The sequence below is a fragment of the Gobio gobio genome (assembly GCF_949357685.1).
Source record: "Gobio gobio genome assembly, chromosome: 4".
Lineage (NCBI taxonomy): Eukaryota > Metazoa > Chordata > Actinopteri > Cypriniformes > Gobionidae > Gobio > Gobio gobio.
The window spans coordinates 10,258,925-10,535,501 of NC_137100.1; the positions used below are offsets into that span (position 1 = coordinate 10,258,925).

Below are 276,577 nucleotides of genomic sequence, written 5' to 3' on the forward strand. Positions count from 1 at the left end.
TGCAATACTAGACATTGCAGTTAAGGCATGACCATTGGACAGTGAAATGCTCGTTGGGTCAGCAGGATCTGACAAAAACAGGTGGTGAAGAAAAGACACAAGTTCACTGCAAAAGAATTAAGAATTAAGGTGAAGAATTAAGGGTGAAACCATCAGGAACCCTTTAGTCTCCAGCGCCACCATTTTCCAAAGCTGCAACCTACCTGGAGTCTCCAGAAGTGCAAGGTGTCAGGATCTCAGAGACTTAAGTTAGGGAAAGAATCCTAAAAAATGACCCCCACTAGATAAGAATCATAAGCTGAAGTGTTGTAAAATACATGAAGCCTGCTTTTTTATAGGCTTTATAGGTTTTATAGGTTGAGAATGACTCTTGAAGGACCAGCACCACATCCTCTAGTACCACTGTTTGAAGAATTCATCTTCCAGAATCTGGCAGTACGTTTTGGGAGTTCATTTTAGTCGATCCTGAAGTCCGTTTTGCAGAGATGGACTAAAAATGAACTCCCAAAACGTACTGCCAGATTCTGGAAGATGAATTCTTCAAACAGTGGTACTAGAGGATGTGGTGCTGGTCCTTCAAGAGTCATTCTCAACCTATCTGTCCATAAAGCCTATAAAAAAACCTTCTTCATGTATTTTACAACACTTCAGCTTGTGATTCTTATCTAGTGGGGGTCATTTTTTAGGATTCTTTACCTAACTGAAGTCTCTGAGATCCTGACACCTTGCACTTCTGGAGACTCCAGGTAGGTTGCAACTTTGGAAAATGGTGGCGCTGGAGACTAAAGGGTTCCTGATGGTTTCACCCTTAATTCTTCACCTTATTTCTTAATTCTTTTGCAGTGAACTTGTGTCTTTTCTTCGCCACCTGTTTTTGTCAGATCCTGCTGACCCAACGAGCATTTCACTGTCCAATGGTCATGCCTTAACTGCAATGTCTAGTATTGCATTAGTATTGCATCCTTCTCATGGGCATTTAATACTTTTTGACTTTTCAGTCTGAGTTAAATCTCTTTTTTGGCTCAATTTATCTGTAAAAGAAAACATGCCTAATAATTCTGCACACCTGAATATAAGGTGATTTTCATTTCCAGCCTTCATGAACAATTATATATCACTTATACATTATTAAATACTAAATCAATAGTAGTTATTAGGATTACTGTGGTTTGGAATTGGTCAAATGTGCCTGGAAAAAAAATATGATCAGAAAATCAACGTGCCTAATAATTCTGCACTCCCTAGGCTAATTCAACATTAATACAACAAACAAACCCACCTCATTGTGTGCCCATCTTCAGCATAAGCATCAAATCATGAAAATACCAATGGAGCGGGACGTTTTGGAGGAGTGTTATCAAATAAATGTGAAGCTTCTTCCTCTTAGGTCCGGTGAGATTAAACCTGTAGGACTAGTTGAGTAACTGCTTAGGGTAGAGTTGAGAACAGTGGGGATTGGCCACCTTCTCCTTCTTCTAAATATTAATAATATCTTCTAAAATTTTCAGTTGGCCAAATTGAATTTCTGTGAATTGATGCAATTTAATTTAATTTTACCTACACAATTGCCTTGGGTGGAGTTGAGAACATTGGGGCTTGGCAATCTTAAAGGTATTCAACATTTTTTTTTCTCTAAAATAACAAAATGTAAACGAGTCAATACTTCATCAATACTTCTTCCAAAAAGAGTTTTGTTTTACCCTGATTCACTATGACAAGCCTATAAGGGTTTAGAGTAAACGGGATGGTTTTCACGGGAAATTGTAACCAAATTGTCATTCGCTCGAGATATTCTCTTCAGATCTGTAAATGACGGTTTAAATTACTCCATAACATTTACCTTGTCAAACATTTTCTTAAGAAAAAATGTGGATCTGATTTTGACACTAATTAAGGTCCCTTTTGTCCGAATGACAATGAAACTCTTCATTTGTTTGGTCGTGCAGTTGTACTTTTCAGCTCTGGAAAGATGTTTTGTTTATCTCAAGTAGCTGAAAAGTTAAGCCCTTTTCAGACGATAATTGTTTCTCACGTGGACGTCTGTAAAAAATAAATTTGCATGCCAGCTCAGTGATACAACACGTGCATTCAGAAAATGTCCGAAAGGACCGGATAGGACTAGCCTGACAAGCCAGACCCACATCAAGACATACATTTTCTGCCGCTAGGGTGCGTCTAGATAGGCTAGGATAGGACGTGAAGGCAGCATTAATTCACGGTGGAGCAGCGAGTTTTGTGATCCTGCGCACCTGCGAACGCGCTGCTCACGTGGTCAATAACATGATTGCATGTTGTAGGCTCATAGACAATAAAGGCTATGCTTCACTGTAAAAAAAAAATAAAAAAATCAGGTCTCCAATTGAACATTTTCTAGTGACCGATCACATCTAAATTTTTCAGTTGGCCAAATTGAATTTCTTTGAATTGATACAATTTAATTCACAGAAATTCAATTTGGCCAACTGAAAATTTAGATGTGATCAGTCACTAGAAAATTTTCAAATGGAGACCTGATTTTTTTTTTTTTTACAGTGTTGGAATAATAATAAATGTATATTATTTAACTTAATAAAAGGAAATACTGTTCTGCTTATTTAAATCTTCTGTTTAAAAAATAGTGCAGGTTGTCAGATTAAGTTAAAATAACTTAGTCTAGCTATGTGCTTAGTTAGATTTGTGAAGTCCGTTCTATGAATACATTTAACCCTCTTGCGTCAATTAAGTAGGTAGCCTACACACATAGGTCCATAGTGAACACAAATGTCTGTGTCAAAAAAGTCATACAAATTTGAAGCTTGTGAGTGCAGATTTAAGAAGTTATTTTTAAAGAAGACCCATGGCAGATTATTGTTGAAATAAAAAAAAGCTTTAAAAGTTTTTTAAAAAAAGTAATAGAGGTTTAAATGTATGATTTATGAACATAACTTTATATTAAATATATATTTTATGAAACATGTTGAACTCTAAAACTGTGTGAAAATCGTTGTTCCAAATTTAAGGTTGATATCTCAAATTAGATTTCAGCTAGCGTAGGCCTATACATAAGGGTTTACTTAGTGAGTGTCTCGTCATATCTGTAAACAAAGTTTTAAATTACTCCATAACATTTACCATGTCAAACGTTTTCTTAAGAAAAAATTGGATCTGATTTTGACACTAAATGTTCATTTTGTCAGAACGACACAAACTCTTAATTTGTTTTGGTCGTGCAGTTGGACTTTTCAGCTCTGGAAATAGATGTTATTTTATCTCAAGTATCTTACAAGGTTTTTCCAATGAATTTCAAATGTTTTTTTTTTTTTTTTTTAATGCGGATTCAAATGCCTGCGTTATAATAAACATAACTCTCTTTCTTTGTATTTTCAAAAAATTCTAATTGTAAACCTATTTTTGTATTCTTATCTACAAGAGATTATTTACTTACAAGTTCAATCTCGCTCAATAAAAAACCTTTCAGAACACGGCCTACAAACTTTTCACTGTATTCAATGTGTACTCTTTATCAATTTGTGTAATGCACTCTTCTTTCCTTTAGTTATTGTCTGTATCTGCTTTGAGCTATGGTATTGGTTGTGTATGGCTTCTTATTAATTATGTTATAATTTTGTTGTGCCATAGTGTAGACGGAATGTTCAAATAAAGCATTATTTTTTTTTAAGTTACTCCAGCTTGCTGCCTTCAACTAACATTGGAAATAGAGTTGTTGTTCTTGTTGTTGTTTTAATCGCATCCGATTGTAACAATACTACAAAATACACATCACCACAGACTGAGAACAATTTCAAATATGCACATGCTTACGAATTATATAACAACAATTACAAAAAGGTAAGATATATATATATATATATATATATATAAACATTAGTTATTGGCTTGAGGACCTCAGTACAGTGGGACAGTCATCAAACATCTGCATTTATGAATTAATCAGCATTCAATTAACATAAGCAATATTATCTTTTTTTTTACCACAAAATAACAGGTAGATCAGTTGTCTTTGTTTCAATTACAAATATTAATGCAAAATATCGGAACCAAATTGCTTATAAAAAACACATTCTCAGCCGCTTACACGTCATTATTTAAACTTGATATAAATATGATTCATCAACATTTATCATTTAAAGAATCCACAGCACCTCTTATATTCAAGCCAAATAGATAAGAGAAACTGTATTCTATTTCTAAATTATATTAAGCATTACACATCAAAATATTAAAAGACTTTCAGGTTCACTGATCAATGACAATATAACAATTATTTGACAAATGTTAAAGCAGGAGTTTGAACATAAATTTCTACATTTTTCTGTTCAGTTTCTCTGATGTTCATCTCACATGCATGTGTTGACTTAGTTCTTGTCTGCTGTCATTTCTTCTATAAGAGTTTTTTCGGCTTCGTAAAGCGAGTTGAAAAATATCAGTTGTGATGAAAAATCTTGTGTTTCTATGATCTCAAAGATGCTCCTCATTTTACTCTGAGGTGTTGGCATTGCTTTGATTTCACTTAACTTTTCATGTGCAATGATGTCACCAAGTTGATCTGAAATGGCATCAACATTTTTCACCCTTTGGATAAGTGCAGCTTTGTTGTTTTTCAGAAAGGAAACACCTGTAGAATGTAGTCATCAATGTATTTAATAATATAGTATAATCAAAAGATTGTGAGTTATAGAAAACTGTGAATAATCTGTTCCGTAGCAAGTCAAAAACAGCATACTACCAGGCTGATTTAAATAAAATGGCTATAATTGTAAATAAAATGGCTATAAGATTGTGTTAAATGTATGGGCTTACGCTGCTTATCGGTTGAGAGGTCTGCTGTATAGTCTGTAATAAAAAAAAAGTTGGTAATTTCTTCATTTTCAACTTTTTAGAGATTAAATTCATGCAGAGATTTTACACTTTGCAGTGCTCATATTGTTGGAGCAGGTATTGAACATATAAACAGTATCAATTTCTTTGATGATAATTACTGTCAGTTATTTACTTTCTAAACCTTTCTTCAATTCCAGTAACACACACACAGTAAAGGGTCTTATTTACCTGCCAGTGGTATGTTGTCAAGACTCCACTCAACTTTAACCTCTCCTTCCTTGTCTTTTTTCTTTTTGAGGCATAATCCCACATTCATCACGTCTTTTGGTAACTTTATATCAAATGTCGGATAGAAATGTTTCCACTTCTTAACGCGATGCAATTTTTTGAACTTACAAAGGAAAAAGAGGGATAATAATTTTAGATTAATTTGCACTAGTCAAAAATCAGTAAGACTCAATGTTGTAAAAACTGTTTGTTATTGCTAATTGTATGATTTGATTCTTTGAATTGACATACAATACATAGACTTTTAAAAACATTTGTCAGATTGAAAATGAGGTTTTAAAGGAGCAGGTGGTCATTTCTCACAGATACCTTTTGACATAAACAGACATTTGCTTAAATGTTTTAGCCCAATATAAACTGTGCCTACATATCAATTTCAAAACTAAACTCGATGAACCGGACTGAATAGAGAAGGAAAAAACATGTGTGAACACCCACAGTACTGTTTAAAAGCATCCCAGGATGCACCTTGTGAAGTTGAGTGAGAAAAGCAGAGTGTGCAGAACTGGGATCTTTACTATGTGAAAGTCTGTACAAGATAGTAGGCCTAATAATAAAGAATCTGTAAGTGAAACTAAACTTTTACTGGTAGTGTATAAGTGACATTGATAAGCCAAAATTAAAGTAAAACAAACGGACAAATGTTTGCTTTTATGTATTTGCGAGCTTGAAATGGGAATCTCTTTCAGTGAGAATGAGAAGTTAAAAGCTTGCAGGCTCCCGTACATCGACTGCCTGCAGCATCTTCTGGGATTTTTAAAGTGCTCCTATTATGGATTTTGAAGAAAAAAAATCTTTCATGTAGTGTAACAGTTCTAAGTGAATGAAAACATCCTGCAAAGTTTTAAATCTGAAAGTGCAGCGTATATAAAGTTATTGTCTCTCAAAAGTAAGAGTCGACTCTGAGTCAATTAAACAAATAGATATTTGAATGAGTCGCAAGCTGTTTCGTTGTGATGTCACTACGAAACATTAGCATAATGCCCTTCCACTTATTGCACGTGCAGAAACCAGGGAAAAGTTGAACACCCTCAAATCCTGCAGCTGCTTCCTGTGGATTATGGATAGCATCATGTCGAGAAGACGCTGTGCTCTACAATGTGTTTATTGTGTTTCATATTGTGTAGGTATCTGGCTAACTGACGTTATTACTGTGTTACTGAAATACTACTGTAATTCAGCTGTGGACTGCAGTATTACCTAAAACTGTCTATTAATGCAGATTGTCTGTCATTCTTACTACTTTGAGTAAAGATAAGGGATGGAGCAAGATTTGTTTTGCAAACTTTAATGTTACATCAGTCATTCACGTAAGTGCTCGCCTTGGCCATATGTGCACCGCAATAAATTAGAAACACACACACACACACACACACACACACACACACACACACACACACACACACACACACATGGGTTTGTTGATGGACGCACTTGTTAATGCTGATGGTGTGGAATTACAGTTGAAACATCTCATAATGTACCTCAAACTGAGTAGCGTATATCACTGAGAAACGTCCTGCTCAAGGTTCGGGTTGAATAAATAGTTATTCCATTTTGTTATCATCGATTCGGACTCGCACTGGGATTGGTGTAAAATCGACGTCATTGATACTGTGTTTAGTGTGTAGAGTTGCTGAGCTTTATGAAGCCTCTGGACGGAGCTGGAGTTGAGTTATGGTAATGGCGTTTGTTTCTGAAATATGCGCGGTAGACCATTCACAACAGACTGGACCATCTGACCAATCAGAGCAGAGTAGGCTCGTGAAAAAGAGGGATTTAGAGAGACTGATTCATCCGTCGAATGACTCGAGTCGTTTGAGAATCATTGAACATTGTGGTGATGATGTACAATGTATATTATGAGAAAATTAAACAGTTTTTTTAACCTTTGATGCATGTAAACTTGTTGTTGGAGACCGCCAAAACTAAATTAGGAAACTTTAAAGTAGCATAATTGGGGCACTTTAACAGTTCGATTCTCTCAAGTCTGCATTCGATGCATCCTTGATATCAAGAACAGATCCAGGTACTTTCATGCGTCCTCTGTTCTTGCATTCTTTAATATTGGAATAGAACTTTGACGGTTGATGACGTAGTTGTCAATTACGAATTATGAATCATATTACCAGTAGCACATGGGAAAGTGTGAATAAGTACTAGTCAGTACAAGTACTAATCACTATCATTCTGGTTCGATTATCAGACTGGTGAAGTTATTTTCTCTGATAAAGTCCCCTTTCGACTGTCCAGAGATTGTCTGGAGAAGAAAAGGTGAATACTGCCATTAGTCCTATATCGTGTCAACAGTGAAGCTTCCTGAGACCATCCAGTGTAAATTTGCTTTTCATCCAAGGGAGTGGGCTCTCTCAAGTCTGCCCAAAAACACTTCCTTGAATAAAGAACGGTATCAAAACCTCCAGCCAAAACAACTTATCCCAACAACCTGAGACCAATTTGGTGATTCTCTGTTCATTTTCCAGCATGATGGAGCACCATGTCACAAGGCATGGTAATGGCAATAATAATATAATGAAGTGGCTCGGAGATCATTACATTTGAAATTTTGGATCCGTGGCCTGGCAACTCCCTGGATCTTAATCCCATAGAGAACCTGCGGTCAGTCCTCAAAAGGAGAAGTCCACAAATTGTGATAAATGCTGATTACTAACAAGGCAAGAATGTATCACCATCAGTCAGGATTTGGCCCAGAAGCTGATATCCAGCATGCCAAAGCAAATTGCAGAGGTTATGAAGAAGGTTCAACAATACTGACTCTTTGAATATATTGAATGTTTTTTTGCCAGTAAAAAAAAAGTATATATATATATCAAGAACTTTATGAGAAAAAAAAACACAAAGGTAGATAAACTAAATATATAAACTATTTGATACATAATTCCCCAATGATTCCTACATTTAAAAATGTACAAGTGAGAGAAATCTCGTATCAGTTGACCATAAAATCTTTGTCATATTGACTAAGCCTTGTTCTTATTCTAAACCATACTGACCGGTGTTTGTATCATTGGCCTCTCTGAAAGTTCATGTTCCTCAACAGGATCACAGGACATGCTGTACTCACAATTATATGTGAGCTTGCATTCACGAGCTGATTGGATTAGTGTATAATCTTCAAAACATTCTCTCACCTGAAAGAACAGAGAAAAGGTTAGGTTGTTTATAAAAGGGCGGCCAAAATAAGGTGAAACATTAACACAAAAACATACTTCTCTGGGGTCCACATTGAGTGGTTGTAGAAACACATGCAGGCTGTGTGTTTTCTTTATGTAGAACAGCATCACTTGGCCAAAAGTCTCATTCCAATCACCCGTAAACAAGTTTTGTAATTTCGAAAGTAAAAACTTTGATGTTCCTGGGATGCTCACTGTAACATGTGTGCTTGTGATATTCTGAGGCTTCAGAATATCAACAATCTGATTAGAGTAATGTATAACGGACATGAAGTGGTAGGCATCCTCTGAAAAAAAAACATTTCTTCTACATTCAGTCTTCTACATTTAGTACATTTTAAAATATAATATAATGTGTTTTTTTGTTTTTTCACGTTTGTATTATTCACAAATTACATTCAGTATCTCTCATAAAGTTCACAAGATTGCCAACTCACCAATGGAGGTCTCGCAGTGAGGTAGGCTGAGTTGAGACAGCTCACCCTGAACACATTTGATATCATACAGGGGTCCTGCTTGGTAATGGTTGGCAGGGACTGGACAGTCGATGTCCTGAAGAACAGAGCTGTACAGCACCTCCCCGTCCCCCTTCATGTTAAAACCAAGCTTTGTAATCTCACAATGGAACCAGCCTGCATGGCTGCTCTGTAACCTATTTCAAAGAAATATCAAATATTAATGCAAACTGATACACTCAATAGCTTACTTCACCTGTCTGTTGATACAGTACCTGTATTTGCTTTGCCCCTCCTGTAAGATGACCTCAGGAGTGAACGAATCATATTTTACATCTAGCTTCTGTGTAAAACAAAAAGTGTTCAAGTGCATTGTAATTGTATTGTCAAATTAGACATGGGAAAGTATAAAATCAAATATGCATTTGCAAAGAGATAATTTTAAAAGAAATGAATCAGTGACTTACCCTTAAAATGTCTGAAGGGGACTGAGAATCTCCATCTGAGATTTCTGGTAATACCAGATGCATTGAATTATTTCCCCGGATCATCCTCTGTATCCTCTCAGAAAGCTCTATCCTTTCTGTAGTTGGTTCAGAGCCACAGATGTAGGTTTTGTGTCTACATTTTTCACGAAGCCACTCCAATACACTTCTCTGAGCTCCAGTGTATGTATTTATACTACAGTCTCCCTCTGTAAATACTACAATGACGTGATTCCAAAATTTCTCTCCGAGAAACTCTAAATTTTCAAGAATCTCTTTGGTCTGGTCTGTGAATTGGCCATCATGCAGACAAATTGCAAGCAGAATGGCATGAGGCCCAGGAGTCAGTCTTTCCCATCGAAGAATCCTCTTGGCATTGCAAATATCAATATCAACCAAGTTCACAATCTTCTTGTTCATTGAACCTTTGAAAATCTTAAGTCTACCACTGCCAATTTCCTCATAACTTCCTCCATCAAAAATCAGGTTTAGAACAGATTTTTCTGTTTCACTGAAACTCATGAGCAAAATCCTCATCTCTGTAAGAATACCGTTTTCATCTAAGAAAAAAAAACATTTGTTTAAGTGACATGAGGCTCATTTAACTTGCAATTTTTCAGGAAAATGAACCTCTTAATTCCACATAGGAGATATGAACAGAACAGTACAAATGACTACAGATGGTTGTAAATTTGTATGTAAATGCCTAAAGCATTACGTTTGTATAAACTACATGCTTTCATTAAACGGTGACGTTTTGTTGATTTGAAAACATTTCTTTTGATTTTTATATGAATGACTCCTAAAATGTAATCTTCAGTCTTATTAAACAATATGGATTTAGCAGTAATAAATAGGCCTACTGAAAATGTTATTTAGGACAATGGCTTCTTAAAGCTTAACCTGGATTTGACCGGAACATTTAATGGATGAATGAGAAAACAAAATGAATTATTTTGTAAATGTATGCATACAATACCTAAACCTTATTCATCAATGAATTCCGCATTGTAAATTCTGAAAAGATGGTGTAGTCTATGAAATTATTCCACATATCTTTTTGATCAAAAATGGATGTAACCGAAGAGTTTCCATATTGTAGAATCCCCAGGTCAAAGGCCTGCAATAGTGTTATCATGCAGTATGTTTTGCAAAGGGTTGAATTAATGTGTGTTTCTAGTTTGATTTTGGAAAGACATAAATAGAAAAATGTTGTGATGTGTCAGGACATTCAGGAATATTGTTTAAACCATTTTCAATAAATATAACACTATACAATTTGAGCGTGTCATCTGCAGATCTCAGTTAAGAAGCCATTCATTTAGAAAGCCATCAACCAGTTAAACACTTTGCAGCAGGAAGATTTTGACGTAGCCAAAACTATCATATAACATGACAACATTCTTAATCAGAAGATAAGAATTTGAACATAAATGCTCTTGATGTCTACTTAGTGGTGTAACTTTGTTTTAAAAAGTGGGCGGGACAGGTGTGTGTATGGGGGGGGGGGGGGGGGGTATATTTGATATAGCATTCAAATATGTTCAATAACAATTGCAGAAAAAAAACATTAAGATGTCCAGAAATCAATTTTAATAGTTCATTGGGTTTAATTTATCCATATAGAACTCTTGGAATATAGCGTTAGTGCCAAGATTTTTCACATGAATAAATGCATAGATTTGCAAGCTTTGCTTGTATTCCCTAATGGCTGTCATTTTGTTCTCGCAGCCCTGGGAGCGAGAACTTTTTTCTCTGTTCTTACCGAGTATGTAATGGCCTTAATGGATGTCATTTTGTTCTTGCAGCCCTGGTTTGGGAGTTCTCGTATCTTGTTCTTGTCACATCGTCTGAGCAGAACTTTTTTCTTGTGGGTGTCCGAGAACTATTGTGTGATTGGTCAGAAATTTAAACGTGTGCTGCAGTGGGCGGGGCCTCTGAGGACTCCCTGCTCGTGAAGTATGGAATGTCCTGGCCAGAACGAACTTTGTTCTTGTTCATGCCACTTCGAGAAAACGAACACATTTCTTTGTTCTTGCGGAGTATGTACCAAGCTTTAGATCAGGGGTCTTTAAACTCAGTCCTGGAGGGCCGATGTCCTGCAGAGTTTAGCTCCAACCTCAAATCAACACACCTGGGGCCAGTTGCATAAACTTAGCCATTATGTTTAGACTGTGTCTTAAGAACTAATTTGACAAACTAGTAATTAGTCAGGAGGTAATCAGTCTTATTTTTCTGATTCAAATTAGACCAATCTAACTTTTTATGTAACTGACTTTAAAAGTTAAGAACAGTCTTGAAGAAAAAAATAGACGACTAACTTTTAAGACTAGTCTAAGCAGCAGTTTATGCAACCGGCCCTTGAACCAGCTAATCAGTGTCTTACTTGGGCCTTGTAAGACACTGATTAGCTGGTTCAGGTGTGTTTATTCAGGGTTGGAGCTAAACTCTGCTAGACTGGGTAAACCCAGCCCGATCTGCCGGCGATTTGATTTCGCCCTGCAACTCAGCCTGGAAACCTGTACATTCATTTCTACTCCTTCTTTTACACTTTTGCGGGAACCAATCACAGACTGGCTTATCCACCTGGCACGCGTTATTGGCGGGTTTAACACGATGACGGATAGAGAAGCAATGGATCGATGCCCGTTGATCACGCCTCTTGTGCAGTAGAAAATACAGAGCAGCCTCCCCAGACCAATGTTCAATCTTAAATTGAGCTTGGTTTGGTGATAGCCAGACAAAAGTTTGAAGGACCGAGTTTGAAGACCCCTGAATTAGATCATTATGAACCAATCACCAGAACAAATCACAGTGAAGGAAACTTGAGTGACATTGATTTCCACTCAACTGTAAAGTGTACCTGTATTTTTCTGTTCTGGAGACTCACTTGGTTGTTGCGACCAGTCTTCTCCCAGCCGTGAATAAAACTGTATTCCTGCAAAGAGCAACTTGGAAGTTGAGAAACACAACTACTAAAGATACGCTCAAAAGAAAACAAAAGAACAGATCAAGTGTGATTGAGGTAGGCCTAGTGATAATTGCTTCTTGACGGGACACCGTCACCATAATACTTCAGGAAAGTATTGGAAAGATTCTACGCTCAAAAGAAAACAAAGAAATAGCTAAGTGTGCTTGAGGTAGTGATATAAGTATTCATGGAATTACCTAAAGACGCTGTAGTTTATATTAACAACAGAGTTGTTTAAATTGTCCATAGTGAAGTTAGATATTCGTATTGAGAATTCCACGACAGTACATTCTAGTACCTTCGTGAATTTTTAAATAAATTAACAGACCAGTGTATTTCAAGTAATCAAAAAAAAAATATATATATATATATAAAACTTGTAAAAACATAAAATATAACACATATTTACCTGAATCAAGCCCATTTGTTAGGGCTCGCTCATAAAACTCTTCAGCCTTGAGTTTTTCACCCTTCACTTCATGAATGAATCCTTGTATAGCACACGCCTCGCTGTCATTCGGGTTTTTCATCCATTCAATGCGACGTTTAATCACCTTCTTCAGGTTCTTCTCACACAACCAGCCATGAGATGATTCCGGCTGCAGCTTCAGACCTTGCATGAAATGATAGATGGCCTGTTGTTCAGATCTTTTGGTGTAGAGCTGGTATTGGCCATAGAAACAATGAACTGTCTGTAGGTATTGCTTTTTAATATTAGCTATTTTAAATGCTTCTTCAAAAAGTCTCTCAGCATTGAAGCTGTCATGTTGTCCGTAATGCAGTGCTAAATCTACCATTGCAATGATGAAATCTGGCTTTAGGAAAATCGCCTTCTCCAGATGATCGATGCACTTTTGCAGGTATTGCTGTATTTCGTATGACTTGCCAGGTGTCCTATATTTCGTTTCCAGGATTATTTTTTGCCTTTTGTAACACATTGCAAACTGATGGTGTATAAAGGCTGAGTTTGGGGTAGCCTGCAGGGCTTCTTTCAGGTGAGAAATGGCTTTGTCCATGTTTCCTAATTGGCGGAAAAACTTTGCTGCGTATCTTATGACATGTGGGTTTTCAGGAGACATCACCAGCGCCTTAATCACCTTATCCTTTGCAGTTTCGAGCATCTTTTTATCATCTCTGTTATAATGCATTCTCAGTGCTAGCAACACTAATAGTACAGCATCATCTGGATCAAGCTCTATAGCTCTGTTGAGTTGTTTTATTGTTGGCGAGTCTGAAAAGTCAAGGGTCTCATAAGTTATGCGATACAGGGCAATAGCATAGCCTGTATTTAAATCGCTGTCATCAGGGTTAATTTCAAGGGCCTGTCTAAAGCATTCCTTTGCGGCATTGTAGTAATTGGAAGAGAATTTAAGAAAAACCCAAGCCTTTTCTCTGAGTACCTCTATAGTATGAGTGACTCCTTCAGAGAATTTCCTATGGATACTCTCTAACTGTTTCAAGTACTCTTGACATGTAGAAAAATCTTTCATATGATAGTGCAACCAGGCAAGGTCTCCATAGGTAACAATAAGAACTTGATCACTGTCTTTGTAGTGTTCCTTTGCGAGCTGCACTGATTTCTGCAGATTTGCGAGTGCTTCCTGATGATTGCCATAGAGATACTGAACAAATCCAAAGCTGCTGTACGCTCGTGTTACTCTCGCCTCGGCAGATTCCAACTGAATCTGTTCCTCCAGACGATTCAGCAAATCACAGAGAACAAAGTCTTTTTCTCTTAGAGACCAAGTAAAATGGCACTCCTGCTGAAGCAGCTTGGTTTTTAAAACACCTTCAAGACTGAAAAAAGAAGGAAAGCTGAGACAAATGACTCAAACACATTCTAGTCATGTACACTAGTTTTGTATTGTCACAGTGTACACACGGTGTGAACCATGTACAAAAGCACAAAATAAATTTCCACTGCTGTAAACATGAAGAGCAGATTTCCCAGTTTCTGGGAGTTCATTTCAGATACATTCACATGAATGCACATAGAAAGACACCACAATGCATTTAAAACATCATGGTTTGAACTTTATTGGAATATATTTTTACGCGTGTGTTTATAACAATTAATATATTTTACTGACATAATGTTGCCATTCAATTTCTTAAATAAATCCAGTCAGATTAAAATTCGAAAGTAAAATGCTTGAGGAAATTACATATAGCACACAAGCTTGTGTAACCACTTATATATATACATTTTTTTTTTTAAAGTTATAAACGCATAATCACACCATGAGCAATAATTTAAGCGTAAACGTCAAGATCTGAAAAACACAGGTTTGTTTCATTTCACTCAATTCATTTTCACAGACGCAGTGTCTGAGCTTGTTTCCATAATGCATTGCATACAATTAACGTTACAATATATAATTCAGCATTAATACAACAAACAAACCCACCTCATTTTGAGCCCATCTTCAGTATAAGCACCAAATCATGAAAATACCAATGGAGCGGGACGTTTTGGAGGAGTGTTATCAAATAAATTTTAAGATTCTCCGTTTAGGGCAGGTGAGATCAAACCTGTACATCACAGAATGACGTTTGAATAGAAAGTTGAGAACAATGGGGCTTGGCAACCTTAGCAACTTTGTTGATTTTTTTTGTAGTCAATACATCATCCAAAACAGATTTATATGAATCTGTTCGTTTTTAGTTTATAAAAATGCAAAACGTAATTTAAAAAAATCCAAAAATAAGTTATTTTATTTTGTGTGCATGGAATTTGTGTATAGCCTACGTTTTGATTTAAATTTTGTTAATCAACATAGTATTTAAAAATACAACAACCATTCCATTTTTTTTTTTTCCATGGTTAAAAACGAAAAATGGGCGCAAAAGTACACAGACCATTGCGTTCATTTCATTGAATGTTGTTTCTGAAATCGGATAGGGCCGATAAATGGGTCATTTTAAAGCTTGTTAATGATTTCAATGCATTTAAACGAGAAACAAGCCACAAAAAAATTGGGCGGGTTTTGGCGAACTTTTGGGCTGGAAAACCCTGCTGGCATCTGGCAACCCTGCTCACGACTTCATACGCGGGAAGCAGGACATTTCCAATAGCACGTGAAGGCCGCTTTGACGCGTTTTTTTTTTCCTTTTCTTCCAAAAGTTACAGTGTACATTTTAAAAAGTGATGAAAACAAGTTCTTAAAGGATGATGTGGGAACTGCCCACTGATCTATATAAATGACATTTATTTAGATCAGTGGTACTGCCCCAGTGACAAGTTATTTACTGTTCTCACAATCACATGCTTAATGAATAAATATTTTTTTGTTCAAACTTTTGAAGCTGTGTTTCAGACAGATTGATGGTTTCAACTTTCACACATTCCTAACTTGAACAAAAACACAGAAAACGGGATGGTTCTTCTGATTATATTCTCAAATACAAAATAATGCATTTTGATTTGACACAAAACCATATGCAGATACTGCTTTACAGACAAGACACAAGGTAAAAACATATCCACACAAGGAACTAATTTTGGATCATTACTAATTTGCAACATGGGAATAGATGTGCATCAGACCAGTCATTTTAAAAATGCTATATAAAAAGAAATGATAACCTTCGCAGGCTTGAGACATCAGAAAATTGTTATTCAAGATTTAGGTTATTAAAATTTCCAATATGATGTACCTAGACAAAAGTGTTACATGGTCTTACATCAATGTGTACATACAGGCATATGATCATATACAGAACAATACCCATAACCATCAACTGCAAAATGTGGTTCTTTAATCTTACAAGATAAAAAATAAAATAAAATCAGTGGTAAAACTATTGGAACACAGAAACACCCTGCCTCTCTCTCTCTCTCTCTCTCTCTCTCTCTCTATACATCAGATCTAAGCGTGCAGAGCTTCCTCGATAAATTTAACCTGCTCTATTTTGAAACATTCAAGCACATCATAGTGTGTGAGCTTTTTGGAGCGGACTAAACCACACATTACTAAATTCAAAAGTCAAAAGTCAAATCTCTCATCTACAAGTACACAGAGAAAAAAAAAAAAAAAAGATCAAGCATGTAAACAAATATTAAGTAGAAGATCTAAAAAAGGGATACTTGCCACCAAAACTCAAAGAGCAATGGAGGGCCACAGAAATGTGGCTATCTTTAAGGTTGGCATAAATAGGGAGAGAATAAACTTTTACAGAGAGCAGGGGGGGAAAGGGGGTAAGACTGGGAAGGATCACAAAAAAGGCATGAGGAATGCTGCTTAGGGAATGGGCCGTCTGAAGCGGCTGCGATGCTACTACTGTGTTCCCTGAGCGCCCTGGCTGCCTTGGGCGCCCTGCTGGTAGTTGCCGTAATTGCCGTATTGGTTATAGTACTGGTTCCACTGGCTCTGGTTCTGGTAGTACTGCTGCCACTGCTGAGCGTACTGAGGGAGGGAAAACAAATGTATAAAAATACATGCATCGACAACACAATGCTAAACAGTGCCTTTCAGGACCAGAAAGTTTTTATGGCTATTGCAATTAAAGAGAAATGTGAAAATTATTAAAAAGTGTCAACTGTGGCATTACATTTGGATCTGCTCATGTTGCATCAGATTTCTTTTTACATGTTTTTGCCGCACTGAGCATTATAACCAATTATACGGATTTCTGTTGAGCTATGAATGCAACGGCCAATCAGAGGTGTTTAGATAAGTCACCGCTGGTGGCCGTCTTGATAATGGTGCGCTCACACCGACTGAATTCTGCACTCTCGTGGACTCTCTCATCATAAACAACCATGTTTACGATGCAAGTAAGAGATTTGTTTTGTAGAGTAAACACTTCACTTATTGCAACGAGTTTAACTAGTACTGGACTGAGTCATGGACTTCTTCAGTGATAGGGAATGTGTACAAAGCAAACTAATGCATAAACGGTTGTTAGATTTTGTCTGTAGTAGGGATGGCTCGATACCACAATTTTGGCTTCGGTACGGTACCACAATCTAATACCGAAGTACCGATATTAAATCCATACCATACAAGGTCTGAATTTTGGCGCATCATTTTACTCACTCGCGCAAGTTTGGGGTTTATGGGGGAAATAACCGCAAATGTTTCATTAAATTAATCAACAAAAATTATCACATCAAATCAGGCATTTGGGAACTTTGTTGTGAGAAGTAATTTCAGCAAAACTGTGCGTCTCCCTTCTCTAGCTCTAAAACGAGCAGATCTCTTCATTCTCACATTCAACACTTGCGCTGATGGAAATCCCTTGCCCACGTCTTTTTAAACCATGCCAATTTGAACATGCAAGCGCTTTTATAGCATTTCGTACTAACTTACATGGGATGGGAGCTCTTTGAGAGAGAGAGTTTTCTTTGCGCTCATACCAACAACAAACACACAAAGCCTAAAGAGCTTGCGCATTACAAATTACGTTGTTTTTTCTCAGTCAAATACACACAAAAATGTCCATCTTTAGTGAGTAGTCACATAAACACAGTTGGTTATGTCTTTCGTGAATGTAATAGTGAAATAGTATGCGTGCAAATCTAAACGTCACTGGTTGAAATCGAACGCTTTATATTAAACGATACGATCTTATGTATGTGCGTTGATCAGTGTTAAAAGAAAATAAATGTCTAATTAGATTGTTTGAATTATGCCCTCACCTGTCGATCTCTTATTGTCTTGTACAAGTCAGGAATGGGCAAGTGACCGATGAACGGCAAGGTTTGATGGCTCTTCATCAGGTTTATAAGCAAAGTAATGCCAAATTTCACGTCTAGTCCTGTCTTTATAAATTTTTTTTTTGCATGTTGAGTGAGATTCAACTGCTGTATTCGTTTTGTTCTTTGTTGCCACATTTGCCGGTTTCACGTCAGTTTGGGTAGTGCACTGCAGCCTAGCGGTGAACTTCGGAACAGCAGCATATACCAAAATGAGCAAAATCATGATATTGTACCGTTTGAAATAAAACATACCGGTATTTTTCCAGTACAGGTATACCGCGCATCCCTAGTCTGTAGATTAAAAAAATATGACATACCATTTCCCCAAATGCAACGACGTTGCTAATTATTGCAATATCAAAAGCAATAACTGACAATATTGACTGAGGTATAAATTCTCTCATTTTATAATTTATATAGACTATTTTATTTAGGCAATTGTGTTAATACATAACCAGCATGAAACAGTCAGTGTAAATAAACGTGCCATGTCAGATGCAGCTTCTGTTCCATCTTTGCTGATGGAAGATGGCTTCTGTTGATGTTGATAAAATTTTGTTTTAGTATTCTGACTGATTGAAGTAATTCATTATATTACAGTATTTGACATAAGAGACAACACAGATGCATTTAATAAATATTTGCCCATACAGAGATAAAAATGCCCCTGGAAAGCAAATGTTGCCTCTTTGCCTGACCCTGGTGCCTGTATGCAGTTTCTACCACCGATGGGCTCACCTGCTGGTACTGCTGATTGTAGCTCTGCTGCTGCTGCTGTTGTTGCTGCTGTTGTTGCTGCTGCTGCTGCTGCTGCTGGTTGTAGGTCGGTTGTGTGGGTGCTGGAGTTTGACTGTAGCTCTGACTGTATCCTGGGTACTGACTGTAGCTGCCATAGTTGTACCCTTGGTTGTAGTTGCTCTGGTTGTACGGCTGGGTGTAGGCTTGATTGTAAGACTGAGGCTACAAAAAAGAGAAAATAATATGTAAACAATAACTACAAGTCCTGCTGGTTTCCTAAGCTGATTCTTGGGTAATGTAAGCCCTGTCCTAGTACCTGTGATTGGCTGTAGCCTGCACTTGCTCCAGAGCTACTCTTGTTGTAGGAGCCCTGGCGGTTGTGGTTGTAACTGCCTCCAGACTGCTGGTTGCGGTTGTATCCACCACCACCACGGCCTCCTGAGCCTCCATCCCTGTAGTTCGATCCCCAGCGGTTCTGCTGGTAGCCTCCACGGTTGTATCCACCTGTCACTCAAAGTGAAATTTTCATTTTATGATAATATTTTCATTAATATTACTGACATTAATAGGAGTTCCCCTAGCCTGAATATTGTCCCCAAGTGGCTAAAAATTTTGATCGGTGTAAAACCGAGTTGTGGGTGTGTTTCTCTGCCTTTGAGAAAATGAGAGCCCAGACGAGCTGATTTTGAATTCTCCTGTTATGACGTCATAACAGGAACGGTTACCTCCCTTTCCTCCGCCCAGAGAATTTGACATTCCCATGCGAGCGCCATATTTGTTTGTCCTCGAGAGATCATGGCTTGTGAACGAGTGAATGCTGGCATTTTCTCAGTGTTTGGATGTACAAATGAAAACAACAGTCTTTTTTCAGTTCCTTCTGATCTGTGATCAGTGATTTCTGATGTGTAGCTAATTATTCAAGTTTACACAGAACTTTATTATTCATGCACACGCTGCGGCTCCTCTCTCTCCCGACAGAACGGTGTTTTCTATCTTGCGATACAGTCGTGAGTTTCTACTCAACATCGGCAGAGCCACATCTTTAGAGATAAACCTCACGCACACGCCGAGGCTCGGGCTGCACTGACCGGTCGGCCTTCAACATCCCTGACCCCCAGTACTGCATCTGGCCCACAGCGGAGGCACCAAACGCGGCGCGAGATTAAGCAGAAGGGGGTAAGCGTGAGCGTATCCGGGCTAGGCTAGCCAGCTATCCCCACAATAAACTGGATTACATTCGATTACTGCCCTGTTGTGTCTTTTTTTGCGCTGTGTACAATGCGCGTCACTGACGCCTTTCATATGATAGGAAAATACCTAAAAATAATGCTATAATCAACACTTACTCGTAACTCGTTCATCTCGACAGCTGTAATGGTTCATTACATGTGTTACAAAGTTGGTAATAAGGAGGAAGACGGGCTCGGCGTGACTGGGACTCGTGTTTATTCAGAACTCCCAGATACAAACTAAATAAACTCGCGCTGACAGCGCTCACATCTCATAACTATATTACTTTGTTAGCAATCTCTCCGTCTCTGGTCCATTTATGTCCGGTTCGCGAACGAATCGTTCTTTTGAACCGGTTCTTTTTAGTGAACCGAACCAGTTCACTAAATCGGACTGAATCGTTCTAAATCATTCCATGATTTATGTAAGTTACTAACTTTTTGACATGAGTGACAGCCCCTCCGACTCGAAATAAACTAGTAACCTGAAGTATATGCTAGTAACTACAACAGTTCACTGAACTGAGACGTGCTGAGAGAACTGATGTGAAGTGAAATCCGTCTTTCTGGCAACAGGCTTGTGCCTTGTAGACCTCGTTAAACCACGCCCCCACCGCTCATTTCAAATGCAAAGATGTCAGCCAATCACAACAATGGGCGTTTTTACTTAAGTCTCACAGTAGACACGCCCCTTGAAACAGGGCATTCAGCCACAGGGGAAACATCAGTATAGAAAAAATGCCTTTTATTTCTAAATTATGACATTTTATGATGTAAAAATCATACTACCAATATAAGTACACCTCAGAATACATTATAAAATAAAAAATCCATGCCATGGGACCTTTAAAAGAAGCCTTTCAAAAGCCTTTATTTTAAATAGATATCGTTTGTAACATTATAAGTGTCTTTATTGCTGAATAAAAGTATTATTTTCTTTCTTTCACTAACCCCAAACTTGAAACGCACAGAACTAGCAAATTCAACACGCTTACCTCCTCGGAAGCCTCCACCTCCAGAGCCGCCTCGGTTCTGGTAGCCACCTCTACCACCCTGAGGTCCACTACGATTGTCATAGCGCTGGAAGTTGCTACGGCCGCGGAAACCACCCTGGCGGTTATCAAAGCGCTTCTCCGGGGGAGGGCCTGCTTTACGGCCTTCTTCGTTGTACTGCTTGATGAGGGCGTCGGCTTCTTCCCGCTGAAGCTCTACGAATCGCACCTCGTCCAGGAACTCGCCGGCCTCGGGCACAACATAGTTCGCTGCGGGAGCAGAGGCACGCAATGAGGGACAGAACAGTCGTGCCGGCAAAAGACAAAGAGAATCATAATCAGCACCATACAATGGTGACGGCAAAAATACAGGGGAGGGGACAGAACAAGGAGACAGAGAGAGAAAAAGAGAGAGAGAACTGGATCATGTGGTGATAAAGGTAACATGCTCTAGGACAAATGTTGCCTTAGCCGTGTAAGAAAACCCTTGTCCAAGAGTTGGAATATGAGGACAATGTAGGGGGCCGTAGGGAATGAAATTAAACTAAAAACAGTTGCCAGAAAAAGAGTGTTATGAAAGTTATCCACGCAAAATAAGTAGTAACTGCTATGGGCATCTGTCCAATAATTTATTTAACATTAAATAGTACAGCCAATACAAACTGCTTGGTTGCTGAAGTGAATTGGAGAGCCTGAGCCAATTGCAGCAATTCTGTTCCTCAATCCTGATTATCTGAGCTGGTTTGCAGTGGTGAGGAATGGCATGAGAGACAATGCAATAAAATGTGGTTAACAGGGCAGGAAGAGATGAAAAAAAAGGTGAGAGGAGCTCTTTTATCTGGCAAAAAGGTTTAACAGAAGGAGGGACGGGGTGGGTTCTTCCAAGTCTTAAAATAAAGAAACGAATAAAAAAAAAAAAAAAAAAACAGCAAAAGCAGATCTGGTGTGTAGTTTTGAACATTTGTTTTGGTTATCCATGGCATTCCTACCTTTCATTTCTAACACAGCATGATCGGGAACATCCTTCCCTTCCTCATCAGTTCGCTTTAACGTTCGCTCTTTTAAATCCTCATCCGTGGGACAAATTACAATAGCCTTGCGTTGAAAACCTTCAAAAGGACGCATTTTTCGTCTCTGGGCTGATCCATATACATTTGTCTAGCAATGGTGACAAGAAAGAAGTAGAAGCTGTTCATTATTTGCTTTTGTTACGGCTTTGCGTTCCATAGGAGGGGAATTGGATTCCTGCAACGATGAAAGTGAGAGAGTTTTTTTTCATGTCTATAGTTACTGCTCTGGAATGACTAGCGGTTGTCTCTCAACCCCAACTGACTTACCGTGAACCGGGCCGACACATGAGAATTTATGAATGACTGACATTGTACAGGGGACCCTTTCTGCTTCCCTCAAGCTAGCGCTTTTAACAGAAGCCGCTCTCTTATGAGAAGCTTGTTGCAAACTGATCCATCTGTTTCTCACTATACTCTAAAATATTCAAGTTACAAGAATTTACATGAATTAATTAAATTCTTATGAGACAGCTTAATACAGCAGTCTACTGTTTTCACTTAACCAAACACAGTCATGCTCTTAATGTAACTACATCAATGAAGTCTAAACATCAACGACTGAGATTTAGACATTATATACAAGGAAATCGTCTTACATTTCTGAGGAATGTAAATTACCCTCACTTCTGGATTTCAAACACATGCACTGCCTGGGTCCCCTGACTTACCTTTACATACCCGTTGTTCAAAAGACCAGAATGCCCGACACGGACAAACATTTAGTACCAACCTGTTCATACTCACGGTCTCCTTAAGGACCCATTAGCATGTCCTTTGACCTTACCTACCTTACAACCTCTGCAACTGTTTACCTGCAAACTTCAAGCAGGTTAGTTTTTTCCACTTACCTGCCATTCATTTTTAAAAACAACATTCAAGTAAAGTTCCAAGTTTATCTAATGAAAAGTTCTCGTTTTCTTTACAGTTACATAGCAACAGAAGGTGTTTTCTTACTCACCAGGCAGTGACTACTTGTTTTTCAACATCTTACTAATGACATGGACTACTTGTACAGTGTGGCAAAATCTCTTTACAACAAGGCAATACATAAAGTCAAAAATATTCATTGTGACAACATACTATACTGCATTCTTTCACTGCTTGTCTTTAACGTTTATGCCAAACAAAACAAATCATAATTCAGCAACATGTTCAGGACAAAGAAATAAGGACTGGAAAAAAACAAGTCTTCAGGAGCACAATAGGCTAACCAATGCTTTAGACTAAGCTACAGAGAGAGCAGAAGTGCATTAATGAACATGTGCATCAGTGAGCAGCAGTGGATGTGGGGGTTTTTTTTGGGGGAGGAGGGTTGAGAAGGAAGGGAGGAGCTTTAGCTGTGAGGACAGCACAGAGGCAGGCAAGTATGACAGTACCTGGTCCAGGATGTAGTTGCGCTTCTTGCGGGCTGCAATCTGGATGAGCCTGTTGAGACACTGCGTAGCCTGCTGAATAAGTACGTCCCAGCGTCCGGCATAGTTGCGCTGCCGACGGAGTCCCATGACCTGACATAAACGACACAAACTTCATTGTGTGGACTTCGAATTTGAGGAACTACATGGCCTGAACAACTGGGCAACTCAAGCCCTCATGGTCCTGCAGAGTTTAGCTCGAGCCTTGACAAAAACAGTTAATCAAGGTATTGAGGATTACTAGAAAATTACAAGCAGGTGTGTTCGATTAGGTTGAAGCTAAACACTGAAAGCCAATGGACCTCGAGTTGCCCATCCTTTTTTTTTTAAAACACAAGATGAGACTCAACAGGCAAAGATTTGGCTGTAGCAGCATGGCTTTACATTGCACAGGTGCTATAATAACACGGCTTATATCCAGCAGCCATACCTTCATCTTATCCATGATAGCATTTGTGCCCAGGATGTTGTACTTCTTGGCTGGGTTCTCTTCTGCATATTTTAGGGCCCAGGTGGTTTTTCCACTACCTGGCAAACCAACCATCATCAGGATCTGAGGAGAAGAAAACAACATTTTAACATCCTCTGTCCACTGATCACATACAGTTGTGGCCAAAAGTTTTGGCAGTGGCACATTTTGTTTTCGCATTGGTTTGCTGTTTTCTAAATTATTGTGCAGGGTGATCAGATGCATTTTAAATAATTGCAAAATCTTCATTGGTCAAAAAAAAAGAACTTACACACACACACAAATTTCACAGCTATTTTGGCTCGACTCAAAATTACTAAAAAAAATAGCTAGCATAATTTTACTATTCATATCAATTAATGTCGTCACAATATTCTCTCAGTCAATTCAAACCTCGCATTCAGTTTTATTGGCAGGTCCCAGTGTCCCTCTGACTCGGTCGTCCAGGGAAAGATCCTGAATGAAGGTGAAGCCTTCTGGCTTGGGGAAGTAGGGCTCCTCTCTCTGTCCAAAGTTGAATTCTATGGCACAGTTCTTCACCAACACATGTGGGAAAAGAGCACGTCCGGCCAGTTCCTCTCGAGAGACATGGAAGCATGGGCCCAGCGACTTGCCATTCTTGGAGAATGCCATCTCTACTTCATCACCGCTTTCAAAGTCCTATGAAAAGCAATCAGAGTGGGAAAAAGAAAAGAAATAAGGTTAATACAGTGTCTGAGACCTTTTTAAGATGCATTATATTTAATGTAATATAGAAAATGAGAGAAAAACAATTACAATATAGCAGCCAATGATATCATTTTCACTGAACTTTTCCCCATAGTCTTCAAATTTACAATTGGAGGATTTCTTGCCAGTTCCTCCATAACCAAAAGAGAAGGGTTCTTCGCCTATAATATAAATACACAAGTTAATACATTAGTTAAAGTACAATGCTTATACAACAAAACATAAAAGGAAAATCTACCACTGTTTGATTCATTACACTAAAGGGCATTATGTATCAGAAATGCCTTGAAATATGGTCATTTACCGAGTTGAGTATTGCATGTATCCAAGGACCATCCGATTCTCACCACATGAGGGTCAGGCTCAGAGCTAGGAAGGTGCTTTACTGAAATTTCCTCATTTATCTAAACAAATGAACAGGAAAGATTTGTATCTCTACAGACATCTAAGGCAATCAAACATGGCACTGGTAAACAAAACTCATATTGAATTGCATCTTTGTTACCTTCATTTCAAAGCACACACGGCCTTTGGTAACACCATAAGTGGCTCGAGCACCTGACCACAGGAAGGCAAAACCCTCAATGGTCAGAGGGTAACCGCTGTATCTGTCACGAGCCACTTTGAAATGCAGGTCGCAGTTATCTAGAGACAAACAAACCAGAAGCCATTCGGTAATGTACTATTCTGTGATGTGAACGAAATACTGGATATGAAACCATCAACCACATTTTAAATAAATTTGTGTCCAGGAACCATGGAAATTAGGGATGTTCCGATACCACATGCTTTCCAGAAAGAGTATTATACTTTCAATGTTGGCAGTTGCTGATACAAGTACAAGTATTTTTATTCCATGTGTAATTTAAAAAAAAAAAATGTTGGGTAAAGAAACCAAAAAAATTGAATTATGAATCATGTTAGTTGGCCTCATTTGTTTAGTAAAAAGATATTTCGGTAACCTATTTTACAGTGTCCCTGTTACATGTACTTGGTATACTAATAACAGTAAATTATGCATAATTACATGCAAATAACCCTGAACCAAACTAATTGTAACCATAACCCATTAGGAAGTGCATACGGTTATTTAATATTGCTCAGTTCTTAAATGTATAATTACACTGGAACAAGGACACATTAAAATAAAGTTTAAATTATATTTCCTATAGTAATTATCCTGCTTAATTATGTCTGTTAAAATGTATCAGTTCCTTTTATCATTCTATCATATTTCATCTTTCATTATATTATCAGAGAGCACATTTACAGCAATCACATGACGTTTTCCTGTAATAAAACAGGTAACCTCTCATTATACATGAATCATGTAACAGTTAATGTTTTTACTTACATATACTATCGTGTTTTAAATTCAAATAATGCAGCCATTCAGACGCAAATATAAAATCCATGTTTAAGATTCCATTAATTAGATGCATTTACGTCATGAATACAGATTAAATCTCAGATATCTCCATTCTGCACTGGACACAGACACTGTTCACACGTTGTGTGGTATCGGAGCATTTTAATAAGAATAAATAAATGAGCTCAGTATTGGGCATCCCTAACAGTGTCTACATCGGACACGAGCGGCATGACAAAAGACAATAGAACCCATTATAATTAGTGATGTTGTCTACTAGGGATGCCACAATTCTCAATATAATATTGAACCATTCGGTACGGCATTCACGGTTCAATACGCGCTTGTGAATAGCGTTTTTTTCGGTTTCGCATTTAATTAATTATTTTTCTACAAATTCTATAATTTGCCTCCATCCCAATACTGAACAACGCGACATACATTCACATCACATGTTAGTGGTAGAGTTATACTCACGGAACACTAGAGTTATTCACAATCACCAAAGTTCATTATTTGCATGCGTTTTAAAGCCTTGCCGGTTTCATTCGCGTGCACGGTTTTAACATGCGCTTTTCAGAGTGCACGCACTAAAAGCCTGTCAAACATGTGATTACTGGACTAATAGTCGTCTTATTGCGCTAATACTGTCAAATACACACAAGGTTAACATAAACACAGTCGGTTATGTCTAAAGTGAAAGTAAAATCGCAATCGTGTCTGTATATTAGATGCACGCAGGTCTTAAATTGACAACAGGGCAGTTTGAACACGCGGTCCTTAAAGGGACAGTTCACCTATAAAATGTCATTATTTACTCACTCTAATATTGTTCCAAACCTGTATTCATTTCTCGATGACAGAATTTTCATTTTTGAGTGAAATATCCCTTTAATGTTAATACAACAACAAAAGACAAAAAGAAAATCACTCACTGCTCTTGACTGAAAAACTAATACAGTATAGCTTTAATAAGAATCAATGTATATTTTATAGTGAAGTCTATGTAGTGTTTTATTTTTACATTCATTCATTCAATTTCATACTTAAATGCTGCTGTACAGCTGTGAGCTGCCAGTGTAAATCTTATATATATATATATATATATTTATTTTATATTATCCAATACACTAGTACAAGGGTTTTTTTTAAAGTAAAGTTTTAAGTTTAAGTAAGGTTTTTCAATTCTTTTAAGTAAAATAAAGAACGAGTATTCCTCTTGCTGTTCCTGTCGCCTAAGAATAGAATAACAAAAAATGTATGTGACAAGCCATCAGAACCGAACCGAAAACCGTGGTTAAAAACCGAGGTATGTATTGAATCGTGGACTAACTGTATTGTTGCATCCCTATTGTCTACACTGGATGCGGTAAACTAATGCCTTGTTCTATTTATGACGTACTGACAGTGTAGGCGGCCTTTAGCTGATGCGGCGCAACACAGTTGCATCCGATGTAATGAAAATACAGCTTCGTCACAAAAAACCTCTCCTTAATTATACTCACAGGTGTCAATAACCACAAGTTTATCATCAATTTCTTCCTCCTCCTCTTCAGCTGGGGGTTGTGGTGATCGTCCCCTAGAAAAAACGGAGAACTATGAGACGGAGCAATACAAATAAATAAAATTAATAAATCCAAGGAGGAATAACTTACCTTCTTTCCTCACGATGCTCATAGTAACCGTATCCTCGACTATCGTCATATGACCTTTTGCGACTGTATGACGAGTATCGATCATCCTCTGATTTAGCCTGTCCATCCCAGTCACCGGCCTGCTCTGCCTGCTGTGGAGCGTCCTCGTCGGCCTTATCCTCTGGCTTCACCTCAGAACTCTCTAAAAGATTGGGATAAATAAATCATGAGCTACATCAAATAAAAATGGTAAGACCACATTTAACTACTGACTTTGAATAATTATGCACATTGTACCTAATTTGCATTGAAAGTTGGGATGAATAGCAATGACTCCATTTAAATACATCTGCTGTAGCATTAAACTAGCACATATTGCCAAAACTAAATAAACTGCAACGCGCAATATGGCAGAATAGTCCCGCCTTCTAAAGTAAAAGAGGTACGCTGCGTCCCAATTCGCATACTATCCGTACTATATAGTATTCGAAAAAATAATTAGTATGTCCCAAATCGTAGTATGTTGAAAAGAGTATTCCAGAGATTCCCGGATGGTCTACTATTTCCGGTCATAATTCGAAGTGCACTCTAACGGCTGATATTGCCCACAACCCATTGCGAGAAGGACGAGGATTCGATTAGAACTGCAAACGCGGATAAAAAAAAAAAAAAAAGTGTTAAAAAACTACAAACATGACAGTTACGCAAGTCTGACGGTTCCGTGGAAAGGATTACATAAAGGGGTTTGAGTGAGCAATTATCAGTATTTAAAAAAGATATTTATTCAATGTTAGCCACATTATATTTAACCTGCAGCAGCATTGTGAACTTTTGTAATGATACGTTTGGCCATTAACTTTGCAAACACATGAGGGGAGTCTCTGCATTAAAGACCCACGAATGGCAGATCAACGTGCTACTATATTTCTCTCCGATACGGTAGGAAATTAAAATGAATGTGGAGGATTTGAACTCTGACGATGATTGACAGGGCAGTTTAAACGGTGACGGGATGCACGTAACTAAGCAACAGAGTCCGTTAAAGATGATGAAGTAGTACGTCCCAAAGCTTGCATACTCTTCTGGTACACACTCAAAAGTATGTACTTTTTCTTCACAAAAAGAGTACATACTTTTAGGACGTAGTATAAGTAGGCGAATTGGGACACAGCAGTAGTCTTGGTAGTCATTGCGTCACTGCGGCTGCTGTTAGAAGCTCTAGTTCCCATAGAAACCCGAGACTCGCGCTTAGGACTACACATGCACATTGGCTCGCTTTTTTTAAAATAAGCATCAGAAACAACATTTATGGGACAGGTAATGTTAGATTTTGTTGCTGATTTGAAATATATTATTGAACTGAAATATATTCTTTAAGTTCGGCAAGCAGTTTTTGAGATTCCAGGATTCCCCCATTCTAATAGATGGGACGCCCGGAGGTGTTGCAAATATGGCCACCGAGTGAACATACTTTCCTTGATAGGGGCTTTGATATTGCTAGTGATCAAGTGGGAGTGTGTGTGGTTAATTAAAGGAATAGTTCACCCAAAAATGAAAATTTTCTGATAAATTACTCACCTCCAGGCCATCCAAGATATATGACTTTCTTTCTTCAGCTGAAGAGAAATTAAGGTTGAGGAAAACATTCCAGGATTTTAATCCATCCACATGACCCCAGCCTAAATCAAGCTTGACCTTCCTAACGTGCATACGTCACTCGAGAGGTCAAGTGGATTACTCTAAAGCTGCCTAATTATGGATTTTGGACTGTTAAAAATGGACTATGGTGATCCCCGTTCACTTGCATTAGATGGAGGAAAAACTGTGGGAGGTCAAAAAGCTTAATTTCTTTATGGCTGAAGACAGAAAGTCATATACATCTTGGATGGCCTAGGGGTGAGTAAATAATCAGGAAATTAAATGTTTGGGCAAACTATTTCTTGAATAATGTAAAATTAAAATAAAAAAACCCTATGATAAAGTGATCCAACTATTAGAGAAATCACCCCTTGTGGTTTATACACTTGACAAGACTTACCAGACTCTTCCTGCTGGTTGCGTTGACTTGAGTCTCCCTCTGGGATCTCCCGTGACGCTGGCTCATCGGACTTCTTCTCCACCTGTGGATCTGCATGTGAAGGAGTCTCCTCATCCTCCTGCTTCATCTCATCCTGTTTCTTATAGTGCTTCCCGGCTGCTTCCTCGCGGCACGGCTTCTTGGCCTCAGGCTTCTGGTATTCATCCTTGTCATTGGAGTACTGCTCTGTCATTTGTTCCGGCATCGCATCCGATGAATAATCGCTCGTTCCAAATGCAGCTGTGGGGGTCTCCATGCTGTCCTCGTTGCCTTCGTTACTCTCATTTCCCTGATCATCAAATCCACCCTGGTAGAGGTCTGTGCTGTTGCCATCATCAAATTGTGCCTTGGATTCTTCTCCAAAATCTTTCTCTCCGTCTGCAATTTCTGTGCAGAAATGAAGCAGAGTTGAAATGTTTTGTCACATTAATACCTTTTAATTCATTTACATGACTTCAAGCCATTCACTAATTCCCAAGGAATTTTTCTAATTATTTTAAAAAAGAATGTATTCACAAAGAGAAATAAAAATGTTCAGCGTAACTATATTAAGGATGCTCACAATAAACTGGTTAATCGTTAACCTACAGTAAGAATTTAGACACTATCGATTAAATGGTTTAAAAAGTAATTTTTCAAGATATTTTGAAAACGTTTGCTGCATGGTTAAAAAGTAACACTACTCATATAAAATGTTTTCATAGAAAAACAAACAAACAAACAGATAAGTTGCATTTTATTATTACATTCAGAAATAATGTAAAATACTGGTAAAGCAAAATGTTTACAAATATTATCAACACTATAAACATAGCTATAGGCTATTTTAGTTCCCCTCCCTCCACAACAAATCCTTTAAATGTGATGGTATTCAGAAAAGAACAAGAATGAAAAATGAAAGTAGATATACACACTTCAAGCCAAAACTCATTTATTAAAAGAGAAACTGAAACCAAAGTTAGACTCACATAGCCTACCTCTCTCATTCGGCACCAATCCAAATGTTTCCATATAGATGCTAAACTAATTTATTATGAAAAGTAGGCTTGGTACTTCACTAGCATGTTCTAATATTGAGACAAAACATCATCCTTCACTTGCGCAAAAATGTGCTTGTAACACCATGTGGGGCAGTGCTCATGCTTAACACCACAGACTGTACTACAAACTATTTAAAATGGAACTTTTTATATGTGTGGTTCACTATTTTTTTTTATAAAACTGCGATGTCAAGTTAGCAATGCTAGAAATAATCTGCGTGTGTGTTTGTGTGCATGAGGTCTCATAACAGCGGAAACAACTTAATATTCTGTCATTTATGGCCATACAGATATAAGGAAGACATCATTCAAAACTGTAAAAGATTGACTTTTATTACACTCACAATAAAAACTAAATACTGTGCTTTTGTAAAATAAAGAAAAGAAACGGGATAGCGCTTTTTGCCATGTCGGTTTCCTTTCCATGAACTTGTTTTTGGAGCGCATCACAAAAACGAACAGAAACTCAGCATATACCACTGCCGTACAGTTTTTTCTTTCATTTTGTTAATCTATTAATTATTTAAAGCACATATTTTGCATATTTATTCGTAACATATATAATTTGATTCTGTTTTTGTGATGTGTGAATCCATGTTCTGTTGTTTATGCTGCCATTTGTGCATGTAAAACATTTTTTAATGGGTCATCTTAAGAAATATAACATCATGAGTTCATTTCCTTTTTTTTTTAAATTATTCGATTTTTTCTTTTACTAAAATCTTTTTCCAGGCTAGGAAATCACAGCTGTAAATGAGTTGTTTTGTTGCATTAATGTCTTGAACTAATTTCCATCACTATTGTAGTCATTCAGAAATATTTAATAAGGACTTTAATTTTTATTAATTACTATTTTAAGAGAATGCTTTCACAAAAAACAACAACAATTGGCCTTATTTTAAGGTTTCCTCTTATTATAGTGCAATTATACAATAAATTACTAAGTAATATTAATAGACAACATGTTGGGTTACGTTTAGTGTTAATCCTATATATATTGTTAATATACATATAAAATAGAAATGATCAAAACACATCCATGACTTTTTAAAGATTCTTACTGAAAGATTTGAATCATTATTTACTACAATTTTTAAGTTAAGTTTTCCAAAAATAGAAACACTGCCCCCAAATTTAAAAATCAACCAGTGCTTGTTTTATTTCACAGAAGGATGCCCTCCAGCAAAAGCTAAACCCCCACTGGTAGTAACACACGTTGCCAGGCGCTCCTTATAAATAATCTCTCCTAATCTCTGTGAAGCGCATCTCCATTTGCAACAACAGCCTGGATTACTGCCTCAGAACATAGCCAGGTCAAAACATAAACGTAAAAACATGTATTACCGTCCTCCTGATCATCATTCCCCTCTCCAGAATCTCCGCCAGCTTCATAGTCCTGCTCACCGGATGGTGCATCCCCCGCCGCCTCGGCCTCCAGTGCCGCCTGCAATCTGTCCGCCAGATCCGCCTTCAGCCCGCGAGTGTCCAGGCCTCGTCGCTGGAGCTCTTCCTTCAGCTCATTGACTTTGAGCTTTTTAACATTAAGCCCGCTCATTGTTCATGCACCCCTACTGCAGTTTATTCCAAACTGTGCGCCTGTACATCAGAGTAAACAAACGCGAGTCATTGATTGGTTACTGTACGCGCTCAGCGAATCTTCACAATCGCTAAAATATTAGCCCGCGAGCTAACTGGCTAACAGAGGCAAAGGTCTTTGCAGCTAAAATATAATTTCACTGAATTGTATTTAGCATTTAGGCATTAGTACGTTAAATACAACAACACGCACAGACCAAATCCATTCTTTTAAGTGTCAAAACAATGCAGTGGCATGGTTAATCGTAGCCACTGGCTCAATGCACACTTAGCATTCGTGATAACTAGCGCACTATGGAGTCAAGTAATGTGCGCGGGCAAAACCCACCCGCATCACATGCATCCTCTAAAATCACAAAATATTGATTTAAGTCACTAACAAAACATAAATACTTCCTAATGTTTGCAGAAAACAAAATATTTACCTTTATCTGTCAGTTTCCCTCTCAAGCAAATTGTCGTTACGGTTGTATCAAAAATGGAGGGTGACCGTTGTAGCCCACTTCCTCCGCCTCGCGAGGGTCTGAGCGCTCTCGTTCCCTGAAGCTGATTGGCTAAAGCTGCTGTCTGTCAAAGGCCCGCTGTAGCCAATCACAGAGCCGTTGAAAAAAACAATTTCTATGGCTCTGGCCAATCATATTCGTCAAACGCAGCCTAGCTTCCTAGGTCGTGAACTTATCGCAACTTCCGTTTCATGCCGTTTCATATAAAAACAATGCAAATGTGTCAAATACGCTAATAGGTCAGTGGACAATGAACTCTGAATTCTGGGACTAAATCGTAGTTTTTTTTTATTCTGGGACTTTAATATAGTTTTAAAGTAATTTTTGTAATTCCCAGAGAACGAAATGTGTAGATAAAATGTTCAAATAAAATAAAATTTAATCAAATACATTTGTTATTTTGAATTTGTTCCAGTTAAAATAACCATCAACTGGAATAAGTGCCAAACATAAATGCTCTCTCAGGGGTCTACAAAAAAAAAAAAAAAAAAATTGTCGACATATATTTTATTTTTTATTTATTACGAAAAGAGACTTCTCTAACGTTACTCATATTTGTTTTTATATTTTATTTATTTTTTTATAATGTACTTTTTTATTTATTTGCGAGAAGAAGAAAAAAAAGAGTCAAGACGATAGATGAGTGAGTCTGTGTGTGTCTAAATCAAGACCAATCTTTGTTATGTTTCTTATCTTATTGATACATTTAGAAAACAATGTTCATATAAAAACAATGTAAATGTGTCAAATAACACATTTAATTTTTATTCTGGGACTTTAATATAGTTTTAAAGTACTTTTTGTAATTCTCAGAGAACGAAATATGTGTAGATGCAATTTTGTTCAACTTAAATAAAGTTGAATTAAATAACTTTTGTTTTTGTCCCAGTTAAAATAACCACAAACTGGGATAAGAGCCTAAAAGGTCTAACAAAATATTCGATTTATATAAATTAAAAAATATATTGTTGAATTTATTATTACGAAAAGAGACTTCTCTACTATTTGTTTAAATATTTTATTTATTTTTATAATGTACTTTTTCATTTATTTGAGAGCAAAAAAGAGCCAAGACGATAGATGAGGAGTCAGAGCTGTTTGTGTCTAAATCAAGACCGTGTTATGTTTCTTATCTTATTGATACGAACCAAAGGAATCTGTCCGTTTGTCGATTAGGGCGATTGAACTGTGGAGCGCATCAATTTCGATCGATTATTTTAGTCTTGCAATAGGTTATCTATCTGCGTAGCGTGCCTTCTGCTGCCTTGTTTACAACAGGCGTGAATGCAGAATAAGGAAGTACAGTTGCTATGGAGAGAGATACTGGCACAATCGCTTTAATTAAAGCTCTGGGGTGAGTAGCGCTAAAATAACCAGCGATTTAAAAACGATGTATTATTCTTGTCAATATAATAACAACCACAGCTGTTTTAATATTGCATAGGTATAAGAGCAGAGAGTGCTTGAAGAAATGTAAATGTGACGAATTGCCTTGCCCTTTGCTCACCTGGTTGGTCTCAGAGCTAAGAGAAAGTTTTCCTGATGTGCCAGGTAACCAAACCCAGACAAGTCATGTACTGTATATAGGATATCCTATTCCATCTCGTATTTTAGTCGATTGTTTTCCATGTATCATACTGCACTTTTGAATCTAACAATAATGTTTAGATTTAATTCTAGGCCTGTGATTAAAAATGAAAACTGGACTTTCCCTGCCTTTGAAGACAACATCTTGCACAACGTTGTTTAACCATCCATGTTTTTCTGCTGGTATTATACATCAAATGTAACTGTGCTTCAAGCACAGAGAGTTGGTGGTGCGGTTCTGGTCGGGGAGTTGAGGGAGGTGCTGAAGGAGATGTCCTGTCCTCAAAATGCACTTGTATCAGAACACCTTAGCCCACTTCTGCTGTTCAGAGTGACCGGTAAGGTAGGGAGGTGATAGATGTTCTCAATTTGTGCATTTTTAGCATTTTCTGTGAAGAGCTACTGTGCATATTATCTTTCAATTCACAGAGTATTTGGTGTCCGAGCTGATGGCAGTGCGTATGCTGACGTACAGAGAGAGTCATCCAGAAGATGCAGATCACAACGGTGAGACAAATGGCAAAGAGCAAAGGAAACGGGAGAGTCTTACTCCGGGCAACGAGGATGACCGTCAGGAAATCAGTCAAGTGGAAGAGGATAAAACTAACTGGAAAGAAGTAAATAAGCATCTGGCAGAGCTGTTCCAGACTCTTGGCTTAGAAACAGCCTCTCAGATGAGTGAAGCCTGTGCAGAGGTAGGAGACAGATCACCAGTGAATGTCTGGCAATTAGTACATACAAAAATGTGTAGGTTCCAAATGGGGGTTTTCCCAGCTATATTGTAGAAGAACCTTTTTAAAGGGTTAGTTCACCCAAAAGAGAAAATTCTGTCATTTATTACTCACCCTCATGTCCTTCCAAACCCGTAAGACTTTTGTTCATCTTCAGAACACAAATGAAGATCTTTTTTATGAAATCTGAGAGATTCCGTCCCTCCATTGACAGATGCACTACCACTACCACTTTGACGCTTCAAAAAGTTCGATTTTCTGAAGAGACACAATTGTTTTTTATGATGAACAGATTTAATTTAGGCTTACATTCATATAAACATTCATCAATTCGCATATCAGTTGTGGTAAACGGAAGCTCAAGCATGTTCGCTTGACGTGCGAGAACCAATTAGGTTCAGTCTCGTGTTACGCAGCACGTTTGAGTTTCCGCAAGAATCAATGAGGTTCATTCTTGCGTGTCAAGCAGATTCGGTTGAGAAGAAAAAGTAGGGACTTGATTTTGTCCATCAGGAATTGATTATGTGGTTGTGGTTTGCTACTGCTGTGATGTCATGTGAGTGACAGGTTGTCCTGCCCTCATGCCAGTAAACGCGTCATCAGAGAAGAGGGATTTTTTTATAAAGTTATTTTGATTCAAGGGCACATGCATTAAAAAAAAATATTTGCATGGATAAATAATTTTATAATAATACATACGGCAAAATTCCATTAAAAAATGTCCATTTTGATTTCATGGAGACTTTAAAAATAACCATTTTTTTTCTTAGTGTGAAAAACATTTTAATAAACTAAAGAATGTTTTTCCACTATAAAAAAAACATATTTTTTTGGAATATAAAGTTTCCATAAATGATAAAGGTTCTTGATGGCACCATAGATGAAAATTAAGAACATTTACTTTCAAGAGTGTGTTAGAGATTGTAATTTTTTAACAGCGTCATTCATTCAGGTGGAGTCACGGCTGACATCACTTCCGGAAGGTGAATTTCCAGAAGCGTTACTGAATGCCAGTCTGAACTCTGAGCAATGGGTATGTATTACAAATTTACATTTGACCAATTCTAGAACTCTATTCCAGAACAAATATTTTCACAATAAATGTTTTCACTCTTAGAAAAAGATTAATGACATCAACAGAGCTCTCTGTAAGGATTATGAGTGTCGGCGCCAAATGATGATCAAGCGTTTTTATGTCACGCTACAATCCTTTGCTTGGGGAGAGAGGGCAAAGGTACTAAGATTTCTTTTTTTGCAAACCTTCAAGCATGTATAATAATATTTGCTTCATCAAGCAATTTCTCCCTTTTTTTTCAAGGAGCGCAGTGCTGTGCTTTCTTCCATGCCATCCTTTTCACCTTCTCCCGAGTCCTCCGTCTCCATTGCTATGCTGTTGGCGACCAGAGAGGACGAGTCTCGCATTAGGCCTGTTAAAGCAGGGCCTTCAACCGCTGTTCACAAGGTGCCCTTCACCAAAGTTTTGCTTCTAATAGTTTTTCCCAGCATTGAGTGTATTCAATTTAGTGAGGAAAATTACATAAAAGATATAATGGGCTAGTTCACTTTCAATTAGGTTTGTCAAAAGTACCGGTACTTCGGTACCAAGTCGGTACTGAAATGTAAACAATACCAGCATTTCCCCTAGCATTTTAAGCGCTGTCGAGTGGATTCTGACTAACTTAAAGGGTTAGTTCACCCAAAAATGAAAATTCTGTCATTAATTACTCACCCTTATGTCGTTCGACACCCGTAAGACCTCCCTTCATATTCGGAACACAAATGAAGATATTTTTGTTGAAAGCTGATGGCTGAGAAAGGCTTCAGATAGGCCTCCATTGGCATTCAGTAAATTTTCTCTCCCAAGACCGATAAAAGGCACTTAAAACGTTGTTACAAAGTCCATCTCACCACAGTGACTCTACAATAATCTTACGATGCGACGACAATAGTTTTTGTGCGCAAAAAAAAATCAAAATAACACCTTTATCCAACTTGTTATTGTCTTCCGTGTGTGCCTCCACGACGCATGCGCGAGAATACCTGGAGCTGCTGAAGTTACAGTAAAACACGACTTGGTGGCGCTCAAGTACAAAACGGTCTTGCCGAGCACACATTGATACGACGAAGAAGTAGTAAGTAGACAAAGAAGAAGATGAGCTGCTAATGCTGCCTGCCAGTTAGCAAAAATTGTGTGAATGGTTTTGGCCATAGACATGATATTTGTGGTTTTGGCAAGCACGTAAAGACTGTCTCTCTTCTTCTTCTGTGTGACAAACGAGTGTAAGAAGCGTAAAGTGCCGCAGCACCACCTTGTGTACCGGGAGCGCATCTACTGAATGTGCACGTTCACTCGGCGCATCGCCAGTGGAAATCAACACTCAAGACGCGCCGAAAAACGTCACGAAAAACGCTGGCGATAAGCGCGAGCAATATTCGTCCCAGTGTGTACAGGCCTTAATGCTGTTTAAAGAGTAGAAAAAGTACAATAACATTTTCAGTGATAAATCTACTCTTACCATGACTGTTTTGTTAAAAACCAGGGCTTGACATAATACTCCTACTATCCACTTTGGTGGGTTGAATTTGATATCTAATACATTTTTCAACTGTGGTCTTTTAAAAGGGCATCTGAAATAAACTAATTGCAATGTAGTGTTGTCAAAATATAGATTATAAAATTTCTGAAACGCTCCTAATACTAATTTTCCACAGAATAGATACATAATACCAGCTGTGCTTTCTCTCATCTCTCCGACAGCGAGTTGACACACAAACCCGCCTCCCCTCACTCGTTTAATTTGCACTGGATGAATATTGTTGGTGTTAAAGAGATAGTTCACCCAAAAATGAAAATTCTGTCATCATTTACTCACCCTCAAGTTGTTCCAAGCCTGTATGAGTTTATTTGTTCTGCTGAACACAAAAGAAGATATTTTGAAGAATGTTTGTAACCAAGCAGATACAGACAGTAGGGGGAAAATACTATGGTAGTCAATGGTTGCTCTATCTGCTTGGTTAGAATTTTTTTTCAAAATATCTTCTTTTGTGTTCAGCAGAACAAATAAACTCATACAGGCTTGAAACAAGTTGAGGGTGAGTAAATGATTTTTGGGTGAACTATCCCTTTAAGGCCCTTTCACACCAAGGACAATTACTAAAATGATAGTTCTAAAAATAGTTCTCAATATTAAAGAATAGCAGGGTTCACACCACAGCTATAACAATAAGCAATAATATCGTTGGGATCTCTTTCAGAACAATTTTTTCCCCCAACTGTTGAACGATAAAACACTGTCAGCCAATCAGAGTCCATTATCATTTAAGGGCTCGCGTATTTAAAATGACAGATGGCATTGCGGAGAAGTTAATTGCTGGGGTCCAGAAAAACACACCAAGAAAATGGATATATAGAAAACAGCTGTTCATAAAATTACCTCAGGTATCCAGCGCTTGTTTCGACAACATTGTCTTGCTTCCTTTGAAGTTGCAGCAAAAAAGACTAGGGCTGTGTCCCCAATCCACTTAAATAGTGCACTATTTAAAGGGACAGCCATTTGTAGTGGTGTCTGAAACCATAGTGGATGTTATTGAGTGCACTCATTCAATCCCACAATGCACCGCAACAAGGAGTGTACAACTGATGCACGCTCAACGGCTATAGAATACCTATAATGCACTGCTCTGAATGAATTCCCGCATCTCGCTAGGAGATGGTGCCCGCAGCTGAATCAATCATCCATTCATTCCCCAAACCGCGCTGGTCCAGCGTAGTAATATAATACAGGTATAAATTGATTATTAATTTTTTTAATTAGGGTTCATACATACTAGTTTCCATGGCAGATTCATGGTAAATCTTTTCATTACTACTGGAGCTGGCAGTTTGCTACGTTTCAAATCATTTTTAAACTGCAACCAGAAACTATGCTAAAGCAGCAGCCCTTTCGGCGCACTCAGTATCTGAATTTGTTTTCAGTCACTCCTTCAAATGGACTTTATTAGTGGAGTAATGTAGGGAATAGTGAATGAGGGTATAGGGGTCGATTTCGAACACAGTATAGGTGTTGTTTTTATTTCACTATATTGACTGTCAGCTAAATTCACTGTTAGTAGATCAATTACACTAGCTAGATTTGCTCGAAACATAGCTTGCTGAGGAGGAAATCTGCTGGTTAAAGCAGTGTAAATGCAACAAGAACAGCAAAAACATTTTCAATGACGTTGTACACACGTTGAAACTGTAGCGCGCAACGGCACAAGCTTTGAAAAAACAGACCATTATCATTTGTTGATGTGGATGCTAATATAGTTATCGTCCTTGGTGTGAACGGGCCTTTACAGGGTTTGAATTTCGGTGTGTGATTGCGCATAATTGAACTAATTCCCACAGATTTTGTGCTCACACCCAAAGTGCATAAATCCACCTCTCACTACTAAATGGAGTTCTTTTTAGCTGCTTATTATTGACCTTAAAGGGTAACTAAACCCTAAACCAACTTTTTTTAGTTAATGATCTGTAATACTGGGGCTTTATTAATGCTGTTCATTGATTCGAGTAAATGTTTTGACATTTGAGTATAAAGTGTTTTAATTCTATAAAATATGGTGTAAAACCGCCAAAGTGCTGCCCTCTTAAGGTTGAACGGTGGCTACTGCAGTTGAATTTTCCTATTGGACGTTGTGGTACATCGTGACGTAGGATGGTACCTCCAACGGCTCACTATCCGCGCCCCTGGCACGAGCTCACCACGCCCTCAGAAATGTTTCCCCCAATCACAGGATGCGAACGGCTTCAGTCCAGGATGAACTCTCATGTTACATGAAGTAAACATTATGAATGAAACTCACTGATACTTGCTTTAACATTGTATTGAAGAAAATACGGTTAAATAATGCAGTTGTCAGTACACGTCAGGCTTTTCTTGCGATATTATTGCCGTCCGTCATGTGTACAGATAATTTTCATACAGGCGACGCGCTTTCAAACCCTGACACGCAAGTGGTTGCCGCGGACGCAGATAGATTAGGTCAGTTCTCTTGCGCGGCTGCTTCATTAGCATCGTCGGCATCGGGAGTTAACGCAGTTTGAGCAGCGGCTCGCATTGATAAGGCTCCGGGTTTGTGTCTGTTACAGACAATCCACCCTCCTCCACTTCAGGTGAAGATGGAGAAATGACCGCTCTGTTGCAAAGCTGGCGTCACTCCAGTCATTCTCCATCTTTGCGACTCGCGAGTCTGACAGCTGTCAAACAATCCGTCACTGCGGGTCTCAGGTGCACGCTCCGCTCAGCCCCGCCCTCGGTTCGTCCCCTCTGTGTCCGCCGGGCTCTGCCCACTTTTCCAGCATTTTTTGAAAATTGCCAGTGGGTGGAGTTAAGCTCTGAGCAGGGGTTTAGTTACCCTTTAAGCAGTCAAATACACACAAAATAATGTCAAAATGCCGGTCTTGGCAAGTATTCACATAAATACAGTCATTTATGTTTTAAGTGAACGCAAACAGTTGGGTAAGAAAATGCATGTGTATCAGTATAATGGATCCGTGCCACAGGTCTTAAAGGGACAGCAGCCTAATACACTTGCTGCCAAATTATGAGATAATATTAAAAATATATGGCAGTTTTTCCCCATGGTATTGATTTCAAAACTGTGGCAAGTGAAAATACTGAGTAGCTATTAACTTTGGAAAACCACTTGTGGCTGGTGAGCAAAAAAGTTAATGTCAAGCCCTGTAATAATAACCCTCTGTCAATCCGACTGTCCGTGGGCGGGGATACAAAAATGTGACAAAAGCCCTGGACCTGTCAATTATGCATTTTGCGTCATCCAGCAGACTTTTGCTGACAAATAAACATGAATTTCTCGGCCCCGGGGTCAGTTCTTCGTACCTCGCTTAATACATCTGAGATGATTTGACAGATCCCAGATTTTCTAATCGTGATAACTGAATGTCTAGCTAATTTGGTTCTTCAAACGAATTTGCGGATTTTATTAAAATATCTGGATTAAATTATCTAAGATTACTGCTCGTTCTTGTGTTCCCTGAAGAGGGCAGATGCATCGATACTCGAAACCACAACCAGCAATGCAGCGATTGGCTGGCGTCAAGACAGTAACGTAATGTCATCATATAATTAAAAAACCCACCTGGCAAAAAACTTGGCAAATTACACAAAAAAAAAAACATGCATTTTTGGACCTTTGTAAGGAAACAGCCAAACGACCAAACCAACATAAAAGTTATAATAGATCAATGATAAATGTTTTTTTAAAAAACATGATTACCAATTATTTATATTCACGATTTGATACAGTATTTGTACACCCTTTACATTTTTATTTCAATGTTGTAATTTAATTTTTAATTCAATTTGAAGCAGATTTGTAACGTGACAGTATTAAAGTTTCTTAAGGGTAAAGATCATATTATCTGCATCTCTTGCAGCCACTCCCATAATATCCGTGATCACTTAAATTAATGCACGGCTCAGATTAACTGTACAACACGTGTGTAAACCTCCAATAAAATTATAAAGTAATTATTCCATCACAAATAAATCGCTCAATCAAGTGGCTGTGTCTATAGTATTATACACAACATTATAATATTTGATACATTCTCATATACATATAAAATATCGTGGAGTGCAATAAGTGAGAAGACAAGAGACGGAGATGCGTCGAGTCAGCTTTACTCTCCACTTTATATCTAACTCAGAACTGTACAGCGAGTGAGATCAATAACGACAACAAAACGTTCACCCGGAACTGACATATCAGAACCTCACTCCCTTAAATTTACAGTCTTCTTTGTAGGTCACCACTATATAAAATGTTTATATTATTATTATTTAAAATTATTATTATTGCCCCTGGTTCAGTAATGAACTCTTGTAATAAAGTAGCAGTGGCTGGGACAGATTTTAAGTATCACCTCAAGATGCAATCTAATCCTGTTTACATGAAATAAGCTGCTCGCGAGCAGGTTTAAGTTTACGGACCTGTTACTATGACAGCAAGTCCAGGATGAGCGTCGAAGAACCAAACAATCCAAGATCATGCCAAATCGCCAGCAATCAAATCCGGCTAACTGAGTTAGCGACGTACGAAGAACGGACCCCAGGTCACATGGAGAAAGAGTAAACATTGTTAATTTACATATACTCCGACATTGTAACAATACAAAGCAGGTTGAAAATTGGTAAACTTTTACTTTAAGAACAAATTATGCGAAACACTTGTTTCTGCAGGTACAAATGGGCAGTGTCCCAGACAGAGGGGGACGTCCAGGAGAGATTGAGCCACCGATGCCCAGCTTCACCGGCCGCAGTGAGGGAGGAGGTGGTCAGTATAGAAAGAGAAGGCGAGAATATTCAGGAAAGAAGAAGACAAATAAAGAAAACTAGAGGTGTGGATTTTTTTAGTGCTAGTTTTGTAACTAACACAACACAAAGAGCTTATGTTTATTTGTGTTATGTTACATAAGCTTATGAACAATATTTCTCAGTAACATGAATGATCATGGACTAAATGGACTCATGGATTAAAAACTGAATTCTTATTTAATGTTTCAAATCACTATTTGCACTATTTAATTCGATGAACAAAAATGTTCAAGTTCATTTCAATGAAAATGTACAAATATGAATGGCTACAAGCTGTATTTTCTTTTCTCAACCAAGATCTATGATATTAATAAAGGCAATTATGTTTCCTTTAAAACAACATTTTCTCTTTCAACTCTTTTCTCCTTATTACATTACTCCTCATAATATGCATTATTAGTTTAGCATGCTATTGTTTTTGTGCATGTTTGAGTAGTTGTTGACGTGACATCTCAGGCACTGACAGCAATGTCCCACAGTTCATTCAATGAAAACTACTAACATTCGTCTAGTTCTTAATGATTAATATACATTTGTGTGGCCTAATTTGAGATTGAATTGAGAGTACATAGAAAATATGTTTTGTTATGAATGGAATAGTTAATTACTAGTTACACCACCTATATGTATATATTATACATTTATATATAAATGTTAACCTTTAATATTGATGTTGAAAATAGGTTTTTTAGTTGGAGTGAAACTATGGCAAGCCGTTTTAACTTTTATTCATTCCTAGGATATGAATTCTTGATATCAATTCATTTTTCAGTAGTTAAAATGCTAATTCTTGATATCAGGAATAATAGTGTCTTACTAGTAGACATCTTAATTTGTGCATTAAAGGGTTAGTTCACCCAAAAAGGAAAATTCTGTCATTAATTACTTACCCTCATGTCGTTCGACACCCGTAAGACCTCCGTTGATCTTCGGAACAGAAATGAAGATATTTTAGTTGAAATCTGATGGCTCAGAAAGGCCTCCATTGGCACAATGCACGGTTCACTCTCAAGACCCTTAAAAGGTACTAAAGACGTCGTTACAAAGTCCATCTCACTACAGTGGTTCTACAATAACTTTATGAATCGGCGAGAATAGTTTTTGTGCGCAAAAAAACCCTAAATAACGACTTATATAGTGATGACGATTTCAAAACACGGAATCATGAAGCTTCGAAGCGTTATGAATCAGTGAGTCGAATCAGCAGTTTGGATCGCCAAATTTCAGCATTTTGGCGGTTTGACACGCGATCCGAATCATATTTATCATATCAAACCCTTTAATCCTATTACGTCTGGATTATTGCAATGCTCTATTTCTTGGTCGTCCTAAACAACTTATTGGAAGATTACAGTATGTTCAAAACTCAGCAGCTAGAGTTCTCACCTCCGCCAGGAGCTCTGCTCCCATAACTCCTCTACTGTATGATCTTCACTGGCTACCTGTGGCATCACGTATTCACTTTAAGATATTACTTCTTCTAACATTTAAGGCATTAAATGGTCTTGCACCTCCATATCTGTCTGACCTACTCTTCTCCTACCCGGTCCCTTAGATCCTCTGAGCTTGGTCTTTTGTCTATTCCTCGTTTTTGGTTGTCCACTTTAGGTGGTAGGTCATTTAGTGTTAAAGGAACACTCCACTTTTTGGGAAAATAGGCCGATATGGCTAGGAACTATACTCTCATTCTGGCGTAATTATCAAGGAGCTTTGTGCCGTACCTTGCGATGATATTACACAGCACCGTGACAACCTGCTTGCACAAGGAGTGTGCTGGTGACTATTTTCAGGCTCTGCGTAATATCATTGTGCCTGTTGCAGTTCCATGATTATTACGCAGGAATGAGAGTATAGTTCATAGCCATATCGGCCTAGAAAATTGCAACTTTTCAGGTAAAGCGACCTTGAGCTATGAAAAGGCGCTAAATAAATAAAACTTCTTCTTCTAGGAACAGTGGCAATTTCTGATATCAAGAATTACATTTCGACTAGTAAAAACTCGAATTCTTCATATCTGTAATTGTATTTTCACGAGTTAAATGTCACCATATAGGCTCCCATTCAAATTCAATTGTTGATATCAAGAAATTCCGATTTCACATATCAAAAAACAATTCTTACTAGAAAAGTTTTTTAATTTTTATATCAATATTTACATGGTTACTAGTGCCAAATGTTTGTTCTTGATGTCAACAATTAAATTGCTACTAGTGTCAATATTCATTTTTGATATAAATAATTCGACTGTCACTAGCCTCAATGTTCATCTCTGATATCATGAATGTGATTGTTACTAGTAAGAAAGCCATTTTAAATATCTGAAATTACTCTCCTAATTATTGATATCAGAAATACATTTTCAGAAATGCCAAATGTAACATGTTGAATTACAGATATCAAGAATTAACATTTCAACTAGTGACAAATGAATTCTTGATATCAGGAATATAATTTTTTACTAGTTACTAAGTCATTATTGATATAAAAAAAATGATTTTTACTGATAAGAATTGCATTTCTGATATGTGAAATTGGAATTTCAACTAAGAAATCAATTCTTGATATCAACAATTGAATTTAAATGGTAGCCTATGTGACATTTAACTAGTGAAAATGCAATTACAGATATCAAGAATGATAGTTTTTACTAGTTGAAATTTAATTGAGTGATGATGTCATTGTTGATATCAAGAATTAAAAGTGGAAATGTAATTCCAAAAATGTTTAATTGTTCCTGGTAAAAATCCTATTTCTTATATCAAGATTTAGAATTTTAACTAGTGAGAATTGGATTGTGGACATCAGGAATTAATATCCTGGGAATGAATAAAAGTCAAAACGGCTTGCCATAGTGAAACGGAAGTTGCGATAGTCTTTTCTCCCCTATAAATCCATCCGAGTGAAACGGCTTCTCGGACAAGAAGAAATGTAGGGCGGGATTGATTTCGTCCATCAGGAATTGATTGGATGGTTGTGGTTTGTGATGTCATGTGAATGACAGGTTGTCACGCCCTCGCGCCAGAGAAGAGGGAGGGGAAGTTATTTTGATAGTTTGTTATTAAAGATTATGAGGGCATATTTGTATTATTAGGCTATTTTAAATAATGAAGTGCATGGATAAACCATTTATTATGAATACTGCATTGTTCCATATTAAAACAATTGTCAATTTTGATTCATGGTGACTTTAAACTGAGAAGGGTAACACTTAGGAATAAAAATTATTTATGTTATTGTTATAATATTCCTCAACACTTTGGTGTTTATTATTGATATGTTTGGCGTTAGTAGGAGTTGTGGGCAGTAAATGGTTAACTGGAGTGTTTGGATGTAGACGCTATCTGGTAACCAAGGACGATTCCGCGCTCACACACCCTGGCAACATTAAAAAGCGCTGAAACTTTGCAACACAACACTGCACAACCGATGCACTGCATGCTTTTATATTTACACCTCATTTAGGACGGAAAATATGTCTTTGGAGTCGATGACGAACACTTTAAACTTCATTTTAGACTATAAGTGATACTGTTTTGTGGCCAGTTACACTATGCTGCTAATGCAACCGTACTTTTTTATGCGAGTCTTATTTTTCCCCTTACAATACTGGATTATTTCGATGTGTTTTTGAGTCGATTAAACTGATTTGATTCTATCCAAGCCATGTCTGGAATTCAGCATGCGTCCAATCAAAGCATCAAGCCTTTTAAATCCGGCGAGGAATATCTCTATGCCATGAAAGAAGACCTGGCAGAATGGCTGGGAGATTTGTACAACATAGACATTGACGTAAATAATATTTTGGCGATGTTGGAGACAGGTGCGCTTCTGTGTGCTCACGCTAATAACGTGACACGAGTGGCGGATGACTTTCAGAAGAAGAGCGGAGCCTCTGAGGTCCAGGTGCCCGCTTCTGGAGTCACTTTCGTCAGCTCTGCTCATCCAACAACATTCCTGGCCCGGGATAATGTGACGAATTTCATCAACTGGTGTCGAAAAGAGATGAGCGTTCCAGGTACGTTTTGGTATTTGACATGTAAATGTGACTTTTATATTAGTCTAATAAAGCATTGTCATTCACAAGAACTGTTGAACATAAAAGTAGCTTGATATAAAATCACTTGTTTGCAATTCTGACACTTACCACTAGATAGTGCTGTGAGCTCACAATACTGGAGACGCTTTTTTATTGCAATTTTAACAAACGAGGATACAAAAAATTACAACAATATTTTTAAAACATAAATAAGTCACGGCTCAATAACAAGAGAAATGGGAAGCACTTTATTTTACAGCCCTGTCGCCCAAGATATGTAGCTACTAGTGCAATAAATGGGTAATAATAACTTCCTAACCCTGAACCCACCCGTAAACCTATAACCCAAGTACACATAGGCTACTGTAAAATAAAGTGCAACCGAGAAATAACCTAATTTACCAATTGAAAAATATTTCCCAATGTAAGAAAGGGGAAAAAGCTTTCACTGCACTGTCTAGTATTTTGTATTTAGTGAAGACAAAAATGAATAAAAGCATATTAAGAAAGAATATTAAACATAATATGCACAAAATTCTAAATTCTATAGCTTTCTTATTAACATAAATTGAGATTGTATTTAAGTACAATTTCAATTCTTGTTTTAAGATGTTAAAGCAGGGTTTACCTTTTGTATATTTACATTTATGGATGTAAAACTTTCCAATAAATAAAACAAGGTTTACACAACATGGTTTGATTAGATTATTGTCATTAAAACCCCAAAAGTATGTGTCTATAAGATAAGCAAAAATCACAACACAGTTTGGACATTCAAGGCATTAACATTACTCCAGAAAGACAGTTTCAGAAGAAACTTCACAAAAAGAGCAGGATATCTTTTAAATTTCTGTAAAAAATGCTTGACAGGATACAATCTGAAGATATTTCTTTAACTTTATTTGTTAAGAAAAAAGAGTGATCAAACATACGTCCACTTAATATGATCAAAAATGTTGTTTCATCAATAAGTAGGCTATTGGTTGAAGACATTGAGGTAACAAGGTTAAAAAATAAAAACCCGATTTTGTAATTGGATTTTTGTACAGAGAAACAGATGAAACCAGCCACAATGCATTCAGGGCTGGGGGGACAAACAGAAATCATTGACTATTATTGTTTCTGAAGGGCATACAATACTGGGGAAGCTTGTCTAGTGTTGGGCTGTTTTCTCAGATGTAGTTTTACTCATAAAACGTAAATAGTACATTTTCTAGACTCCTGTCAAAACATTAGCCTTTACATGCACCCTTATGGGGGTCACCATATTGAGATCACATGACCAATCGAATAATAGTCTTTATGATAATTAACCATGGTTTTATTATAGTAAAAGTGTAGTAACCATGGATTTGGTGAATTAATTACCATTTGTATGACCACAGTTTAAATAAAAATACCATGGTTAAATTAAAACCATGGTTAATTTTTAAATTAACTTTTTTTTTTTTTAATGTAATAAAGCATGTTTAATTTTCATACTATTCTTCAAGTCTATATTGGAATAAATTAATATTGAATAGCACATTTCTGTATTGACCTCAGTAACTGAAAACTTTGCTCAATGCTGCATCCTACAAGTTGTAAGTCCAATATGACTGTCATATAGCATAAACAAAATACCTTAAATTCTTAAAGTTTCTGATTCTGTTACCATTTTGAACTCTACCCCCATTCAGACGTACTGATGTTCGAGACAGACGACCTTGTCCTGCGTAAGAATGAGAAGAATTTTGTGCTGTGCCTGCTTGAGGTGGCCAGACGGGCCTCTCGTTTCGGCATGGCTTCACCAGTCCTCATTCAGCTGGAGCAGGAGATCGAGGAGGAGATTCGCGAAGAGATGGAGGACTTGCCTGCTCATCCCAAACCACAGAGGCGCTTGATAAACATCCAGAACCTGGATGAGATGGTGCTGCATCAAAGATTACATTCAAATATTTACTGAAGTGCTGAGGGCATTGGATTTTAATCAAGAATTGAATCTAAATGAAGCAATTTTGCATAAAATGTGCATTAAAATGCCATTTAATGATCCCTTTAGGTGAATCTCACAAAACCTGTCAAGAAGATATTTCATATTCCACAAAACTGTATACTGAAAATAAAACGACTGTAGTACCTTTAATATTTTTTGACAACAATTGAACACATAAAAGTTAGAGCAGAGGATACAAACTATTTATTTAAATTGTAAAGAATTTTTTTAATAATAAAAAAAAACGTGGATTATTTTTTACCTTTAAAAAAAAATACAAAAAAATTGTCATTACATTAATGAGGAATTAAAGGGGGGAATGTGCTAAATTGTAAATAAAAAAATAAATTGTCAGTGGTAATACTGGCTCCATTTTCCGTATTAAAGATATAATGTCTTATTTTTTTTCACCATTGATGTCTAATCTCTAATGAACATTTGTCACAGTCGCTGTTTGTTGTTAGTAATTAGACATTTAGCAGATACTTTAAACCAAAGTGACTTATAATAAGTACACTCAGGGCCGTAGCTATAGGGAATTCTGGGCCCCCTGAAAAACATTGATGTGGGCCCCCAACGCCCTACACTTATATCATATACGGTCGGCCTATAAGATATGGAGGCCCACATCTGGTGCCATGCACCTAATAAGGATTTCTTACAAAACAACAAAACAGACAAATAAAGGTTATTTCTTTTACTTATTCTATATTCAAAGTTGTACATGTTAAATCAAACAACGGCATTAAGAGATTAATAACTTATGTTTAAAGTCATCAAGCAATTATGCAAGACTTACTAATAAAATAACAAAAGAAATTAGTAAAAAAAAATTTTTTAAAAAAAAGTAGGCCTACCAGCAATATTAATATGCCTATAAAATATATTTCCAGTCAGTCTGATGTCTAACATCTGAGATAAATATTCATAAATTAAAATTAATGCAGGCAAATGTAAAATAAAACCACTTAAGTTTCTCACTGTCTTTATTTTCGATGAAGATAATGTGCTATTTTATTAAATAATGCAAATAAATGTATTATTTAAATAAAGAATTGTTAAAAATATCACATCAGCAGCTGGCAAGTCAGGAATCCTTGTGACACGCATATCTATTTTTCTGCATGTTATACAAACCAACAAACTACATAGTGCAAAAAGCAACACAATCACATGAGAATGCGTATCAATGGTAGCCTACGAGTGCGCAATGTTGTGGAATGTATATGCCAAAATGAGTTTTGGCGTGCATATGGTACGCAGTTTTTCGGGTGCATGATACGCACTTTATGGCGTGTATATGACACTCTCTTGGGTAGGATTGGGGTGGGGGATCGCATAGATGGGGATCGTGCGTATAATAGCCTACGCCATAAAGTGCGTATCTTATGCACGCTAAAAACTGCGTACCATAAGCACGCCAAAATGTTCCACGACATTGCACACTCGTAATATTTACAGGTGCTGGTCATATATTTAGAATATCATCAAAACTTTGATTTATTTCACCAATTCCATTCATAAAGTGAAACTTGTATATTATATTCATTCATTACACACAGACTGATATATTTCAAATGTTTATTTCTTTTAATTTTGATGATTATAACTGACAACTAAGGAAAATCCCAAATTCAGTATCTCAGAAAATAAGAATATTGTGAAAAGGTTCAATATTGAAGACACCTGGTGCCACACTCTAATCAGCTAATTAACTCAAAACACCTGCAAAGGCCTTTAAATGGTCTCTCAGTCTAGTTCTGTATAGGCTACACAATCATGGGGAGGACTGCTGACTTGACAGTTGTCCAAAAGACGACCATTGACACCTTGCACAAGGAGGACACAAAAGGTCATTGCAAAAGAGGCTGGCTGTTCACAGAGCTCTGTGTCCAAGCACATTAATAGAAGGCGAAGGGAAGGAAAAGATGTGGTAAAAAAAGTGTACAAGCAATAGGGATAACAGCACCCTGGAAAGGATTGTGAAACAAAACCCATTCAAAAATGTGTTGGAGATTCACAAAGAGTGGACTGGAGCTGTCAGTGCTTCAAGAACCACTACGCACAGACGTATGCAAGACATGGGTTTCAGCTGTTGCATTCCTTGTGTCAAGACACTCTTGAACAACAGTCAGCATCAGAAGCGTCTCGCCAGGGCTAAAGACAAAAAGGACTGGACTGCTGCTGAGTGGTCCAAAGTTCTCTGATGAAAGTAAATGTTGCATTTCCTTTGGAAATCAGGGTCCCAGAGTCTGGAGGAACAGAGGAGAGGCACACAATCCACGTTGCTTGAGGTCCAGTGTAAAGTTTCCACAGTCAGTGATGGTTTGGGGTGCCATGTCATCTGCTGGTGTTGGTCCACTGTGTTTTCTGAGGTCCAAGGTCAACGCAGCCGAATACCAGGAAGTTTTAGAGCACTTCATGCTTCCTGCTGCTGACCAACTTTATGGAGATGCAGATTTAATTTTCCAACAGGACTTGGCACCTGCACACAGTGCCAAAGCAACCAGTACCTGGTTTTAAGGACAATGGTATCCCTGTTCTTAATTGGCCAGCAAACTCGCCTGACCTTATCTAAGGGGTATTGTGAAGAGGAAGATGCGATATACCAGACCCAACAATGCAGAAGAGGCTGAAGGCCACTATCAGAGCAACCTGGGCTCTCATACCAGCTGAGCAGTGCCACAGACTGATCGACTCCATGCCACACCACATTGCTGCAGTAATTCAGGCAAAAGGAGCCCCAACTAAGTATTGGGTGCTGTACATGCTCATACTTTTCATGTTCATACTTGAAGTTGGCCAAGATTTCTAAAAATCCTTTCTTTGTATTGGTCTTAAGTGATATTCTAATTTTCTGAGATACTAAATTTGGGATTTTCCTTAGTTGTCAGTTATAATCGTCAAAATTAAAAGAAATAAACATTTGAAATATATCAGTCTGTGTGTAATGAATGAATATAATATACAAGTTTAATTTTTTTTCAACTTTTTGATGATATTCTAATTATATGACCAGCACCTGTATACGCATTTTCGTGTGATCGGGCTCCGGCGAAAGCAAATCGGGCAGCAAAATGATCGGGACACGGCACCAGATCAAATTGACTCCCTGGCTACGGTGCACTGACATGTCTTGTTAAAGAACGTTTTCGACTGATGACCAATTAAACAGTTCTCCTGGCCTCCCTCTTATTTTCACATTTACAGTCAGTTTCCCTTCCACTGTAACTTTTTCTAACTTTAAGTGTTCTCGGAGCAGCCACAACTCATTTTTAGGGAGGGTGAGAGATAGGAAATTTGGAAAACTGCTTTAACTAAATTGCATGTTTTTGTGGTTTTCATTTAACTCTCAGGCATACAAATGTATATATTATAATGATTCATATGAGTAGGGGAATGTATAGCATAACTACTGGAGTTAGGGGGCCCCGCCGCCCACAACCTTTCACCCCACTAGCGACGGCCCTGAGTACACTTGATGCAGGCACAAACGATCTGTAATTAAGGGCTTAAGTGCAAGCTCATGGCTTGCTCCTTTCCAGCAATTGAACCGCCAACCTGCTAGTAACCAGCTTTAAGATTTAACCACTACACCTGTAACACAAACCCCACTGTTATTCAATGCCGTAGAAATCTGTATCTGAAATCCATCTGTAGCCTACCTATAAGATTCATGCATCTTTTTACCATTTAAAATGATTTGCAGGATAGGAAAAGAGGAGAACTTTGGATTAGCCTGTCATTTTGATTTGTGGGTGCTCTCCTTACTGATTTATGAAGGCTTTCAAAGTGGCAGGTTACATCTGCTTAGAATACTCTATCAGAAGTGTGTGGGTCATTCCAATAACATTTTGTGTGTGTGTGTGTGTGTGTGCAGGTCCAGTTTTTGATAAGCAGATGCACTTGTCCATTCCAGTTCCCCATGGTGAAGGTATCAGAGGGCAAATACAGGGTTGGAGACTCCAACACGCTCATATTTATTCGGGTATATAAAACCTCTTTTTCTCTTTCTGTCTATTTAGTGTATTTCTAATTCTGCCTGTCATAATCATTAGTATATGTATGTTACTGTCTCTGAAGATTTGTTGAACAGAAATGGAAGATAAGAGTATCTGTTTTGATAATATGACAACGTGAGACCAACTCACAATCAACTGCAGGTGCCATGTGCTCATACATTTTTATTAAGACGTGTGTGTGTTTCTGTGTAGATTTTGAGGAATCATGTTATGGTGCGAGTGGGCGGAGGATGGGACACCCTGGAGCACTATCTCGACAAACATGATCCCTGCCGCTGCACTTCTCTCAGTACGCTCACAAATACACACCTACAGCTAAAATTAGCATCAGAAATTATATAAACAGTGAAAGGTTTGTGGTAGTTTATCTCGTATCTCAACCCCAAACATTTTTGTGTGAACTACCCCTTTAAGATCGATTCGGCATTATGAAGTACATTCTGAGACATTGTAGTGGGATTATGCCTTAGTGGCATACTGTTTGTATAATCTCCACTAATATTTCATCACATCTAAACACATGTACTGTAGTATATTAAAAGTGCCCCTATTATGCTATTTTAAAGGCTCTTATTTTTGTTTCGGAGGTCTCCTACAAAAGGTTTACATGCATCCAAGGTCAAAAAACACGAATTTTCTCATAATACATATTGCAGCATCACCTCTTGGTTCGATCAAGGATTCTGTCTCTCTAATAATTCTGTGCGTGAGATCTCTCCCCTATGGGCGGGTTGAAAACATGCGAAAAAGCTCCATCTAGTGGCTGTAGTCTTAGCCTCTGGCCAAAAAATCCTTCTGGAATTTTTCCAGAAATAAAATGCATAATTCTCTTGTCTCTTGACAGGGTAAATTCTGTGTTAACTTTTATAGGATACCTATAATTTGGATACCTCTAATTGTATTAATAATAAAAAACTTATTTGTTATTGACCATCTTTTCCAGTTAATATTTTCATATTTAGTAGACCAAAACACTGTCGAACAAGGCAAATAGTTTGTTTTTAATATCGGTCTACTACTTACAGCCATGGCCAAAGCCAGCTATGAGGTCACCTCTGTATTGTTTTAGAGGTGTATATATTAAAGTTTGTGAAATAATTGCCTAGTATGTATTAACTCTACTTTAGTGCTGCAAGGATATTGCACAGCACCAAGATCGTCTCATCTGCAATATCCCGCCTCTGCGGTCTGACACCACTCGTCAATGTCAAAATATTTTAGATGACCAATCAAATCAATTAGGCGGGCTTTATGTTTACAGAAGCAAAATTCTAAAGCAGCGCAAAGCTTCAGTTAACAATCATAAAGTGCCAGATAAGATGTAAGTAGCTAACCTAAACATTTGAAAGCTGTTTCAGGATAGATATGTTTAACGACCGACAAAAAAATGAGGCAAACTAATAAACTTTTGTCTAATTTCACCATTTTGAATTGAAAATAGGCCTAATTTACATTATACATGTAATGTTATAATTAGTAACTGTCAATGTGAGGGGGCAAGAAATATTATTGAAGCCGTTTTCATCATATTAGGCATGTACAAATAATAATGAATGTGTACATATTGTGAATTAATTTAATACATTTTGTTATCTAGCTTTTCTGGTAGCCTTTAGTAAATTCACTTATCTAAGAATATGATTCATAAAACATAAATATCAGTTGACCCCTTGTTTACTTTCTTCACTGACACAGACGAAAATGAAAAGACTATCAGTCAAAGCTCAGCTTTAGGAGGAGAAGAGACAGGCCAAGATAAGGAGACTGAGAGAAAAAGAAAGGGTGATGGAGATAAGGAGATAGCAGGTATTGACAAATAATCTACTGCTCACTCACATGGTTTTAAAGCTATTATTATCCAATTTTTTGGCCTTCAAATGTCTTAAAATTATGTTTTATTAACAAAGTTCAGGAGGAGCACGTTCAAATGTTCTATCCAAAACAACTCGTCATCAGCAATTACCACATCTATCCTATCAACAAGAGAGGAAGCCTATATATACATATACACACAGTCAACCCACTGACATTCCTCAACAGTTTTCGGCATCCCTCCACCACCCCGAATCCTCACTCTTAGCTTGTTCCTACCACAGCCAGGACTACGGGGGGAGTACTCTGGGTTCGGAAATAACGAGCTCAGAGCCCTCTCCTGGTACAGCATGCCAAATACGCATATCATTATTCTATCTGACTTATTTGTAAGTGTGAACTCGTGAAATGCACGAATGTGAAATTAAAATAAAAAATTGTCCCCCTTAACTATCTCAAATTTGGGACCTCTGTGATTATAAAACCCTGCATTCGGCCCTTCTTGGGTAATGTAATGTTCAAAAAAGCATAATAGGGGCACTTTAAGGAATTGAATCAGTATTTCCTGGAAAACCTCTTGTTTTATTTCTCTCTCACACATACATCAGTCCATAAGTTGACCGCACGTCCAGCTACTCCGGTCCATGAAATCAAAGAGCGGTTGACCACACCACGACCTACTGCCCAGTGCGCTTCTCAGACCACTCTTATGCTGAGCCGAACTCAGTCCCCCCTTCAGCCAGTTGTCTGGACTCCTTTAGCCCCATACAGAGCCCAGAGAGGATGGCCCTCTCCCCCACGCTCCTCCTGTTCCCCTGACCCTGATCATCAGCCCGCCAGCCGGAGAAACAGCCCCTCTCCTAACAAGTAAGTGCCTAGTTTGTTTGCTAAACAGTAACTAAACAGCTATTTAACTATTACGACAATAAATGTGGTGCGTTTTGATTAACTATGAAGTGAACAATTATTTGTGCATGTTTAATTTTGAGAAGAAGGACTTCTCCCTTCATGTCGTCCGTATAAACCTCACCCCTTTCTTACAATCAACTGCAACTGTTCAGATCTGCCTCTATCCAATCAACAACCGATAGATAGAATCAGGGCCCCGCCCTAGATCTCACGATAATCCGTTTCACTCGTATATACGTCACAATACATGAGAAATCGTTTCTTCTGTTATGTCACAACTGACATTTTCTTCTGTATATACGGTCAGAACTTGTTGGAATGTGATTGGTCTAATTGAAATTCGTTCTCTCAGGCATGGATCTGGCTGACAGGATGCTAGAAATCCTCTTAAATCCTTGGATTTTCACAGACACTTGTTGTCTGAGACCCAGACAGTGACATAAACCTGAGTTTGTGTGCAAGACATTTTAGAGGGACAGAGAGAGACTGATTTTTATTCAAATTAATTTACAACTGAGCTTGCCCCTTCAGCAATTTAATAGTCACTAAGAAACAAACTTTATGACATCTCATTAGCAATGGCACGCTTTTCACCAAAGACTACCGCAAGGATGTAATTACAGAGGCTATTATTTCATATTATTATTACTATAGTCTCTATCATACACACATTTAATGATCACCATAGCTGGCTATTAAATCAATGTAATCAAATCAGTAAAGTAACAAAAGGAGAGAGCAGTGGAAGAAATTACCCTTCATGCTTTATGTTAATGTTGTGCCTTGATTTTTGTGGTAAAGTATACTAAAAGCCCTGACATAGTAGCCTGGATGCCAGCCGAACTTAGCCCCGCCCACAACAATTGTGCTCGGGCAGTTCGGTCTGGACTTTCTCCATAGAGAAGTAATTATGCCTGAACAGAAACTGTTCGGACCAATGAAATTGTCAGGGCGGGCTTTAGACGATGATGGACAGATGATAAACAGTAACGTAATCATCCACGTCATCAAAGGTGCTTGGGTTGAATTTGTTCTAATCCTAAACGGAGAACTTGTTCGTATATGCATTCACCTTTACTATTTCTCTCAGAAATGATGATTGTGTTGGTAAGTACTCTGTGTATCCTTAAATAATTTTTTTACAACACCGGCAAAGATCGTTTACACTCATCTTTTTCTTCTAACGTAACTTATTCCAGCGTGCGTGCAGACAGGGTTGCCAAGTTTTTACAACAAAACCCGCCCAATTGCTACTCAAAACTTGCCAAAAACAAGCCCAATATCTTTCCAGGGGGGTTCACCGGGGAAAAAATGGCATTTGGGGGGTATAATATGTGTTATTTTGGCAGGGCTGCCTGCTAAAATTCGCATTCCTGGGTCTGTATATCACATAATTGGGGTCGCTTCAACCCACGGACATGATAAACAACCCGCGGACTTGGCAACACAGTGCAGTTGAGTTCTGTTGACATTTGACAACTAACGTTACGCGTCGCTCCGTTGCTCTGATTGGTTGTAGGTCTATCCAATTGAGGTCTTTCCTGGCTCGGTTGAAACACGCCCCATAATCACAGCCCAACGGAGCAGTATCAGACTCATATTCTGATTAGAATTGAGTATGACATGAATCATGTATCAGCAGCCATATCACCCTGACGCCCAAGACTGGTTTCCCACTGAAGCTAAGCAGGGCTGAGCCTGGTTAGTACCTGGATGGGAGACCAACTGGGAAAACCAGGTAGCTGCTGGTAGAGGTGTTAGTGAGGCCAGCAGGGGGTGCTCACCCTGTGGTCTGTGTGGGTCCTAACACCCCAGTATAGTGATTGGGACACTATACTGTAACAAGCACCGTCCTTCGGATGAGACGTTAAACCGAGGTCCTGACTCTCTGTGGTCATTAAAAATCCCAGGATGTCCTTTGATAAAGACTAGGGGTGTAACCCCGGCATCCTGGCCAAATTTGCCCATTGGCCCCTCTCCATCATGGCCTCCTAATCATCCCCATATACAGATTGGCTTCATCACTCTGTCTCCTCTCCACCAATCAGCTGGTGTGTGGTGGGCGTTCTGGCGCAATATGGCTGCCGTCGCATCATCCAGGTGGATGCTGCACATTGGTGGTGGTTGAGGAGAATCCCCCTTCTATATGTAAAGCGCTTTGAGTGCCTAGAAAAGCGCTATATAAATGTAACAAATTATTATTATAATTATGACGACGTCAGGCTACTGACATAGCCTACTTCAAGCGAAATCGAAGAACAAACTGCTGTGACGTCATTTTGAACAAAGTCAGGCCAAAACAAAGTTAGTTTGGGAATCGTTTTGAAACGGCTTGCTAAAGTGAACATTCCGGAAAAGTTCACTCTGGCTGGTAAACACCTTTGTACTACCATTGGTCCGTGGCGATTATGTAATAGGTAGGTGTGCACGGTGTGCACGGCCTTTCACATGGAAATCTTTTCCGGTTCAGTTCTCCTGTTCAGTCCGTCAAGGTCAGACGTCCGCGAGTGAAAACACTTGAGAGCCGCTTTGTAGTAGAAAATGAAGTTGTACTTCTGATGAAACGAGACACTGACATTGTATTTCATGTTTAATGCTTTTCTTATGCTTTATAAAAAAAATGCTTGCTGTTTTCATAATTTTGTTGTGTTTATTTTGTTATTGAGAGGAAAGCATGCAGCACATATTTACATATTCATCGAATCGTCGCTCTCTGCAGAGTGGTCGGCATCGGATGTTCGATAACAATATAAACGTTGCTCACGTATTTCAAATTTCTTTTTACTCCTAAGCAAAGAACTTTGCCGTGAGTATACCAGGGCCATAACTCTTAAAGGGTTAGTTCAACGAAAAATTTGAATTCTGAAAATTCATTAATTATTCACCTTCATGTCATTCCAGAACCCATTCATCTTCGGAAAAACAAATGAAGATATTTTTAATAAAATCTGAGCCATATCTATACTCTCAATTGACAGCTACGCAACTACCACTTTGACGTTTCAAAAAGTTCATAAAGAGATCGTAAAACTAATCCATAAGAATTGAGCGAACCTGCTTGACAAACGAGAATGAACCTCATTGGTTCTCACGCGTCAAGCGAACATGCTTGAGCTTCCGTTTACCACAACTGATGTGTACGTTGAATATGAATGTTTATATGTGATTAAAAGCCTAAATTCAATCTGTTCATATAAAGCAATCGTGTCTCTACAGAAAATTTGACTAAACTGCTCAATTCATATGGATCAGTTTTACGATTTCTTTACAAACTTTTTGAAGCGTCAAAGTGGTAGTTGTGTAGCTGTCAACGGAGGGACAGAAAGCTCTCAGATTTCATCAAAAAGATCTTCTTTTGTGTTCCAAAGATGAACGAAAGTCTTATGGGACGACACAGGGGTGAGTAAATGACAGAATTTTCATTTTTGTGTAAACTAACCTTTTAACATGAGGGTTTTAGACAGTTATTTTTAATAGTTTCCAACCATAATCACTAATGACAGACTGCATCACTGAGCAATTATTACCTGAAATTATATTTATACAGATTGCATTTTCACTTTCATTCCAATAAATCGCCAGTGACACTTACCTGTGCAAAATGCAAATCACCACTCACATATTAAATGAGTGTTTGCATTAATATATGTCATGTACTGAATTTTTAAAAAACATTGATGGATGACTCCAAATGTTTTCCGGCATTTTCTTTCTTTACAAACACCTCAATAAAGTAGGCTAATAGGGATTATATGTAAAGAAAATGGCAAACAAGTACTCTCTTTGGGAGGAGAAATTAGTTTTGTGTAGCAAGACCTTCAAACTGACACCAGAGTGTCTGGACTCTATCGCAGCTTTCATTGGTCAAGGACTGCCCAAGAGGACATTTGACTGACATATTACGCAACCAATCAGTTAGTTTTGTTCTGTGTAATGTTTAGGGGCGTGAAAATGTAAAGTCGATGTGCCTGCAATAACAGACCGACATGCGTCTATAAATTATTAATTTAAGAATATTGTTCAAGTTTACTGCAACAATGGAGCCGCGAACACGACGGCTTTCTTCTTCCACGAGGGAGTTTGGAGTCACAGCATTTGTTTCCAGGCGGACTGTTAAAGAATGCAACAACACACACGTCTCGCGGACATCCTGTAGAATTCAGATGATGACTTCGAAACTCCTGAAGTGTTTCCAGAAAAGTGTGCCATATGCATCAGACGTTCAGCCAACAGTCCGTGGATGTGACGTCTGAGGCTGAGACTAAGAAATTAGCAAAATGAGAGTAGTTCAGTAAAAAAAGAAGATAAATAATTGTATATTGTTGAATAAATCAGGTGTGCAAATTGCAAAACTGCAGTGTCTGGTGTCTTTTTCAGAAGATAAAGCAGAAAAATAAAAAGCTAATGACAATAACTGAATGCCAATAACAAAAATCCATTTGCATTTACATCCTCATAATTAAATGTGGTCGAAATCAGTCCCAGACCACCTCAAAATGTGAAGACGCAGAAAAACACATGCCAATGCCTGGTGTAAATGAGCCTGCAAATAGGTTGTTTTAATGTATGTCCATGAAGTGTCCATTAAATCAAATCCCTTCTGATCTGATAAAATGGAGTTTGTATTACCATATGCTTAATCATGAATATTTGTTTCCTGGAATACACAAAACTATTAACAGCTGTTGAGGAAGCACTGACACTGACAAGGCTCTGTGTGGGTGTTTTTTTTTTTCAGATTAAGGGAGAGACCGAGTACCCCATCTCATGTGTACACTTGTGCTGACAGAAAAGAAAGCATGAAAACAAACTCCTCTAGTAGGACAGGAAGAAATGCAACACGGGCGTCACCAGCACCTCGCCTGACAAGCAGTCTTCCACGGGCCACCCATCATCCTTCTACTCTACAACCTGAGATACAGGAGATACAGCGTCCTCAAACACCTCTAGTCCTTCAGAGTAACACCAGTCAGATCCAACCCCAGCAAGTGCCTGAGAAGAATCTGGGTCAAACCTGGACCAAATCGCAGTTTGTTTCCAAACTTAGACAAAATTCCACTGTTGGAGTAAAAGGACGAGAGAACCAGGACAGAGCGCACCTTGTCTCGGACACGCAAGAAAGTCCGGGAAGGATCTTCCAAGGTCCTCCTAGAAATACACATTCATGTTCCAAACCTCCCAACATAACCATTCATGAGCCGGAGGGCATTGGGGGTCCCCAAAAGTGTCCACATTTCATCCGCACCATTTCTCCGTTTAAAGGGATAATAGGGGCCATCTCAGAAGCACAACACACCAGACCTAGAACACCTGCTAAGATGTCTCAAGAAGAGTCCCCAGATAAAATGAAAAATCTGGATGCAACTGCGAAAGGTCAACTTGACCAAGGAGCAGGTAGATCAGTCAGCAAAAAGGTACAGCACTTGGCTCTGCCCATGCCGAACATTGTGCAGTCGCCTCTCATTAGCAGCTCAAGTAAATCTTGGGCAAATCTAAGACATTTGGGAGGTGAAGAGGGAGGAATTAAAACAAGTTATCTTTTCAGTCCTCCTCCTCTCAGCCCTTCTCAGGAAGCCATCCTCTACAAGAGCCTAGAGGAGGAAATCTTGTCCAATCTACAGCAGCTAAGCATCGACTCAGACACCAGCACTAGCTCTGATGAGAAGCATCACGAGACTCCTAAGAATTCCAGAGAGACTCCATCTGACCACTGTAAAGCCTCCAACAGACCAGCAAGTCTTGATCGGGCAACACCCGACAGTGGAAACAGAGCTTTTGATGCAGTCGTTGCTGAACTCTCTGGTGGCCAAAGGAAGATGGAGAAGGTGTCAGTTGAGAAGTGGATGAACACTCTTCCTAAGGGTCTCCGGGGCAAGGTGGTGGAAGACCACACTACCGTACATCACCTTAAGGTCTCTAAACCTTGTATGACCAGTTCTTGGTCCTCATTGGGATCCAGTATGGACTCAAAGGAGACTGCTGAACTTGTGAAGGTGCCAGTTGACAACTCGAATGTTGAGACTAAAATTCCCCCTGGCAAAGTATCAAATTTAGGAACCGAACATGTAAAAAAGCAGAGGAGTTGTTCAATCAAACAAAGAAGATCTTTAAGGAAACCAGAGAGAGTGCCATCCATCTTCAAGCTGAAACTAAGACCCTGTGTGCGACCGAGATGTGACCACAGGTCCGACCGAAAGCCTTCAAAGATCCCAACACCAGTTTTCTACAAAAGAACAAGCTGCAAAGATGCCAACTCTCAAAACCAGAGAGGAAATGATTCCCCACATGGTTCTTTCGGCACAGACAACTCTCGAGGAAACACTTGGACTAACCTAAAATCCCAGGTCCCAATACCGAGTGCAACAAAGTGCCAACGAGCAAACAAGGAACCACATGCAAATCAAGATCTGGAATCCTGGGTTTGACCAAAACCACTTTTGAAAATTTGACTGCCAATTCAGACAAGCCATATGTTAATCAGGAACTATTTAACTAGGTTTTTTTTTTTAGAAAGCCTTTAACATAATTTACATTTACTTTCATCGGCGATTAAAGTCACCATACCCTAAATTAGATACTTTGGTGGATTTACTTCAGTGCATTTACTGTATAAAAACCTCATTGACAACTTTAGTTTTAATGCCATAGCAATGAAGCCATGTTGGTTCTGTCAAATATTGTAAGGGATCTTTGTTGTTTTGCATTACTCTTTTGAATCTAACTAATGATTTTGTAATTGTTTACTGGGCGTTTACACAACATCGTTTTTAACTGAAAATGGAAAACTTTTCACGATATTTACACGACAACAGCGTTTTTGGGGGCCTGAAAACGCAAGCTTTTGAAAACAGGTTTCAAAGGGCGAGGTTTTGAAAATGATGTCTCCACATAAACAACAAAAATGTAAATTTGTGAAACTGGTGACGTCATGTTACATGTTAACGCATATGTCTTAAGCGTTCGCTGGGTGTTTCTTTACAAAGTGACATCGCCAAATACTAGTAGCCTGGCAGCATAATAGCCTTTTTAGTCATTTTCGCTGATCCATGTGAATGGACGTTATCGTCTGTTTTTAGTACATCGTTGTTGTGTAAACAAAAATGCACTGTGTCAAGATGTTTACTAGTTCCAATCTGTGAACAAAGTTCATACTAAAGTTAGAGGGTAGTTTACCCAAAAATAAAATACTGTTATAATTTACTCGCATGTTGTTCCAAACCTGTAAGACTTTCTTATTTCTGCAGAGCCCAAAATAAGATGTGTTTTTGTCCATATTATGAAAGTCACTGGGGTCCAAAACAACACTGGAGCCCAATGACTTTCATTGTGCAGAAAAAATAAAAACAATACTTTTTGTTGAATATCTCCTTTTGTGTTCAACAGCAGAAAGTAAGTCATTCAGTTTTGGAGAGACATAAGGGTGAGTAAATAAATTTTTGGTTAAACTATGCTATATTCAGAGCTCTTTAACATAGAATTTGGGTTCTGACTACTTTGACTTTCGATTAAGGTTTGCAAAGAGGATTGTCTGAATTGATATCCTTTTATAATGAGCATTTCTCCTCAATGTCACGCTCGGGCAGTCAGGGGCCGGTAGACGTGACGTTATTCTTCCATACAATCAGGTGTTCAAGTTGAAGGTGATGAAACTCGCCTCATTTAATAACAACTGATACACTGACATCTGAGCCACGTGAACGTTTGCCACATCGTAATGCATGTCCATGTACAGATTCGAATTTTGTATATTTTTACATTTGGAAACATGCTGTAAATATGTCATGACTGTTCAAGGATGTGTCCCAGTGCGCTGTTCATTCATGTCAGCTCCACCATTTCTTCCTTGGCTTTTCCAAGTCACCTTGTGCTGCAATGTTTTTGGCTGCAGTTTTTTATAAATAACTCTTGGCATAAGTCTGGAGCTAATAATAGCTTCGTCAGAACTGCAGCCTGTCACACTACAGCAGCTGTGCTCCCTTGCAACTTTCTTCTCCTTGTTCCCTCCCTCCAACCCCAGTCCCCTTTCATCCCCAGACTCTTGTCAGTGGAGAGCAGCGCTTTGAAGATATCCTCTGAGGACTGTGAGTGCATGATACTGTGAGGGCTTGGGATAAAAAGATTAAATTCATTTTTAGAATTACACTGAATCTTGTCCAATTATTTAGAACGACAGCGTAAAACGTGCTCCCATTTATCATGTTACCTGAAATTATTCTTCGATTATTTAAGGATTAATGAACATTAGTAAGCTTCAGTCGTTCCTCAGTGAGACACAACATTAAGCAATGCCTCACTGATTTATATAGTACATGCGAATCGCATCTTGTTTTAACTGAGTACGTGGAGTGCATTGTATAAACAGTAGGGCAGATACACTACCTGTGAAGAACAGATACTGATGTAAGTATTGATTTTGTACTCATACATCACACAGAAGAAAACACATTTTCAGTGTCCATTTATTAGACTTGTGTGCTCTTTATACGTAGGCATCTGTATTTAACATGTATTTGATCAGACTGGGATGTGTAGAAGAAGCTGGCTGTATATGTGGTGGGTTAAATTATTAAAGAAGGGAATATTTTTAGTCTTTTAGTTGCCTCACACAAACATCGTCCAAGCCTCTGTATGACAAAGTGGGTTCCACAATGACAGATCAACACATTTATATTTAAATATTTTCCTCTTCTCCTTGTGACTTCATCTAATGTGTCTACAGCATTTCAAAATGGGTCAAATTTTCATACCTTGGCATTAATCACATTTTGAGGGACGCAGTATCAAGACATACCTTAAAGGGATAGTTCAAGATCTATCATTATTTACTCATCCTCATGGCTTTCAAAAGGCTTTTAATAATTTTCTAGTCACTCTTTCATGCAATTACAATGAATGGAGACTGAAGATTTCATGCATCATGCTGAATATACGACTACTGCACCACTGTTGTTATTAACTAAAACAAATACTAAAATAATATATAAAGAATACTAAAATAACACTGTTCTGCACTATTGGATGTCTTATGAAGCCTTATGAAAGCTTTGAATGACAAGCAGATCAAAATTCAAGTAGTTATTCACTAAAACATTTGACATCCACCCAAGCTCTTCTTGGTTCATTCATGATGGGAAGTAGCAATGTATGAATTAACTATTGTTTGGTCTTTTCAATTAATCTTTTCTGATTCACCAAACTGGTCTGAAGGATTAGGTCACAAATCCAAGTGATCTGGATGGAGTTCAACTAAACTCCACTCCATTCGGTTGCAGCAGTTATCTATCAAGCACACACAGTTATCACAGCTCTTCCAGCACCGCAGGGGAAGATTATTGGTACATTTCTGTATGTTCATTTTACAAGCTAATGTATCGTTTCAGAGCCATATGGATCATTTTATAACACTTTTATGGTGTTTTTGCATCCATTTTGAAGCTTCAGTAACCATTCAATGTAACTGCATGGAAAAAGCAACCACCACATTATTAAAATTTCTCTTTTGAATTCCACAAATCAGACAGTCAGGTTTGGAACAACATAGAGGTGAGTAAATGATGCTATTTGAACTATCCCTTTAAATACACGGAAATGTCCATAGAACTAAGACTTGTATAATTTGGCATATTGCAGAATAAGGGCCAGCGTACAGCACCAGAGCACACTTCTGCTTGCAGGTACTGGAAGATCCTTAGGCTTATAAGTAGGGTTGGGAAGCGGAAATCGATTCCAATTCTGGAATCGTAAGATACGTAAGGTCAGGAATCAGATGCTGTTACAATTTTTAATTTCAATTCAGCTTATCGCTTCCTGTGTGCGCATTAACGAATCGATAAGATGCGAAAGAGAGCTCAATTCGGCACTTGCACGCTGTTTTCTGTGATGAGCACATCCAGAGTGCGCACAAATACTGAACTGAGTTCTCTTTTGCATCTTCATGTGCTTGAACGGAAAAATACATACAAAATGATGTCAAAATATCCTCCTAAACACAGTCGGTTATGTCTTTAAGGGTTAGTTCACCCAAAACTGAAATTTCTGTCATGAATTACTCATCCTCATGTCGTTGCAAACCCGCAAGATCTTCGTTCATCTTCGGAACACAAATGAAGATATTTCTGATGAAATCCGAGAGCTCTCTGACCCCTTCATAGACAGCAACGTAATTGCAACTTTCAAGGCCCAGAAAGGTAGTAAAGACATTGTTAAAATAGTCCATGTGACTCCAGTGATTCAACCTTAACGTTATGAACCGACGAGAATATTATTTGGGCTCAAAAACAAAGAAAAATAACGACTTTATTCAAAAATCTCTTCTCTCCCAGGCCAGTCTCCTACGCAATTCACGCAAGCACCACAACACATGCATGTAATCGTGGGATTGTGCTCGGCCAATAGTGAGCCAGCGTTTTGCTGTAAAACCCGTACTTTGTGAATAGCCCAACAAAGTGAATAGCGTTAGAGAGTGACAGGGAAGAGAAGAGATTGTTGAATAAAGCTATTTTTGTTTGGGCTTTTTTTGCACAAAATGTATTCTCGTTGCTTCATAATATTAAGGTTGAATCACAAACTCACATGGACTATGTTAATGATGTCTTTACTACCTTTCTGGGCCTTAAAATTTGCAATAGTAGTCTATGGATGGTTCAGAAAGTTCTTGGATTTCATCAAAAATATCTTCATTTGTGTTTTGAAGATGAACGATGGTTTTACGGGTTTGGAACGACATGAGGGTGAAGAATTAATGACAGAAATTTCATTTTTCAAATTTCATTCTAACCCTTTAAGTTAAAGTAAACAGTTGAAAAAGAAAACGCAAAGAAAACTAAAGAAAAAGAAAATCACTGGAAAAGAAGAGAAAAAGAAAAGAACCTGAATCGACTGGAATCACTAAAATTCAAACAATACCTAACCCTACTCGTAAGCATAGAGGAGTGTCCCATGGTCTGTCCTGGCCGGAACATAAGCAATGATAAAAAAAAAGTGTACTAATGTAATATTAAAGCTGATTTTGTCGCCTTCCACCAGCTTTTTGGCAGTTTCTAAGATAAAAGGCAGAGATGTTGGTTGTGTTCTCTCAGTCCAAAAGGAGAGACATCGGTTTGAAGGCTTAGGTAATGAAGCAACAGGGACTTCCTGTTTTAAGACCACATCTGTCTGTCCATAGTTAAAATCCCAAATGTTAAGTTCCTTGGCAAGAGGGTTATCACAGCTCTTTCAGCTGCCCAAACAGAGCATCCATCGCCAGACAGATCCCATAAATCACTTTACAATGGCCAATGCAGAAGTCCTCACATTAGGACACATCGCTCTCTCCTGAGCGCCCGCTGGAAACGGATGGTGGCATGGACGTGCTTGCAGCGGGCACAACCCATGCTGCGGAGAGCCTCTCCGAACAACAGTAAAACGTGCCAGTTGAACTTGGCAGAGCACTCCACGTATCCGCACTTCCAGCTCTTTCGGACTAAGTCAGATACGCTGTGTCGGGGGATGACGCGACCTCGCTGCAGATCACGCTTGTTGCCGACGATTAGAATGGGCGTCTCCCCAGAGCCCGAGACTCTGTGGAAAGACACACACAGACAAAAAAACTTTCAGTAAAAGGTATGAAAAACATTTTCCACAACAAAGAACATTTTGTTCAATGAAAAGGTTCCATGGATGGAGGTTTTTTATGGAAGGTGCAGTGTGGTTCAATATAGAACCCTAGGAGTCTTGACTCAATTGTAAAGAACCATTTATGCCAAAAAGGTTCTACATGAGAAGAAATGTCTTAAATGACTACATAATACTTTCATGTTTAATAATTTTTTTATTAGTATGTTTATGAACTGTTTAATTCATAACGTTTAGTTACAATTAAAAATGAATGAAAACAAAATGAATTAAAACTAATCCATAAAATGAACCCATGATGGGAACCCCTAAAAGGTTCTATTTATGAAGTGTCTGACAGAAACCTTTAAACTTCTATAAAGAGCCTTTTCTTTTAAGAGTGTATTTGGAAGATTTTGGATAACAAACAACACAATAAAACAAGTATATCATAATAGTGATATAATCAAACCTTTCAGACGCTATAATTATGGGAGGAGAGTATTTAAATGAATCACGCAAAGTGCTTTACTAAGGTTTGTGGTAGTCGGTTTATTGAGATTTGCGCCATTATTTAACGCCCCCAAAAAAGCATGGCCCTGTCCCAATTGGCACACTTCATATGGGCTTATGATCTTGTGGACAATGGCTGCGCGTGTCCTTTAAGTCTATTAGACCATAGAGTGTCCCATTTGTCATTTTAGGTGTCAGAAGGGTTCTCGTGATCGCCCCCCTTGGTGGTCAACATCATAGATTAGATATACTGTACATAATAAAGGCTAGATGTCTTACGGCGGAGTCTCTAACGTCATCACCGGCAGCCATCTTGTCACAGGCAAGCTTTCTGGCGCCTGATGTAAGGCGAGTGATCTGCACGAACACAAATACTCTTATCTTGCTGAAATCTTGACGGATTTACAAATGATTTGGTTTCTTACCAACGTTATTAACGCGGCTATAATTCTGGATGCTTGAACAAATTATGAATAATTATTCATAAGTATGCAGTGTCATAACTACATCGGTAGAAAATTGAGCAAGTTATGGTTATTTAAAAAGTACATGCACCATTAAAACACAATGTTACGAGTGAGCGAGCTAACTGTGACAAGATGGCCGCCAGGTGCGGACATTGACCTCCATTGGCATCTAGCCTTTATTATGTATATCTATGGTCGATATGCCTCGAGCCATGTTATTTTTAACTTGCTGCACCTGTGTTAGTAGATTACCCGCACATGATTATCATCGGCTCTGCTGGTTTGTGACCCTGAGCTAATTTGTGCTGCTCTGGGCAGATTTTGTTGGTCATAATGGAAATGAGCTGTTGCGTCTGTGTACTTTAAAGGGTTGATGAATTGAGAAATCAACTTTCCCTTGAGCTTTTGTGATATACAGCTTTTATAGACACCAGGCCCAGCAAACGATCGATTTCAGAATATGCCTCACCTTGACGTCATCGTGTGGCGAAACGCCGCCTCTGCAGAAAAAGAACAATGTCTACTTCAGCACTGCCTGTTTAGCCCCGCCCACCGATTTGCGCTTATAACATAGGCCTAGTGTTAAACCATCGAGCTACAAAGCAATAAACATACCATTGAGGATCACAAAATATAGTGCAGTGACTGGGTTCAACAGTAATGCAACATGCAAGTAACTGTGTTCATTCTAATGCCTGATCTGAAATGTGATGATTCATAACAGTCGGATGTTCTTTGTCTGTGTGTCAGTAAATCAAACCAGTGACTAAATATCAACTTGCGTTGTTTCTCTTAGCAGGATGAAAATAATCTGTTATTTAACGGTGATTAAATTCTATAAAGAAAGCGATCAAAGAAAGCTCCCATTGGAGCAGCGCGCGCTGAAGCTGTCAATCAAACAGAGAGTTTATCAGTGACTCCCGTTTTATTCAACGAATCTCTTAACTATATCACATTTGCACTGTTAGTGAAGATGAAAGCATTCGTTACTGTACAGAAACTGAGTTGCAATGATGAGATCACTGCTTTCATGCGCTCAACATGTGCGTGATCGGCTACAATGATCATCACTGCAACCTTTCATACCACAATCTTAATATAATGCCATAGATCTAAACGTGATGCAACACTTTTCACGATTAGTTAACCATGAGAGCTAATTGTAAAAATGAGCTAAAAGAGGGAGTAATACTATTGGAAATGGAAAGACATTAGCCAATCACAGCAGTGGGCGTTTACACTGAAGTCTCCAAGCGGACACGCCCCTTCAAACAGAGCGTTCAGAGCAGAGGGCTAAAATCAGGAAAGAAAAAAGAAAAAATCCCTCTTATTTATAAAATATGACAAATTTTGATGTAAAAAGCATTCCAACATTATAAGTGCACCCCAGGAAACATCATAAAACAATAAAACAACGCAGCTCATGACCCCTTTAATGTGCGCACTGTCAGTAGATCAACCGCAGAACTTTCCACTCCCATCTGCGCTTTTATAGCATTGCGGTCTCAAGCTAATTTTGTAAATCTGACCCTTGGTCTTTATTATGTGTTTGGTTGAACAGGATTCAGTAACAGACACTTAGCTAAGATAGATGCAAAGACCTTACTATACTTTTCCCTGAGCATAAAATGTGCCTGTAATAACCTCAAAGAGAAGTATTTAACATAGCGTGTTCTACACTCTCAGAAAAAAAGGTACAAAAGCTGTCACTGGGGCGGTACCTTTTCAACAGGTACACTTTTGTTCCTTTTTGCACCCCAGTGATACCTTTTTTTCTGAGTGTGTAATGAACAGAACCACCATGCTGTGATTGTATGTCTTTGTGTCTATAAAGCCTTTGATGAAGTGGAATATCTTCTTGGAGAGGATCAATTTGGGCTGTAATTTCATCAGACTGAAACAACCTCTTGAATCTCTACAAATGATCTTTCTGAAAGGGTCTGTGTTGTCTGAAGCTCTCTTTGCATCTATTCAAGATGCTTTCACAATAAAGTGGCATATCATGCATCAACATACATATTGGTGTAAACCCATGGCAACATACGGAACAGCAGCATTCATGTAAATGAAAGCTATTTTCCCATCTTTATTGAAAAAAGCCTTGGTACCTTTATCAAACTGAAAAAACATTTTCAAATAAAATTGTATTGTTGTTACCTTGAAGATGAAATTTAACATAAAGCTTGTTTATGACACTTCTTCTGCAGGATCGATTTTTCCCTCATCCTTTCTTCTAAAATATAGTATCTAGTAGTATTCTGTGATTGTTTTATATATCACATATTGCTTGTTTGGAGAGAAATTAGGCAAAATATAGACTTAGTGGTCACTTCACAGATGCAGGTGAAGACCTCGCATCACAACACTGAAATATTACATTTCTTTAATGGGCTTTGAAAGATGCAGATAATACAGAGACAAAACTGAATCCTTTGATGAGGCATTAGATTAGGCATAATTTTAACATTCCTAATCATGACTTCTCATTGAATTTTATTAATCTTCAGCTGATTGAATGTGCAGAAATCAAGGGGATATTTCACCCAAAAATGAAAATCCTGCCCTTAATTACTCACCCTCATGTCGTTCCAAAGCCGTAAGACTTTCGTTCATCTTCGGAACACAAATTAAGATCTTTTTAATGCGAGAGATTTCTGTCCCTCCATTGACAGCTATACAACTACCGCTTTGATGCTTCATAAAGTTCATAAAGAGATCGTAAAACTAATCCATATGTATTGAGCGGTCTACATTTTCTGAAGAGACACGATGGGTTTTTATGATGAACAGATAGAATTTTGGCTTTTATTCACACATAAAGATTGATCAGTGAGCATAAACAGAAGATCAATCGAACCTGCATGACATGCGAGAACAAACCTCATTGGTTCTTGCTGAAGCTCAAATGTGCTGCATAACACGAGACTGAACCTCATTGGTTCTTGCACGTCAAGAGAACATCCTTGAACTTCTGTTTACCACAACTGATGTGTGAGTTGATGAATTTAATACAGTGGCAAGAAAAAGTATGTGAACCACTTGCAGAATGCAGAAAATGTGAATAATTTTCACTAAATAAAAGAGATCATACAAAATGCATGTTATTTTTTATTTAGTATTAAAAAGATATTTTACATAAAAAATGTTTACACAGACCACAAGACAAAAAAATAGCTGAATTTATTAAAATAACCCTGTTCAAAAGTTTGTGAACCATTCATTCTCAGTGCTGTGTGTTCCCTGGATGATTCACGGCTGTTTTTTGTTTTGTTTTGTGATGGTTGTTCATGAGTCCCTTGTTTGTCTTGAGCAGTTAAACTGCCCAATGTTCCTTTAGAAAAATCCTCCAGGTCCTGCACATTCTTCAGTTCTCCAGCATCTTTTGCATATTTGAACCGTCTCCAGCAGGGACTGTATGATTTTAAGATCCATCTTTTCACACTGAGGACAATTGAGGGACTCAAACACAACTATTAAAAAAGGTTGAAACATTGATGCTCCAGAAGGCAGAGGCGCAGCTAAGGGGGGGAAAGTTAGGACGATTCTAAGGGCCCACACACTTTTGCGGCCCCCTGAGATGACCTTGGATAGCTAGGTTGGTGTGGTAGAGGGCCCAACATCAAATTCTTTCATAGGGCCCAAAATTGCTAGCGGCGCCCCTGCCAGAAGGAAACACGACGCATTAAGAGCCGTGGGTGAAAACTTTTGAGCAGGATGAAGATGTCCAAATGTTTCTTATTTTGTTTAAATATCTTTTTCTTTCTTTTTTTCCATTTAGTTCTGCCCTTGCCCTTCAGAAGCAACAGAAGATACTTACGTTTCCCAGAAGACAAATTAAGTACAATTTACCTTGATCTTCAAATTCAATAAGTTTTCACCCCCCGGCTCTTAATGCGTTGTGTTTCCTTCTGGAGCATCAGTGAATGTTTCAACCTTTTTTAATAGTTGTGTTTGAGTCCCTCAATTGTCCTCAGTGTGAAAAGATGGATCTCAAAATCATACAGTCCCTGCTGGAGACGGTTCAAATATGCAAAAGATGCTGGAAAACTGAAGAATGTGCAGGACCTGGAGGATTTTTCTGAAGAACATTGGGCAATTTAACTGCTCAAGACAAACAAGGGACTCATGAACAACCATCACAAACCACATAAACAGCCGTGGATCATCCAGGGAACGACACACAGTATTGAGAATCAATGGTTCATAAACTTTTGAACAGAGTTATTTTAATAAATTCAGCTATTTTTTTGTCTTGTGGACTACATGTAAAAAAAAAAAATTATGTTAAATATCTTATTCAGGACAGTACTAAATAAAAAATAACATGCATTTTGTATGCATCTTTTATTTAGTTAAAATTATTCACATTTTCACAGATTCTGCAAGTTTATCTAAGTAAATCTGTTCATTATATAAAGTGATTGTGTCTCCTTAAAAAAAAAACGGACTAAACCGCTCAATTCATATGGATACGTTTTACGATCTCTTTATGACCTTTTTGAAGCGACAAAGTGGTAGTTGCGTAGCTGTCAACGGAGGGCCAGAAACCTCTCAGATTTCATCAAAAAGATCTTCATTTGTGTTCCAAAGATGAACGAAAGTCTTATGGGTTTGGAACGACATGAGGGTGAGTAAATGATGACAGATTTTTAATTTTTGGGTGAACCATCCCTTAAACCCTGTAAAGTTTGACATATGAAATAATACTCTGAAAAATCTAATATTTTTAAATGTATTTTTACCATCATATATTAGGATACACAAGAATATGAAGCTCATACTTGAGGAAAAAACACCTCGAGAAACTGCAATCCATTGATCGCACTGTGTTCTATCCCTCACAGCCTTGTTTTTATTCCTGTCAAAAAAGAAATATGGCGCTACCCTCGCTAAGGTCTATAAGTCGGAGAGAGGATTTTGGCCCATTGGTGTCCAGCAGCCTCACATATGTATTGCATGTGCAAACGGCTTCAGCTCCGCTCCGCTCCGCGGTGACAGGCTGTCAGGAGCCGGGCTGCTCTATCAACCTCTCGTCCGGTCTCCAACAGAGAGCACAGATCCCGGAGAGCAGCTTATGTCTCCTCACTTATCTCTGTTTGAGATGACCTGTGCCTCTGACAGCTCTGAAAAAAGACAAATAGATTTCCAATTGTTCCACTTCACAGAGGCTTTCCACGGCGCTGCACTGGGAGAGAAAGCCAAAAATAGACTTCTGCTGTGGAAAATACTGCGATTTCAAAATGTAATCATTCAAAGATAATCTCATGTCTGATGTGTGTCTGTGTACTGATAAGAAGATTGGGTTGTAAACACAATTAGCCCCAAACCTCCTCAGACCCCGTGCTGTCAGTCACCGGGTAACTCTGGGTCTTGAATTGACAGAAACCACCAGTATTGTCCATCAGTCATCGTGTGTGACAGCTCTGGACTCTGATCCCTGACACAATCATTTCATTCTCAAACACAGCAGAGTCCCACCGCAAAAATTGATTTAATACTGCATTCATTCATCATTCATTCCAACTCAATCTATTCTGATTTAGTCATTAATATTTAGGCATTTTGACAGCCTACATCAATTCATCCTCTAAATCCGACATGTGTTGTGCTTCGCGGACATGATCTGACTGAAAGGCTGGGACTATAACATTAACTTCACAAAATAGAAAGTGGCTGTAAGAAAATAGCGAAAGCATTGAAAATGCCCACTTCCACCATCAGGGCAATAATTAAGAAGTTCCAATCAACTTAAGATGTTGCAAATCTGCCTGGAAGAGGACGTGTGTCTATATCGTCCTAATGCATGGCGAGGAGGAGAGTTTGAGTGGACAAAGACTCTCCAAGGATCATAGATGGAGAATTGCAGAGATTAGTTGAGTCTTGGGGTCAGAAAACCTAAAAACAAAAAGACCAAACAGCACCTACATCACCACAAGTTGTTTGGGAGGGTTTAAAAAAAAATCCTCCAAAAACAAATTCAGTTGTCAGACACGATTGGAACTTGAAAAGGGACCTGGTTCTGTGGTCAGATGAAACTGGTTTGGTGCAAACAGGGATAAAAGTATCCCATAACCACGATTAAATATACCGTTGGATCTTTAATGTTGTGGGCCTATTTTTTAGCTGGACATCTCGTTCAAATACATGGTCTCATGGATTCCACAGATTAAACAAATTAAAACGTGGTTGGATCTTCCATCAGGACAATGATCCAAAACAAACATCAAAATCAACACAAGAAATGTGTCGCTGAGCACAAAATGAAGTTCCCTGAACTGAACCCTTTAGAAAATTAGTGGGGTGAACTAAAGAGAAGAAGCACTAACATGGATCTGGGAATCTGAAGGATCTGGAGAGATTCTGTATGAAGGAATGGTCTCTGATCTCTTGTCAGGTGTTCTCCAAACTCATCAGGCATTATAGAAGAAGACTCAGAGCTGTTATCTTGGGAAAATTATGTTGCAATAATTTGGTGACAATAACTGTGGGTGACAATAACTGTGGCCAACGTGAACTAGAGAAAAACATTTATTTCATAATGAGATTTCCCCCCCACTTTCAATTGTTTTACTTCAATGAAAGGTTAGAATTGTGTGAATTTTTTGAATGAAAGATCAGAAGGATAAACAATGCAGGTTTATTTTCACAGCCGCCTAGGCTCATTTTTACCAAGGGTGCCAAGATTAGTGGAGGGCACTGTATGTAATATACTTAAAATATTGTTTTACCAAAGATTAATTTACTGTCTCTCTTGCATGTCTTATTACAAAAACGATTGACAGTGAGCGCTCTCACTTCATTTGGTTATTAGCAGATCAGATCAGTGAATCGAACTGGCTCATCCTCCTCCTATTGTGTGGTAGAGGCTGTGAGGCAGTGTCGGGCCAAGGTGACTTAATTGTGTTCTGCCGGGATCAATGAAGCATGAATGTTTGTCACCGGAACTGCCTGTCTCACAGCTCAGGCCTTGACGCAAGCGAAGCATGACAGCTGACGCCATTGATTACGCTAAACCTGCCTTTGAGTGACAGACTCTCCGCTGACGCCCACACTGACCATTTAAGCCAATCGGTGATGGAATTTAAATAATGATGGAGCATCACTGTTACTGTGTGCATTACATCCTCTTTTTATCTCTTTAGCAATCCAAACACATCTGTACACCTCTTTTTTTACCTATTATTTTCATTTTTTTTAACCTATTATTTACATTTTATCTTATTTTAAGCATAAATCTAACAAAACCCTAACTGCAGAAGAAAATAAAATGTATTAAAGATATATTCTCTGAAATATCTATTAAACAAGTCTATTATATTATATTATATTATATTATATTATATTATATTATATCATAAGTCAAGTCAAATTCATTTATATAGTGCTTTTCGCAATACATATTGTTTTCAAAGCAGCTTTACAGAAAATCATGATGTTAATGTTAATAATATCTTAATATCTTCATGCCTTATAGTCACATTAATATATGAGAGCTGGGTAATAATATACTTTACATTTATAATACAAGCAAGCAAGCAGTTGAGATATTTTGTATGATTATATGTTGTAATGTATATAAGTATATGTATATACTGTATAAATGCGGATAAAGTTAGACATACTTTTTGTGATCAAGATTAGTAAGTTGAGATTTGCTATATGGTATATATTGCCTTACATGAGTGTACTGTATATAGAGCTGTGCAATAATACAGTTTACATTTTGCGACAATATAAACGTATTAATATACAAAGTAATTTTTTTTATGTTGTGTTATTTGTTTACTAGTGCTGTCAAAGTTTGTAAATATGTAATATAAATGTGTGTGTGTGTGTGTGTGTGTGCGCGCGTGTGTTCTGTGTGTGTATATATATATATATATATATATATATATATATATATATATATATATATATATATATATATATATATATATATATATATATATATATATATATATATATATATATATATATATATATATATATATATATATATATATATATATATATATATATATATACACTATATTGCCAAAAGTATTGGGATGCCCTTCCAAATCATTGAATTCAGGTGTTCCTATCACTTCCGTGGCCAAAGGTGTATAAAATCAAGCACCTAGGCATGCAGACGCTTCTACAAACACTTCTAAAAGAATGGGTCACTTTCAGGAGCTCAGTGAATTCAAGTGTGGTACCGTGATAGGTTGCCACCTGTGCAATAAGTCCATTCATGAAATTTACTCACTACTAAATATTCCACGGTAAAGCACACCGCCACTGGACTCTAGAGCAGTGGAGACATTGTTCTCTGGAGTGACGATTCACGGTTTGGCGGATGCCAGGAGAACGGTACTTGCCTGAATGCATTGTGCCTGAATGCAAGTGTAAAGTTTGGTGGAGGGGGGGGGGGGGGGGGGGTATGGTGTGGGGTTGTTTATGGCCCCTTAGTTCCAGTGAAAGGAACTCTTAATGCTTCAGCATACCAAGACATGTTGGACCATTTCATGCTCCCAACTTAGTGGGAACAGTTTGGGGATGGCCCCCTTCCTGTTCCAACATGACTGCGCACCAGTGCACAAAGCAAAGTCCATAAAGACATGGATGAGCGAGTTTGGTGTGGAGGAACTTGACTGGCCTGCACAGAGTCCTGACCTCAACCCGATAGAACACCTTTGGGATGAATTAGAGCGGAGACTGTGACCCAAGCCTTCTCGACCAAATTCAGTGCCTGACCTTTCAAATGTGCTTCTAGAAGAATGGTCAAAAATTCCCATAAACACACTTCTAAACCTTGTGGAAAGCCTTCCCAGAAGAGTTGAAGGTGTTACAGCTGCAAAGGGTGGGCCAACTCCATATTAAACCCTACGGATTAAGAATGGGATGTCATTAAAGTTCAAATGCATGTAAAGGCAGACGTCCCAAAACTTTTGGCAATATAGTGTACATACATATATACATACATACATACATTATATTATTTATGTTATATATTTTATATTAGATGAAGTTTGACAGATTAATTGATTTGACAGCACTATTTTTCACTGAATAGAAATGCTGATTATGAAAATGGTTTCTTGCATTTAACACATTTTTTTGTTCATTTCCATTTATTTCATTAGAGCTAGAAAAAAAATGCCGTTAGTTCACACAGTAACGTGGTAATTAATTCAAGCAGAACCTTGCCAAAAGTGTTGACATATGGATATCAACAAAAAGTGTTGACATATGGATATCAAGTCAAATAGCAAATTATATCAAAGAGATATCAAACAAGCATTAGTACACAGCCAAAACAGCTACAATTAGGCATCATCATCAAACTTGCTCAGGGTACTAAAACTCTCTGAGGCTTTAGAATGGGCTTTTGATGATGACCTTTGCAATCAGCAGAGGAGAAAAGAAGGCATTTCTGCTGATTTGGATCCAAATGATAAAGAAATGACCCAGTGTGCTGGCAGCCCATGATTACAGAAAAGGGTCTCGCCTTTTGATCGTAATTACAGCAACCATCAAACATTAAAGAAAAGAAGGGTTGAGAAATATGTGGGAGATAAAGCAGCGCAGAAAAAAATCAGGGAATAGATAAAGCATAAGAGGAAGAGAGAAGGGTGCAAAGATGTAAAGGTATGATATAAATAAAAAGAGAATTAAGCAAATATTCCCATCACGTACCTGGTCTCTAAGATCTGCTGCCGCATGGTCTTGACATACTCAAAGCTGTCGAAACAGCAGATGTCGTAAACCAGAATGTAGACATGAGCGCTCCGAATGCCTCGACAGCAAACATCTGACCATTCCTGCACAGACAAAGAGCACATTATCTAGCAACACAAGACCTTGATCGTGTGAAACACATCCAAAGTCAACTGTATCATATTTAATATGCAAACTGCCTCTAAATTATAAACATGATCAAACCTTTGCTAAAAAACCTGTTGTACACAATCAACTACATGCCATCTGTCGTCTGATTGATAGTCAAATCAAATCAAAATGTATTTATAGAGCACTTTTTAAAAGCAACTGGTGCTTATCAAAGTGCTGTACACTTAAATATCTAAAATATCAATAATACAAACAATCACTAACAAAGGAAAAGAACCTAAACAAAACAAAACACAATTAAAACAATAAGAAAGCAGCTCTCAGATAGTGTTAAATGCCAAACTATAAAAATAAGTTTTTAAGCAAGATATAAAAACGGCAAGTGTTTGAGCCTGTCTCATATAAAGGGGCAAACTATTCCAGAGCTTCGGGCCGCCACAGCAAAAGCTCGGTCACCCCTACTCTTCAACTTTGCCCATGGAGCAACTAAGAGCAAGTGGTCAGTGGACCTTAGGGCCCTTGGGAGAACATATAAAGGGAGAACAGGATAGGCCCCAAAATAGAACCCTGGGGGACCCCACATGAGGAAGAAGCTGTTGAGGAGACAAATTCTCCAAGGCGAACTGAAAAAGTTCTTTCCGACAGGTAGGATCTAAACCATCCTAATGCAGTATCCTTAAAGGTCCCATGGCATGAAATTTTCATTTTATTAGGTTTTTCAACATTAATATGAGTTCCCCTAGCCTGAATATTGTAAACCCGAGTTCTGGCTGTCTCTCTCTGCCTTTGAGAAAATGACAGCCCAGACGAGCTGATCTGGAATTGTCCTGTTATGACCTCATAACAGGAACGATTACCTCCCTTTCCTCCGCCCAGAGAATTTGGCACGCCCATGCGAGCGCCATATTTGTTTGTCCTCGAGAGATCATGGCTTGTGAACGAGTGAATGCTGGCAGTTTCTCAGTGTTTGGATGTACAAATGAAAACAATAGTCTTTTTCAGTTCCTTCTGATCTGTGATCAGTGATTTCTGATGTGTAGCTAATTATTTATTATTCGTGCACACGCTTCGGCTTCTCTCTCTCCCGACAGAACAGTGTTTTCGTGTTTTCTATCTTGTGAGTCAGTGTTTTTGTACGTCCTCGTCGCGTCTATCTGTTCTAAAATGTGCATACAGTCGTTTCTGCTCAACATCAGCAGAGTAACATCTTTAGAGATAAACCTCACGCACGCCGAAGCTCGGGCTGCACTGGCGGGTCGGCCTTCAACATCACCGACCCCCAGTATTGCATCTCGCCCACAGTGGAGGCACCAAACGCGGGGCGAGATTAAGCAGAGATTATCCGGGCTAGCCAGCTATCCCCACAATAAACTGGATTACATTCGATTACTGCTGTTGTGTCTTTGTTTGCGCTGTGTACTCAATGCGCGTCACTGACGCTTTTCATATGATAGGAACATATCTCAAAATAATGCTATAATCAACACTTACTCGTAACTCGTTCATCTCAACAGCTGTAATGGTCCATTACATGTGTTACAAAGTTGGTAATAAGGATGAAGACGGATTCGGTGTGACTGGGACTTGTGTTTATTCAGACGATTATTCAGGGGGTTGTGTTTTTTTGGTAGGGTTCCCTGCAAAAATTCGCATTCCCGGGGCTAAATATCACATAATTGGGGTCGCATCAACCCACGGACATGAAAAACAGCCCGCGGAAACAGTGTTAAAGTAGCCCAATTCCGCGGGAAAACCGCGGACTTGGCAACACTGATGTCCGGTTTGCGAACGAATCATTCTTTTGAACCGGTTCTTTTTAGTGAACCGAATCAGTTCACCAAATCGGACTGAATCGTTCTAAACGGTTCGCGTCTCCAGTCAGCGCTGATCCATAATTTACTAAAGTTACCAACTTTCTGACATGAGTGACAGCCCAGAATAACCTGAAGTATATGCTGTAACTAAAACAGTTCACTGAACTGAGACGTGCTGAGAACTGATGAGAAGTGAACTCAAGTCCATCCGTCTCTCTGGCAGCAGCTCGTGCCTGCTCGTGCCTGGTAGACCTCGTTAAACCACGCCCCCTCCGTTCATTTCAAATGCAAAGATGTCAGCCAATCACAACAGTGGCCGTTTTTATTGAAGTCTCACACCAGACACGCCCCTTGAAACAGGGCATTCAGCCACAGGGCAAACATCAGTATAGAAAAAATGCCTTTTATTTCTAAATTAAGATATTTTATGATGTAAAAATCATACTAACAATATAAGTACACCTCAGGAAACATTATAAAATAATAGAGCCATGCCATGGGACCTTTAATCCCAACACATTGCTCTAGGCGTGTGATTAAGATCTCATGGTCTACCGTGTCAAATGCAGCCGAGAGATCTAGTGTAATTAAAATCGCACAGTTCCGAGAGTCAGTAGCAAGTAGTAAGTCATATTACATACACTGTAAAAAAAGGTTGCTGCCTTAAATGTTTAAGTACAATCAACTTGGATGTTTAAGTCATTTCAACTTAAATAACATTTAACTGGCTTAAAAAAATTGTTGAATCTTGCATAACTAATAAAAAAAGATGAAAATTACTTAACTTATTTCGAAGAGTTGAAGCAATATGTTGTCATAACTTATTGATCATATCATTTTTTACAGTCTACTTTTTTAGCAAATAAAAGGCCTTTTAGTATAATTCTAAAAACGTCCTCCTTCAGGTCCTTGTAACTGTATCTTTTTGCTGTGAATCTTTACTGATTTTTATCAATTAAACATTAGAGTTACTTTATATTGTTCATTTAAGACGAACACTTACTGAACTCAACGTTTACTTCCATCATCATTGTATTGCATTGCATTACATGTTTTGACCCATGCAATAACAGAGCTTTTATCATAAAACTTTTATCATTTAAATATCATCTTACTAAGACCTTTTATTGGGAGATATAGAGTGGCTGCTGATATTTATATGCATTTTATGTAAGCAGTCTGCTATACTGTTATAAAAAAACTAATTGATTTACACTTCAGTCAGAATTTCATCTAATATTTGGAACGTATAAATATCAGCAACAGCACCAAACTGCATATCTCTGCTCAGTTTGGGCCTCTGAATAAAATTGAGCTCCATTCTCACAACATTATATGAGCCATAAAAGCCTGATGTATTAAATATGACAGTCAACAAAAACCAATATGAAGACTTGTTTAACATTTCAAAAAATGTCTGACCTTATTCCATATGACAGACTTTAAAGGGTTAATACAAGTGCTCAATAACACGAAGCATAAACATAATATTTTCACTCTTGAACCTTGAGATTCATATTACTCATGTTCAGATGATTCATTCAGAACCTTTCTGAGCTGATTAATATGTACTAGTTATAACTGAAGGAGATAGGAGTGGAAAACAAGAGAGATGATGAACTCTATTCTTATTCTCTCCATTTGTTTATGTTAGCCACTGATTACACGTTTAGCACTTTACAAACAAATTATGTTTTAATAGAAGGTGCTTTTTCAGATAAAATCTGTTACTGCGGCTAATTGAAGAAAGAAAAACATTTGTCTAAGGCCCTGTTTACACCTGGTATTAAGATGCGTTTTGCTACACAAGTAGACAAGGGAGACACATTTAAACCTGGTGTTTTAATCCGTCTCTTTTGTCCACTTTCAACCACTTCTGTCCTGATTTCTGCGAGGGGAGGGCCTGGGGTTCTTTCTAAATAATCTCATCCAATTTACATACGGAGTTGACGGAAAAACATACAGAGAGCATCAGCTTTAGTTTTTACTCTGACAGCCACAAGACCATGTCCAACACGTACGTTTTTTCGTCTTCAAAGCAAAGCTGGGTCTCCAGCCAAAGTTTAAATCCTGTCTGGCTAGTGCGCTTCCCATAAAGTTTAACATTAGGTCAGTAGGCGGAGAGTAGACGATCTTTTGTGGCTGTTTGAACACATTCGACCACATGAGCGTTTACACTATGAGCGCAATCCGTTCAAATGCGTTTTTCCTTTGGAAGTGGTCAAAACTTTTTAGACCCCGTTTACACTAGCGTCATCCACTTGGGATCCGATCGGCAAAAACGCATCTTAATACCAGGTGTAAACAGGGCCTAAATCACCTTGCTAATTCAAAACTAAACGCTAGTTCTCTGAAAGGAAACTCCAACTGAGAATATAATTATGAATGTAAAGTTATGAAAGAATCCTCTCTTCCTATTGTCACTAATTAAAGCACTGAATCATTATGACAGCCCAGAGAAAGAAAAGCAAGCTGAAACAAAGGCCTCGCTGCTAAAGTGGCTTTTATCCTTTCAAGCTGTCTGAAATCACAAGTGTTACACTGAACCATAAGCTCTCAGGCTACTGGTTCGTTGTAAACCATTCTACAATACTAATGCTCTCACTGTGCATAAACTCATAGAGCCCGACACTGTTGCTGATCTGAATATCTCATAATTGTATACCATGCGGTTTTTACATAAGGAAAATTTTGCATGATTATCACATAAATGTAAGAGTAAATGAAGTGTTTCATTGCAACACATATGTATCTGCCCCCCTGTTTTAAATACAGTGTTTACATGATAAAAAATGTCCAGGACTACAAATCATAATTAAAGGCACACGCTTACCAATTAACTAAAAATGAAGTCTTAAATGATTGAGATTACACATCATAAAAACTGTTTCTACAACTAACTTTTTGTACTGTGTGAACTTCATTGTCACTACTGTTATCTGAATCGATTCCTACTGTAAATGTATAGGAACACATGTAACTTCCATACACTCACATTGAAAAGCTTGTCACATAAATATGCTAGCAACAGTTACCAAAATAGGACTGGTCACAAACATTAAGGCGATCTTAAGGGTCAAATTACATTATTGTAACGCTTGGTTAGAGGAAGACGTGGTGAAGCGAAGTGGATCTATTTAACAGCGAAGAGTAATCCAACACAACGAACAACACAATGAAACACTGTGCTAAGGCACATTCAACACCAGACAAAGAGTGAATTAGACTGAGGGCATTATATACACAACTAACCAAGGATCAAAATGAAGAAGAGGTGTGTGAAATCAATATAACAATGAGTAACCATGACACAGATTAAGGTGTGTACATGTCTGTAATGCACTCCGATAATGCGACTAAAATCGGAATACTCCACATGTCAATTCGATTTGCGTTAACTTCGAATATGACTTTAGCTGGATTAAGGTAATTAGAAATCGCTGTTTACATGGTAGCTTCTTAATCAGAGTATTGTCTTAATCAGGTTAAGATCGGAGTATTGTTGTCCATGTAAACATACTGAATGATAAATGTGCTAGAAACCATGACAACAGAAAGGAAACAGGAAAAAAATGGAGACAAACTAAAACCGAGTGCACACTGTAAGATTTATAACAGTCCTTTACGGCTATTGCTTGTAAGAACGTGATCCCCGCTGTAAAGTACACTCACCTAAAGGATTATTAGGAACACCATACTAATACTGTGTTTGACCCCCTTTCGCCTTCAGAACTGTCTTAATTCTACATGGCATTGATTCAACAAGGTGCTGAAAGCATTCTTTAGAAATGTTGGCCCATATTGATAGGATAGCATCTTGCAGTTGATGGAGATTTGTGGGATGCACATCCAGGGCATGAAGCTCCCGTTCTACCACATTCCAAAGATGCTCTATTGGGTTGAGATCTGGTGACTGTGGGGGCCATTTTAGTACAGTGAACTCATTGTCATGTTCAAGAAACCAATTTGAAATGATTCGAGCTTTGTGACATGGTGCATTATCCTGCTGGAAGTAGCCATCAGAGGATGGGTACATGGTGGTCATAAAGGGATGGACATGGTCAGAAACAATGCTCAGTTAGGCGGTGGCATTTAAACAATGCCCAATTGGCACTAAGGGGCCTAAAGTGTGCCAAGAAAACATCCCCCACACCATTACACCACCACCACCACCAGCCTGCACAGGGGTAACAAGGCATGATGGATCCATGTTCTCATTCTGTTTACGCCAAATTCTGACTCTACCATCTGAATGTCTCAACAGAAATCGAGACTCATCAGACCAGGCAACATTTTTCCAGTCTTCAACTGTCCAATTTTGGTGAGCTTGTGCAAATTGTAGCCTCTTTTTCCTATTTGTAGTGGAGATGAGTGGTACCCGGTGGGGTCTTCTGCTGTTGTAGCCCATCCGCCTCAAGGTTGTGCGTGTTGTGGCTTCACAAATGCTTTGCTGCATACCTCGGTTGTAACGAGTGGTTATTTAAGTCAAAGTTGCTCTTCTATCAGCTTGAATCAGTCGGCCCATTCTCCTCTGATCTCTAGCATCAACAAGGCATTTTCGCCCACAGGACTGCCGCATACTGGATGTTTTTCCCTTTTCACAACATTCTTTGTAAACCCTAGAAATGGTTGTGCGTGAAAATCCCAGTAACTGAGCAGATTGTGAAACACTCAGACCGGCCCGTCTGGCACCAACAACCATGCCACGCTCAAAATTGCTTAAATCACCTTTCTTTCCCATTCTGACATTCAGTTTGGAGTTCAGGAGATTGTCTTGACCAGGACCACACCCCTAAATGCATTGAAGCAACTGCCATGTGATTGGTTGATTAGATAATTGCATTAATGAGAAATTGAACAGGTGTTCTTAATAATCCTTTAGGGGAGTCCATGTCACACTGTTAGGGTTGGGTACCGAACTCTGTACTTTTAAAGGCATAGTTCACCCAAAGGAAGATATTTTGAAGAATGTTTGTAACCAAGCAGAGAGAGTAACCATTGACTACCATAGTAGGGGAAAAATACTATGGTAGTCAATGGTTGCTCTCTTTGCTTGGTTACAAACATTCTTCAAAATATCTTCATTTGTGTTCAGCAGAACAAAGAAACTCATACAGGTTTGAAACAACTTGAGGGTGAGTAAATGATGACAGAATTTTCATTTTTGGGTGAACTATCCCTTTAAGGGCACCGACCGAATTACGTCGGTACTACCGAGTACCGATTCACATTAAATCAATCGGTACCAAATTTCGGTACCTGAGAAGGCATCTGGTGATAGAGACTAGTGTCTGTGAATAAATATTAAACCGCAAAAAGACTATTTAACCCCCTTGAGTCGGCGGTCGCGCCGGCGCGATCGGCTCTCTTTTTTTCTTATCAGTGGCCGAGAGACTCAAATAACTCTGTCGTTTTGTATCATTCAGGCAAGTGTTATACATCATTATAATCTGTTAAATTTCAATTTTTTTGTGTACAGTCACAATAAAAACAAAATGTTTTGCTTTTTGCAAAATAAAGAAAACAAACATGATGCGCAATCTGCAGCCTCTCTGTCAAAGACGTTCATTCAGATAGTCTTCAGAAAAGGAACTCTAGCTTAGTGAAAACTTGTCTCACAAACATGAGACATATGTCTAAAGAAATGCTGAAATGTCAGGTTTTAAACAATGTAAACCAAATCGAAAACAAATATTCTGTGTTTATGTAATCTGTTTGAAAAGCGATAGATGTCAGTCACCCGTGAGCCACTTCATTATCCGCTAATGCGACCACACCCATGGATTGCGTGTTCTATTGAGATTCAAATACTGACGATCCAGAGTCGACGCCCACACATCAACTCAAATAAACAGATCTAGTGAAGCGCTGTAACGTTACTTCAGCAACATCATTTTGAGACGTTGAGGAATAATCCTGGATTTATTCTGCTCATGAAAAGCTGTTCATTTCTAAGAGCAAAGGACTCCACCGCTGATTGTACGGTCAGTTTATTCTGTTAGCATCTGTGAATATTAAACGCAAAAAGACCATTTAAATATGAATCCTGTTGCACACGATGTCATACACGCAAGACTGTTTACACAAGATTTATTTGGCTTGTTTTGGACAGATTATAACATGTTTATTGTAAAAGAGCCTATCAATAAAGCTTTTATTCAGAAATGTCTGCCCAGATGCTATAAATATAGTACCAGTCAAACGTATTTTGCTTCATATTGATGTTTAAATATTATATTTAATATCAAAGTTTGTCAGAAATGATTCTGGAGTTTTGTTTTGTAGAAAGTGATTTTTTTTGTTTTGTATGGGATGGACAGGTGTCTTTATGCAGCTACCGACCTCAAACAGGTGCATCTAATTTAGGATAATAAATGGAGTGGAGGTGGACATTTTAAAGGCAGACTAACAGGTCTTTGAGGGTCAGAATTCTAGCTGATATACAGGTGTTCAAATACGTATTTGCAGCTGTATCATACAAATAAATAGTGAAAAAAATCATACATTGTGATTTCTGGAATTTTTTTTTTAGATTATGTCTCTCACAGTGGACATGCACATACGATGACAATTTCAGACCCCTCCATGACTTCTAAGTGACAGTCGCATGTTTCCATCTCTGTCGTCTCATATGAGGACATGAACGCAAGAACGTCATCTCCAGAGCCACTGAGAGTCAGTTTATGAGCATTTAACCGTTTCATTTGAGAAAAACTACCGTCATATCATAAACACACAGAAACTCAAAAGGTCTTCACAGCAACCCGTCAAAATAAAAGTTTGGCTTATCTTGACAAATACATCACTGTTATACAGTAGAATTTAGATACGTCTCAATGTAATAATAATACTAACACTAATGTCATAATAAATTATCAAAACTTCATTTTTTAAGTAATAAATAAAAAAAATGTCTTCATGTTTTAATTTTAACCGTATAAAGCTCAGTTGTGCAGCACTTTGTTTGACAAAAATAAAAGTTTAAATTAAAAGATAAATTAAATTAATGTCTTATGTCTTCATTTGATTACCAGAAAATACACAACACCTAATTTGTGGGAAATCGTTTCATAGATATGAAATTAAAAAGAAAAAAATCCTCCTCCCGCCTCCTCCTCCTCAAACTCGACGCTCACGCATGTTGCCAGCTTGAGGACACGCAACAGGAGCGAGCAAACTTGACAATGAAAGCCACACAGTAAGTTGATGAGCTGATTTATCCGCGTTTTAATATGCTCTCATTCATAAAGTTTTTTAGATGTATGCCGAGGCATTTTAGGTCGGGTAGAATCTGCTATCTCTGTCCCAGTTTGTTTGCTGGCTTCCATGGCCGCAATATGATGTGTTTTGCGACACCTGTGGTGTCGAAATACTATTGGGTAAACTGGCGGCATCACACAGACCAAAACAAAAAGACATTCTGACACAGAACCCACATTTCAAAGTAGAATAACTGGCTGTAGCATTGCTTTTCTGAGAAACAAGTAGGTGAATTTAGCATTTTTTCTTAAATATCTGCAAACATATTGTGGTATGTTTATGCTTTAGTAAAGTGAAAAACTTACATACAGCACCTTTAAGGGTACATATTTAAGTGTATGTTAGTTGTGTTTTAAATCAAATATAAAACAGACATAACTATCAAATTTGTCTCTTCACCTATAAATGCATTAATAGACACATATGCATATATACATGGACAGAGTATATTACGTGTGCTTGAATCTGTGCACACACTGTAAAAAAAAAAAAAAAAATGAGGGAAAAAACAAGACTGTGCCCAGTCATTTTTAGGCCAGATCAGGTAAAAATAGATTCTTACAATAACAACTACATTACCACCTTTTACAGATTTCTGCAACTCTAGAGAAACACAGTCATTTTGTCAGGGTCTTTTTTCTCAGACTTCCACTGAGAAGATCTCATTAGTGATTTCCTGTGCTGGGTTCATTTGGGTTGGGCTTAGAAATGAATAGGGACGGACATGTCCCTACCAACATCGAGCAAAACTTAAAGGGGTGGTAAACCACGATTTCACTATTCTAACTTTAGCTAGCGTGTAATGTTGCTGCTTGAGCATAAACAAAATCTGCAAAGTTACAACGTTCAAAGTTTAAAGCAAAGGGAGATATTTGCTTTTAAAGAAATCAGTTTCTAAGAACTACAGCAAACGGCCAGTAGGCGACTACACACATTCCTCCAGGGTTGGTGACATCAACAGGCTCAATATTTACATAAACCCCTCCTCCGAGAATAAAAATAAGGGGGGGTGAGGCCATTTTGTATCGCTGCGCTGTTGTGGTATGGGCTGGAGTGTTGTTGCCGCGATGCCAAGGAAACGCTGTTATTTTCATCCGGATTGCAGGTCTGGGGTACTTGCTTTGTTCAGCCTTCCTTGGGACGGGGGTGCGTTGCAGAGCATTTAACATACAGCATGTTATATGCACGTGTGTTTGAGTCAGCGGGGAATCAGGCGCGCGCAGGGCTCCCTGCAGCACATCTAACAGAGGAAAACATCCACCGTCTTCGCGATTTCAATGCCAGATTTGCACAACGTCAGCTGCGTGAAAAAAACACTCCCGGTGCGTGGATGCGCGCTGCACATTTCACGGAGGACAACACAAACTTCCACAAACTTCGCGAGTTCAATACAGGATATGCACAACGGCTTGTCCTGAAAGCTGGATTTACAAACAGAAGCTGTTTACGGGCCACAACCTGTAAGTCTGATTTATTTTTCATCGATGTGTTTTCCTGTAATAGGTTGTAGCAAGGAAGTAAACAGATGACAACGCTGTTCTGCAAACCAGTCTGTTAAATGCTCATTCATACTTAACGTTATCCGACGAACACCTAACGTTACAAACACTAACGTTAAAATCTCAACAGCGAACTTGGCATTAGTGTAAATGATTCTTTGATTAGAGCTTTTATGTATTATTTATCTACAGGCTTGCTAAACATGGTTCTGTGTGTGATTTGGCTAAGTTACTAGTTAAAGCCAGTGCTTAGTGTTCGTTTTGGGTTAGTTCTTGCGACAGATATTTGGCTATAATCGTTCTAAAAATACAAAAGTTAAAGTGCCATTCAGTAGCGATCATTATAGATCCGCAGTCTTTACTCTCGAGGACTGAACAGGTTCTGCTCGATCATCTTCACTCAATTGTTCTGGGTCTGATTCGGGCTCATATGGTTTTATTGACGCCGTTGTTTCTAATACTGACCAGAGCTAGAGAGAGCCTCTCTCTCTATGGCTCTGATACTGACCAAAGCACAGCCTCCGGTAAGGGCCGTGACGTTTCCGACAAACGTGCACTAGGCGGTTAGCGAATCACAACACACTGGGCCAGCTAACCAATCAGAGCCCACTGCGTATTTTTGAGGGACTGGCTTCATACAACCCGGAAAGCATCAGACCGTTTTACAAGGAGGGACAGAGCAGTGTAGAATAAAGGTCAAATATATGAAAAATAAGGCAATTTTTTTTTAAACGAAGCATGAACACATGTTACAGTGCACCCCACAAACACAGTCAAGCCTTCAAAAGAATGTGTTTTACCACCCCTTTAATTATCCCTAGCAATAATTTTGATCAAATAATTAAAATATATTTCTATGTAACCACTGTTGTTGTAATTTTGGACACATTTGAAATGGGTCCACTGCCAATCCCCGAGAAGATAAAGTAAATGTTAGAAAACGGCACTCTTGGAGTAAAGTAAGTGTTTGAAACCGCCTACGAGCACAGTTCAACTGAATGATAAAGTTTACCCTCTTTAACTTGAACATACTGAATGTACGAAGCAACCTGTTAGCTGAAATATCCACAAAATTAAAAACAATAGATTAACCTTTCGTAAATAAAGTGGTAAATTATGTTTTTTGAGCAAACAAAGCACTCGTGTTGCCTCATAAAATTGTGGTTAAACCACCTGAGTCACGTGGATTACTTTAATGATGTCTTTACTACCTTTCTGGTGCTTGAAAGTGATAGTTGTGTAGCTCTCAGATTTCATTAAAAAGAGATGGTGGTCTACTCTAGTGGGTTAAACCACTGAACTGATATGCAGAAGGCTGCTGGTTTGATCCCAGCAGTCGCCACCACCACTTTACTCCAGGTTGCTCCAGGGGGATTGTCCCTGTAATAAGTGCACTGTAAGTCGCGTTGGATAAAAGCGTCTGCCAAATGCATAAATGTAAATGTAAAGATCTTCATTTGTGTTCCGAAGATGAACAAAAGTCTTACGGGTTTGAAACGACATGAGGGTGTGAGTAATCAACGACAGAATTTTTGGGCGAACTATCCCTTTTAGTGCTCTATGTATTATATTATGGGCGTCGGGACCATTGTATGTGGGTGGGACAAGACCCACCCACTTTTTTAGAAAAATGATATTGGACACACTCACTTTTACCGTCTCTTATTCAGTGCATGTCTGTTCACCTACCCCTAACCGATTAACACTTTATTATTAATCACACGTTAGATGCTTTATTTCTTTTTTACTGAAAATAAATGCCTTTCCGATCTGATATGTGATGGGAAAAGGGAGTAGAGTGAGTTCGGCAAAAGGCGGATTCGAACCTCGGGTCGATTTGCGTCAAAACTTACAGCCTTATGCCTTACCCCTACACTATTGCCACAGTAAATATTTCAGTGTCTTCTGTCATTTTTCATGCTCCAATCAGACGTTTAGTAAGCAAGACTGGCTAGTTGCACTTAATGTAAATGCCATCTACTCCAGTATAATATTTCTAGGGGAGGACCCACCCACATTTTTTTTGCATAATATACATTATGTATGTACTCTGATGCCAGTGAGAGATGTTGATTACACTATGGACAGAGTAAAGATAAAGTTTAACTGCCTCCTTGTTGTAATTGCATTTAACTTATAGCATTACAGAATTGATTCATTGAAGTCAATATAGACTAAAAACCTTACTGTCCATGAATAAAGTTTCTTTGCTGCTTTGATGTGCCCGCCAGTCTCCAAATCTAACCTTCGCCCTTGTTTGGGTACCTCAAATGTGCTTTCTCTAAATGTGCTAAACTTTGTCCCGACACAAGGTCAGGTCAGAGTCATATTATTAGACCCCGTACCGTGTTGTGGTGGTTACCGTACCTGCAGAGAGCTGCCAGGAAAACTGCTGATGGCTGGATAATCTGTGATCTGAAGGTCATGCACATGACCATTGAGCACTGCGGCAGAGAGATGCACCCGCCGTGTCTTACTGGACACTGCCACCTCACTGTAGTCATTGTGAAGGAAGCGCTTCACAATGGCCGTCTTGCCCACCCCCTGAGCTCCCAGCACCGCGATCCGGAACTGAGGGGACATCGTCCTGTTCCCGCCACGCCCCCGGTGGGCCGCCCCACCCTCCCTGCTCTCGCAAACAGCTGGCCAGTGCATTCAGAGGGACACATGGGCAGCACATAGTCCTGACTGAAGCGCAGAAAGCAGTGGTGGCCACAGCAGAGTCCCATTCATAGGCCAGCAGAACCTGCAGAGAGAAAAGTGAAACAGGAGAGAGATGAAAATGCCAATAAAGAGTCCAACTCAACTTTGACAATATGTCTGCATTTCTGTAGTAATCTAAGCATCTATTGTGTTTATATATAGATATATCACAATGTGTTCATGATATAAATCCCTTAAATGGGGTCAGGATGATTTAAATGGAGCAAAGATATTAATAGAAATTGTCACACATAGGCAAAAGACACAGGCAGCAGCACCTGTGTGTGTGAGCTGCTGCAGTTTACTATGAAAATTCTGTTTCAAGTGATTAGACTAATATAATACGACACAATGCTTATGTAATGTATTCTCCGGGTCCAATAGAATAAAAACACACGTGTCATTTACTTGTTCATTTACTTATATATAAGCGCTAACTTCCTTTGTGAATGTCTACCCTATCTAGAACGCAAGACAGTTTATCATTCCCATAAAGGGGTTTTTAGATTTGAAGCGCGCGACTGTCGGTGCAAGCGTATCGCGCGCTCAGCAGCAATGACTTACCTTATGCGCAGGTGAGAAGTTGCATTCTTCGCGAGGTTCGGGCTTCTGAACACCTGCGCGATCTTTCTCGTCGAGTTCTCACTCTCTGTGAGCATTCGGGTGCAGAAGTAACCCTCAAACTGTCCTGGAGGAATATCCTGCTCTTCTCGCGTCATGTAGACCTCGCGCACTGCTCGGCGCGCGCATGTTCGACAGTGTTGTTAACAGACCGATAAATCAACGCTTGCGCGTAAAATCAGAGTGGTGGACGCGCCGAACCCTCGCGCCTCACCGGGTCAACGTCACAGGTTAATTGAATTTGGAAGAAAAAAAAAAGCCGAGAGCTCTGATTTGGCTATGGCAAGCCTTTTTAACATTTATTCCTTACAATAGATTTCTGTGTTACTAATGCTTCTCTTTTTAACTAGCAATTGATCAAGTATTGACTATTTCACTCTATTGTTGATTAGATTAATTAGATACTAGAACATATTCTTATACCAACAAGTAGGCTGCTTACAATATCTTAGTGTCTAACATAATACGTAAATATATAATCATTTATATTTTTATTTCAGGAGCAGTCTGTTTCTATGCCGTATTTAATTTCTTACTGGTTTTGTAAGTGATATTCCCTGGAAGAAAGTTGGGATATTACCTCATAAATACTTAATAACTAACAAAGTGAGAGAAATGTTCTCTCTCAAAAGACTTAAGAATGACATATACCTTCTGCTCTTTTTATTTAGAGAAGCCTGAAACTTTTTTACATTCATTTTGGAACTGCTCTAACACAGTGACATTTTGGTGTGACATTCGTGATTTTATCAAATGTTATGTGAATCCTAATTTTGAATTTGCATGTAGAAATGTAATTTTTGGATTTGCTTAAAGACTTGGCACTTAATCTGGACTGAAAAGACTGAAGGACCCCGGAATGTTGTTCTGTTGTTATGGTATGACAATGATGACAACTGTTACTGTCTTTCAAGCGTTTAATAAAACTTTTTTTTTTTAAATCATACTCAACACTATTCACGGAGACTAATGGCATAATATGGGCTGTGTTAACACAGCCGGAATATGTTTATCAGTACAACATTTTGAGCTTAAAGACACCATGAAATCAAAATAGGCAATTCTTGTCAATTATTCAATTATTAAAGGTCCCGTTTTTTGTGTTTTTTTGAAGCTTTGATTGTGTTTACAGTGTGCAATATAACATGTGTTCATGTTTCGCGTGTAAAAAAACACAGTATTTTTCACACAATTTACTTATCTGTATACTGCTGTTTTCACTGTCCTAAAAACGGCTTGAAAGATTTCCCTGTTCTATGAAGTCCCTCCTTCAGAAATACGTAACGAGTTCTGATTGTGCCAGCGGTTCCCGTGTTGTGATTGGACAGCAGCTTAGCACACGCAGAGCGCACGTTACCGGAAAGGTCACGCCTCTCACCATAACGGGGATGCATGCGCTCAATGATCTCTAAATACAGCGTCCCTGGGAAAGCCAAACAAATGTGACTTGACTCCGGGATGAAAATAACAGCGTCTCGACGACATGGCAACAAACAAACTATACGAACACAACCGAACGCAACACTTCCTATTCTCCACGCGGGAGCAACAAGACCACGCCCCCTTTTTCACGCGTTCTTGTGGGCGGAGGTTAGTCGACATACTGCTCTACTGATGTAATTAAAGCAGGAAATACCAGGATGTAGTCCTAACCAGCCGTTCGCTGTAGGCTTTGAAAGGGAACTTCTGTTAAATAAAATATCTCGCTTGGCATTGAACTTTGAGCTTTATAATTTTACAGGTATTATAAATGCTCTAACAGCAACATTACACACTAACTAAAGTTTGAAAAATGGGATCACGAAGAACAGGACCTTTAAATATTGGGGTATTTATTATAAACAATTTACGATTTATAAACGATTTATCTGTGCACACCATTATTATTTTATAATCTTTAATCAAAATAACTTCCTGTCCCTCTTGCAGCTTCATCTCTTCTATTCTCCGATGACATGTTTGCTGGCGCGAGGGCGGGACAACCTGTCACTCACATGAGATCCACCAATAGCAAACAACTACAACCATCCGATCAATTCCCAAAGGATATACATAAAATTAGGGGGGAAAGTCTATTGCAACTTCCATTTTATGCTGACTTTAATATGATTGCACTCAGGGCTTGATATTAACATCTGCCAAATGCGGGAGGATTTCAGCGGTGGCATCTAACGCAGTCACTCTTACTAGCCACTTTGGCAGGTTAAAATTAAATGTAGCCTATATATAACTTATACATTTTTCAATTGTAGTCTTCCAATGCTTCCAATACTCATTTTCTGCAGAATAGATACACGATACCAGCTGCTCTCCGACAGTGAGTTAAAGGGGTGGTAAACCACGATTTCACTATTCTAACTTTAGCTAGCGTGTAATGTTGCTGCTTGAGCATAAACAACATCTGCAAAGTTACAATGTTCAAAGTTTAAAGCAAAGGGAGATATTTGCTTTTAAAGAAATCCATTTCTAAGAACTACAGCAAACGGCCAGTAGGCGACTACACACATTCCTCCAGGGTTGGTGACATCACCAGGCTCAATATTTACATAAACCCCTCCTCCGAGAATATTAAATAGGGGGGTCGGGGGCGCCATTTTGTATCGCGGCGCTGTTGTGGTATAGTTAGGCTGGAGTGTTGTTGCCGCGATGCCGAGGAAACACTGTTATATTCATCCGGATTGCAGGTCTGGGGTACTTGCTTTGTTCAGCCTTCATAGGGACAGGGGTGCGTTGCAGAGCGTTTAACATACAGCATGTTATATGCACGTGTGTATGAGACAGAAGGGAACAGGCGCGTGCGGGGCTCCCGCAGCACATCTCACGGAGGAAAACTTCCATCTTCGCGAGTTCAATGCCACATTTGCACAACGTCAGCTGCATAAGACAAACACTGCCAGTGTGTGAATGCACGATGCGCGCGGGGCTCCCTCCCGCAGCACATTTCACGGAGGAAAACTTCCACAATGTTCGCGAGTTCAATACAGGATATGCACAACGGCTTGTCCTGAAAGCTGGATTTACAAACAGAAGCTGTTTACGGGCCACAACCTGTAAGTCTGATTTATTTTTCATCGATGTGTTTTCCTGTAATAGGTTGTACATTGTAGCAAGGAAGTAAACAGATGACAACACTGTTCTGCAAACCAGTCTGTTAAATTAGATTAGATTAGATTAGATTCAACTTTATTGTCATTACACAAGTACAAGTACAAGGCAACGAAATGCAGTTTAGGTCTAACCAGAAGTGCAATAGCAGCAAGTGCAGGATATACAATGGATGCGTAAGTGCAGGACATGGATATGTACTGAATATGTATAAATATGTATAAATAGAGAGACGTTATTACTATAAACAGAACTGAATTTACAGGTGAATATGTACAGTGAATAAATATACAGATGGCTATTACTATAAACAGAATTTACAGGTGAATATGTACTATGAATACAATATACAGATGGCTATTACTATAAACAGAATTTTACAGATAGAGGTATACAATAATATGTTAGGCTAATATGAGGAATAGCAGTGGATTAGGGTAGTGCAATAAATTATGGACAGAGCTATCCGGAAAAAAAAGTGTAAAGTGCAGTGGAAAGTGGTTGCATATTACATTTAGAAGTACAGTGCAAAAATGCAAATGTAAACATTGGTACTATAAATACAGTCGGCAGTGCAAATGAGCATAATCCAGTTAAGATATGGCAGTGCAAGATGCATATGTAAACAGTTGTTACTGTGATAAACAGTCGGTAGTGCAAATAACAAAGTGAAGGAAGATGTGAGGTAGGAGAGTTATCAGTTTATGAGGGAAGTGGATCAACGGGGGTTTGAGTTCAATAAAGAGACAGCTCTGGGGAAAAAACTGTTCTTTAGTCTGCTGGTCCTGGTCCGGTGGATCCTGAAACGCCTGCCGGAGGGCAGGAGAGAAAACAGTCTGTGGGCTGGGTGAGAGGAGTCCTTGAGGATGCTGCGAGCTCGATGCAGACAGCGTTTCCTCTGGATGTGTTCGATGGCAGGCAGTGGAGTCCCTGTGATGCGCTGGGCAGTTTTCACCACCCGCTGCAGTGCCTTGCGCTCCGCAACAGAGCAGCTCCCATACCACACTGCCACACAGTTGGTCAGGATGCTTTCTATTGCGCAGCGATAGAAGTTCACCAGGATAGCCGAGGAGAGCTGATTCTTCCTCAGTGTCCTCAGGAAGAAGAGGCGCTGGTGAGCCTTCTTGACCAGGCTGGAGGTGTTGGTCGTCCACGACATGTCCGCCGAGATGTGGGTCCCCAGGAACTTGAAACTGGAGACACGCTCAACAGCCATTCCATTGATGTGGATGGTGTCGTGTGTGCCTCTTGACTCTTTCCTGAAGTCCACGATGAGCTCCTTCGTTTTGGTGGTGTTGAGGAGCAGGTTATTATCAGCGCACCATGTGGCCAGGTGCTGGATCTCCTCCCTGTAGGCAGTCTCATCGTTGTTGCTAATGAGCCCAATCACCGTAGTGTCGTCCGCAAACTTGACGATAGAATTAGATCCATACACAGGCTTGCAGTCGGCGGTGAAGAGGGAGTAGAGAAACGGGCTTAGCACACAGCCCTGTGGTACACCAGTGTTGAGTGTGATGGATGTGGAGCAGGTGAATCCTGAACGAACATTCTGGGGTCTGTCAGTTAGGAAGTCCAAAATCCAGTTACACATTGAAGTGTTGATGCCCAGGTCTCCAAGTTTGGCTATTAACTTGGATGGGATGACAGTGTTGAATGCGGAGCTGAAGTCAACAAACAGCATGCGTGCATACGTGTTCTTATGGTCCAGATGGGTGAGCACAGAGTGCAGTGCCATGGAAACGGCATCCTCTGTGCTCCTATTGCTGCGGTAGGCAAACTGGTGTGAGTCCAATGTGGATGGTAGAGAGTCTTTTAGGTGTTCCAGGACCAGCCGCTCAAAGCACTTCATGACGATGGGTCGTGAGTGCTACAGGGCGGTAGTCATTAGGGCACCTCGGGTTAGAGTGTTTTGGCACTGGCACAATGGAAGTGCGTTTAAAGCATGAAGGTACAGCTGCTTGGGCAAGAGACAGGTTGAAAATGTCTGTAAAAACCCCAGCGAGCTGCTCCGCACATGCCCTGAGCACACGTCCAGGGATGTTGTCTGGTCCAGCAGCCTTGTGTGCGCTGATCCGGCTCAGTGCCTTGCAGACATCTGTGGAGGAGAGTGTGATTGGTGGGTGGTCAGCTGAGGGTTTGAGCTTGGTGGCAGTTTCTCTGTTGTCTCTTTCAAAACGAGCATAAAAGTAATTTAGCTCGTTCAGGAAGTTGACATCAGTGGCTGCGGGGGTGGAGTGGGTGGGTTTGTAGTCACTGATAGCCTGAATGCCCTGCCACATGCGTCGAGGGTCAGAGTTGGAAAAGTGACCCTCTATCTTTAGCTTGTAGCAGTGCTTGGCCTTTTTGATGCCCCTCTTCAGGTTTGCCCTGGACGTACTGTAGGCTTGTGCATCACCTGATCTGAAGGCAGTATTGCGTGACTTCAGCAGGAGTCGAACTTCCCTGTTCATCCAAGGCTTCTGATTAGGGTATGTGGTGATCTGTTTCTGGGTTGTAACACTGTCGATGGTGGTATTGATATGATCCAATACAGAGGAAGTGAATGAGTCAATGTCCGTGTGAGCGCCACTGGTGGCTTGAGAAGCAAACATACTCCAGTCTGTGTTTAGAAACCTTTCCTGGAGTGTGGAGTCTGCCCCCGCAGGCCACACCTTGATGGTCTTTACTGATGGCTTCACACGGTTGATGAGGGGTGAATATTTGGGTGATAGAAACAAAGAGAGGTGGTCTGACTGTCCCAGGTGGGGGAGGGGTGTCGCAACGTAAGCTCCAGCCATGTTTGTATATACATGGTCTAAGGTTTTGTTTCCTCTGGTGTGGCAGGAAACATGCTGGTGAAACTTGGGTAGCACTGACTTTAGGTTTGAATGATTAAAGTCACCTGCAACAATAAACGCAGCTTCCGGGTGATCAGTCTGTTGTTTACTGATGGCTGCGTGAAGTTCTTTCATAGCAAGCTTGGCATCAGCATCCGGGGGAATATAGGCTGCAGTGATAATAGTGGAGGTGAACTCCCGCGGTAGATAAAACGGTCTACATTTAACCATGAGAAACTCCAGGTTAGCTGAACAATGACTCCCAACAATAGCAGAGTTTGTGCACCAAGCTTTGTTAATATAAATGCACAATCCACCCCCTCTGCTCTTCCCGGAGCCATCTAGTGTTCTATCCGCCCGGAGTGTGTGGCGTCCCGCTAGCTCAATAGCGGTGTCCGGTATTCCGCTGTTTAACCAGGTTTCAGTGAAGATTAGGACGTTACAGTTCAAAAGTTTCTTACTATGTGTAATGCTGAGTCGAATCTCCTCCATTTTGTTCACTAGCGATCGTACATTGGCAAGGAAAATGCTGGGTAAAGAGAGCCGGTAAGGAGTTAGCCTTAGCTTAGCTCTTAGACCTCCACGCTTACCCCGCCTTTGTTTACGATCACAGCGCCGCCTTCTAGCACTTCCGCCCGGCCGGGCAGAGCGCATCGCCTCGGGCGTCCTAGCGATCTCAGGAAGGAGTTGAAGATTGTCCATAAAACTGTCGGAAATTCGCAAACCAATATCCAAAAGCTCACAACGGGTGTACGATGTAAAAGCACAACTGTTCTGTACGAACAGACCCGAGATGAACAAGAAAAATACAGCAAAATTGCAGAATCTGGAGAGACGCTGAGCCTCGCGATCTACTCGCGCCGCCATCTTGGTCGATCATAAATGCTCATTCATACTTAACGTTATCCGACGAACACCTATCGTTACAAACACTAACGTTAAAATCTCAACAGCGAACTTGGCATTAGTGTAAATGATTCTTTGATTAGAGCTTTTATGTGTTGTTTATCTACAGGCTTGCTAAACATGGTTCTGTGTGTGATTTGGCTAACTTACTAGTAAAGCCAGTGTTTAGTGTTTTGGGTTAATAGTTCTTGCGACAGATATTTGGCTATAATCGTTCTAAAAATACAAAAGCCACCTCTCAGTACTAAATTGAGTTATTTTTCGCTGCTTATTGCACTTAAACAGTCAAATACACAAAATAATGTAAAAATGCCAGTCTTGGTGACTATTCACGTAAACACAGTCAGTTATGTTTTAAGTGAACTTAAACAGTTGAGGAAGAAAATGCATGTGTAACAGTATAAAGGATCTGTGCGTGAGGTCTTGAAGTGACAGCAGCCTAATACACCTGCTGCCAAATATCTATTATGGCAGTTTTTCCCCATGGTACTGATGTCAAAATTGTGGCCAGTGAAAATGCTGAGAGAAAATGCTGGTGGCTGGTGAGCAAAAAAGTTAATGTCAAATTTTCAGGACTTACAATGTCTGCATTCTTGGCAAACATGCACTGTAGGAATGAAACCACACTGTACAGCTAGTTCCTTTCATGTCATGTAATAGTCCTGTCCTGTGTTAATCTCGATGGGTTTCGTTTACTCAAACAGATGGACTGGATGAACTCATGCCTCGATTAGACACATTTCTATTTAATAACGCACTCTCAATTGTAATAAAACATCCCTCATCACTCAACATAGTATCACACATTCAATTCTGTATCTTACCCTTCTTAATCCGGGTAGTTTTAAAGAATACATGTACAAATGGCTTGCCATAGTTAGCAGCGTTATCTGCCTCCTTGCGTAAATGCGCTGCGCGTCATGCGCGGTAAATACCGGAGAGTAAATACCAGCACGCGTTTGAAGAGCATGTGTTAGGAAAACTCATCCCTGACATGCTGCACTTGAACATATCCGATATTACCTTGAAATCAACGCATACCCGTTCCACAGAAATCATCCCCCTCTTAACAGCTTGTTGACTCTGTCGTGATTGCCCATTGTCACTCACTGCTATCTGAATATGTACACTCTTCTGTATCAACCGACTGTTGAGTACCGCGGCTGTCTCTTAGCAACCTAATCTTTTCTTCTGTTGCTAAGTAACCACGTGGTTCTTACCTGTTCGCTTCACGTCATTCACACAACCCCAAATCCAGAAAAGTTGGGACATTTTGTCAAATGCATTAAAATCAAGAAAATGTGATGTGTTAATTTTTGTAACCTTTATTTCACTGACAAATGTACAAAGAAACGATTTTCAAAGTTTCAAAGTGTATTTTGTAAATATAAACATTTTGATTTTGATGGCTGCAACACAATGGGTCAGAGGCATGTTTACCACTGTGTCACATCCCCTTTCCTTTTAATTACACTTTTTAAACGTTTGGGAATTGAGGTTACTAATTGTTGAATTTTTGCAAGTGTAATTTTTGCCTGAGACAAGACAGCTGCTCAAAAATCTGAGGTTGTTGTTGTTGTCTGATTTTCCTTTTAATGATGTGCCATACATTTTCAGTAGGAGACGGATCTGGACTACAGGCAGGCAGTCAAGCACATCCACTCGATGGTGTGTTGTAGCACATGCTGAATGAGGCCTGGCATTGTCTTGCGTCCCAGGAAAGATGTCATCTTGAATGCAGTTTAAGTCTCTGTACAATCCCATTATACGTCTCCACATCAATAGTACTTTCACACATATGCAAGTCCCCCATACTGTTTGCACTGATGCACGGGTATACCATGACAGATGTTTGCTTTTGTATCTGTCGCTGATAAAAGTCTGCATGGTCTTTGGGACTGAGAACTCGATGTCAGTTTTTCCCAAAAACAAGCTGAAACGTGGACTTATCTGACCACAGCACACATTTCCACTGCGGAGTGGACCATCTGAGATGAGCTTGGGCGGCATCTCTTAAAGACTGAGATGCTCCTTTTACACGCAATCACGATACCCTCACCTATTACCAATACCAATTGTGGACTGTTTCCAAAGAGTTTAGGATATTCTCTGTCCCAACGTTTTTGGAGTGTGATGTAGCCATCGAAATCAAAATTTGTTTATATTTACAAAATACACTTAAGTTGGTCAGTGAAAACTTTGAAAATATTTTCTTTGTACTTTTGTCAGTTAAAATAAAGGTTAAAGAAAGAAAATAAAAATGGTCGTACAGTCATTGGCTGTGTGACTGCAGCTCAGCACTGTTTAAAGAGAGCAGGGTTATGGTTAATAATCAATCCCATTTATTCTGCTAATGACTGAGCTTTTTCAGGCCTTAAGAGTCTATACCTACAGGTGGCGATTACATTAGTTATGTTTAAACAAGAACAGAACAACAGTGGACTGAATCCACAAATTTCAATAAACAAGTCGTTAAAACTGAGCAAGTTTTTGTCTGTATTTGCGTAGGTAAAGTTGGCTGCACGACACGTCCTTGAGCAACGCAGGTGTTTCTAAATGAATCAGTGTTTTTGAACAAACTGATTCTTCCGTGTCCTTGTTTGTACTATCCACCTTTTTTCTAACAAGCGTTTAGATTATCGGGCCACTTCCGGTTTAGGGAAGTTCCACTCAAAAAGACTGAAACAACCCTTACGAAAATTAACCATGGTTTTATTATAGTAAAAGTGTGGTAACCATGTTTTTTGGCTAATTGATTACCATTTATATAACCACAGTTTTACCACAAAAACCAAGGTTAATATGGTTAGAGTAGCAAAATGGTTAATTTGTGGTTACCATGGTTTAACTACAATAGGCTTCAATAGGCTTCAATAACCATCATTTTTTGGTTTTATTTGTGGTAAAACCATGGTTAATTTTCGTAAGGGAAATCATAAGGTTGCACTATAAATAATCCATATCCATCAGTTTGACTGAATGAGCTGAAAAAACGTCCTTCATGTTCTATTTCAGTACGATAGGAAAATAATGCAAGGGTTGGTATTTTAATGCCACTTGGTAGCAAGAGACGTAGGCCTACTGCATTCTTTTCCTCCTCATTCTTTTATTTTTTCTTTGTATTCCACAGTAACAATATGAAAAAAGACACATACAGCACATTTGTGGTCTGCTCTCCCGATTTTATATACGATATCCCATGAATAAGTCACTGAAATGCACTAAGAATCTCTTATCTTTCTCCCCAAATCCTCACGTCTCGGTTTGTTTTCACACAGATGCTTTCAAATATAATTGTCTCCCCTTTTCACTTCTAATCCCTATTATTAGCAGTGTTTACTGGAATGCTTCTAAAGCAGGTAAATACTACAAATATTGTCAGTCAAAATGACGGAAATTACTTTCAAATATTATGACTAAATGTTCCAGTAAATGAACATTTTTGATTTAGGTGATTACAGTGATTAACAGATCCAAAATATTGCTGTGGAAATAAAAAGGATATTCGTGGTCTGTTTTGGTAATTTGTTAATGCTTTCACACTTTTAGATTTCCTTTTAATGTTCGATGGTTGAGGCGATTAAAATCTTCACATTAGGCTACCCCGTATTTTGTTAATTGACTCGTGAACAAGTAATCTGAAGACGTAACTCATGCTACTTGTAATGCGCTTCCCCAACACTGATTATGAAAGTTACTTTATTTAAAGAACCTTGGACTGTCAATAGATCAAAATAAGCAGATAAATAAATCAAATTTATTTTCGTGATTGCAGAAGTTTCAAGAACTCGATGCTCTTGGTTCCTACTCTTTTTGACCAATACAGTGAATTTTCCAGTTATTCATGATTACTGGATAAGGTTTTTTAAAATACACTACTAGTCAAAAGTTTGGAATAATTACGATTTTTGTATGTTTTTTCTTTTTGAGTCTCTATGCTCGCCAAGGCTGAATTGATGTAATCATAAAATACAATAAAACCAGTAATATTGTGAAATATTATTACAATTTAAAAGAACCCATTTCTATTTTGAATATATTTAAAAATGTAATTTATGTATTTATTAAATGTATTTATTAAGCAGGGATGGATTAAATTGATCAAAAGTGATAGTAAAGACATCTACTATGTTACAAAATATTTCTATTTCCTGCTGTTCTTTCAAAATATTACTGGTTTTAACGTATTTTTGATCAAAAGATCAAATGCACACTACACTTCATATTTATTATTTTATGGCAAAGAATCACTGTTAATCGTAGGAACACTGGTTCTTGAATATAAAATAAACATGACAGTTTTCTTAAAGCTGGTTTTCTCTTATTTTAAATCATTTTAAATGATCTTGAGGCCCCCTTAGAAGTCTGCTGAGGCCCTTCAGTGGGCCCCGGCTCCCGGGTTGAGAATCACTTAGCAGTACAGAGCGCACGAATGGAACTAAACGGAGGGGTCTCGACACTTCAGCCAACAAAACCCTTTTGTTGTGAGCAGCTGCAAAAAAATAAATAAATAAAAATAAATAAGTAATGTGCAAAGTAGTGTGTGTATGACGCATACGTAGACAAGCCATTAGAATATAGTTCAAACCGATCTCAAGAACGCACCTCAAATGCCCTCTTAAATCTCATCACTGCATGTGACATAAGAGCTATTCAGTATTCAGTCCGGGCACTCTTGCAGACCTGAGTGATTACGACACGCCTGTGTCACCTCCAGCACAGAGCTGATCTCATTGAAAACGACACCTATCTATCATCCATCCATCCATCTTCCACTAGTGTTTTATATATATATATATATATATATATATATATATATATATATATATATATATATATATATATATATATATACACTCACCTAAAGGATTATTAAGAACACCTGTTCAATTTCTCATTAATGCAATTATCTAATCAACCAACCACATGGCAGTTGCTTCAATGCATTTAGGGGTGTGGTCCTGGTCAAGACAATCTCCTGAACTCCAAACTGAATGTCAGAATGGGAAAGAAAGGTGATTTAAGCAATTTTGAGCGTGGCATGGTTGTTGGTGCCAGACGGGCCGGTCTGAGTATTTCACAATCTGCTCAGTTACTGGGATTTTCACGCACAACCATTTCTAGGGTTTACAAAGAATGGTGTGAAAAGGGAAAAACATCCAGTATGCGGCAGTCCTGTGGGCGAAAATGCCTTGTTGATGCTAGAGGTCAGAGGAGAATGGGCCGACTGATTCAAGCTGATAGAAGAGCAACTTTGACTGAAATAACCACTCGTTACAACCGAGGTATGCAGCAAAGCATTTGTGAAGCCACAACACGCACAACCTTGAAGCGGATGGGCTACAACAGCAGAAGACCCCACCGGGTACCATTCATCTCCACTACAAATAGGAAAAAGAGGCTACAATTTGCACAAGCTCACCAAAATTGGACAGTTGAAGACTGGAAAAATGTTGCCTGGTCTGATGAGTCTCGATTTCTGTTGAGACATTCAGATGGTAGAGTCAGAATTTGGCGTTAACAGAATGAGAACATGGATCCATCATGCCTTGTTACCACTGTGCAGGCTGGTGGTGGTGGTGTAATGGTGTGGGGGATGTTTTCTTGGCACACTTAAATGGCACGGCCTACCTGAGCATTTTTTCTGACCATGTCCATCCCTTTATGACCACCATGTACCCATCCTCTGATGGCTACTTCCAGCAGGATAATGCACCATGTCACAAAGCTTGAATCATTTCAAATTGGTTTCTTGAACATAACAATGAGTTCACTGTACTAAAATGGCCCCCACAGTCACCAGATCTCAACCCAATAGCGCATCTTTGGTATGTGGTGGAACGGGAGCTTCGTGCCCTGGATGTGCATCCCACAAATCTCCATCAACTGCAAGATGCTATCCTATCAATATGGGCCAAAATTTCTAAAGAATGCTTTCAGCACCTTGTTGAATCAATGCCGCGTAGAATTTAGGCAGTTCTGAAGGCGAAAGGGGGTCAAACACAGTAATAGGATGGTGTTCCTAATATTCCTTTAGGTGAGTGCATATATATATATACAGTGAGGAAAATAAGTATTTGAACACCCTGCAATTTTGCAAGTTCTCCCACTTAAAAATCATGGAGGGGTCTGAAATTGTAATCGTAGGTGCATGTCCACTGTGAGAGACATAATTAAAAAAAAAATCTGGAAATCACAGTGTATGATTTTTTAAATATTTATTTGTATGATACAGCTGCAAATAAGTATTTGAACACCTGAGAAAATCAATGTTAATATTTGGTACAGTAGCCTTTGTTTGCAATTACAGAGGTCAAACGTTTCCTGTAGTTTTTCACCAGGTTTGCACACACTGCAGGAGGGATTTTGGCCCACTCCTCCACACAGATCTTCTCTAGATCAGTCAGGTTTCTGGCCTGTCGCTGAGAAACACAGAGTTTGAGCTCCCTCCAAAGATACTCTATTGGGTTTAGGTCTGGAGACTGGCTAGGCCACGCCAGAACCTTGATTTGCTTCTTACAGAGTCACTACTTGGTTATCCTGGCTGTGTGCTTCGGGTCATTGTCATGTTGGAAGACCCAGCCTCGACCCATCTTCAATGCTCTAACTGAGGGAAGGAGGTTGTTCCCCAAAATCTCGCAATACATGGCCCCGGTCATCCTCTCCTTAATACAGTGCAGTCCCATGTGCAGAAAAACACCCCCAAAGCATGATGCTACCACCCCCATGCTTCACAGTAGGGATGGTGTTCTTGGGATGGTACTCATCATTCTTCTTCCTCCAAACACGTTTAGTGGAATTATGACCAAAAAGTTCCATTTTGGTCTCATCTGACCACATGACTTTCTCCCATGACTCCTCTGGATCATCCAAATGGTCATTGGCAAACTTAAGACGGGCCTGGACATGTGCTGGTTTAAGCAGGGGAACCTTCCGTGCCATGCATGATTTCAAACCATGACGTCTTAGTGTATTATCAACAGTAACCTTGGAAACGGAGGTCCCAGCTCTTTTCAGGTCATTGAGCAGCTCCCCCTGTAGTTCTGGGCTGATTTCTCACCTTTCTTAGGATCATTGAGACCCCACGAGGTGAGATCTTGCATGGAGCCCCAGTCTGAGGGAGATTGGCAGTCATGTTTAGCTTCTTCCATTTTCTAATGATTGCTTCAACAGTGGACCTTTTTTCACCAAGCTGCTTGGCAATTTCCCCGTAGCCCTTTCCAGCCTTGTGGAGGTGTACAATTTTGTCTCTAGTGTCTTTGGACAGCTCTTTGGTCTTGGCCATGTTAGTAGTTGGATTCTTACTGATTGTATGGGGTGGAGTGGAGGTGGACATTTTAAAGGCAGACTAACAGGTCTTTGAGGGTCAGAATTCTAGCTGATAGACAGGTGTTCAAATACTTATTTGCAGCTGTATCATACAAATAAATAGTTAAAAAATCATACATTGTGATTTCTGGATTTTTTTTTTTAAGATTATGTCTCTCACAGTGGACATGCACATTCAATGACAGTTTCAAACCCCGCCATGATTTCTAAGTGGGAGAACTGGCAAAATAGCCGGGTGTTCAAATACTTATTTTCCTTACTGTATATATATACACACACACACACACACACACCGATCAGGAATAACATTATGAACACCTTCCTAATAGGCCCAAACAGCCCTGACCCATCAAGGCATGGACTCCACTAGACCCCTGAAGGTGTGCTATGATTTCTGGCACCAAGATGTAAGCAGCAGATCCTTTAAGTCCTGCAAGTTGCGAGGTGGGGCCTCCATGGATTGGACTTGTTTGTTCAGCACATCCCACAGATGCTCGATTGGATTGAGATCTGGGGAATTTGGAGGCCAAGTCAACACCTCAAACTTGTGCTCCTCAACCCATTCCTGAAGCATTTTTGCTTTGGGGCAGGGTGTATTATCCTGCTGAAAGAGGCCATAGCCACCAGGGAATACCCTTTCCATGAAAGGAAGTACATGGTCTGCAACAAGGCTTAGGTAGGTGGTACGTGTCAAAGTAATATCCACATGGATGGCAGGACCCAAGGTTTCCCAGCAGAACATTGCCCAAAGCATCACACTGCCTCCAACGGCTTGCCTTTTTCCCATAGTGCATCCTGGTGCCATGTGTTCCCCAGGTAAGCGACGCACACGCACAAGAAAATGTGATTCATCAGACCAGGCCACCTTCTTCCATTGCTCCGTGGTCCAGTTCTGATGCTCACATGCCCACTGTTGGTGCTTTCCGAGGTGGACAGGGGTCAGCATGGGCACCCTGACTGGTCTGCAGCTATGCAGCCCCATACACAACAAACTGCGATGCACTGTGTATTCTGACACCTTTCTATCAGAACCAGCATTGACTTCTGAAGCAATTTGAGTTACAGTAGCTCGTCTGTTTGATCGGACCACACGGGCCAGCCTTCATTCCCAGCGTGCATCAATGAGCCTTGGCCGCCCATGACCCTGTCGCCGGTTCACCACTGTTCCTTCCTTGGACCACTTTTGATAGAGACTGACCACTGCAGACCGGGAACACCCCACAGAAGCTGCAGTTTTGGAGATGCTCTGACCCAGTCGTCTAGACATCACAAGTTGGTCCTTGTCAAACTCGCTCAAATCCTTACTCTTGCCCATTTTTCCTGCTTCTAACACATCAAATTTGAGGACAAAATGTTCACTTGCAGCCTAATATATCCCACCCACTAACAGGTGCTGTGATGAAGAGATGATCAGTGTTATTCACTTCACCTGTCAGTGGTCATAATTTTATGCCTGATCAGTATCAGCACACACACGGTCAAAATTTGGAAACATTAAGGTTTTGTTTTATGTTTTTGAAAGTAGTCTCTTATTCTCAACAAGGATGCATTTATTCAATCAAAAACAGTAATACTGTGAAATATTACAATTTAAATGAACTGATTCTGTTGTAATATATTTTAAAATGTAATTTATTGCTGTGATGGCAAAGCTGAATTTTCAGCATCATTACTCCAGACTTCAGTGTCACATGATCCTTTATAAATAATTGTAATATGCTGATTTGGTGCTAAAGAAACATTTCTTCTTATTATTAATGTTAAACAGTTGTGCTGATTAATATTTTTGTGGAAACTGATTTTTTTTTTCAGGATCCTTTGATGAATAGTAATTTCAAAGAAACTGCATTTATTGTAAATAGAATTTTGTAATATTCATTAAGTTCATAAATGTCTTTACTGTTTTTTATTTATCAATGTAATGTCTTTGCTAAATAAAAGTATACATTTCCTTGTAAATCTTACTTTTGAATGGCAGTGTATCATGATTAAAACATTTTTTTTTCAACATTTATTTATAACAAGAAATGATCTTAGAATGATTTCTAAAGGATCATGTGACACTGAAGACAGGAGTACTGGCTGCTGAAATTTCAGCTTTGATGACAGGAATAAATTACATTTTAACATATATGAAAACAGAAACCAGTTAATTTAAATTGTAATAATATTTCAGAGTGTAATAAATGCAGCCTTGGTGAGATAAAGATACTACTTTGACTGGTAGTGTGTGTGTGTGTGTACAAAATAACTGTTCCTATATATTATTTTTAATTTTATATGATCTGCAAGATTTGAAAAAAAGGTTCATAAAATTCATAATGACAAACATAATGCGGGTGCACGTTTGGGAGGCCAACACTGCTGACTTTATTTTGAATTACAACTATCCATAAAATAAACCCGGAGAAATGTGTTGAATTTGTGCATGTCAGACTTCACATTTCAGACGCACATTGACAATATAAACCATAATCATTAAAACTCACATTTGCACGTATAAAGGTTAATGTATTAATATTTCACCTCCTTACACAAGTGTTCTACTGGCAGATGTTTATTGGACACTGCTTACATGCAGGTTCACAGGCACATTAGCAACTATGGCAACAAAAAAGGCTCACATTTAGTCACCAGCACCACCATGAAGAATAATAAACTTTCAGGGGGGAATAAATCTCTACTCAACAGTCCAAAAGTGATTCATCCTTGTGTCGCTGAGTCTACCTTGATTCATTTTTCATTGCATCCATATGTTAGTGTATTAGTTGTAAACCAAAGCCGAGCGAGGTTGTGTAATAATGTTGAACAGATATTTCTAACACTCCAAAGAGACCCAAAACTACCGCACAAAACCACTCACTTTCACAAGCACAATACATCACATATGGATGGATTCAGTCTGGGAATGAATATCATATGACCCACTTATACAAGATCGATAGAAAACATATTTTGAGCTTTTTTTTTCTTTCTATCACATTAAGTTGATTAATAGCAGTTTCAACGATATAAGACATCGATGGAGTGTCGACATGTTCAACAGCGGTTAAGCTGAACAAGATAGACAAAACATTAAAAGGAATGTGACGTTTTATGTTGGTCAAAGCATGCAAGGCTAATATCAGATAGCTGGCAATGTTGTACAATCGGAGAATGCGTGATGTATATCAAAAAGTGTTACTACCTTAGGGGATATAGTGGTTTTTAAGTGGTTACCATTAAAACAGTACAACTTTCCAAACTACGCCAGACACCTACTTCTGTTTAAAGATTCAACTCGTACACTTGTTCCACATCTTCGCATATGACGACAAATACATGGCATGGGAAGGTGAAGCACTGACAATGCATTCAAACAATTAAAAAAAATACAGCTGTGTTCCAAAATTCCCTTCGACACTATCAACAACATCTAGACATTTGGCTAGAACGGAACATGTGCGATTCACACATACTGGGCACATTGAACAAACTGGTACCTAAAGATGGATTTAAAACAGAAAACATTGGATCTGGATCCTGTGCCACAGAGGCGGTGGTGGCTGGTTGGGGAGGAAGGGACAAATATGTAGAGAGAAAACTGGGCGATGGAGACGTTCAGTTCTTCAGAACGGCATCGTACATCTGGTACACGTACTGAGAGACCTCTGGAGCCCTGCATTTCAGAGACAGCTGAAAGAGAAAGAAAAGATTTTTAAATGTGGAGTACAAGAACAACAAAAAAATCAAACATTGACATTTAAACGAAGACAGAAATGGTCAATTACGGTTTCTAAATGTCTAATTAATTTCAACTGTTAATGCTCTGAGCAGCCACAATGTGGTCAACACAAATGTGTATTTTCTATTTCTAAAGGGGACCCATTATACTATTTTTAATTTCTACAAGAATAGGTTTTTTCATCCTTGAAATGTTCATAAAACACCATTATTTTTCTTATATTTGACACTGTTGCAGCACCTCTCTTCACAGTCTGACAGCAATGCTCTGTTTCGGTCTCTATGTAGTGTGTTTTGGAAATTTTGCTTACCATAACTCCCTTGGGAGTGACTTTATGCTTTGTAACTTTGCAGACCTTATTCATGCTCAAACAGCAACATTACACACTAAAGAAAGTTGAAAATGTTTATATTTTCTTTTACTTTGCATAGTTTTCAACCAAATGATGGACGCATTTGCACCATAATATTGTAATGTAGAGATTGATTGGAAACACGACCTGTGAAGACAACAACAAAAAACATTGGAAGTGTTTTCATTTGTTGTTTTTTTTATCTTTATCCTTGTTTTTTTACCCTGCTTGAGACCCACCAGATTAGAATCACCACCACATGACAACTCTGATGGACTATTTTGTCCTTGATTTACATTATGCGCCTAAATGCAATAATATTTGCTATGAGTGACTGCTTAAAGAGGCTTGTCCTTGTGCTAGAGTTACAGTTTTTCACAACAAACCCTTGAATGGAGTTAAAATGCCTATTTGAAGGACAAATAAAATGCTATCCATAAAAGTTAGAATTAATGTTCCCTTTAAGACCAGGAAAAAAATCTGCACAGACTAAAAGCTAGCAATTCTTGAAGTCAAATGGAGTTAAAGGGATAGTTCACCCAAAAATGAAAATTAGCCCATGATTTACTCACCCTCAAGTCATCCGAGGTGTATATGACATTCTTCTTTCAGACGAATAAAATCTGAGTTATATTAACCCCTTACCTGTCACCCCCCTTTTTTTGAATACACATGAAAATGCACTATTCAAACTTAAAGGGCTGTAATTCAAGAATGCTTTGGAATATAGACCTATGTTTGGTCTTGTTTTAAAGATGACACTTGGCAGATTATTGCTGAAGTGAAAACAATTCTAAATATAAAAGTATGAAAAAGTTATGGAAATTTAAATTTACTGTAAATAAAAAATACTGTACTAAATATTTTTATTTTATATAAAATATATATTTTACAAAAATGTTTTAATCTAAAATTACTATAAAATCAAAGCCATATGTCTAACCAAGTTGTGTTCCAAATTTGAAGTTGATATCACAAAAATTGAAGTTCCCATGAGATTTTGTTTAGGCGCTGTATCACAAATAGCCACCGGGTGTTACACATATTCCATTGATTGTTTTTTTGATGCATTTTTCTGTAAATTTCTGTCCAAATATCTCTTCCATCAAAATGGTCACCAAATATGGAACCCTGAGACTCAGACCTTTCCGACGATATGTGTTTTGTCAAGATTAGAAAAGATTTTTATTATAAAGTAGTTAACTTCTTAACCCGCACCGGTTCGTGGGCGGGGGGGTTGACGGAAGTGGGGGGGTGTGTACTTTTATTTACTTTTGTTTTATACAAAATATTCAATCAACTATCACAAACTATGCATCATTTGAAAGCTAAAACACTCAAGATTCATGTTCTGAACTTGTTTTTGCAATAAATACACCAGAGAGGAAAGGGTTAAATGAAACGCTAAAGGACCGTCCATGTAAACATTAGCATAATATCAGCGTTACTCATCTTTCATCTCCTGTCGTTCAGATCAGATCGGACGAATCCAATAAACACCCGCATACATCTCTGTGTAAGAGTCCACTCTTCAAAATGCATCCCACTTTTTAATCCAAAACAACGAAAAAATAGGGAAACAACTAAAAATCCTCCGTTGTTTGCAAGAGAGTTTTGAGTTAGCGTGATCAATCATGTCCATTTTCAATGAAATATCGATTCTCATCCGTGTCTGGCAAACTCCCCCTGCTAGAATAGTTTCTCCCACGTGCAATGGTTCAACCCTCGTCTCTCTCCTTCAATCAGAGACTCTTCTGGGATGCATCATATAGAGGAAGTGCCTTACAGGCTTGGTGAGCTGTCAATCATTGCGCCCATGGTTTTCGTTGGATAAAGGCACTCGGTGCCCAGCCAATGCCTTTCCAACAAAGGTTTGATTGATGGACTTAGTAACCAATCAAAAGGCATTATCTTGCGCAGTTTGCATGTTACATGTATATTACTCTGTTCCCATATTACTTTGAGTTATTATGACTCTTGGGTAGCAATATTTCAAGTGTCTAGTTTAAAATAAGACCAGGTTTATGAATATAGACCTTAGGGTTTAAGAGCTGCAGACATTTTCATTTGGGTATATCGTTTTCAAAGAATTCTCAAAAATGGGGCGCTTGTTAAGAGGTTAAAATAAATGTTGTAATATAAAACATGACGACGCCCACTAGGGGAGGAGCCCACTAGAATAATTTAAAGTACCATTTCCATGGTAACGCAACGTCCAATTTCAAAACGGTTTTCACAGGATGAATTTTGAGTTCGTAAGCTTTCGAATGATACCTAATTTATGATAATTACATAATTACAAAAAAAAGCCAATAAAAAAATGAGTGCCAGGTGTCCCGCCAGCGGGACGGTGACAGGGAAGAGGCTAAAAAATGTTCTGGCTAATCCAAGCATTAGAATAGCAGTAACAGTTGCTCTGTTTTTGAAGTTCATAAAAAATGCATCTGTCAAATAACGTGCTCCACGCGGCTCCGGGGTGTTAATAAAGGCCTTCTGAAGCGAATCGATGCGTTTGTGTAAGAAAAATATCCATATTTAAAAATGTATTTCTTTTTTTCTATGGCTCTGCATTAGAGCCCTGCACGGGTCTCAAAACTAGGCCCTAGCCCGGCCCTGGCCCGAGACGCTGAGGCCCTAGCCCGGCCCTGGCCCGAGACGCTGAGGCCCTAGCCCGGCCCTGGCCCGAGACGCTGAGGCCCTAGCCCGGCCCGTGTCTGACAGCTCATCAAAATTATCAGCCCGAGTCCGACTGGAGCCCATGTTTTTTTTTTTTATCCTCCCTATTACACATTAGTTGCAGCCATTAAAATAGTTCAGTTTTGTTTTGTGTCAAAGTAGTTATATTTAGTTTTTCTTTATTAAGTTAATTTAGATTTTAAATTTTTTTGTTTGTTAAATTAAAGTTATTGCTTTTTAAAGTGACGACCAAGCGGCCGACAGTGAGTTAACCCAACGCTTTAGCCTCTCAAATCAACACTTGTCAAAGTAGTTAGGCAATATTTCGTTTCGTTTCTTTATTAAGTTAATTTAGAAAAATGTTTGAAGCATTTTGTTGTTTGTTAAATTAAAGTTTTTGTTATTTAAAGTGATGACCAAGCGGCCAGCGGCCGACAGTGAGTTAACCCAACGCTTTAGCCTCTCAAATCAACACTTGTCTTGTCTTGCTTATAAAATCCATATAAAACACTTAAAGCATTGTTTAAACGTTTAGCCTACTATCACCACCATCACAGTAAAAAGGCATTTTTGACAAGATGAGGCAGGCAGATCGCAACGGCGCGCTAACGAAACGGGCTACACAATCTAAACAAATAAAAAAAGACATGCTGGTTGTCTTACCACCTCTCTGCGAAATTAATATAAATCCGATCTTTAATCCCGTGCTATATGCACATTTAACAGAGTTCATGTCAACGAAAGCAACCGATATGAGCATTTTATTCATCAGCTCATTTCAACATCAAAGACCGCATTATGAGAACGAGCCACCTAAACACTGGTAAGAGTCTTTAGTCTCATTAGTTTTAATGAAGATGGTTGTGTTTTTGAGCATCTCAGACTTAGCTTATTTTCAGTTTCACTTGTGGCCGTTTGCGTGTTGGCTTGCTTTACTCATTGGCGGCGATGCGTGTTGCATAACGCCGTCCTCTAAACACTGTGAGAGCCGGTCTTGACAGTTGCGGACTCGCGATATCATGGTCTCATGTTGTTTCCACCAGCGCAGCACATCTCATTGTTTCTTTTAATTATTGAATGTCTAAAATATCAAATGAAGGAGAAGCCTAAAAAGGCCCGAAGCCGGCCCGCATTTGAGGTATGTCGGGAAAATTGGCCCGAAGCCCGGCCCTAGGGGCGTAAAAAATCGGGGTGCGTCGGGCTTGGGCAGAAATGCAGGGCTCTACTCTGCATTCAGCTGTCCCCGCGCCATCAGTTCCGGCGAGTAAGGTCAAAATACATGCAAAATACGGGCGCGATCATAGATATATATACATAGATTCCTCATTAGTGCCTGCGCGGATCGGTCAAATGAGGCATCTACATATATATATATATATCGCGGCAATATTTTGACCTTATTCGTCGGAAGTTATGGCGCTGGGAATACTAGATGACACTTGTCTGATAAGAGGTAAAAAAAAATAACAAATACTGTTCGGTTTCTCGCAGAAACTGATCGTTTTGTGTCTTAAGACATCAATGTGTCGCCACGAGCCGCATGGTTTAATAAGGATTCGTAAGTCTATGTGTTTTTACGCTCATTGCTCTCATACTCTAAAATATCCCCATTGACATGCATTATACGACTATCACACTGCAACGGTTGGAGTTAAAAATCTTCATTTGTGTTTTACTGAAGAAACAAAGACACCTACATCTTGGATGGAGTAAGCAGATAAAACATAAAAAATTTGTTTTTGGGTGAACTATCCCTTTAATCTGCATGTCCAATGATTTTCAGAGTGAAACTGCAAGGGCTGAAATCCTAAAACAATATGGATATTAAAGGGATAGTTCACCCAAAAATGAAAATTATCCCATCATTTACTCACCCTCAAGACATCCGAGGTGTATATGACATTCTTCTTTCAGATGAATACAATCGGAGTTACATTAAAAAATGTCCTGGCTAATCCAAGCATTATGATGGCAGCCCAAATTTTTAAGCTCAAAAAAGTGAGTCCATCCATTATAAAAGTAATCCATACGGCACCAGGGGGTTAATAAAGGCCTTCTGAAGTGAATCGATGGGTTTGTGTAAGAAAAATATCCATATTTAACACGTTATAAAGTAAAATATCTAGCTTCCGACAGACCGGCTTCTGTATTCAAATTACGAAGAAAGTGTAACTCCTCTTGCGGTTTAAACAAGCGGCAACCTCCCCCAGTTTCTCTTTAAGCCAATACGAAAATGACTTAAACTGCAATTCATCAGGCTCCAGAAGGGAGCAGAATCTCATTGTGCCCAAAGTTAAAATGCCCAACTTTACAGCAGAAAAAAACATGTTTACAGCCTGGAACAAATTGTGGTTTTGGTCAATACAGCTAATTTTGCCCTTAATGCCAACTGTGAGGGGGGTGAATTTTTTTATAACTCATTCATTTACATTATATAAAGCCTTAAAATCCTGCACAATTAAGGGTGTGGCCACTTGAGTGACAGGTGGATTGTCGTTTGTCTGCTGTTTGTCAGTCGTCACGTCACCTCAGCTCCAGCCACGTCCCGCCTCTTTGCCCATTTTAAGTTCCGGGTGTGACACGCTGCTAAGATGGCAACGGCAGCTCAACCCTACTTTACGCTTCAAAACTGCTCTTCAGAATCCTATGGGTGACGTCACGGACACCACATCCATATTTTTTTACAGTCTATGGGTTTAAAGCGCTTAAGCTACATCCGACGTAATACATCATGGCAGTTACACTTTTTCGTGAGTTGAATACAGAAGGCAGTCTGCCGCAAGCCCGATCTTTTACTTTATAATGTGTTAAATATGGATATTTTTCTTACACAAACCTATACATAATTAGCCTAGAAATCTAGACGCACCCTAGCAGCAGCAAATCAAATCTAGTCTAGCAACTGTCCGTTGGCTTGCAAACTGGAAAAACCAAACTATGGTCAGGCCAATCACATGGTGTATAGAGTCGGTGGGCGGGCTTAACATAATGACGGCAGAGTTGCGTCGGCTCCTCGTAAACAAAGAAGCTGGCGAACAGCAGTCTTTCGAATCGGCTTTGGCCGCGACTCTGGATGACTTGGAGTTAAGCTTTTCTTTGAGAAAAGAACAAAGAACGGCACTGAAGTCATTCTTAAGAAAGGAAGATGTGTTCGGAGTTTTGCCGACCGGATACGGCGAAAGTTTAATCTATCAACTTGCTCCGCTTCACCTTCTTCGTTGCTCTGGTTGGTTGTAGCGCTATCTTATTGAGTGCGGAGGGAATTTGAAAGACAACCGTTTATCCCGCCCCTCGGACTGAGCCCTGCCAATGGTGTGTTCCCAGACCCAACATCTTGATGTGGGTCTGGCTTGTCAGGCTAATATATCATTTGAGTAAAAAAAAATTTGAACTGAGAAATTTGCATGAATTACGAAATTTCCCCCACTTGCTTTAATGACAGCAGCTCTCATCTGAGCATGATCTGAGATAATACTTTTTGTACTTTGAGCTTCAACAGAAGCAAGAACATTTGAACGTCTGTACAAAGAGCCACACGATTAAAGTCAGTAGTTACTTTAAATTAGATTTTGAATGCGAGTCTCAGACTTTTGGACTCCACTGTATAAATTTATTTCTGTTTGTTGTTGTTGTAAAAAAATAAAAAATACAAAACAAAATGGCATACCATTACAAGAGTCTGTTTTTTTTGCTCAGGTGGCCAAAGAACTAGCCTGACGTCCTCATACTCAGATTCTAGTCAGAATATGAGTCTGATACTGCTCCATTGGACTGTGATTATGAGGCCCTTTCAACCGAACCAAGAGAGAAAATAACTCTGCACTCAATTGGATAGACCTACAACCAATCAGAACAACGAAGCGACGCAGAACTCAACAACAGAACAGAACTATGAACAAGTTCTCCGTAGTAAATTAATTCAACCCAAGCGTTCTTTGGTGACGTGCATGATTACGTCACTGTTGATCATCTGTCCATCATCGTATAAAGCCCGCCCTGACAATTTCATTGGTCCGAACAGCTCTTGTTCGAGCATAGTTACTCCACAACGGATCAAGTCCAGTCTTGGTGTAAATGTTGTGGGCGGGGCTAAAATCGGCTGGAATCCAGGCTAACAAAGAACTATATTCACCCTGAATAACAAATTTAAGGGCACAATAAAAAATGTATACTTTTGCTCTTTTGGCTCAGCTCTCCTTTAAATGTCACTATATTCGGATTGACCGAAGATAAATCTGAGACTTTTCCTCCAACTGATTGCACTGAACAATTCTTGGCCCACCAGGAACATACTCCCACGTACAGCAGGGCTTATATTGTTACCTCTACTTGAGGAATGTGTTCCAGAGGTCTTGGCAGACAACAGCACTCCATCACTGGCTGTTAGGTCAAACTGCGCTGGCTCGACTGAATCCAGTTATCATCTGTTGAGATCGTAGCCAGCTGCTGCCAGAATACTGAGGGCTGAAGTCTCATTAAAAATCAATTGTCTGGGATCAGGCAGGGTTTCTGATCGCACTGAGCCGTCCTGGCCTCAGGGGGCCACAGACAATCAAGCTCAGCAGAGGTGGCTGCCTGAACAGATGCCTTCTGAATAATAAAGAGGGGTCTATTGCTAATCAACAGATTAATCAATTTAGCAGCCTCTTAATTTGGCCACCAACTTCCCAATGGAAGTTTATAGAGTCCGTGGCAGCTGCCTTGCTGGCCAGTCAGTTGGGATTGGTTTGGTATGTTTTTGTCCCAAGGACTAAGGTGAGAATAGTCGCAGCCTCAGACGTCACAACCACGGATCGCTGGCTGAACGTCTGACGCATATGGCACACTTAATTGGAAACACTTCTGGATTTTCAAAGTCATCATCTGATTGGTCTACACAGGATGTCCTGATTGGTTGAATTCTACAAAGCCCTCATGATGCCTCATGGAAGAAGAAAGCCGTTGTGTTTACAACTTTGACAATGAGGATTTTCAAAACTAAGTGAAGGATGTGGCATAGACTCTTTAAAATACGTCCAAGAGTTTTACACACCGGTCTGTTATTGTAGGGACATTGATGGTACATTTTCACGCCTCTAAAGATGACGACGCGTAACAAAACAAACAGTGATTGGTTGCTTTACATGTCAGACAAACAGCCTCTGGGTGGTCCTTGGACAATGAAAGCTGCTATGGAGTCCAGACCTTCTGCCGTCCGTCTGAGGGTCTGCTACGCGAGACTAAGGTAAGAATGCTTATTACTCACCGGAAATGGAATTATGAGTTGAAAATAAATCACTGAATTATTTAAACTGTTCCATCAGATGCCATTATAGGCCATTATATAGTTCCATCCACCGGCAACTATACACACACAGGATTGTGCGAAATCAGAGGCAGTGAACGATGCATCTATGCTAGGGATGTGCGTCATGATTAATATAATTAAAGTCTAAATGGAAATTTTGCAACTGATTAGTCACTAGTCTAAAAAATGAATACTGCGTGGAGTTAACCAATCAAAATCGGCATGTTTGGCAGCCAAGTCCCATCCCCGGAAGTTCCTAAACTTTGAAAAAGTTAATTTTTACCCGGAACTTCATTTAGACCCTGGTCCCTGCTGCCGAAACCACCCCAAAGTACCACCGCAAAGTCCCTATTTCCAGGGGAAAGTTCCTGTGGTGTAAACGTGGCTTTAGTATGATCAGTGCAGTTTAATTCCAGAATGAATAACTCTAATAATTTGAGTTAGTGAATCAAACACATACTGCTTCTGTGCTTAAATGAAAACGTGTAGCTAAAGTTATACATTAAGCATTTTGTCATTAATATTTTATATATACACTGCTTGGCCAAAGTTGCTGTTTGGATTTAAATAGGCAGATGCTATGATTAATCAATGATTGGATCATTATTGCAGTGATTATGTTTCTAGCATGTTATATCTTTGGCAACAGCTCTTCTAACTCTAACTGATGGAGTGTGTAGATTTTCACTTCTTAAACAACCATGTAGGAAGACACATCATGGCCATATTCCAGGATAACAATGTCAAGATCCATCAGCTCAAACTGTGAAAGAATGGTTGGGAGAGAGCATGAAGAATCATTTTCACACATGAATTCATTTTCACACACGACCTTAAATTCATTGAAAGTCTTTGGGATGTTCTGGAGGAGACTTTACACAGTGCTGGACTCTTGCATTATCAATACAAGATATTAACCAAAAATCGATGCATCTCTTGATGGAAATAAGTTCTTTACGACTTCTATCCTTACACAACCTGCGAAGGCAGCATTTTTCAGGCTTTAGGCGCTGCCCATCTGTTGCAGACACACATTTACACATCACTTCATGCTTAGCAGTCAGTTGTGAAGATCTGAAGAGGGATTTTCTGTCTAGCTTGTCATAAAGCCAGTTTTATCCCAGTGCTTTGTGTTTAACAAACAAGCATTAAAACTGTAGAATATGATGCTGTAATTTGTCTCACCCTCACTCATATGATTATTCCAAAGTACCACTGTCAAATGTGCAGCTGGAGCTTATCAATCTCTAGTGTCATGCTGTTGCCAAGGAAAGGTTCACTGCAGGTGCTCAACTTGTGTTCTTTGCCTCACTGAGCAAAAGATTATTTCAATTCACCAGGCAGAGCACCAAGTAGACCGCTGCTGTTTGGCACCACATGAATGATAAAAACTTGTACGTACAAACTTTGAATGGATGATGAGAATTCATTGTCATACTTTGCATCTAAATTTCAAAAATACAACCAGTATTTGATACCCGATGAGAGGTTTGTGAAGAACTGCTGATATGAGTTATAGAAATATACAATGTGTTTACATGTACCGGCACCTAAAGAAATAAAGTTAGGGTAGGCAAAGATTTTTATAAAAAAAAAATGTTATCCTGGGTGAAACTCTCTTCACATCCTGATACCAATTAAAAAACAGAAGTGGACTAAATATTTAAAAAAATACATATATGTTCTGTGGAAGTCTCAGGAGCAAAAAATGCTTACAGAGCTCTTACTTGTACTACCTGACTGCTTCGGATTGATGCATGGAGATTTGGAAATATAATATGTTGATAGGCAGGTAGGACATCCTATCATTGCATACGGTCCGTGAAGTCAGGTGGGACAAGAAAGAGCTCTGTAAGTTGTTTACATTCATTATTATTGTAATGTTATGTGCTTTGAGACATGAGGTAATTTAACGGCGTCTCTCGTGACGCTTTGCAGACTCTGCTCTGGTTGTGTTCGTTCATACGTTCTGAAGGGAGGCTGGGATCTAATGCCTTCAAAGCTAGCATCTCCGAAATTGCCTACCCTACATTTAATGTTCTTAAAAAAAAGTGTAAAAACTAAAGTGCCTTTGAACTCTTTCCCAGCCATTGACGAGCTTCTCTTAGTCTTTGACAAAAACACAATTTTCTCAGCTTTATGTTAGGAATATTGTTTTATGAAACTTTTTAATTAACTTTTTTATGAAAAAAAAAAGAATGAATGAAGCTAGAATAAATGTATAAATAAAATTTAAATTAGAGGCTCAGTTCTTGCTTTTGATATATTGACTGTTTACATATTCAAACAATAAAATATTCTGGTGGGGGCATGAAAGTGTAGTGAATATTATCAAAAATGCGGCCATTGGCTGACAATAAAACGCTGGCGGGGAAAGAGTTAAAGTGTTCATTTTTAAAAATGTACATCTCATTTCACTTTCTATATAAAGTTATCATGTGATAACATCTTGCATGATAAAAGTACATGAAAAACTACTCTATTATCATCTGTAAGCAGTTATCACATTCTGCTACTGAATCTTTTGCAGCATCACATCAAAAGAAGTGTCTGCAGTCACCAAAGTTAATTGTGAGAATACAAAAACACTGGGATACCACAGAATAATACAAAAATAATAAATCATTTCAAATGGGTTGTTCTTATTGGCTGCACGCAACTATCATAGTCTGATTCACAAGTGAATGACTCTTAAGAGCTAGCCTGGATGCCAGCCAAACTTATCCCCGCCCACAACATTTTTACTCGGGCAGTTCGGTCTGGACTTGATCGGTAGAGAAGTAATTATGCCCGAACAGAAACTGTTCGGACCAATGAAATTGTCAGGGCGGGCTTTAGACGATGATGGACAGATGATCAACTTTAACGTAATCATCCACGTCATCAAAGGCGCTTGGATTGAATTTGTTCTAATCCTAAACGGAGAACTTGTTCGTATATGCATTCACCTTTAACGTACTATTTCTCTCAGAAATGATGATCGTGTTGGTAAGTACTCTGTGTATCCTTAAATTTTTTTTTACAAAACCGGCAAAGATCGTTTACACTCATCTTTTTCTTCTAACGTAACTTATTCCAGCGTGCGTGCAGACAGGGTTGCCAAGTTTTTACAACAAAACCCGCCCAATTGCTAACGTTCCTCAAAACTAGCCAAAAACAAGCCCGATAGCTTTCCAGGTGGGGTTCTCCGGGAAAAAAGGCATTCGGGGGATAAAATAAGTGTTATTTTGGCAGGGCTGGCAGCTAAAAATTGCATTCCTGGGTCTGTATATCACATAATTGGGGTCGCTTCAACCCGCGGACATGGCAACACAGTGCAGTCGAGTTCTGTTGACGTTTGACAACTAACGTTATGCGTCGCTCCGTTGCTCTGATTGGTTGTAGGTCTATCCAATTGAGGTCTTTCCTGGTTCGGTTGAAACACGCCCCATAATCACAGCCCAACGGAGCAGTATCAGACTCATATTCTGACTAGAATTGAGTATGACGACGTCAGGCTACTTAAGAGCTGGTTCTTTTAACTCTTTCCCCACCATTGACAGAAAATTACGTAATTTGTGAGACAACATTTCCCGCCATTGATAGAATTTTACAGCTTCCCGTGTTTTCATTGTCATACGGTAGGGGGTTGCTATTACATATCTTCTAAAGGAGGACTGAATCTCTTGATCAAAACACAGGTGAAGAAAAAGCAGAAACAAGCAATATCATATGTAAAATAACACGATCAACAGCATATAAAAAACGAATGAAAACAGGACGAGCTACAGGACTGTGAAGCTGTGGGGGTGTTGAAGGACTCGATCTACTGTTACCATCGTTCTGAATCCCATCCTGATGTAGTCTTTGACAAAAATGTGATTTTCTCAGCTTTTTGCTCAAAATCTTGCTTTTTTTTATGAAACTTACCCACATTCAAGTGTTGATAAAAAAGAATGCATGAATGTAGAATAAAACCAATATTTTTGTTTAAAAGCAAAGCGTCTGCTCTTTTGACATATTGCATGTTCAGATATTTACGTTACTAAATATTCTGGTGGCCATGAATTCTGGAGGAGAGGGCAGCCACTTATTGAGATTCTGCTTATGTAACAGCACATATCCAAAGTCATACATGTCGCTGTTTGTGAAGATAATTCAGTAATGTTAAACAGCACTGACACAAATTAATAATTATTTCTAACATGACAGAATCAAAGGGCACTGGGGATCCGCAAGCTAAAATGGGGATCAATACTCTACCTGACAGCGACAAGCCGTTTCTAAACGCTTCAAACTGCTCTTGAACTTCCTGTTCATTTAATGCATTAGGCAAGCAAGTTAAGCAGAAAGCATGGCTTTCAGGGTCATGAATTGATCATGTTTTTAAAAGCCTGATCTTCAGAGCACTGAATTACATAATAAGGTGCTGAAACCTTGGAGTGGATTGGTGGACCAAAAGTAGATATAAACATAAAGAAGGTTTTATGTTAATATAGTATTCTGTCAAAGTGAGGGATGAAGGATGTCCTTGAATATGTTCTGGACAATGTCAAAAGCATTTTGTTTAAAGCAAGATTTATTTTGCTCTTTTGTGTTAAACTGGCAAGCACTCCTCGGGTTGGACTTTGTTTGAATACACAATTGTTGAATCTTCGTGCTGTGAGTGATTACCGTGTAATTGGGATTGCCAGGTTGTATGCGGAGTTCGGCTAGTATCCAGATCCCGTTGGTGAGCTTGAGCGACTGATACAGCATGTCCTGGCCTTCTACGTTCCTCTTGGCGATGGTGTAGACATTGCTGTTCTGCAGTTTGCCTGACACCGTATCTGCCAATACCAAACACATGGTTACCCAACAAAAAATTCACAGAAGTCTCTCAACAGACTACAGTTATCAGCAGAAAAGCTACAATCCATCCAATTAAAAAAAAACCATGAAAAGGTCTGATGGGCACTTGTATTAAGTATTCCATTAAAAGTAAGTACAAGTGCTCCCTATTGAAACAGGAAAAGTACATAGCAACACGCAACACACACACTTATTTTTTTTAAATAACCTGTTTGTACCATGGATGAAAGCAATAGAGACACTTGTGGTTGGGAAAGTAATAAAGTATGAATATTATTTAGCACAACCAAAGGCACACAATGAACCAAAATTTGCTACTTGCTATGTCCTAATTGGAGACAGTCTGTGTTTGGGAAGTTGAGATGTAATTTTACTGTCCTCATAGAAAAAGGACATTCATATTTTGTTTCTTTCATCATTTGGCTGGAAAAAAGGCCTCGTCTACAACCATAAAATAATCTATTCAAAATAATTTTGAAACCTTGATATAAAATTTAAATAAATTTGACCAATTAGTCTCACACACACACGGAACTACTTCCAAATTAATTTAGTCCAAATAATTCACATAAGTGATGAAAATTATGACCTACAAGTAAGATACATCGATCAGGCATAACTGACAGGTGAAGTGAATAACACTGATCATCTCTTCATCATGGCACCTGTTAGTGTGTGGGATATATTAGGCAGCAAGTGAACATTTTGTCCTCAAAGTTGATGTGTTAGAAGCAAGAAAAATGGGCAAGAGTAAGGATTTGAGAGAGTTTGACAAGGACCAACTTGTGATGTCTAGACGACTGGCTCAGAGCATCTCCAAAACGGCAGCTTCTGTGGGGTGTTCCCGGTCTGCAGTGGTCAGTATCTATCAAAAGTGGTCCAAGGAAGGAACAGTGGAGAACTGGCGATAGGGTCATGGGCGGCCAAGGCTCATTGATGCACGTGGGAAGCGAAGGCTGGCCCGTGTGGTCCGATCAAACAGACGAGCTACTGTAACTCAAATTGCTCAAGAAGTTAATGCTGGTTCTGATAGAAAGGTGTCAGAATACACAGTGCATCGCAGTTTTTTGTGTATGGGGCTGCATAGCCGCAGACCACTCAGGGTGCCCATGCTGACCCCTGTCCACCTCGGAAAGCACCAACAGTGAGCATGTGAGCATCAGAACTGGACCATGGAGCAATGGAAGAAGGTGGCCAGGTCTGATGAATCACATTTTCTTGTGCGTGTGCGTCGCTTACCTGGGGAACACATGGCACCAGGATGCACTATGGGAAAAAGGCAAGCCGGCGGAGGCAGTGTGATGCTTTGGGCAATGTTCTGCTGGGACACCTTGGGTCCTGCCATCCATGTGGATGTTACTTTGACACATACCACCTACCTAAGCCTTGTTGCAGACCATGTACACCCTTTCATGGAAACGGTATTCCCTGGTGGCTGTGGCTCTTTCAGCAGGATAATGTGCCCTGCCACAAAGCAAAAATGGTTCAGGAATAGTTTTGAGGAGCACAATGAGTTTGAGGTGTTGACTTGGCCTCCAAATTCCCCAGATCTCAATCCAATCGACCATCTGTGGGATGTGCTGAACAAACAAGTCCAATCCATGGAGGCTCCACCTCGCAACTTACAGGATTTAAAGGATCTGCTGCTAGCATTTTGGTGCCAACTACCACAGCACACCTTCAGGGATCTAGTGGTGTCCATGCCTCGACAGGTCAGGGCTGTATTGGCAGCAAAAGGGGGACCAACACAATATTAGGTCATAATGTTATGCCTGATCGGTGTATACTGCATGCATAAAGCTTTACCTCTCTGTATTTGTTTTCATTTTATTTTATCGTCACTTTGTCAAGTGCACAGTTAGTGTGGGAAAAAGGGACCTTCTCATTCTGTAGTATATTTTAGAGGACAAAAACTTTTTATGATCAATAAAAAAATGCTTTTATTTTAAACAATAATTTAACCTCTTTCTAACATTAGAAAGTAATCTACTGCATGCAGACTAATGTCTTAAAACAGCAGCTATATTTACACATCATACTATGACCCTGAGTGATGCCGTTCTGGAATTAGACACTACTGAGCTATATCACTGCACTGTGGGAGCATTGGAGAGCGTGGAACGAGAGGGTGAAGGGAATGATGAAACCCCTGGCAACAGAAATAGATAAGCGCTGAAAGACAAGGGCGGGCCGCAAACAATGTAAGAGCAAAGTAAAGGGGCACAATAAAACGCAATGAAGTGTTTGAAGAGGGAGAAAGATGGACTGGGGAAATACAAAGCCATATGGGTGATGGGCAATAAAGATGGAAAACATTTATACACAGACGGAGGGAGGTCTGAGGACAGTGTCAGTCAGTCAGCGGTTATATAAGCCACAGAATCAGGTGATGACAGCCGGTGTTACCAACATGTGGAGTGTGCGGTGACTCAGTCCAATTCACACTGACTGACTGCACACACTACTGCTGTCAATCCAGTGAGTCTGCCTTCACAATACACAGCACACACACACACACAGCTCCTGGAGACAGGATGAGGAGGGACCAGCATAATATTAATACAGTCTGAAGGAAATGCAAAACATGCTGCCACAATGCTAGGGTGTTATGGGTGTACATTGCTATGCAGTTGCTAGGGAGTCTGGGTGGTTACTAGGAAGCTGCTCAGAGTGCTTCTGCATTTCTATGATATTTTGGTCAAATATGGGATATTTTCAGCCGTTTTATCATCTGCCAGGTGACAATCCCATATCTAACCGCTTAGAATAGTAATAGCGCATCTCTTCTCAACAAGCTGCATGATTTGAGGTATCATTCATGTCTGTAGAGAATTACAAGCTAATGTTTATTACTGTGGGTTAGGGATTTCAACAAAACCTCAAGTTATAGTGATATTTGTCACCGTAAGCACCACTACACGAGTGTCATTTGCTGTCACGTCTCACAGCCAGAGAGTTTCTGCAAGTAATTTGTTAACACAACTGGGAAAAATTTCGAATACAATTGTGTATTGTAATGTATGCCTGTTTATCTTCCAACCACAGATTCAATGAATTAACTTAATTTAATGTACTACAACAATAAAAAACGTTGAAATATTTGAGGTCATTCAATAATATGATGAAAGAAATGAATACCTTTATTCAGCAAGAAAGCATTTCATTGATCAAAAATGACAGTAAATATATTTATAATGTTATTAAAGATTAATATTTCAAAGATATGTGGTTTGGACAAAAATATGAAGCAGCACAACTGTTTTCAACATTGATAATAATTAGAAATGTTTCTTGAGCAGCCAATCGGCATATTAGAATGATTTCTGAAGGATCATGTGACTCTAAAGACTGGAGTAATGATGCTGAAAATTCAGCTTTTCCATCACTGGAGTACATTTTAAAAAACACTAAAATGGAAAACAAATATTTCAAATTGTAATTTTTTCTTTACAATAAAGTAAGTGCAGCCTTGGTGAGGAGAAGAGACTTATTTTCTTAATATATATATACAAAAAAAAAAACGAATGTTTGGACCACACAGACACAGACACACAGACACAGACACAGACACAGACACAGACACAGACACAGACACAGACACAGACACAGACACAGACACACACACACACACACACACACACACACACACACACACACACACACACACACACACACACACACACACACACACACACACACACACACACACACACACACACACACACACACACACACACACACACACACACACACACACACACACACAAGGTGCATCCAAATTCGCAAACTTATGCACTATTCTACAACGTTTTTAAGTATAATTAGTGTAAGTAGTGTGTTCACACTGAAAATTTCGAAAAGAAAAAGTTCACTTTAAATACCCGGATGATGCACTAAATTAATGGAAAAAACGAAGTGTGGAATGTTGAACACTAAATGCACTTAACTGTTGCAGCTGTAATTATGTAGTGGAGGGGGAGGCACTACCAGATTCCGATGTTGAATGACAAAATAACCCTGTAAAGTTCATACACTACACGGTTGAGTACATAGTGCACAAGTGCATAGTGTATAGTGCGTCATTTGGGACACAGCTACAGACACAGACACACACAGTGATGGGTAGAAACTGATTACATGTAATCTGGATTACATAATCAGATTACAAAAATTAAGTACTTGTAATTGAATAATATTACATTTTAAAATTCTCATAATCAGACTATAGTTACATTTTTATTGATAATTTTTTTCCATTTTCATTTCTTAAAAGCCTATCACTTACATACTTTCGTAATTAAAGTCTTCTCGATTTGTGGAACTGCACACACCAGCCAGCAGTCAAGTGGCTAAAATAACATTAAAATTGAGAGGCAACAGCCCTTTACCACTGAATTTACATAAATAATTTAACTTTTAAAGAGTATTTTCTCAATATTGCATATCTAATCAACTCCTGACGAACACATTTGAATAATTATTCAAATTATAATTTAACCATGTATTACTATATTTTTGGAAGGCTTTTGTCTTTCAAAGACATTAATATGCGCAAATGCATGTCATATTTACAGGTAATGCAGGAATTAAAAGAGATGAAAATCAAATAATGACTGAAATGAGTTAGGTCAAAAATAATCTAAAAGTAACAAAAAAATCTGAATACTTTACTGAAAATGTGTAACATTACACAACTAACATTATTAATTCTCTCACTCTCCCTCACACACACACACACACACACACACACACACACACACACACACACACACACACACACACACACGTAAACCATGTCCTGTCTACACAGGAGATGAGAAGCTGTGGTATGAAGTATTTTGATTATTCTTGATCTCTGTAAATGTACAGAGGCAGCAATTCCGCAGCATATCAATGAGATTTGTAAACGGTTGTAAAACATTAACGCTGAAAACTAATTAGAGTTTATTTTCTGCTGAATTAAGAGCTGAAATTATTCATCATTAGTAATCTGTTGATGCACGGACATGAACGCATCTCGTCCTCCTGGACACAAGAACTGTGGCTGCATCCTGATAAAGAACAAATCGACCAGTCTCAACAACAAAACACTAAACACCTTCCTACTAATTCATTTACAAATAACAACAATGCATACGATGTGGGGAAAAGGCATTCGGCTAGATCTTGCCCTCACTTGTGAGCTCCATTACGTGGACATTGTTATTCAAGTCATGTGAAGCTAGAGCAAATCAGCACCTCACAATAGCAGTCGATTATTCTCTACATGGTAATAAACATGATTGAAACTGACCTGCATGGCTTCTCCTACCAAAACAAGGCATCAGAGAAAAACGACATGCGTCGATCAGCCTGCAAGCGTTTTATAGTCATGGATACATTTCTGCATCTGTGTGGTGTGTGTGTGTGTGTGTGTGTGTGTGCTTGCTAAAATATGAGCAGATGAAAACAGAGGAAGTGAGATTGTCTGACGTCTAGTGATTAAGGCACCTCTGGACGTCTGATCAGTAATTTCAGAGGAGTGAAACAGACTCTCTGTGCTAGTCCCTGTGTTTTCGGCGCTCCTCCACCCCCCATGTCCGCTGCTGCTGTATGCTCAATGGCAAATTGTATTCATCAAATTGATGAATACAAATAGCAAGCTGATAGGGCTTGAAATAAACCAGCTCTGTCAGAGTCCGTGCACACAGCCAGCCCCGTTCCACTGCATTTTTACATTGCTACCAGACTAAATAATTAACTACGGTCTGTGTCTTGGTTAAAATCGCTTATTTCTCTGGATTGAAACATTCTTGGAAACATCTGGGTTAATGTAAGTACACAAGATATGTAACATTGTTCTAGTGGTTTTTTACGGTGGCCCAGTAATGCACAACACAACGAAATACAAAAAGCAAACATAAGTTCACAACACAATGAAAACAAGCCACAACACAAATAAATCAAGCCACAACACAGCGGAAACAAGCCACAACACAACGGAAACAAGCCACAACACAACGAAATCAAGCCACAACACAACGAAAAAGCCACAACACAAATAAATCAAGCCACAACACAACGGACATGCTCCCAACCACTCGGGGGCACTCGGAGCGCGGTAAAGTTGCCACTGTTCTATAGAATCGGCAATCTTACAAAGAAATCAATACCACAATTAGTTTTAACAGTATGTAGGTTAACCATTGTTTTTTCGATATGAAATATTCATTTAAAATCACTTACATTATAGCTGCATATTTATGCTCGAGAATGCTTTGACCCGATACCACACCGCTAAGGGAACGTCTGCCAATTCCACCAAGTGGTTGAAACGTATAATTTGTATGAATTAAAATTGCTTTTAACATTTAAAAACAGACATGTTAAAATTCCACAGCTTGATTGTATTGGTAAAACTGACTTAGTAATGCACAACATTGGAATTTGAAAATTTAAAAAAAGTTAATTTAATTCATACTAATTATATGTTTCATCTTGGTGGAATTGGCAGACGCTCCCTTAGCGGCGTGGCAGCGGGTAAAAGCGTTCTCGAGTATAAATATGCAGCTATTATGCACGTAGGTGATTTTGAATTGATATTTCATGTCGCTATTCAACTGCACACTTAAAACTGATCGTAGTGTTTAAATATTTGTAAGATTGGCAAATCTATAGAAAAGTGCAAGGAAAACTAACTTTACCGCACTCCGAGAGTCCCCTAGTGGACAGGAGCATTTCCGTTGTGTTGTGGCTTGATTTCGTTGTGTTGTGGCTTGATTTCGTTGTGTTGTGGCTTGATTTGGTTGTGTTTTGGATTTTTCGTTGTGCGGTGTCTTGATTTCGTTGTGTTGTGGCTTTATTTTGTTGTGTTGTGGCTTGATTTCGTTGTGTTGTGGCTTCATTTTGTTGTGTTGTGAACTTATGTATGCTTTTTAAATTTCGTTGTGTTGTGCACTACTGGGCCACCGTAGTTTTTGGATATTTTAACCAAAAAATCTTACATGTTGTGCCTTTAATAAGCAGTAAATAAGCAAATTAGTTTATTGAGGCAAATGTTCTTGTTAATAGTGAGAATTGGACCTTGATCTAAAGTGTGACCAAAATAAATATTTCAGACAGACTGGTTTGTGTATTGGCTTGGAGTTAAATTGGTTTGAGTATTTGTGCTGTCTCTCAACCACAGACATATCATAGCAGGTTGCAACATGCTGCATCAGGTGCCAGTTCGGGTACAGGCAGAGCCCAAACTACAAAGATGTACAGTGGGGAGTATTTGATACACTGCCGATTTTGCAGGTTTTCCTACTTACAAAGCATGATCCATATGTTGCAAAACCCCTATACACAAACTTGAGTTATGAGTAGTGCATGTTGAGGACTAGATCATCTCACCTGCGTTTAAGTGGCATTCTTTGATCTGGTACTGCAGCTCATTCTCATTTGGAATGTCCTTCCATGTGGCCAAGAACACCTGACGCTCTGTTGAAGAAACGTTAACCGGTTATCTTATGGGATTGGCCAATCAGTATCTAAAGTGTGTTCAATCCTAGCTACATCTCATCAATCCACTCTTTTATTAGGCCTAAGCTCAATCAAAAGATCACAGAGTGCTGTTTTTAGAGAGAGCATGTGTGCGCAGAGTGCTTGTACCCATTTTGCCGTCCTCCACGAAGAAGACGCTGAGAGGGATCAGGGTGCTGAAGTAGAAGACATCAATATTGTTTTTCACGGCCACCTGCAGTGAGGAAGGTTGAGGGGTCAGACTTTTAAATACACTCCACCATTTAAGGGGACTAAAACGCCTCTGCAGTCTGACTGCATTTAGATACCATCCTCATTTTCCAAATGGAAAAAGCTTTCAACTGCACAGAAAAGGAAAAAATAGGAGAAAGGAAACAAGAAGAAAGGCACAAGAGCAGAAGAGAAGGCTGGTAGAAGTCAATGGTTGATGAGTTCTTTCATATTTTACACCATGTAAATATTATTAGACTCCATGGAAATCCAGTGAATAAATTATGGCATAATTGTGCCATATTTTTAGACACCCAGTATATCTACAGTATTTTCTGGATTCATTTAGGGGAAAATGTATTTTTCGTGTTTTGGCCAACAACTGACAAATAGCTTATATTAAAAATCATTATTTTGTCCAAATAAATTAAAAATATATCATTTTAAATGTTACAGGTAAATTTAGGCATTACAACATTATAATGTACAACGTTAAAAATGCTACATTTAACAGTGTTATTACATTTCTATTATTACATTTACATTTTCGCAGTTAAAATATCTAATATTGGCAATTGGCGATAAATTAAAAAAATATCTCTAATATCAGCCAATAACCAATATGGGACTGATAAATTGTTCAAGCATAGACAATATTTAATAGTCAAAGAATAGAAACCTATACATGGATGAAGATCTATAACATGCAATCTTGACTTAGTTTTTGTGGTCTACTTGAATAGGTTTTCATGATCAAACACATAATTTTTCTCATATTTGACATTGTTACAGAACTGTCTGTCAGTAACTCTCGGTTTAGTTCCCCTCTCTATGAAGCCCCTCCTTCTGAAAAGTGCAATGTGCTCTGATAGGTCGGCTGGATCAGTGTGTTGTGATTGGTCAACCACATTGAACGTGTTTTGGAAATGTCATGCCCCTTACCATAACCGTGAGTTTCAACACATTACTAATGCATCTCAACCAGAGCCTGTGAACGAAGCGGTCTGGTGTGACGCTAGGCTCAATATTCTGCTCTATGCCAGCGCGCTCCACTCAATCGCTCACGGCCCAAGCGAATGCTCCGCTCGTGAACCGTTCACCGGTAAAACGACGTTTGCTCAAATCCTGCTCCGACATGAAATTTGATTCCCTGTATTGCACTATTCTTGTAGCCATTAAAAAAAATAGTTTCATATTTATGTTTATATCTTATAATATTATTTTTAATATAATTTCATCTGTCGATTATGAAAAGTGAACAGCGTGAGAATAGGACGCATCATAAGATGCACAATGTGTTGGAAGACATGGAGTGGATCAGAAAATATTTTGACCACTTCTTTAAGTTTTGTTTTGTAGAAAGGCTTTCTTTAAAGTGAATCTTAATTTTGATCAATGTTTCATCAACCAATTGACCGTTCGCAAAGACCCACCCCCTTTAGTTACTGTTGCTATGTCCGACAAGCCATGGCACTCTCACACCACACACGTTCTCACGTAGAGAAAATACATCGCAGAGCAAAGAGGACACCGACAACACGCCGACAGACAGGACAGAGCAAGTTACTTTTGAAATGAAACAAAGTCTCAACTTTGAAATTGTTATTTTTTAAAGAAATGTAAACCACAAATAGCGTCTTGTGGCTCTTTAATGTGTCGTGATCGCTGTAGCGCCTCAGTTAAAGCTGCTCGTGAACCGATTATCTCTTCCTTCTAGTTCATTGATAAGCATGAAATAAACATGAGTGAACACTAAAAGAAATGTTGTTTCAACCGCAGAAAGACGTCAGTACACACTGTTTTTCCAAGTTCAAGCCCACCGACAATTATCTACTAACTCTCCTGACTGCTTTGTCGGACAAAACGGCAGATTCGGCGATGTGATTGGTGAGCTCGCCTGTCAATCAAACTCACGGCGAATTGCCTAGATTTAATAAATAATATGCTAATATAGCAGACAATATAATCATGGCGCTAATCATGGACTGGAGCGCATCTAATAAATGAACCGGAACTCAAGAAATATGTCTATAGAAAGCTTGAAATGTCTATTTTTAAACGAAACAATTCAAAACAAAAAGAAATAGTATCTGTATGACATATGCATTTCTCTCTTGGTGCATCCACTACTGCGGAGAAATGGCGAGTCAGCATGGTCAACTTCATCTTTGCAGCCGGTAATGACAAAGAGAAAACCTAGTTTATTAATAAACAATTAAATTGTCTCCTTGCTATTTTTGACACGTTCATAATTATTATTTTAGCTGTTCTTTGTGACAAGATTTATGTGTGTGCTTTAGTGCGGAATAGGCTAATGTATTACACCAGTTCTCTCCAGTATATATTTAAGTAATTAAATTAGCCTAATATAAATGTGTACTTAGTCGTCAACTAATGGCTTAAATGAACAACTACTAGTCCAGAGGAAAAACACTTTAGTCAGGGGCAGCCCTACTACTTTCACATATTTTCGAACCAGCATATCACAAAGGGAATTCTGGGTTGAGCGAGCGGAGCGGGATCTTCAGAAAGGCGCTCTCCGCTCTGGAGGAAATATTAACACTCATATGCTCTGATCTCAACCAGGCTTGCCCCTTTTTTGTGTGAACCGAAATTATTAAATGAGGAATATTGTGAGAAAAACTCAAGACTACAATCGAGGGGTTTGTGCTCACTGATATAGAGAATAACTCCCTTTGGAGTGACTTAATGCTTTGTAACTTTGCAGACCTTTTTCATGCTCAAACAGCAACATTACACAGTAAAGAAAGTTGAAAATGTAAAAAAGCATAATAGGTCCTCTTTAAATTTTATGGAAAAGGGCGGCCGGTACACTCTTGAAAAAAAACTTCTCATTTTGTGTTCCACAGAAGAAAGAAACTCACATGGGTTTGGGTGAGTACATGACAGAACGATATAAAAACCACCTGTTTAATTAACATGGACACGGTCAGGTCACAGCGTCACCCAGACACTCAAAGGGCATTCATTTACTCTTCAGCTCATTAGAAGGTTGAACTCATTAACACAAGCCATGAACACTCTGCAGGCAGCTCTGTTTAATACCGAATAGCCAGATGCTTGACACAGGCAACAAGTAGAAAAGAGGATCACATGAAGCAAAGAGAGAGAAATAGAGAGGAGGACGAGTGTCAAGGAGCTGGAGGAAGGAATTATGGTGGGACATCATGCTAAAGGAAGGAACACAGTCAGAGCAAACTCAGCTGGGCATCCATCTAAAGATAAACCGACACTGTAGTAAAACGAATGAGGCAGAAACATGTCCATATACATCATATGAAATGATGATGATTCATAACGACATTTGTATCTGATTGATTATCAGCATTAGTAGACTAGATGCCGTGGGCAAGTACTTATTATCTAGAGTGTTTTAAAGGCATAAAATTGAATGTTCCCAGCTGCTGTTCACCCAAATGATCTCAGTAACTAATGAAGCACGTGGGGACAACTGACTCAAATAATCATAGACAAACGTGCCTGCTGTGCAGTTGAAAGCTTGGAGGTTTGAATACACAGGGATGTCATTTAAACATTAACAGCATATTTGTAATGGTTTATTTCCTGTGGGATGATTAATGCAAAGAAGGGACCTCAGGAGGCGTGTGGGGGTGTGTAGGGGGTGTGAAAGTATGCGGCAAAGGGTACTAATGCATCGTACCTGTAGGTTGTTTAGTGGGTCCATTTTCATCACAGGTCCGATGGTGTTGAGAGGGAGGGAGATGTCGATGCTCTGGCTGGGCATCAGTGGAGTGTGAACTGGGAGAGGTGTGGTGGGGATCACTCCAAAACTAAAGAAAAGAAAAAAAGACTACATATAGTTGGTGTCTCATAGCTAGGGTGATCAGACGTCCCATCTTCCCCGGGACAGTCTCGTATTTCAGCTCTATTTTTAGTGTCCCGACTTACGAAAAAAAATCATGTTTTGTCCCATATTTTTTCTTCCCAAGTTTATTGTCTATGCCAGGTGATCATCAAAGCGAGTAGTAGTCTTCTGCCATGCGAGAATAGCCTAATCAAAGGTAGCCAATCTCGTCATAGTATATTTTGGTGAACAAAATTACCGTCCAATCACAATTCGTTATCGATTAACGTGCAGTTGGTGAATGCAGGATATCAGAGAGATCAAAGAAAAGAGATCAAGTCAGACGCCAAGATGTCAAAGAAGCATATGTGTGCATTTAACAAGGATCTTCAAAAAGAGTTTATCGAGTTATTATGTGCAGTAAGAACACGTTGTACTGTAAAAAAAAAACATTATACAATTTTTAAATAACTTATATTTTAATCTATTTAATACATTTTAATGTCATTTATTCATGTGATGACAGCTGAATTTTTTTCAGCATCATTAGTCTTCAGTGTCACATAATCCTTCAGAAATCATTCTAATATGCTAATTTGGTGTTTAGGAAACATTTCTTATTATTATCATATGTTGAAAACGGTTGTGCTGCTTGACATTGTTGTGGAAAACATTTCAGTATTCTTTGAAGCATTTATTTGAAATATATATATATATATTTTTGTTTTTTTTGTTTTTTTTGTAACATTATAAATGTCTTTACTCTACTTTTGTGCATCTTTAACAAATAAAATAACAACAAAAAAATTACTTTTGAATGGTAGCGTATATTAAATGTTATTAAAATATATATATTTAACAATATTAATTAAAAAATCTATTAACAAAAAAATCTATATACAAATGATATATATTTTAGTATATATTAAATATATGAAATAAAATCTAATTATATCTTCCTGGGACCCAGGAATAGACTTTTGTCCACTGTAGTGGACGTTATATTTAAGTGAATTTCTCTGACATCATACATGTCACAGTTTTAAGTGTGGATGTCCTGTAAAGAGCAGAGATACCAAATGTTTGGAGGTTTCACCAGAACAACAACTTCTTCTTGGTCTTTAAAAACGGCTGACATTAATGTTTAGCACTCTTTTGGAAATATGATAATATTTTGCAATCATAATTTAAATTGGATGAATTTTTTAATTGTTTGTTATAAATCAACATCACAGGAAAATGTTTTGGGTTTTCTAATCAAAATATGACTTTCTGTTACAAAACAGGGCATTGATTTCATAAATGTCCACTGTAGTGGACGCCAGGATTTAAATCATGTTTATCAGGCATTTTGGAGACACAACAAGTGAATAGGGAAAGAAATTACATATAAATATTCCAACGAAATATTAGATATTATTATGAAAATGTTGCCAATTATTACTCCAGGTGTCAACTACAGAGGACATATCATTACATATGAATAAAATATAATAAAAGTTTCTTATGCTCTAAATAATGTAATGACATGAAAAAATACAAAATTTAAAAAATTGGGTCCCAGGAGGATATAACTAAATATACTGGTATTATTTATTACAAGTCAATAATCAATGTATAAATATAAAACCTTAATTTTGGAGCCTGGTTACAGGAAAATATGCCACAATGATTATCACCAATTATCACCACAAATCACAAGGACAGACCTGTTCTTGTTGAACTGGATGGCAAAGTCAGTCATGTGCTGCAGGGCTTTATTGGTGAAGCTCATGTCCATGTACATGTGCCCCTGACGCCGAGAGAACGTTCCAGATATCTCCAGTCCTTTGGCCTTGACTGCTGGCAGCCATACCTTCAAAAACCAAACCAATAAGTGTTCAGTGTACCTCCCCCATTTTACAGTTTGTCTACTGATTAAATCAATGCTATGAGGCTATCTAAGAGGATAACTAGTCATTCTAAACTGAAGGACGCTTAATAGAGGACATCTGACATCCACCTACACTCACTCACCCAGACACTGTTGCTTACAAGAACTGAGCTGGCATCCAAAAAGAAACAAAATCAGATTAAAAGAGACAAATTAACACATATACAAGCAGCATGACACACTCAGGTATTGGATCACTCCACAAGGTAGATCATAAAGTATCCTAATAAGGACTAACTGTGCTCTGTCCTACTATACTGACCTACTCTGGCTCTAATGGAGCTCTTACTAATGATTCCCGAGACTTCATTCCCCAAGGAGCTGTTCTGCAAGACTGTATTTATGTAGCACATAAAGTTAATGCTCATGCTGGAGAATGGGAACAGGCTGATCTTTACTTCTTGTACTCGCAGGAAAAGGCTCTTCATTGTAAATGGCTGAAATGGCTGCTGGGAAAATGTGACCCAGTGTATTCTGGGATGTGTAAAAACCAGTTGAGCTCAGTTCAATTCAGTCTGCATACAGCAGAATGAAACTGATCCAAATAAGTGACTAAACTGAATCGAGTATGAACGTGGAATCATGGGAGTTGTCGTCTTCACCTCTACAGCCAATGGAAAGCAATCCGACGGGACTCGGACAGAAATCGTGTTCATGGATGTGTTTAAAACGTTTAATTAAAGTTACTGTGACATGAAGCAGGGTGGGGCAGAGAGCCCGGGACATTTTACATTGCTATTTTTATTACGCTTATGCTGCGTTCCAGGCAGGTTTTTGAGCTCGTAAATCACGACTTCAAAACACAACTCACGGCTTTGTAGCGTTCCAGGCAAAGTCACGGCAAACTGCCTGAGCGCAAGGAATTGTGTGGTAGTTAGATGTAAACAAAGCATGGTGGACCGTACGGGGCTTATGCTCATTTACAATCATTTCCATCGCCAAAGGTGCTTACTCCTTGCTTATTTGAGGGAAACGGAGGAGAAAAAAGGGCGCATAAGGCAAGAGAAGCTGTTATACCATTTATTTTACTTTATTTGTAAAATACCGTGTACGACTTCCATAAACTCTGCATCCGTGGGGGCTGCCATTGTTGTTTTGCGAGCTATGTGACGTCAGAGCTCGTAACTGGGAGTACATCTATCTAGAACAAGTTCACAGGTGGTAAGTCACAGGTTTGACTGCCGTTCCAGTGCACTTTTACGGGTAGAAGGTTGGAAAAACACGGGTTACGGGTTGCCTGGAACGCAACATTATATGCCGCAGTTGGCCACTGCGCTCCTTTCCTTTGGTTGTTTATGTTTATTTTACGATTAAAGTTACGTTTAACGCCTTCTTCCCTGAACTTGAACTTTGTTACAGTTACGTTTGATCTTAAATTCACATTATTTTATTTACTTCTAATAAAACCGCCACAAGTGCTGAATTACTACTCATACAGGTCACTCTATTTGATCAATATTAGAATATCATATTAATAAAAGCTGGATGACTTGTGTTGCTAAATGGCGTACAATTAATTTTAAAATATAATATATGGTGGCGAAAATGCTATATTACTGTTAAAACAAATAAAGCTCTTTCTGATTATGATATTTTAGCCACTTGACAAAAAAGTGTTGTCTCCGAGGCATGGTACAAACTTGTAACTTGTTTTTTATATATATATATATATATATATATATATATATATATATATATATATATATATATATATATATATATATATATATAATTATAATAAACCTTCTTAATATTGTGTTGGTCCCCCTTTTGCTGCCAAAACAGCCCTGACCAGTCGAGGCATGGACCCCTGAAGGTGTGCTGTGGTATCTGGCACCAAGATGTTAGCAGCAGTCCTGTAAGTTGCGAGGTGGGGCCTCCATGGATTGGACTTGTTTGTTCAGCACATCCCACAGATGCTCGATTGGATTGAGATCTGGGGAATTTGGAGGCCAAGTCAACACCTCAAACTCATTGTGCTCCTCACTCCATTACTGAAACATTTTTGCTTTGGGGCACTGTGTTTTATCCTGCTGAAAGAGCCACAGCCACCAGGGAATACCGTTTCCATGAAAGGGTGTACATGGTCTGCAACAAGGCTTAGGTAGGTGGTATGTGTCAAAGTAACATCCACATGGATGGCAGGACCCAAGGTTTCCTAGCAGATAATTGCCCAAAGCATCACACTGCCTCCGCCGGCTTGCCTTTTTCCCATAGTGCATCCTGTTGCCATGTGTTCCCCAGGTAAGGCACGTGATGTAAAAGAAAATGTGATTCATCAGACCAGGCCACCTTCTTCCATTGCTCCATCGTCCAGTTCTGATGCTCACATGCCCACTATTGGTGCTTTCGGCGGTGGACAGGGGTCAGCATGGGCACCCTGACTGGTCTGCGGCTATCCAGCCCCATACACAACAACTGCGATGCACTGTGTATTCTGACACCTTTCTATCAGAACCAGCATTAACTTCTTGAGCAATTTGAGCTACAGTAGCTCATCTGTTTGATCGGACCACACGGGCCAGCCTTCACTCCCCACGTGCATCAATGAGCCTTGGCCGCCCATGACCCTGTCGCCGGTTCACCACTGTTCCTTCCTTGGACCCCTTTTGATAGAGACTGACCACTGCAGACCGGGAACACCCCACAAGAGCTGCAGTTTTGAAGACGCTCTGACCCAGTTGTCTAGCATCACAATTTGGCCCTTGTCAAACTCGCTCAAATCCTTACATTTGCTGATTTTTCCTGCTTCTAACACATCAACTTTGAGGACAAAATGTTCACTTGCTGCCTAATATATCCCACCCACTAACAGGTGCCGTGATGAAGAGATGATCAGTGTTATTCACTTCACCTGTCATAATGTTATGCCTTATGGGTGTGTGTGTGTGTGTGTGTGTGTGTGTGTATGTGTGTATGTATATGTATATGTATATGTATATGTATATGTATATGTATATATATATATATATATATATGTATATATATATATATGTATATATATATATATATATGTATATATGTATATATATATATATATATATATATATATATATATATATATATATATATATATATATATATATATATATATATATATATATATATATATATATATATATATATATATATATATATATATATATATATATATATATATAAAACTACAGTTACAATATGTTAAAGCGTCTTTGGTTTTTTCCATGGTTTCTATGAATATTTGAAATATTGAATATGTTTGTGTCTTATTGTGTCCTAGTTGATTGTTTAGGTAAACATTTCTTCAAGTTCTTGTTTTCTGTGTTTCAGAATCAGTGAATAACTAATCAAGCAACATCTCCTCTTGCCTGACCTTGACAACGCAAACTTCTCAATATGAGGAATTTGGTGAATTTGAAAAGGTTCTGTCCGTTTTCATTGGTTGGCTGGCAGCTTAAAGATCAGAAACAAGGGCGAGGGGTTATGGTTTAAAGATAAGCGGCGAGTAGTACTCACAGTTTTAGGTGTCACATATCCTCCTGTAGTAATGGACATTCCTGAGGACAACTCAAACAGGTCATTGAGCCCGCTGCTGAGAGCAGCAGGTGTAGGAGACGGCGCAAACGTGTTGGGCACCGATGACGGGATGAAGTTTTGACCCACCTGCAGGACACACACATAGAGATCTTAAGACTTAGGAGTGTCAAAGGGTTTAATCTACTCCTGCAAGTGTTCATGTAACCCTATAAACAACAGTAACAGGAGTTCTACATGTAGGTAATACCAGTGGTGCAGAATCTGAGGAAAATAAACTGTATTTTGATATTAGGGAAAAACTACATAAGAGCAGTACAAAATACAAACAAGAGGTACCTGGCACAAATGTTTGGTTCTGGTAGAAAACACAAATGAATGAAGAAGAAAGCCAAAATTTTAAATGCCATGGATGAATATTTACTAAGTAAACCAGTATTTTGTAGAAGGGGGAAAAATGTCAAAGGGGGGGTTTGATTTAAGAATGATGGAAGCATCATTATTTTATGAAAGAGATTTGTAAAATCAGCCAACTTTAGCAATCCTTGTTGTATTAAATGCCAATGGCGAAAGCTCAAAAATGGATAAAAGAACTTTTCACAGAAGTATATTCCAAAGGTTTGCATGCCTGAACTAAAGTATTAAAGATATCGAGTAACATTTTACTTTATGTATAATGCATTATAAAAGTATTATTACTGCATTAATTATGCCTTGTAATGCACTTTATAATGCATTGTATGGTCTCAGGAATAATTTTAACCGCAGTTAGAATCCAGTATAATACATCTTTAGAAAGTATAATGTATTAAAACACGACAAATAACCAATTTCAGATGTAACAAGGAATCTGTGAATATTATAATGCATTTTAACTTTGCTTACAACCATTTATGAATAGAGAAATTGCATTATTACATACATTATGAATACCTTTATAATGCATTATACATAAAGGCTTTAAGTAAAGCGTCACAGATTCTTGTTCTTAAACTTGTCTTTTGATATCTTCATTCTTAACGCTCTATATGGTTCGATCCCAAAATATGGAGATCTCAATGTGGCTCCATGAGTAAATTGTTAAATTGTACACATTTTCAGTGGTCAAAAACTAACTTTGTTTACAGTAGAAAGAGTGTCATTTTCCCCCTCTTGTATTTTGGCTCCAATTCAATGAAAATTATGATTTTAACCGCTCTATACAAAATAGTGGATTACTCAGTAAACATTCATCAGTGGCATTGAATATTTTGGCTTTCATCACTATTTATGTTTGTCTTTCATAAGAAGAAAAAAATATTCTCTCTATAGTTGAGAAGTTTTCAAAAAACACAGAATGACCCTTCAGTACTTCAAAGAAATCTTTAAGAAGTTAAACATCTCATCTTCTTAAAGCAGATGCAACAGATAGAAGCAGAGCAGGACACACAGCTACGTGTCTATTCTATACAGGCTATTAAGAATCAATTAATAGTGCACATTATGCTGAGTGCGGACAAACAGATACAAGCGGGGAGAAAGGAGCTCACTTACTGCAGGACTGCCCCCAACACCTCCTCCCAGATCTCCCCCGAGCTACAACAGGAACCAGAAGACCCATTTCCAGGCCCACAGACAACATGAGAGAGACAGAGAGAGATGTAAAGGATCCATTAATAACAAAGATTTCCTGTTTACAAAGGAAGTGATGTCACAAACAACCATTAAAGACTGCTATTTTGACATTTTTTCAAAAAATCAACCTCAAAATGTCATCTATGATACACCCACTGCCATTTAATACAGCTGTTGTCCAAGACTGAGACAGAGGCTTCCCTGCGGGAAGTAAGAGTTGAGCGGCATTCCAGTGTTACAGGTGTTTACTGCTGCCGACCGCTCATGACATTAGTTAGGACTGAAGTTGAGCAGTGATATTTCAGACGTATCTCTGTTCAATCATCTGCATGGTTTAATTGTAGGTGCACTTTTTTATTTAAACCTCCTCACATGCAAGAATAAAATTAATCCATAATTGAGTTTAAAGTTATGGAGCAACAGGATTAAAGTTAATCTATCTAAAATATAAATTAAATCCAGGATCAAAATGATGGTTTAAAATGTAAACCTGCTTATTTTTAAACAAGGTTTAAAGTTTGGTGCAACAGAATTATTAGATAAACCTTGATTTAATCTAGATTTAAGATGAATCCTTGTTGGTGCAACCCAATCTCATCTCCCTTTCCCTTTAAAAGCGAGTTGCGTTCGCGCCATGGCGGTTTCGCTATTTAAATGGCGTAATTTGCAAGCGGAAAGACTGAACACTTCTCAAGCGAGAAATGGATCTGTTAGTCCAAGGACGCCTGCTTGCACGTCATTACTGATACATCTGATACATGCAATGACTATCCATTATGACATGTAGGCATTTTATCTTTATGTACACATCTTTTACATTTTAATCCTTTAATTTTTCATATTTAAAAATGTTTGTGTGCTGCTGCACGTGCATTTATGTGTGTAATAAGCAGACCCACCTATAGGCACATATTACTCAAGCACTCTTTAAATAACAAAAAATAAATTTGACTTTAGACCAGGATTTTGTTGGTCAATGGCACAGTCGTTTTCAATTTCCTCAAAATAGAAAAATACACCAACAATGCACCTGAACACACCTCATTTTCAGACCAGCACGCCCATGGGCGCACAAATGCATTTGCTATTTAAACATGTGGCGCAGGACGTGAAATTGCGCTGGATGTATGATAGGGCCCTATGTCCATAACCTGACGTCCTCTGTACAGCTGAACAGCATAGAGGGAAACAAGATCAGATGTCTTTGACAGTAAATACTTGCATACTTAGGTTTCTTTATGAAAAAAAGGTCCTTACTTTTCCATTTGTTTCATATATCGATTGAAAAATACAGTTAAACAACCTCTCTTAGCCAACATAAAGAGATATATAGCCTTTTTTTCCCTGATACAATTTACAAAGTGTTTTTAAAGGGCTTCAGGTTTGCTTGTTTTTAGGGCTGCACAATTTGGCCAAATATTTTGTGATTATATATCAATATGACTATAAAATACTACTACTACAAATTCTAATATTAGTTATTAATACCATTCTAAAATTAAAATATTAAACAGAATAAGAAATATTACTAGTAAAATTATATTAAAATAACTTTTTATATTATAACTGTAAAAGTACAATACTTGTGCTTTAATTTCTTCATTTCAAATGTTAAACCACTGAGCTTTTATTTTTGTGGGAAAATGTATAACCTTTGTTGGTAACAAGTTTATAAACATAGTAAAAATATGGCGAAATTTTATGTGTTGCATTTTCAAAGGTGCGTTATAAACGTCAAACTCAAAAAATCTGGTGAAATGTTTGCAGCGTGTTGTGTTTCCAAATGCACGTTACAAGCGACACAAACCCACAGCGTTTAGAGATGGAGACTGCGGAAAAACAGCATTTACTGCGAATCGAGCAGGCTCTATGAAACACTGAAAACAGGGTTATCATAAGCTGCTTGCATGTAAATGAACACGTGCCTCACTCTGAAACAAACAGCGTATGTATTTATTTATTTCAATAAATCGCAGCCTTTGCGTTTTGGTAATCGCACAAAATCATATAGCAATTTTGATTTTATTTTGGCATCGACTTCCATTGTATAGACAAAAAAAACACAGACAGTTCCACAGGCGAAATAAAAATCATACAGGTTTGGAACGATGTAAATTATGACGGAAATAGAATTTGTGTGTGATTTCACTTTCACACATCTCTGACATCTCTTCCTCTTCAGACTTTTTGGTCTAACCAATTGCAAATGGGACAAGCGACACTACATTTTGTTGGTTTCTTAGATTATATTTGTGCACCGAACATCCCCGCCCACACAGAAAAGTCATTGAACCGAAGTGTGTTAATCAAATATGGATGAGAGAATGATGGAAATGTAGAAATATTGGATATTTTTTAAGACAAAACCCTCAAGATCCACAAGGAAAACGCATCATGGAGGTCATGAAAACTCGTTTGAATATGTGCAGTGAGTTTCAAGCGTGAGAGTGTGTGCAAAAAGACACACAATTCTGAATGCCTGTGATTGTTGCTTAGCAATAAAAAAAAGAAAAAGAAAACATGATCATCTATAGGGAAAAGCAGGGCAAGGCTATTTTATCTAGTGGTATTAATTGGATAGTGAAAATTCTTTATAAAACAGGTATTTGAAAAAGGTTTCGGTGATATCGGCCAAAAAGCAACGTTTCAGAGGTGAACCAAGTTATTACATTTCGAAGAAAGACAAATATGTCTTTTCATTTGGAATGAAGTTCGCTGATTCATTGTGCACGTTAATTAATACTATGAAAGTGTATTTAGAAAGTAAATGGTGTCAAAGTCTGATTCCATGATGACTAAAGCTCTGTAGATTCTTTCTCGAAGCCCACATTCCTCTGACTAACCTTCAGCCATACGCTCACCTTGATTTTCATGACGAGAAAACGGGCATGATTAAACAGCCTTACAGCTTCATACGCAGCAGGACACTAATCTCCAGCTGAGCCATAAAGTCCAACAGACATGGTTTAGGTTTTGGTAGAATCGGAAGGTTTTGACACATGCAAATATTTTGCACCGAATTGCAAAACAGTTGATGTACTCTGATTCATAATGTGATTCAAATTTAGACATACTCAGTGCTCAAGACAAGCTAAATGTCCATGTAAATCTAGCTAAAGAGGCCGTTGAAAGTGTATGTTTAAAAATGCATCCCTTAGGGTGCTGAGTCTGCGGTGTTCATCTCTTTGAAACACTCTCACGACCTTGAGCAGTCAGACGGTTCTGGAGACTGTTAAATGTTTAACATTCCTCAACTCTGAACATCGTCTCCTTGACAGAGAGATGAGTAACACACTGGTATTTTATTGGAATGACTCATTTAATGACTCAGCAGGAGCATATTCATTGCACTGAATACAAAGCTTTGTGCTGGTCTTAAGCTACGAGTTTGGAGTGGAATTATTGGCAATTTCTTCGACAATCCAATCCATTACACTTACTGTATACGCCAGGACATTTTGAGTACTGAACTTTTGTTCGATTCCATCTCCACTTAGAGAATTTGCTTACATTCAGCATCAAGACCCTGATATATTCACGGCGAAGTTCTTTTTTCTTCTTCGCTCTGGGGTAAAAAGAAGTTTGAAATATGTGAGCAGCGCATGTCTGACGGTCTGACGTCAACGTTTCTGGGTTCAAGCGCTCTATTAGATACCAAAAGCAAACAACAAATGGTGCTAATATACACTCACGGTGTGCTGTAATACTACTAAAAAAGCATGATCCCAACTTTTATCTCCATAGCGAAATCTCAGTTGGCCAGAGAGTGATTCGTCTTTTATAAATCTTTAAAATATTGGTGTCCGTGATGCCATGAGCTCAGAGACTGTAGTGTACACTGTAACGTTTTAAAAGCTTAGCTTAAAAGTGTGATGTGAATAAATAGTGCTCATAAATGGCTGTTGAGATAATATTCTCAATTGAAACAAATGGAAGCTTGGATCCGGAAACAGTATCCCCTACGTCACAACTAACGTAGGGAATAACTAATTCGCCGAACACTTTTCTTAAAGGAATAGTTCACCCAAAAATTAAAATGACCCCATGATTTACTCACCCTCAAGTCATCCTAGGTGTATATGATATTCTTTCAGATGAATACAATCGGAGTTACATAAAAAAAATGTCCTGGCTAATCCAAGCTTTATAATGACAGTGAATGGCTGTTTCTGTTTTGAAGACATTCAAAAAATACACAATGCAATGGCCAAGGACACCTGTCTGAATGGCTGTAGAGGCGTTGCTTTATAGGGGGATGAATTTAAAGACACAACCTCTCTTTTACAGTGCAAACTGTCAAACAGCTAAAGCACAGCACAATAATTAAAGCACCACCGCTAAACAGAAAAAAATATAATAAAAGTTTGTTGCCTGTAAGACTTTTTCATGTTGCATTTTTTTTAATAAAAAATACAGTAAAAACAGTAATATTGTGAAATATTATTACAATTTGAAATAACCTTTTCCTAATTTATTATATTATAAAATGTATTCCTGTGCTGAAATCAGAACTTTCAGCATCATTTCTCCAGCCACATGATCCTTCAGAAATCATTCTAATATGATGATTTGTTGCTCAAGAAACATTTATTATTACTATTATTATTATATACATTTTTTAAACATTTTGCTGCTAATTTTTTGTGGAAACTGATTTTTTTCAGGATCCTTTAACATTAAACATTAACAAAAAGAACAGCATCAATTTGACATATAAATCTTTTATAACATTATACATGTCTTTACTGGCACTCTTGATCAATTTAATGCATGCTTGTTGAATAAAGGTATTCTTTAAAAAAGAAATTGAACCGTGGTGTATAAGTGTTTGCAAATTCAACTGAACAACTCATTCGGGATTCAAATGATCCGGTCAGAGTGAGGCTCCAGTTAACAATTCAATGAATTCACAAGTCTGACTCAAAATGAGCCAAAAACAGGAGATCCTCTGAGCTTCAGTGTGTGCGTCAAAAGTAAGTTCAGGCTTTCAGTTCAGTTTCTGACATGTCCATAATTATATATTACCATCTGAACAGGATAGAAAACTAAACATAACGTTAAAATGAATGCCCATGCTGTTCCCCGCTGCTGTTGCGGTTTCAAATGATGTAAAACTAGTATGTTTGCATAGCCTTCTTCTGGAAATGTTGAACATTTTTATATTGTATGTTTATATTTGTCATCAACACATTTAGTTTTTCCAATTTTTTTTTGACTGTCATATTGTGTTCTTTTTAGTTGTTTACCCATGTAATATACCCATGTAGTAGTTATCAGTTTTGGTAATAAAACATGGTCTTACTTGCAGATCATATATTAAGTGTCTGCATAATCTTCCTTAGTTACTTGAAAATTCATAATAATTCATTTCATAATGATGTTAGACTGAGGCCCCGTCCAAACGGAGACGTGGTTAGCTGTACACGTAAAAATTTTGTATCGTATCAGCGTTTCGTCCAGACGAATCCGGCATTTTAGGAGCCTGAAACTGGTATTTTTTTAAACCGTGTCCGATAGGGGATAAATCTGAAACCGACACACTTGTGTTTTCGTGTGTACAGCCAATCCGTGTATTTTGTGAAACGGTGATGTCATCACACCACGTCCCGTCGCACGGTAAAGACTAGAAGGGATACAGCAACGGTATGCGCACATCAATATTGCGTCATTTAATTACTGTAGTTGCATTATTGTAAGGGTATGTTTAGGGTGTAGGCGTTAATAAAACACAATCTGGTAAGTAGGAAATGTATTTATTGTTATTTTATTGTAAGATTTTGCCTCACTTCCGACCGTTGCTGTACCCCTTGTAGCCACAACTCCTCTTCTCCATTTTTAGTGTATTTCTGTGGCAGAATTACAGCGCCACATACTGGTCTGGCATGTATACTACATCGTTTTGAGTTGGTTTCAGTGGTTTCGTGTGTACGCAGATATTTCTTGAGACAAGGGGATAAAAAAGATCGGATAGGGAAAGTTTTGGCTTCATGAGGATGTGGCCTGAGACTGATGCCATCGAGTGAAGGAGTTAATGAGCAGTGAAACTCAATGGGTCTTCACTAGTCTAGAGATGTGATCGCAACACCTTTCCTTATACCCTGTTCAACACGACTTGAGCTAGAACGCCTGTGTGTCTCGATCGTGGTTTGTTCAGGGCACCCGTGCAAGGCTCTGACATGATAACTCCTCCAATTTGGGGAGCAGATTGCACTGAGTAGCAGCACCTGCGCTGGCCAGATATAAACGCTTCACAGGTGCCATGCTGGAGGTGCTTCCTCCTGCAGCAAGATGCCTGCTTGACAAATCCAATTATTCACGAGGAAGCGGAAACAGGCCTTTTGTGGCTCCAGGACAAAAGATATGGACAAATTATTTCTGGATGTTTCTGGCATATACATGCAATATTTCCCACAATATTCATTAAAGGGATAGTTCACCCAAAATGAAGATTCTGTCATAATATATTCACTCTTGTGTCATTCCAGGCAGTGTCATTTTCTTCAGGAGGAGTGCAAAAGAAGGTATTTTGCTAAACGAAAATATAATGCAAATACCTTCTTTTAAAGCTCAACAGACCCTGTCCCATTCACTGTCACTGAATGGAAAAAAGCAGCTAAGGCTAAATCTACATTAATCTGGATACATTTGAAAATGGCGCTCTCATTTCGAAAAGCTCTCCGTCCACAACAACGTTTTCCAAAGCTTCACATCCACACTGAAATGCCGGAAAACGTCAAATTAACCGCATTGTGCATAAATGCTTACTTAGATAATACAGACGGAACAAACATAATATAGTTCTCATGCACAATACCGGTATAAACATGGATATCTATCGGTACAATATGAGTAACATGACTAAAGAGAGTCATCGCTTTCAGTCCCCACTACAGTGCAAAAAAGACGTTTTAAAATGTATTGTCTCAGTGTGGACGGAAGGCCAAAATGTAGAGAAAAAGATGCGTTTTCAAAATAAAATTAAAGGCTAAAAAACTAAGGCCTTAAAGGGTTAGTTCCCCCAAAAATGAAAATTTCCCCATGATTTACTCACCCTCAAGTCATCCTAGGTGTATATGACACTTCTTTCAGACGAATACAATCTGAGTTATATAAAAAAATGTCCTGGCTAATCCAAGCTTTCCGTATTCAATTTATGAAGAAAGTGTAATGCCTCTCGCAGTTCAAGATGCAGTTCATACATCACGTCAGTTACGCTTTTTGCATAATTTGAATACCGAAGACGGTCTGCCGGAAGCTAGATATTTTACTTTATAACGTGTTAAATATGGATATTTTTCTTATACAAACCCATTGATTCGGTTCAGAAGGCCTTTATTAACCCCCAGAGCCGTGGGGCTTACTTTTATAATGGATGCCATTCACTGCCATTATAATGCTTGGATTAGCCAGGACATAACTCCGATTGTATACGTCTGAAAGAAGAATGTCATATACACCTATGATGGCGAGCGGGTGAGTAAGGCCCTGTCCACACGAAGCCAGAGCTTTCCCTATCCAATCTTTTTGTTTCATCGTTTCAACAAATATCTGTGTACTAAGGCTGTGCAATATTGAAGAAAAATGCGATATCCTTGTTAAATAATGCGATATTCGATACGATATTGCTTTAAGTGTGTAAAATCTATTTCTTTCCCCAACTGATATCTTTCACTTAAAGCATAACCGACTGTGTTTACATGAATACTCATCAAGACAAGTCATTTTTGACATAACTGTGTGTGTATTTGACAGTTCGAGTGTGTAACAAGACACCACATTTCGGTGTGTGTCAGACAGCACGAGACTGCAAGGAGATGTTTTTTGCAAGTTATTGCGTTTAATAACTCTTCATAACGCCATGCAAGTCACATAAGTAACAGTCGTGAGCCCAGTCTATTCTCTGCTATATGCATCAACCTAAAACGTACCCTTTTCACAATGTTGAAGTAGCCTATTAAAACCATTCAGATATTGCGTACCCTTGCGATATGCATATTGCGATATGTACATTTGTGATATTTCGATATATTGCGCAGCCCTACTGTGTACACATGAGAGCACTGAAAATGACTCAAAACGATGTAGTATACATGCCAGACCAGGCGCTGTAATTCTGCCACAGAAATACACTAAAAAAAGAAGAGTTGTGGCTAGAAGGGTTACAGCAATGGTAGGAAGTGAGGCAAAATCTCACAATAAAATAACAATAAATAAATGTTCTACTCAGCAGATGTGTTTTATTAACGCCTACACCCTAAACCTACCCTTACAATAATGCAAATACAGTACTTAAATGACGAAATATTGATGTGCGCATGCCCAGTGCCCGTAGTTGTATCCCTTTCTAGTCTTTCCCCATGCGGGACGTGGTGTGATGACATCACCATTTCACAAAATATACGGATTGGCTCTACACACGAAAACGTTTTCAGATTTATCCACTCTGGGACCCGGTTTCTTGCCACAACAAACAAACATCTTGGAAGGAAAAGTCTAAATATAAATGGAATCAGTACATAAAATGCCTAATATTAAAGATGAATGAGAAGAGGTGAGTGCTCTTTGCCATTGCGGCTATTTATCTGCAGCAAAAGGGCAAATGGCCATCTATCTGGGCTCACAAAACCATTCAGGCTCGGAGTCAGCAGGGCGAGTACTACCTTATGTACACAGAGACATGTCATAAATTATAGGACAGTTGCTGACTGCTAAAATGAGCTTCTCCTTCATCTTTCCTTGGCACTGAAGAGCGATGGATTACACACGCTCCACTGACTTTCCTCCTATTGGTTGTCGCAAGAGGGAGACTGTAGTGAAGTATCTTTACTCTGATAAAGTACAGACGCTTGAAAAATGTACTTAAGCAGAGTGTTTTACTTTGGAAAACTTTTACTTCATAACATTCCAAAGCATAATATTGTACTTTTTACTGCACAAAGTTTCATATTGAATATCATTTCATACTTACTATTTACATTTATGCATTTGGCAGATGCTTTTTTCCAAAGCGACTTACAGTGCACTTATTACAAGGACAATCCCCCTGGAATAAAGTGCCTTGCTCAAGGACACACTGGTGGCGGCGACTGCTTGGACCGAACCAGCAACCTTCCGCGTATCAGTTTATTTTATTACTGATACTAGTTTAGTTTAGTATCAGTTTATTGGTTTAACCCACTAGACCACCATGTATGTAATTAATACTTAATTACATAAATGTTGTACTTTCTTACTTTTACTCAAGTAAAAGTAATTCATAGTTTTACTTGAGTACAAGATTGTAAAAGATTTTTTTTTTATGTATTTAAGGTAAAAAAAACTTTTATTTATGAAATGTAGTGCAGTAAAAAGTACGACATTATGCTTTGGAATGTTGTGAAGTTAAAGTTTTCTAAAGAAAAACACTGATAAAGTCCATATACCTGAAACATTTACTTGAGTAGAAACTAAAAACATTTCACTACTGTTCACCTCTGGCTTCCGAAAGGCGCTCTTCATTTGCATAAATTTGAACAGATCTCAACTTTGTCGCCTCGCTGGACATGCCCCATCTGGTCACCTACGGTCACTGTCGCTGGTGAAGCCAGAAATCGCCCACTCTCCATTGAAATGAATGGGAATGTGTCGCTTTGTCGCTGGTAGTGTGAATGTACCTTTAGAAATTCAGTAAAACACCTTAACTTGTGTTCTACAGAAGAAAGAAAAAGGTTTGGAATAGGGGTGTTACAATATATCATGTCACAATATATAGCAATACATCTGTCTCCACTCCACCAATAAGCTGGTGTGTTGGTGGGCGTTCTGGCGCAGTATGGCTGCCGTTGCATCATCCAGGTGGATGCTGCACATTGGTGGTGATAGAGGAGATTCCCTCTTCCATATGTAAAGCGCTTTGAGTACCCAGAAAAGCACTATATAAATGTACCAAATTATTATTATTATGAATGCAGCAACAATACACTCATTGTCCACTTAATTAGGTACACCTGTTCAACTGCTCGTCAACAAATATATAAATCAGCCAATCACATGGTAGCAACTCAATGCATTTAGGAATGTAGACATGGTCTAGACAATCTTCTGAAGTTCAAATTGAGCATCAGAATTGGGTAGAAAGGTGATTTAAGTGACTTTGAACGCGACATGGTTATTGGTGCCAGATGAATATTTCAGAAATCTACTGGGATTTACAGGCACAACCATCTCTAGGGTTTACAGAGAAAGGTCTGAAAAAGAAAAAATATCCAGTGAGCGGCAGTTCTGTGGGCGAAAATGCTTTGTTGATGCCAGAGGTCAGAGGAGAACTGCCAGACTGGTTCAGCTGATAGAACAGTAACTCACACCACTCATTACAACTGCCCAAATTTCCCATTTAAACTATTTTAGTTCAAAGTATTGTGAGACTATCGTATTATGAGATTGTTATATTGTATCAAACTGATTCGTGACATGACTACTGTTACACCCCTAGTTTCGAATGACTTGAAAGTAAGTAAGGATGATGACAGCCCCGTTTCCAGCAAAATTACCTGGAACAATTTGTACCAGGAACTTTTTTTCCCCCAGACCTGCTACTGTCTGTGTTTCCACTGCGGTCTAAAGTACCGTGAAGATTAGGAAAATTTGTCCGGTGATGTAGGAGTGCGCGCGACTGAGATTCATGCTGTGCTGCTTTTTCTGGTTATGTATTGGTTTACTAAAGAGGTAATTAACAAAACGGCAGAAAAGAGACGAGCACTGATACTAAAGCGTATTCTGAAAGCTCGTAAAGCTAGATTTAAAATAAGACAACTTATGTTATTATCAGCTATTACGGACATTGACCGTGAGATGGCTCAGACGAACGCGCGCCATCAGACAGAAAGAGCAAGACTGATATTTGCAGAATGCAGAACGATCCTCGCAAAAGATTTTTAAAAATGCCGGTTGAAATAAAATGCAACCAATCAGCATGTTCAGCGCCCAAGTCCCACCCCCGAAAGTTCCTGAACTTTGAAAAAGTACTACCTCGCAAGCAGGGACTTTCGGAGGGGGAGATTTTTACCCGGAACTTCATTTAGACCCTGGTTCCTGCGGTCGAAACACACAGAGTACCACCCCAAAGTTCCTGCTTTGGAAACGTGGCTAATATACATTTTTGGATTGCGTGCTGGATTTTTTGTTTCCATATTGAGTCTTGGCAATACCCTATGTACCTATCAATTATCCCCAGATTGTTTATATTATAAAATATACGGAAAATGTTTCTTAGTGGGTTCACGTTGAGATTTGCACACATCACAACCAAAAATGTAAATCTTCACTTTGCTTCCCTCAGGAGCTGTATGTGTGAGTTGAGTGGAAGATTTTATGTGGGTTGATAAATGCGTGTAAGGCGGCAAGACATTCAGCCCTGGGGTTCTGGTGCTGTGGTTGCAGTGGGTTTAGGAGAGCAGGGCCTGTGGCTGGAATAATATTACACGCTCTGCTCCATATAAACAATCTCTTCAAATTTAAAACTGGCATTAACATTATTATGTAAATGCATGAGATATGAGATATAAAAATATAATAGAAAATTAAATTAGTGATATTGATCATTTATACACATGGTCAGGTGTTCTTGCTTCCATTGAAGCTTAAAAGTGTGTTCACACTTGGCAGGTTTGGTTCACTTAAAACAAACTCTGGTGTGATTGCTCTATTAGTGGGGTTCATTTGAATAAATGCGAACGCTGCTATCTGAACCCTGGTGCGCACCACACAAGCAGACCAAGACCCCTGAAAAGGGGAACTCTAGTGCGATTTGACTGAAATATGAACACAACATGGACCAAAAACATCTAAACGAAACAAAAACATAATGTGATGTCGATGCGATTCTAAAAAGGACAGAATCCCCAAGGATACCTTCTCATCATACTCGTGATGTTGCCCATTACAGTTCGGTACAGGCGTCAGAACCACGTGTTCTTGAAGCAGATCTTCAATTTGTGTTTGAAACAGAGGCCCTGTTTACACGTTTCCATTTACACCTGGTGTTTTAATCCATCCCTTTTGTCCACTTTCAACCACTTCTGTCCTGATTTCTTCGAGGGGAAGACGGGGTAAATGGGTGGGTAAATGTATGAGGTTTTAACGGGACAAAATAAGCTTGAGCAATTTACATATGTACGCCCGGAGACGACAAAAAAACATATGGAGAACAGCAGCTTTCGTTTCTGCTTTTGCAGCCACAAGACCAGCCGAACACTGTGAGTATGTGTTAGAAATCAGGAATGGTGAGAGAACATTGTGCCTGGTACATTTTTCGTCTTCAAACCAAACTTGGGACTTAAACCGACAAAGTTTAAATCTTGTCTGGCTAGTGCGCGCCTTAATATTTACGCATTAGGTCAGTAGGTGGAGAGTAGGCGGAATTCCTGATGCTTTCGACTCCTTTAGACATTTTATAAGCTCTTCACAAATTCTCATCTGGTAAAAATACCATCACTGCTCCGTTGTAAAATATTCGTCAAAAAAGCAGTTTTGTATCTTTAGGTTTGGTGTTAAAAATGAGTGTGAATGCTAAGCGAACCAGCACTAAAATGTATCACTTTCTTTTTGGTCCGAACCAAAAGAACCAAACTATAAGTGTGAACTAAGATGCTTTTTAGATCTTCTCAATACATTTGGACAAACTAAATACTAAGACATTGTTTTAGTTATAACTAAACTCAGCAAAAAAAGAAACGTCCCTTTTTCAGGACTGTGTATTTCAACAATAATGTTGTAAAAATCCAAATAACTTTACAGGTCTTCATTGTAAAGGGTTTAAACAATGGGGTTTTCCATGCATGTTCAATTAACCATAATCAATTAATTAACATGCACTTGTGGAATGGTCGTTAAGGCCTTAACAGCTTACAGAGAGTAGGCATTTAAGGTCACAGTTCTAAAAACGCAGGACACTAAAGAGACTTGTCTACCGACTGTGAAAAACACTCAAAGAAAGATGCCCAGGGTCCCTGCTCATCTGCGTGAACGTGCATTAGGCATGCTGCAGGGAGGCATGAGGACTGCTGATCATCCTCGCAGTGGAAGACCACTAGTAAAAACACCTGCACAGGATCGGTACATCCGAATATCACACCTGCGTGACAGGTACAGGATGGCCACAACAACTGTCCGAGTCACACCAGGAACACACAATCCCTCCATCAGTGCTCAGACTGTCCGCAATTGGCTGAGAGAGGCTGGACTGAGCCCTTCCTTTATCGTCGAAGGAATGAGCGTTACACCGAGGCCTGTACCCTGGAGCGGGATCGATTTGGAGGTGGGGTGTCCGTCATGGTCTGGGGCGGAATATCACATCACCATCGGACTGAGCTTATTGTCATTGCAGGCAATCTCAATGCCTTGCGGTACAGGGAAGACATCCTCCTCCCTCATGTGGTACCCTTTATGCATGCTCATCCGGACATGATCCTCCAGCAGGACAATGCCACCAGCCATACTGCTCGTTCTGTGCGTGAGTTTCTCCATGAGAGCAATGTCAGTGTCCTGCCATAGCCAGCGAAGAGCCCGGATCTCAATCCCATTGAGCACGTCTGGGACCTGTTGGATCACAGGGTGAGGGCTAGGGCCATTCCCCCCAGAAATGTCCAGGAACTTGCAAGTGCCTTGGTGGAAGAGTGGGGTAACATCTCACAGCAAGAACTGACAAATCTGGTCCAGTCCATGAGGAGGAGATGCACTGCAGTACTTCAAGCAGCTGGTGGCCACACCAGATACTGACTGGTACTTTTGATTTTGATTCATTCAGGGACACATTATTCTATTTCTGTTAGTCACATGTCTGTGAAACATTTTTAGTTTATGTCTTATGGTGTTGACTCTTTTAGTGTTCATACAAATATTTACACACATTAAGTTTACTGAAAGTAAAAACAGTTGAAAGTCAGAGGACGTTTCTTTTTTTGCTGAGTTTATTTGTAATGATAAGAACTGGACTGAAATTGAAAAATTCAACACAGATGCATTTTCAATAGTGGTCTAGTGTAGGACAGGCACTTGTAGTACGTCTATATAGCTTGTTTTCCATTATATGTACACTTAAACCTTTATAAAATAGTCGTGATCAGCCTTCAGTTTCCAACATTATATTCCATTTTTTGATTTGCAAGCAGTACTCAGCATTGTGTCAATAAATGATGAGCGCTTGATTGGAATCACATTCCCCTTCCAGTTAAGAAGAGCTGACCTCGCTGCTGTTTCACCCAGCGATTCTTCACTTTGCCGTTCACTGTGATCAGGCAGAAGCTTGTGAGATGTGGTGGCCATGGTAACGAGTGTGGTTATTGCTCAAATATGAAATATACTGCTGCAATCATGTCACACTGACCAGAGTGCCCTGAAACCCCTCAACCGCACCTGCACCAGTGAACACACTGCCCAGCCTGAACACACACCACCAGAAAACTAGTCAACTTGAATAAAAACCCTAGACATTCTAGTCTAGTCACAGCTGCATGGGCATCACGGAGGACATGTTTGCAAATTTAAAGGATAACTAAACTCCAGCTCAGAGCTCAACTCCACCCACTGGCAATTTTTGAAAAATGCTGGAAAAGTGGGCAGAGCCCAGCGGAGACAGAGGGGACGAACCGAGGGCGGGGCTGAGACCCTGAGACCCGCAGTGACGGATTGATTGACAGCTGTCTGACTCGCGAGTTGCAAAGATGGAGAATGACTGGAGTGACACCAGCTTTGCAACTGAGCGCTCATTCTCCTACCTTCACCTGAAGTGGAGAGGGTGAATTGTCTGTGGACACAGACCCAGAGCCTTATCAATGCGAGCCACTGGCTCAAACTGTGTTAACTCCCGATGCCGACGATGCCAGTGAAGCAGCAGCGCAAGAGAACTGACCTAATCTATGAACAGTCAAATCCTTAAACTGAATGCCACTAAAAATAGATCAGATATCTGATATACATACGATGTATTTTCATTCAAATTAACTGAATCAATAAGCAGCGCACGACCAATAAGTTAAGACCTAAAAGCCTATTATAAACAGATTTCCTCAAATAAGTTATACTATATACGACAGCACGTTACGGTATTGTTGTCCGTTACCGCGGCAACCACTTGCGTGTCAGGGTTTGAAAGCGTGTCTCATGTATGAAAATTATCTGTACACATGACGGGCGGCAATAATATCGCAAGAAAGGCCTGACGTGTACTGACAGCTGCATTATTTAACTGTATTTTCTTCATTACAATGTTAAAGCAAGTGTCAAGTCAGTTTCATTCATAATTTTTCTACTTCATGTAACATGACAGTTCATACTGGAGTGAAGCCGTTCTCATCATGTGATTGGGGAAAACATTTCTGAGGGCGTGGTGAGCTCGTGTCAGGGGCGCGGATAGTGAGCCGTTGGAAGTGCCATCCTACGTCACAATGTACCACAACGTCCAATAGGAAAATTCAACTGCAGTAGCCACCGTTCAACCTTAAGAGGGCAGCACTTTGGCGGTTTTACACCATATTTTATAGAATTAAAACACTTTATACTCAAATGTTAAAACATTTACTCGAATCAATGAACAGCATTAATAAAGCCCCAGTATTACAGATCATTAACTAAAAAAAGTTGGTTTAGGGTTGAGTTACCCTTTAAGCTCACTCTTAAAAGGAATATAATTACAAAACCTCTTAAAATGGATTTACTAATGGAATTTGAATGACTAAAAACTAGAGATGCACCGGTCGACCAGCCATAAATTGGAACCGGCAGGTTTTTATTTTTATCTCTATTCCAAACTGCATTGAAATCATTTCCCAAAATGTAATTTGTGAGGAAATATTACAAAGTATGCTCGGAATATAGGAAGAAAAACATAGCGATGCTCGAAATATATATTTTGAAAAACATATTGAATTGGGGGTGGGGGTTGTGTTTACAAGCACAGGGCTGCTTTTTGTATAGCGGCACCCAAAGAAACTGCTGCTGTTCCATAAGGCCGCGTGTCCCCCAAAGCGTTTATAGCCAGCTGGGCTAGGCGCTCTGCTGAAAACATCTCGTTGTGGGCGCTTGATAGAGTTTTGGCAACATTTTTTCAGTTGAGACTCTTGGCTTGTTATGATACAGAATATCCGCGAAAGTGTAACTAGTATCTAATTTCACAGAAAGTTTGTTTCTTATTGATTCTATATAAAAATGCAGATTCAATGAAAAGTATTTGCTCTGGCTCTTGTTTTAAATTATATTGTTCCATTATACTGCTTGTTGTCATCTGTTGACGTTGTCCAAGCAGAATGTGGCGGTTGGTCGGTGTTGTATTTGTCCCGCCCCTCCTCCACTGTGATGTAGCATAATTCTCTTATGTAGCATAATTTCACAAATCTAAAGTCAGACCGTTCTGTTTTTGTTTTAAATCCTGAAATGATACAATATAATTCAAATCAAAACTGCTCATGCTACATGTGTGTATCATCTTGAATAGATTCAGTGGTTGCCTCTAATTTCAAATGGCTACAGATATTCTTTGTTTGCCAGTTGGCCTGTTGTAGAGCAAATAAACAAAAAATTAATTTGCTAAAACAATGGGGGAAAAAATTCAGCAAATTTGCTTGTAATCGGAATCGTCCATGAATAACTAGTGATGTACCAATCATGATTTGAGCATTTCCATTGATTTGTCAAAAAAATTAGCACTTCCTATTCACAAGTAAGTTTTCATAGTTTCTGCTAAAATACCAGTTACTACAGTACAGGTGATAGTACTGTAAAATCATAAACAATTAATATGGCATCTCCTTCATTGTTTAATGTCTTTTTATGATGACAGAATTTATACTTCTCATTTTCCCTATAAAAAGGGGTTTTAAGCTTAAAACACAAAAAACTGCCTTTGAGTTAAGAAAAATAAACTTAATTAAATATATATTTATTAAAAAAAAATCTTACAAATTTTGGCTAGGTAAATGTTTCATGTTTTAAGGCTGTTTATATATTTACTGGAACAATACTGAATAATAAGCTGATTTTTGCAGTGCAGTTTTACTGTAGTAATTTGTACCCATGGTACTCTGATGGAAAATATGGTCATCACTGTAAATTGTTTTAAGGGTTGGTGGACATTAAGATCATAAAATTAAAACCACCAACAAAACATATAATTATAATTCAAGAACACGCACCAAACTGTCAAGACCACCTCCAAGGAGATCCACAGCGCCCATCTGCATGGAAGACACCTGGGGCACGTTGACGGGGGGACCAAGGTCCAGATTAAGCAGGTCTCCCAGGAGGTCACCCTGAGATGGAATAACTTGGGGTTGATCGATGGAAGCAGCCGGGCCGGTACTGACTGGACTCTCCCCGGTGTCGATACTGCAAAAGAATGATGACACACACTGAGATGTGCAACACTAAGTGAAACTAAGTGAACAAAGGATGGGACGACAAGCCCTTGTTTTATTGTTTGATGAGAGGACAACGTGGGTTCTGTGTGCCACTACTTTCGATGAGTCCCCCATTGTATTACTGGACTGAGACTGATTCAGAAATAAAACAAATAACAGGGATCCCAGACCTTTTGGACAATGACTTACCATGACTTTGTGATTTTGAGTGGTTTGTAATTATTAGATTATGGGCCAGATTTACTAAATAGGGCCAATAAGCATGATCCGTAATCCCATAAAAAGTTCTGCGGTTGATCTACTGATAATGCACGCATTAAAGAACAAAGACACAGTAGCTCATTTCCATTTATGACCGACACAATCTACCAAGAGCAGTGCAAATTAGCACAGGGTCGCAAACCAGCCGATGATAATCAGGTGCGGGTAGTCTACTAACACAGGGGGTTATTAAAAATAATGTGGCTTGGCAAAATGATAAGTTTAGATAGCATCTTCCCCTGGCATTCTAAATAAATGAATATGAGTGGTGAAAATTATTTCCCTTTTACCATGCGCTCTCTGTTCTCTGCGGTTCCTCCTCCTACAGCAACTATCCCAGCCATGTCAAGCACTAAATGCTTTTTTTTAGGTGATAAATAGTCTCAGCCTCAGGCGTCACGCCCACAGACCGTTGTGATGGGACACACCAAGCCGACATCAAAGAACTAGCGGTGATGAAACTGACTGTGTTGTCGCCTCGGCTGCATCTTGGCCAAAAACTACGCTTGAACACACCAAAAGGACTAAAGGCGAATGTCAACTAGCATGTACGCTCCGTGCTTGCCTGTAAGTAAATATCTGTCTATATCAGCAGGTATCAATAGTCTATTTTCGTCATTCAAAAACAGAAACCAAAACTAGGACTGCAGAATATACAAACCGTAAACAGCAGTGCTTGCTTAACATTTTGAATATAAATCACGTTGATCACTTTCTTCACATGACGTAAAACTATAGCAGCCTTCTGTCTGTATCGTCTTGACTTCTGCTCGCTATCGCTTTTCGCTTCTTGTGTATTGACTCGTTTGCTAAGATGAACAACCAATCAGAGTTCTCTCTCTCACACCGACAGCCCTACACCGATTCTACATGCTGAATCTGACTAGAGCCAATGGTGCAGAACACACCGAAAAAACTAAGTCGACCATCGCTCAAAAACAGCCAGACAGCCAACCTTCGGCTTGGTGTGTTCCGGCCTTAAGGCACAGAAAATGGGAAACACTTCATGAGTTTCAAAGTGGTCATCTGATTGAATTTGACAGGATTCTTTAACGGTCTGTCTGGAAACAAAGCCAAACCCCCTAATGGAAGAAGAAATACGTGGTGTTCACAACTGTGACAATGAGCGCTTATCAGGATCAGCTAAACACTGGAAAAGGATGTGAAGTTTGTGGCACCACTGTTGCAGTAAACTTGCACAACATTCTTGAATTAATCATTTATTAGATGCACACCAGTCTGTTATCAAAGGGATACCGACTTTACATTTGCATGCCCTTAAACATGACCCAGAACAAAACTAACTGTGATTGGTTGCTTTACATATCAGTCAGACGGCCTCCTGGGTGGCGCTTGGCCAATGAAAGTTGCAATGGAGTCCAGACCTTCTGCCGTCATTCTGAAGGTCTAGCTATGCAAGACTAGGCATTAAACAATGGCGCAAATACCAGTAAACTGACTACCTCAAACAATAAATCACGTTGCATGATTTAAAAATTCCTCCCATAAATTTTGCATATGAAAGGGAAACTGTAGGAGTGCATATGCAATAAGGTCAGCGATCCCCATGCCTCCATCACTAATTTGTCACTGTGTGTCTTTAGTAAATACCGACAGTAGTTGTTTAAAGCCAAAAGAGGGTTTGTGCTTGTGCAATCTGTTAGTAAATCTGGTCCAAATACGTTTTAAACCATATTACAGAGCTCACACTTACATAGAGCAATTTCTAGACAGCCAATTAAATATTTAAGAGGTTTAGCTAGATCTTGTTTTAGCCGTCTTAGTACCTGCCGTGCTGGATGGGCAGATGTTTGCGGTGAATTCCGTGGCTTCCTTCCACAAAGGCATTGGGGGGTTTGTGGTAGACTGAGGCCAGCGAGCCGATGTGGCAGATGAGCTCGTCCAACAGGGTGGGCTCAATCAGGTCCGTCTCCTCTGAGATCAGAGGCTTCTCAGACAGCACGACCTCTTTAGCCGTCACAGGGTCGGTGGACAGCAGACGCCAGTAGATGTAGCCACGATCACGCAAGTCAGGGTTATCAGAGTCCTGAGATGGAGAACAAGACCAGGTTGAAAGGAGAGGAAATGTGACACTGTCAGCCAGACGCTGAGCTCCTTCTGAGATGCGACTCTGTGATGTGATATTTGTGATGATGTGAAATGCTAATGTGTGCTGATGCCGATACAGTGTTATATGCAATGAGTATAAGTTTTCAATTGTCTTTCATTATAAATAGATAAAAAAGCATGTATCTTACTCTGATATACCCAGCACAAACATTTGTTAACTGAATTTATATTATGTGGTGTTAAGATATGTGATCTCTTTTTGTCAAGTAATTTTTTGTTTCCCATTTAAAGCTACACTATGTAACTTTTCCGTCCACTAGAGGTCGCCTATTCAAAACAAAGGCGTAGTTTGATGACGCCACGTTTGAGCGCAGAATCTTGGGACATGTGGTCTTCAGCTCACAGCCGGTCGAAAAGAATCGGGATAGGACTCGGGCAGAAATCGTGTTCATGGATGCGATTATTATCGTTACTGTAGTCTGAAGCAGAGCGAGTGTTGTGGGAGCTGAGCAAGGCCGCTGGAGCGATTGTTAATAAGAAGAGCGCAACACACGCCTCGCGGGCAGCGGTACTGTTATTATGACATAGTCGCAGGCTGGACTTTTATTATGCCACAGTTGCCGGCGCCACTTCCACATTTCCGGTCATGAGTATGAGGTCATGAGTATGAGGTCATGAGTATGAGGTAACGCAGCTCTGTTTATCATATTAGATACATCTGAGTGTGTTATTCTGTGAGGTCGCTCGGCGGCTGCTATGGCACACTGCAGTAAGTGAAAAGCTTTTCTTTTCATAAAATAAAACCGGAAACCGAGGGTAGCGCAGATATGACGCAATTGACAGGCGACTCCCTCACACGTTCCGGTTCCTTGGTTAAAATGGCAATTTTCTCACGATTTACAAATAACTGGAAACATTTGGCATATTGAAAGTACTCAACTGAACAAAATACATTACACTGGCCTAGTGATTTTTGGATATTTTACAGAATTTATTTTACATAGTGAACCTTTAAACCAGTATAAAACTTCATACCAGTATTGTCCCTCATAACTGGTAGTATAACAAGCCTATAAATTGGTGATTGGTATCTGTTATCATATCAGCCAATACTTCTTCCAGTGATCGGAAACAGGTGATCGGCCCCAAAAATCCTGATCGGAGCACCACTAGTTGTAGTGTAACACTATGGTTTGTAATGCTCAAGCACATCTCACCTGAGTGGCCAGACTGAGCACTTGCTGAACCAGCTCTTGAGTCTCTGAAGGCTTCTTCAGGAACAGCTTCACTATGGCTGTCAGGAGAGTCAACTGGACCTGAAAGCAACAATGCAGTGGATACTGAATCAGGTGAAGTCCCTGCTTTGAAAGAAACTATTTACTATAACTGTAAACAAAACAAAAATCTAAACGAAACTAAGCAAAACAAAGCACAAAACAAAACACACACACAAACACACATTGACCTGGGGCCTATACCATGAAGCCAGTTTAGCTAGCTAGCCAGATATGTTTAAGCTTAGTTTGTGCCAATCCTGGGTTTTAGGTACCATTAACGTGGTTTGGCTTTTAGCAGTGTTCATCTCCATAGTAACGTACGCTCCACAGCAGGTTATGTTCTGGATAAGAGATCTCAAACTGAAATTGGACCAATCAGCTGTGAGCAAAGTGACACACCTCTGATGCAATAAAGACACTCCTTCTGTTTCTACTCCAAATTAAAGGTCACTAGCTAATGGCTATTAAAGACTTAAGCCTCTGGCTTTTAACAATGCTTATTTAAAATAATAATAATTTTGAATTATTTAAATATAATTTATGTAATTATTATACCCTTAATCAATCACACATGTATCATTTGAGTAAATCAATCATTAATATGCATTTTGTTAATATTAAACTAAATAGCCTATATAAAGGTCATACAAATAAGCTTTAAATTCAATAACTAAATCTATAAAAAATTACATGTGAGCATAAATGTTCAATTCTCTCTATATATCAACTAAACTAACTTCATAACTTTTACTTGCATTGACGTATAAGATTTTTCTTAAAGTTGTCCTCGACAGCTCTTTTCTTCTGTGTAAATTTGTTTAAATTCTTAATATTTTTCAATCATGTATATGAGTGAAGTGAATCACACTGCTTCTCCCGCAAGAAGTGAATCTCAGTTTCACTGATCCACAGCCTGTGATTGGCTGTTCACTCCTGATGTCACAGCTAAACTCCTAAACTCAGGATCAAAGCCTGAGTTGACAGAGAAAGTTGATGATCAGCATCATGGGACCAACAAAGCCTGAATAGATTGGTTTGGTTTTGTCAACTCGAAACTAATCCTGTAACCCTGAGTTTGTTAATCTACCATCATGGTACAGGCCCCTGGGGGGGGGGTTTCCAGAAAACAAGCTTAACTTACCATCACATATACTCTAGTTAACCTAAAATTTGCTTACTTAAGGTATGCAGGTGCCAAAACCGCGGTCCGGAGTAAGTTCAGCCAACCCGGAGTATGAAACTCAGAGTTAACGGTGACCATACAAAGACATTCTCAACCGAGCGCGTCCATGCTATGGCTTCTTACATACCCTGAAAGCTATCTCAGGTTTTGGAACTGAAAATTGAGGTTATCCGCTTACTCTGAGCATAACCTGTTTTCTGGAATACACCCCTGATTACAATCTAAATCAATAACAATGTCAAACCTGAGTGCTTTCATCATGGAAGCCCTCGAGGAAACTCTCCAGGAGCTCATCAGCATTGTCGATACGCTCGGCATATTCGCCCACAATCCAGATCATGGCTGCTCGAGCGTCGGGCTCATCCAGAGAGTCCAGGTTTTCACACAGAGTGGCAATTATGCTTTCATATCTGTGCAGATAACAGAGAGGTGATTCAGCAGGCAATTAGTTACATTCTCTTTCATTCAACATGAACCTATTGTTTTAACAGACAAACTGATATATACTCTGTTCCAAAACCTAGTGAGTTGTGTACACAGCATTTTAAGGATCACAGGTGGGCTTCTTACATAGAGGCTGTTCCAAAAGGTAGGATATTTAATAATGCTGAGATAACTCATTTTAGTCTAATTCTAAAGGCCCCAATATACCTCAAGTGAAATCGAAGAATGAACTGATGTGACGTCATTTTGAACAAAATCAGGCAAAACAAACTTCGTTTGGAGTGTATTTCAGGAGTTCGAAACAGCTTGCCAAAACTTTCCGTAAAAGTTCGCTACAGCTAGTAAACACCTTTGTACTACCATTGGTCCGTGACAATTACGTAATAGGTAGGTGTGTCTTTTCTGGTTCAGTTCTCCTGTTCAGTCCGTCGAGGTCAGACTTTATAGTAGAAAATGCTTTACAGAAGAAAGTTGTACTTCTGATGAAACGAGACACTGACACCGTTTTTCATGTTTAATATGGTAAAGCTGTGTGATTTTAAGTAATCTACTGTATAAAGTGCTATATAAATAAACGTGATGTGACTTTATGATGTGGATTAGTTCACTTCAAAATGAAAATATCCTGATAATTTACTCACCCCCATGCCATCCAAAATGTTCATGTCTTTCTTTCTGCAGTGGAAAAGAAATTACGTTTTTTGAGGAAAACATTTCAGGATTTTTCTCCACACAATGAACTTCAATGGCAACCAAAATCTTGAAGGTCCAAATCAACGCCGTTTCAAAGGGCTTCCGAGGGCTTCAGAAGCTCTGCACGATCCCAGCTGAGGAATAGGAAGAGGAATAATCTAGCGAAAACCATCGGTCATTTTCTAAAATAAAAAATGTATATACTTTTTAACCTAAATTGAAAAGGTTAAAAAGTATCCGACACACCACGGATTGTCCAAACACGTCGGAAAGGTCACGCCAGACGTAGGCAGAAGTACCGCCCCTGTGTTTACAAAGCGCTCATGCGAAGACTAATACAAACATCCTTTAGCAAAAAAAGGTTAAACAACGATGTCGGACAATTTTGAAGTTGGAGATGGAGGTTTTTTTAGTTTTTTTTATTGGTCTCACGCGTTCACTTGGGGCAGTACTTCCGCCTACGTTTGGCGTGACCTTTCCGACGTGATTGCATGGCACATCGCAGAGCAATGCAAAATGAGCAATTTAGGTCAAAAAGTATATATATTAGGGGTGTAACGGTACACAAAACTGACGGTTCGGTACATACCTCGGTTTTGAAGTCGTGGTTCATTGTGGGTTCGGTACAGCAGTTTTAAAAAATTGCTTTTTATTTATTTTTATAAAACAGTGGTTTACTGAAATTTTTTTGTCTGTCCTTAAATGAATTAAATTATAACTAAAAATTTCTTAACGATAATGCTGTAAACTAGGCTATATAGGAAGCCCTTACTTGCACATTACCATAGTAGGCTATAAAGGTTAACAACAGAGCCAAAACTATTCGCCTAAATTCAATTGCTATTTATTTTTAGATATAATAATTAACACTCAAATAACATATTGTACGCAATCATGTAAACTTCACATAAGCTAGTTTTTGCATTAACTTCTAAATCTAATTTTAAAATTATATTTTTTCTCCAATTCGTTGTTGAAATATAATCATTTATACACAGTGTCTGTCATTTTCATAACAGATTTATTTAAACATACATTAAATAATCAAGACATCACTAACAGGTTAAGTAGAATATAATTAATATATATAGGATAATATATATTTAGTGAAAGAGTTCATCTCTCTAGTGAACTAACAGCTGTGGACACTGAATGAATTCTGAGATAAATGTGATGCTACGTGACATTGTTTACGGCACGTCTTTCCACTGTTGAGACACTGATTGAGTGATTACATGACATGTGATACATTTCAGTAAGTTGTAATGTATCCTCGACATACCTTAAGATACTAATTCATGTTTATTCTTTAGGAAGAGATTATCTCGTTCACAGATGATCGCGTTCACGCGCGCGCTGTGGCCACTTGAACTGACGCGCCTATACAGTGATCAGTCACATCACATTAAAGAGCATCAAAACGGCATTTATCGTTTGAATTTTGTTATAAAATGGACTGAATACTTAATATGTTTGTGTGGGAACTCGGATTGAAGTGTGTTCGGCGCTTAAAACAAGCCGACTGTTAATGGTTAAAGATTGCATTCGGAACAGTTCGGTACACACGTGCACCGTATCAAAAGCCCTGTACCGAAACGGTTCAGTACGAATACGTGTACCGTTACACCCCTAATATAAAGGATTTTTTTTTTTTTCTTGAAAACGACCGGTTTGACCGGAAAATGAGGTTTTTCTAGATAAGACCCTATTCCTCGTCTGGGATCGTGCAGAGCCTCTGAAACCCTTTGAAGCCCTTTGAAACTGCATTGATTTGGACCTTCAACATTTTGGTTGCCATTGAAGTCCATTATGTGGAGAACAATCCTGGAATGTTTTCCTCAAAAACTTCATTTCGTTTCGACTGAAGAAAGAAAGACATGAACATCTTGGATGAGATGGGGTTGAGTAAATTATCAGGAAATTTTCATTTTAAAGTGAACTCATCCTTTAAGGCACGTATTCTTTACAGACAAGACAAATCCCAGGATGCGTCGTGACAAGCTCAGTGAAAAAAATAAAATGAAAGTGCTGGAGGAGACCAGAAAAACTGTGATTTCATTCTGTACTGAAAAGTACCAATAAAAATAGAGCAGATGAGAGTTATGGACTGACTTGTTGGGGTATTTGCGGAAGATGTCTCTGATGACCACAATGGCCTCTTGCACAACATAATTGACTTTGGTCTGGATGAGGTCCAGCAGGGTGCTAACACAACGCTCAGCTGATTGCTGTACACACAGAGATGAGAGAAAACTTAGTCACAGCTACAAATGACAATGATAAAACTCATCAAGGCACTACAGCTCTTTGAACAAAATATGCAATGAAATAAAAAATCTATAAAGATTGCTTGCACTTAGGAATTTTGGATTAGGAACTTTGATGTTCAAAAAAGCAAGCTAGATTGCAGAGATTGATCAGACATTTCTATAGGGAATACAGAATAAAATGTAGGCATTTAGGGATGAATAACGAGGCAAGAATTACCTCCACTTTGATGGCACAGCGGCCGATGGCTCGAACGGCTTTCCGAACAAAGTCTACATCCACCTCAGTGGCATACTCCTTCAGTTCAGCCAGTACCTACAAAAATCAACATCATTTTAAGGGGATTTCTATAGAAACCGAGTGTGAAAGGCTGAATGCCCTCCACAAGAGAAAGAACAGGGAATCGATAACTCACAAGGTTATAAGCTCAGGGGGAAAAGTGTGAGAAAAGTCTGATGTTAATGTCATACAGTGCATATATACAGTATACATATATTTATGGTGGAAAAGGCTAAATGATGTAATCAGGGCTTGACATTAACATCCACCCACCCGCCAAATGCGGGTGGATTTCAGCAGTGGCGTGTAACGCAGTCACTCCCACTAGCCACTTTGGTGGGTTGAATTTTATATATAATCATGGGCGTCGGAAGCTTAAAATGTGGGTGGGTCCTCTCTCAGAAATATTTAACTGGAGTAGATGCCATTTAAATGAAGTACAAATATACCGCCTTGTTTGCTTAACGTCTGGTTGGGCAAGACAAAATTACGGAAATCACTGTATCGAGAGCGGCAATAGTGTGGGGGTAAGACGCATGGCATCAAGTTGACACAAATCGATCCGAGGTTCGAATCCGCCTTTTGCCGAACTCACTCTACTCCCATTTCCCATCTCATATCAGATTGGAAAGGCATTTATTTTCAATAAAAATTAAGAAAATGTTATAAAATGAGTGTGATAAGTGTTTATCGGTTGGGGGTAGGTTAACAGACATGTGCTGAATAAGAGACGATAAAAGTGAGTGGGTCCAATATCATTGATCGTAAAAAGTGGGTGGGTCTTGTCCCACCCACATACAATGGTTCCGACACCCATGTATATAATATATACATTTTCCAATTGTAATCTTTTAAAAAGGCATCTGAAATGATAAACAAAATATTGTTTTTTCGATACATATCAATACTGAAATATCTGAAATGCTTCCGATACTCATAATCTGCAGAATAGTTACATGATACCAGCTGCTCTTTCTTTCTCTCTCATCTCTCCGACAGCGAGTCGACACAAACCCGTCGACACAAAAAATTATGCATAATTTGATCCGCAGATTTTGTGCTTGCGCACATAACGCTGGCTCTCAGTACTAAATTGAGTTATTTTTCCCTGCTTATTGCGCTTAAACAGTCAGATACACACAAAAAAAAATTCAAAATGCAGGTCTTAAGTTTTAAGTGAACGTAAACAGCTGAAAAACGCTTGTGTAATAGTATAATGGATCCGTGTGTCAGGTCTTAAAGTGACAGCAGCATAATATACCTGCTGCCAAATTATGAGATAATATTAAAAATACCCAGCAGCCATATCACCCTGACGCCCAAGACTGGTTTCCCACTGAAGCTAAGCAGGGCTGAGCCTGGTTAGTACCTGGATGGGAGACCAACTGGGAAAACCAGGTAGCTGCTGGTAGAGGTGTTAGTGAGGCCAGCAGGGGGTGCTCACCCTGTGGTCTGTGTGGGTCCTAACACCCCAGTATAGTGATTGGGACACTATACTGTAACAAGCACCGTCCTTCGGATGAGACGTTAAACCGAGGTCCTGACTCTCTGTGGTCATTAAAAATCCCAGGATGTCCTTTGATAAAGAGTAGGGGTGTAACCCCAGCATCCTGGCCAAAATTGCCCATTGGCCCCTCTCCATCATGGCCTCCTAATCATCCCCTACTGATTGGCTTCATCACTCTGTCTCCTCTCCACCAATCAGCTGGTGTGTGGTGGGCGTTCTGGCGCAATATGGCTGCCGTCACATCATCCAGGTGGATGCTGCACATTGGTGGTGGTTGAGGAGATTCCCCCTTCTATATGTAAAGCGCTTTGAGTGCCTAGAAAAGCGCTTTATAAATGTAACAAATTAATTATAATTAATTATAAAAATATATATATGGTAGTTATGTCAAAATTGTGGCCAGTGAAAATGCTGAGTGGCTAGTAACTTTGGAAAACCACTTGCCACAGTGGCTGGTGAGCAAAAAAGTTAATGTCAAGCCCTGGACGTAACACAAATATAACAAAGATAAAATGTATTACAACGGAATGCGACAAAGCAATTAGTTGTCAGATGCAGTGTAATCACAGCTGTCATTTTATGCCAGGCGGCTCAGAGCTCAATAAGCTTAAGCATGTGTTTTAGTTAAACAGCAGCCCATTTGCACATCAATTAATATTATATATTTATATTTATGCATTTGGCAGACACTTTTATCCAAAGCGACTTATCACAGGGACAATCCCCCTGGAGCAACATGGAGTAAAGTGCCTGGCTCAAGGACACACTGGTGGTGACCGCTGGGATCGAACCAGCAACCTTCTGCATATCAGTTCCATGGTTTAACCCACTGGACCACCATCTCATATTCAATATTATAGTTTTATGTAACATTCAGCTGAACATGTACTTTTTAATTTGAAGTAATGTGCTGATACATTTCCCAGTTATTAAAATCTACATCTCAGGGGAATGCTAAATTTTTTCGCTAGCATCACAGGAAATTGTGAAGGACTGTGTGATTTAGGATCTGTGAAAGTGAGAGTGTGATCTCTACATTTACATAAATGACAGTGAAAATAATTGAAAATAATGATGTAATTAATTCAGCTTTAATTAGTTGCAGAATAAGCTCTATTATTTGAACTTTTAAGGCCTTGGATAAGCTGACTGCCTCTGCCTACAAATGAGAAATGAGACTGACTACAAGTTGTGTCTCTTATTTCAGACTATAACAGATAATAATGATGTGCTCTACACAGTTTTCTTGTTGAATACACAGTTTCTTAGAACAGGATAGGATAAGTAAAACATACTGACTTGAAAGCTAATAATTATACATCTTTTGAAATACCTGGGCAATGTTGGCATGAGAGGCCAGGCGGATCATAATGTCCAGTTTCTCCAGCTTGACGTAGATGGGGTCATTGTACTTGACAAAGAACACTTTGATCTCTTGCTTCAAGATCTCAGGCCTGCAGGTAGAGAGATCACTGTCTTAGTCTCAGTCAAAACATTCAGAATTGCCAAGCAAAAAGACAAATGGACGATACTGCCATCTAGCGACAGCATTTAGTCAGAGACTTGAGTGATTAGCACATTACAAACTCTTAAACTAGTGCATCAGAAAACAAAAAGCACTGAAAAATAAGGACAGCAGTCTAACCGTTTCTGCACAATAAGGTTAATGTTCCTGAGGGCCACATATTGGACCTCTGGTTCCCCAGACAACAGCGTGACAAGGGGAGGTGAGAGCTTCTTCAGAAGAGTGTTGTAGTAATCGGAGTCTTTGGGCAGGAGCTCCAGAAACTTCATCAGTACCTTCACCGCAGACAGCACCACAGCCGAGTTAGCATGAGAGAGACGAGGAGTCACACGCTCACAGATACTAAGAGAGACAGGAAGAGGGAGTTATGCTTGATACGTTTTTCATCTGTATTAATCCTGGTACTCTTGAATAGAGGTTTTACAATTTTGTATTTGCAATAGGTTGATTATAAAATTCATCATTAACAATTTAAATATTCCTCGTACACATTAGTATGTTTTTCTTAGTGGGTAATACACAGCAAAAAGTAATATAAAGTGTGAGTAGTCCATCAAGGTTCCATCCTGGGCCCTACTTTATTTAGTCTTTATGTTACTTTCATTTGATATTATCCGAAATCACAAAATATATTTAATTCCTGTGCTGGTAGTAGAACAATTGCACATTTCACAAAGCTATTTCAGCCGTACTGAAATACTTTGGTTTGATTAAGGCTATGTTTACACATCAACTGTGTACTAAAAACCGAAGTATTTCTTTTGTGTTTTTCGCGTACAGATGACAGCGCAGTCAAAATCATCCCTGTTCACAAGGATCCACGAAAATAACAAAAAAAAGCTGTATTAGGCTGCCAGGCCAGTAGTTTGCGATGTCACTTTGTAAAGAAACAACGTGAATGAAAGACAATACATTGCATGCCCATGACACCACCGTTTTCACAAAATCACGTTTTTTGCAGTTTACACTGAGACTGTAATGGTCTTGTTTTGCAAAACTTGCATTCTGAAAACCATTTTCAAAAGTTTGCGCTTTCAAGCCCCCAAAATACCACTGTCATGTAAATGAACGGCCAAAACAGATAAAACGTTTTCCATTTATAGCTGACAATGGTGTCGTGTTAACGCCCCCTATATCAAACCCTGAATTAAAGGTGACATGTGTAAATTTTAGCAGTGAGTTGCGAATTGTAACCTCCCACCGCTCACCCCTCCCTTTCGAAGCACATAGAGAAGCTACGGTGGCCAGCAAAGGACAAAGATGTTGTCGTCTGAGACTAGCAGAGAGTAGCTAGCGCTCTGTAGAGCAGTTTGGCCGTTTAGAGCTACTGTAGAAATATGACGCCGCAAAATGGCGACTTCACTGTAAGGGGACCCGCGGTGTGTGTAGTTTGAAATGGTTCATTCTAAGGTAATAAAAACATAACGGTTCATTATGTAAGGTGTTTATACACTACTGAAAACAGTCATGTATATTATATTGCATTTCTGTCAATAGATCCTCATGAATATTACACACTGCACCTTTAAAAACCAAATCTGGAAAAAACTGTTTGAACTTCCTATGAAAATCTTGTGAAATCTATGCAGCAATTCATAAGGTCATACTTTGCATGACCTTTTACATATGAATTCTATGAACTAAATCAATGAAGTGTTAGACCTAAATAGAAAAAGCAAGCCTCTATTTCCTCTCAGAGGTTTATCTCTTAACTCTTAATAAATACCATGTGAATAAAATGTCATATATCATCTTAAAATAGACCTGCGAGGAAATGAAATTAATAGTAACATACAACTCACTCTAAAGCAGTACTAATTCATTGTATTGCTGTTCTATTCTCAAACTAAAAATAAAAGATAAATGTTATCATATGCCTGGTGTATATAATTAACCTTCTTCAATTGACAATCCAAGTACATCAGTTGTTGACATTTACCAGCTAGAAAATTGCTCTGACATGCCTGAACTGACCCTGTCAGAGCACACAACACAGGTTTTTACAGCCTCTAATCCACTTCAGTTTTTAAAAAAAATGCAAAATCATACTAAAAGGAGAGAAAGAAATCTTGTCTGTTGTCTAATTAACTGCTCCAGACCTTTAAAGAAACCAGATTTCAGATGATGTCAGATGTTAGCTGCCACACTCACATCTAAACTGGTGGGAAAAGGTCTACCTGTACATTATCCAACTATGCACTTGGCACACATTAGTTTTAATTCATTTTTAATTTAAATAATTCCTTTTCAGTTATTTTTCATATTCATTTTTATGTTCTTATATGAGACAGATCTCATCTCATACAGAGATTAAACCTAGTCCTAGATTTACATGGCCATTTAAAACAGATTAACAAAAATCAGCTTTCTCTGCATTTAGTCTAGTCCAGATTTTAATAAACTGATTTCCTGGAGGAAGACTATAGCTACTCCAGAACTAAATTGTGGCTTGTTTTATAGGCAACCTCAGTCGTGCTAATTCAGATTAGCACAGTTGGTTTTAAATGAATCTTGTTTATTTAAATTCAGGACTCCATAGTCTAGGTTTTAGTAATTTGTACTTAATCTGTGTTTGCCAATTAACCTTAGCCATGATTAACTATTCTAGATTAAGGTCTATTCCTGTCTTAAAGGGTTAGTTCACCCAAAAATGAAAATAATGTAATTATAATGTAACAATAATGTAATGTAACCCTTTAATTTAAAACATGTCCAGGAAATCACCTCATTATGATTTATTTAAAACACTTCAAATTACTAACATTTATCATCTATCAAATTACTAAATTCTGAGTTTGGGTCGCTTTCAAATGCATTTGGGAATATTTTGAAGAATGTCCGTAACCAAACAGTTCATGGACCCCATTGACTTTTTGGTTATCGACATTCTTCAAAACATCGACATTCTTTTGTGTCCAGCAGAAGAAAGAAATTCATACAGGTTTGGAACAACTTGAGGATGAGTAAATGATGAAAGAATTTTCATTTTGGGGTTTTTAGGGCTTAAAATTAAAAGTACAAATAAGTTAGATGGTTTAACGTTGGAAAATTAATGCGACATTTAAGACAATCATGAATATCAATATTGTAATTTTATGCCTTGACTGGTAAATAAAATTACAATTATTATTATTATATTTTTCTAAAATAAAAAATATATTATATATTTTTATTTTACAGTGAAGTATTACAATAGTAATTTCATATTTTATATTTTTTATTAATAATTATAATTATTATCTAATAGTCATATTGCTTGGCTATAACCACACAATTTTGGCCACATTTTGCAGCCCTACAAACAATTTTTTTTTTTTGGAAACTTCATCTCTCACCTTTATCTCCATATACCTATAGAGATAAAGAAACCTAAGAGAATCATTATTCCCTCACCTCTGGGCCTCACGCTCGTCTTTGGGGTTGTAGTTGGAGAGGCAGTCCAGGATGAAGATCTGGCCCCACTCAGTGCACTCGTTGAGGGCCGTCAGGAGCTTATTGATGTTCTGGGGATTCAGGTCCAGAAGGTTGCTGTTGGGGTGAGACTCGCTGATCTCAGACAGAGCAGCAACTGCATTTGCCACAACCTATGAGAAATTCAGATATTAGTAAAATACTGTGAATATGGAGGTATGCATTCAGTGAAACTAGATCAAAAGTATCTAACCATGGGGTTGGAGTCAGCGATCAGGTCCCTAAGAGAATCCAGGAAGCCCTGGTCCTCCACCATCTGGGCGTTGATGTCATGAAGTTTGGCCACACACACTGCGGCGGTCTTCCTCACATAGGGGTCTTCATCCTTCAGACACTTTCGCAGAGGCTCGCACAAGTACTCAGTGATCTTATCCACACGAATACAGCCCATTGTACGCACAGCCAGAGCTCGGATCAGTGGGTTTGGATCCTCGCAGTCCTAAAAAGAAAGAGCAACTTCAGACAATCTGGTGGAATTTCATAAACACCAGCTGGGTTTACATGGACCCTAATAATCTGATTGTAACCGGACTAGTAGCACAATCGGAACAAAAAAAGTCAGATGTAAGATGTAACCACATCAAGCGTAATGAATTGACCAGATCTGATTCAACTTTCATTTGGATTGTAAGGGGTGGTTTATTCCTTTAGTAATCCAATCGAGAGGACATATAAACACTATAAAATCAGATTGAAAATCAAAACTGGAGAGTACTGCGCATGTGCAATGACGTAGAAATAGTGTAATGACGTATGACGCGCGGAACGAGCTGTTCTTCCTGTTGAATCAAGTGTCATAAACGAGTGTCCTGTCATTCTGAAGTTCTCTTTCCACTCATCTTCTGTGACTTCCCACCAGTCCTTGTTTCGGACTCTTATCCTCAGACGCCTTGTTTTGAGTCACAAATTATCATTCTTTACACAGAATCTGAACCAGTGTCACAGACCATAATAATGTCAGCATCACTTGGCCAATGAGTAGTTTAGTGAAAGACCGATAAATAGTTTGATAAATTGGGTGAAAGGCAGCTCTTCACATGCAATTATATGGGCGGTGTGTTTAATTTCATTTTTAGCTCCTTCCATTCCTTCTCATGTAGACAATTGGTTAAGTAAAAATATAAGGATTATAGTGCATGAATCGTGATATAGTGATATGCACTGCATATATGTAGCAAAATGCTTTTTTCTATAGCTATTTTTCTAGCTGACTAACGAGTTTATGAGCATTGAATGTTTTTTTCTGAGGTAAATTTGACATTACATGATATGATTGATATATGATTGATATATATGATTTTATATGATACATGATATGATTTGATATGATCCAGTATATGATATGATATATGATATGATATATGATTTGATATGATTTGATATGATTGATATATGATATGATATGATATGATATGATATGATATGATATGATATATGATATGATAATGATATACAAGCTCCTTCCAAGGTCGAAATGATGATTGGGCGATCTGTCAGGCCACATTAAAGAGCGCCAAAACAACATTTATTGATTGTATTTTGTGATAAAATTAACAAACACATTAAAAGTGACATATTAAAGGTGACAATTAAGTACAAATCTTACTATGATTATGGATAGCTGCACTACACAAAATAAGAAGTTCAGGCAGTAACAGAAAACAGCAAAGATTAAAAGATATTGGGAATCCATATCAGTATCAATCAGTTAACGATTAGTGTCCACACAGCTGTCATGTTTATCAGTTGTAGTTTATCCACGTTGTGTGCACGAAATAGACACTGCCTTTCTGCACTTTTACAGTAACGTACTTGGATGTTCATTCATTGACACATCTCCGTCGCTTTCTATCTCTCTCATGCTGGCACAGTCGTCAGTGTTGTTGCTCAATAGAGACGAGGAATTTGAAAAAACCTGCAATTTTTCGTTTTGACATGCGTTTCTGACATGGAAAGCTGATCCTTGCTGTCTCCGTTCGTATTTTGGCGCTCGAACTCAGTGAGGTTTTTTTCCACTGCAACTTTTCTGCGTATCATATGTTATTACGTCAACACAACAAAAGGTGTGATGGGCTACTCGTCACAGAACATGCAGGTAAAAAGGCACACAATTTCTTAATCATAACATTTCAATTTATATGATCGCCAGTGGCGATCTTAGCAAAAATATCACTCGCAAATTAATATTTTTGGTCGCAAATGCAACCGTGGAGCCCTGCACTATGTTCGGATTTCATTCAGATTGGAGCAAAAAGTGTCCATGTAAACATAGCGTCTGATCGGTTGGTTCCAAACTTAACTATTGCCAGCAAGTCTTACCTTTACAAAGCTGTTAACGGCCATGATGGCCATGTCAGGTTGACTCTTGGCGTAGTTCATAAGGTACAGGTAAACCAGTTTCTTCAGCTCCAGGTTATCGGTCTGCATGCAGTTTACCACATCTGGAAACAAGGAACTAAAGAAGCAGTGAAAAGATATTAGCTTAAAGAGCACCTATCATGGAATTTTGAAATGTACCTTTCATGTAGTGTGTAACATAGATCTAAGTGAACAAAAACATCCTGTGATAGCTTGAAATATGACAGTGCACCGTATATATAGTTATTTTCTTTCAAAAGTAAGAGTCGACTCGGAGTCATTTTTAAGAATCGTTAGAAGACCGAAGCTTTTTCTCTGACTAGATGACGTCAACTTGTCAAGTTATTTGAATACGATACGTCGACTTATTGCGCTCCAAGACGCCAGTGAAAACTAGAAAACATCATGGCGACGAGACGCTGTGTTCTGAAGTGCCACTCAAAAGCAAACTTCTTTCATCTGCCCAAGGATGAGCATTTGAAGACTAAGTGGCTTGAAGACAAACCATACATCGTCGCGATTGTGTGTTTATTAGTCGTCAAATGTATGTTTCGCGATCTCAGGAAGCTTTTATTATGGACTTCTATTATGGCACATGGTTCTTCTTCGTCTGTCTGTACCATACATGGACTACATGTGCACAGAGCGCCCTCCGGCTGCCAGTATGAATTGAAAACAACACATAAGAGACTCAATCGCTCATGATTAGGCTATAACTGCCCATTTTGAGGAAGTATTGAATAAAAAATACTCCTCTGTTTAGAAATTTGACACAGACATATGAGAATCTATCAATATGTCTCCTCATCTGCACACTTTTGAACTAAAAGCCCTGAGGGATGTTGATTTGTCGCGAGTCTTCGTGAGGAGAATAGAGGAGTTTTTTTATGAATGAGATCAGCTGAGGCTCATATTACAATCAAACAGTACCGACGCGGTTTTCATATTCATAACTCCTGACACATATTAACAAATTACTGTCACTATAAGACTTTGATGGGCGTTCCGTTTCCGAAAATATCTGCACAGACTAAACCAATCACAACTGACTGGGTCATCGGACCAATCACCGCAGATTAGCATCACGTAAAGGCGGGGTTTTGAAAAGTGAATCACTAAAGGAATCATTTGAGAATCGCTGTCAAAACAGGTAAAAATAAATGCATATTATAAGAAAACTAAAGTCTTTTTTGTCATTGCATGCATGCAAAACTGTTGTTGGGGACTTCTAAAACAATATTTGGAACATTTTAAATGCCATGATAGGTGCTCTTTAATTCAAATGAATTATCTTTTACATATTGTGGGAAGTGAGAGATTATCTTTGATTGTGTAATGGTGATAAATGAGCCGAAGCACCTGACATCCTTGCCCACTGTCATGGCTGCAATGACTTTCTTCACTGCCTCTTTCCTCTTCTCCTTCTTCTCATTGTTCAGCTCGGCCTTCAGCTCAAAGATTTCACCTGAAACGGAGAGTAACATGATTAGTGGTCATCTGATCTGAGGTTTTAAAGGCTGATGCTGATGCTGATACAACAAAACACAACAGAAGCATTAAAGTTCCCCCGATTATGCTTTTTTCGGATATTACCTTTCCCGTAGTGTGCTATAAAGCTGTTTGTGAATGTAAAAGGTCTGTAAGGTTTCAAAAATCAAAGTGCACAATAAATGGAGTTACTGTCTTTCAAAAGAAAGAACTGATTCTGAACTGCCTTAAATGAGTGGGCAATAATTCCAGCCTTCCTCCCTGTTCAAACCTACATAGGTTTGTAACAAATTTGCATAATGCCAGCTAACGGCATGCAAACAATGTCTACTTTGACCCTCAAACACTGTAGTTGTAGCTGAGGCCTGGAAAAGTTGGTTTCATGTTGTTGACATGTTGAGAAGACTTTTTTTGTGCTACGAAAGCAGATCCACTTTGCATCTACTTCCAAAGGATAAGGGCTCGGGCTCAAATATGGTTTTGATATGGTAAAACCGCCATCTTTGCAGTTAATTTCACTGTGCTGAGGAACCTCAGGAGCTGAAATTCAGATATGGTAATGGCCGTTTTATTTCCGACAAGTGCTGTAAGCAGTAGACCAATCACTGGTCTATCCGACCAATCAGAGCAGAGGAAGCTCTCAAAAAGGAGGGGTTTAAAGACCGGATCCTTGATCGAGCCATTTCAGACACTGTGAGAAAAGAAGTGAGGCTGCAATGCATAATGAAAATTAAAGTGTTTTTGGACCTTGGATGCATGTAACCCTGTTGTAGAAGACCTCCGAAACAAAAATAGGGGCACTTTAAATTCACAATTATTTTACACTCTAGTTGAAAATTAATTAGTGCTATCAAATAGATTCATTGCGATTAATCACATCCAAAATAAAAGTTTGTGTTTACATAATCCCTTGCAGAATCTGTGAAAATGGGAATAATTTTAACTAAATAAAAGAGATCATACAAAATGCATGTTATTTTTTAATTAGTACTGTCCTGAATAAGATATATTTACATATAGTCCACAAGACAAACATTTTTTGAAATGCTGAATTTATTAAAATGACAACAATAAAAGTTAATGAACCATTAATTCTCAATACTGTGTGTCATTCCCTGGATGATCCACGGCTGCGGACTTTTATTATGCCACACTCGCCGGCGCCATTTGCACTTTTCCGTCATGAGTATGAGGTAACGCAGCTCTGTTTATCATATTAGATACATTTGAGTGTGTTGAAAATGATGTAATGACGTTACTCTGTGTGTTCGCTCGGCGGCTGCTAGGACACTTGTTCACACTGCAGTGAGAGTAAAGCGTTTCTGCAAAATAAAACCGTAAACCGAGGGTAACGCTGATATGACGCAATTGACAGGCGACTCCTTCACACGTCCCGGTTCCCTGGGTAATTTTCTCATGATTTACAAATAGTTGGAAACATTTGGGATATTGTAAGTACTCAACTGAACAAAATATATGGCACTAGTGGTTTTTGGATATTTTATTGAAAAAAAGTTTCTTAGTGCACCTTTAAGTTCCATGATTATTGTAGGTATGAAATAATTAGTGCGCCAAAGTAGTTGCCTTTTGAAGCCAAAATATGTAGTCAAGGAGCGTTATTTTGACCATGGAGTTGTGGTGTGCTATTGGTTGGGGAAATCTGTCCAAAGTTTTACAAAATATTTAATTGTCAAAACACAACAGTTTTAGTATTTATGTGAGATATGTATTAAGCCTATATATCCATTAAACGTCAGCATTTTGTTTCCAAGTGTGGTGAATTTAAAAGAACTACAGAAAACAGCCTCTGATTCACAAAATGCTCGAACACAAAGATAAGGTGCAGATTAGCCTTGTGGTGTCCAATGCTGATCGGTTAAAATTAATTTGTTTCTATAAGTTTCTATATATAAACTACAGAATACATGGAAGGCTGAATTGATGCATGCCTTCTAATATTTTTCATATTATATTATTAAATATTCTGGAATTTTTAATATTCAACAGTAGGCATTAATAATGTATGTTCTTGCTTCATAATTTGAAAGTACATAATTATTACAGTGAAGTATAGATTTATTAGACATAATTATTTCTTTTTTTTCCCATGAAACAGATTGTAATCAAAATGTCAGTTCTGCTGTTTTCTATACATAAAAATGAAGGGCGATCACTGGCAGTGGAGTTCATTTGCAATTTTACTTGGTTCATTATTAAAAAATATATATTTTATTATATCAGGATTGGAATCTGGCCCTTATGCATACTACAAAATTACTCCACTAGACTATACCATGACTCACAACCGTAGGTCTTATGCTGCCTTCACGTGCTATCGGAAATTTCCTAATTCCCACTTTAGAAGTCGTGATTACGAGCTTGTTGCATTCAAGTGCTTTGTTGTCGGAGTGAACAGGAATCATGGTGGACACCAGGTTATTCTTGCCTATTTATTGGGAAAATCTTATTAAAACCATCATCATTTGTAGTCTCCCATGCACCGACAACCATATAAACATTACAGATAGTCCGCTTTCTGCTGATTCTGTAATTTCAGTCAAATGAAGGCTATTTTCGCTGTGTACCAAACATACAATACACTTCATATGATTACTCTTACATGTAAATATGTACTACGTTAATGTCAAGACAAGACGACCAAGCTGTTTTGGAAAAAAAACAACAATAAAACCACACCTGCCACAGCAGTCCAGCTCCCGCCACCATGTTTAACGCTTATGACACGCCCATCTCGGGAATTGGGGTATCAAAATTATTTCCGAACTTCCCAGTGGTAAACACGACATCAGAGGGCGTTCATATGCAATTTTTACCTAGGAAACTCGTATTTACGATAATTCCGATAGCACGTGAAGGCAGCATAACACTGTGAGTAAATTGTTAGGGGGTTTTAAATCATTTCAAATCATCCCATAACCTAAATTAACATATTTAAGGAGATCTTAAATTTACTTGCCTTTTTTGTTGGTGGTAAAATACTTGGAGTCAGTCATTCTGACAGCTTCTCAGGTCTGAAGAGAAGGAAATCGTTTGAAGTAAATATAAAGCACATTTTAACAATCAAAAATAATATAATCTCAAAATATATTTGATTGCCAACTAGTCATTTTCATTAACGATCATGAAATTAGAAAACAGGTAAAAATTAGAAAAATGTCTGTAATTCCCAATTTACACAGGAAACCATCAGGGACAGTTATGTAGATCACTTACTACATGAACAGACAGCAACACAGTAACATAGCCACAGTAACAAGACATTAAATAATAAAGCTTATATGTCAGAAATAATATTTGCAGCTGCACCTCACAAATGTAATGACTGTTAAGTTTATTAATTGGGCGTGACCCAAAATCATCCAGCTATGCTAAGCTAGTGAAAACCTTGGAAGCAGGATTTTATCGACTGAAATACAGGCAACTGTCCTGTCTAAATGATAATGCAAACAATTGATAGAAACACAAAAACATAGATACGCACAAGGGATGTAAGAATCGGAGCGATTAATATTTGGTTGTTATTGGAGCTCTTCCCGGTGGGGAGATGGAAGATGCGGTTTCTGCCACAGCTTGGTCGGACGCTGGAAGATGCACCCGGAAAAACAAAATGAAGCGCGGAACCAACAAACGAAAAGCATGTGTACGATCGGAACCACATAGATGTTACACCGGATACAGACGACTTCGACCATAGACATATAAAATACAAAATATGAAGATAACTTTAATACTTATTGAGTTACAGTCATGCAAATTGGGGGCAAAAAATGAGCTTTTGTCCCATTTTTGAACTGTCACCCTTATTATATAATGCAATAAAGATAGCTAACGTCATCAGATTTTACTAATAGACTTACCAATCTCTGTTTAAAAATAAAATAATGATGCTGCCGACTTTCTAAAATATTTTTGGCTCCAAATCTCAGGTGAAAATTTTAATTTGTAAAAATAAAATAAAAACCTTATAGTGAAATGCTCAGTAAAAATAAATTCTAGGCATTTCATATTTTTGCTTTCTTCTTCATTTATGTATTTCTTTTAACCGAAATTGGGAAGAATTTTTTTAATATATATATATATATATATATATATATATATATATATATATATATATATATATATTGTCTTTTCAGACAAACAGATTTGTGAAAACTCTCAGCAGTTTATTTCGCTCTTTCAGAAGTCTTCATACATGCTGTGAAATAATAGTAATATAATCCAAAAAAGACTCGTCATTTATAAAACTGGCCCCAGATGGCAAATCCGGGCCTCATCTGGGCCAACTATGGGACATATGGCTCAGTTTTGGCGGCAGCAAAGGTCAAATGAGGCCGTATCTGGCCCCCACACTGTGTGCTGTACTGTATAGGCTATCATTACAGAATATATTGAGCTTATTTGTAAAGGGGGAAAAAAGTATAGTTTTATTAAAATGCAAAAGTCTTTTGTCTGTATGGCTGAACATCAAAGGAATGTATATATGTATGGAGACAAAAGATTGTTTTTGGAGGCTAACTGCTGTCTAAACAGTCGGCCATTAATGCCGTATTTGTGTATGAATGGAGACAAAATAATGTTTTTGGGACTGATTGCTCTCTGACTGACCATCAACATAGCTATGTAAAGAGACCAAAATATGTGTTTGGAGACTGTAAAAAGTTGTAAATAATTAAGTTAGATTTTTGGTACGATTTAGTAGCTAATTATATCACTAAAACTATATCAAGCCGGTTTTAGTGTGAGCTGTGGCTTGCTGTGTGTGGCCCAGATGTGGCCCATGTGACCTTTGCCGCTGCCAGAACTGTATGTATGCGTGGATATGTGTGCGTGGAGATGGTGGTCCAGTGGGTAAAACCACTGAACTAATATGCAGAAGGTTGCTGGTTCGATCTCAGCAGTCCCCACCAGTGTGTCCTAGAGCAAGGCACTTTACTCCACGTTGCTCCAGGGGGATTGTCCCTGTAATACGGGTACTGTAAGTTGCTTTGGATAAAAGCGTCTGCCAAATGCATAAATGTAAATGTAAATGTATGCTATTGCCAGTCACACTCAAGTTGAGTCATCGCCGTCATTCCACACGATGTGTGGGCCAGAAGAATGTGGGAGATGTGGGCCACAACTGGGCCAGATGTCTATCTGGGGCATGTCCTAGACAAGTCATATTTGGTTTTAACTGAAATCAGCTCAGAGGGAGGCAGAAGAAGAGGAAGGTTTCCCTCTTAGCATGGGTAGAGTTTGCAGATCAACAAGGATCATTTACATTTTAAATTAGAATATAAATGTATTTTAATAATATAAGCCATATACATAGCTATATTTTTATAAACAGTATGTGCTGTATATGCTATCACTACAGAATATATTGAGCTTATTTGTAATGAAAAGAATGTATAGTTTTATTAAAATGCAAAAGTATTTTGTCTGTATGGCCGACCATCAAAGAAATGTCAATATGTATGGAGACAAAAGATTGATTTTTGGAGGCTTAATTGCTCTCTAAACAGTCGGTCATTAATGCTGTATTTGTGTATGTATGGAGACAAAAGAATGTCTTTAACACTGACTGCTGTCTGACTGACCATCAACATAGTCTGTGTATGTATGGAGATCAAAAAAAGTTTTTGTAAATAATTAGGTTTGATTTTTGGTGTGTACAAGTACGTCTGTAAGATGTCATTCTGAATCTTAAACATTTTAAAGATGTCATCTAAATGTCTATATGGTCTAATAGGACATATATATTTATATAGACATTTAATAGAAACCATGGGAAAGAGGTTAATAAAGATTTTTGAACTATGCTGTATAGCTGTGTTTTGCAGTGTTTGTTGTCAAATTCAAAAATTTGTTTATTTTTAATTATTATTAAAAGCCATTATTTTATTTAATAAAAAAGTTAATAATTGTATTTTATTGACAAAATATTTTAGTTTGTCTTGGATTTTTTTTTATTTAATCAAATAGCATTTAAGCTGTCATTTGTTCATGTGGGCAAGTTGTCACATTTAACTTCCATTCTTTTGTATTTAATCAAGAAAAAAATACACTGTATTAATTAAACAAAACCACATATTTGTGAATAAAAAGAAATAAAATACTCTGAACCACAAGTGGATTTACACAAATTGAGAAAATCAAAAAGCCGTGGGCTCTCCCCTATACATTCCAGTAGGCCTTATATTAAAAATATACTTCAACATTACTTAAGTATACTTCATAAAATTAACTTGAGGTATAGTTATTTTTCGTAAGGGTTGCACAAATTAGCGTTAGAAAAAAAAGATACCACAACTGTGCAAATACACCAAACGGTTCATGAAAGTGAATGAATGGCATTTTCATGGTTCGGGTTCAAAGGGGGGTGTGATTTAAGCTGCCCCCCATGAAGCCTCAAAAGGACTGGTGTGGGAAGGACGCAGGCTCACCGGGATGCAGCCTTCCGTTTGGGAAGCACTCTACGAATATTACTGAAGCGTTGGAACGCGGCACCGTGTGTTCCTCGGACATGCGCAACGACTCTGCAGTGCACGTGTAACAAAAAAACGGACAATATTGTGTCTGAAAGGTAAGTCACTTAATACACTTCTTGTTTATCGAACTGTTGTGTATAATTAGTGTCACACTTGCAACCATGCTGATTTTTGTTCCTGTGGTATTAGATGACTTATGTTATACATATTACACTCGTATTCATTAAGACCTTAAACAGTGGTAGCCTATTTAAATTTTTGGTGTCATTTTAAACACCATATCATTATTGTGTGGCTGAAAAAGTGAGGAACCAGAACCACTCTCCCACAGTAAACAGTCGCTGTCTGTGTACTTCAGTAATCAGTAACACAGACAGCGGACTGTTTACTGTGAGAGAGTGGTTCTGGTTCCTCACTTTTTCACTATATATAATATAAAATATAATATAATATTATATTATATAATGTCAATAAATGGATACAAACACAGTAGTTTATACTTCAAGTATATAGGCTACAGCTATATAAATGTGTAACATGATGTAAAGTGTTTCCCATTTGACTGTATAGCCTACATATGTGAGTATTATTACCTTTTATGTTAATGTTGTAAATAATACTTGGACACAATATGAGAAGATTTGGTGTTAATGGACACAAAAAAAGTTTAAACATATTATAAAGTGTTTCCCAATTGACTGTGTAGCAATTATGGGTGCAGACAGTTAATGAATCTTCCAATGATTCGATCAAATGAACATCCCCGTTAACAAAGCACAATTCAGCTCCAGACTCCAGGAAATCGGCCATCAATCACGAGGGAGATGGGGGCTCGATTCTGCCCGGAGCTACTAGTTTTGAGAGCTGACTTCCTATGGACTCGAAACTCAGTTAAAGAAAGGACAGAGGACTTGTTGTGTTCACAAGACAAAGAAACAAACCAGATCTCTGTCTTTGCATGACCAGTAAATGAACTCCACGACACAGCTAAAACTCCAAGCAAGCTCGCAGAAACTGTCACAAATGGAGTGCAGCAAATCACGGATTATTGGACTTTTTCATTCAAATAGCCTTCGACATAGCTTGTTAGTGTGTTTGCAACTGAATACACGTGACTATTAGGCATGTATATTACTCACAATTCATGCAATTATGTAACTATTGAATGAGTGGATGAAAAAGCATCGTGTTTGATACTGGTGTGTTCGTATGGGTATAATCCAACAGATGAGCTGAATGAAATCTTTATAGAATTGATCATGTCCTTATAGTAAGAAATTAGGTCTAAATTTACTCTCTGCTTAAGAGCAGGAAACTAAATTCTATAGATAACTCAATTTTGTGGGAGGGGTGGAGACACAGTCACCCCTGAAGCCTAATTGGCCAGAACCCATCCAGGGGATGGGCAAATGTTTGAGTTTAATCTCAGAACACGAACGAAGAGTTCAGTTCTGTACAGTTCAGAGCAGAGTTCAGTGCAGAGTTCAGTTTTCACGTCACAACCAGTTCGGTTCGAGCTGGTTCGCGGCCTGTTCGCAGTTCAGAGATGAGCTAAGTCCTAGCAGTATGACCAGAGTTAGTTCTGAACGGAGAGCTCCCAGGAGACGATCTGACGGTCGTGACCAAGCGGCAACCTCCTGCAGTTTCTCTTGAAGCCAATACGGAAGTGCCTCAAACTGCAATTCATCGACTGGCCGCTAGGGACAGGATCCAGAAGGGAGCAGAATCTCATTGAGCCCCATGTTAAAATGGCGAACTTTAGAGCAGAATAAAACATGTTTACAGCCTGGTACAAATTGTGCTTTTAGTCTATACGGCTCATTTTGCCCTTCATGACAACTGTGAGGGGGGTGAATTTTTTTATAGCTCATTCGTTTACATTATATAAAGCCTTAAAGTTCTGCATAATTAAGGGCGTGGCCACTTCGAGTGACAGGTGGATAGCCATTTATCTGCTGTCTGTTAGTCATCGCGTCACTTAAGCTCCGCCCACGTCCTGCCTTTTTGCCCATTTTCTGTTATCTGGGAGTGACGCGCGATGACACGCTTCCAAGATGGCAACGGCCAGCTTTGCGCTTCAGAACGGCTCATCAGAATCCTATGGGTGACGTCATGGACACTACGTCCATATTTTTTTACAGTCTATGGTCGTGACAGACCAAGATCGGAGAAAATGGGTTAACAACGATTTAATTCAGGCCATCTGTCTTTCTCTAACTTTTCTTTCTTTTACTTAAAGTTTATTTTATTTCCGTTAAGTCTCGGGTTCTGTTAAGTTTCGCCGCAAAAGTCTCTCAACAACGAGTTTCTAACAGCGCGCTCCAACTTCAAACAACGCCCACAAGACTTTCATCCAGCCGCCAACACGCCACGTGATTGGCTTCCCCAGACGTCGACCACACCTTCAGCGAATCAAAGATCCGGGAAAACCCCTGTCCAGCCAGGAAAAGGGAATCCCCCTTGTCAGACGACACGCGAAACACAAACGAAAGTAACGCCTCTTGATTTCGAGCTGAACTGGTGCATTAGATCAAATGTAATAACCCTGCCTAAGAAACGGTAGGAGGTTAAATTACTGATCAATGGTTTCTTCAGGTCATGTGTCATAAATGCATAGATTGCTTAGGATTTCATAATTTCTCTCTCTTAGAACTTATTCTTTCCTCACCTTCTTCCTTTCTGCAACGTGTGAATGTGCGAGTGCGTGTGTTTATGTTAGATATTAGTTTGATGTGTTAGAGTAATTAATAAAGTTCCGTTTGTAATCAAAGATAACTGTTCTTGTGTTATGTGCTTATCAATTTAATGTCTTGAACTGCCGATCTAAGTTACCTGGCTGTTAAATAGTGTTTCACTATTGTTCGGATATTAATATCCACTGCAGAGTTGATATTTACGGTCCGTTCAAATGAACGCTAGAAGAGTCATTTGCTCGGCTGTAAAATAGACTCTCAAAATTCCCTATGAATTCATTAATTCATTCATTTGAGCTAAATATACATGTTTCCCTTTAACAGAGCCCCTTTAAGTTCTTACATATCGGCGGACGAATAAGTTAAGGTGTAAACATTAATTCTGAATTATTTATAAATTATAGTGTCATTTGAGTCTCTTTCATTTTAATTCAGTTCCCCGTTGAGTTATTTTATCTGACTCATAGTCGCTACAACTGTATATTTGATCGTATTTTTTTCCTTCATAGTCATGTTGTTACAAATAATACTTAGACACAAGTAAGTGACTTATTTAATGTCAAATAAAAATGACAATTTTTAATAACCAAAGCCTTGAACAAGTGAAACATATGTTTCTCTGTAGGAAAACAAATAGGACACCTTAAAAATATTTCCAAAATAATAGGTATAAAACATATTTAAATGGCTCATAATGAAACAAAAAACATGCAAACAGCAAATATTCATCTTAAAACACAAAAACTGTGGACTCTTAAGCCCATATAATGGCATTTCTGCAGAAAGACCTCACACTTTTCATCCCTGAAAACAAAATGAATATGTTTTATTAATTTGAAATTAACCTCTTTGTTTTTGGCAGAACTACCCCACGGTGATCTTAATTCACACTTGGAAGGAGAGGAAAGTGACAACATGAGAGATCCAAAACCCTGCGCAACGAAACATCATGATACTGAAGAACAAAGAGGTTGGTGTCTGTTCTTGATTTCTCATTAATGTGCTGAAGTCCATTATGATGCCAGATCCAGAAGGCCCACTAGATTTTGACATTAGAAAATCAATAGCGCGAGGGGCATGTTTAACTACTTAAAAAAAACTTGAAAGAATGAAACGTCTACAAATAATTTCATGATAAAAAACGTTTCACTTCTCATAGACAAAAAAACGAAAACCCAAATTAACTGAGTATATTACTTTTTCTAGAACTTTCTTGATTTTCACCTTTTATATAAATTTGAGAACAGAAAATGCCTAACATAGAGAAAATTATTAAAATTGAAAAGGTAATTGTAAATTCGAAAGGCCCTTTCACACAAAACACGAACCAAACCAGTGTATTCCTATGGAGCGATAGGATCACGAATATTATCTTGTCAATAAAGCAACACTTTTTAAAAAATTTTATTCAGAGTGTTTTTTTGCCCTGCAAGTTGACGGCAACTGGCAGGGAAAACGCTTGGCGAGCTCCTACAACACCATATATGCACGGAATAACTCTTTCTATGTTAAAGGGATAGTTCACCCCAAAATGTGTGATTAATTACTCACCCTCATGTCGTTCCAAACCTGTAAGACCTTCGTTCATTTTCAGAATACAAATACATTTTTGATGAAATCGGAGAGCTCTCTGAACCAGCCACAGGCAGCAATGTCATTGCAACTCTCAAGACCCAGAAAGGTAGTAAAGAGTAAAGATATTGTTAAAATAGTCCATGTGACTACAGTGGTTCAACCTTAATGTTATGAAGTGATGAGAATACTTTTTGTACGCAAAAAATAAATAAAAATAACTATACACTGTCAACAGCGTAGGAGTATGACACAGATGAGAAGAAATTGTTGAATAAAGTCGTTATTTATTTTTGTTTGTTTTTTTGCACACAAAAAGTATTCTTGACGCTTCATGACATTAAAGGGTTAGTTCACCCAAAAATGAAAATTCTGTCATTAATTACTCACCCTTATGTCGTTCGAGACCCGTAAGACCTCCGTTCACATTCGGAACACAAATGACGATATTTTTGTTGAAAGCTGATGGCTGAGAAAGGCACAGATAGGCCTCCATTGGCATTCAGTACACTTATACTCCCAAGACCGATAAAAGGCACTTAAAATGTCGTTACAAAGTCCATCTCACCACAGTGACTCTACAATAATCTTACGATGCGACGACAATAGTTTTTGTGCGAAAAATAAATAAAAATAACACCTTTTCCAACTTGTTACTGCCTTCCGTGTGTGCCTCCACGACGCATGCGCGAGAATATGACGCAGATCCGGCATTCGGACAGATGACCCAGAAGCGGTTTGTTTACAATCAGAGGAAGACGCGCGTGTCTAAGCTGTTGGATTCTACATTGATCGTGGTTTAGGTCTCGGCGTAGTGCTCAAAATGGGGCTTAAGTGTGCATTTCATGGATTCCCGAACCCCGGCGCTACGTCATATTCTCGCGCATGTGGCGTGGAGGCACACGCGGAAGCCAATAACAAGTTGGATAAAGGTGTTATTTTGATTTTTTTTTTGCGCACAAAAACTATTGTCGTCGCATCGTAAGATTATTGTAGAGTCACTGTGGTGAGATGGACTTTGTAACGACATTTTAAGTGCCTTTTATCGGTCTTGGGAGTATAAGTGTACTGAATGCCAATGGAGGCCTATCTGAAGCCTTTCTCAGCCATCAGCTTTCAACAAAAATATCTTCATTTGTGTTCCGAATATGAACGGAGGTCTTACGGGTGTCGAACGACATAAGGGTGAGTAATTAATGACAGAATTTTCATTTTTGGGTGAACTAACCCTTTAAAGGAACACTCCACTTTTTTTGAAAATAGGCTCATTTTCCAACTCCCCTAGAGGTAAACAGTTGAGTTTTACCGTTTTCGAATCCATTCAGCCGATCTCCGGGTCTGACGGTAACACTTTTAGCATAACTTAGCATAGATTATTGAATCTTATTAGACCGTTAGCATCTCCCTCAAAAATTACCAAAGAGTTTCGATATTTTTCCTATTTAAAACTTGGCTCTTCTGTTGTTACATCGTGTACTAAGGCCGACGGAAAATGAAAAGTTGTCATTTTCTAGGCCGACAAACGGCTTGCACAGGGGACTATTTTCAGGCGCTGCGTAATATCATTGTGCTTTGTATTGCGTGAAGCGGCCTCCTTGTAATTTCTGACTTCTAACAAAAAACAGAACAACGTCTAAAACCTGCTATGTGACAGGGTGTACAGTAAACAAGCAAAAAAAAAGAAGTTTGTGTAAGCTACTGATTACCGAACCGTAAAAGCCAGCCTTTAAGGAGAAAAAAAGTGGATACGGGCAATAAGATGTGAAGCTTCAGCAGGAAGAATGGGTACATTCTGAGAACCTGACACTCCGTATGCCTATGTGTGCAGTAAACATTTTGTCACTGTTAAGTGAAATATCCATATGTCAGTTTTATATATTATATTATTTCCTGTCGCTGATTACCTTCCCCTCTGGCGTAGTTCTCAGTGTAATATAACATGTCGCGCTCTGTCTCAATGGCCTGTATCCACTTTTTTGTCCTTAAATACTCGTTTTTTGGGTCAAGAGCTTATAAAAACTTCTGGGTTTTTGGTTCTGGATTTTGTTTAGCTTGTTTGCTGTACACCTTGTCACATATCAGCTTTTATACATTGTTCTGTTTTTTGTTATAAGTCAGAAATGACAAGGAGGCGCTTCACGCAATACAAAGTCAATGGAGACGATTTGATTGTTTTCCCCTCTGGTGGGCGTGGTCTTCAGATTATGACGTGTGTCGTTCTGTCTCTATTCATCATCAACTCAAACATCAGGGGCTTGTTCAAGTTCAAACCGGTGCGCGACGTTTTGCTACGGTTTCCGGGTTGAACGACATGTTTCCTGGAAACGGTGTGCAACAGGGTTTGAGATAGTTTTCTCTTGTTTGGTGGGTGTGTCCAATATGTCAGCCCAATCAGCAGCAACATGTACATAACCCACGTTGTATTAAAGAGACTGCTCGCACAATGGGTCCAAGTAAAGTTTTTTACAAATGTGTCCTCTGCAGCTCAGTATACGCAAAAATTGAATATATTAGAAGACATGATTGTCGTAAGAGTTTTATAGTAAAAATATAGCATATCAACATGATGTAGTTTATATTTTTAGCTTCATTACAAGGCAAGTTTATTTATATACCAAATTTCATAGACAATGATAAAGCGCTTTACATAAAAATTTGAAAAAAGAAAAAGATTTAAATTAGAATTGATTACCATACCAGGAGATAAAAAGGTTAATTAAATGGGATGGGGTTGTTCTTTTATTCTGGACGGTAAGGGCAGTGACCGCATCGAGCATGTTTTGCAGTATTAAAGACGTATTTATATCAATTTCATCAGGCTCCGAAAATTCTTCAAAAAGAACACAAAGAATGCCCTTCTCAGTTGCCATCAGAACAGGGTGTTCAACGCAGCACCGTTTCCGGTTAAAAAACGTTTTGTCAGGGCTGAACGCAGCCCAGTTGTGCTAAACGACAGCTCAAGCATGTTCGCTTGACGTTCGAGAACCAATGAGGCTCATTCTCGTGTGTTTCGTAGCATATTTGAGCTTCTGTGTCTAGCAGATTCGGTTGAGCTTCTGTTTATGTTTGCTGATCAGTGTTTTTATATGTGAAATAAAAGCCTGAATTCAATCTATTCATCATATAAAGCGACTGAGTCTCTTCAGAAAATTCGGACAAAACAGCCTGATTCATATGGATTAGTTTTACAATCTTTTTAACTTTTTGAAGTGTCAAAGTGGTAGTTGCGTATCTGTCAATGGAGGGACAGAAATCTCTCTGATTTCATTTAAAAGATCTTCATTTGTGTTCTGAAGATGAACAAAATCTTACAGGTTTGGAATGACATGAGGGCGAGTAAACAATGACATAATTTTCTCTTTTTGGGTGAATTATCCCTTTAAAGCAGGGGTCCCCAAACTCGGTCCTGGAGGGCCACTGTCCTGCAGAGTTTAGGTCCAACCCCGATCAAACACACCTAAAACAGCTAATCAGTGTCTTACTAGGGTCAATTAAGACATTGATTAGCTGGTTTAGGTGTGTTTGATCGGGGTTGGACCTAAACTCTGCAGGACAGTGGCCCTCCAGGACAGAGTTTGGGGACCTCTACTTTAAAACAAAGATCTTTTAAATTAATTTGTTTCTCTTATTTTTTTTTAATGGCATGATGTTTGTTTTAGACCCGCTGGAAGTGAACAAGAAAGGAAAAACAGAAGCCAAAAAATCTTTCAAATGCTCTCATTGTAAAAAACGTTTCACGCGTAAAACACACCTTAAGATTCACATGAGAGATCATAATGGAGAGAAGCAGAAACCAAAAAAAGCCATTAGGAGGCACATAAAGATCCACACCGGAGAGAAGAGGTTTGCCTGCGATCAATGTGGGAAGAGTTTTGCGTTCAAAGGAGACTTTAAAAAACACATGATGATCCACACTGGAGAGAAGCCGCACACATGCGATCAATGTGGGAAGAGTTTTGCGTTCAAAGAAGTCCTTAAAAAACACATGATGATCCACACCGGAGAGAAGCCTCACACATGTGATCAATGTGGGAAGAGTTTTGCATTCAAAGGAGACTTTAAAAAACACATGATGATCCACACCGGAGAGAAGCCGCACACATGTGATCAATGTGGGAAGAGTTTCTCACAAAGAGTACACCTTGAGGACCACACGAGAGTCCACACTGGAGAGAAGCCGTACACATGCGATCAATGTGAGAAGAGTTTCTCACGAAAAGACCAACTTCAGAGACACACGATGAATCACAGCGAACATAGGCCGTACGTATGTGATCAGTGTTGGAAGAGTTTCGCAATAAAATCGACCCTTATGTCACACATGAGAATCCACAATAAAGAGAAGCCGCACACATGTGATCAATGTGGGACGAGTTTCATGCTCAAAAAAGAACTTAAGGAACATGTGAAAATCCACACTGGATACAAGCCACACACATGTGATCAATGTGGAAAGGGTTACACGCGAAAAGACCACCTTCGGAGACACATGATAATCCACACTGGAGAGAAGCCGCACACATGTGATCAGTGTGGGGCGAGTTTTGCACGAAAAGAATGCTTAAAGAGCCACCTGGTGATTCACACAGGAGAGAAACCGCACACATGTGACCAGTGTGGCAAGACTTTCGCTCGCCAAGGAGATGTTAAGTTACACATGAGGATCCACACTGGAGAGAAGCCACACACGTGTGATCAATGTGGGAAGAGTTTTAACACCAAAGAATACCTAAAGCTGCACATGAAAATCCATACTGGAGAGAAGCCGCACACATGTGATCACTGCGGGAAAGGTTTTATACAAATATCGAACCTTAAGAAACACATGAGAATCCACACTGGAGAGAAGCCGTACATATGCGATCAGTGTGAGAAGAGTTTCAGACATGAAATCAGTCTCCAATACCATCTGCAAACTCATTCAGTAGGATCGCAATTTTACTGTGATCAATGCGGTAAACGTTTTAGTTTGGAATCGGGCCTGAAAAACCACCTGAAAATTCATGCTAAGGAGAAACTGTATTCGTGTGTTTCATGTGACATGAGCTTTAGTTACCTGGCTGCTTTAAGAATGCACCAGAAAAGACACAGCTCTGTAAAGCCTTATGTGTGTTTCGAGTGCGGGAAGTCGTTTTTTACAAGTTCCGAACATAAACAGCACCAGTTAACTCACACTGGAGAGAAACGTTTCAAGTGTTCACACTGTGACAAGAGATTCTCTCTGCTAGGAAACATGAAAACGCACGAGAGGATCCATACTGGAGAGAAGCCAGATCACTGTCCTCCAAGTGGGAAACAACCGTAAACTTTCCATATGAATCTGTCCCCAACAAATGAGAGGACACCGAAATATCCTCTAATGTTGTCACAGTGAACAAAGTTTTCATGCCCAGCAGTTTTGAATGTAAACTCCTTATACCCTCAAAGATGGAGTTCCTTCCAAAATAAGTTTTATTCTTGAGTATAATTTTGCTTTGTTATGAATTTTATAATTTTTCTTCTTAGTTAATGTACTCTCTTTTATGAAAGGTGTTTACAAAATGTTCTTGTGCTTGCATGTATAGTTCAGGAAGATAAAGAAAAGGCTTTTAACACTTTTAGTGACATCTATCTGATGGTTATTTGTTAACTTGATTGTCATTGTTGTGCTCGGACCATCTAGCTATTTGTAATGTTTACCATTTACCAAGTAACTTTGCAACTATATAGTAATCGCTTCTTTGGTTTGGTCATCTGGTAAGTCAATAAAGAGAGATCTTTCTTATGTGTTCTCACTTGTACTTTTTTGTATTTGTTTCACAAAGAAATCATTGATTAAACGCGTTAAACTTTTTTTTTAATCAAAATTTTGTCCAATTTTATTCTTTGCTGATTCTACATGCATAAAGAATAAACAACTTTTGTAATTTTAGTCAGGGGCAGTTCTAGGATTTCATCCAATTTGATGACCTCCAACTTTTATCTCTGAAGAGCCTAAAGCGAAATCGTATGATTTGTGACATTATGCACAAAATCTGGTTGTGGAGTTTGTTTCCATATTATAAAAACTGGCAAAGGTATACAGTGAAGACCAGCCTGCCACCATACATTGGGTTGTTGACATGGCATGTTCACTGTCACAAAAGATAAAAATAAATCTAATTAGTATTGTCATCATTTAAAATGCAGTAAATGGTTAAACATGTCTTTGTCTTACATGGACCTGTTGATATAAAAACTGCTTTGTCTTATGGTGTGACTCAAGCATGGTTCAATAAATTACAACTTTTATAAATGAAAAAGAAACGCATACAAATGTTAATCAATACATCGGGCATAATTATCTATTTTAGTAAATGACAATCATTTTTTTTCATCCATATATTTCTAAAAGTGTAGGAACTTGATACATTTTGTCACTGAAAACCATGTCCTGATTTTAAATCAGGCAATTCAACTGACAAGTTTAATTAGTTGAAGGACCCCATTCAAGGTCATTTTACTGAAGCACATGGTAAGATTTTGTCTCAGAATTGTTAAAATATTTAACTTTTTGGAACCACTTTAAAAGTGTTAATTTCTGTTGTCCTTTGATGCGACACCCCTATATTCTTAATTCTTTCTGTCACAGGACACATTTCAGTAAAAAAAAAAAAAAAAAAAACGGTGAAAAAATTGACAAAGTTAGTGACCCCTTATATTTTCTCAACCATCAGACTTCACACTACATAATATGCATTTTTTTCTTCAAAATTGGTGTTTTACAAAACCAAAAATTATATATATTTTTTTACTGCTTATTTGTCAACTACCCACACACCACTTGACCATGCCCAAGAAGAGACTCTTCCTTTTGTGAAATGCGCTGATGGGGTGGAGTCCGCTTCAGTGTACACCGATCAGTCATAACACCCTGACTGGTCTGCCGCTATGCTGCCGCTAATACACACAACAAACTGCAATGCACTGTGTATTCTGACACCTTTCTATCAGAACCAGCATTGACTTATTGAGCAATTTGAGCTACAGTAGCTCGTCTGTTTGATCGGACCACACAGGCCAGCCTTCGTTCCCCAAGTGCATCAATGAGCCTTGGCCGCCCATGAACCTGTCGCCGGTTCACCACTGTTCCTTCCTTGTACAACTTTTGATAGATACTGACCACTGCAGACCGGGAACACGCCACAAGAGCTGCAGTTTTGGAGATTCTCTGACCCAGTCGTCCAGCCATCACAATTTGGCCCTTGTCAAACTCGCTCAAATCCTTAAGCATGGACATTTTTCCTGCTTCTAACACATCATCTTTGAGGAGAAAATGTTCACTTGCAGCCTAATATATCCCACCCACTAACAGGTGCCGTGATGAAGAGATGATCTGTGTTATTCACTTCACCTGTCATAATGTTATGCCTGATCGGTGTATATTCTTTTGATTGGTTGGAAATCAAGTTTTTAATCAATGTTTATCCTTCTAAATATTATTATGTATAATAAACTATTTGAATGACTTCTTCGAGCTATTGCAGTCTCAAAATTCTGGCCAGTTGATAATACCTAGAATATCAAAATCAACTTCAGGCGGTCGATCCTTTTCCTATTTAGCACCTAAACTCTGGAACACTCTTCCTAGCATTGTTTAGGAAGCAGACACACTCTGTCAGTTTAAATCTAGACTAAAAACACATCTCTTTACTATGGCATACACATAGAACATTATCAACTTCCCATAGCACCTGGTGTACTCGTTACATCATAAGAAGAATGGCATCTACGTTAATGTTAGTCTCTCTGTTTATCACAAGGTTTACTGTAGTCAGCCGGATCTGGGCCGTATCCAGATCAGATGGTGGACCTGCGCCTAGACACGACCACAACTGCCTTAAACTGACAGAGTGTGTCTGCTTCCCGAACAATGCCGAAGTGTCTGCAGAGATGTGAAGTCCTCATCAACACGACAGCCAAACTCTAAAAAATGCTGGGTTAAAAATAACCCAAGTTGGGTTGAAAATGGACTAACCCAGCAATTGGGGTTGTTTTAACCCAGCATTTGGGTTGTTTTAACCCAGCGGATGGGTTAGATGTTTGCTTAAAACAACCTAATTGCTGGGTTAAAACAACCCAATTGCTTGGAAAGTCCATTTTCAACCCAACTTGGGTTATTTTTAACCCAGCATTTTTTAGAGTGCAGTGGCATTGATCCTCAACAACCGTCTCCAGCGGGATGACTAGGATCTTCAACCAGATGGAACTGGACAAATATTCTCAATATTCCGATCTAATCTGACTTCTGACCTGAAATTTTGCCTGAATCATAATCATACACTCTTAAAAAAGCTGGGTTGAAAATGGACTAACCCAGCAATTGGGTATATATAGTTCCAGCTGCTGACTCAATGTTGAGTAAGCCGTTATCAAAAGGGAATTTATAATATCAATCATACATTTATACATATCTAAAAGAGTAAATATGGATGTGAGCAATTCAAATAATATTTTATATGCATCCAAGGGGATTTAAAATATTGCAGTCAGAGTATCTGATATTGCTTTTCATATAAAATATTTTCTTTTGTACATTCTGAGATGAAAAAAGTTACATATGTGACCCTGGACCACAAAACCAGTCAGAAGTCGCAGGGGTATATTTGTGGCAATAGCCAACAATAATACATTGTATGGGTCAAAATGATCACTTTTTCTTGTATGCCAAAAATCATTAGGAAATTAAGTAAAGATCATGTTCCATGAAGATCTTTAGTAAAATTCCGTCTGTAAATATATCAAAAAAGTATTAGTAGGAGTAATATGCGTTGCTAAGGACTTCATTTGGACAACTTTAAAGGTGATTTTTCTCAATATTTAGATTTTTTGCACCCTCAGATTCCAGATTTTCAAATAGTTGTTTCTTGGCCAAATATCCTAACAAACCATACATCAATGTAAAGCTTATTTATTAAGCTCTCAGATGATGTATACGTCCCAATTTCAAGTTTTCAGTTTTGCGGTCCAGGGTCACAGGCTACTGTATGCAAATACATTTTATACAAGTACATATGCAGGCATGTGCTGGTAAAAAAATCTAAAGTTGTACAGTCACATTAATAAACGTTTGTGGTATCAGGACACAACAACGTTGCAAGAATATATATTTTTTAAATAAATCGCAAATCTTTTATGTATTCCTTGACATGCTTTTATAATATGGCTTTGTTTTTGAGTTCATGGACCAAAATAAATGAAGTAAATATTAACAAAGATCAAATTATGGTTTAAGAGCCCATATATTTGTTTCCTAGTAACATTATTAACTGTACGATACAATGGCACTTTTATATTTAAGAAAAAAATGCATCAAATACACATATTTATTAGACATCCTTGATATAATCTAAAAATCTTTCCAAGAGTTTGACAAAAAACAAACTGGAAAAGTAGTTTTCTTGATAGTTTTAGAGTCCATTTATTAGAAACTGGTCAATAGAATAGAATGTTTTATAGAAAATCATATTTTTATCTTATCCTCTTCACACCCCAGCACAGTAGGTGGCAGTGTGAACCTATTTTGTTGGCTCAAAAGCCGCCAGTGAGAGACAGTACCGACAGTAACAGGAAAAAGCATTGACAGTTGAATCGTGCATAGGTTTTCTGCACTGTAATTTTCTGCTTTAATAGTCTTGTTGTATAAAATGATAGAAATTAATATTATCAAAATACTCTTAGGACTAATAGTACACATCTAAGAACGCTTTATTGTTGTCTTGACTGTCAAAGTTCGCAGTATGGCAGAGCGAGGTGCACATTTAACCACAGCGGCTCCAGCTGAAGACAGGCCGTCTATATTTGAGGTTTTAGCGCAGGACTCTTTGATGGGTGCTGTCAAACCTGCTTTACTGCATGCTGTGAAGGTATGCTTACGAATTTAAAATGCCTTGCACTGCATTTCCCACCATTTTACAAACGTATGTACCTGGCATTATTGGGCTGTGTTCTAAATTATAGTATACTATGTATTCTGCGTACTGTACTGTTCTGGGACTTAATTCAGCTCGTTTGCATGGGATATCAAGACCCATATTTTCCATAATAAGCAGTATACAGCCTACAGAACACTGTGCTTGGAACCTGTATCCCACAATGCAGTGTGTCCAACTTGACCTTTCACTTCCAGTGTGAAGAATGAACCAGATGCATTTACTGTTTACAGCCTGGAGCATTTTACACAAAATTGAATTTTAAAACAAAATACCATTTTAATTTGTGAGATTGGCATAGGTCAGGGGTTTTCAATCTTTTAGATGCCACGGACCCTCAAATGTGATCTTTATGCCATGATATAATTAAAAAGGCATATAGTTTCTTGTTTAAAGACCCAATTTATACAGTGAAAAATTATTTATAAATACACTATATTGCCAAAAGTTTTGGGACGCCTGCCTTTACATGCACATAAACTTTAATGACATCCCATTCTTAATCCGTAGGGTTTAATATGGAGTTGACCCACCCTTTGCAGCTATAACAGCTTCGACTCTTCTGGGAAGACTTTCCTCCAGGTTTAGGAGTGTGTTTATGGGACATTTTTGACCATTCTTCTAGTAACGCATTTGTGAGTACAGGCACTGATTTTTGGACGAGAAGGCCTGGCTCACAGTCTCCGCTCTAATTCCAGTCCCTCCAGAAAAACGCGATTATGCGATCGCGTGATTTAACGCATAATCAGCCAAAGTCCGCATATTCATGCGGGGGCCGCATTTTTTCAAATACGCCGCACTTTCGTCGCATGAATTGCCTATTTCCGCGTGCAAAATATGCGGGGCTATCATGATTTCATAATCCCCGCATTTTCGTTGCAAAAAAAGTCATATATATTAGCAGAAAGTTGAAAATTTTTCGTTTACTTCACACAAGAGCCGCCATTTCCGCCTATTGCCATGGGAACGTTTTGAAGTGACGTGATTACCTGACGCGAACGTCATCGAAAAGCTTCAAACCCCGTGGAGAAACCATAGATACCGGTGAAACCATGATGAAGCACAAACTCCCATTGGCCAACAAAAATAACAGCAAAAGAGCAAAGCAGTTTCCCTGTGTGCTGACTGATTTCAAAACACGGCATCATGAAGCTTTGAAGCGTTATGAATCAATGAGTCGATTCAGCAGTTTGAAGCGTTATGAATCAAAGAGTCGATTCAGCGGTTTGAAGCGTTATGAATCAATGAGTGAATTCAGCGGTTTGAAGCGTTATGAATCAATGAGTCGATTCAGCGGGTTGGATCGCCAAAGTCACGTATTTCAGCAGTTTGACACGCGATCCGAATCATGAATCGACTCGATGATTCATAGCATCATGATGCTGTGTTTTGAAATCAGTCATCACTATATAAGTTGTTATTTAGTTTTTTTTGCACACAATAACTATTATCGTCGCTTCATAAAGTTATTGTAGAACCACTGTAGTGAGATGGACTTTGTAACGACGTCTTTAGTAGGCTACCTTTTATGGGTCTTGAGAGTGTACATTGTGCCAATGGAGGCCTTTCTGAGCCATCGGAATTCAACTAAAATATCTTAATTTGTGTCCAACAACATAAAGGGAAGTCATTAATGACAGAATTTTCATTTTTAGGTGAACTAACCCTTTAAGAGATTGCACTTTGTGCATTGGAAGCACTCAAATGTCTGTTTTGTATAGCGACATCTGTAAAACAGGAAGTTATTTATTAATTTTTTCAGAAGTTGTAGCATATTCCTTTTGTAAAGCTACAGAACTTGATTGACTAAATGTTTTGTAAATGTGAGCCATTATTAAGGTCTTCAATAAAACAAGATGAGAACTTAAATATTCCAGCACTTTCTGTGATGTAGTGCTTTTTTTCTCTTTCTCATCAAACCGCAGTTTTTGCAAGTTCCCGCAATTTTATCGCATAAAATTGCATAAATATCCCGCATTTTTCATCGCATTTTTTAAGAAAACGTGCCGCATAATCAAGGATTTTTGCCCGCAACAATCACAAAAAAAAGACGCATTTTTCTGGAAGGACTGTAATTCACCCCAAAGGTGTTCTATTGGGTTGACGTCAGGACTCTGTGCTGGCCAGTGAAGTTCCTCCACACCAAACTCGCTCATCCATGTCTTTATGGACCTTGCTTTGTGCACTGGTGCGCAGTCATGTTGGAACAGGAAGGGGCCATCCCCAAACTGTTCCCGCCATGTTGGGAGCATGAAATTGTCCAAAATGTCTTGGTATCCTTTCACTGGAACTACGGGCCATAAACAACCCCACACCAAAAACCCCCCTCCACCAAACTTTACACTTGGCACAATGCAGTCAGGCAAGTACCGTTCTCCTGGCAACCGTCAAACCCAGCCTCGTCTATCGGATTGCCAACAGAGAAGCGTGATTGATCACTCTAGAGAACACGTCTCCACTGCTCTAGAGTCCAGTGGCGGTGTGCTTTACACCACTGCATCCGACGCTTTGCATTGCACTTGTAAGACCGCATGAATTCGCTCCAAGGATCGGTGGCGAATCGCGGTGAAGGCTGCACGCGCGTTCAGTGTTTCAGCTGTGAGATATGGATTTGATTATAATATTCTTTATCTGACTCCATTTATCATAATTGTTGCATTTAGAAGAGAATGCCAACTGGTTGTTTGGTCATTTATATTTGATAGTTAATCATGCATTTAATCGTTCTGTTTTAACCCTTTGTTGCAATTATACCGTTCCGTATTCGAGATAGTTAATAATTACAGATTAATTCAGAAAGGATAAAAAATGTAACAATTTTATTAACAGTCAGGTAAATGTATAATGCCAATTCCATAATCAATTCAAAGATAATTCGTACATAACATCAAATACCCTGTAGCAAGGAATAAGATATTGATACCTGACTGAATATTACGCAACGCAGAGTGTCGAGAGACACTCCACGTTATGGGCCAACTCCATTACAGTATGTGCCTCGAACTCATTGCTGCATCGCTTTAAATAACTCAGACCAGACACTGTTTCAAATGGAAATACATGAAAACAAAGGGAATTTAAATTGAGTCGAATTCCCGTTTGGCTTGATTGAAAGGAAACCAAATGGCTCCAATAGCCACACCCACCATCATAAATAAAATAGGTCTAAGCTCTAAAAACTCTTATTAACTTCTTGTATATTTCCGTGCTTATAAGATTTTTGAACCATTCGCACTGAGACATTTCAAACGATACCAAACACATATAATATTGTATAGTGAGAATTGACATTGAAATATACCCAAAATGTATTGGATTTAGTAATCTCCTAGGAAAGGTGATCAGGAGTTTGGGGGAAGTTTGGTACAAGGTAAATTCATGGAAATGAAGCCATTCTCAGTTGATTCACTCAGTGGGACGTCGGCTGCGAAATAAACTGTTCTCTCAGTGAGTTATTGTCTTCGCCAGACAATATGGAGTTATGCAAGTTTTCACATCCTTACACACTTGACAATGTAAGGCTTGGATGAGCTGCTCAGCCAGGGAAACCCATTCCATGAAGCTCTCTACGCACTGTTCTTGAGCTAATCTGAAGGCCACATAAAGTTTGGAGGTCTGTAACTTGACTCTGCAGAAAGTTGCCAACTTCTGTGCACTGTGTACCTCAGCATGTGCTGACCCCGCTCTGTGATTTTACGTGGCCTACCACTTTCCCCAATTGCTTCCACTTTGTAATAATACCACTAACAGTTAATCGTGGGATATTTAGTAGTGAGGAAATTTCACGAATGGACTTATTGCACAGGTGGGAACCTATCACGGTACCACACTTGAATTCACTGAGCTCCTGAGAGCGACCCATTCTTTCACAAATGTTTGTAGAAGCATCTGCATGCCTAGGTGCTTGATTTTATACACCTGTGGCCATGGAAGTGATTGGAACACCTATGGAACCTCCAAAGATTTGGAGGGGCGTCCCAATATTTTTGGTATGTCTAATGTTTTAGAAAATATTTTGTTTCTACTCACTATAGTACTGTAAGAATTTTTTTTTTTACAACTTTTTATTGGATCCCAGTTTGAAAACCCCTGGCTATTATTTTTTACCCCCCCTACTTTTATTTTACAAAAAAGTATAAAGATGTGCTTTACAGTATTTACTGTGCTGGCGTTGAATGCTCCTGATGTAAAAACCTTCCCATTGTCCACAGATCCTTGCTACATCTAACCCTGCTCGCTATGGATTTCTTTGGAGGAGGTTTGATGAGATTTATGCCATCCTGGATATGTTATTGCAGCATCATTTCCTCTCCCGCACCAGCGCCTCATTCTCAGAGAACTTTTATGGCCTGAAGCGTGTAGGAGCAGACGGCACACGTCCTGCCCATCTGGGGCTCCGGCGCAGACAGCACTGGCGCTCCTTGCTCCTACTGGCCCTCCTTCCGTACCTGCGCACCAAACTGGAAAAAGTGCTGGCTCAACAGAGAGATGAAGACGATTTCTCGATCCGCTTGCCGCAGTCCTTCGTGCAGAAGCTGTACAGGGCTTTTCTGGCTGCGTACCCCTTTGTGTGCATGGCCTGGGATGGCTGGGTCTTTTGCCAACAGCTTTTGTATGTTTTCGGCAAAGCACGGACACATTCTCCACTTCTATGGCTGGCCGGGGTTAAACTCTCATATCTCACGGCTAATGACATCCACAGCCTGGATCTCAAGCCATCAGGCCTGGCACTGAGCCCCAGTCAAAGGTGAGTCTATTATATGTGTTTATTTTGAGTTTATTTTAGTTTTGGCTGGGTAATATTCGATTCACAAGCTTTCAATTCGATATAGATTCATTTGTATATACCGGTATATCAGGTATGGTATACATGCATGGCAAATTTGCTCAAGGAAATCTCTCAAATAATGCTATAAACTATACATGGAGTCAGTTTGTATATTGTTTCATATCAAAAGTGACCAAGCTAATTTATTGGATGGGAGGCGCAATGTTATGTTAATCAATGGAAAACAGCATAGACTAAAAAGATCAATACTTGGGATTTAAGAATCGAAATTTGTTCATAAAAATGAGAATCGATTAAAATCGAGAAATCTATTTGGTTTTTACCCAGCCCCAGAAAAAAAAAAAGTTACAAAAAATTCCACAACGATGGAAGATTTTGTCTTGTTACATTGTGACATTTTCTCGAGGTTTACCAAAATATTAATATTATAACAAAAATATCTTTATTTTCAGCTTTGTTGAGAAATTTCAGCGTCTGGCATCTACAGCAGTCGGCGGAGTGGCTGTATCTCTTTCAACCAGCCTTTCGATTGGAGTGTTTTTCCTTCAGTTCCTGGAGTGGTGGTACTCGTCCGAGAACCAGAGCACCGTTAAGTCCTTGACCTCCCTCCCGACCCCTCCGCCGCCTCTCCACCTTCACAGCCAGGAGACGTCCCTCACACACATCAAAGTCTGCCCGCTCTGCAGGAAAGTGCGCACCAATGACACTGCCCTTGCCACTTCAGGCTACGTGTTTTGTTATAAGTGTATATATGTGTATGTCAAAGCCAACCACAGGTGTCCCCTCACCGGCTACCCTTCAGGACTGCAGCACCTCATTAAAATATACTCACCTGATGGATAGACTGCTCAAATAAGTTACATTTTTTTAATGCAAATCTGTCGGATGTTACATAATCATTGCACATTAAGGTGAACCTGTTGCTAATTGTTATCACAGGGAAGACTAAAATGAATTATGTGGTTATGGTATACACATTTTATTAAAGGTCCCGTTCTTCGTGTTTTTTTGAAGCTTTGATTGTGTTTACAGTGTGCAATATAACATGTGTTCATGTTTCGCGTGTAAAAAAACACAGTATTTTTCACACTATTTACTTATCTGTGTACCGCTGTTTCCACTGTCCTAAAAACGGCTGGTGATTTCCTTGTTCTATAAAGTCCCTCCTTCAGAAACACGTAACGAGTTCTGATTGTGCAAGCGGTTCCTGTGCTGTGATTCGACCACAGCTTAGCGCATGTGAAAGCGGTTCCTGTGTTGTAATTTGACAGCAGCTTAGCGCACGTTGGAAAGGTCACGCCTCTTAACGGAGAGATGTATGCGTTCAATAATCTCTACAGCGTCCCTGGGAAAGCCAAACAAAGGTGATTTGACTCCTGGATGAAAATAACAGCGTCTCGATGACATGGCAATAAACACACTCAACGCAACAGTTCCTTTTCTCCACGCGACCGTCCGCTTCTCCACGTGGGACAGCAACAAGACCGCGCCCCCTTTTTCGCGTTTCTTTGTGGGCGGAGGTTAGTCTGTTCTACTGCTCTACTGACGTAATTAAAGAAGGAAGTACCAGGATGTAGTCCAAGCCAGCCGTTCGCTGTAGGCTTTGAAAGGGAACTTCTGTTAAATAAAATATCTCGCTTGGCATTGAACTTTGAGCTTTATAATTTTACAGGTATTATTTATGCTCTAACAGCAACATTACACACTAACTAAAGTTTGAACAATGGAATCGCGAAGAAGAGGACCTTTAATGTGTAAATATTAAATTTGTACAGATATAATCCCTGCTGATCATCATTGCTAACTCTAATTTACTGCAAAGGAAGTAGGTATTTTCCGTATTGTGGCGTATATACAATGGATGTTTAGGAAAAGAGAAATTAATGTAGGCCAGAGATTTGGTTCTATGCATTGGTTGGTTTTTGAGATGTGGGCATTGTACTCGAGTGGAAGCAGATGAACGTGAGCTTACAGGGTGGGATTTAAGCAGACATTGGGGCTGTTTACTCAACATTGTTTTCAGCTAAAAATGGAAAACGTATGTTTTTTGGCCATTCATTTTTCACGAAAACAGCGTTTTAAAGGGTTAGTTCCCCCAAAAATGAAAATGAATCACCCTTAAGTCATTTTAAGTGTATATGAAATTCTTCTTTCAGACGAATAAAATCGGAGTTATATTAAAAAAGTACTGGCTAATCCAAGCTTTATAATGGCAGTGAATCGTTGCCTAAAAGTGCATTTTAGTCCGTAAAAGTGCATCTATCCATCATATAACTGCTCCACACGGCTCCAAGGAGTAAATAAATGCCTTCTGAAGTGAAGTGGCATGTTTGTGTAAGAAAAATATCCATATTTAAAACTTTATAGACTAAAAAACGAATATAGACTAAAATACGGCGGATTGCTGTACGCATCGATTTACGCCCTTGAACCCTTGACACATGCATATTGATGATCGCAGAAGCGCAGAGGATAGAGCAAAACAAAACAAAACACCGGTCATGAATTAAAGTCTAAAACAAGAATTTTTAAAGAGAAATGGCAGAGGACTTCGATTTAAGAGAAGAGAGGCTTGAGTTTGTTGCCCAGCCCTATCCGCGAGAGCCGTCAAAGCTACTATACATTGCGTCAGGGGTTACTCTTTTGCTGCAAGTCGAATTGCGTACGGCTTTCGCCGGAAGCTTGTTATTTTAGTCTATACAATTTTAAATATGGATATTTCTCTTACACAAATGCGCCACTTCACTTCGGAAGGCCTTTATTAACCCCCCTGGAGCCATGTGGAGCAGTTATATGATGGATATATGCACTTTTATGGACTTCATAAACGAGACAACAATTATCTGCCATTATAAAGCTTGGAAGAGCCAGGACATTTTTTAATATAACGATTTTATTCGTCTGAAAGCAGGTCATATACACCTAAAATGACTTGAGGGTGAGTAAATCATGGGCTAATTTTCATTTTTGGGTGAACTAACCCTTTAAGGGACTGAAAATGCAAAATGGGTTTCAAAGTGCAAGTTTTTGAAAACTATATTGCCATCATCTCCGGGTAAACTACAAAAACGTGAATTTGTAAAAACGGTGACGTCATGCTCGTGCGCTTTACGTGTTCAGTCTATAAGCGCATAGTGTTTCTTTACAAAATGACATCGCCAACTACTGGCCTAGCAGCACAATACAGCGTTTGAGTCATTTTTGTGGGTCCATGTGAACGAGGATCATTTTGACAATGTCGTCTTTACGTGAAAAACGTTTTTAGTGCATTGTTGTCGTGTAAACGTACCCTAAATGATTGAAGAAGACCTGAATACTTCACCAGAGAGAGGTCCTTTTCGCTGGATGGTCCAGTTATGATATTTTGATTAAACTCTATGAGGTCAAGAACCATTTTTCAAAAATGAAACAAACATGCAATTAGAAAATTGTGAATTAAAATTTTATGCTGATTATTCTGAAGTGTATTTTGTGCATTTTTTTCATGGTTTATTATATTATTAGATTTTTAGAATAGTAATTGCAACCATTTGTTTATTGAACCCAAACAGTTTTAGAAGAGCACAGGCCAGTCTCTGATACTGATGACAGCTGATCAAACTAATTCATATGATGCTATTTTCACACAGTTCCATTCAAATTGAATGTTTTCATATATAGCAACAAGTTAGAGCTTATGCTGATATTTACAGTGTGCCAGCTGTTTCAGCTTAGCGACTGCAAGTGTGTAACGCCTCTCATCACAGTAATTTACAGCTGACTAAAACACAGATTAACCAACACGCATGCCAAGGGGCCGCTGACCATTCCTAGATGTAAAAGGGGCCTCAAACTGAACAAGTTATTTTAAACGAAGTCTTAACTGGCTGATCAATAGAGAAAGCAACCATTTTTGAAACAAAGAAAAAAAATCGAATGACTAAAAAAGGAAAAAATATGGGCCGTTCACACACACAATGTGCTTTTGCATTCCACGTCGCCATTATTCCATTGTTTTTCTATGTAAACAAAGCTGCCATCATCATCTGGACAGTTTTCAGAAGCTGAAGTATCCTTCGCATGGTTAATGCATTAATGCACTCTTTTCCCCTATAACATATGCTTATTTCTAGGGATGCACCGAAATATCGGCCGCTGATATTTATCCGCCGATTTTTTATCAATTTACAACCGTCGACATATCGGCTATAGCATGAAAAAGGCAGATATAACAAACCGATGGTTCATGAATGAACTGCGTGAAGGCACTGAGCTTTGTAATGTCTGCTGCATAATCCAAGATTATAATGTAATATTACTGCTGCACTGCTGTCTGCGTTTTAATGTTAATCAAACAACAAAAGACCAACAAACAAAAAAATAAATCGCTCACTAGCCTTTTCTTGACTAAACTTTCACAAGGATTCATTTCCGCGATGTGGACAACGCAGACGGAATCCAGTCATAAAACCGGGATTTACTACATAATGCGGAATGGCACGGAATTTGTTTTGATGAATAAATAAAACGTTGGTCAGTACGCTTAAATCAAATTGCGATATATAGGGTGAATTCAGGGTGATTGGGACACCCTTTCCAAGTCATCTCCATGGCAAAAAGTGGCAATCACCCTGAAATCGCCCTACTAGTGTCTGTGAATAGTAAGCCGCTAAAAGACGAATAAATACGAATGTCTCTGTGGGAGAAGACGCACAGTTTCATTTAGCCTCTCTCTCTCTGAGCATTTTACCGTTTCATTCGACAAAATTTGTTAAAATCGATATCAGCCCCAAAAAAATCCTATATCGGTGCATCCCTACTTATTTCTTAACAGAAATTATTTCTTAACAGAAATTATTTCTTAACAGAAATTAGTCACAAGTCAATACATGATTAGTTAGCACTATGCTACTTTTCCATTTAAATGTGCTTGAAGGGCATCTTTTACTGCATAAGGCTGCAAAAAGAAACTTTAAGGCCTGTTACACAGGTCCATAGAGGACAAATATCCATGTCGAAAAACTGTCATAAAAAAAAAACGAATATTGGGAGCACAGACTTAGGTTTTGTCCATTTTAAAGAAGACCCTTGGCAGATAAAAAAAAAAGTTATAGAGGTTTAAGTTTATGAACTGCTAGAAAATCAAAGGCAAAAAAACAAACAAACAAAAAAAGTTCCAAATTTGAAGTCGATGTCAAAAAAGGAGTTTTCAGTAAGATTTTGTTTGGGCGCAGTGCCAGATTTTTCCCCAGTAGATGCAGCAAAACTCCACTGGCACACACAGGGGTTGGATTTGTGATTTGCAGATGAGTTTCTCCCTCAAACATTACAAGCACACACACACACAAAATGTTTTTATTACACACACTCTGACATCCATACTAACACACCCACACAATTATAGCTGCATCATTTATCCAGTTGGCTTTATAATGCAAAAACAGGAATAAAGGGAGTATTTGCTTTATAGGCCTGAGAAAATGGCTCCATCTTGTAAATAATAGTAAAAAATTTAATTTTGAAGCCTTGCCAACAGAATGAAAGCCTATTAACAAAGATTGCATTATTTTATAGTTGAATGGCCCTGGGCTTAATTTTTTAATGGGTTTCAATGGGGCCATTTTTGTCCAAACAGTGCTAAGTGAAATTGTGTACCTAGAGCAAAATTTGTTTTTTAAAAGGAAATGGGGGGTGAACTAGTAAAATTCCAATAAAAAATACACAACTGTACCAAAATGTATGTAGTTAGCATTAACACAGGCAAAATTATAAATAAAAAACAATGAAAAAGACAAAACTGTCCATAAGGATGCACAAGGGTTAATACATCTTTTCAGATTATCCCCAAGTGTTAGGACACTCAGTAACCAAACGCACATTAAATGAAGCACTACAATGATCACTGGCCTGAACCAAAACCAACCAGCTCCAACATAAAATCTGAAAACCGGAAATAGTCCAAGTCGGTGTGTCTTCAGAACACTTTGGGTCTCTCTTGTTTTCTTTATGGACAAAGTTAATTTACTTTTATTTTTAACCACCGTTGGGTTCTTGTAAATATACTTTATCATTAGAAAAAAAAAAAAGCCCATGATTAAACATGAAGGTATTAAGCAATAATTTAAGACACTTCTCCTTAAGTTCCTAAAATTAAGAACCCTATATAGAACACCACTGAACTTGTATTGCAGAACATCAAGCGCTGGGTTTAAACCAGATCATTCAAAGAACTGGATTGGTATTCCAGGTCTAAAAATAGGGCCAAGGAATTTTCCCAGACCCATGAGACCCTGTGTTTACCCCTGCCTGAAAACTTCCTGAAAGACCACTGCTTTTACTACAGAACTTGTGCTACAGTTAGGAGAGCAAGACAAGGAAAAAGTTATCGTTGTATTGGCTCCTACACTCTAAAAAAAAAAAAAAAAAAAAATTTCTATATTGCACCAAAAATGGTTCTTGGCTCGTAATCATAGGGGAACCTTTTTTAGTGCTATATAGCACCAATTTTGGTGCTTCAGCGGTTCTTTGACCAAGGTGCTATATAGCACCTCTGAAGAACCGCTGAAGCACCAAAATTGGTGCTATATAGCACTAAAAAAAGGTTCCCCTATGATTACGAGCCTTTTTTTATTTAGAGTGTACCTTTCAGTAGTATCAGTAATGCAAACTGGGTCTCTGCTCAAACGCCCCCAAGAGTGACCTACAAACATGAGATTGTTAACAGCTCAGAGAGAAGATTAAACTCATTCAGATCTTGGTCAATGATGCCAAAGGGCAACAATACCAAGTCAGAAATGTTCTTTCACTCATCATCGCTGCTGGGATGTTTGCTACAGGGCAATTCCATGCAAAGGTCATCCTTTTCCCAGAAGAACAAAACCCTTTAAGTTGTCCGTTTAGGTCTGTGATATACTGTATTAATGTGCTGTAACAGAAATTAAGAAAATTGCTTTGTTTATCCACCACATTATGAGGTGAGCAACAATGCTAAAATAAAATTAACCAACCATATTTCATGCATTCAAAAGAGAGATCAAAGACCCCACTTTTTAAACGGTAAGCATTTTGCAGAAAGGTGAAGGCATGCCTGAGAAATAAATAAACTGATTTCATCATAACAGCACTTCCTGTTGGATTTATAAGGGCTATCATTAGGAGTTCATGGCGCTTCAGTGCTCTGTCACATTCATAAAGTTTTAAAGGTTAAGTTTATATAATAGAACAATTATAAACACCAATAACTTGAAACTTTATATACAAATCTAAATTATGTCTAGGCTTATTAGGATCGACAAATTATCTTACTACTTTGCTCTGAACAACTATAATAATGCGTTATGGACACATCATATTAAATCATATGCAGATGACTATTGCTGTGATCGGTTTCAGGCGTACCGTATATCAGTGCATATCCAATAATCGCCATAATCTTTGTGCTTTGTTAGTTTTAATACAAAAAGAAAAAGTAAACCCACGATTAAACAGGAAGGTATTAAGCAATAATTTAAGACACTTGTGCTTAGTTCTTAAAATTGAGCCAATTAGGGTTCTATATAGAACGCCACTGAACTTGTATTGCAGAACATCAAGCGCTGGGTTTAAACCAGATCATTCAAAGAACTGGATTGGTATTCCAGGTCTAAAAATAGGGCCAAGGAATTTTCCCAGACCCATGAGACCCTGCGTTTACCCCTGCCTGAAAACTTCCTGAAAGACCACTGCTTTTATTACAGAACTTGTGCTACAGTTAGGAGAGCAAGACAAGGAAAAAGTTCTCGTTGTATTGGCTCCTACCTTTCAGTAGTATCAGAAATGCAAACTGGGTCTCTGCTCAAACGCCCCCAAGAGTGACCTACGAACATGAGATTGTTAACAGCTCAGAGAGAAGATTAAACTCATTCAGATCTTGGTCAATGATGCCAAAGGGCAACAATACCAAGTCAGAAATGTTCTTTTACTCATCATCGCTGCTGGGATGTTTGCTACATGGCAATTCCATGCAAAGGTCATCCTTTTCCCAGAAGAACAAAACCCTTTTTAAGTTGTCCGTTTAGGTCTGATAGTGATAGATACTGTATTAATGTGCTGTAACAGAAATTAAGAAAATTGCTTTGTTTATCCACCACATATGTGGTGAGCAACAATGCTAAAATAAAATTAACCAACCATATTTCATGCTTTCTAAAGAGAGATCAAAGACCCCACTTTTTAAACGGTAAGCATTTTGCAGAAAGATAGAGGCATGCCTGAGAAATAAATTAACTGATTTCATCATAACAGCACTTCCTTTTGGATTTATAAGGGCTATAATTGAGAGTTTATGGTGCTTCAGTGCTCTGTCACATCCATAACGTTTTAAAGGTTAAGTTTATATAATAGAACAATTATAAATACCAATAACTTGAAACTTTATGCTAAAGCTAAATTATGTCTAGGCTTATTAGGATCGACAATTCATCTTACTACTGTGCTCTGAACAACTATAATAATGCGTTACGGACACGTCATATTAAATCATATGCATATGACTATTGTGGTGATCGGTTTCAGGCGTACTGTATATCAGTGGTTCCCAACCACATTCCTGGAGGACCCCCAACAGTGCACATTTTGGATGTGTCCTTTGTCTGACACACCCACATCAGGTCTTGGAGTAGCTACTAATGAGCTGATAACCTGAATCAGGTGTGTTTGATTGAGGAGACATGCAAAATGTGCACTGTTGGGGGTCCTCCAGGAACGTGGTTGGGAACCACTGCTGTATATCAGTGCATATCCAATAATCTTTGTGCTTTGTTAGTTTTAATACAAAGAGAAAAAGGAAATAACCCACGATTAAACAGGAAGGTATTAAGCAATAATTTAAGACACTTGTGCTTAGTTCTTAAAATTGAGCCAATTAGAGATAGAACGCCACTGAACTTGCATTGCAGAACATTAAGCGCAACCAGATCATTCAGAAGAACTGGATTGGTATTCCAGGTCGAAAAATAGGGCCAAGGAATTTTCCCAGACCCATGAGACCCTGTGTTAACCCCTGCCTGAAAACTTCCTGAAAGACCACTGCTTTTATTACAGAACTTGTGCTACAGTTAAGAGAGCAAGACAAGAAAGAGTTCTCGTTGTATTGGCTCCTACCTTTCAGTAGTATCAGAAATGCAAACTGGGTCTCTGCTCAAACGCCCCCAAGAGTGACCTACAAACATGAGATTGTTAACAGCTCAGAGATTAAACTCATTCAGATTTTGGTCAATGATGCCAAAGGGCAGCAAAACCAAGTCATATATTCTCCTTCACTCATCATCGCTGCTGGGATGTTTGCTGAACTTTCAACAAGTCAACAGAATCGCTTGCCATTAAACTTCTATCATAGTTTGAAACTAACCTTAAGAACACTTTAGCCAAAACAGTGATAGGATTTAGGATGGCATCGAGGAACTTCCCAAACCAATACCTGCAAAGGCCTACATCCAGTTGACAAAGATGCCTGTATATGGTCTGTTTTCAGAGGACGAAATTGCTTAGTTTCTAAATTATAGGTTTTTTCCATTCAACTGCGCTACTTTTACATTGTTTGACGATGTAAACACGCGCTAGACGTAAAGTTACGTTTAACCGCGGAGCTCGCGCCTTGCGTCTTTTGCAGGCCTATTCTAAAAACGCGGCGCTTAAGTTAAACTTTAAAAAAAACGCGTTGCTTTTTTTGTCGTTCCGCCGACCTGCGGAAGGATTATATTACCAATAGCAAAATAATTAATATCGGTTTCTGGAATTATGCATTACAAAGTATACTGTGGATTTTAGCACAGAACACCCAGTTTTTAACAGCAAAAACGCGTTCTCTTCTCCCTTAAAAATAGTTTCTTTATAGAAATAAGTCATAAGTCAAATATAGCTATTTGCCACCGCACATTTTAATTTGTTCTAAACCGTTAAATAACCTGTAAGTCTGTCTGAAACTGGTTCCCTACAGCAGCATCTGTTTGTCAAGTCATTGACTGATTAGGCTACAAGGGAACTGCTCATGCCTTTCAACCTTTATAGTTTGTCTAGTGGCTGTAGGTCTTTACTACACACCTGTTCTCACTTCATCATCATTAGCCTGTGGCACAAGGCAGCTTCACTTGAATTTCTAATCAAGCCCAAAGGATCATTATTAATTTAGAGAACTAATTAATGTCACCGAGTTCAGAAGAGGTTGAAGCAGGTTGCTCAATACTTGGCTGCTAATCCATGTGCTTAAGACGCTTGTGACTCATCAAAAACAGTCATAATGAAACTAGAAATGAGATGACAGTTCAGCTCTTATTAAATGAATCAAATGTCAATTTGTGTAGCCTCCTGACAGAACATGGACTTTAATGTGAGGAGACTCGGGAGGGTTTAGATTGGCTCAGTGATTAATAAAAATAACCATTTCTTCTTAGCGTAAAGAACATTTTGATGATCTAAAGAACATTTTGTGCAATGGAAATATTCTGTGAATGTTAAAAGTTCTTCATGAAACCAATAAAGAACATTTTATTATTCAGAACTATTGACTGAAAGGTTCTTTAAGGAACAATGGCATTGTTGTGAAACCTTTATTTTGAAGAAGCTTGATTTCTTTTGTGTCCAGTCTAGCATATAAAAAGCTTATCTCTTTGCAGTCCAATTAACTGAGTAAAAAAAAAAAAGATTCTGTGGTAAATATTACTTCCAATGCATTTGACATGCCAAGAGGCTGAGAGCATTGTGGGAAACAGTATCTGTGTGTTCTGTGCACATAGAATACTAAAGCATACTTTGTAATGCATAAACATCTGTTCCAGATATTAAATCTTTTGCTAGTGGTAATAATATAATCCTTGTATAATATCCTTATTTTGGATATTCTTTGTTGTTTAAATGTCAGAAATACACCATTCACTGTTGAAGTTTCTGATGTATGTTCTTTTAAATGTTTGTGCAGAAGGTAGGCTGGACTTTTAGCATTTTTTGCATTATAACTTGATCTCGTTTGAAATGCTTTTCTCAGCCAGCGTGTCGTCTTATCATCGACTGCAGCCTTGGTTCATGTGCGCCTGCCAGTCACAGCGGTGAAACCTGACCATTCACTCACTCCCAGTGAACGACAGATACTAACGACCAGGATCGGTCTAATGCAGTACTACATGATTCTCTCTCTCTCTCTCTCTCTCTCACACACACACACACACACACACACACACACACACACACACACACACACACACACACACACACACACACACACACACACACACACACACACACACACGTCCGGGCAATATTTCAGCTCAAAGTCAAAATTTAAAAACAGTTAACCAAACTAAATCAATCCCATTTTTGTGCCTTTTTTATTTTGCACTGTGACAAATTTTAAGCCAATTAAACACATTTCCTAATCAAGCCAATTCATTATAATTTACATTTTTCTTACAGTAATAGTGTAATTTTCCACTGAACTAAGGTAAAAAAAAAAGATATTAGTTGTCTCACAAATGACGCACTCATCCACTATGTACTTGAATTTAAGGTTATTATGCTCGTTCCACATCAGAGTTTGATAGCCCCTCCCCTACGTAACTAAACCTGCAACCGTTGAGTGTGTGAAGCATCCAACATTCCACACAAAGGCTGCATCCCAAATCGCATACTTCCAATCGCATACAAATAAATATGTCCGAATTCACAGTAGTGAGAAAAATACCAGGATCACCTACTTCTTCTGGTGGGATTCTGAAGTGTGCATACGATGGACACTTTACTATCCCATAAGGCACGGGACAGGATTTGTGAATGGCAGTGAAGCGACACAAGTGACACATAATAATGACTGTAGATTACATTCACATTACACACATTCATACTATATAGAACGTATTTTTACCTACTCAAGAGAGTATGCAATTTCAGACACAGCCTTAGTTTTTTCGGTTAAAGGTGCACTATGTAACTTTTCCGTCCGCTAGAGGTCGCCTATTCAAAGCAAAGGCGTAGCTTGATGATGCCACGTTTGAGCGCAGAATCTTGGGACATGTGGTCTTCACCTCACAGCCGGTGGAAAAGAATCGCGATAGGACTCAGGCAGAAATCATGTTCATGGATGCGATTATTAACGTCATTGTAATATGAAGCAGAGCAGGACCGAGTGTATTGTTAAAGACCGCTGGAGTGATTGTTAATAAGATGAACACAACACACGCCTCCCGAGCAGCGGGACTTTTATTATGCCACAGTCGCCGGTGCCATTTCCGCTTTTCTGGTCATGAGTAACACAGCTCAGTTTATCATATTAGATACATTTGAGTCAGTGTTAATTTCGTTGACGAATAATTTTCGCCAACAACCTTTTTTCACTGACGGAAACAAGACGATAACTAAATAAAAACTAGTGTTGGATGACAAAAACTATGACGAAAATCAACTGTCATTTTTGTCAACAGATAAAAACGAGACGAAATTGTTAGGGAGGGACGATTAGGGAAGAGATACAGTCAGAACTGATATCCTGTGTAACAGATGCGCACATTTGATTTGAACGTGCTGATCTAACCGCTGGAAAACACGACGCTGTTGCACGTTCTACAGGCTCACTCACGTATTCCCTAATACAGCGCTCCAGAGCGGTTCACAATCAATCAATAGCACGCATTTATGCCAGGCAACTGTTTATGAACTACTGCTGATGAATAATGACAATGTTTACTTTACAATGTTTATATAGTAATATGTTTTAGACAGTTGTAACAATGCATATTTTATCTCCCTCATCTTCTGAACTTGAATGAGCTCCTGCAACTGCAACAGAGGCGCAGACATTTCAAAATAAGAGTCAATGTGTATTTCAAGCTTGTTTATAATTAAAAGTCATGCATTATATATTCATTTTTAGTTACACAATAAACTGTATTTAATTTCATTCCCATTTAATTCATTGTCAGGAGGAAAGACCAGTATTTGACACATATTCAATAAAGTATCAGGGTTATAATAGTTAACTAAAACCATTAAAAAAAAAATCTTCATTACTTGAAATTAAATAAATGTTAACTGAAATCAAAAAAAATTAATAAACAAACTTATTTTAAGCTTTAGCTTAACCTGATATGGCCTACTAACTAAAACAGAAATACAAAGTTATAAAAACTATATAGATGTTTTTAAAAAACAAACAAAAAAGTGAATTGTACTCTCTTTCGTGTATTTTTAATGTCAAAAACAAAATGATGTCAAAATGTCAGTTCAAGGGACAGTCGGTTATGTAATGCTTAAATGTTTAATGTATTACAATTGAACTAAACTCATTTGATTTTAGGAGACTAAATCTACAGTAGATTTAGTCGACTAAAACTAGACTAAAACTAAAAACAATTCAGGTGACTAAAATTTGACTAAAACTAAATGGCATTTTAGTCAAAAGACTGACTAAAACGAAATCCAAATTTGCGGTCAAAATGAACACTGATTTGAGTGTGTTGAAAATGATGTTATGATGTTACTCTCGGCGGCTGCTAAAACACTTGTTCACACTGCAGTGAGAGTAAAGCGTTTCTGCTAAATAAAACCAGAAACCGAGGGGAACGCAGATATGACGCAATTGACAGGCGACTCCCTCACACGTCCCGGTTCCTTGGTTAAAATAGCAATTTTCTCACGATTTACAAATAGTTGGAAACATTTGAGATATTGTAAGTACTCAACTGAACAAAATATATAACACTGGCCTAGGGGTTTTTGGATATTTTACTACAAAAATGTTACATAGTGCACCTTTAATTGAGTGCGTCATCCGGGTATTTAAAGTGCACTTTTTCGGTGTGAACGCTACTCGCACTATTTATACTACAAAATGGCATGGAATAGTGCACACACACTGGGACGCACTATTAATAAAAATAACCAGGATTGTTTTTATCCTGGTAATGAAAATGAGATTTTAGTGACCCAAAGTTCTTTCTTGAATGGATCGCCGAAGCACGGCAAACTTCCATTGGACACAGAAATGACAACATTTTGAAGTAAACAAAATAGGCTGTTTATTTGACATAAATTAACATACAAGTACATACAGTGTGAAATGGCCATGCTCAACACAACGTTTCGATAATAGTCGGCTACATGTTCTGGACACGAAAAAATGTTTTCACACTAGATATTCACTTGACTTTCTCTACTGATAGTATGGCACAATGCAACAGAAGTATCAAAAATGATACTAAAAGTACTTTTCCAAAGCAAAGTGCTTTTTTAAAAGCCCCTTTAAGCGGAGTACACACAATTTTGGTCAAGTATCCTTGTTTGAGCAACTGTGACAAGAGTAGCGCTTCACTATGCCTCATTACAGAGTCGACTCATAAACGCACTATTAAATTAAATGAACGCTTCAGGCATTAAATGAAGCAGCAAACTAGAACTCGGCATTCTAAAAGAACTACAGCAGTTGAAATCCGTCTGCATACTCTAAAAACAAACCGTCATCTCCATGGACTACACTACAAGTGCACTTTTGTCCGATTAGTTAGTTAAGGCAGGCAGAAATTGGTCCGACTTCTTTTCCCCCTGGAATGTTTTCCTCAAATTGGCTCTGACGATAGAACTCGGTTCACATTAAACGTTTTCAGCTCGCTCTGTGATGCAAGCCCCTTTGTTTTTCTCAAGTATTTTATAACTTACTGTCCCCGTCAAAAGTCATTTCTTGGAGCAAATCATATTTGAGCGTGATTATGGTCATCGACAGCGTAAACTTCTAGTAGCCCGAAGGAATAACATTCAATTGGCCTTGTGTGAAATATGGATAAAACTCCACCTTTGTGCTTGACAAGTGACAGTGCATTACATTAGACATGCAAAAGCTTCAATGAAATACAAGCGCACACTGTGCATGGCTAAAGAGTCTAGATTTCACACCCAAGCTAAAAATACTGCACTACATATAGGTCTAGTATGAGTGATACTTCTGTAACAGCTTTAAAATGAATCTTTTTTTTTTTGGCATGACAATTCTGCAGGCTTACAGTATTACACCAGTATTAACTATTAAACATAGACAGACTGCATGTGTGTGGTGCGTCACTTTTTTAAAGGTTTTTTGTTAAAGGCATGAACATTCAGTCATCGTTTACTCACCGTCATGTCGTTTCCAAACCTGCATGACTTTCTTTCTTCTGCTGAAGTGCGTTATTTTGTCCATACAGTGATCCAATGTTGTTTTGGACCCCACTGACTTTTACTGTATGGACAAAAACATTGAAACGCTCTTCAAAATATCTTCTTTTGTGTTAAGATGAAAGAAAGTCAAACAGGTTTGGAACGACGTGAGGGCGAGTAAATTACGACTGAATGTTCATTTCTGGCTGGACAATCACTTTAAACTGAAGCTCGAACAAGCATGTACATTGGAAACGCTGGATATTTTAGTCTGGCAGTGACTCTGGCAGCTCTGATCCATAATGGATCCAAGACCAAATTTGGTCTCATTATCTGTGGCACATTAAAGGGTTAGTTCACCCAAAAATGAAATTTCTGCCATTAATGACTCACCCCAATGTTGTTCCACACCCGTAAGACCTCCGTTCAACCTCGGAACACAGTTTAAGATATTTTAGATTTAGTCCGAGGGCTTTCAGTCCTTTGAATGTAAGTGTAAGCACACTTTGCTGTCCACGTCCAGAAAGGTAATGAAAACATCATCAAAGTAGTCCATATGTGACATAATTTGGTTAGTTAGACTCTTTTGAAGCGTCGCCAATACATTTTGGTCCAAAAATAACAAAAACTAAGACTTTATTAAGCATTGTCTTCTCTTCCGGCTTTGTTTGAATCCGCGTTCACGACGCCACAGTGACGCTGCTGACGTAAGACGCTGTGACGTGTTATCTGGTGCGACAGAGCTTCGTTTGTCGTCTGAGGGAGACGCACGCTGTAAACAAGCTGTTCTACATTGTTTGTATTGCCTTTTTTTTTTTTTTAAATGGTGCGCAAATGTGCATGTCCCGGATGCCCTAATCGCCAAAGATAACACGTCACAGCGTCGTGAACGCGGATTCAAACAAAGCCGGAAGAGAAGACCATGCTTAATAAAGTCTTAGTTTTTGTTATTTTTGGACCAAAATGTATTGGCGACGCTTCAAAAGAGTCTAACTAACCAAATTATGTCACATATGGACTACTTTGATGATGTTTTCATTACCTTTCTGGACATGGACAGCAAAGTGTGCATACACTTACATTCAAAGGACTGAAAGCCCTCGGACTAAATCTAAAATATCTTAAACTGTGTTCCGAGGATGAACGGAGATCTTACGGGTGTGGAACAACATTGGGGTGAGTCATTAATGGCAGAAATTTCATTTTTGGGTGAACTAACCCTTTAACTATCAATCCAGGATGGCAGAGCAAAAGGAAGAGAAATAGACACGTTCTATTAAAGAAAGCCACTCTGTGACATTCATGTAGTGTATTCAGAGGCAAAGAAACAGAAAATGGCACTTAAAAACACAACTGACTTGAAGCCTAAAGAAATGTAAATAAATAGCCCTTGCAGTTGAAATCTTGTAAACGTGCGCATTTTTGCTGCAAATCCTCCTTAGTTTCTAGACGAGTAATCCTTTCACCAGGCAAAAAGGCCTTTCCTCTAAGAAGAAAATAGAAAATAAGCCCGAAAGTCTCGAGGAGGACTTTTGATGTGCTTGAAAGCCTAAAGAGTCTAGCAATGGAACACTGCGCCAAACGAAAAGCCTCCCTGGATCTCACACCGATTGCAGGCCTCGCTCATGGCCGTCCAGCTGCACCTTGATTTTGTGCAGTTCCTCGATCTCCTGATGGTGCCGCTCAGTTTTGTGTCGCACTAGCGAACGGTAGAAGTGAATGGTGAACACCACAAAGATCAATCCGACCGGCACCATGATGATGGTGGAGGCCAAGGCCGCCTGCCAGCCACTGTGGCCGGGTTGACCCACAGGGGAGCTGCAGTTCTGCTTCAGGGCTGCCTGGATGGACGCGGATTGCGTCCCAGAGTCTACCGGCAAGAACTTTATCCAGCAGAGGAGCACCACCTCTGCCAGGAACAAAATGATCCCTAGAGCGGTGGAAAAGCCCCAGGCCAGCTCGATATAGTGGTGCATCCTCTCGTGGGGAGACTCGGAGACGGAGTTGAGATTGTGGATGTTGCTTACGGCTTCCACATTGGGCAGGATGCAGGTGCTGATGAGGAGGGCGAACAGATGGACGGCCACCAGCACCGTGGTACATACGCTGAAGGCAATGAGCAGGAAACGTGGGTAGTTGTACTGCATCTCCAGCTGCACCTCTACCATGGCCACCTGGTCATGAACACATTAAGAAATTAAAGTGGTTGTCATAAGCAATACTGTTAGATCAACAGTCAAAATCCTCTCTATATAATTCTCTCTATAGATGGATAGATTTGATTATATAAAAAAATATATTAGATTAAAAATATATTAAAAATATATTAGTATATTAGAATGATTTCTGAAGGATCATGTGACACAGAAGACTGGAGTAATGATGCTGAAAATTCAACTTTGCATCACAGGAATAAATGACATCTTAAAATATATTCAAACAGTTATTTTAAATTGTAATAATATTTTACAATATTTCTGTTTTTACTGTCTTTTTGATCAAATAAAAAAATAAAAAAATAAAAAACCTACACTACCCATAATCCTGAAGAATAAATCCACCAATAGTGTGCAACAATGCCCACCCATTTCTCCAGTTGCATTGGTTCCAGAAGTTTTTTTCCCCAAACATTTAAAGCCATGAACCAAGCCAACCAGTCACGAGGTGCATCATAACATTACAAACTTTGATTTGGAGCAAAAAAGTATTTTAAAATCTGACAAAAATATAAAGGTACAAGACTGTGTTCTTGACAGCTTTTGTGAAATAAAGAACTACAATTCCATGAAGCATTGCAAACAGCATAATCAAATTAAAAAACAATGGAGAAATATAAACTATTAAATTAAAAAATGTAGATTAATTATTTTTATATTATATATATATAAACAATATATTTTAAAGTTCATTGCAAAATATGCATATATTTATGCATTTTTAGAGTGTAAGTAGATAACGTCATGGGTTTTGCGTGTTACGACTCTGGTGGAATTTTCTGTACAGCATCATGGGTAATGTAATTTTTCACCACAAATTCACCTGTTCAACATGATTTTTTTAAAACCAAGTTGAAATAATGCATTTGGCAGAAGCAAATACTATTGATTAACTGCCTCATAGCTCACAGTGGGGCTGTCTTTAAAGGTTTATAAGTTATTGTTAAAAAAAGATTTACCTCCAGAACCCGACTGTTGCAGTAGCTCAACAAATACTGCCCACTCCCATGAATCATTGCAAACAATGCAGTCAGGTCAGTCTCTTGTGTGTCTGAATATTTAGTGATAAGCTAAAACTACATTGTTTTATAAATCCCTTATAACGATTCTGTTTTGTCCTTAAATAAAATACAATAAAAATACACAGAATTATAATAATTGAACTAGCTACAGTCTTGTCTTTTCATACACGTTTGCTTGCTTCAAATCAAAGTTTGTAAAGATGTGATTCATCTCAAGAGTTAGTTGCTTTCATAACTCTTTACTGAAGAATGTTTGAAATCCCTATGGAGAAAATGAATGTGAACAATACTTCCGGTCATGTGGGTGGTCACTTACGTATATGATCTATTTTGGGCTAAATGGTTCAAAGCGCCACAGGACATGTTTCAGACAATCTTATCTCCAAACAATCTAATACTTCTAAGAAATTCAACAACACGCAAGCTTTACAATCCAGAGTACAAAAGGCTATGGAAGTTTGTTTCCACCACTGAATAAAAAAAACTTCTACAACTTTTTCATCTCCCGATTCTGACTTTTTTCACCCAATTGCGAGTTTACACCAGAATTACGTGATATAAAGTTGCGATTGCGAGTCATAAAGTCAGAATTGACATATAAACCCGCAATTGAGCGTTTTTCCCTCAGAATTGGACTGTATAACTCGCAAGTTTATCATGCAATTGCGAGTTTATATAACACAATTCTCAAAATGTACTTTTTTTTTTTACAATTGTGAGTTTATAACTCATAATTGCAAGTTTATACCTCTCAATTCTGACATTATAACTAGCAATTTGAGAGAAAAAGTCGCAATTATCTTTCATGGCGGAAACAAGCTTCCATACAAGACTCACAGGCTGTGTCCAAAAGCTGAAAATAATGCTGCCTTTGGAGGATGCATTCCCAGGTAGGAAGGCATCAAGTAGGGCTGGGCGATAAAACGATAACGATATGTATCGCGATAGACAAGTAATCGATATCAATAAAAAAATCTATTTGATAAAACGTTTGATCATTTTTTCTTCGTCGGAAGAAACCAGAGGTTGCGAAGCAAGTTTGGTTGCATGAACAAAGGCACTCGCTTTCTGGTAACCTAGCAACGTAGGGAGTGACACGCTAACAGCCAATCACGTAACAGTATCATTTTTGGTTGCGCCATATCGTTGTCTCGTGTTGGATTCTTTAGTAACAGAACCTGCGTGGAGTGATAAGTGGAAAATGAGTGCCGCAGCGAGCGAGGAAATTGTTGATAAAACAGGAAAACAAGTCAGCTTGCCAGTATTTCGGATTTTTTATGTCTGACCGTAGTCAGACCAAACTTGTTTTACCAGCTTAAAGGCCGCTACATACTCCGCAAGAACAGAGAAAAAAAGTTCTCGCTCCCAGGGCTGCGAGAAAAAAATGACATCAAAATGACCTGCTTTTCTCGTGAAGTATGAATGTCCTGGCCAGAACGAACTTTGTTCTCGTTGTTGCCACCTCGAGAAAACGAACACATTTCTTTGTTCTTGCAGAGTATGTACCAAGCTTAAGCCTTGTTTATACTTTCGTCTGGCTCTGCGGCGCGAGCCTCCGCTGACAATTAAGTGTTCCGCAGATAATTAAGTGTTCATTGTGATTTTAGACTTTTACATTTTATTTATTTTAGCGTTTTCCATGGTTGTGTTGACATTTCTGCCTTTAAAACTGAGATGATTATAATAATAGGAAGGTTAAGTTTAAAATAAAAATGTTTAAATGTTATATATTTTTCCCCAGGTCCTTAAATGGGTCCTAAAAAAATCAATAATTATCGATATCGACCGATATGAAACACTTATAACATGATACAGTTTTCAGCCATATCGCCCAGCCCTAGCATCAAGGTGCATCTGAATCCAATGTTAGCTTCACTTCCTGTCTACCGAGATGAAGGCAGCAAAGATGTATCCTTCGCTGCCTATGATATCCCACAATCCTGTGCGGATAAATGTCTAAAACAAATTTCGCACTCGGTGGTCGATGTGTGTAAACGTACATTTTTTTTAACCAACTTTTGATGTTATTTCTAGCGAGAAATTACTATTGTAGTAATTAAATATTTGCTTGGTTATCAGCAAAGCTCACTCGATTTTGTTGTAGATCATTAAAACGTTGCATTGCCTCAGAAGTCTGTCCGAAATGTACCTTCGCTGCCTGCGAAGTCATTGCCTGATTGGGCAGCGAGGCAACAAGTCAGCTGCCAAAGCTTTTGAATGCAGCCATTGTGTACGAAGAGCCGCACACATTTGATGGATCACAGAGTGTAATATACTGACCATAGCAAAGCCAGACAGCAGGGCTGAGGTTCGGCTGGAGGCCTTGAGCTTGGCCCTGCTGAGGTAGAGTTTTCTCCATGAGAGAGCCTGGACCGAATGGTGGTTGGAGGTGACCAGCTCCAGATAGCTTCGGCGAACCCAGTCCCTGTAGTCCATCCCACCTCCATCCTGCAGCCGGTCTGAGCCCCCGGGAGTGGGGGAGCCCATTGGCACATTGAGCTCACTGCTCATAGTAGCTGTGAATAATTGATTTTAAATCACAATGTCATATATTATATACAACTTATTTTTAATGTAAGAGCATTTGTAATGTGAATGTGTGAGGCATCCAGTGTCAGCTGCTTCCAGTTATTTTAGCTGAACAAAAACATCTGTTATGCTGCTTGCAGTGGCGCCTTGGCGGAAATTTGTAATGGGGTGGCGAGAGAGGGACAGTAAAAACCCTAGGGTGGCACACTAAAACATACACAGGAAAATGTGTAATTTGTCAGGTTGATATGCATATTAAATTACATTTTTGACCTCCATGAAACCAGTTCATTTAGATGTTATTGCACATAAAGTCCTGTAAAAAAAATATTGTATTGTGTTTCCTGTATAAATACATAATTCCTGTGTAAATACATTTATTCCTGTCATTCCTGTGTAATTACATTTATTCCTGTCATTCCTGTGTAAATACATTTATACATTATGCACCGAAATGAAAATTCAGGATGCACACTGCCGAAAACAAAGTTATTTAATAATCAATTAATTCTTCAAATGCATTTAATAAGTCAACATTCAAATAATAATAGAGTTGCATAAACATTTAAATTACAAGTCAACTTTTTAGTAACAGAATAATGTTTTTACTATGTTTCTACAATTTGTTTTGATTATTACGCAGGAATGAGAGTATAGTTCCTAGCCATATCGGCCTAGAAAATCACAACTTTTCCTTTTCTGTCTTAGTACACGATGTAACTTCAGAAGAGTCAAGTTTTAAACAGGAAAAATATCAAAACTTTTTGGTCATTTTTGAGCGAGATGCTAACGGTCTAATCAGATTCAATGAACTATGCTAAGCTATGCTAAAAGTTCTACCGTCAGACCCGGAGATCGGCTGAATGGATTTGAAAACGTTAAAACTCAACTGTTTAACTCAAGGGGAGTTGGAAAATGAGCCTATTTTCAAAAAAAGTGGAGTGCTCATTTAAGCATAAACAATCAACATTGGCTCGGCTAATGGGGCGGGCTTTTTTAGGGGTGGTCATCGGTGGTCCCCTTGGAGGCGCCACTGGCTGCTTGATATTGCAAACTTGCATTTGTAATCATATTCAATTTATTTGCATAAACATAAAAAACACTGGTCTGTCGTGCAAATAGTTTTACCTTTAACTGCAATTTGTTTTTTGTATAGTTATTTACTTATAGCGGCTAAAGAATCCTAAGTCTTACACATTCACAGAAAATAGCTTACTTCTGCATTGAAAAAAATTGATTTACAAGATTTAAACAAACACTCACAATAAGTAACAAAAAGGTACCAGATATATGTTTTCAGACATGATAATAGAAATGTCATTTTTTAGGATATGCATCATGACAGCTCGATGGTAAGAACCTTATAAATACCATGGTATATGGAAATCATTCAGATATATCTGTGATATAATGCTCAGATGGCAAAAAACTGAAACATACCTGATTGATTTTGCCCTGCTTTAGGACTGGTTTTCATCGCACATCTCTGGTAAAAAAATTAAAAATAAAGTTACAGAATAAGACAATAAGAATGATAAAATAAATAAATAATATGTTAAATTGACATTGAAATACTTTGTCCCTGAAGGAAATCTGGATTGTGTTTGTGTTGGACTCTATGGTGCTGTAGTATTCAAATCATTATATAAACAAGAATAATAAAAATAAAGAACCAAGTTAAATATGTAACAATAAAATGACATTGTAAACCAATAAAAATATAATACTTCTTTATAACATTACACAGACTTATCAAGTACCTAATCTAAGTATTTCTCCCAAAAGATCACCCTTCACCTCTGCTCTTTGTCATGTAGTATTATAATTAAAATGCATATAAGATTTCTTATTTTTATCTGTAAACTGTACTACCAGAGGCCACCAACTCCTACTTTGAGTGTAGATCTGATATCTTTTTCTTCCCTGACGGCTCACTTGATTACTCCCAGGCTATCCTTTCCTCATAATCCTCACTGACATTCACACCAGACCAACTCACACTTATAACACTGCAAGCAGTTACAGTTAAACTATACCGCACCGTTTTCTACTACAGCCTGGTAAAAAAGATACCCTTCCTGATTCACTCCATACAAGTCAAGGCTGTAGCTAACGGAAACAATACTGAGAACCCACAACATGTTCTAAATGTTATTTTAAAAAATGGTTAACCATCTGAAAATAGAGGTTTGCGTTTCATTTACTTTTGTTATTGGTTACCTACTGGTTCCAGGTTCCTTTACATTAAAAATAAGGCTGGATCGCTTTCTAACTACCAACACAAGTATCATCAAATATAAAACGAAGTATAAAAGCACCATCCGAGAATAACCAAATTAATGAGATTCTTTCTACTGTTGAACACAAAAGAAGATATTTTAAAGAAAGTTCGTACCTAGACAGTTGATGGCACCCACTGACTTCCATAGTATGGAAAAAAAATACTATGGAAGTCAATCAGTGCCATCAACTGTCTGGGTAGCAACATTCTTTTAAAATATGTTCTTTTGTGTTAAAACCCACAATAATGTAATTTTTTCGCTGCTAGAGGTCGCTTATTCAAAACAAAGGCATAGCTTGATGGCATCTTGATTTCGCAGAGCTTTTATTACACTGCAGACGAGCGCTTAGGCAGCGTGTCCACCAAATCGTTTTTAGCCAGCTAAAAACGTCCCGCTGTGGGAGCTTGGGAGCGTTTTGGCAGCGCAGCGTTTTTCTCAGTTGAGACTCTTTGCTTGTTATAATACGGAATATCCGCGGAAGTGTTACCAGTATCTAATTTCACAGATAGTTGGTTTCTGTATCGTTTCTATATAAAAATACAGATACAATGTAAAGTATTTGCTCTAGCTCTTGTTTTAAATTATTTTATTCCGTTATTATACTGCTTGTTGTCATCTGTTGACGTTGTACAGTACAAGCAGAATGTGGCGGTTAGTCGGTGTTGCATTTGTCCCGCCCCTCCTCCACTGTGATTGGACGGCTGGGTGAAAAGTGAGGTAACACTTTAGAATAATGGTCATTAGTTAACATTAGTTAACTACATTAGTTAACATGAACTAATAATGAACTGCACTTATAAAGCATTTATTTATCTTTGTTAATGTTAATTTCAACATTTACTATTGCATTATTAAAATCTTGTTAACATTAGTTAATGCACTAACATGAACAAACCATGAACAGCTGGATTTATATTAACTAACGTTAACAAAGATGAACAAATACAGTAACAAATGTACTGCTCATGCTTAGTTCATGTTAGTTAATACATTAACTAATGTTAACTAATGACCATTATTCTAAAGTGTTACCAAAAGTGACAGTGATGAGCGCTGCGTTTTACTCAAAGTGGAACATTCTTCAACTCTCGGCGACCAGTAAAAAACGCTGAACGCTTGAGCGTGAAATACTCGCTCAGCGCCTCGTTACGCTCATGGTGTTCTAAAAACGCGGCGCTCCCATTGAAAACAATTGAATACGCCGGCCAGACAAAACGCTTTGGTGGACACGGCCTTCCACTTCTTTTGTTCATGCGTATGTGGGGTAACAGCGCTGTTTTATCATATTAGATACATTTGAGTGTGTCGAAAGTTATGTTATAATGCTGCCCTGTACACTGCAGTAAGCTACATCTATATTGGGCATGGTAAAACATGATACTCGCAGTAAATCAAGAAAATGAGATTTAAACAGTAAGACTAACTTTGTTGAGCTATATAACAATGATTTGTTTTCCGTCGATTAATGTCTCCAAACAGTTGCTCACCTGTCTAAAAAAATACATAATATATTAAAGCGTCTTAGGTGTTTCCATGGTTTCTACTAAATAAAACTTGAAAGCGGCAACCTGCCGCATTTTCTTTTGAAGCCAATACAGAAGTGACTGCAATTCATCGACAGGCTCCAGAAGGGAGCAGAATCTCATTGAGCCCCATGTTAAAATGCCCAACTTTACAGCAGAAAAAAACATGTTTACAGCCTGGAACAAATTGTGGTTTTGGTCTATACAGCTAATTTTTCCCTTCATGACAACTGTGAGGGGGGTGAATTTTTTTATAACTCATTCATTTACATTATATAAAGCCTTAAAGTTCTGCATAATTAAGGCCGTGGCCACTTTGAGTGACAGGTGGATAGCCATTTATCTGCTGTCTGTTAGTCATCGCGTCACCTCAGCTCCAGCAACGTCCCGCCTCTTTGCCCATTTTCTATTATCCGGGAGTGAGGACGCGCTGCCAAGATGGCAACGGCCAGCTCGACCCTATGAGAGAGCTCTTCAGAATCCTGTGGGTGACGTCACGGACACTACGTCCATATTTTTTTACAGTCTATGGTATGATGTCATTGATAGGTGATGCACGGACCTGTGTCCCGGTTAAAATCGCTTATTTCTCTGTATTTAAACATTCTTGGAATCATTTGGGATCATGCAAATACACAAGTCAACAAAATATATAACATCGTTCTAGTGGTTTTTGGATATTTAAATAAAAAAATCTTACATATTGTGCCTTTAACAGGCAAAGAAACTCATACAGATTTTGAGGGTAAGTAAATGACAAAAAAAATCATTTTGGGATGAACTATCCCTTTAAAATATGCCAACTAATTTAACACAGGAAGCAGACACATTTAAAAAGCTTTTTGGACATTTGCAATTATAGTCGATTTCCATTATATTTAAGGATTTGTTGCTCATATCAGATCGTACAATGGAGCCACAAAACATTTAATTTGCTTTCCACATACCTCGAAATTGTAAAACAGCATGTGTTCATTTTAAAAGATGAAAGTAGCTGCGTTGTGTTGGTTATTTAAATGAGCGCCACGTCAGAAGCAAACCACCTCATCCGCTTGGGACCAAAATATGTGTTAGTATACAGTCTCTGTCTAAACATAAGCGTCTACCCGAGCTAATTGTGCAAACCGGAGCTTTACACAATAAACGCCAGGCCACAGATGTGTTTCTCACCACACACAACTTCCTTTCCTGACCACACAATGAGAAAGCATCACAGAACATCATACATTCACAGCTGCACTGAAATATCATTACGCTCACATCCAACTCACATTTGCTGTCAGTCACTTTTTCCGTTCACATCCACATGAGGGGCGATAGAAAGTGGATATGGAAGAGAAATGGACGTTGACAGCTCTCACTAGACACGCTTTTCCGTTCAAGCGATGTCCGATTACCGAACGAATCATTCTTTTGAGTTGGATCTTCGGTTGAACGCGAATGCTTCGTTCACGAACCGGATTGAATCATTCTGAGCGGTTCTCGAGTCAGTGATTCATTGAACTGAGAAACGTCTCCTGCTATGACTCACAACAACAGCAGAAATGTTACTTACAATCTACTGGAAATATGTTTATTACTTTACTGTGTTATCAACACACACATGGAAAATAGGAAATACCTTAATATTTATTAATAAAATGTATTAATACCTTAATAAAATATCTTATTAAAAATTTAAAAAAGTCTCCCCACATGAAAAAAATACTATAGTGAATTGCTGTATACTGTTTTTGTGACCCTGGACCACAAAACCAGTCATAAAGTCGCAAATTATCGATTTTTCTTTTATGCCAAAAATAGTATATTAAGTAAAGATCATGATCCATTGAGATATTTTGTAAATTTCCTACCGTAAATATATACAACATTTATTAGTAGTAGTAATATGCATTGCTAAGGACTTATTTTGGACAACTTTAAAGGCGATTTTTTTTTGCACCCTCAGATTCCAGATGTTAATAGTTGACTGTATAATGAATAGTTGAACTGCAGGGTTACTGTTTTGGCCGTAACCCACGCCGTACATAACAGGAAATAGAGAATTATATATATCTCGTTGTGAACTCACCTGAACTCTCTCTCTGGCCCCCTGACCCCGCTGAAATCCCGCCCCTTAAAGTGAGCCAAGAACCACTTCTTACTAAATTAACACTGTTGCACATTAACTAGTGTCTTCCAGAATTTGTAATGACATTACAGTATTTTTTTCATGTGGGGAGATGTAAAATAATTTTACTATTGTTTAATGTACAGATAGGCCTAAACAACGTTTTGGGCTGAACAAACTGAAGAGGACACATGAAATACATTATGTTTAAAACCACCCAGTAAACCGCGATACTTACCTGTTTACATGTGATTTTATTGTATGGAAACGTTATGATATGACACGCAGAAAATGCCATGCCAATACCGAATCAGTTGCTTGAACCGGTTCTTTGAAACAAACTATTCGAAAGAACCGGTTCTCGGAGACGATTCAGACTTCTCGTGTCACGTGATCTTTACTAAGTTCTCTGACTGTGTACATCACGTGACGAGGGTGTGCCTGTCCTATATCCCAGCTGGAAGTTTTGTTTTTACGTCGCAGTTAATATTTTTTTGAAATTTACGTTTTTGTTTAATGAAATATATTTCCAAACCGTGGCTTGATTTTTTCCCCCAAAGACATTTCAACCACTCCGATGTCCCGAGGGCGCAAAACGAATGACAGGTGGAAAGTGTTCTCTGATTGGCCAGTTTGTTCACAGAGTTTCGCGCTTATGTAGGTGTGTTTTCTGAGGACCACCTATTTTAGTAATGCCCATCTAAAAATTGATTTATTAATTTTTTTGCCAAGCTGGCAGAAGAGTTACATTTAAAACAGTGCACTTTGTAGTAAATCAGACTGAGGTATTTGACAATTATTAAAAGTTAATTGGAAAAATAGGCTAAGCTCCAAACGTATTTGGATGCTGAAGCCATCAATATGTATATATGAATACATGGCATTGTTGTAACTTTACGCATGTTCCACTAACGTTTGAAGGAAAAAAAAAATACTTGGACTGCATTTTTTATATACTTAATACTTAATGAACAGTATATCAATTAAAAACCAACAATGTACTGAGAAAGGAAAAAAGACACATGTTCTCATCCATAACTTTATAATGCCCAAAAACTATGCGTATTTGGCATCTATGTAATGCAAACTCAACATCAAAAAGAAAAGAATACAATAAAATGATCTCATCCATGATATCATTCTGGGTGCATCATGCCACAATTTGGCCTTTTATATAAACAAAGGAATATGGTAAGATGTGCATGTTAGTTTAATTCTAAATCATTCAAAACCTACTGTACATTATTCATTATTACACTAAATCACCATCAGTGTGCCCATGTTTTTAAAGTTAAAAGTTAATACTCAAATTCCACCAGTAGGGGGCAAACATGGGCAACAAATCTGCAGCACTTGAGGACAGATAATGAGAAGAACACACACTAAGGCTCCTTTTCTTGAAAGGTCATTTCAAAAGGACAGAAAAGAAACCACAGGCACAACATTACAAGACAAAACATGTTACGGATGTACTGTGAACTTCTCCAGACGTTAGAATAGCAATTCAATTCAGGGACAATTTCGAATCCATTCTGGTAAACAAATCTCAGTCTCAAACATGTTGACATCCTTTTAGAACATGAACTTAACAAAAACCCATCAAGAGACCATGTGTGCAACTAGGTAGAGTGTAAAAACATCTATTCAAATATGAACATCGATATAAACACTGTTCGCAAGAGAGAATGACAAGGAAAAAACAAAATATATTTTGCGCTGCGCTAAACCCAAGAGCCTTTTTAGCAAACAATTTCAAGTATGAAATCTACAACATACTCTTAAGCTCATATTGTTAATATGAAATGTCAAAACTGAACAACCGGTGTGAAGCAAGACTGACAACATTTGCAAGTCTTTTTTGTAAGGCAGTCGACCTCTAGTCAGAGTTCATAGAAGATTACTAAAAGCCTTTCTGAGCTTCTGCGTTCACCGCTGGAGTGGACACTACATCTTTCAAACAATTCACTCATAATTCTGAAGGAAACCTGGATATGGCTGTCTGGAGAGCATCTTCTGCAAGAGTCTGAGGTGTAAGGACTCGTCCCACGTTGGACAGTAACATGCTGGATTTTAATCATGAAATCGCTTAGCAATCTTAAGGCTGAAAGTTTTTTTTTTTTTTTTTTTTTTTTAAATCACAGTGAACTACACAAACACAATGCAATACAAATCCTGAGCATGACACCCATAATCTGCCGAAAACGTGATCCAAAATGTGATGGTGGGTAAAACGAGTGAAAGGTTAACTGTCGAATGTCCTGGTCATCAGGACCTATCTTCAACATGGTGACTGACCACAAGCTCTAAGAATAGACCATGACATCAAACTCTGAAGCTTTCTCCTTTGCCATCAATGTGCCGAAGGCGCAGGTAGACGTCTGTGCCGATGCCCTGCATCGACTGGATGGTCAAGGAACCTCCTAAATATTCGGCGTATGCTCGGGATGTGGGCAGGCCAAAGCCGAACCTGGAGGAGAAAACAAGCGGCGTTATTGAGATGTTGGTCCAGTGGGTTACCACTGAACTGATACTCAGAAGGTCGCTGGTTCGATCCCAGCTGTCACCACCAGTGTGTCCTTGAGCAAGGCACTTTACTCCACGTTGCTCCAGGGGGATTGTCCCTGTAATAAGTGCACTGTAAATTGCTTTGGATAAAAGCGTCTGCCAAATGCATAAATGTAAATGGAAGTTATTCAGTCACATTCCACATAAATCACAGCACATGCAAGTTTCTCAAATACCTCAAATAAACCTTAAACTTTGCTGAATAAACAACACTACACCGGAAAACAAACTCTTAAAGCGGCACTATGTAACTTTTCCGTCCGCTAGAGGATGCCTATTCAAAACAAAAAGGTGTAGTTTGATGACGCCAAGCTTGAGCGCAGAATCTTGGGACACGTGGTGGAAAAGAATCGGGATAGGACTCGGACAGAAATCATGTTCATGAATGCGATTATTATCGTTACTGTAGTATGAAGCAGAGCAGGACCGAGTGTTGTGGGAGCTGAGCAAGGCCGCTGGAGCGATTGTTAAAGGGTTAGTTCACCCAAAAATGAAAATTCTGTCATTAATTACTCACCCTCATGTCGTTCGACACCCGTAAGACCTCCGTTCATATTCGGAACACAAATGAAGATATTTTTGTTGAAAGCTGATGGCTGAGAAAGGCTTCAGATAGGCCTCCATTGGCATTCAGTACACTTATACTCCCAAGACCCATAAAAGGCACTTAAAACGTCGTTACAAAGTCCATCTCACCACAGTGACTCTACAATAATCTTACAATGCGACGACAATAGTTTTTGTGCGAAAAAAAAAATCAAAATAACACCTTTATCCAACTTGTTATTGTCTTCCGTGTGTGCCTCCACGACGCATGCGCGAGAATATGACGCAGATCTGGCGTTCGGACACATGACCCAGAAGCGATTTGTTGACAAGCAGAGGAAGACACGCGTGTCTAAGCTGTTGGATTCTACATTGATCGTGGTTTAGGTCTCGGCGTAGTGCTCAAAATGGGACTAAAGTGTGAATTTCATGGATTCCCGAACCCCGGCGCTACGTCATATTCTCGCGCATGCGTCGTGGAGGCACACACGGAAGGCAATAACAAGTTGGATAAAGGTGTTATTTTGATTTTTTTTTGCGCACAAAAACTATTGTCGTCGCATCGTAAAATGATTGTAGAGTCATTGTGGTGAGATGGACTTTGTAACGACGTTTTAAGTGCCTTTTATGGGTCTTGGGAGTATTAATGTTCCGGTCATGAGTATGAGGTAACGCAGCGGTGTTTATCATATCAGATACATCTGAGTGTGTTGAAAATTGTGTTATGACGTTACTCTGTGCGTTCGCTCGGCGGCTGCTATGACACTTGTTGCACACTGCAGTGAGAGTAAAGCGTTTCTGCAAAACAAAACCGAGGGTACCGCGGATATGACGTAATTGACAGGCGACTCCCTCACACGTCCCGGTTCCTTGGGTAAAATAGCAATTTTCTCACGATTTACAAAAAGTTGGATACATTTGAGATATTGTAAGTACTCAAATGAACAAAATATATAACACTGGCCTAGGGGTTTTTGGATATTTTACTGAAAAAATGTTACATAGTGCACCTTTAATTAGAAAAGACTGCCAGTTGGGATGGGCGTATTGAGGATTTATATTGTGGCGAGGATATAAAGCGTCTGTCACAGAGATTTTGCTTATACGTAATGTAAATATATCCACATAGGAGGTAAAAAGTGGGATGTGCATGTGTCTCAAGTCATGCTGAGCACAGAATGTTTTGGGCTTATTTGGTCTTAATGGTTTATTTAAAGGAATTCAATTAAAGTATTAAAAGGGATTTAAGGAAATAAAAAGAAATAAGAACGGTAAAAGTTCCAGTTCTAGTGTAGTTATGAAGTAAACTATTATTATATATATATATATAAAAAACATAATTAAGTTATAATAACTTTACAATTACATAATCATAATTCTACTCCAATCAGATTTTTGAAATATAAACATTTAAATGGTGGCTGCATAAAAACTTGCCAGATGTATTCATACACACACACACACACACACACACACACACACACACACGCACGCACGCACGCACGCACGCACGCACGCATTTTCTTCCACTCCAGATACGGGTCGGGTTATACTATATATTTTTTTATTTTATTCACTTACGAATATTTTAATTTAATTTCTGTGTAAAGCACTTTGAATTGCCACTGTGTATGAAATGTGCTATACAAATAAACTTGCCTTGGGAAAAAAAAAAAAAATTCTACGTGCCTAATAATTCTGCACGCGCTGTAGAATGAACACGTAATACGCATGATGTCACCGTTTTCACAAATTCATATTTTTGTAGTTTACTAGGAGACAATAGCGGTATCGTTTTCAAAAACTTGAACTTTGAAACCAGGGGGGTATTCCAGAGAGCAAGGTTAACTTACAGTCACATATACCTTGACCTCTCGGTTGATTAACCCAAACTGTGCTTACTCGAGGTATGCTGGTTCCAAAAACACGTCCGGGAGTAAGTTCAGACAACTCAGAGTATGTTTCCGGTTAACACACAAGACATTCTCAACAGAGCGACGAATCGATGAGTCACCATGGAAACAGACGCTAAGAAAAAGCGTGCCATTCTACTTCCTCCTTTTATTTAATGGCTATTTACATAACCTACTTAGTGCACATCGCCACCTATTTGGTGTTTGTGCAATCCTTTTTTTTAATAAGTAATCATTTATTTTAATAAGTAATATTTATTCACTGAGCATAAGGATTATATTGTTTGTTTGATGCTAATTCATTGAATGCAGATCTATGTGTGAGATGACAATAAAATAAATAATACAAATATTTGAATTTAATTAAAGGGGTGGTAAACCACGATTTCACTATTCTAACTTTAGCTAGCGTGTAATGTTGCTGCTTGAGCATAAACAACATCTGCAAAGTCACAACGTTCAAAGTTTAAAGCAAAGGGAGATATTTGCTTTTAAAGAAATCAGTTTCTAAGGACTACAGCAAACGGCCAGTAGGCGACTACACACATTCTTCCAGGGCTTGCTGACATCACCAGGCCCAATATTTACATAAACCCCTCCTCCGAGAATATTAACTAAGGGAGGGTGAGGCCATTTTGTATCGCGGCGCTGTTGTGGTATAAGTTAGTTAGGCTGGAGTGTTGTTGCCGCGATGCCAAGGAAACGCTGTTATATTCATCCGGATTGCAGGTCTGGGGTACTTGCTCTGTTCAGCCTTCCTTGTGGGACGGGGGTGCGTTGCAGAGTGTTTAACACACAGCATGTTATATGCACGTGTGTTTGAGTCAGCGGGGAATCAGGCGCGCGCAGGGGCTCCCTGCAGCACAACAGAGGAAAACATCTAAACATCCACCGTCTTCGCGATTTCAATGCCGGATTTGCACAACGTCAGCTGCGTGAAAAAAACACTGCCGGTGCTTGGATGCACGACGCACGCGCTGCACATTTCACGGAGGACAACACAAACTTCCACAAACTTCGCGAGTTCAATGCAGGATATGCACAACGGCTTGTCCTGAAAGCTGGATTTACAAACAGAAGCTGTTCACGGGCCACAACCTGTAAGTCTGATTTATTTTTCATCGATGTGTTTTCCTGTAATATGTTGTAGCAAGGAAGTAAACAGATGACAGCGCTGTTCTGCAAACCAGTCTGTTAAATGCTCATTCATACTTAACGTTATCCGACGAACACCTAACGTTACAAACACTAACGTTAAAATCTCAACAGCGAACCTGGCATTAGTGTAAATGATTCTTTGATTAGAGCTTTTATGTATTGTTTATCTTCAGGCATGCTAAACATGCTTCTGTGTGTGATTTGGCTAACTTACTAGTTAAAGCCAGTGCTTAGTGTTCGTTTTGGGTTAGTTCTTGCGACAGATATTTGGCTATAATCGTTCTAAAAATACAAAAGTTAAAGTGCCATTCAGTAGCGATCACTATAGATCCGCAGTCTTTACTCTTGAGGACTGAACAGGTTCTGCTCGATCATCTTCACTCAAATGTTCTGGGTCTGATTCGGGCTCAGATTGGTATGGTTTTATTGACGCCGTTGTTTCTAACACTGACCAAAGCACAGCCTCCGGTAAGGGGCGTGACGTTTCCGACATACGTGCACTAGGCGTTTAGCGAATCACAACACACTAGGCCAGCTAACCAATCAGAGCCCACTGCGTATTTTTGAGGGACTGGCTTCATACAACCCGGAAAGCATCAGACCGTTTTACAAGGAGGGACAGAACAGTGTAGAATAAAGGTCAAATATATGAAAAATAAGGCAATTTTTTTTTAAACGAAGCATGAACACATGTTACAGTGCACCCCACAAACACAGTCAAGCCTTCAAAAGAATGTGGTTTACCACCCCTTTAACATTTAAACATTACTTTGTTATAATAGTGCTTTTTAATTAATATATAATATTGTATATTACATAACTGTAACTATATAACAAATGTAGTTATATTAATATAACATGCATCTGAACACCTCTTTAGCAAACTAACCCTGAACATGAGCTGCTCCGGAGCAAGTCATGTTCAGAGAGCGAGTTGCTATGGCTACTTACATACCCTGAAATGTACCTCCGTTTTTGAAACCGAAAGTTGAGGTTATTCACTAACATACTTTTAAACATACCCAGGTATGCCACATAACCGGTGTTCAGGAATGCCCCCATTTTTGCGTTTTCAGGCCCTTAAAACACTGTTGATGTGTAAATGAACGGCCAAACGCAAGATAAAAAAGTATTAACGTATTGTGTAAATGGCCCCTTAATTTGTATATTTGTTCAATTGTATTCATCCTATTGTTTGTTTTGCTTGCTGCTTTTTAATAAATAATAAAAAAACGATATTGTGATACATATTGTTATTGTGAAATAAAATCTCATATCGTGAAGACTTTGGTCATATCGCCCAGCCCCTACCAGTTGGCATCTGTTCTTCTGTTATTGCGATTTGAGACCACTCGCAGTGAGGAGGGCAGTGTGACACTACATACCAAAGACTTACAGATCCAGATCGAACTGGCTGAGTCTGGATCATGTTGAGCAGACACCTTTAGCTACTACACTGCTCTTGCAAGAATGCAAAGAATCTTGCAAAGTCAGCTGCTGCATGTGAACGAGATGTAAATATTTACATGCTAAGAGGAGAAAAGCATGTTGTAAATGCAAAAAAGAAACATGATCTCAAACAGCACATCCATAATTTACGTAAAAAGCACCAACATTTTAAAGCAACTTGTTTTCGTACAGATTTAGATCCATCTGCTCTTACCCATGCATGGGTCCGGCCTGGGGGCCGCTGTTGGTGATGCTGTCGAAAAGGTTGCTCATGCGGGGATCCTGTGTGCTCTGTTCAGCTGTGCTGAAGTGGTAATCCATCACCTTATCCAGAATGCTGTGAGGAATGCCACCACCACGGTCCGAGATCCTGAAAAATGAGTTGAACATCACTTTGCTTTTTTAGGCAAATCGGTTTCATTTACATTTGCTTCTGTAATGCATACATACATACATCATTTGCCACCTTTTTGTTTTGTCACCTCAAACAATTTGTATGAAAAAATATTTTCGAGCCAGTATGCAAATTAGCCCTCAGGAGTCAAACTAGTGGAGGTGAATGGACCAATTATAGAGTTAACAACTCACCCACTCAAACATCACCGCTTTCAGTCTCATCTGAATCAAAAGGAGCTTGAAATGATCTGTGAGTGAGCCGTTTTAGTGGTTTTCATTTAGTGGGGTTAAATGAAAGGTGAAAATTCATGCCTGGCTGCCCCCAACATTGGCTATTTTGGATCATTAGTCCCCAAATCCTTGGGGAACACCAACCAAGTATAATTAGCAGTTAATAAGTAGTAATAAATAAGCTGCACAAAATAGGTTTTTATACATTTCTTTTTCTTTTTTTTTTATATTCATTTTTTGGCATTTTTGCCTTTATTGAGATGGGAAGAATAGAGAACCAACAGGAAAAAAAAGTGAGAGCGGGGACAGGATCGGGACTCATACTCAGGTCGACCGCTTCATGTCAGAGCGCTGCCCACAAGGCTATCAGCTCAGACTATATTTTGCACATTTTGGACGCCAAGTAAAAAATAAATAAAAAAATTAAACATGATGAGTCTAAGGCAGAGTGTCCACCAAAGCGTTTTTAGCCAGCTGAACACGCTAGGCGCTCTGCTGAAAACGCCTAGCTGTGGGTGCTTGAGAGCGTTTTGGCAGCGCAGCATTTTTTTCAGTTGAGACTCTTTGCTTGCTATGGTACGGAATATCCGTGGAAGTATTACCAGTATCTAATTTCACAGATAGTTGGTTTCTGTATCGTTTCTATATAACAATACAGATACAATATAAAGTATTTGCTCTAGCTCTTGTTTTAAATGATTAAAATAGACGAAATAGACGCTCAGACATCTCGTTACGCTCATGCCGTTTTAAAAACGAGGCGCTCCCATCGCAATCAATTGGAAAAATACGCCAGCTGTGTGAAAAACGCATTCAGATGTTTGGGGTGTATATAGATGTCCGGTCTAGGAAAACTGACATCCTCACCCTTTATTCAATTATAATAATAAACTGCTAAGATTGGTAAGCATATTGCGTATTTGTGCTTGGAGTCAAGCTTTTAAAGGGATAGTTCACCCTGAAATGAAAATAGCGCCATCTTTTACTCATTGTTGTGCTAATGCCCCATGTACTTCGATTTTTTTTCGGACCTCAAAAGCAGAAATTTTAAAACACATCCTGCACATGCTCCTCCATATAATGGCAGTGAATGGCGACCAGGCTAAAACTTTACAAAAAGGATACAAAAGTATCACGCAATGATTCAGTGAGACGCGCGCCATAATATGGAAAGTGTTCAGGAGGCATACTATAAGATTTGCGCGAGACACGTTTGTTTCTATTGAGCCTGATTTCTCAAAATGGTGCGTGTGTGCTTATCCTGGGTGCCATGACAACAGTGCGAGTTATAGTAAGCATGACGGCTTCTGCCGGCTCGCACACACTCACAGGAATGCACACAGAGTAACGGCCGAGTTCAGTATTTTGACTGAATAACAAGGTTTCTTTCTCGCAAAAACCTTAAGAGTATGCCTCCTGAACACTTTCCATGTATGGCGCGCATCTCACGGTATCATTGCGTTATACTTTTGTATCATTTTTGTAAAGTTTTAGCCTGGTCGCCATTCACTGCCATTATACGGATGAGCCACGCGTGCAGGGCGTTTTTCAAAATTTCTGCTTTTGAGGTCCGAAAAAGATAAAAGGACATAGGGCATTGGAACAACAGCAGGGTGAGTAAAAGATGACTTTAGGGTGAACTATCCCTTTAGTTTATGATAACGCAATAAAACATGCCGTCATACAAGAAATTATGAACACATGCAAAAACCAAGACAACCAACGAAATATTAATAACGGATTTTGTTGTGGTCAACGTATGCTTTTTACAGTGTGATTTTAGTTTTTTTCTATGCATTTTTTTGCATAGTAAAATAAAACCTGTAGCTGTTTTTTGCCTTTTTTGTCAGATTGTCAGACAGTGTTTTGTTCTTTCCTCATTCCTCAAATTATCCCTTTTGGATCGTGCCAAAACCGTGCTGATATGTAGTCTGAACTAGTGATCGACCGATATATCGATTTACCGTTATTTTCCCTGATATTTAAGCATTTTACCATAATCGGATATCGGTTTTGTAATATCGGATTTACAGATAAACGGCGCCATCTTGTGGGCATTTTGAGAATTGTGTGCAGGATCGCCATTACAGCGCATCTGAGGCGAGACGTGGGGAGACGAGACAACGGCGTGCACAGGTAAAGTATACTTGCCTGCTTTGCTGTAATTAGTAAACTTTATTTAACACAAGTCATTAATACACAAATTAGATGTTACATAAATGCCTGAAATCTAGCTAGTTTATTCAGGATTTGACGGATTATTTTACATGCCTCCGTGAGCTCATCTCTCTTAGAGACAAGCTCACCGAGTCACGTAAAATAATCTGTCAAGTCCTGTCCAAATACAGATGCAACTTTGCATGAATGAAATAATACAGCCATGAATGAGCACATGTTGTAAATAAAAGCGCTGAATTTAATTCTCTCTCTGTTGTCTATGCTCATCATTAGTCTCGTGAAGTCGTCTGTATTTTGCTGTTCACGCAGCGGGTTGATGCTCAGGAAATGCTCCACGGCCACCGCATATAACTTTAACAAGATTCACTAGTTTAAAACACCGTAATTAATTATATAAACATTTACTTAACCATTGATTCGCTAATAAACATCGAAGTAGGCTAACCAACTCTATGGATATTAATTATTTATTATCGTTTGAGTAGTTGTGTAAATGCATAGATAAACATCAGTTTGTCAGCAGATATTTCATAATCTAGAACAACAAAAATATTTAATAATTCTGATATAACTTAACATACCATTTGAGAAATGCAATAAAATACGATGTTTTGTTTGTTATATTCCAATATTCCAGAGAATATTATTCAGTTATTTAACATTATCCAGCGAATTAGGCTATTCTTCACTCTTTAACCTATTAACCGGTTTAAAAATCTACTAAAACTGTAGTTTAAAATTAAGTATTACATTTCTGCAAAGTTGATATGACTCCTGTCTTTAATTAATTTTCTCCATTTGAAAACATTACACATTCTACATTTATTTAGCTTATTGTTAACATTAGTGTTGCTGCTGATGCTTTATATAAATACAATTATTTTTGTAACATGAAGATTCAAATTAACATGAAAGACTACTAATTTTCAACACTTTTTTAAGATGACTGAAAGGAGGAAAAACCAAAGTGAAGTATGGACTTACTTCACTCAGTCATTGCCATGGCTGACAGTTTGCAAAGAAAGCCAAATGAATGTGAGTATGGGGTCAAAATCTAAAACAACAAAAAATACCAGTGCACTTTTTTTTTTTTTTGCACTTTCAGACCCCTCTATTTATTGGTGTATAAATAAGATTTGTTTTGTTTTCTATGCAAAGAGGGAGTGATTGTTATAAATAAAATTATTTGTTCAGTTCAGTGGTGTTGTGATAGTGTCAAAAACAGAAGAATAACAGTAAATAAATATCGTTATCGGGCACATAAAAACTAACATTATCGGTACTAAAAAAAATCTATATCGGTCGATCACTAGTCTGAACCCGGCATAAGGTAAATTATCATGTTTCATAAGCCTTTAACTTTCTAAAAACTGTGTACACATCAAATGGTGCATGGATTTACATTGGACCAAAAACCCAGAAACAGAGAGGACTTTGCTTCCTCCTTTCAGACGTCCACCAAAAGCCACTGAAAAACAGCCAGTGCGGAGCATTTGAGGTTCATGCTTTCAATAAGCCAACTAGTTTATGGTAAAATAAACATTGTCCATGGGTAAATTTGCACAGTGTCGACAGAGGTTTTAACTGCACTGCTGAGTGTGCACAGCGGGATAATGGACATGGTTATAAAGGCAGCACTCCGCACGATGAGGTCTCTGTGCAAACATCTGATAACTATATGCTTCACTATAGATGCTAATGCTTCAACAAATTATTCAGCATTTCGAGGAAAAGGCATTAATTCCATTCTTCGGAGTTTAAAGCAGACCAACCGCACCTAAAATCCTGTTCATGTATTGGCTTTGTTCAGACAGCCAAGATAGTTTCGGCACATCTGACTCAGTTCCCTTTCATTTTGTACTCCAAACAAAAAAAAGCCTTTTCTTTTCGGAAAATTTTTTATTCTTTTGAAATCAGATTCAATTTGATTCTTAAATGCATGTTTTAGTGTGAACGGTCAGTTTGAAACATGTTTTTTTTATTATTTAGAACTTGTGTTGCGAACTCGTATGCAACATCATACATTGATGTATTATTGTGCAGGTTCCTAGACGTGGTTCAATAGCATTATGGCATTAAAATCGGTTTACAGACTCACCTTATGATAAAGTCAGTGTCATTGTTGGCGATTGTGACCACCACATCAGGCACATTGTACGGAGTGTCCAAGTGACTCTCCATGGTGGCCCTGAGGAACAAAAAGAGACCTTTCATGAGTGATCTCATTTAAGCATCTGATTATAACATGAGCATATGATAAGAACAAATCAGTAGTGGCCTGAAATATATACTGTATAAAAGCTCTCTTTTAACCCAACAATAGTTGACTGAAATTGTGAAACTGCTGCTGATGTACTTCTACTGACACAGAAAGACGGAGACATTTTCATTGGTCAACAAGAATGACTGCACCCTCAAATCACTGTGTAATGACAACTTAGATTTATAGCCACTCAATGTGCTATTGAAATTGTGGTTTACTTATTCATAATCATCTATAGTAACTCTACTACAGACGTGATCAGTACATCACAGCCTATTTAACCAAAGAGTAAAAGATTATACAAATAAAAATAAATCAAGCACCTAGGCATGAATACAAACATTTATGAAAGAATGGGTCGCTCTCAAGAGCTCAATGAATTCAAGCAAGGTACCGTAATAGGTTGCCACTAGGGATGGGCGATATGGCGTAAAATCCATATTGCGATATACATTGCAGCCTCTTGCAATAATGATATATATCACGATATATAAATTATAATAGAACCATTTCAGAACAGGTTACATAGACCCTAAGGAAAGCCAAACCTTTTGTATTTTTTTAATTTAACTATTTAAATTTTTTTAATTGTTTTAATTCAATAAAGTTTATTATTTATGATGATAATCATTATAAGCAAATAATACATTAACATTTAAAGGCTGTATGCTGTTTAAAAGTAAACATTGTTTATAAAAAAGATCAAGTGAAAAATAAGCAACCATCTAGGCATAATTATTATTATTATTAGTAGAGATATTATATAGAGACGTAGCTAAATCTACTATAGGCTACAACAGTAGCCTAATATATTCTGTCAATTTCTTCGCGTTAATACAAACTTTTATTTTGACGGGTTGCCGTGAAGACCTTTGAGTGTCTGTGTTCATTTCATGATATGACAGTTTTCTCAAATGAAACGGTAAATTCTCATGAAGTGACGGTTTATGCGTTCGTGAGACTAAAAAGACAGCAAGCATCCCACGTGTGTGCGCGCGCCCACGCATCTGCGCTCGTCATTCACACAGAGACGCAGAACATGCAGGAGTTTTTAAATAGTATTTTGCAATTATTCACACTCCACAGAGTATAGTTTGCTGCTGCTCGACTGACGGCTTAAATCCGAAGTCCAAATAATGGATGTTGCGCCAGTCTTTTTCACCAGCTCCTCCGTTTCGCTTTCAGCTAGGTTTACTCAAGATGACGAATACGATGATGCGTTGCAGCTCGTGGCTCTAAATTTCATGGGTAGATTGCGTCATCAACATGCATTATCGCGATAATTGCAATAGAATTAGAATTCTCTATCGTAGGCCTATTTTGTATCGTTTATATTGCATATTGTTTATATCGCCCATTACTAGTTGCCATCTGTGCAATAAGTCCATTCGTGAAATTTCTTCACTACTAAATATTCTATAGTCAACTGTAAACAAAGTGGAAGCAATTGGGAACAACAGCAACTCAGCCACGAAGTGGTAGGCCATGCAAAATCACAGAGCGGGGTAAGTCTTTCTGCAGAGTCAATGGCTACAGACCTCCAAACTTTGTGTGGCCTTCAGATGAGCTTGAGAACAGTGCATAGAGAGCTTCATGGAATATGTTTCCATGGCCGAGCAGCTGCATCCAAGACTTACATCACCAAGTGCAATGCAAAGTGTCAGATGCAGTGGTGTAAAGCATGCCACCACTGGACACTGGAGACGTGTTCTCTGGAGTGACCAATCACGCTTCTCTGTCTGGCAAGTCTGGGTTTGGTGGTTACCAGGAGAATGGTACTTGCCTGATTGCATTGTGCCAAGTGTAAATTTTGGGGTGGTTGTTTTTCAGGGGTTGGGCTTGGCCTCTTAGTTCCAGTGAAAGGAACTCTTAATGCTTCAGCATACCAAGACATTTTGGACAATTTCATGCTCCCAACTTTGTGGGAACAGTTTGGGGATGGCCCCTTCCTGTTCCAACATGACTGCGCACCAGTGCACAAAGCAAGGTCCATAAAGACATGGATGAGCGAGTTTGGTGTGGAGGAACTTGACTGGCCTGCACAGAGTCCTGACCTCAACCCGATAGAACACCTTTGGGATGAATTAGAGCGGAGACTGTGACCCAAGCCTTCTCGTCCAACATCAGTGCCTGGCCTCACAAATGCGCTTCTAGAAGAATGGTCAAAAATGTCCCATAAACACACTCCTAAACCTTGTGGAAAGCTTTCCCAGAAGAGTTGAAGGTGTTACAGCTGCAAAGGTTGGGCCAACTCCACATTAAAACCTACGGATTAAGAATGGGATGTCATTAAAGTTTATGTGCATGTAAAGGCAGGCATCCCAAAACCTTTGGCAATATAGTGTACATCTAGTTCAGTCATGAAACTTTAGAGGGTGCAGGCTAATAGGTCCTTTACATGCAGTCTCCAAGCAATCACATCATTATCGCATGGCGCAAGCCGATTGGCCTCTGCTGATCAGTCTGATTCATTGTTTGCTGTAGGCTAGTCCTGACACCCTCCACCTCAAACTGCTACAGGATTTATCTATTCATGCAGCAGCAGCAGCAGCAGCATATCTTACATGCTCACAGCAGTGTGTCTGTGTATCTATTAGCATTAACAAGTCCACACTTGCTCTGCAGCAGCAATAATCAACAGCACCAGCATAGCAGATCTAGTCCGCCAAAACAAAATATATTAACATTGCCATATTCAATAACATACTATTTCGAGAGTTTTCACGTTTGAATTGAATATAACCTAATTGATATTCAAAACAATGTTGCAATGTTTTGATGTCACAAATTTTCACCAATCAAAAGTTCAGTTGCCACTGTCCCTACCCATTTTAATATAAAGTTATGCCCAGAAATCAAATGAATGAGGAAATGTGATGTGTATCTTGGGTTGCTCTCAGTAGGGGGAACTGTACTGTTGTAAACCAACTGTGCCCTTCTGCCAGGAACATGCCGTTCTCTAATGAGCGGAGAAGTCTGATCCAAGTGTAAAGAACCATGAGAACATGTCTCTCAATTTGTAAAAAGAAGCACAAATCAAATTTACAGTACTGCACTTACAATGGTCACTGGGCTAAGGCATAAAAGCAGAGCTACTCATATTTATGGTTAAAGAAAAACATTAATTCTTCCATACAAAAAAGTACAATACTGTAAAATTCTTACTGTACTAGGCAATGAATTTCTCATTATTCCATTTGAACAGTCCGTTCCACCCTTGATCGTATTGTGTGAAAGTCAAGAGTTTAGTGCTTTACATAGTCTTGATACCTTAAATACTGGCTATAACTTGCACAGACAAGATTAATAAACAAAATAAAAAATGGTTTGCATTTTAATGTGCATCCCAATGCAATGTTTTTCTCTGTACTAGACTTCTTTTTAAGAAAATGAAAGGCAAACTTTTTTTTTCCATTTTAAAAGCAGAAGAACGAGTCAGGATTATTTTTCCCCTTAAGCAATGACATGTCAGATGCGGTTGATAGAGCTTAACTTGTATTGAATTGGGAACATTCCTTTAAAAACAACAACAATGTGAGGCTGTTTCTGATTTAAGGTTTCTACCTTTAAGTCAACACTTATGTGATTAAAGTCAAGCCTAGGGCTGTAACGATTTGACCAAAAATAAAAACCTCGATTAATTGAACATCTGACCTCGATTACGATTAATGAACGATTATTTTGCTTTTTTTTTTTTTTTGCCCTCATAAGGTTTTTGAGTAAGTTCCTGATAAGGTTTGTACTGTAAATATTTTCTACTATTAAAAGGTGGTATACTTGAAGGAAACGGTTCACTTTCAGCAGTTATTGTCTATAGGGCAGATTTCTGTTTGTTGTACATCAGATACAGATAAATGAACACAGTAGGCCTACATTACATTTATCTGAATGCATCAATGAGAGAGTGATGGTGTGTGTGTGTGTGTGTGTGTGTGTGTGTGTGTGTGTGTGTGTGTGTGTGTGTGTGTGTGTGTGTGTGTGTGTGTGTGTGTGAATTACTCATACCGTCTCTATTCATTATTAAGCTGTGGTGTGTACTTACTGCAAAGGTATTAAAATGTATGTCTATAACGGTTGAGTTTCTAAGCTACTTTAGTGACTTTACTTTAGTCACAGGACAGCGTTTACACTGCGTTTCTGCTGCTCCTCTGCGCGCGATCTTCACGTGACGCAGGTGAAAGATCTGCCTTCAGGGGGCGCGCGTGTTGTCAGAGACATGGCTCGGCTCTCTGTGTCCCAGAAAGAAGCTGAGCACTGAACGGATACATATTGTTGTTTTTGACTAGTGCACAATCGCTTTAAATGTTGAAACTGGCAAGCCTTAAACGCATGTCCTTGACAAACTTTATGAGCACGAAAGTGAAAGCAGCTTCGGGGCTTGCGCGTGCCGTCTGTGTGTGTGTGTGTGTGTGTCGGTGGCAGCGCGTATAGGCTATAAGAACAGCAATTAACTGACCTGTATAAACTGTGTAAAACATGCAGCTACTATAGTGATTCTGCGCATCTATAAGCACAGATAACTGCTCCTGCATCTCTGTGTGCCAGAAAACTGCACTTGATGTGACTGACGGGGCGGAGTCACGTGAAAACCGAAATAACCGACATGGGAAAAATACGTCGGTTAGTGGTTCTGAATGTCGGTTTCGGTTATTTTTCGATTAATCGTACAGCCCTAGTCAAGCCGACTAGTCACTGATGTCTGAACCTCGAGCTGAGACTCTAATGTGGGTTGTCTTGTGCACAGCTATGGCAGATATGACACAGCGCTGCCCACAAGGCAATTGCTCCAACATCAGCTTATTTTTATCAGTCCTGGGTCCTTATATTCCTCACAGATTTCTGCTTATTCTAAATCAAATACAGATAAAATAACATAGTAAAGATTACATTTATGTAAATGCATTAGTGAGAGCGATTGCATGTGAATTAATTCTACCTGGCAGAATCTTTCTACTAATAGAGAAGCTGTGGGTTTTAGTTACTAAGAAATGCGAGAACTTTTCAGTTTCTAAGCTATTTTATTGATAAATAAAAAAACAAACAGTGTTGACAGACAATACATTTCTGCGCGTGATATGCAAGCAACTGTCTCGGTGTGTGTGTGTGTGTTACAATGCAGCAGTGCATTAGTTTAGAATGGCGATTAAATCCGTGTACAATAAACGGTTTAAAACATGCATTCAACCAATGCCAAATGCTATAATTAAACATATCTTGTAGAGCTCTCTCAGAGTATGCATTTATTTGTAATTTTAACTGATGGAAACGGAGCATAAAAGTAGATTTCATTTTTTTTTATCCTGTTGCGCCCTCTATAGGCCATGATCAGGGAGTAGTTGACGTCAAGCTTAAAGCGTCATGGCAGAGCATTAAAGTCGACTAGTCTGTGCAACCCCTACTACCTTATTTGTTAAATTATAAAAATAAAAAAAAGGAATAATAACTACAGACCTCCAGACTGCTCCACATTGATTATCATGCAGGTATGGAGATAATATACAGGTTGGTTTCAGCAGACTGCATTATTTTGAGAGGCTTGTTTGGATCGCTTGCCACCATCATAGAAAACCTGTATCGTACCATTGAACTTGGACTGAACTTGGCAGGCAACCAGTGTCAGCAACACCATTAACAACAGATGGGTGACCTTATACGAACGTTGCTAAGACTGCAAAATATCCAAAGAGAGAGAGAGGAGGGGGGGGGTTCTGTGCTAAGATAACCGGAAATTCAGCTTGAATTTGTGTTGTTTGCACATGCAGACCTCAATGTCACAAAGGTAGGGTGTTGTTGGTGGATTTTAGTGCATTGCTATATGGTTACTAGGGTATCCTGGGTTGTTGCTAGGGCACTGTTATGTGGTAATGGCATCTATGGGACAATTTCACCAGTTATTTATTATTCAGCATGTGAAAATATGAGCAATAGGTATATTGATTCTTGTCTAGTTTAAAAAGGTCTGAAAGCATAGCATCAGCAAAATAACCAATCAATAATTACCGGTCAAGCCACTTCAAAATTAATTTATTATACAAACCCTTTCAAAAAAACCTTAACTTTCTTCATGCGATATCTTTTAGAATTATTATCCTAGTATAAATCACAGTAGTGGCCAAAAGTGATGTCCAGCCTAGGAGAATTTACATCTTCACCCTTTATTCAAATATTACAAATTTGTTAAATATTTTGTAAGCATATTGCATAGTTGTGCTTGGAGTCAATTGCTGGATTTGAACGCAATGAAACATCCCAAATTATGTACTTTTTGGCCACATATGCAAAAACAAGAGAGAGACAAAGAAACATTAATAACTGATTATGTTTTTGTCAATGTATGTTATTTCCTGTGAGCTTTTTTTTTGTTGTTGCATTTTTTTGTACATACTAAAATAAAACCTGTAGCTTTAGTTTGCCTTTTTTTGCCAAATTATATTGTTAGATAAATCCCTTAATATTTGAAGATATTATAAGCCTTGTATAATAAAGACTTCTATATCACTTAAGTGCCTTAGATTTCTCTTTTTTCATTTAAATTATTGCATAACTTCAGTCAGCCTGACGGTTGGGTCTCAATGAGCCGTGCTTGCCATAACTGCGCCAGACTGAACGGCAAGCGTCCAACAAATCAGTACAACCAAGAAAAGGTTTCAAATTCCAGGCTTCTTGCATAACATGCCTGAAATGTAAATGACTTGTTTTTCCTGGCGTTTCACCAAAGGCTATGGTGTTAAAACAAGGTCACAATACAATAACTCCTTCATGCGCTGACAGACAGGCAAAATTGCTCACACATATATTTGGGTCATAGTTCATGCAGCAACAGATTTCACTGCATTATAGTAGTAATGGTTTTATACGAGTTGTATCTACTGTATATGTTGTCTGTCTATACGAGTGGCTGCTAAGACAACACTCACTACAGTCCAAATAATGCAACTGCACCAACAGCAAATCTGACTGTCACACCAGGATTAGATAGTTACGATAGCATAGTAGAACAGGAGGGGTGTCGTGTGTGTTGTCATTGACCTATACGTGACAGGAATGTTACCTCATGGCGTTTTTCAGCAGCTCAGGCAGGATGTAGTCCAGAGGCAGTGGAATGAAGGGAAAGCGGGCCGCCACATGGCCGTTGATGCGAACCCGTGGAGAATTTCCATACTGATGCTCACAGAGCCGTCTGCAGGGAACAGAGGCAAGACATTTACACACTACCAATAAAGTTTGGACAGATCATCACTTGTCTCCAGCTTTCTGCTCTTGGCTTTCTCAGTCAACCTCTTAGGTTGATAGAAGACTGTTAAAGGGGACCCATTATGCCCTTTTTCTTGAAACAAAAAAAACCCCACATATTTGACATTGATGCAGCACCTCTCTTCTCAGTCTGTCAGTAATGCTGCGCTCGAAAGGGGAGGGCGTTCATGTGCAATTTTTACCTAGGAAACTCGTATTTACAATAATTCCGAGAGCGCGTGAAGGCAGCATTACACTCAGTTTAGTTCCGGTCTCTATGAAGACCCTCCTTATAAAATACAATTTGCTCTGGTTGGTCGGCTGGACCAATGTGTTATGATTGGTCCACCGCTACCAGAGACTTTCAGAAATGTCGTGTCCCTTATGGAAACACACCACTAACGTGACTCAAACAGGCCCTAATCCTTAATTTTGCGCATGCCTTGGATGGGTATTATTTGAATGAGGAATATTGAGATGCATTCATTCCCGGAACAAAACTCAAGACTACAATCAAGGCATTGCAGGGAGTTCAGAAACAGTGCCTTTAGATCAGAATCATGAAACACAAATTCAGTTGTTTACAAACAGTTGGTACTGTACAGAGAAAATGAAACAGGCTACTGGTTCTGCCTCAACAGGTTACGCAAGTGCTGGTGTGGATACACTAAATGAATTGCCGGCTATTTCATTTAAAGCCATTTTAGAAATAATTTGACACTAATTAATGAGAGCGTCTCATTTATAGCCAGTAAAATCTGGGCTCAGTCTGGTCTTTGAGGGAACGCTTTGATCGTGCCTCTGAGAAAAGAAACAGGGCAGTTTTGCTGATGCAGCGTCTGTTAATCATGAGACTCTCATGAGACAAGCAGGAGCAGAGCAGCCTGACCTCTCTTACACCAGGAGAGCGGTTTTTGTTTTTGTCTGCAACAACTAATTGATAATGAAAGTAGATAAGCATTTCAGTTCAATCCTCCATGAAAGCCACATTAAACAAGCTATTATTGGCCAGAATGTGCCAATATGTCAAAAGTGAGTTTAGTATAAATGAGGAGAAACCAATCTTAGCCTATCAACTCATTTCATCCTGCAAATGGACAGATATGAAAGAGAATATAGAGATACTCTGTGTCCCCATCCTCCAACTTATACTATGCCCTGAAATATGTATTGTTTTTGTAAGAAATGTATGAAAACGTACATACTTTTGAGTGGAGTAGGCAAGCTTTGGGACATACTACTTCATCATCATATAGGGCTTGGGTAGTTCTAGGAGCTAGCCACCAGGGTGTTCCCCTAGGGTTTCCCTAGAGCCATTTTTCTGGTTGCATTCACACCACCAGTAGGAACTCTGAAGTGACGTAAGCCACGCTTGTTGTTGTTGTGACTTTTATTTTGACTGTGCAGCGGAATTTTATTTTGACGGAGCTGATAACGCCAGAGCCTGAGAACACAGCGCTCCCATTCTTCATTAGTTTATGGTCTGGTTGAAAGTCCTGTCAAATACATTATTTGATAGAACAGTTATACAAAGAAATTAGACCATATATGAAAAAGTATTCACAATTGTTATGTGGTTGATGCCCAATGTCATAAGCTGAGCCACCAGACTGATCTCATGAAATAGCGTGTGTATGACACGCCAATTCGCTATGCCATTTTGGCGTGCTATCAAGACGCATAATCTCTTTTTAGCGTGTTTATCAACACTGTTTGATTCTATCCCCCTACACTGCTCCTACCCCTAAACCTACCCATCTCACACACACACACACACACACAAACACATAAACACACACACACTGCCCCTAAACCTGCCCATCACAAGAAACATTCTGCATTTTTACATTTTCAAAAAAGCATAATTTAGTAGGTTTATAAATCCATTTACATTCACACGGAATCACGCGGCGTAGACATACACGCGGAATCACACGGCGTAGACATACACGCTAGCTCAAAATGCGTACAGATAACACGCCATTTGGCTTTAGAAAGTGGCGTGTATGTTTACGCAAAATCATGATGTCATGTTGGAGCCACACATAATCATGTTTTGCTTGGTCCAAAGTTGCATTAGATGGACCTTTCAACCTTTAAGCTAAGGAGAAAATCCATCAAAGTTTTCCATGTTCGTAGAGTTAGTTTCTGGAGTAAATATATAGGCTACAATCTGTGTGTGAGTATACATATTTTTAAAACACATGGTGTGTGCCAGTGTTTTGCATGTGTTCAGGGTCGCAGGTCTTTCATGCGGAGAACTCTTCATGTGTTTTCATAATGATGGATTTAAAAGTTAATGACCAAACGTATCTATATAAACGATCACAATGTTGTTGCAGATGAAATATAATGTGGATAACATTGAGAAAATATTTTTTCATCAGTCAAACCCCATCTACTTGCATATCTCAAACCTCTGTTATGTTTGTAGTTATTTGTAACACTTTTTATTTGTGTTTGTAGTTCTAATCGAATCCTCGTCTAATGCGTAATGGGTCTTGGGCAACATTAGCCGTTAGAGTGTGTGGATCTGCACTTTGAATTCTAACCAGAAATAGTAGACCATCCAGTGTCCTTGGAATGCAAATTTCAACATACTACAATTTGGCACACACTCATTTCGAATACTATTTAGGATGGATAATATACGAAATGGGATGAAGCAATTGGTTGGAAAACAGCGGTGAAGTAAAATAAGGGTGAAGGTGCAGGCGCTTGAAGCTTCAGCAACTGCACATTCCTAAAGGGCGCGAGCATGAAACCTGTGACCACATACTGTAACACAGCCTGCATTGTGACCTGATTCTTTTCAACAGCGATTTATAGGACAAAAATCTCAGAGACATAGGCGTAATTTGGGGGTGGGACATGTCCCACCACTTTTTTTTGCCAGGGTCAATATTGTCCCCACCACTTTTTAAAATGTCTCGTGACTAGGGCTGTCAACGAATATTATAAATTCGAATATATATTCGAATAATTTTTAAAAAACGAATTTCGAAGGTGAAAATTAATATTCGAATAAATAAATAAATGTGGGGAAAAAAAACGCCCGTGGTAGTAGAGGTGTGGCTGTCTGCTTTGCGAGTGGGCGCTAGCGCGCCTGAAGCCTTGTGTACTTTGGCCTGTCTCCGCTGCGCGAGCCTCTGCTGACTGCGCGCGCTCCTCCCCAAACGGACGAGGTGTTTATACTTGTTTATACTTGACGCGAAAAGTTCCATGTTTACCACAGCACAGCTCGCTCGGAGCGTTCAATAATATGCTGTTAAACTTATATTAATATTTGTTTCAATCACTGAATGAAGCCTGCTATATTTGGGACAAGAGTCGCGACCTTAAATTGCTTGCACAAAACTCTTGATCAGCCTCAAAATGTGTGTGTTCATTTAAACCGTTATGCGCAGAGAGGGTGAGGGCGAGAGAGAGTGAGGTCTGCGGTCTTTAGCCATTAGTTGATTTACTTGTTTTTGTGTAGGTTGTCAAATATGTTTAAACTTAAATAGACTACCTATATAAGTAGTTATGTCTCTTTGTATTCATGTGTCCTGTTATTGACGTAATGCGCGTCATTCATAAAATGCAACCAGATGTTCGAATAGTTCGAATATTCATGCTTTTTTAGAGGGAATATTCGAACGTCATTTTTGAGCAATTTTGACAGCCCTACTCGTGACATGGATGTACCTAATACAAAAGAAACATTTTCAGTTGATTAGCAATTTGTTGGTTTGTTTGTGATAAATAAGAGGTGATCTGGCGTTGGAATGTGTTTTTTTGATGTGCTCGTTGCCACGGTTATCATTGTTACCGGAAGGCAACATTGTTCTCTTTGCGCTCGTAGCGAGCGCTTCAATCTTTCGGTTAACACTATTGCGGAGACTCTCTATTTGTTCCGATGAATTCACAAAACATAATGCACACAAACGTGTCCCTGCTCCTGATATACAAATCACTGATGAACGTATTTTTATGAGAAATAATAATAAACAGGCGGACAAGAACCCAGAACCTCTGACACTCTTAACAAAAGCTCCACCACCAGTCAATTAGGACACAAATTGTTAATGCAGATCTACATATTTATTCACTAATTTAAATACTCTCGAGACTAACACATTTTATTATAGTAGATGTAAGGATGAAACTAATCCCATTAAACATCAGTTCTATGTCAATAAACTCAGTGCTATACTGAAATTGATTTCCGGACATTGTAATGTTATTTTTTTTGTGCATTTATTGTACATTTCTGATGAAAACAGCAATAACCCCCCCTCCCCCTGCTAAGAACTAGGGGTGTAAATCGGATGGGTCATCTCGGAACAATATGATATCGATTCTCATAGCCAGCGATACAATATCTGCCGATACCTCAAAAAATCTGCGATACGATTCAGGGATTTTATGAACTCACAAATTCAACCAAAATATATGTAACATGAATATTTCTCTGAAAATGGCATATCCTGTACCCCAATTTTTTTTTTAATAATAAAGAAGAATAAATAATGGGAAAACATCAAGTCACACATAAGAGCAATAATCTGATGACAGCTTACGACACTGACAACAGTGAAGAAAGTCTTTCAGGCTTCTGTGCTAAAATGTGCAACGTGTAAAATCTAGTTCAAATCCTCTTGAGAAAACAACCAAAATTAGGTACTCCAGTTGAATAATATATATTTTTTAAAATGCTGTTAAAACGAATCAAATTGTTGTTGTTTTTTGGCTGCTACTAGTACATCGCCGTCTGGGGCAAATGCAGACATGCAAGACTGAATGCTAAGAATATTTTCTACAGAGATAATCAAATTATAAGCAACAGCACAAATTAACATAATAGAACAAAGACATATGAAATAATCAGTGCTTTTCAGGTTTTTCAGGTAGGTTTAACAGTTCACTCTAACAGTTCACTTTGATTTGGCTAGTGCTAGAGCCTGTCTGTGTATTACATAATAAAGTAAAAGAAAATGTATATATCATTTTCTGGTTAATTTACTTTAGTTTTTTATAATACACCATACTTTCACCCAAACTGAATAATTAAAAACAAGTTTAAAAGGGTAAATATTTTTTATTCTTCATTTTCTTTTCTGATATACTCCAGTTCTTGCTAAAACACTCTAGACATGCTTATTCTGTGCATTTTGAGCACATTGTGTGAAATCATGTTTATTTTGTCCATCAAAAGTGTGCTTTTACTTTGAGCGTCAGCGGAGACCTGATGCCGAAACCCCCAACATGCATGCTGGGAAAAAATATGCGCTGCTCGTGCTTGCGGTGTGAAATGGCCGTCGAGCTCGAGAATGCACGTGTTGACGCCGCTATATATATTTTACACGTTGCATCGATACATCGTATCGTTAGTCATTTGATCAATGTATCAATCCATATCCATATGAAATCTGTTCAGCCAATTACAATAGAAGCAAAAGAGAGTTGTGGCGACGTCCTACTGTTGTTCTCGTTTTCTGAGGTCATTCAGATCAGTTTCCACGAGATGATTTACAAGGCAGAATTTACAACACATGAGACATCAGTGAGAAAGTGTGTGAGTTGTTTCACAAAGCAATCCTCAGGACATGGGCGGCAACATTATGAAAACAAGTTCCGGTTTGAATTGTTTTATGAAAACTTTGTCAAGGCTTGAATGTCAACAATAAGGATTATTTCTCTGGCCCAGTTTTACAATTTCATACAGCATCTACATGCACCAGAAAAAATATATTCATATTTTATTTTTTAAATCTTGTAATTTTCTATTTTGGAATAATTCATAGTTTTCATGTGACGGCACACGCATATAGGAACACCCACCTGGAGAGCAAAACAAGGCTTTCCTCCATTGCCCGCCAGTCATTTTTACCAGGTTTGTAGTCAGTATTAAAGGGTTAGTTCACCCAAAAATGAAAATTCTGTCATTAATTACTCACCCTCATGTCGTTCGACACCCGTAAGACCTCCGTTCATATTCGGAACACAAATGAAGATATTTTTGTTGAAAGCTGATGGCTGAGAAAGGCTTCAGATAGGCCTCCATTGGCATTCAGTACATTCACACTTCCAAGATCCATAAAAGGCACTTAAAACGTTGTTACAAAGTCCATCTCACCACAGTGGCTCTACAATAATTTTACGATGCGACGACAATAGTTTTTGTGCGAAAAAAAAAATCTAAATAACACCTTTATCCAACTTGTTCGTCTTCCATGTGTGCCTCCATGACGCATGCGCGAGAATATGACGCAGATCCGGCCAGAAATTAATGACAATTTTCATTTTTGGGTGAACTAACCCTTTAATGGAGTAAAAGTGATATTAAGATACCAAATTCAATATACACCTTTATTGATGTTAATTAATTAATTTTAATTAGTTACATTTATATAGCGCTTTTCTAGGCACTCAAAGCGCTTTACATATAGAAGGGGGAATCTCCTCAACCACCACCAATGTGCAGCATCCACCTGGATGATGCGACGGCAGCCATATTGCGCCAGAACGCCCACCACACACCAGCTGATTGGTGGAGAGGAGACAGAGTGATGAAGCCAATCTGTATATGGGGATGATTAGGAGGCCATGATGGAGATGGGCCAATGGGCAAATTTGGCCAGGATGCCGGGGTTACACCCCTACTCTTTATCGAAGGACATCCTGGGATTTTTAATGACCACAGAGAGTCAGGACCTCGGTTTAACGTCTCATCCGAAGGACGGATGTTGCATGCTTTGTACAGGAAAGCAGATGAACACAGAATATTAGTGCAACAAAATGTTTCGCGTTAAGCGTATTTTTCCCATCGAAACCAATCATAAAGAAAACGTGCAGCGTTAATTTTCTTGGCTCATCTGCTTGCCTGTATATAGTATGCATAATCAAAAAGGTGTAAACTGAATTTGATCTTTTAATAAATCACTGTTTTAGTACATTAAGGCACTTACAACTACGAGTGGGTTGCACAAATAAGGATTCTTTAGCCTGTCGTCAGTTCACCCTGCTGTCTGCTGCTTGATCAGCTCTTTAATTCTAACAGTTTTACTGCGTAATTAATCCGTTTTAAATTATGTGGTGCAACAACTCGATTTAAAATAAAACCCATATCAACAAATCCTAGATTAGGGTTAAACTTTGCTTAATTGAATCCTTATTGGTGCGTTTTTCACGTTAAATGTTTTAAAAACATCCCGCTGTTTTTAGTGATTGAAATACTGCAGCAGGTGCTGTATATGGATCACAAATGCCCAAAACGTGCATCTTGACATATTTTTGTTTTAAGATGGAAATTTGACAAGCTTCTGCTGCAGTTCTATGGAGGTTTTGCTATGAAAACTATGAATAGCTTGAAATTATGCTGCTATAAATGTATAACTGTAGTAAACTGTTAAAGAAATGTTTATATGCACAGCAAATCATTCCTGGACTGTTGACACATTAAACTCATGTAGCACAAGTAAATGCGTGTTTTGCTCCCAACCAGCAAATGTTAGACAGTAGTTTGACAGTGACCTTTAACACTCCTCTTGGTAAATCACAAATGAGATCTAGGCTTTGACCCTTTTCTTGGGCAAACAGAGCACACACACACACAAGCTGCTGTAAATGGAGCTGACTGCACTGACAACAGAACAAAAAGCTTTTCAATAAGCTCTTAAAATAGTCCTCGAGTCTTAAGCACTCACATATGCAAACAGACAGTAGGATGAAAGGCAGATGGCCAACAGAAGGAGGAATGACATACTCACCGAGCAAAGTCAACCCACTTCTCGATGATCTTTTTAGGCGAAAGGCGGCGGCATATAATGCCAACAAAGTCAGCCTGAAATAGTGCAGAGAAAACAAAATTGTCAAAATCATACAGTAAGCATCCATAATAGGGCCCGCTAGTATGACTGTATATAAACCGTGCTACATTACAAGTAGAGATACTGTTTATACTGTAATTATCCCGTGTGGGTTTAGAAAATCAGATGAGCACATCTGTTATAAGCCCTATTTGGACAGGACTAGTTTTCCAGGGGGACGTTATAGAAATTCATGTTTCACAGATATACTTTGCGATTTTTATCTGCACAACCGCAGTAAAAATCTGGGGCAAATTAACTACTGTTTTTAGGCAATCTCAACGGGTCTCTGAGGAATCTAATCCCGTCCGAATGCGAATGTCTGTGATTGCTGATGTTGTATTATTCTAACGCTTTTCCTCGTGTTTTTTGACCTACCGGAGCATTATATCACCAAATAATAAATTAAAAGACATATACATCATACGTGATGCACGCAAACAAAGCACATGGCCTTCTGAAAATGCCCACATGTAGAACACACACACACTCCCACACACTGGGCGATATTGCCAAAAAAATCATATCTCTGATTTTTTTTTGTTGAATGACGATACACGGTATATATCCCGGTATTTTCTATGTTTTTCTGTTTGGATACAAATAATGTCCTAAAAACAATGTTGATATTGAAGGCTATAAACAAATACAGTGAACCTAACATAGGCTATGCAATATATTATGTGCAAAAAGGGGGTTTACAATCTAAAAACAAAATTTGATAATTTTGTTTTTAAATTCACTAAACAAAAAATTAAAATAAAAACAAAAGCATATTAACCAATAATCGATTACCCCATTATAATGGTCACTTTCATAAAAATACACTTACTTGTAGGTTTAAAATTCCACATATGACACATTTATTGTCCAACAACAAATATTTTAGAAATATGTATATTTTAGAATTACTGCTCTCTGTTTAGCGTGCATGTACGTGGCGGCGTTCATTCACGGAAGCCTGAAATTTAGCGGAGATTCACATGCAGAAGGCTCGTCCTCTCCGGACACCAAATGGACACATTTGCATGACTTTCTAACATTTACAGATGGAGAAAATACCTGTGAAATGCAAGTTATGATCTGAAGAAAGCACCACATTTCAAATGCATTAAACACCGCAAGTATTTATCTGTCTGTCCGCACAAGTAGCCTATCTAGCTCTCAGAGCATCTGACAGGGCAAGCTGCTTTAAACTATACGTGTTAACTATATCTTACCAGTTATTTTGAAGCCCTTAATATAAAGCATGTGTCATGTTTAGGAAAAAATTTATCATACACTTTCCCTGCATCAGCTCGTATCAATCTACTGTATATCGATATAAACGGTATTGCTATTTTTTAGAAATGATATGGAATATTGCACAAACATATACCGCCCAGCCCTACTCCCACCTCTGTAATAAACACGGAGATGTACGTCCAGTCCGAATCGGTACATGAAAATCACAGACGTAGAGTGATAAGAATAACTCAAATGTTGTTTAGAAAACTAGTCCCGTCTGAATAGGGCTATTGTCGGCTTTGTTGATTATAATCGGAGCAATTTAGCCAATTACAACTTAAACTCTGAATTTTTGATAGTGTAGCCATAGAAATGCATAATTTCAAGTCCGAGGAGTAGAACGTCACATGTTGTCATCTCGTAATTATGGCGATCACGGAAAAAAGCATCGTCTGAGCTGAACTGTTAATCTACTGAAGATCGCATCGAGTCAGTTTGTACTAGTTTAATTTCTGATAACCATTTCATAATTTATGGCTGTAATTAATAAAAAAAAACAATGTAGTTGTGACATTTAGTACAACCACACACACAAGCTTCCTTTAAATTTGTGTCTAAACGGTTTGTGCAATTCTTCTCAATTTGATAATTCTTAATTAATAATAAACTTTAATATGGCCACATAGTTTGCTACAGCTTAACAAGAGAATTCATACCCTTTATTTATCTCATTAATTCAGTCCTGAACTATTACAGCTGTCACGTGCCTCCACAAGTAAGCACCAGAATGTTGCAGCACGTCTTTTTGCAATTTGTCAGCAGATGGGTGGGAGTGTACATTTGTATATTTAGTCTGTGCATTTGGGTCATGCAAAAATATTGTTGGCCCACTTGGCTGCCCGTATGAGACCCTTATGTCACTGGGCAAATGCTTGAAGACGGCAACGCTCTTACTGCTGCTGGACATGTGCTCATGGGTATTTTAAAGAGAACTGGAAAGTATCCTAATATAGATATACTGTTCACAGCACATTTTAATTTGTCTAATGTAAACTATTTTAAGATCCATAGCTGATTATAGGAAACATTCATAATACGTAGAGTAAAAATGTCTAAATCTAAAATCAACTTCAGGCGGTAGAGCCTTTTCCTATTTAGCACCCAAAATCTTTATAGCCATATTCAGGAAGCAGACACATCTCTTTAACCTGACATACACAACACATTATCAATTTCTATTAATCAAATCAGTTAAATGATTGTTAGGCTGCACAAATTAGGTCAACCGGAACCGAGAACGGTTCCAATAACACCCAATGTACGCGTTACATTGTAAGAAGAATGGCATGATCTACGCTATTATTAGTCTGTTTGTCTAGTCAGCCGGATCAGATGGTAGACCTGCACCTAGACATGACCAAAACGCAGCCCTGACTGTCAGCAAAAACCGTGTCAACTAGACAATCCCATGTGAAGGCCTCGTCTACGTGACAGCCGTCGGCACAGATCCCTAGCAAAGACAACAAGAACCAGACTGGTCCTCAGCACAGACCCTATGGCCCGCTTCGGCTCCATACCGGCATGATGAATCAATCTTTGAGCAAAAGGAACTAGATGAATATTTGAATGCTACCGATCCCGATCTGAACTCTGATTTGTGATGCAGCCTGAATCATATGACACAGTGTTTGTTTGTTGGCCAGAGGAGAACGCTGTTGTATGAGAACTGAACTGAGCTGGTCGATGCCATCATTTTTGACATCATAAATGAAATTACCGAAATTTAATAATTGATGATTTTTACAACGGAACTAAATCAACACTGAACTGACTTCAGCTGAACAACAGCCAAATTGTTCCCGTTATCACTGTAAAGCTGCTTTGAAACAATCTGTATAGTATAAAGCACTATATAAATAAAGGTGACTTGACTTGAGTAAGAAACTGAAAATGTGGTGCTATAATTTTAGAGACGTACATTATCCTCATGCAGGGCAATGTGGTGTGTGGCCAACATGCGAATGCCCAGACGAGACGTCAACGTTGTGTCCAAGAAATTGCGAGCCAGCATCTCGTCCTGCACAAACAATGCAAAAAAGTGAGGTCAGATTCACTGATTATTGCCAAAATGAACGTATAATATGGACAATGCAGAAAGATGCTACAGTAAGATTATTCTGATGAGGTTGAACAAAACACTAGGGTTTTTGAAACCTTACCAATATGTGTTTCCGGCATTCCCTGAATCCTTCAGCTAACATGGTGACAACATCTTTGTGATCATCAAGAAGCAGTTTTACAAGTTTGCTATAGCGAGCCTCAGTCTCCTGGTCTTTAATCTGAAGATAAAAACATTGGTGGAAAGGTTAGCAAAATAATATGAACGTTAATCTTTCATATGTAATAGACAATTTACAGTCATTATAGCTAAATAAACCCTTGGAGGGTTGATCGTGCCTTAACGGTTATTCCGCTTATGTGGCTTCACACCAAACAAATAATCTGATCCAGAAAATGTTTGGACACACTTTTAATGAATGGTTCTCATTATCTTTAAAATCTCTTTATCTAAAGTTTGTACTTAAAGGGTTACTTAGAAACCTGGTAGTATATATTCAAATGACCGTGCTTCCCTCCCTCTTGCCCCCCTGAGACGAGAGATTTCGGTATTTTTTGTCTGGAAAAAAAAACCCTCCGATGATGCAAAAATCGTCATCGGAGGCTTTTTTGGCTAGAGGCTAGAGACTACAGCCAGTTGTATGAGCTAGTTCCTCATGTTTTCAACCTGCCCATAGGGGGTGGGATCATTCACAGAATTTAAAATGTGCTCTGCATTCATAACGGAGCGGTGCGGAGCAAAGCGAGTGTTTTCAATGAATTCCTATGAAAGTTAAGCTTCCATAGGCATGAACTGAAAACACACCAGACTGAACACACCGTGAATGACTGTGCGGCCTTGAATGAATGACAGCGCAGCCGTGGATGAATGCCCGTGCGGCCGTGCTCATTTTAGTTTCGTTTTTGAATTAGCGCCAATTCGGGGGCCGGTTGCTTGAATTGTGGGTTCATTAGCTTATTATTCTTAAAGGGTTAGTTCACCCAAAAATGAAAATTCTGTCATTAATTACTCACCCTCATGTCGTTGGACACCTGTAAGACCTCCGTTCATATTCAGAACACAAATGAAGATATTTTAGTTGAAAGCTGATGGCTGAGAAAGGCTTCAGACAGGCCTCCATTGGCATTCAGTTCATTGACACTTCCAAGATCCATGAAAGGCACTTAAAACGTTGTTACAAAGTCCATCTCACCACAGTGGCTCTACAATAATTTTACGATGCGACGACAATAGTTTTTGTGCGAAAAAAAAATCTAAATAACACCTTTATCCAACTTGTTCTCGACTTCCGTGTATGCCTCCACGACGCATGCGCGAGAATATGACGTAGCGCCGGCGTTCGGGAATCCATGAAATACACACTTAAGCCCCATTTTGAGCACTACGCCGAGACCTAAAGCACGATCAATGTAGAATCCAACAGCTTAGACACGCGCGTCTTCCTCTGCTCGTAAACAAATCGCTTCTGGGTCATATGTCCGAACGCCGGATCTGCGTCATATTCTCGCGCATGCGTCGTGGAGGCATACACGGAAGTCGAGAACAAGTTGGATAAAGGTGTTATTTTGATTTTTTTTTGCGCACAAAAACTATTGTCGTCGCATCGTAAAATTATTGTAGAGCCACTGTGGTGAGTTAGACTTTGTAACGATGTTGTAAGTGCCTTTCATGGATATTGGAAGTGTAAATGTACTGAATGCCAATGGAGGCCTGTCTGAAGCCTTTCTCAGCCATCAGCTTTCAACTAAAATATCTTCATTTGTGTTCCGAATATGAACGGAGGTCTTACGGGTGTCCAACGACATGAGGGTGAGTAATTAATGACAGAATTTTCATTTTTGGGTGAACTAACCCTTTAATGAAAAACACAACAACAAAACGGTACAATGACAAACTCACTTAAATAGGCGCTTTTAGATTTCGCTTTGAAACCAATACTTCCGCGATCATCTTGTCTGTCAGCTGTTTGCTCTCGTGATGAAGGAGATCTGACTCCTGCTGCGTTTGTGCTGCGACACTAATTCGGCTCGTGCTGTATTGAGCAGACACGTTCAGTTTTTAATTGTAGTGTCTGTTCTCTAACTGAACTAAATTAATTTATTACTATAAAAATGAAAACGACGGTGGGGTTGGGCTGCGGTGGGCAGGTGATGTAACCGGTAGGCTTGGCTTTGGAGTGCAGGGCAACGAAGCAAGTGCATTCTGGGAGTTGTTGTCTTTCATTCCCATGAGCCAAAAATACATTTTCTGGCTTTTTGCAGTATAGAAGGCACCAACTTTTAAAATAATTTCACATTTATACTACATAAATTATCCAATTTAAATGCACATTCATCTTTCCAGCGGTGAAGTACCCCTTTAAATGCTTGAAATCACTACAAATTCTCTTACAAAAAAGTATTACAAGTTTGTTTTTGAAATGGGTGGTTAGGATATTGAATTTCGGAGAATAGAGAGCTCCTTCAATATACCGTTTATAAAGCATCCCAGGATGTATGAAGTTGTGACAAAGACATTTACATACATAGTAACAAAACATTTGTATTTCATATAAATGCAGTTCTTTTGAACTTTCTATTCATCAAAGGATCCTAAAAAAGTCACATGGTTTCCACAAAAACTATTAAGTAGCACAAATGTTTTCAACATTGATAATAAAATGTTCCTTGAGCAGCAAATCAGCAAGGATCATGTGACACTAAGATTTTAAAATGTATTAAATAGAAAACAGCTATTTTAAATGACTGTATTTTTGATCAAATAGTTGCATCCTTGGAGAGGGTAAGAGACTTCTTTCAAAAAAATCTAACTTTTTAACCGTAGTGTTAATTCGTGTCGTCATATTTCGGGGTGACTTTACTATTACTCTAAAATGAGGGGGAAGGTGAAAAAAGTAAAAAAAAAGAATGAGCCGTTGTGTCCGAAATTTGACTCTTAATGTATAAGTCACCAAAATAACTTGAGCAATCCCTTCCGTTGCCTCATATTTCCAGTAAGCATATATTGTGCAAAAAGGGGATTTAATTTGACCATTAAAAAAAAAAAACTTGCATTTGACATATTCATGAGTCAGCATTGTACATAGTCAGTGAGTCAGTCAACAAAGACTAATGTTTCACTGGTGAGAGGTGATACCTTCAACAGAATCAGTACACTAAACTCACAGGCTTCTCAGGTTACAGAATTAATTATGGAAATTTGCAAGCTGGTCAACAGTTGACTAAGATATGTATGAATAAATATGTGCAGGTCAACTTGAACTTACAGCTGGGAAGTCGCTCAGCATGTGGTAGGCCCTGATATAAAGCTCGTGCTGTGGAAAGAGAGAGAGAGAATGGATGAGTACAAATATGAGTAACAAATGTGCTGTGGTCGGTTCCTGGAGCTTGTCTTCCCAGAGGCTTGTGTGCCTCATCCTTCCTTGAACCCCATTCCTGGCCCCTCACCAACCCTCCATGAGCGCATGGCTTACATTCTTCTATGGATTCGAGGAACAAATGTCAATAAAACGAAAGGAGGAGTGGGAAACACATAAACGTGCTGAAGGTTTCTAATAATCTTAACGGAGAAGGCAACTGACTTCTAGCAAATTTTCACTTTTAACGGTTTGCATGTCGTGATGACGTACACTATAAAATCATAATTTCTTAAATCAGTATTTTTTCTTGTTTTCTAGTAAAACTATAGAGATAAATATATTTGATAATTAAAATGGCAACCACTACTGTTCAAAAGATTGGGTTTGGTAAGAACCTTTTCGAACCTTTAAATGTTTTGTATGCTTACCTAACAAGGCTGATGATTTGGTTAAATAAAATAAATACAGTAAAACAGTAATACTATGAAAATTTTAAATGGTTTAAGTTCAGTAAATTAAAATGTAATGTAAATTATTTACTCCAGTCCAGGCATATTATAGTTAACTGAAACTAAAAACCTTTTTTTTTTCCACACACACACACACACACACACACACACACACACACACACACACACACACACACACACACACACACACACACACACACACACACACACACACACACACACACACACACACACACACACACACACACACACACACACACACACACACACACACACACACACACACACACACACACACACACACACACACACACACACACACACACACACACACACACACACACACACACACACACACACACACACACACACACACACACACACACACACACACACACACACACTTTTGTCACTTAAATCACATTTATTTCAGCAAGTTGCCAATGCAATATTTCACATTTTCATTTTGTTTAGCTTGATGTACAAGTTAATCTAAATTAAAAATATTACATAAACAAAATATTAAATATACACTAATTCAAAATATTAATATGAACTACAATAGTATCTAAATAATAAAATAACACTGCTCCGGTCACTGATTTGGTGCATAAGAAACATTTATTCTTATTCTTATTCTTCTTCTTATTATTATTATTATTATCATTATCATCCTCAATGTTGAAAACTGTTGCGCTGTTTTTGTGGAAACAATACTTTTTAAATTTTTTGATGACTATATAGTTCAAAGAAATTATTTTATATCTTTTGTCAAATTATAAATGTATTTACGGTTCCTTTTGATCAACTGCTGAATAAAAAAATGTTTTTACACACCGAGTCTGACCAAAAACTTCTGAATGGTAGTGCAAGTTAATAAGACTTTTAGCTTAAGGATATTGACAGTTCTACAGGGAAAACCGTTTTTTTTAGCAATTGATCTGAACATCTCTGGACTGAACTGGCGAGTTCATCTCCTTCAAAGAAAACAAGCTGTAGACGAGACTCTATACAGAGGAGATGTGGGTAAAAGTTCACAGGAGGAGGAGGACTCGCAGAAGGAAGTAAACAAGGAGGGGAAAGGGGAGGGAAACGGTATCCTCTTTCTGCTTACTTGCTGATTGTCTTTTTTTTTTTGTCTGTTAGTGGACCATGGAAATGAGGAATGACTGTGATGGTCATTATTGTTAGTTATGTTTTATATTGAAGAGAGAAACCGCTCATGCAGACCAGGACATCTTAACATATAGTGAGGTCCAAAAGTCCACACTGAAATCCAATTTAAACCTGAAAATATTCACAAATCATTCTGGAGAACATCATCAGCTTTTACACAAACTTACGGAGTTTGTGCAGCTTCAGTTCAGCTGTCATTAAAGCAAAAATAATAATATTGTAATAAATAATTAATCAAATTAGAAAAGTGCCAAATAGAAGCATTTTCACTAGTGGTATCTGATTTTTGGACCCCACTGTAGTCAAAATGTTGTAATAATACAATGAGCAAATATAACATCATTTTGAGTTTGTACTATAAACATAATATGAGAGCAGGTGTCCAAGCATTCAGTCAGTAAGCCAAGTTTACAGTCAACATGAAGAACAGAACCACAGAAGTTGAGCACATGATGACATGAATTAAAAATAACATGGTTTCAGAACATGTTATTAAATAACTGTCAACATCAAATTATTTGTTTGAAACATACACTAAACGCTAAACGATACACTACCATTCAAAAATTTGGGGTCAGTGAGAATTTTTTTTTTAAAGCTATTAAAATAAATCTTCACCAAGTTTGCATTTATTTGATCAAAAACACAGTTTAATTATTGTGAAATATTACAATTTAAAATAATTTTCTGTTTTAATAGATTTTCAAATGTAATTTATTTCTGTTTCAGTGTCACATGATCCAAAAAAAGGTACTGAAATCAGATGCATTTCTGATTTGTTTATATGTTTCTTCTTAATATGATTATCCTACTGATTAATAGGTAAAACCGATCAATCGGTCAACCTCTAATTATTTTTAGCATTCAAATTTGTCAGAACTACAGCATTTATTTGAAACAGAAATATTTAGCAACATTATAAATGCTTTTACTCTCAATTTAATGCATTCTTGCATAAATAAAAGTAGTGTCCTTTTTTTTTTTTACGTACTGACATCAAACTTTTAAAAGGTAGTGTACTGTTATGAAATAAGAATACAAAAAGGTAAGTCGCATGGTCGGATGGATTTCACAATGTGACCTCACTAAATTTATCAATGCACTAAATAAAACTCCTGCATGTATTGATAAAGCACTTTCCATCCATCCCAAATCAATACCAGAAGTGTGTTTGAAGGACTCAAGCAGGGTCAAATTCAGCAAGACGTCACTGCAGAGCTCTAGGGGTTTTGATCAACACTGACACTGAATCGAACATGGTCAGTTCAGTATTAATTACTCACTCTCGTGTCGTTGCAAACCCGTAAGACCTTCGTTCATCTTCGGAACACAAATTAAGATATTTTTGATGAAATTCGAGAACCGGCATTCTGGCGTAGCTCTAACGTAACTCGGAAGCACTGCACTGAATTTATTACATCAACAGCGTAGGAGACCGTCCCAGACGTGAATAAATTGTTGAATAAAGTTGTTATTTTTGTTAGTTTTTTAGCGCATGGACTTAGTCACATGGACTATTTTAACAATGTCTTTACTACCTTTCTGGGCCTTGAAAGAGGGAATTAAATAGCCCTATTCGGATGGTAACTGTTTTTCGTGGGGTCATCATTGACGGGCTAGTCTGTGATTGTATTGCTGTCTGAATCCAGAATGTCTGTGTTTTTCTCCCACCACCCACGTAAAAATCCCTACTGTTTTTTGACAAACACCAAGGTCGTGTGGTAATTTAAAGGGATAGTTCACCCAAAAATGAAAATTAGCCCATAATTTACTCACCCTCAAGTCATCCTAGGTGTATATGACATTCTTCTTTCAGATGAATAAAATCAGAGTTATATTACAAAAGTCCAGGCTAATCCAAGCATTAGAATTGGATTTATAGTTGCTCTGTTTTTGAAGTCCATAAAAAGTGCATCACGCAGCTGTTAATAAATGACTTCTGAAGCGAATCGATGCATTTGTGTAAGAAAAATATCCATATTCAAAACTTTATCAAGTAAAGTTCCAGCCGACCGTCTTCTGTGGAAAAGTGTTGAATGTTGAAAGTGAAACTCAAGATGCGTACGTGACGTCATGACGAGCGTACCTGGTCGCGTTAGTCTTTCGATCGGCAGAGTACCTTTCAACACTTTTTCCATAAATTGAACAGGGAAGGCGGTCGGCCAAAACTTTACTTGATAAAGTTTTAAATATGGATATATTTCTGACACAAACGTATCGATTCGCTTCAGAAGGCCTTTATTAACACCCCGGAGCCGCGTAGAGCACGTTATTTGACGGACAGATGCATTTTTCATGGACTTCAAAAACAGAACAACTATAAATCCAATTCTAATGCTTGGATTAGCCTGAACTTTTGTAATAACTCCGATTTTATTCGTCTGAACTTTAGGGTGAGTAAATTATGGGCTAATTTTCATTTTTGGGTGAACTATCCCTTTAATTGCCGTCCGAATCCACATCTCTGAGTTTTCAAAAAGAGACGGCTTCAAAATTTTCTGTTTATATTCTTTTTGACAACTGCAGAGCACCGTACCTTTGCGCTTCGCTGTAATTTGGATGCATTTTAAAGATCTAGCCTACACTTTTATTACTGAAATGCTGGAAAGTATTTACAAGAATAATCTTTTATTACGGCTCAAAAAAGAAAGAGAAGAAAAACAAGTAAAAATTTGAAATGGGCCGTAATTACAGCAGTAATTAACGTTATATACCTTAAATTAGCAGCATTATGTTTACCTCATGTAAAGAGGATGTATTAACTTATTTCCGCTCATTTTCACATTTTTAAAATGACATATCTTCATATTTTATACATGAATTTAAATTAAATATGAATTTATTCTTATTTCTCCAAGCCGACATTACATTTACAGCAGACAATCGTGCTAATGACCATGTGAGCAGCGCGTTCACAGGTTCGTATGATCACAAAACTCGCTCCTCCACCGTGAATAAATCGTCATCCGAATGCACAAGTTTAATCACTGAGGTGCCATGCCAATTTATTTTTACGGACGTCTACATGAGAAATAATTACCTTCCGAATAGGACTTATGAAGGGGTCAGAGAGCTCTAGTATTTAATCAAAAATATCTTAATTTGTGTTCCGAAGATGAACGTAGGTCTTACGTGTTTGCAACGACATTGTGAGTAATTAATGACAGAAATTTCATTTTGGAGGTGAAATAACCCTTTAACTTTGGCACAGTGTTCTGATAGAGAACTGAACTGACCATGTTCGATTCAATGTCAGTGTTGATCAAAACCCCTGCAGGGATATCAAGGGTGGAGCTTCTCCAACAACCAACATGTAAGAGAGACGGTAACCCTACCCGTCACAACAGAATGAATGATAACACAAATCCAACAGAGACGTAGGGAAACTCACCACTTGGAGAATGGTTGGGTTGCAGCCGATAATGAAGGGCAGGCTGCGGAAGCCCTTAATGCGATGTGCAATACGGACAGGCAGCTCTTTGTGCAGATACTTGGCACTGCTCTGCAATGAATCAAATCATGCACAGCTTCATTAGAACTCTCATAATGAAAAACTGAAGCATTTCTCCAACACTACTGGTGCACGCACACTGGTGCAGAGCAGAGCGAACGTTTTCAATTCATTCTTATGGAAGTTGAGGTTCATGCTCACGCGCATAGTAAGCTTCCATAGGAATGAACTGAAAACACTCGCCCTGCTCCACTCGCTTCGTGGCAGTTTGCACGCACCATAACGTGTAAAATGGACTTTATGGTCATATATATATACATCCTAAAGGATTATTAGGAACACCATACTAATACGGTGTTTGACCCCCTTTCGCCTTCAGAACTGCCTTAATTCTACGTGGCATTGATTCAACAAGGTGCTGAAAGCATTCTTTAGAAATGTTGGCCCATATTGATAGGATAGCATCTTGCAGTTGATGGAGATTTGTGGGATGCACATCATGGGCACGAAGCTCCCATTCCACCACATCCCAAAGATGCTCTATTGGGTTGAGATCTGGTGACTGTGGGGGTCATTTTAGTACAGTAAAGTCATTGTCATGTTCAAGAAACCAATTTGAAATGATTCGAGCTTTGTGACATAGTGCATTATCCTGCTGGAAGTAGCCATCAGAGGATGGGTACATGGTGGTCATAAAGGGATGGACATGGTCAGAAACAATGCTCAGGTAGGCCGTGGCATTTAAACGATGCCCAATTGGCACTAAGGGGCCTAAAGTGTACCAAGAAAACATCCCCCACACCATTACACCACCACCACCAGCCTGCACAGTGGTAACAAGGCATGATGGATCCATGTTCTCATTCTGTTTACACCAAATTCTGACTCTACCATCTGAATGTCTCAACAGAAATCGAGACTCATCAGACCAGGCAACATTTTTCCAGTCTTCAACTCCAATTTTGGTGAGCTCATGCAAATTGTAGCCTCTTTTTCCTATTTGTAGTGGAGATGAGTGGTACCCGGTGGGGTCTTCTGCTGTTGTAGCCCATCCGCCTCAAGGTTGTGCGTGTTGTGGCTTCACAAATGCTTTGCTGCATACCTCGGTTGTAACGAGTGGTTATTTCAGTCAAAGTTGCTCTTCTATCAGCTTGAATCAGTCGGCCCATTCTCCTCTGACCTCTAGCATCAACAAGGCATTTCCGCCCACAGGACTGCCGCATACTGGATGTTTTTCCCTTTTCACACCATTCTTTGTAAACCCTAGAAATGGTTGTGCGTGAAAATCCCAGTAACTGAGCAGATTGTGAAATACTCAGACCGGCCCGTCTGGCACCAACAACCATGCCACGCTCAAAATTGCTTAAATCACCTTTCTTTCCCATTCTGACATTCAGCTTGGAGTTCAGGAGATTGTCTTGACCAGGACCACACCCCTAAATGCATTGAAGCAACTGCCAAATGATTGGTTGATTAGATAATTGCATTAATGAGAAATTGAACAGGTGTTCTTAATAATCCTTTAGGTGAGTGTATATATACACAGTATGAGCATATTCATTAGGGCTGGGTATTGACACAAATTTCACAATTCGATTCGATTTCGATTCACAAGCTTTCGATTCGATTCAATTCAATATTGATTATTTTGGATATGTATCCGGTATAATACATGGAAAATTGTCTCAAGGAAAACAAATTTCTGAACTAATGTTGTAAACTATTGGAGTCAGTTGATACTACATTAGCCTACTAATATTGAAGGTAAAAATTAACTGATTTGGGTACAAACACTTAAATGAAACTAAATTAAGTTTTTTTTATATAATAAAGTTATAATATTAACTTTACAATTACATAATCATAATTCTACTCCAATTAGTTTTTTTTTAAATATAAACATTTAAAGGGTGGCTGTCATAAAAACTTGCCAGATTTATTAAATATTGAAGAACATTCACAATGAATATCCTATGTAATGTGGTATATAATTGGCAAAATGCTCCTCTCTAGAGTTAATTTTTCGAGCTGACTAACGAGTTTATGGACACTGGATATGGTTTTTCTGAGGTAATGATGTTATGTGACATTTACTTGTAAGCCGTTTTACTTACATCTTTCTGCGGTTGAAACACTGATTGAGCGATTCTATGTGACATGATACGGATTTCGGTAAGTTGTCCTGTATCTTTTAACACACTTTCAGAAGCTCGTTCGTGTTTATTTCATGCTGTTACTGGTATTAAGGCGGATCTAAGAATCGATATTGTTTTGTAAAAGTGAGAATCCATTAAATCGAGAAATCAATATTTTTTACCCAGCCCTAATTTTCATATACTACGGTATTTACATTACTATGGTATCATACACCACCACTGTATCATCTAGGAGTCTACAAATATAGGAGTTCTAGGTGATCTGACCTCCAATGCAATAATGATGACATACAGATAAAAAGCAAAGTCTGGGTGCTGCCAAATGGCTGAAAGGACTACTTTTTAGAAGACCGGTACCGATGTGGGTTGGGATAAATGTCGGACTGTGGACAGGAGTGTGTAATTACCAGAACATGTTGTCCATCAGGAGACTTCCCTGCATACAGCATTGTGGCTGGTGTCAGTCTGACAGAAGGCTGTGAAGAGAACATTGCTGTTAAAAATAGCATATACTTTAAATATAACCGTGCTTGATTTGATGATGCACGTGCTGAGCAATGCTTATGAATAGGGGTGTAACGGTGCACGTATTCGTACCGAACCGTTTCGGTACAGGGCTTTCGGTTCGGTGCACGTGTGCCTTTAACCGTTAACAGTCGGCTTGTTTTAAGCGCGGAACACACTTCAATCCCAGTTCCCAGACAAACATATTAAGGATTCAGTCCATTTTTTCACGAAATACAAATGATAAATGCCGTTTTGACGCTATTTAATGCGACGTAACTGATCACTGTATAGGCTCGTCATTTCAAGTGGCCGCAGCGCACTAAATATATGCACTATATTAGCCTTTATTAATTCTACTTAACCTGCAACTGATGTCTGGATTATTTCATGTACGTTTTAAATCTGTCATGAAAATGACAGACACTGTGTATAAATTATTATATTTCAACAACGTATTGGTGAAAAAAAACTATTTTATTATTAGATTTACAAGTTAATGCAAAAACTGCCTTGTGTGAAGTTTACATGTTTGCAGACAATGTTATTTTAGTGTTGATTATTATATCTAAAAATAAATAGCAATTGAATTTAGGCAAATAGTTTTGGCTCTGTTGTTAACCTTTATAGCCTACTATGGTTATGTGCAAGTAAGGGCTCCCTATATACAGCATTATCTTTAAGAAACTTTTAGTTATAATTTAATTCATTTAAGGACAGACACCATTTTTTTCAGTAAACCACTGTTTGAAATAAATAAATAAAAAGCAATTTTGTAAAACTGCTGTACCGAACCGTGACTTCAAAACCGAGCTATGTACCGAACCATCAGTTGTGTGTACAGTTACACCCCTACTTATGAAAAACGATGTCTTTCTTAGGAAATTCACTCATTTGACCAAGCTATAATTCAAGTTTTTTTGTAAAAATACCATTTAGTCCAAATCGATTTAGTTTTATAGGATATGACTGAGTGGCAGTTTACACAATGTTTTCAACTAAAAACTTTATGCGTTTTGGCCGTTCATTTACAATGGCGTTTTGGGGGCCTAAAAATCATCCCCATGTAAACAATAAAAATGCGAATTTGTGAAAACGGATAACATCATGCACATGCGTATTACGTGTTCAGTCTATAGGCGCATAGTGTTTCTTTACAGTGACATCGCCAACTACTGGCCTGGCAGCAGAATACCATGTTTTTAGTCGTTTTCACAGATCCGCGTGAACGGGGATAGTTTTGACGACATTGCTGTCTTTCCGCGGAAAAAGCTAAGCGTTTCTGTTTTTAGTACATCGTTGTCGCGTAAACGTACCCGAAATTTACATCCTATGAATGTTATTGTCCATGGAGTGATTCATGGGTAAAGTTACGCTTATTGATAGGCCTAATTGTAATGAATGAAGTACAGGACAAATCTATATTTAATATTTTCAATTCACAATGTTAATGTCAAAAGTCATTAGTTCTTGTGTCTTGTCTAACCACAGGGAAGAACGAATGAGACTTCCATGAATAACCTCTTAAATTTTGTTTGGTTTCTCACATAAAACTATGATACGGCTTCAGAAGTCATGAGTCTTAAGGACATGTTTTACACAATCTGCTACATGCCTTCTGCCCTCTGATGGGCAGTTCATACTATTTTAGCAAGTAAAAACCCTTTTAATATACATCTAATAATATTGACAATTAAAACTACAGAGCTTTGATCATAAAACAAAGAATTTAAATATAATCGTACTACTTATATGTATTTTATGCAAGTAGTCTGTTATACTGATTTTAAAAATCTAATCGAATTACAAAGTGTCAATTTGTCTCAAAGTGTACTTTTTGCCATATAAGCTCCATATTCTCACTATAACATACTAAATTGACCATAAAAGCCTGATAGATCAAATATTTGCAAAAAAACAAAAGACACATGAATGGCAAACCTTTCTCTCTTTTTTTTATTTTAATAAATCTCTTTTATGACAGACTTTGTGTTTAATGTTCCATGAGGGTGAGTAAATGATCAAAGAACCTCCATTTCTGAGTCAACTATTCATTCAGTAGGCTTTAAATTGATTAACTTAATGTGCTTAATGAACAAAATGACAGAAGTGGCAGAGCACAGTAATCAACTTGGGTTTTGTTGAGTCACCAGTGCGGTCCCAGTGAGATGCTCAAAGTAGGACAGGTTACATAAGGACACCATGCACACCATCATAGAGATCCAGACATGTTTTTAACATGCAACCAAGAGTACGTACAAATAAAATGCACTTGTCAAATGGTTTGGGGATTTTTGAAGGCTACTGCCCTTGGTGTGACCTGTGAATGTGTGCAGACCTCATGGCTGTTTAACTGCTGACACCCAATACTAGATCTTGATGTAAGATACAGAAATCAAGACAAAGTTTGCATAGTATTGGACAATGGGGGGTAAAGTAAAACGTTTAATGAGTGTGTGTGTAGACCTCATGGCTGTTTAACTGCTGACACCCAAGACTAGATCAAGACAGTTTTTATATTATTGGACAATGGGGGGTAAAGTAAAACATTTAAACATTGCAGAACAAATAATATGATTATTAATCACCATTTTGGCCAAAATAAAAAAAAGTCACTGAATTGAAAACATTATGGTTAGTGGTTTATATCCCACATCCACTACAATCACCTGATAATTGTAAAAATGTTTCAGAAAGTTAAGTTTGATATTTTCTTATTTGCAGTGATATTTATTTTAAAGAGTTCCATTATTTTGGGGATATTGTATTTATTTGGGGAAATGCACTTTATGGTTTCTGAAAGCAGTTTATGCGAAAGAGATTTTTAGCAGCTAAATAGCTAAATGGCATTTCACCGGATGACTACAGCAACCTCATATGTAGTAGAAAATATTAACTTGCCCATTGGACCACTGAAATTAAACATTTGAGACTAACGTAACGTTGTATATAACGTCTCAAAAAACTAGCAGCAGAGTAACTAGTCGAGGCTCTCGGTCAGTTTGATGACATCACGAGTAACCGTTAAAAGTTGGTTCATTACATTAGGCCCTCCAAATCATGGATGGAGACCACAGAGTATCGACCTCCATCATTGCGTGGGTAAAGAGACAACAGTTGATGCAAAACCATCGGGAAATGGTGACTGACCTTTTCGGCAGAAGCGTCGATGGCCGACTGATTGTAAAAAGACGTAACGGTTTTGGACCGCTCGCGAGCCAGCTCAGAGTAACTGGACATGGACGATGTAGATCGAAATCTTTTGTCGATGCCATGTAACGTTACTCCGGTCGACTGCGGAGCGGCTGCTTTGGCTGATGGGGATAGAAAGAGCCTGGTCACGGTGATCCTGGAGCCGCCGCTGCCCAGCAGCTCCATGGCATGGCCTGTCACGCGTCCGCGCATTTTAACACTCTAATAACGCAAATAACAAACAAAAATCAATCCCTTGTCTGTAGTTTAAAATTCGTGCACAAAGGCATGTCTTCTGGCCCCATCACTAGATGTGATAGTGAAAATACAGTCTCTTGTCGTGTTTATCTGAAGACATTTGTGATCAGCCAATCGGCGATCAGAGGAGGCGGGGCTTCTGGGTCATCACGACCTCAGCAGCAACGGAAAGCCAATGAGTCACTGCGCAGCAAGGACAATGAGAGACAGTGCAGGCATGACTGGGAACAGCGCGTACTTCCTTTGACTACACCACATACATTTGCAGATATATGATCAATATTTTATCGGGTAATCAGCTTTGAAGAGATAGCAACATTAAAAAAACAATACAATAATTTATGTGCTATTTATGTGCTATTCAAGTTTTGAAAAGGACCAACACCCAATAAACGGAGTGGGATAATTTGTCACGCTTTCCTTAAAGGGATAGTCCAACTCCAAATAAAAGCAATTTCTTCTTTTCCTTACCTCCATGGTGGTCTAAACTGTGCTGGTTTATTTATACTGTGGAAAGCGAATGGTGACAGGCTGTCAGTCACTGTTATTCTGTTTATATTACACTAAAGCAAATAAATCCTAAAACATGAACAACATATTGGTGAGTAATTTTTTGTCGTTGTTGTTGTGTGTGTGTGGGTGTGGGTTGATTTTTAGACTTTTTGAAGCAAGCAGAAATGACAAAGAAATATAGGCCTAAGTAAATTCAGTATAGTCCAAACTGAACTTAAGAGAAGGCATCTTTATATCATAGGGTCATATAAATAGCACAGAAAGTAACAATTTTTCCCACATAATGTAAATGGCTAATTTGAATCATCATTAGGAAATAAATTAAAAATACGAATGCAGAACTATTCCCATTCCAAAGTCTAATTTTGCTTTTGTTGACATTTCAATAAACCAGATAAAGAGACACTCCCAACCTAAAAGGGATAGTGAGCTCTGGCATGAGTTGTGAGTAGAGTGAGAGTAGAAGATGATAATTTTTATTTACTTTTAGGAAAAGGTTTAATATTCAGAATTTTAATATTTGTAATATATCCAGCAAAACTTTAAAAAAAATCATGTTCATCTCTCAACTACAGGCAGCAGCTGTATATGATAAGTTTTTAAAAAAATATATAGTCACATGATAAAAATGATGCTAAATTAAGCATCTGATAGATGTCCTTTATGAAAACTCATCTGGAACTTCTCAGAAACCTCT

General features: G+C 38.6%; 9 protein-coding genes across 14 annotated transcripts; 3 read left to right on the plus strand and 6 right to left on the minus strand.

Annotated features, from left to right (window-relative positions):
* Positions 1 to 9,005: 9,005 nt before the first annotated feature.
* LOC307124812 (interferon-induced protein with tetratricopeptide repeats 5-like) lies at positions 9,006 to 14,627 on the minus strand (the record flags this gene model as incomplete). The annotated part of the gene is made up of 5 exons (XM_079814260.1): positions 9,006 to 9,101; positions 9,226 to 9,803; positions 12,107 to 12,181; positions 12,624 to 14,011; positions 14,623 to 14,627. The coding sequence occupies 5 exons, from the start codon at positions 14,625 to 14,627 to the stop codon at positions 9,006 to 9,008; spliced, it is 2,142 nt and encodes a 713-aa protein (XP_079670386.1).
* A 406-nt stretch (positions 14,628 to 15,033) lies between these two features.
* On the minus strand, positions 15,034 to 32,790 carry hnrnpul1l (heterogeneous nuclear ribonucleoprotein U-like 1 like). Of its 2 annotated transcripts, none has more exons than XM_079815523.1 (16): positions 32,696 to 32,790; positions 32,019 to 32,270; positions 29,596 to 30,021; positions 27,579 to 27,759; positions 27,429 to 27,502; positions 25,060 to 25,199; positions 24,859 to 24,958; positions 24,603 to 24,715; positions 24,219 to 24,485; positions 23,787 to 23,909; positions 23,321 to 23,449; positions 21,864 to 22,032; positions 20,878 to 21,144; positions 18,970 to 19,157; positions 18,654 to 18,875; positions 15,034 to 16,620 (listed from the first exon to the last, which is right to left on the minus strand). In XM_079815523.1, the coding sequence occupies exons 2-16, from the start codon at positions 32,227 to 32,229 to the stop codon at positions 16,492 to 16,494; spliced, it is 2,739 nt and encodes a 912-aa protein (XP_079671649.1). In that variant the 5' UTR covers positions 32,230 to 32,270; positions 32,696 to 32,790; the 3' UTR covers positions 15,034 to 16,491. The 2 variants fall into 2 exon arrangements, with proteins under 2 accessions (XP_079671649.1, XP_079671648.1); XM_079815522.1 differs by having other exon boundaries at positions 18,970 to 19,163.
* Positions 32,791 to 33,828: 1,038 nt separating this feature from the next.
* LOC307125256 (protein FAM98B) lies at positions 33,829 to 42,826 on the plus strand. The gene is made up of 8 exons (XM_079814990.1): positions 33,829 to 34,127; positions 34,218 to 34,324; positions 34,576 to 34,698; positions 34,790 to 35,055; positions 36,044 to 36,124; positions 36,209 to 36,325; positions 36,410 to 36,553; positions 42,339 to 42,826. Exons 1-8 carry the CDS (start codon positions 34,084 to 34,086, stop codon positions 42,492 to 42,494), a joined length of 1,038 nt encoding a protein of 345 aa, XP_079671116.1. The 5' UTR covers positions 33,829 to 34,083; the 3' UTR covers positions 42,495 to 42,826.
* A 3,310-nt stretch (positions 42,827 to 46,136) lies between these two features.
* Positions 46,137 to 61,652, plus strand: gas2l2 (growth arrest specific 2 like 2; the record flags this gene model as incomplete). The annotated part of the gene is made up of 6 exons (XM_079814261.1): positions 46,137 to 46,488; positions 48,189 to 48,418; positions 52,365 to 52,472; positions 52,699 to 52,795; positions 54,927 to 55,185; positions 59,966 to 61,652. 6 exons carry the CDS (start codon positions 46,137 to 46,139, stop codon positions 61,650 to 61,652), a joined length of 2,733 nt encoding a protein of 910 aa, XP_079670387.1.
* Positions 61,653 to 63,659: 2,007 nt separating this feature from the next.
* Positions 63,660 to 91,645, minus strand: rasl10b (RAS like family 10 member B). Its single transcript, XM_079814713.1, has 4 exons — positions 91,471 to 91,645; positions 90,571 to 90,949; positions 77,478 to 77,602; positions 63,660 to 66,786 (listed from the first exon to the last, which is right to left on the minus strand). The coding sequence occupies exons 2-4, from the start codon at positions 90,856 to 90,858 to the stop codon at positions 66,516 to 66,518; spliced, it is 684 nt and encodes a 227-aa protein (XP_079670839.1). The 5' UTR covers positions 90,859 to 90,949; positions 91,471 to 91,645; the 3' UTR covers positions 63,660 to 66,515.
* A 16,373-nt stretch (positions 91,646 to 108,018) lies between these two features.
* On the minus strand, positions 108,019 to 181,011 carry ap2b1 (adaptor related protein complex 2 subunit beta 1). Its single transcript, XM_079815977.1, has 22 exons — positions 180,868 to 181,011; positions 180,343 to 180,397; positions 177,237 to 177,342; positions 175,839 to 175,974; positions 173,713 to 173,958; positions 173,442 to 173,632; positions 170,169 to 170,390; positions 169,857 to 169,977; positions 166,957 to 167,052; positions 166,582 to 166,697; positions 163,577 to 163,742; positions 162,090 to 162,188; positions 160,590 to 160,849; positions 158,317 to 158,509; positions 141,071 to 141,112; positions 139,520 to 139,666; positions 135,801 to 135,946; positions 133,948 to 134,077; positions 130,185 to 130,269; positions 129,927 to 130,013; positions 122,376 to 122,530; positions 108,019 to 109,358 (listed from the first exon to the last, which is right to left on the minus strand). The coding sequence occupies exons 2-22, from the start codon at positions 180,377 to 180,379 to the stop codon at positions 109,284 to 109,286; spliced, it is 2,856 nt and encodes a 951-aa protein (XP_079672103.1). The 5' UTR covers positions 180,380 to 180,397; positions 180,868 to 181,011; the 3' UTR covers positions 108,019 to 109,283.
* A 2,779-nt stretch (positions 181,012 to 183,790) lies between these two features.
* Positions 183,791 to 206,316, plus strand: LOC307124488 (peroxisome assembly protein 12-like). 4 transcript variants are annotated; one of them, XM_079813707.1, is made up of 4 exons: positions 183,791 to 183,951; positions 187,412 to 187,519; positions 202,283 to 202,818; positions 203,313 to 205,031. In XM_079813707.1, the coding sequence occupies exons 2-4, from the start codon at positions 187,499 to 187,501 to the stop codon at positions 203,701 to 203,703; spliced, it is 948 nt and encodes a 315-aa protein (XP_079669833.1). In that variant the 5' UTR covers positions 183,791 to 183,951; positions 187,412 to 187,498; the 3' UTR covers positions 203,704 to 205,031. The 4 variants fall into 4 exon arrangements, with proteins under 4 accessions (XP_079669833.1, XP_079669830.1, XP_079669831.1 ...); XM_079813704.1 differs by lacking the exons at positions 202,283 to 202,818; positions 203,313 to 205,031 and adding an exon at positions 191,781 to 193,959 and having other exon boundaries at positions 183,839 to 183,951; XM_079813705.1 differs by lacking the exons at positions 183,791 to 183,951; positions 187,412 to 187,519 and adding an exon at positions 197,683 to 198,005 and having other exon boundaries at positions 203,313 to 206,316.
* Positions 206,317 to 219,158: 12,842 nt separating this feature from the next.
* Positions 219,159 to 228,966, minus strand: orai2 (ORAI calcium release-activated calcium modulator 2). Of its 2 annotated transcripts, none has more exons than XM_079814473.1 (4): positions 228,836 to 228,966; positions 225,200 to 225,245; positions 223,511 to 223,746; positions 219,159 to 220,166 (listed from the first exon to the last, which is right to left on the minus strand). In XM_079814473.1, the coding sequence occupies exons 2-4, from the start codon at positions 225,234 to 225,236 to the stop codon at positions 219,594 to 219,596; spliced, it is 846 nt and encodes a 281-aa protein (XP_079670599.1). In that variant the 5' UTR covers positions 225,237 to 225,245; positions 228,836 to 228,966; the 3' UTR covers positions 219,159 to 219,593. The 2 variants fall into 2 exon arrangements, with proteins under 2 accessions (XP_079670599.1, XP_079670598.1); XM_079814472.1 differs by lacking the exon at positions 228,836 to 228,966 and adding an exon at positions 228,512 to 228,775.
* Positions 228,967 to 230,699: 1,733 nt separating this feature from the next.
* Positions 230,700 to 275,490, minus strand: bckdk (branched chain ketoacid dehydrogenase kinase). The gene is made up of 11 exons (XM_079815978.1): positions 275,068 to 275,490; positions 271,821 to 271,889; positions 269,198 to 269,308; positions 264,068 to 264,115; positions 260,903 to 261,022; positions 260,662 to 260,760; positions 257,358 to 257,431; positions 249,425 to 249,553; positions 242,209 to 242,298; positions 237,520 to 237,675; positions 230,700 to 232,141 (listed from the first exon to the last, which is right to left on the minus strand). The coding sequence occupies exons 1-11, from the start codon at positions 275,320 to 275,322 to the stop codon at positions 231,997 to 231,999; spliced, it is 1,296 nt and encodes a 431-aa protein (XP_079672104.1). The 5' UTR covers positions 275,323 to 275,490; the 3' UTR covers positions 230,700 to 231,996.
* Between the last annotated feature and the right edge of the window lie 1,087 nt (positions 275,491 to 276,577).

What these genes read in the sequence shown, in the direction of transcription:
- ap2b1 (XM_079815977.1), bottom strand. Translation starts at nt 180,379, where the DNA reads ATGACTGACTCCAAGTATTTTACCACCAACAAAAAAG. An exon ending in ACAGTGGGCAAGGATGTCAG is followed by an intron (nt 175,975 to 177,236) that starts GTGCTTCGGCTC and finishes CTGCTTCTTTAG; the next exon opens with TTCCTTGTTTCCAGATGTGG. An exon ending in GTGTTGGGGGCAGTCCTGCA is followed by an intron (nt 139,667 to 141,070) that starts GTAAGTGAGCTC and finishes TGTGTCCTGCAG; the next exon opens with GTGGGTCAAAACTTCATCCC.
- bckdk (XM_079815978.1), bottom strand. Translation starts at nt 275,322, where the DNA reads ATGCGCGGACGCGTGACAGGCCATGCCATGGAGCTGCTGGGCAGCGGC. An exon ending in GACACTGACTTTATCATAAG is followed by an intron (nt 237,676 to 242,208) that starts GTGAGTCTGTAA and finishes CTCATTTTTCAG; the next exon opens with GATCTCGGACCGTGGTGGTG. An exon ending in CAGGCCGGACCCATGCATGG is followed by an intron (nt 232,142 to 237,519) that starts GTAAGAGCAGAT and finishes TTTCTCCTCCAG; the next exon opens with GTTCGGCTTTGGCCTGCCCA.
- LOC307125256 (XM_079814990.1), top strand. Translation starts at nt 34,084, where the DNA reads ATGGAGAGAGATACTGGCACAATCGCTTTAATTAAAGCTCTGGG. An exon ending in TCTGCTGTTCAGAGTGACCG is followed by an intron (nt 34,699 to 34,789) that starts GTAAGGTAGGGA and finishes TTCAATTCACAG; the next exon opens with AGTATTTGGTGTCCGAGCTG. An exon ending in CTTCAACCGCTGTTCACAAG is followed by an intron (nt 36,554 to 42,338) that starts GTGCCCTTCACC and finishes TTGTTTCTGCAG; the next exon opens with GTACAAATGGGCAGTGTCCC.
- hnrnpul1l (XM_079815522.1), bottom strand. Translation starts at nt 32,229, where the DNA reads ATGAGCGGGCTTAATGTTAAAAAGCTCAAAGTCAATGAGCTGAAGGAA. An exon ending in CCAATAAAACTGAATGCGAG is followed by an intron (nt 23,910 to 24,218) that starts GTTTGAATTGAC and finishes TCTTCTCCTCAG; the next exon opens with ATCCTGATGATGGTTGGTTT. An exon ending in ACAATCAGCAGTACCAGCAG is followed by an intron (nt 16,621 to 18,653) that starts GTGAGCCCATCG and finishes TCCCTCCCTCAG; the next exon opens with TACGCTCAGCAGTGGCAGCA.
- rasl10b (XM_079814713.1), bottom strand. Translation starts at nt 90,858, where the DNA reads ATGCACTGGCCAGCTGTTTGCGAGAGCAGGGAGGGTGGGGCGGCCCAC. An exon ending in TTCCTGGCAGCTCTCTGCAG is followed by an intron (nt 77,603 to 90,570) that starts GTACGGTAACCA and finishes TTGTCTGTGCAG; the next exon opens with GAATGGTCAGATGTTTGCTG. An exon ending in CAGCAGATCTTAGAGACCAG is followed by an intron (nt 66,787 to 77,477) that starts GTACGTGATGGG and finishes GTCTTTCCACAG; the next exon opens with AGTCTCGGGCTCTGGGGAGA.
- orai2 (XM_079814472.1), bottom strand. Translation starts at nt 228,532, where the DNA reads ATGCTGTTTTACAATTTCGAG. An exon ending in AGCAGGGCAAAATCAATCAG is followed by an intron (nt 223,747 to 225,199) that starts GTATGTTTCAGT and finishes AATTATTCACAG; the next exon opens with CTACTATGAGCAGTGAGCTC. An exon ending in TGCTGTCTGGCTTTGCTATG is followed by an intron (nt 220,167 to 223,510) that starts GTCAGTATATTA and finishes GTTCATGACCAG; the next exon opens with GTGGCCATGGTAGAGGTGCA.
- LOC307124488 (XM_079813704.1), top strand. Translation starts at nt 187,465, where the DNA reads ATGAGAGATCCAAAACCCTGCGCAACGAAACATCATGATACTGAAGAA. An exon ending in TGATACTGAAGAACAAAGAG is followed by an intron (nt 187,520 to 191,780) that starts GTTGGTGTCTGT and finishes TGTTTGTTTTAG; the next exon opens with ACCCGCTGGAAGTGAACAAG.